The sequence below is a fragment of the Moschus berezovskii genome, chromosome 23 (genome assembly GCF_049115385.1).
Source record: "Moschus berezovskii isolate FMDL1 chromosome 23, NW_MosBer_1.0, whole genome shotgun sequence".
Lineage (NCBI taxonomy): Eukaryota > Metazoa > Chordata > Mammalia > Artiodactyla > Moschidae > Moschus > Moschus berezovskii.
Window position 1 is genome coordinate 44,042,805 of NC_142482.1, and position 269,983 is coordinate 44,312,787.

The 269,983-nt window shown below is 42.3% G+C and overlaps 3 protein-coding genes, 1 long non-coding RNA gene, 1 other non-coding gene and 1 pseudogene across 8 annotated transcripts; 3 read left to right on the forward strand and 3 right to left on the reverse strand.

Moving 5' to 3' along the window:
* Nucleotides 1–1,988: 1,988 nt before the first annotated feature.
* On the forward strand, nt 1,989–216,519 carry RIPOR2 (RHO family interacting cell polarization regulator 2). 4 transcript variants are annotated; one of them, XM_088831096.1, is made up of 22 exons: nt 1,989–2,308; nt 166,120–166,246; nt 169,852–170,007; nt 170,691–170,769; nt 172,518–172,541; nt 173,941–173,994; nt 177,803–177,952; nt 182,292–182,355; nt 187,626–187,669; nt 188,448–188,573; nt 188,881–189,029; nt 190,847–190,976; nt 194,966–195,649; nt 198,909–199,093; nt 201,294–201,462; nt 205,483–205,618; nt 206,867–207,028; nt 207,972–208,130; nt 209,119–209,324; nt 211,067–211,150; nt 214,190–214,280; nt 214,536–216,519. In XM_088831096.1, exons 1-22 carry the CDS (start codon nt 2,233–2,235, stop codon nt 214,634–214,636), a joined length of 3,156 nt encoding a protein of 1,051 aa, XP_088687222.1. In that variant the 5' UTR covers nt 1,989–2,232; the 3' UTR covers nt 214,637–216,519. The 4 variants fall into 4 exon arrangements, with proteins under 4 accessions (XP_088687222.1, XP_088687223.1, XP_055261840.2 ...); XM_055405865.2 differs by lacking the exon at nt 1,989–2,308 and adding an exon at nt 107,100–107,258; XM_055405868.2 differs by lacking the exon at nt 1,989–2,308 and adding an exon at nt 134,045–134,261.
* LOC129543308 (large ribosomal subunit protein uL10m pseudogene) lies at nt 24,722–26,789 on the reverse strand (annotated as a pseudogene).
* On the reverse strand, nt 95,716–99,438 carry LOC129543069 (uncharacterized). Its single transcript, XR_008683228.2, has 2 exons — nt 98,985–99,438; nt 95,716–98,687 (listed from the first exon to the last, which is right to left on the reverse strand). It is a non-coding gene; the product is annotated as an uncharacterized LOC129543069 (long non-coding RNA).
* LOC129543924 (U6 spliceosomal RNA) lies at nt 153,148–153,254 on the forward strand. The gene has a single exon (XR_008683380.2). It is a non-coding gene; the product is annotated as a U6 spliceosomal RNA (small nuclear RNA).
* A 4,085-nt stretch (nt 216,520–220,604) lies between the features above and the next one.
* ARMH2 (armadillo like helical domain containing 2) lies at nt 220,605–223,728 on the forward strand. The gene is made up of 2 exons (XM_055406399.2): nt 220,605–220,950; nt 222,890–223,728. The coding sequence occupies exons 1-2, from the start codon at nt 220,689–220,691 to the stop codon at nt 223,333–223,335; spliced, it is 708 nt and encodes a 235-aa protein (XP_055262374.1). The 5' UTR covers nt 220,605–220,688; the 3' UTR covers nt 223,336–223,728.
* Nucleotides 223,729–226,451: 2,723 nt separating this feature from the next.
* GMNN (geminin DNA replication inhibitor) lies at nt 226,452–236,308 on the reverse strand. The gene is given in 8 exon segments (XM_055406813.2): nt 226,452–226,817; nt 226,819–226,902; nt 228,064–228,174; nt 228,455–228,537; nt 230,748–230,895; nt 231,513–231,590; nt 234,151–234,226; nt 236,177–236,308. Coding segments are annotated over 7 exon segments (639 nt in total). The 5' UTR covers nt 234,202–234,226; nt 236,177–236,308; the 3' UTR covers nt 226,452–226,733.
* Between the last annotated feature and the right edge of the window lie 33,675 nt (nt 236,309–269,983).

Sequence of the window (269,983 nt, forward strand, 5' to 3'; positions counted from 1 at the left end):
TACTCCTGTTAGACTCCTTTCAGACTTCAACCTTGAGAACTATAAGAAAACAAATTTGTGTTGTTTTATGCCAAGAAACATGTGGTAGTTTTAGTGAGGCTTCCCAGGTGGCTTGGTGGTAAAGAATCCGCTTGCCAGTGCAGGATATGCGGGTTCAATTCCTGCATTGAGAAGACCCCCTGGAGAAGGAAATGGCAACTCACTCCAATATTCTTGCCTGGAGAATTCCTTGGACAGAGGAGCCTGGTCTTTGGGGTCACAGAAAAGTCGAACATGACTTAGGAAATAAACAACAACAATTAGTTATAGCAGCAATAGGAAATTAAACCCAGGGCTCCTGATAGAATGTATCCAAGACCACCTCCTTTTGCAGGTAAGGCAAGGGAGACCCAGGGAATTTGCTAACTTTCACAAACTTGTATGGCTAGTGACCAATAGCCTGTCATGACATGGAGCAATTCCTCAAAGCTAAACCTAAAGGTCTTTTCTTGTATTAATTCACTAAATTGTCAGCATGACCCTAAGGCAGCAGTTCTTTTTAGCCCCATTTTACAGATGAAGAAACTGAGGTACAGTGAGGTTAAAGCCATGATGCTACTAAGAAAGCTACTAAGAGTCTGCACCCAGGCAGTGTGGCTCTGGAACGTATTCCCTTCACCACCAGACGTAATGCTGGTTAGACAAGGAGTAGTCCCGTAGTCTACCCACCCCTAGAGTTAGCTTACCTTCATCTCATTTCATCTTGACAGCCCCATGGGGTATGCAGGTTATTTCTATTTTAAGATGAAGGAAACAAGGCAGAGGGACTAAAGCACACCTCTGGTATGTAGCCATCATGACCCATCCCCCCCCACCCCCCCAGCAGTTTTGCCTCAGTGGCACCAGGAGGGACACAAAGGACAGAGGGCAGAGTTTCTGACTTCAGCAGGCTTATGGATTATCTTGGGCTAAATTTGGTAACTTGAATATCACTTTTTCCAGCCCTGACCTTCTAGCAAGACTTTTCCTGAGGCTTTGATCAATAACTGCTGTCTGGAGCAATCTGACATCACACACTGAAGAGCTTGAACAGAGTAAGTGATCAATCATAGACAGCACTTCCCCTGCCAGGCGCGGCACCCAGGGGTCACAAATTGAAGCTGTTATTGTAGCCGATACAATGCATTTCGTTAGACTGTGTTTATTTGGTGTGGCTTGAGGATGGGCTGGTGGAGGTTTGGGGAGGCAGGCTCAAGCTGCCCCAGCCATGCCTCAGTGCTGCCAATTTCCCAGGCAGACCACTGCAGACTCAGGAGAGGAACACACAGTCTCTGACACCAAGAAGCTGATGTGCAGTTTGGACATGCACCTTAAGACAAACCAGCAAACAAACAAAAGTCCTAACACATAAGGGCTTTCTAGGCATGATGAGCGGAGAGGCACAGCTGTGTGGGGGCTAGCCCCATCAGTGTGGGTGCAGGAAAGCTTCCTGGGAAAATGAGATTTTGAAGCATGAATGGGTGGGTGAGGAGGGAGTGTGGTCTCAGGTGGAGACAAAAGTGTGGGCAATGGGGTGGATGAGAAAGTTCAAATGAGCATTTTAAGGATAGTGAATGTAGCAGGTCAGGGAGCATAAAGGATTCATGTGGGCACAGTGAAGTCCTGATGTTGGTTACCACTGAACCTTCATTTAGTCAATATTTATTGTTTGCAAACTGTGCCAGGCACTAGCCTAGGCACTAGAGACCCAGGAGCAAATAAATCACGTGCCCTAAAAGGAGAGCACCACTGCCTGATTGGGGCTCCAGTCGCCCTGCCCCGTGTCCTGGCAGCCAAGCTCAGATCTTCAATCCCGCCTGCAGAGAGGGATCCCCATTTCAGGCCATTCTTCCTGCAGACAGATACACCTGCCCTCCCCCAGCCTCTGACGTGGGGCAGACACAGGAGCCCTGCGATCTCAGCGCGAATAAATTACCGGCCCATCATCTTCATGCATAAAACATGGCACAGGAGGCCGGAGCTGGGCAGCCCAGCGCAGCAACTGCCTTCAGGCCAGTCGGGAGTTAAGGGAAGGGGAAAAAAGGCAAGTTACAAGATAAAAGAAGTCAACGGAAGGCTCGGATATAAAAAAAGAAGAAGAGGGCTCAAAAAGAAAAAAAAAATTTTTCGTACGTCTGGCCTTGACTTCCTGTATTGCTGCGAGCACTTTTGTTCTCCAGCCATGAGGAGGTGTTAGACCCTGACTTTGGGACCATGGTGTTACCATCACGACTGCACTGGATCAGAAACAGGCCATGGAGGGACCGGATCCGGAGGCGGCAGCTCAACCGTGAGTGTCTGGATGCTACCCGCTTCCCTCTCCTCCCTACCATCCCCCTCCACACCTTCCTCAACACACGAGTTTGGGCCCTTCCTGCTAATCAGCTCCAAGCGTCCCCCTCCACCTACTCCTTCATGTCCCGTGCCTCTTCTCCCAATAGTCTTTCCTTAATTTTCACCCACTCCTCTCTGTTCCTGTGTCCTTCCCACAGCTCTGTCCTAATGAGAGGTAAATAAACACGCTTTGTTTCAAGTAACAAGCAAGGGCCTCTTTTCTGTATTTCTTCACCTTGATAGAAGATGCAAATATTAATACCAATCAAGGGGTTGTGTGGGTCGGAACTTTTGTTTTTTTACAGTAGGGGAAAAATGCAATATCTGAATCAAACAGGTATCAGTGGTGTAATTAGAATGCGTGGAACTCAGGGATCAGCGACTCACATTTCCAATCATATGTTTCTTAAATGATCAAATTCACACTAAGATTTCCTTTGAGTTAGAGGAACTCTAACCAAAAGCAAGATTTAATTTAATTCATTGATTTATTATTTAGTAAGCTATAGTTGACTTACAGTATTGTGTTAGTTTCAGTGAAACAGCTTCAGATTCTTTTCCATAGAAAAGAATGGTTCCAATAACCATCGCAGGTTATTACAAGATATTGAATGTGCTATACAGCAGGTCCTTGTTTATTTTATATATAGTGGTATGTTTCTATTAATCCCATATTCTTAATTCATCCCTCTCCTTTCCTTCTCCCCTTTAGTAATCATAAATTTGTTTTCCATATCTCTGAGTTGGTTTCTCTTTTGTAAGTAAGTTGATTTGTATTATTTTCTTAGATTGCACGTATAAGTGATATCATATCATATTTGTCTTTGTCTGATTTACTTCACTTAGTGTGACAATCTCTTGTGTCCGTCCATGGACAACGTTTCATTCTTTTTTTGTGACTGAATTATATTGTGTGTGTACCACATCTTCTTTTCCATTCATATGTTGATGGGCATTTAGGTTGCTTCCATGTCTTGGCTGTTGTAAATAGTGCTGCTGTGAACACTGGGATACATGTGTCTTCTCAAATTAAAGTTTTCGTCTTTCTGGATACATGCTCAAGAGTGGAATGGCTGGATCATGTGGTAGCTCTATTTTAGTTTTTCCAAGAAGCCTCTGTACTGTTTTCCGTAGTGACTGTACCAGTTTACATTCCCACCAATAGTGTGGGAGGGTTCCCTTTTCTCCTCTCCAGCATTTACTGTTTGTAAACTTTTTGATGGTGGCCATTCTGACTGGTGTGAGGTAATCAAAAGGGAGAGATTGAAGTAATCTGAGAAAAAGAAAGCATTCTGAGGATGTATGTGTCAAAACCACTGTCCATCAGTAAGTAACAAATTGGTATATGTCTGTTGCTGGAAAGGTGTACGTAACTCAGATGTCAGCAAATTCAAATGGTTAGAGGGGCCTGGTTGCTAAGGTAAATGAATGAAAGGGCTATTGTCATGGTGATGAGGAATAGCTCATTCTCTTCTTATCTCTGCTGTGGGGAAAACAAGAGTGAAACCACGATGATAAATTATAACTGCCACTTGGCCTGGGTCTGAGGAGGCAATAGGGCATGGTGGAGACGGGGGTACATGGGAAAGCACTTGTCTAGGAGGGCACCCACCATTCCACCATTCAGTGCCATCAGATTACTTGCATGAGGAATGGGGGGGTCTGATGTTGTCAGATATTCCCCCCCTTTTTTTTTTCAAGAAAAGTACTATTTTCTAAGTGAAAACTCTCAAGTATAAACATTGGAAGTTAATTCTATAAATTGCAAACATAGCTAACAGTATGCTCTAATGCAAAATGTGGTAGCTGTGGGCCACCAAGCCCTGGTTTAAGTGCTGGGTGTTGTTCTCATTAAAGGCCCATCGCATAGTGTATTTAAGCCTAGTTATATGTTGGCGATCCTTTCTTATGTGTTAAAAGTCCCTGGAAAAGACAGTTAAATTATGATGAATGAGTGGTTTAGGAACATAAATAAAGGCCGTCTACTAGCTTAGGAGGGCAAGCTGGGCTGGTTGGATTCCAAATGGCGCCTGGATACAAGGAATTGCACCCACAAAATCTTTCTTTAATGTAATTGAAGAAGCTAATTTTTTCAGTCTTCACCTTATTCATGTATTTCTTTCAGTTGCACCTACCTTGATTTTATTTACCTATTTAAATTTATTCCTTAATTGGGGGGAGCACTTTACAGTGTTGTGTTGGTTTCTGCCATACAACAGCGCAGCTCAGCCATAATTATACATATATCGCCTCCCTCCCTCTCGCCGCCTCAGCCCTCCAGATCATCACAGAGCACGAACCTGGGTGCCATACAGCAACTTCTCACCAGCTCTCTGCTTTACACACAGGAGTGTATATATGTCAATGCTACTTTCTCTCTTCGTCCCACTCTCTCCTTCCCCCACTGTATCTGCATCTCCTTGATTTTAAATTCCAGTTTTTGTGGTCCCTTAGATAACATCTTTGCTGTGGGATGCGCCACCGAAAAAGGATGGAGTGTGATCTGCGTTGTTACATACTGACCCAGGGGTCAGCCTTCCCTCTCAAAACAAGAACTTGGGAGAACGGCCTGCTTCATTGTACCGATTTCACTTAAATTATGAAACTAACATCTGGGTACTGTGATATGATGTCTGCATGTATTTAATATGAAACAATGATGTGTTAATAAATGTTTAATCCAAGCTTGACATTCAGCAGGCTAGTTCTGACTTCTTTGGCCTATGTGTCTGAGGAAGGAGGGATTCTGACCTGCTGTATTAGGGTCAGAGTGAGTTAGAAATAGCAGCAGGGTCCAACTCATGGAACCCTTGAGCACGTCTGAAGGCAGAGAATTAGAGGCCATGGAAAGGGAGAAAGAGTGGAGACAGTCAAGAAGGAAGGAACAATGGAGGAGCCTTCGCTGCAAACACCAGCCTGCAAGGCTCATCCTAGACATTGTTTATCAGTTGCTAGGATCTGTGTTGGATAATTTTTCGGTCCTCTTTCTCTGAGGCCTTTCTCACAGGTTAGAATCCCCTCTAACTTGGTGACCCTAGGAGACCCTAGTATTGTTGCCCCTTGGGGTTATTCTGTCATTGAGAAAAAAAAAAAAAAAACAGAAAATAACTCTTTTTTCCTTAAATACAACAAGCAACCTTGAATGGCAGTATGAGGTACACATGGTACAACTCACCCCTTTCATGCCTATGCAGACATTGCTAATCAACCACAACTTTCTCTGTGTCTTTTTTTTTTTCCCCAAGGAGGCTACGCCCAGTCTTAGAATCCTTTCCAATATAATGCTGCTATTTGTAATCAGTTAGACTTGCCACAACAGTTGAAATGTGAATTTGTTTTTTCTATTGCTTCACAACAAATTATCACAAGTTTATTGTCTGAAAACAACATACATTTATTATCTCACAGTTTCCATGAGTCAGGAGATTGGTTATGAATTAGCTGGGTCTTTTCCTCAGGGTCTCCCAATGCCGCAGTCAGGGTGTTAGCCAAGATCACAGTCTCTTCTGAGACTCAAGGTCTTCCTCTGAGTTCAGTGGTTGTTTGCAGAATTCAGTTCCCTGTGGTTTTAGGACTGAGGGATGAGCAAAGCTTTATCCATTGTTCCCTAAAGGCTACTCACTATTCCCTGCCACAGGGCCCTCTCCACAACTTGGCAATTCTGTTTCCTCAAGGCCAACTAGAGAGTGTCTGTTGCTGTCTGTAATCTCGCCGTCAAAGGGATCGTCTGATTAGGCCAGGCCCACCCAGGGCAACTTCCCTTTTGTTTAGTTCAAAATCAACTGATCTGGGACCTTAATTACATGTGTAAAGTTTTAAATCTTTGCCATATACTTGAACAAAATCATGGAAGTAAAACCTCATCATATTCACAAGCCTTGCCCACTCTACAGAAGGAAATTATACAGAACATGTACACCAGGGGCAGGAATCATAGGGCCATAATAGAATTCTGCTTACTACAAAACCATTTGTCATCCTCGCAACAGAACTTTGATTTTGAGCTTCTGGAAAGCTTTGTTTTTCTCTTTTACTTTTTACTGTGAAAATTTTTCAGATGTTCAGGAAAGTAGAGAAAATAATATAATAAATCTCATATACTCATCTAATTTAAATTATTAACATTTTGCCACATTTACTTCATCTGTTTTCTTGCTGAAATAGTTTAAAATAAATTGCAGGCATTATGACATCTCAACTCTAAATATTTTAGTAAGAGCATCCCTAAAAATAAGGGCCTTTTTCTATTTAACTGCCTAATAAAATGAATGATGATTCCCTAATATGATTTAATACATAGATTGTATTCACATCTCCCAGGTAGAATACAATTCTTAATGTGCTCCCCTAAAGCCTGTAACCCTTAGCAAAACTTCTGGCACCTAGTGTACTTGAAAATGTTTGAATTCAGTCAGACATATATTCGCATTAAAGCAGTGATCCCCAAAGACCAATTTTCCCCTAGTCCCTCTCACTTCTTCTTTTCACTACCAGAGTCTGTAATGAGATATTTACATGATTTACAGTCTGTAATTGTTCAGGGTAGAAAATAATGAAACCAATGTATGAGCTGTAATGTCCTTCTTAGGGACAGTTGAATTTTAAAAGAAGCCATCAATTAAATCAATTGTCTAAAGAAAATAATAAAAATAAAAGATACCAGCAGAGAAAGCCCCAAATATGTGATGGTGGGGAGTTATCTTGAGGAGGTGCTTATCTGACATCCTGAAAACCTTATCAAGCTGCTTACCTGAGCCCTCCCCAGGTACAAAGGGGCCTAGATAGAGCAAAGCAGGCACCCGGCTTTCTGAATGATGACAGTGTCAGCTCAGGGTCTGGCCCTGAGGGGTGGGCACAGATAAGAATGACCCTGACTTTCCTTGAGTCTGCTAAAGTTGAGAGATGCTGAAAGGAGAGAAAACCTGGAAAGTGTATAAACATTGATAACAGGGAGGTCACATCCCTCTTCTACATCTTAGCTACTGTGGGCAAGTCCCTCTACTTCTTTGAATGTCTGCTTCCTTAAGCCCAAAATGGTTGTTATAGTGTCACCAACCTTGCAATGTTATTGGGGAAATTAAAAGACATAAAATATGTCAAGCGCCTAGCACAGTGCTTGACACATGGCAGCAGTAGCTCTTCGGGATCTGAGAGACAGGTAGTGGTGACATTTGGGACAGGGCGAAGGGGCTGCCATGGCCACCACCACACTCTGGTCTGGAGGGAATGCCATGTGGAGAAGGCAGCCCCTGTCTTCCTCAGCTCCTAACATCACACCACTTTGCCCCCTTATCTGGCCAGCTTGCACCATGTGAGGCAGGAGGCAAGTCAGTCCTGCCGGGGGAAAACCACTCTGACTCCTGGGGGTGCAACTAACTCCTGATCTGGGAAGCCAGGGTGTTTTCCACCCACGGTGCATCCCCAGGCAGTTTGCAGTACAAGTAAATGCATCCAGGTGGCACAGGCCAAGGGGAACTTACTGCTTTGCCCCGCATCTGGGGAGAGCATCGACGCGGAAGAGACTACAGGTGACACCCTCTGCGGGCCCAGGGGAAAGAATGGAGACGAGCTCTCTGAAAGAACAACAGTGACACAGCTCATAGACGTTTGGGAGTCAGGAAAGATGCTGTCCTCAAGATACCACTGGTCACTTCCTTCCCAGTGTTAATGTGATGTGGCTGTCTGGTTGTCTGGTTTGGCCCTTTCCCTGACTCGGTGTGACGGGGCATGAAGGGGACCGGTAGGCAGCAGTCTGTTCCACAGACCTGTCTCTGGACAGTGGTTGGGAGTGCAGGTGTGAGTTTGAAGGAGGGCTCTCCTGGATTGGCGGCTCTCCTACACCCGGAGGTAAGAAGAACCCAGCTGGTTATTCCTTATGCAGTGTGGCTTTGGAAGGCAGTCTGGTTCATAGGAAGGTCTTGGAGCCTTCTAAATACCTCTGTGTCACCAGATGAAATGGAGGCCACGGTTGGTGCTGGGCAGGCCCCAGGGAGGCCAGTGGATGGAGCAGTATGCAGGGCACCTTTCCCAGCCGCCTGCCTCCACACAGGGCCGCCCACTTGGCAGATGACTAGTGCTTGCCAAAGACCCAGCATCGGCTTACAGAGCAGTCTGGCTGACTATCGGCTTTCCTGGCTCACCTGTTATCTGGGGAGGGTCGGCAGACGTGCTGTCGGGCTAGAACGACTCTCATATTTCTCCCCAGAGCTCCTCACCCTCAGGATTTTTCACCAGCTTGGGGAAGCCATGTGGCTTCAGATTGAGCTTTTTAGCCGGGGTACAGACCCCCAAACATCCTAGACCAGAGAAGAAGCCATATTGTTGCCTTTCCTGTTTGCTTGCCCTTGTTCTGACGCCATTAGACTTGCTCCCAAATGTCAAATTCGTTGTGGTGCTGTTGCTGATTCAAGGTGGTCTGCTCAGTTCTTTTTTTTAAAATTGAAGTATAGTTGATTTACAAAATTGGGTTAGTTTCTGGTGTCCAGCAGAGTGATTCAGTTACACATGTATGTGTGTGTGTGTATATATATATGTGTGTGTGTATGGGTGTGAGAGTTGGACCCTAAAGAAAGTTGAGTGCTAAAGAATTGATGCTTTTGAACTGTGGTGTTGGAGAAGACTCTCAAGAGTCCCCTGGACTGCAAGGAGATCCAACCAGTCCATCCTAAAGATCAGTCCTGAATACTCATTGGAAGGACTGATGCTGAAGCTGAAACCCCAATACTTTGGCCACCTGATGGAAAGAACTGACTCCTTGGAAAAGACCTGGATGCTGGGAAAGATTGAAGGCAGGAGGAGAAGGGGTCGACAGAGGATGAGATGGTTGGATGGCATCACCAACTCAATGGATATGAGTTTGAGCAAGCTCCGGGAGTTGGTGATGGACAGGGAGGCCTGGTGTCCTCGACCCCCTGCAGTCCATGGGGTTTCGAAGAGTTGGACACAACTGAGCAACTGAACTGAACATATATATATATTTCATATTCTTTTCCATTATAGCTTATTATGAGATATTGAATATATTTCTCTGTGTTATACAGTAAGAGCTTGTTTATTTATACATAGTTTATATCTGCTGATCTCAAACTCCTACTTTATCTCCCTGTGGACCCCTGCTTTCCCCTTTAGTGACCACACGTTTGTTTTCTGTCTGAGTCTGTTTCTGTTTTGTATGTTCATTTGCATCATTTTTTTAGATTCCACATATAGTGATTTCATATAATATTTGTCTTTCTCTGTTTGACTTACTTCACTTAGCATGTTAATCTCAAGGTCCATCCATGTTGCTGCAAATGGCATTATTTAATTCTTTTTTTGTGGCTAATATTCCATTGTATATATGTACCACATGTATCCATTCATCTGTCAATATACATTTAGGTTTCTCCCATATCTTGGCTATTGTAGAAGTGCTGCTATGAACACTGGGGTGCATGTATCTTTTGGAATTAGAGTTTCCTCTGGATACATGTCCAGGAGTGGGATCACTGAATCATATGGTAGCTCTGTTTTAAGTTTTTAAAGGAACCGTCATACTGTTTTCCATGGTGACTCTGTCCTGTCTTAACACCCCATGAGTTCCTTTCTTGCTTTCTGTTTCCTTGAAAGCCTTAAGCTTAAAGACTTGGGAGGAAGTGAGCAAGGGGTCACCCCAAGTATAAAAAAAGCAAATAAAGAAGCCTTCAAGAACATTTCTGTAATCCACAGATCACGCATTGTCCTCGGTTTCAGTCTGCATGCGTGCTCTGTATTCAGTAGCTCAGTTGTGTCTGACTCTGCGACCCCACTGACTGTAGTTTCCAGCCAGGCTCCTCTGTCCATGGGACTTCCCAGGCAAGTATACTAGAGTGAGTTGCCATTTCCCCCTCCAGGGGATCTTCCCAACCCAGGGACTGAACCAAAGTCTCCTGCATTGGCAGGTAGATTCTTTACCACTGAGCCACCAGGGAAGCCCAGGTTTCAGTCCAGCCACCTCATAAAGTTGCCCATGAACAGCCTCAGCCCAGACAACAGGTAGGCCAGCCCGCCAGGGCCTGAGTTTCTCCCCAGTTCCACATCCTGTTTACCAGCTGTTCTGCCAGTTACTGAGAATTTGTCTGTATTCTGTGGTAGGGAGCCTAGTATTCATACTGGTGTAAGAATTAGTTACATCGCTTCAAACATGACATTACCTATTTTCTCATCATCCAGACGATTAGTTTCTTCTATGGGAGCCTTACCCTCATCCTTCCTGCTTGAACAATTGAGTCTGGAGTGCCTCTGCCAAATGCCCCATTCCAGCTTATACTGTCAAAGAAAAAAAGGACTGGAAACCTGAGAACAGGAGATACTTTGAATAATTCAAGGGGGTTCTGTTGATTGAGAAAGTGCTCTCTTTGTATGTACATTGACCTGGACAGATATTTTAGCTGTCTCCAGCCAAGGATGGACAAAAGAGAGAGTGTAGAGGAAAAGAGGAAGGAGAGGAAGAAGAAACAAATTTGAATACAACTAGCCAAAATTTAAAAAATGAAAACAGCAGTGGGATTACAGGACTCAGAGCTTGATGGCAGGTCTTAAAGCTTTTAATCCTCAGGTTGGTTATTGGTGGACAGATCTAAAGAGCCCAAAAGTTAATCACTGGAATAACACCTTGGACTTGGGTTGGAAGCAGAAAATTACCAAAATTGCAAACTTTCTCCAGAGCATTAAGCCAGTGTATTAGGATAGGGTAGGGGAGGTGGGGGAAGAGTCTTAGGGGATAGAAACCATCTTAGCCTAAAAACAAGCCACTGTGTGAGTGCCAGTTTTTCCATACCAAGATCCAAGACATTGTTTAACTGTGTAGGAATATGTTTGTTTGTTTGGGTACACACAGACCCCAGTTGTAAAGACATGATGACTGTGCACTAGCTCTAAAAAATAAACGTCTTTAGTTTGTTTTGATCTGATACAAAACTATGACGTCTTTGTTGTATAATAATCACACAATACAAAAAAACATAAGAGGGCTTCCCTGGTGGCTCAGTGGTAAAGAATCTGCCTGCCAATGCAGGGGGCATGGATTTGATCCCTGGTCAAGGAAGATTCCACATGCCGCGGGACCCAGCTATTGAAGCCCAAGTGCCTAGAGCTTGTGCTCTGCAACAAGAGAAACCACTGCAATGAGAAGCCCACGCACGGCAATGAAGAGTAGCCCCCGCTCACCACAGCGAGAGACAGCCTGGGTGCAGCACCGAAGACACAGCACAGTCATAAATAAGTAAATCTTTTAAAAAAAGGAAAAAAAACACACACAGAAGAGAGCGGGGGAAAGTCATCTAGAATTCCCAGCCCCTCATTATACAGCACAGTGCTCCCATTTCTTTTTCTAAAATATGATCAATACGTTATTTTCAGAGGCTCCGTTCTGCAACTTGCTTGTTTCATTTAACAACATAACTTGAGTACTTTTCTGACAGTCAGTATCCATAAATAATCTTTAGACTGGATCGATACAGCCAAATTCAGATGGAGGCCTGCAGAGTTTGGGCATTTTGAATATACCTAATCTGATTCACTGAAATATACCTTAAAAATTATTATAATTATAAAAGTGGATTGAATTGGATTGGGACTGAACAGTCCACTTAATTTTCACATAACCTGGTTGTCTCTGACTTTCCAGCCATGCTGTGCTGCCCTGTCTGTACTCAGATGATAATGTGGAGTGTTTAAAAGATCAGGGTAATCAGGAGTGGGTTTGTGTATCTACTTTCAGAAAACGATCCCTACACACTCTATGAAGGGTAAATCTTTTCATCCCCCACCACAATGAAGGGTGATTTGATCACAAGTCCAACCATTCCTTATCCCGTCGCAGATTGGTACCTGACTTGAAAGATACTAGGATGCCCTTGTGCTTACAGCTGGGTAGATTAGCATGGACCTTCATCACAGAATGTAACCGAAAGACGCATCTTAAACCAGTGCCTCCCCCCAAAAAAAGTTAGGCAAGATCAAGAAAAACAGAGTCTGGGATATTTGCTAACCATCTGAATTGCTGCCACCCAGAGCTTTGTTCCCTGAGGTTTTTGTACGAATGGAGTCAAATTAATCCAATTCTTCAGTGTTCAAGCAAGTGACAAAAAACCATAAAGGACTTACTTGCTAATATTGTGTTAACGGGAGGATAGCAAATACATGCAAATGAGCCTGCAAATAATCTCAAGAGATTTCCCCCTGGAGACCAAGAGGAAGCTTTACTTCTGTCAGGATGGTTTCAAAGGGAGAGAAAAGATGCTTCTTTGAGCTGTCAGAAACTATGAAAGCAATTTTGTGGGCCTGAAAGCACCCTCTAAGTGGTGCAGATGATGAAGGAATATGTTAGATGTATTTTTAAATGATTTCCAAGATTTCATAAGCACAGTTTTTACATACAGAAAGGTTGAAAGAATTATAGTGGGACTATCCAAATAACTACCACTTAGATTCTACCACTAATATTTTACTATACTTGCTTTATCTTATACATATCCATATATCCATCCCTCTATCAATCCATCAGTAAATCTTATTTCCAGTGCTTTCAGGGAATTTCCTGGCTGTCCAGTGGTTAGGTTTCCATGCTTCCGCTGGTTCGGACCTGTGTTCAACCTGTGGTTGGGAAACTAAGATCCCGCAAGCCCTGTAACACAGCCAAAAGTTAAAAAACAACAACAACAAAAAAAACGCTTTCAAAGTTAGTTATAGACATCCATACACTTCACTCTAAACACTTCTATATATATATATATATATGCCTTTTAATCTTTGTTAATGATTCTTTTAAAAAAATCAAGTTTTTTGAGGTTTAATTTACATCCATTTTTTAGTGTATAGTCTTGGGCTTCCTGGGTGACACTAGTAGTTAAGAACCCACCTGCTAACGCAGGTTAGATATAAGAGATGCCAGTTTGATCCCTGGGTCAGGAGGATCCCCTGCAGGAGGGCACAGCAACCCACTCCAGTATTCTTGCCTGGAGAATCCCATGGACAGAGGAGCCTGGTGGGCTTCAGTCCATGAGATAGCACAGAGTTGGACACGGCTGAAGCAACTTAGCACGCACGCATGTGTGAGTCTTGATAAACATCTATAGTTGTGTAATTACCACAACAATCAAGATATGAAAAGTTCCACCGCCTCAAACATTCCCTCATGCTCCTTTGTAGTCAACCCAAGTCTTCATCAACCAGTGGTCTGCTTTCTGTTCTTATACGTTTATCTTTTTCAGAATGTTTTCTACATGGAATCTATAACTGTAGCCTTCTGAGTTTGGCTTCTTTCATTTAGCATAATACATTCAAGATTCATCCATGTTGTTGCATGCACATTTGTGCAGAGTAGGATCTATTATTGGGTGTATTTTTATAGGGTATAATCATGTGCAGGTGGTAAAATCTCTGCTCCCCAAAAAGCCTGGGCAAACGGTGATTACCGTAGTGGACAACCCCTCAGGTCTCCATGGTCCTCCTGGCTCTGTTCCCATCTCCAGAAGTTCTAGACAAATTAGGAGCAAGGAACCTCTCTGGAGTCCTGATGTGCTTTGTCTGTGCCCTGGGACTATTAGTGGGAACTACTCAGGGATACTGTATTTACCTTTTAATTATAATCAGTAGATGATTCTGGTTCAGAAGGTATCAACCCTACCTTTTTTCCTGTGACACTGTATGTGATTGCAGAAGCTGTACACAAGTCAGGGATTGTTTTTCCCAATATGAGACCTAAATCCAGGCTGACATAGAGGAGCAGAGGCAAGGGGGGCGAGAGAACCAGAACGGGAGAGAGGGAAGCCCGTTCTCTATGGAGGCCCTACTGGCCTTGACAAGCTCAGACACAGTTGCAGAGGAGCCAGGAGTCCTGCTGGGGCTGAAGAGCTCTGACTGGCCCATTCTTTCTCCCTGCATTTTCTTTCCCTAATGTGAGTTAAAATTCTGTGTTTCACATCTAAAATAATAACATCCCACACACAGAAGGAAAAGAGTGAAAGAACCCGTTGATTTCTTCAGGAAATCATGCAGTTTAGCTTTAGGCTTTTAGTCTAACTTTTAACTGAGCAGCCCACACACATCGTTATCATTCTCTCAAAGGACTAGACATCAACTTCCTTCTATCTCCTCCACAGCTAAAATGAAGTTGCCTGGTTTTAAGATGAGCAGCATAATCTTCAGGGAGAGACCACATTTTTTTTTTCACCCTTACTCCTAATGTGGTCTCCATTTCTGTATCATCTCGAGAAGGTAATGTGGAGGGCGGATGTGAGTGTCCCCACCAAGGGCATGGGATTTGTTTCCCGGTCTCACCTCTCATCATCTGGGAGACATCAGTCAGACTCCTCACCCTCTCCACGCAGTCAATTTTCTTTCTTTTTTCACCTAGCCAGAAGTTTGCACTTGGTTTTTGTGCACCCCTTCTTACAACACCTCTTCTGGGGTAACTGCTTCCAGGATTCTCCTGCCTCAGGTTGTGTTAGGAAATGATGGCCCCTTGGTCCCTAGACACAGCCCAAGTCTCACCTTTCCTTTTCCCACATCAAACCAAACTCTTCTCCCCATCACTCCTCACTTATCAGCACTTCCTGGCACTGTGCCAGGCACTCAATGAGTCATTCTTTCATTTGATCCTCATCCCAGTCCTCTGAGGTGGGTCCTTGTATCCACTTAGCAGGTGAGGACTTTGAGGCTCAGAGAAGTTAAAGGACTACTGAGTGGCAGAACAGAATCAAGATTCAGAGTCATTTCTGTACAAGTCCAAAGCAGTTTTCATGGCAAGAATTTTTACCTCCAAGACTCAATCCCATATCAGCTCTCAATCTAGCTTCCTGCTGTCTATTCAGAAAAATCCATCTTACCGTGCTTCCCCACATCTCAAAACGTGGGCTCAGTTTTAATGCACACAGCTCTGGGAGTCTCCTGAAGGTGGATTGCAGGGCTGCTGATGTCTGACTGCTGTCAGAGAGCTATCTGTTGTCTGCTGGGAACACTGTCTTCCCGTGCTGTTCTAAATGTAGAGGTGATTGAGAAATATAGAGGGGAAACGCCAACCAAATGTTAAAATCTATTAAATATCTACCCTGAGTCCCTGGATTCTTTTCTAGGCCAGACAGGGGTGGTGAGGACCACCCAGAAAGAAACCTGAACACCCAGCCCCCTTGGGCTCAGAGCTAGTGCTTGTCTTGGCCAGACACTGCCCCCTGTCTTCTCCAAAAGCAAGTGAAAGCCAACCCCCCAGCCTCCCCTCCGTAACCAGAAGCTCCACTGCCTCCGGGGCCCCAGTCCTGCTTAGAGACCCCTTGACCCAGGGAACTTGCCTCTTCCCACCTGTTTAGTGAGTTTCCCGTCCTGGTGGTGGCTTCTGACCACTGTGCCTTCTCAGGTGGCACTTTGAAGCGTAGAACAGAGCAGAAAGAGCCCTAAAATCGCACCAAGTTATGGTGACCAGCACTCAAGGGCCCCTTTCCTCCCTAACAGAAACTCGGTTCAAGACCGTTCCCTTGCTCACAGGAAAATGACCTGTTCCGTACTCAGAAGGGGCTCCGCTCCTAGTGTGCCATTTGTGACGTGGCCACCGCGAGCTTAAGTCAGTTCAATTCAGTTGCTCAGTCATGTCTGACACTTTGTGACCCCATGGACTGCAGCACGCCAGGCTTTCCTGTCCAACTCCTGAAGCTTGTTCAGAGTCATGTCCATCAAGTCAGTGATGCCATCCAACCATCTCATCCTCTGTCGTCCTCTTCTCCTCCTGCCTTCAATCTTTTCCAGCATTAGGGTCTTTTCCAAGGAGTCAGTTCTTTGCATCAGGTGGCCAAAGTATTGGAGTTTCAGCTTCAGCATCAGTCCTTCCAATGAATATTCAGGACTGATTTCCTTTAGGATGGACTGGTTGGATCTCCTTGCAGTCCAAGGGACTCTCAAGAGTCTTCTCCAACACCACAGTTCAAAAGCATCAATTCTTCAGTGCTCAGCTTTATTTATAGTCTTTCTTTACATTCTTTATATTTATTTATATTCCTCTATTTACTCTCTCTCAAATTATCAAGGTCTTCCACTTAAGACAGCTGTAATCTACACTATACCAAGGGTCATCAAGTCAAAGAAATTGCTGGGGAGGGGACTTCCTGGTTGTCCAATGGCTAGGACTTCGAGATCCCATTCCTGGGAGCCCAGGTTCAAAGTTCAATCCCTGGTCAGGGGACTTCATCCCATAAGTCTCAATTAAGAGTTCACATGCCACAACCGAAATATCCCACATGCCACAGTGAAGAAATTGCTGGGAAATTCATCTTCTAAATTCATACAAGTGGTTTCTTTAAAAGTATGCATTGATTTTTTTTTCCATTTAAAAATGAACAGTAAAAAGAGAAATTTACAGCGATTCAGAATAGAGTAACAAAATTCATGTCTCCAGAAATTCTGAGGCTTTTTGGTTTTTCAGGAGAAACAAGAAGGATTTATAATTAGTGTTGCCATTGTTTGTATATTGATCTTCCAAAGTGCTCTAAAAGATCAATCTCTTCAATCTGCCTTTCAGTCCTTTATTTTTATCTGCTAAGCAAAAGTCGACTTTAGCTTATCTTTAGGTGAATTTCATAAATATGAACCTGTGAGACTTGAAATAATGGAACTCAGCTCTCCATTCAACTTGTGGTGAAATGCACACCCATATAAATATCTAATAAAAGTGTACTAACAGCTAAATACAATCAATGGAAGCAACTTCCCTCTCTTCCGCACACAATAGCCCTTGATTAACCATACAGCACTAGGAAATTAAAAAAAAAAACCTTTATGTAGCATTTTATACTTTTGTTTACCTTTAATTTTACCTATACATAGCATTCATTTATAAAACTGTCTTTCTGAACACAGTCTTTTCAAAAATGGCTCACCCGTGACTCAGAGAAACCAAGTCTTTGTAACTCTTAATCCCAGGCAATTTCTTCAGTTTCTTTTGTTCATGAATATGCTTAGAATTTGGCTTCAAAATACCTTGAGATAGAGGACAAAGAAAACATCACTTAGAGTCAGAAAGAAGCTCATCAGTACATCCCAGTCTTCCCATTCAAGCCCAAGTTTCAGTCTCCCATGGCTCTGATTCTCGACTTCTAATAAAATCTACTTCTTACTCTTCCTGAACAAAAGTGACTCACTGGAAGGCCTGTGTGGGGGAAGTGGTGGCTCCTTAAAGCCCAAAATCTATGTTTCCAAAGCCATGTTGAAATATTCGTATTCATCACATCATAGGGAATATATCTTTTTAAACCCTATGTGCATTTTCTTTAGACAAACGTGTGGTCTTCTTAATTCCAGCAACTAAGTTTTATTTTAATCAATTATATTCTGAAAAGAGTAAAAGGATCATTTGTCTTCAGAAATTCAGTTTTAATTCCAAAGACCTTTTACATTTCCCTCCTTTTAAGGCACAAGTATTTCTAGGGTGGAAATGAGGGGAATAGAATGAGCTTTCTTTTTGTTTTCTGTAATTTTTTAGAAAGTGAAGTTGCTCAAGTCGTGTCCGACCCTTTACGACCTCGTGGACTATAGCCTACCAACTCCTTGGTCCATGGCATTTTACAAGCATGAATACTGGAGTGGGTTGCCATTTCTTTCTCCACCGGATCTTCCCAACCCAGGGATCAAACCCGGGTCTCCCACATTGTAGGCAGACGTTTTACTATCTGAGCTATTAGGGAAGCCAGTGTCCTCCCCCAGCCTCCCAGACCACTGTTTCTATATAAACCCAAGGTGTTATCTCCAAATAGCAGAAAATTTAAACACGATTGCACTAGTGGTAAAGAACCTGCCTGCCAATGCAGGAGATGTAAAAGAGGTGAGTTTGATCCCCAGGTCAGGAAGATGCCCTGGAGGAGGGCACAGCAATCCACTCTAGTAATCTTGCCTGGAGAATCCCATGGACAGAGGAGCCTGATGGGCTACGGTCCATGGGGTCGCAAAGAGTCAGACACAACTGAAGCAACTTACCACGCATGCCATTTTTTTTGAATTCTTTGTCTAGAAGTACCAAACCACTAAATAAGTAGAAGCTTTTAAATGATCCATTTCCCCTCTGACTATATCTTCGATCAGATTCTTAGAACTCCCACCACCCATGCGAGCCCCAGAACCCGGGGGTGGGGGCATGAGCTAGAGAGGGCCTCCCTTGCCGGTTCAGTGGAGAGCCGGACACACACCTCACCCTCCCTGTCCACTCCCTCCCTCCCCCACCTGTCTTCTCTTTTTCTTGGTTCCTCTTCCCTCCATTATGATCACATGTCTCATCACTCACCTAATGATATTTAACCCAGAGTCACAGACTTGGTCTCCAAGGATGTTGTAAACCTAAAAAGGATAGAAACTTCATTTTTCAAATATGCAGCTAGAAGCTCAGAAAATAGCTTTCCATGTCCCAGTAGGACATTGTGGTGGGTCAGGCCACTGCAGGGCACAGTACTGGAGACCTTTAATCATTCTTCCTCTCTCTGACTGCTCTGAAAAATGAGTCTACTGGACAGTGACACTCACATTTCCAAAATTATACTGTACTTGGATTTTCTCTTTTTCCTGTCTTCAGGTGTCTTTGACAATTAGTGAATAGATCTCTAAAACTTAGAAATCTTATTTAGACTGATCGAAGGTACAGTATTTGTGTTATATTAAAAAGAAATCTATTGCCCTTAAATTATGGATGATTAAGCAAACTATGGTACCTCTATACATGGAGATACTTCTCAGCAATAGAGAAAAGGACAGATACATGCAGCCACATGGATTATTCTCAAATGGATTACATGAAAGAAGTCAGACTCCAAAGGCTACACAAGGGATGATTCAGCTCACATGACGTTCTGGGAAAAGCAAAATGATAAGGACAGAAAACAAATCTTTGGTTGCCAAGAGTTGGATAGAGAGGTTGACTGCAAAGAGGTCTGAGGGAAGACTTTTTTTATGATGGAAATCTTCTAAATTTGATTGTGATGTGGGTTATACTATCTAGGCATTTGTCAAAACTCATAGAACTGTACACTAAAAAGTATGAATTTTATTCCATGTAACTTGTACCTTTAAAAGTATCTGTGCTGTGCTGTGCTTAGTTGCTCAGTCATGTCCAGCTCTTTGTGACCCCATGGACTATAGCCCGCCAGGCTCCTCTATCCAGGGGGATTCTCTAGGCAAGGGTACTGGAGTGGGTTGCCATGCCCTCCTCTAGGTAAAAAATATCTAATCTCATTAAATGTATGGATTTATTTCTGTATAAATTTATTTCTGTATAAAGCATTTTAAAAAGTCTAATATGTAGATCCACTTGCCAAAACTTTTCATTGTAAATTAATTATTTGATTCAAAGAATTAAGGAATGCAGGGCTGTTTCATATAGTAAGATAGATTTCGGTCTGGTCCCTTACCAGCTCATGCTATAGACAAACTCTCCAGCCAGCTGCTGGGACCCTTCACAGTCTTGCCATATTTGCTACAAACCTTCTCCCATAACTTTCCACCTGATCCCTCTGATCAGGCAGGGCTGTGTCCCCTCAGCCTCTCTAACACCAGAGCTTATCCCTCCAACCCGGCCTTTTTCCATGCAGTTGCCTGACCAGGAATGCTTTCCTTTCCCCTCTCTTCTTCCTCCTCTTCATCTCCCTTCACCATCAGGAAACACCCAGGAAATGAGTACTATTCTAGGGACGAGGGAAACAAAGGATAAACTTGATAAGAATCTTATCCCCAAAGAGCTCGCAGGTCCAGGAAATAGGATTTATGCAATGTGGTTAAAGTGTTTTGACAGAATGATTTGTGAATTTTATTTCCTTTTAGCTCTTCAGGGTTATCTAACTTTTTGACATTGAATACTTTCCTAAGTAATTTTTGGTAATAAGAAGGAAAAGCAGAAATTAAGGGCTTAATAAGTGGTTTGGACCAGAGGTTGTAAGACAACTTGACATTAGGATGTCAAAAATCAGAAACTGTCAGTATCAAGAAGGGAACTGGTGGGAGGGGATGTCCTGTGGAAACCTGTTATGAATGGCAGACACATCCATCGTAATCTATGCCGATGCTCTCATTCACATTAAGAATTAAGCCAGAATATCAGATTGATTCATTGGATAGCACAGGAGAAACTGACTTTTGGAGAAGCATAATTAATTGCAATGAACAGATCTTCAGTCAGTTCAGTTCAGTCACTCGGTTGTGTCCAACTCTTTGTGACCCCATGGACTGCAGTACACCAGGCTTATAACACATTGCCTCTGTGTTTCGTTTCAAATTCAGCTCAATTCTATTTTCATTCTTTAAGTCAGAATGAACTTTTTGGTTCAGAAAAAAAATGTTCTTTCTTTTTTACATAATACTAACACAGAAAAAACATTTACTTTGGTGGTTTATTACTCAAAAAATAACAAGTCAGCATTCAGTTCAGTTCAGTTCAGTTCAGTCGCTCACTCGTGTCTGACTCTTTGCGACCCCATGAATCACAGCACGCCAGGCCTCCCTGTCCATCACCAACTCCCGGAGTTCACTCAAACTCATGTCCATCGAGTCGGTGATGCCACCCAGCCACCTCATTCTCTGTCGTCCCCTTCTCCTCCTGCCCCCAATCCCTCCCAGCATCAGAGTCTTTTCCAGTGAGTCAACTCGTTGCATGAGGTGGCCAAATTATTGGAGTTTCAGCTTTAGCATCAGTCCTTCCAATGAACACCCAGGATTGATCTCCTTTAGAATGGACTGGATGGATCTCCTTGCAGTCCAAGGGACTCTCAAGAATCTTCTCCAACACCACAGTTCAAAAGTATCAGTTATTCGGCGATCAGCTTTCTTCATAGTCCAACTCTCACATCCATACATGACCACGGGAAAAATCAAGTCAACATTACTCACAAGCAAAATTCAATACTAGCTTTTTAATAAGATCTACTGTGATACATGGGCTTCCCAGGTGCACCAGTGGTAAAGAAGCCCCTGCCAATACAGAAGACTCAAGTTTTATCCCTGAGTTGGGAAGATCCCCTGGAGAAGGGCACGGCAACCCACTCCAGTTTTCTTGCCTGGAAGATCCCATGGACAAAGGAGCCTGGTGGGCTACAAATCCAGGGTCAAAAAGAATTGGACATGACTGAAGCGACTTAGCGTGCACATACACACTGTGATACATGTTATTGAAGATCATTTGTAAAATAAATAAGTGCAAAGGAGACATTAAAAATCCTGTAATCCACCATCTAGATATAACTATCATTAACAGTTTGAAGTATATCTTCCTAGACTTTTGTTTATGTACATAGTTGTATAAAATAATTGGGATAATATTATGTATATAAGATTTCGGTAGTCTGCTTCTTTGAATTAATATAGGATCATAAAAATGTTCCCATGATAATAAAAATTCCTCAAAAACTAGATTTTTCACATAGTAGCTATAATATTTCATCAAATATATAAAAACCTATTGACATCGCTTTCTAATTGTTCGCTAGAATTACTGTCTTTGTACAAATATTATCAGCACCTGACTATTTGCATAGAAAAGATTTCTTTAAGTGGGATACTAGGGCATATATCAAAGACTATAAATATCTTTAAGGTTCTTGATGTTGTTGTCATTTAGTTGCTAAGTTGTGTCCAGCTCTTTTTTGACCCCATGGACTGTAGCCAGCCAGGTTCCTCTGTCCATGGGATTTCCCAGGCAAGAATACTAGAGTGGGTTGCCATTCCTACTCCAGAAGATCTTCCTAACCCAGGGATGGAACCCAAGCCTCTTGTGTTTCTTGCATTGGCAAGTGGATTCTTTACCACCAAGCCACCTGGGAAGCCCAACACTCCTGATACATATTGTCAAATTGACCCCCTTGAAAGTGGTAAGAATTTATCCTGAGAGTATAACAACTTAACAACTTTGCTACCTATTAGAGTATTTGTGTTAAAAATAAACACATTGGTCAAAGGTGGTACAGTTTGGGCATCAAAAAGAATAATGTCTCCTATTAGTTAAAATACATTAAATGTACAACAATCTTAAATTCTTAATGAAACACACACAAACATTTACAACATCTGAAGGTTTCTAAAACACTAATTTATTATCCTAAAAATAAGTTTGAAAGAAGTAAACATTTGTACTTTCTCCTCTGTATGAACTATATACTTCAGTAAGTAAATAGATGATGAGGGAATCATAGCTAATGAATATAGAAGAAATAACAGAATTGACAAAATTTTGAAATTCTCATGAAATAATGGATAGAGACAATGATCATCAGTGACTGTGTAAACTGTTAATGGGAAATTTTGGGGAGTAAATTTTATAATGGAGTGATCCAAATGACATCACAGGAACCCACCAATTGATCTTAACATCACAGCTAGCGATTATTAGTTCCTGGCGTTTTGATGAAAATAGGAAGCACACAGCATCACCTATGAGTGGTCTTACGGAAAAAAAAAAAAAAAGCTGAATTGGTATATAATCAAGATCTCATCTAATCTAGATCTTATAAACTACTAGTTTATTAGGCTACAAGGAATAGATAAACAAATTAAACCACATCATGAGGAAGCAATCAGCCCAAACTAGAATGTGAAAATTATAGGACAAATTTTCAACCAATAGTGTTTGTTGGCTAAAATTCCGGGAGTATAAGCAATGCTGGGGGTGATGAAGGAAAGTTCTGTGTAGAAGAATACCTGCTTTAAAAAAAAACTGGAGAAAAAGTAACAGAATAAGAAATGCTTACTATACAGTGGAAATCCAATATTGTCCAATAAGTACTATGTACAAGCTTTCTTTTTTGGTGGTAGATTATTCTGTATATTACTGAGTTTGCTTCAGCTAGAATTATTAACTTTTTTTTTCTGATTTTCTGGGAACATATATCAGTTTGCTATTTCAATGTAAAGCACTAATGAGCTAGTTACATTTGAAATAACAAGGCTAATTCAAACACTTTGGGTAGTGACCACCAGGTGGTGCCACTTTACAGTTTTTCTAAATCCAATAGAGAACATTCAAAAATTAACAGAAAGAAGCATGGAGAAGGAAATGGCAACCCACTCTAGTATTCTTGCCTGGGAAGTTCCATGTACAGAAAAGTGTGGCAGGCTACAGTCCATGGGGTCGCAAAGAGTTGAACACGACTTAGCGACTCAACAATAACAAAATGGCTCTAATACATTATCCACTCATATAATTTTTCTAGAAAAGCATAGCTTCTTATTAAGCAATTTTGTATAATGATCAACTTTTAATTTATTGGCAAATCTAAATTTCTGTTATGGGTTCTTGTCACTAAACACGATTGTTATTCAAGGATTGTTCAACTCAATTTTTTTTAAAAGAACATTTATATTTCTGTCACCTTTGGAATTTTCTCAGGATTTATGTATATTTTACAGCTTTGTTTCCTATTTTACAGCAATAGAAATACATTTCTTTCTTTCCTATTAGATTTTGAGCTCATTGAGGACAAATACGATTTTATTTTCTTTGTAATTTTGTGCTTGGCAACTTTTGGTTCCTGGTAGGTGCTCAGCATATGTCCACAGAGAGAAATGATAGAGTCGAAAAGAGAATGAAGTGCATGTTGTAAATCTGAGTTCTACCCACCGTTACTGTCTTTGTTACCAATATGGGTTATTCTTTCCACTTCTCCAAGTAATAGCTTTTCTGGGTAAATCAATTATAAGCGCCCTCTACCACTCAGTGGTCTGCAGAGAAAAAGCAATAACTAAACACCACCACACACTTGTGTCTGCACCTTGATTTTTTTTTTTTTAAGTAAAATGGATTTCACTTTATCATAAAGCAGTGCTCCCAACTTTCCCACGACATGACACACCCCGAGGGTACAGAATTACACTCAGAGCACTCTGGGGATCCTAATGAGAAAGCTCTAGTGCAGGAAACCAGGGGAGCATCTCGCAGCTGAAAAGAGCCTGGTTCAGTCCCTGTGCTGCCTCTTACTAACAGCATGACCTTCCACAGGCCATTTAACTTCTTTTCGCCACAGTCTTCCTGTCTGTGAAATGGGCATAATTATGTGAGAAGTCAAGGAACTAGCACATGTAAAGTGGTTAGCAGTGAGCCTGGCACAGCAGGCTCTCAGCAGATGCCATTCTCAGCACAATTAACTACTCAGCTGAGCTATTCTGGCACATAGGAGCCACAGGGGGCTAGGCTGGGAGGCGTGTGCAGCAAGGCACAAGTGAAAACAGAAGACAGGGCTTCTCCGCCTTGGACCTGGAAAATGGAAAGAGATGGCTCCTATCAGGTCCCAAGTTAGGAAAACTAGGAACAAAGATAGTGATTACAAGCCTCCGTTCTGAAGGAATTCCCCTACATCTCTGGGTGACCATGTACTGGAAGAGATCATTGTCAGTAAAAGCCAGGTAACAACGCCACTCCCCACCCTAAGTTCCCCATGTCTCCAACAGCCAACAGGGCAGAGTGTATTTATGGACAGGCTGAGTACAGGAGGCTGGCTACGAGTCCTGAACAGGTTTGGGAGGATCCGGCTGTGCGCTGGCTGGCACGATGGGGTCCCCCTCGTGCTGTTGTCTGGAGTACCGATCCAGCAGGGCAGTCAGCTGGAGGGGGTGGTGCTGAAGCAGGGAGTGGGTCTGGGCTGTGAGGAGAGTGAGCCCTCCTACCAGCTCTCCCTGTGCCAGGGCCAGGCTAGGGAGCTTGGAGTAGTTGATGAAGCCCTGCCTACTGAGGATGGTGTCATCATTGCAGCCACCCAGCAGCGGCAGGAAAGGCACACTCTTCAAGATTCGCACCATCTCCTTGACCTTGGGTTCTTTACTGACCAGCAGCAAGTTGTGCCCCACGAAAAGGGGCAGCAAGTTTTGGTATTTGGAATTCTCCAGGAAGGGCTTTAGGATCTGGTTGGGGAAGACCTTCATCACGATCCTGTGCTTCTGCAGCCGTGCACCTTGATTTTTTTTCAGTACAAGTAATTCTGTGTGCATTCATTGTATTTTTTTCAGAGCAAAAAGAAAGGAGAGGGAGAGAGTTGGCATGTACTACAAAATGACAGAAGGGAGAGAAAGTACCCAGTAGGGGGAAACCAGCTATTAAATAAATACCCTCCAGTAATGGAGTCACCAAAGCTCAAGCTTAGTAATAATGGGAAGGGGAAGGGAATGGCCAGACATGCTTTTCCATTGTCTCTCCATCCCTCTCTCACCATAAATTCAAAAATTTTGGTTTCTAGTAGTAAACATGGTTTTATGTTCATTTGACTCCTATTTTGTGGCTACTATGATGTAAGTTTCTGGCACCCATATAAAAGTTCATGAATGACATATATATCTATTCATCTTTTTCTCAGTTTCCCACCCCCACTTTCTATGCCAAAAGCCCTGAAAATCCTTGTTGTTCAGTTGCTAAGTCATATTCAACTCTTTGCAACCCAAAGAACTGCAGCACACCAGGTTTCCCTGTCCTTCACTATCTCCTGGAGTTTGCTCAGATTCATGTCCATTGAGTCCATGATGCCATCCAACCATCTCATCTTCTGTCACCCCCTTATCCTCCTGCCCTCAATATTTCCCAGCATTAGGGTCTTTTCCGATGTTGACATTTCTCATCAGGTGGCCAAAGTATTGGAGCTTTGGCATCAGGCCTTCCAATGAATATCCAGGATTGATTTCTTTTAGAATTGACTGGTTTAATCTCCTTGCAGTCCAAGGGACCCTCAAGAGTCTTCTCCAGCACCACAGTTCAAAAGCATCAATTCTTTGGCACTCAGCCTTCTTTATGGGCCAACTCACACATCCACACATGACTGCTAGAAAACCATAGCTTTGACTATACCTCTACCCTAGACTGGAGATTAAATACATTTGATCTATTCAAATATAGTAGCAGAATGTCTGTTTCATGTGAATTTTAAAGAATCAGAGTTTAAAAATTGGAGTCAGTAAATACTTTTATATTACAAGATAGAAAAGCACAACTGAAAGGAGATAGGTTGACATTTTAAGGCCAGAGCTCATTTGATGAGTGTTCACAATTACAGAAAGGAAAAGAGTGATGAATCAGTTGAAGGGACATTATTACCACTAGAAATGGAACTTTTAGTCATGTATTACATGCAAAGCTCACTCCATCTCTAGTCACTGAATGTTCCTGGATTCATGACTATTTAGTCATTCAATGATCAAATGCTTTATTTTCCTTCCTTCACTTTCCTCTTAGGTGTTTCAGCAGCAATTAAGTCATGCTGTGGAATGCTTATTGCAATAGCAAATGTCATGAAAATTGAACATACAGCTAATTTTACTTTTCATGAATAGAGCTCCTGTGGTTTCCCCTCAAGGCTAATGGAGGGGATACATTCCCTCCTTATTCTCAGCTTTAAATCACTAAGATTTACCTTCAGGGATCCAGCTTCCACTCAGTCTAAATTTTTCATCATTGTGAGTTTATTTCATATGGTTCCATTCCATTGTTGACGCCCTATGTCTCAGGAAGTACTGGAGTGAATAGCTATTTATTATTTATTTTTAAACTGCATTTTCAAGAGAAAGCTTTCAAACTACGATTAACTTCATTTTCTGCAGGTCTATGACAGACCACTTCCTCATCTAGTTCCATCTCCTATGTCTGAGTGCCCTACAAAACCTCCAGAGCACTTCCTTTTCCCCCCACAATTACTGTAATAATGTTTGACATCAATTAGTAAGCAGGGCTTGAAAAGGAAATGGGAATTTGGTGAAAGCAACTGATTGAATTGTCCTGAAGTTAACACGGAGTAAAGAAGACGCTATGAATTTTCCACTGGCTTGAAAATATGACACAATCTAAGAGGGCAGCATGCCCGCTAGAGCTCTTTAGAAGACAGAACATGTCTAGCTAGGCTGCACCGATGATGTCGCCCTTCACTTCCCATCCCATCTTATCAGGAAGGTTTTGTTATTTTGTGCTCATTTCAGAAGCTGATGTGTAAATGGTGTGTATGTCTGTTGCCATGACAACCCAGCAGCAGTTGGCTCAAGCTTCTTAACAGAGTACAAATGTGCTCTGGAAGAGATGCTTGTCAGAATTTGCCAGACTGTTTTCCCTCCTGGCTTCACACAAAAGGTTTAGAAGGTTCCTAACTGCATTTAGAAGAGAGACAGGCTGAAATTTAGCATTTGACTAACATGAATAATGACTTTGAAAAGCTCTGATCCCCTGCTGAAGTAATCGTGCTCCAGTCTATCATTTCAGTACATTGAGGGCAACTCTATATAATTAAAGAGAAGGACCAAGTATAAATGCAGCAAAAAATCTTGATGAATACCGGAACTGGGGCTTTTGTTGACTTTTAAATGTGACTCATAACTATCTCTACATTTAATCAGAGGTCAGTGTGACTGCCTATGTTCTTATTCCTATTTTGGTTTGTCAAATTTGTGTGTAGGTGCTGTACCAAGTGAGAAAAAACAAACAAAAAAAACCCCAACCAACAACTCAAGCCAAGTGCATAATCCCACAGGCCCCTCTCCACACACTTGCTTTGCCCCATTTTTCTTTGTCCCTTTAAGTGACCAAAAGAATTCAACACAGCATTTTGTGCCAAGGTACACACAATTTTCAATTATTTAGGGATGGATTGACTGAACTTTGGGGTTCTTTTAGTCCTTCATTTTTACTCCTTGCCCTCCCCACTAGCTGCCAAATCTCTTTCAGAGGACACATAAAGGAAGTGAAACACAAATTAATTCAACATTTCTCAGCAGCTTTCAAGAGGGTTTTGTTAGGAAGATGAGATCTAGTCAAAAGGGGTATGGAGATTATCTGTGCTTCATGCTCACCCAGTCTTTGGAATCATGAGTTATCTCTAGTTGGCTCTACTTAACAGATAACTTTTGTTAGTTGCCTCATTATTCCATTAAAGGTAGCTCAGAAAGTCAAATAAATACTGGCTTTAAAAAAATCTTCATATATCTTAAAAAGTGAGTGCTATTGAGAAAGTCAGGTACCAAAGTTTACAGGAAATTTCAGTGATCGTAGTTTTGTTTGGATCCTAGTTACAACTTGATTCATTGAAAGAAATAATAGTTACACTAGGATTCAGTGACGTCTGACATGTCTTTAAGGAAACAGTTTAAACTTAATGGATCTTAGTTCCGTTGACTATAAAATGAGGGAGTAGGCAAATGATAGTTCTCAGGTCCACTTCATGTCCAATGTTCTGTTTCCTTCTGGGAATTCTGGGAAACCTAAGTCTCAAAATGTACTGATTCATTTTAATAAATTAGAGTTTAAAAATATACATATGTAGGCATGAAAGTTAAAGTGTTAATCACTCAGTCGTGTCTGACTCTTTGAGACCCTATGGACAGTAGCCTGCCAGGCTCCTCTGTCTTTGAGAATCTTCAGGCAAGAATACTGGAGTAGTTTGCCATTCCCTTCTCCAGGGGCTCTTCCCGACCCAGGGATCAAACCCAGGTCTCTTGCATTGCAGGCAGACTCTTTACCATCTGAGCCACCAGAGAAGAAACTATCTATCTACATACAGATATAGATATATGTATATAAACATCTGTCTCTCTATCTGTGTGTATATATACACCTCAGAGATATTGTGGGTTCAGTTCCAGACCACTACAATAAAGCAAATATCTCAGTAAAGAGTCATACCAATGTTTTCATTTCCCGGTGCATATAAAAGTAATGTTTACACTATACCGTAGTCTAGTAAGTGTGCAATAATGTTTTGTCTAAAAAGATATGCATACTTTACAAATGCTTTATTGCTGAAAAAAATGTTAATCATCATTTGAGACTTACTGAGTCATAATCCTTTTGCAACAGTCATATCAAAGATCACTGATCACACATCACCACAACAAATGTAAAAATAACAATGAAAAAGTTTGAAATGTTGCAAGAATTACCATAATGTGACAGAGACACGAACTGAGCAAATCCCATTGGAAAAATGCCAGTGATAGACTTGCTTGATGCAGAGTTGCTATAAATTTGTTTAAAAATATAAAAATAAAAAGCTAGTATCTACAAAGTCCAATAAAATTAAGTGTGTCTATCTTACAATTAGCAAAAAGAGAAGCATTTAAAAAATCAACATCGAGGCCCCTTCCAGCCCTCTATCTTAAGCCTGCTCCCCTCAACCCACCGCTACCTCCATCCTTACTTAATCCTACCCCACAGTGTTTTCAATAAGAAGCTAACGAAGAAACTGCACATTTCTGGTTTGAATTATTAACTTACTTAAATTCAGGGTGACCATCTGTTTCAGAGAAGGGATTTTAACATGAAGTGAGAGGTTAAACTAGATGAACTCCAAGTACCCTATCAACACTCACTTTCTGATTTGAAATATTGGTGCTAATTGTACAAAAGAACCAGGGCAGAGACCGCCTATAGCCTAGGTCACACACTTGTAGTCTGTGGCTGGAACTCAGCCCACAAATGCTTTGTTTGGCCTGCACAAGTGATTTAATTTTTCTAAAGTCTGGTTACCAGCATTTTAAAAAATGAAGATTTTACATTTTAAAACAATCCAGTTTTCAGCTTCTATTTCCAGTGGAAAGCGGCTGCCCTTTCTGGTCAAGGCAGATGCTTCCCACCCTGTTCACCACCATTCCCACCCCACTGTGTCCTCATTCATCCTTCCTGCCCCACCCTGTCAACAAGGGAGCTATAGATGCTTGATTTATTGGTTGGTCAAGGACCACCTGCTGTCTTCAGACCACCATTGAAGAAATACTCTTCCAGGAGAAAAATCATTGAGTTTTCAGAGAATATGACCTGAGTCATATCCAATCCAAAGTTAGAGCTTCCTAGTGGGGAACTGTACTTATTTAATGATTTTTTTCCAAAAAATGAGAGAAAATGAAAAAGCAGTCTGAACATAGATGACAGATATTTGGTAGGTGGGATGCTATTTTTGCATATCCTGATGAACATCTCACTCTGTGCAGAGAGCTGTCTGCCCATGCTCACCTCTGTGAACAGAAGGAGAGAAATCAATCAGAGGTTTCCAGTGACAAGGCAGTGCTTCTTCATCAGACCATCCTCCCTTGATAAGAGAGTAACTGGTGGTTCTGGATCTCCCCCTCTATGGATATAGGGATAGTGCATTCTGGGTTTCTTTTAATAGCAATATTGAGATGTTACTCACATATCACAAAATTCGTTCTTTTAAAATGTACAGTCCAGAGATTCTTTAATATATTCACAAAGTTGTAGAGCCATCACCACTAATCGCAGACTGTTTTCATCATCCCAAGAAGAAAGCGACTCCCCATTTCTCCCTCTGTCTTCCCCTCCCTTAGCCCTAGGAAGCCACTGACCTGCTATCTGTCTGTATGGATTTGCATATTCTGGTCGTTTCATATAAATGGAATCATACAATATGTGTCTGACTTGTTTCACTTAGCATGATGTTATCAAGTTCACCTGTGTTTTAGCATGTGTCAAGACTTCCTTTTTATGACCAAATAATATTCTATTGCATAAATAGGCTACCTCGTGTTTATCCATTTTGAAATCAATGGACATTTCAGTTGTTTTCACTTTGGCTATTTTGAAAAATTCTGCTAATGTGTATTTTTGTATAAGTCTTTGTGTGTACATATGTTTTCATTTCTCTAGAAGCAGAACTACTGAATCATATGGTAATTCTATTTTTAACTTTTTAATGAACTACCAAATTGTTTTCCCCAGTGGTTCAGCATTTTACACTCCCATCAGCAAGGTATGTACGAGAGTTCCAACTTCTCCACATCTTCACATACACTTGTTATTGTCTGTCTTTTTTAGTTTAACTATTCTAGTGGGCGTGAACTAGTATCTCATTGTGGGTTTGATTTGCATTTCTCTAGTGACATGTAGTTCAGACAGTAAAACGTCTGCCTACAATGTGGGAGACCTGGGTTCGATCCCTGGGTCAGAAAGATCCTCTGGAGAAGGAAATGGCACCCTACTCCAGTACTCTTGCCTGGAAAATCCCATGGACCGAGGAGCCTGGTGGGCTACAGTCCATGGGGTTGCAAAGAGTCGGACACGACTGAGCGACTCCACTTCACTTTCAGTGACATGGGGCTTTAAGCGTATTTTCATGTCATCTTTTCATTGGCCATTTGTATATCTTCTTTGGAGAACTATGTAATCAAATTTTTATCCCACTTTAAAAATTAGGTTGTTTATCTTACTGTTAGCTGCAAGAGTTCTCTATTTATTCTAGAAACAACTTGCTTGTCAAATATGTGATTTGCAAATATTTTCTCCCATTCTGTAGGATCATCTTCTCATTTTCATAAAAATGTCCTTTGAAGCACAAAAGTTTCTTACTTTGATGAAATCCAATTTAACCTCTTTTTCTCTTGTCACTTTTGCTTTCAGTGTCATATCTAAGAAACCATTACCTAATCCCAGGTCACAAAGAATTACTCCGAAGTTTTCTTCTAAGAGTTTTATGTTTTTCGGTTAATGTTTAGGTCTACGGCCTATCTTCAGTTAGTTTTTCCTATGTGATATGAGATAGGGGTATGCAATTTGGTTTTATAGTTAAGAACTTTTCTCATGCGACTTATGCTTTGACCTGTGCTTTGTTAAGGAAGGCAAAATATGAAAACGCAAAAAAGGCTCTGCTCAGATTGTCAGTGTGATACAGAATAATACTCTGCAATTAACCTCATGCTTTATAGTGTAACAGAGATCAACCAAAGTTTCCTGATAACATTTTACTTTGCAGAAGAGCTGGGTAAAATTGTGGCTTGATGATTGTGTGGTATTTTCTTCAAGAGTTCAGATAAAAGATCCTAAGTCTTGGGGCAGTGATCCACAGGGCCCTGTCCACCCTGCCTCATTCTCAGAATCACCCAAAGACTCAAAGGCTGGATACTGGGAAACTGTTCCGCTGTGTGAGATGCTTTTGACTCCCAAATCCATGTTAGTGCATCTGTGTGTAAACATGTATGTGTGTAGACATGTGTGTGTACATGTGCACACATACAAGTATGGTAAGGTTGTATGTATACACATATCCATGTTTGTATATGTATATGTGTGTGCCCTCAGTTCCCAACATAAAATAGTAAATTGTGTAATCATTTCTACTGGCATTTGCATCCAGCCTTGAAAAGTGAAAGACTGTGTCCTCTGAATTTCTCACTTGCTTGGAAACACTGAGCGCCTCCCCCGCCTCAGGGATTATTGCTCTTCTTTATTCTGCTTTGCTCCCAGAAAATAATCACGGAGAATTTCTGGAATTCTCCTCTCTGTTAATAATCTTTGTTATCTTCTGCCTAAGATAAACTTTATGGGAGAGCTTGGGAATTTTACCACTGTTTTTAAAGATGATTTCTGCAAGAAAGTCTATTAAGCATTCCAAACAATTGATTTACAAACTTTGGAATTTGACTTATGTACAACTGAGGGGCTAGTTTTATGGTTTCTTAGTCTTCTTCTGGTTTCATGGTTTTGAACAAAGGTCAATGGAAGTTAAAACTGAGGAACGACTTCCTATTAATTCCTGGTCATTTTCACGAACCCTGGAATCGCAGAAGTGAATGTTTCTGGGGAAATTTGGCCTGCAGAGTCATAAAATGACTTCTAAGAGTTCCCTTTTCTTTAATCAACCAAATTAACACCTCATGCTGTAGTATGTGGGACTGAGTCACTGGAAGAGGGCAAGTGAATTCAGGGAAACCATTAATCAAGATAAAGATTGATAGACAAAGAGGCACATGGTAAAGAATGTGGCATTTTGTCTGACCTGCTACAAGAAAGCAGGTCTTCTCTTGCCTTTGACATTGACTCTAGTAAGTTGCACTTGCCCTTGGGGTCCCTGCTGCTGATGACCTGTCTTTTCCCAGGAAGCCAACACATGCTCAGCTTTCTACACTAAGCCCCAACACATTAATCAGAGATCTGTTTTCACTATTTGTGCTGCTTTCCCTGTGGGGAGGCCATCCTGAATCAGTGTCCTGATTCCATCCTTAACAAGCTACATGAGCTCAAGCAAATTATTTAACCTCTCTCTGCTTCCACTTTCCCATAAACCAAGAGGAGGTAGTAACGGCTCCACTTGGAAAGCGGAGCTTCTCCATCCTAGCTGTCTGGTAGAATCACCAGAAGATTTTCAAATGTCAATGCCTGGGCCCACACCAAGTAATTGCATCAATGTCTCTGGGGGTAGGGCCTGGGGAAGAATATTTTTTGGAAGCAGCCACACTAGGGACCACTGTCCTGGAGGAGTCAATTAGACAGGTTTGTGAAAAGTGCCTTGATGCCTATAAATCACTACACAAATCAGAATTTTTATCTTTTACTTCCATTAAACTGACCCTCATGGAACGTGGGCTGTGTATCCTAGAGGACCCTGTACTGGAGAAGACAAAGGAACCTAAAACCTGATCCTTGCCATTGGGAATTTACCAGACTAGCAACCCACCAGATAGATAATAGAGATGTGTGTTACCTTGTAATTGTGCATTATTGTGTAACACAATCAGGTCATGGTTGAGGGCTTATGCCTGGCCATTATCATTATACCTCTCTGCTTATAAGTACTTATGTATCTGCATATACTTATACTCTACTTATATATCTGCATATAAGTAGACAGAGCATCCAGAAGGTCCTCAGGACAAAGGCCATCTCTTACCTATCTGGTACCCCAACAGCAGGCACGGTGCCCTGCACTGGGAATGAATAAAGTCCTGGTGGGACCTGAAAGGGGAAGAGAGGGAAGATCACTTCTGCTCAGGAAGATGGGCCAAGGCTTCATAGAAAGACTGACATTTCCAGTGGGCCTTCAATGGATGGTTAGGACTTTTACAGAGAAGCAGGCATAATGGACTAGGGAAGGCATGACTGGGGTAAAGGAAGAGCAAAGGTACTGGGGTGCATGATATGTCCAGAGAGTGGCAAGCAGGCCCAGTAACAAGAAGACAAGGAATGTGGTGTGAGTGATAGGAAGTAGGATCAGGAAAGCTCCTGAAGGCCACACAAAGCAGCTGGAATCATGTTCTCTAGTCTGGAGAGCAAGAGTTGCCTGGAAGTTCTGAGCAACTGTGACAGTGTCATCAAGAATCATGGAGAATGGCAGAGGCCACAGTGGTGAAGGGGGACTGCAAGGCAGGGAGATGAAGGCAGGGAGACTCAGTAGCACATAACAGAGTGGTGGATCTGAAAGCAGGTGGCGGTAGGGCCAGGGTGTGGCGGGGAAGGGGGGCAGTAGGTAGGAGTGGCAGGACTCAGCCAAGAGTAGAGAAGGACATCCAAGGGTGGGACAGGTAGTGAATAAGCACGAGTCACGGTTTGTATCAAAAAGCAAACCACATGTCAGTGCTGAGGATGCAAAAATGGATCAGAAGGTTCTCTGGGCTTAGTCCTTCTACAGAAAGGGAAAGTCAAACCTTATGAAAAAAATGAAGTCCTCTGGGGTACAGACCATGACTAGCTGGACCATATAAGGTCCAGCTGACCATGCAAACACAGAACACCCTCATCATGCATTTAATAGTTTTTTCTTCATCTTATTGAGGTCAGGATACTGGCCATTTTCCCAAGCAGCATTAGGAAGACATTTTTTAAAAGAGTCCACAGGCAAATCAGAGTAGCAACTTGTGTGAAGCTAATCTAATAATTGCCCCCAGACCTTGGCTCAGAGAACCCCACCCAGGGTCTGGTTGAGCAAAAGGCTCACTCAGAACCTGGCATGGAGACTCACGCGACATCCCATTCCAGGGCCACGGGGCCTGGGCAGCAGCACCACACAGCATATGGCTTCTGGTTCCTCTAGGCTTTCAGCCACCGCAAAATTTGTTTGTTTTTCCCCAAAGGAGAGTGCTGCCTGGAAGCCAAAAAAGGAGAATGCTTCCTCTTTCTTAGCCCAGCTTCTTAGATAGCTGTGCTGTGACCACCAGTTCTATCTGACTTCCTCTTCCAAACCCCTCTCCTTCCTGTCAGTAGAATTCTCAGAACTCTCACAGCTTTGTAAGTATTATCAGAAGCTTTTGCAAGACCGCTTGGTGGTACAGTCTGTGCTCTATAGAACTGTCTCTGCACCCTGACTCATATGCCCCTGGAGGACGAGGGGTTGAAATGTACAAGCAGGAGTGGAGAGTTCCAGGGCACTCTCGCTTGAATTGTGGTGCAGACTTATGAATGCACAGCAGTAGAAGGAGATTGGCATTTGTGGGGGTGAGACAGTGGGAGGGGTTTGAAAGGGAGAAGAAGCTTTAAGGCCAATAGACAATGATTTTGCCCTCAAAGAGAAACTAGTAATTTTTTTCAGCTCTATCTTCTTCAGGTTATAAACCTCATGAGAACCACAAGGAGCTATGGCACCATCATAGTTCATTATTACCCCATAAAGTACTGACAGATACATAGTAGGTGCTTAATAAATGTTTATTGAATGAATGAACAAATGAACAAAGGTAGAACGGAGTCATAAGAGCATTGAAAAATAAGCCATTTAAAAATATACATTAATGTATGAAGAGAGAACTACATTTATACATATTAACAGTGTTCCTCTCTGGGCAGAAGGATTAGAGATTATGCTAATTGTTTTCCTTTTATAATTTTTTGTGATGGTTTCTATAATTGGTTCTCGTGTTTGTTTAATAGAAATGTTTTAAAGTAAGGATTCAACATTTTAAAGGTCTGGAAGGGGAGATACAAAATGTAAAGCAGTTTTGTGTTGGGCATGGAATTATAAAGATTCCTTTTGTTCACTTTCTGAAGTTCTGTTGCTTTTATCATCTGAAATAGTTTAATAAGTGTCTTAGTTCAGGCTGCTATGACAAATGCTGTAGACTGGGTGGTTTATGTGTGTGCTAAGTCACTTTAGTCGTGTCCGACCCTGTGCGGCCCTATAGACTGTAGCCCACCAGGCTCCTCTGTCCATGGGATTCTCCAGGCAAGAATACTGGAGTGGCTTTCCATTTCCTTCTCCAGGAGATCTTCCAGGACAAAAATTCATTTCTCACAGTTAAGAAGCTGGCAGATTCAGCACTGGTTTAGGCCACTTCCTGGTTCATAGGTAGTGTGTCCTCTCGTGTTCTCAAATGGAAAAAGGAGTGAGGGTCTCCCTGGGGTCTCTTTTATAAAGATACTGATCCTGTTCATGACCTAAGCACCTCCCAAAGGCCCTACCTTCTAACACCACCTCATTGGTGAGTTAGGATTTCAACATAGGATTTTCAGGGGATACAGACATGCAGTTCATGCACCAGCTTAGGGAGTCATCCTGGTAGGAGCACCACAGTGTGTAAGGGCTGGGATCCCAGAGTTCACTAACCATGAAGAAAATATCAACTTTAAGAGGAGAAGTAGGTGAAGAACTGAGCTCTATTATGGCATATCTTTCAATTGGTTAAAAAAAAAAAGACACATTAATAGAGATTTTGTTTTATAAATCCTTCTTGGGGGACTTCCCTGGTGGTCTAGTGGTCAAGACTTCATCTTCCAATGCAGGAGGTGTGGGTTTGATCCCTGGTCAGAGAGCTAAGATCCCACATACCTCCTGGCCAAAAAAACAAAACACAGAACAGAAGCAATATTGTAACAAATTCAATAAAAACTTTAAGATGGGGGAAAATCCCCCTTTTTTAAGTCCCACATCACATTCACCAGAAGCTAAGTTGGTCCAGCATGCTTTCTTGATCCTCTCTTATCAGAGGCTGTGTTTTCTGATTTTCTGTCCATGGTTAAGGATTTTTTTCATTGGTTAAGGTGAGATATAGATTTCTTATGCTTCTTTCCAGGATTGATCTCCTTTAGAATGGACGGGGGCGGGAGGAGAAGGGGACGACGGAGAATGAGATGGCTGGATGGCATCACCGACTCTGTGGACATGGGTTTGAGTGTACTCCGGGAGTTGGTGATGGACAGGGAGGCCTGGCGTGCTGTGATTCATGGGGTCGCGGAGAGTCGGACACAACTGAGCGACTGAACTGAACTGAACTGAACTGAATGCTTCTTTCAAATGGAAAATTAGAAGCTGGTTATTTGTGCCTATTTTTCAAATGCACAGGTAGGAAAATGAGAGCACAAAACATGATTGTTGTATAAATTCTATGACGAACTATGCAGGTTGGTGACCCTATGACACTTTACAGATGAATGAGGAGTTTTGTCTAATGGGTTGATTTATAATCTGGTCCACAAACACTGTGAGCTAATACCTGCTTTGACTGAGGTGGAACTGGTGAACAGAACCAAGTGAAGGAGCAGCTGCAGGAGTAGGGACTCCAGGTTCTATTAGCACCACCAGGGTGGGAAATAAACAGGGAAGTTGTCTTGGTGCAAAGCTGTCAACAAGGACTAAGGATGGAAGAGTTCCCAAATGAACACCATGATGCAGGATGCATTGGAGTGGATGACAGCAGAGTGTGTGTGTGTGTGTGTGTGTAGGCTGTTTGAATATATTTGGGGAATTAGCTTATTTTTGGAGTATAACAGATTTGAATGGTAATTATACCAATCCAAAGGAGGAAATTAAAATGTGAGAATACTAAAGCACCTTATGAAAGGAACTGGAAAACATTTGTCTTCTTTCAAGACAGAAGATTCTCTCACACACACACAATGTCAAACAGAAAGTGGGTGTGGCTTCTCTCCAGAAACAGCCCATGCAAACTTTAAAAAGGCTTTGCTTAATTTTTGGCCTCCACTGGGTAGGGCACAGAGCAGAGGAGGCCATGGGTAGTCCCTTGCATAATGGGAGCATTCTGATTGGCCGGCTGAGCAGAGCTGCAGGCAATTTTCCTGATGGAGATGACTGTCAAACTAGTGCTATTTGCAGACACTCATCTCCCTTCTTGGCAGGAGAAAACCTGGGGTGGGGTGGTGAGGGGACGGTAGAGAAAAGCCCAGCATGAGTGGTGAGTAGTTAGAATAAAGGAGAAGCTATCATTTCATCCAAACAGAACTGCCATGGAAATACTAGGCTGGGACAAGAGGCAGGTATTGTGAGATAGAAAGAGACTTTTTGATTGCCACTGATTATGTGGTGTTCAGTTACATGACTTTGGTTGTCTAAAGCCTGTCTGTGCTCACCAGCTACTTCATTCTTTCTCATCTCCATCATTCAACAGCCACATCCTATCAGCCATGCCATTTTAATTCCCAACTTTCTTTTCGTGGGGTCTGGATATCACTGTGGTTTCAGCTATTTGACAGATATATTGCTTTTTTGAGATATTCAGAAGCTGTCTAAAGTCATGGGAGGTTGAACACATCACGACCCTGATTTCCCGTGTCTGGGTTCTACTCAGTTACTCCTTTTCTCTGTGTGTTGCTCAGAATCCCAAGAAATGCATTACTATCTACTTAGAATTTATAAAATACAACTGCTGCTGCTTTTATTTGTTCTCTATTCTCACAGTGACCTAACAGATGAAAGAATAGGGGACAGTCTTCCCTGGTGGTCCAGTGGCTAAGACTCTGTGCTCCCAATGCATGGGGCTCAGGTTCAATCCCTGGTTAGGGAACTAGACCCTACATGCTGCAACTAAAGACCCTGTGTTGCCGCAACTAACAATGGTAAAGCAACATATATATTCTTATATATGTTATATTATATTATATATTATATAAATATATATATTCTTATATATATATAAAAGAATAATGGAAAGTGGCCATAATTTCCCTTCAGTTCAGTTCAGTTCAGTCGCTCAGTCGTGTCCGACTCTTTGCGACCTCATGAATCACAGCACGCCAGGCCTCCCTGTCCATCACCGACTCCCGGAGTTCACTCAAACTCACGTCCATTGAGTTGATGCCATCCAGCCATCTCATTCTCTGTCCTTAGATCAGATGTATTAGAACATTTTTAACATTAACCGTGAATTCAAAAATACTATTTGAACAAATGAGCATCAAAACTATTTTAAAAATTCTGAGAATGGAGAAAGAATGCCTTCTACAGAAGGTATAAAAAAGTTCAGTTCAGTTCAGTTCAGTCACTCAGTCATGTCCGACTCTTTGTAATCCCATGAATCACAGCACACCAGGCCTCTCTGTCCATCACTGACTCCCGGAGTTCACTCAAACTCATGCCCATCAAGTGGGTGATGCCATCCAGCCATCTCATTTTCTGTCGTCCCCTTCTCCTCCTGCCCCCAATCCTAGACTTGGAATAAAAGGTAGTAGTGCCTTTAAAGGCAGTGATAGTAACTATGGTATGTTGATTCTGAAAGACTCAGTTTATGTAGACTAAGATTGAAGGGAAGAGTTCTGTAAAAATAAATCTGGAAATACCTCTTACACAGTGTTACTCTCAAAGTCTGAAGTCAAAATATCAATATATTCCGTGAATTTTCTTTCTCAATTGTGAAATGATCGGTATTGTGTTTTAGAAATGCATACTCTGGGAAAAATTATTTAGAACATTTTAAAGGTTCAGGTCTACATCAAAGGTCAAGAAGTGACTCACCAGTCCTTCCTCTCTAAGGTCTAGTCTGCTCAGTGAAAACAATAAATGGCAGATTTCTGAATGTTCATGTCTCAACCCTAGAAAAATTCACAGGAGCAGCAATCCATGGGAACTTGTCTTCAATCCCTTTTGTACTTGAATCTTTGGTAAATTGCAAAAGGCGATGCTAGCTATAAATGCAATTACCCATACACCTCACTTCAGGACACCTGTTTCATCTTTCTTGTATTGGACAGTGCCCAGTCATTTCTTGCCGGGACGTTTATTTACCCCAGGCATACGAAGATGGTTCCTGCGACCACCATCACTACTCCATGTGGTATGACTGATTGACACTATGCTGGGTGAAGCTGAGGGCCTAGCTTTTATGCTGATTAAGAGTTTGGGTGGCAAAAACTGAATGTGGTCCAGAAAGGAGTAAAAGGTCATGTGTCAGAAACACTAGGTTGTCTTTAAAGGACACTGTTGCTATTGCAGGTTCTTTCAGGAATTTCAAAACATGCTTTTTGTTTTCTATGGAAAATGTATGAAATTTAGAAACATCCATTTCCTGAGAGCTTTCTGAATGGATGAGGAAATATGGATGATTCACAGAGCATTTTAAAGTAGTGATGCTGGGCAACATGATTATAATGATTAAAGATGAAAATGGAGAATGTATGTGCTTTGGATAAATCCTTTTATAAAAGGGAGTTGTTTTTTTTTCATAATTTTTATCGACTTAAATTCTACTAACCAGAGGACACACTTTATGGTCTTATCCATAGAATTTGTGCTTTGTCGTAGTATTCAATATGAATCTATCTCATAAAACTATATGACTATCAAAACCTTAGGTAATTTTGTATTATATGCCATTTACTAAGTTTTTCAATCACATCTCTAATCTAAGAGGGTTGGCAAACTATGGCTAGTGGGCCTAATCCAGCCCACTCATGTTTTTAAATAAAATTTTTTTTGGAATAAGGCAAGCTCATATGTTTACATACTGTCCATGACCGTTTTCACAGTACAATGGCAGAGTTGAATAGTTGTATCAGAGGATGGTGTGGCCCACAAACCAATCTGACCCTTACATTAAAAGTTAGCTGACTTCTGACCTAAATTATCAGACTTTCACAAGACTATAAATATTACATGGTCTTTGTGTATATATATATATATATATATATATAATATATGCACATATAGATATCTTTGTGTTGTTAATATGTACATATATACACGTATGCATATAGAGACAGAGATGCATAACTATGTATATAAGCATGTATAGATATACATATGTATATTGGGTTTACATGTATATATGTGTATACATGTACATATGCTCAAAATTTGTTCCTTCTGGTTTTATTGAGATATAATTGACATCTAACACCGTATAAGTTTATGATGTACAGAGTAATGATTTGACTTACATACATCATGAAATGATTACAAGTTTAGTGAACATTCATCATCTCATATAGATACAAAATTAAAGAAATTTAAAAAAAACAAACATTTTTTCCTCATGATGAGAACTTGAGATTTCCTGCCTTAACTTTCATATATAATGTACAGCAGTGTTAACTGTATTTATCATGGTGTATCTTATATCTAGAAGTTTGTACCCCCTTTCTTAATTTATTTTTTACTGAAGGATAATTGCTTTACAAAATTTTGCTGTTTTCTGTCAAACCTCCAACATGAACCAGCCATAGGTATACATATATCCCCGCCCTTTTGAAACTCCTTCCCATCTCCCTCCCCATCCCACCCTTCTAGGTTAATACAGAGCCCCTGTTTGAGTTTCCCCGAGCCACACAGCAAATTCCCGTTGGCTGCCTATTTTAGATATGGTACTGTGAGTTTCCATGGTACTCTGTCCACACATCTCGCCCTTCCCTCCCCTCTCCCCTCGTCCATAGGTCTGTTATCTGTGTCTGTTTTTCTATTAAGTTTGTGCCTCTTTACCCTCCCCAACCGCGCATGCTCAAAATGAATTGGATTCTAGGTGAGCCATCACTCGGGAATATCCTTAATTATATTTGAAACAATCGAGGTCATTTCCTGAATGTGTTGTACTGGTTCTCCTCTACAAACGTGGTAAGCAGTGCCCCGTGCCGGTATGGAAAGCATGTCCTTTGTGTCTTTGACTCACGGGTCTGTCTCTGGCGTAAGCACGGCCTCGAGGGTGCTTGAGGGCCAGCGTTTCTTTGCTGCTGGCGCAGGAGGCATGCGGTGCCAGGACTTCAGTGCAGCAGGCTCAGCGCCAGGTGCCTGGGTGATGCCTGCTGTTCCCCCGCAGAGGGACTCAGCACTACAAAGAACAGAGAAGAAAAGAGCAGGGGAAGAACCCAAAGGTTGGCTGTATTTAAAACAAATAATGTAGCCCAACATTTTTGCTAGGTAATTTTAATTTGAGGGGGAAAAGTGTGGTATTTATTGTCGAGTCAAAGCCCCTCAACCCAGGTATTCATTCATTTAATTATTCATTTAATAAACGGCTCATGGAGCATTTACTTTGTGTCAGGCACACTGAGTATGAGGAGGCAGCCCTTCCCTTGAGGACATGACTGTCCAACGCTGGAGAGAGATGCGTGAACATTTATTGTGGGGAGCCCTGAGTGAGGTGCATGTGGGCGGTGCAGGGTGCTATGGAGCCCACAGGAAGGACACCTAACTAGCCTTGCAGCCTCTGGGAGTCAGGAAAGGGTTTCTAGAGGAAGCACCCTCTAATCAAAAGTAAAGTGAAAGTGGAAGTTAGCTCAGCAAAAAGACACTGGTAAGAACCTTCTCTGCGTGACTAGAGTGGGGAGAAACCATACTGTTTGGGTTATACAAATGACTGGGAGGCTGGGCCTGACAGAGGGGTGTGGAGGTGAGGGGTAGGGTGGGGGGTTTCGAAGTTCACTTAGAGCTAGAAGTCTGAGCCAGGCAGTCAACCTTCTCTCCCTACCATGCAGGTCACTGTCCCCAAGGATCCCTGATCAGCCTTCATCGGGTCTCCTAGATCAAATAGGAGGGTGGGATAGTCTGATTTAGGGCCATGTGCAGCCATACGGGAACCTGAAGCAAGCATGTGTGTGTGTGTGTGTGTGTACATATATGGTTGTGTGTGTGTAGATATATATGTATGTATATATAGGTATGTGTGTGTACTCAGTCGTTTCAGTCCTGTCCTACTCTTTGCGGCACTGTGGACTGTAGCCCTCCAGGCTCCTCTGTCCATCAGAGTCTCCAGGCAAGAATACCGGAGTTCGTTGCTAAGCCCTCCTCCAGGGGATCTTCCCGACCCAGTGATTGAACTCAGGTCTCCTGAATCCGCCTACAGTGCAGGAGACCCCGGTTCGATTCCTGGGTCAGAAAGATCCTCTGGAGAAGGGATGGCTACCCACTCCAGTATTCTTCAGCTTCCCTGGTGGCTCAGCCCACAGTGCGGGAGACCTGGGTTTGATCCCTAGGTTGGGAAGATTCCCTGGAGAAGGGAACAGCTACCCATTCCTGTATTCTGGCCTGGAGAATTCCATGGACAGAGGAGCCTGGAATACTACAGTCCACGGGGTCACAAAGAGTTAGACATGCATGAAGGGCTTTCATTCCTGCATTGCAGGCAGATTCTTTACCACTGAGCCACTGGGCGAGCCCATATGTGTGTGTGTGTGTATTATATGTGTGTGTGTAATATATGTGTGTGTGTATTATATATGTGTGTATATATTATATATGTGTATGTATATTATACATGTGTGTATATTATATGTGTGCATTATATATGTGTGTGTATTATGTATGTATCTTATATGTGTATGTGTGTATCTTATATATATGTGTGTGTATCTTATATATATGTGTGTGTGGGTATCTTATATATATGTGTGTGTGTGTGTATCATATATATATGTGTGTGTGTAGATTATATATATGTGTGTGTGTGTGTATCATATATATATGTGTGTGTGTAGATTATATATATGTGTGTGTGTATTTTATATATGTGTGTGTGTATCTTATATATATGTGTGTATTATATATGTGTTTATATATTATATATATGTGTGTGCGTATATTATATGTGTGTGTGTATTACATAGATGTGTGTGTGTATTATATAGATGTGTGTGTGTCTGTATTATATATGTGTGTGTATATTATATATATGTGTGTGTGTGTATTGTATATATGTGTGTGTGTATTATATATGTGTGTGTGTGTATGCACCTTTATAAACTCTTACCCCAAAATGCTCTATTGGTTGAATCAAGTGTAATAAAGAAGTAATAAAAGTTCTACAGTCAAAAAAAACATGACTATGTATAAAGTTCCACAATGCTCAGTCTGGTCACAGGCCACTGTCAATCATCATAAACTGCCTTGCCTGGCCAAACTTGGGCTGATTAGCATTCCCATTGCACAATACTACAGATCACTAAACAAGCATCAGCAGATAGCCTGTCTCTATCTACTTTTTGATATTTATTCATTTGTATTTTTTTTTTGCCCATAATTTAATCTATACATGAAACTAGAACAATAGGTAAGCTTAGGTAGTGAAAGGTCCCATAAAAAATAGTAAGGAGTTTGGACTTTGTCCTGAGGCCATAAAGAATCCCTGAAAGATTTTAAGTAAAGGAATAAAGGGGTTAGATTTTTTGATTTAGAAATCTCAGCCTAGCTGCAGGTTTGAAGGTAGATTTGGAATATTAGATCTGCCATAGAAATCCACTAAAAGTATCAATTAAGGAGATTGGTATTAACTTTATAAAAATAGTCCACAATACAAAATCTCTGTGACTGAGGACACCTATGTAAATATATAATGATTTGTATAGATGTCTGAAGGTAAATATTTGATTATGCATAACTTTTCAAAAACACACTCCTGTTTTTTTTTTTTACAAGTGATCGTTTGTTTTGTTGAGAGTCTCAAAGAATTACTCGAGCAAGTTGATGAACATATCATAGTGTATAAATTGCCCAAGAAATAGTTTTAAATCCAAAATTCAAGAAAGCAAACAGATTGAGGAAGTTAAGAAAAAAATCAAAGGAGATAATGAGGAATTTGGCAGTTTCAGAGTAAAGGCTAATTTGCATCTGAAAATCTTTCTCTAATGCTGTTTCCTTCACCTGTAGTACCCTCCTGCCACCCACAAATCAAGCTCTGCTCCTGAGAATTTTCTGATTGCTCCAAAGCATTCAATTTTCCATCCCTCTTTGGATCATTTAGTAGTGTACCTAAAAATGGAATGTGCTTGAAGATCACCTAGCAGATTTATTAAAACAGAGTTTGAGAGTCGGTACATCTAGGGTGAAGTGAAAGTCACTCAGTCGTGTCCAACTCTTTGCGACCCCATTCTCCAGGCCAGAATACTGGAGTGGGTAGCTTTCCCCTTCTCCAGGGGATCTTCCTAATCCAGGTTTCCCTCTTTGCAGGCGGATTCTTTACCAACTGAACCTCAAGGAAAACCCAAACATCTAGGGTGGGGCCCAAGAATATAGATTTCCAACAAATGCCCTGGTGATGCTGCTGACTGGAAGCCACACTTTGGGAACCAAAGCTCTAGGATAGTGCTTATTTCTCTTTAATGTGCATACAAGTCATTGGGGTCTTGTTCAAACACAACGCCTAAATCAGCATCAGTGGTTCTCAACAAGGCACGAGTTTAGTCCCAGAGAACATTTGGCCATGTTTGAAGACATTATTTTTTAAGAATGGTGATGGAGACGGGGGTGTAGATCTAGTGAATACAGCCCCAAAGATGTTTCTAAATATCCAATGATGCAGAGGACAGCCCCCCACAACAAAGAATTATCTAACCCAAAACATCACTGTTGTGAAACCCTAATCTAAACCATACAATTTAGATACCATCTTAGACCATTTTCTATTGTCTCTTGCAACTGTAAGGAATGCAGTTTCTTCAGGGCAAATACCGTGACTAATATAAAAATTCTGAGGCTACCCTTAGGGGCAAACACCAGCTCCCACCACATCCCACTGCCAGATGCTGAACACAGTGCTTACACAACATGGTGGCACACAGGAAAAGCTTTTTTTAACTAACTATTCAGGATTATTTAAACTAGTGGTTCTCTGCTTGAGGCTGTCTATTAGAATCCCCTAGGGGAGAGGGTGGTCCTTAAAGCACAAATGCCCACCTCCCTCCACAAAAATTAATTGTTCTATGCTTTGGGGAAGTTTTATAAGCTCCACAGGGGAGTCCTAAGAGTAGCCAACTTTGAAAACCATGGGAATTCAGCCTTGCTAGTGACCCCGCAATTGGAACAGTAAGAGTAAGAAGGGACATTTTTGCCTCTTGAGCACACATATGATTGCGGCTGAAGAATGTCTTTTATTCCAAAACCAGTTAGACCTGTAGAATGTCACTAATTTAGTAAGCATTTGTTGTGTGCCACCTGGGGTTGTGCGTTGTGCTGTGTGCTAGAGACACAAAGTTGGCAAGTTTGAGGGCTCTGCTTTACAGGGACCTCACAGTACAATAGCGAAGTGAACCACCTACAATAGAGTAAGTGCTGGAACAGAAGATTGTGCCCCTGCCACAGGTCAGGATGACCCGGGGATGCTTCCCGAGGGAGGAAGTGGCTTGCTCTTCCCTGGAGCACTGAGAGAAAGACTTCCCAGAGAAGGCAGCCTCCCGGCTGGGTGTTGAAAGTAAGTGGCATTGTCTGGGAACGGCAGGGTATCAGCATGGTTGGACTGCCCATGTTAAAGGAAGCAGGAAAAGTGATGGGGAAGAGGGAAGATATGTGCAGTTGGGGGGTCCGTAGGGCCACGTCACGAAGGACGTAACGCTCAGGATTTGAACTGTAGGGACAAGGGGAGCCGAGGATGGTATTTTAAACGGAAGTGACGTTGAGAGGTGAGCCCACTGCAGTCATCCCATCCTCGTCATACTTGGGAGCTGTAACTGGACTGAGCAGAGGATGCCTGGTGTGTTGTCATCTGTGTGAGCAGTGCCCCCTGGGGTTGTGCCATGCTTTGGCCCTGCAACCATTCCCGGGCTTGCTTAGCTCATCCTCCTTGGGCAGAGTCTAGAGGATGACAAACTGTACAAAGGCGTGGGTTAGGCTTTAGGGATTACCAGCTGCCCAGACCAGGCCTGGCTGACCAGAGCCCTCCTCCGCATGGTTGCCTGCCTGTCCATGGGCTGCATCCCCTTTGCCCACCCCCCTTTGTCACTGCAAACATAGAGGGGTCCTGCCAAACGGTTCTTCTCTGGAACTGTTCTCCTCCGTCTTCATGGACTCATTTGGACTTTCACTTTGCCTCTTCAGCAGATTCTGCTGCTGGGGCCCCGGCCTTCTTAGTGGCCACAGTCAATGCCAGAGAAGGTCTCTGTGCACGTCCAGGCTGAACATCACTTCAGAGGGAAGACAAACAGCGGAGCTGAGAGGCTGGATAAAGGCTGGGATCCTGCTATCCAGCACAGCCCTCATAATAAAAAGAAGAGGTGATCCAGAAAGGGTGGCCAAAAGCCTGCATATTCCAGAGATCTTTGGCCTAATTCTCAGCTCTTTTATACAAATCACGAACTTTCTATTAAAACCGAGCTGTTAATTAAAGCACACTTGAAGTAGCATCCTTTACCTAAAAAATTCAGCCAAAAAATAATGGTAAGACCCATTGCTGATGAAATTATGGTGAAATTAATTTGTTTATATACTTGGAGGCATTGTACATTTATATAATCCTTCAGAAAAGCAATTTTGGAATACAATTTAAGAACCATTAAGATACTCATAATCTTTAATGCATTATTGATAAAAACAAAACTCTAAATGCCCAAAGATGCTTACTGAAGCATTGTCTGTAACATCAAATAACTAAAAACAAACTATTCAATGATAAAACATCTTCTTTTAAATTATACCATATCGACAAAATTAAATGTTATGACCTCTCGCAAAGACTAAGAATTAAGTAAAAGCAAAATGTTTTAATCAACTAGAATTATATTCAACTATAACAGACAGTCTAACCACAGTGACTCAAATAGAGTTTATTTTTCTCATAAACTGAGAAATCCAGTTTCAGTGTTGCTTCAAAACCAACATCTCTGTGAGTCCCCTGAGCTTTTCTTCTTGGTCACAAAATGGCTGTCAAAGCTCTAGTCATCGTGTCTTTGACCGATGTAGGAAGAAGGGGTAAGGGAATTCCCGTTTTGTGATGAAAGCAAGAATGTTCCCAGAACTCCCAACAGGAATTTCCTATGTCTCTTTGGCCAAATTTGGTTCACAGGTCACCCCCTAATTGTAAAGGAAAATGAGGAACAGGATGATCACAATTGGTTACCAAACTTGATTCATCACCTGGGACCAGACACATTGCCATTTAGAGGTGAGATCAGGGTTTTATTAACAAGAAAGAAGAGGGAAATGAGTATTTAGGAACAAAGTGGCAGCGTCTTCCTCAAAATCAAATAATATATACCTTTTCATGACAGTTGTGTAAAACTATATGTGTATTTGAATAAGAGTTGGCCGGGAAGAAAGATGTAAAAGGAAAAGTATATTCATGTATAGGATTTTGCATGTTTTTCCTAAATTTTCTGTAACACTGTCAATAAAGTACTTCTAAAAAGAAGCAGCTTTGGTATAGGGTCAAAACACAAAGAAAATGACTCCCAAAATGCAGTGGCCTCGTTTATACATGCTCACCCTTCACCAAAAATTGGTTTCAGCCCTCACGATGATTCTTCATCAGGTGGATATTCTTTTCAAACTGAAAATGATATATTACATGAGTAATCACATTTGCCTTCCAGATCTTCTGTTTGCAGTTGTACTCTATTAACCTCAGACCCTCCATTTGCAAATGTCCTGTTCCCTGTGAGCAAGTAGGTGGTCAAACTCTTAGCATCTATCTTGTTCTTGCATGTCAGAAGTATGTATGTGAGGCTGCAGATCGGATTTACTAAAGGTGAAGCAAGTTTGGGGGAGTGTTGCAGGCAGAAGCCTGCTGCTGATCTCTGGCCAAGGGTTTTAAAGGGAAATTCCTGCTTGGGTTGAGGGTTTGGCTAAGTGGCCTCTAGGATTTCTTCCAACTCAGAGTCCTCATCTGTCTGAGCTGAAGTTGCTGTTACTTGTCTAAATAGAAATTCCAGATGGTCAATCTCCCTCAAGTATCTAAGGATGGTTATAAAAATCAATTTGACAATTTCTAGTCTTATTAAAAAATCTGAGACGTAGTTTGCCAAGTCTACGGGCAAACAGAAGCAGTTCAGGGGCTCAGGATGTGACCTAATAAATATGAAGTAGAATTGGGGGGAAACGCACAGTGAGGCCATTGAGGAAGTTCGCCTCTGTGCCTGACTCTTCACTCCTGACAATCGCTCTGTCTTCTCTTGTGGTGGTCCCCTTGGGCTCCCCCTCCCTGCAGCCCTCCACTGGGGGGGGATCCCCAGCCATCTATCTTGTGTGCTTTCTATTTCACATACACAGCAGAACTTCCTACTTCCTATCCTTTCAGGATCTTTCTTCTTCACGACACCTCATGGACATGATAAGAATGAGTTCTCCATTTCAGGTGCCCTACACGCATCCAGGTAGTGAACTGTCTTCCAGAGATGTGACGGTTTCAGATTCACTCTGCCCACAGATAAAGAGGTGGGAGGAAGCATTAACAGTTCTTTACCATCTAACTTCGCAGCCTTCCTAGTTCTGTACCTCTGACAGCTATCTACCATCTGACCTGGCTCTATTGCAGGCTTTTAAAAGTAAACGCTGTCACCTAGATCCATTTGTTTCTTTGGTTCACAGAACATTTAACGTTTGAAACACCATCTTTATTGAAAAATTGTGAAGTTTCACATCCAGATTTCAGGCAGCTGTTGAAGAATCAGATCTGGCAATCATGGCCAGCATTTCTCCTGGCTCGGTTCTCCATAGAGTTGAGTAGAGGCTGCCTTTTTTAGACAGATATAGCTCTCTAGGGCACAGTCTCCACCATTTCCCACAAAGGCTGGGGAATTTGTGGTCACATATCATCTATTACCTTCCTGCTCCCTCATTTGCCTGACCTTCCTGGCTCTAGAAGTCATTTGAGTTTGTAACCGTGCTTTAAAGATTGCAAACGTGCTCACTTTGAATGGTTATGCAGGACCCTAAAGATGACTGCATAAGCTGAAACCATACAAAGTTATCTCAATAATCAATAGGAAAATGAACGTTGTTTCATAAGCTAAAAATGTTTGTCAAAACATTAAAAACTCTCTTACTGCCAGTTATAAGGAGGAAAATGAAAACATTGGAAAACTAATATTTATTTAGTAGAATATAATTTAAACATTAGAAATATTGAGGATTAAAGTGTTTTTATTTCTTTGTGAAAAACATCAGAAGTAGTTTAAATTGTGCTTGACTTCTGTATAATGTACAGTGTGGAGCAAGCATCTTCTGTACCTTGGCAAATTGTCATATTCCTTTCTAAATATGCATCAGATTCCAACATTTTGCCCTTTGTGCTTTCGATGTCGTAAAATATATCTGAGAGTTTTCGATGGGATGTTTTCGCCGGTGTCACTTCCGTCAGGGCGTCCTCCTCTGCTTCATTTATTCAGTGCGTTCTCCTGACTGCAGGTCTTGAGTCTCTCCAGGGTTTCAGGGCAGTATTCTCACAGGTACTATTTCTGTAATTCCCCTTGCATTCAGTTGGGATTTCAGTTACCACATTATCACTTTCATTTCTCGATCTGTTGGCCAGTTCCCTCTTTCCATGATCCATTTTAGTAAAAACGTCACATGGTTTTATCCCTGAGCGATAAGGAGGCAACAAAACCACACACTTCGCTGTCTGTGCAAACTGACATGACCAGTCACGGACCCTGATGCAGATCTGTCATTTCTGTAAGTGATTTGTGGACTGAAGACTCTAAGTGAAGTTTGTATCTGTACCATCACTCATGGTTAATATGCTGCAGGAGCTGAAATCGGAACCGTGTAGTTGAGAAACTGGTGTTACTTAACGAAATCATGGAAATGGACATTCATGCATATTGGAATCGTGCAAAGTGAGGACTGCCTGAAATGTCTTTTGCATTTGTGACACAAGTTAGGAAAGCTTTATAAGAACTAGGATTTAGAGTGGGGTTTAAAGGTCACCCAGGCCATCTGACTTCCAAAGGAAGGGTCTCCTATAGTATCCTACCTTGTGACCGTTTGCAGAGTCCTTCAGCGAACAAATCATTATCAATTGCTAACGCTTAGTGCAACTTCCCCAGTGGCTCAGAACTAAAGAATCCTTGGGTCAGGAAGATCCCCTGGGGAAGGAAATGGCAACCCACGCCAGTATCCTTGCTTGGGAAATCCCAAGAGAGCCTGGTGGGCTACAGTCCATGGGGTCGCAAAGTCGTTCAGGACTTAGCCACTAAACACACAAAAAAGTGCAACCAGTTTTTGGCAAAAACTTGTTAATACGAGATTCTGACCACCAGGTGGAGTGCTTGGCTCCCTGTCTTGCCACCCCTCCCCCTGCCCCCCTCCCCAACCCCAGGCCTTGGTGCTAAGGACCAGAATTTTCACCACAAACGTGAAAGCTTTTTTTTGTGATGGTGAACAAAAAAAGGAATTGGAACCCTGAGTCCATATGGTGAGCTTTCTCTGTGGAATCCTTCCTTATCCCAGAAATCAGGTACAGGTAGAGGAACACGGGAAGGCCTAGAGTGAGATTAGGCTAGTTCATGTAACTCTTCTCTTGACCCATTGTCTCCAGAATGCTATTTTTTTCCCCCTTGGTCTTTTGAGCTATAATTTTGTTACGAGTTTGAGTGATGAGGATGCCACTTACTCAGTTTTGGTAAACACATAATCTAAGCAGAAGAACTTTTCATCACTCCAAGTGGCCCAAAACACTTGGATTAAGATTTTGTTATGAATTTCATGGGCCTAAATCCCCAGGTGGGATGCCATGGATAGCCCTCAGATGCTGAATAGTTGTCCCATGGGAACCTAGCTGGGGGACATGATTGTGACAGCTGTTAAGGTTCCAGAATTCTGGATTTCATCTGTCTTGTGGAAAATTGCCTTGATGCAGTGTGTACCTCCTAGTACACTACCAGGCAAGCTATCCCAGAGGTCACACAACAGAATGGCTCACAGATCAAATTAAAACGCTCAAATCATATGGGTTATTAAGTAAATTTAAAATACACAGGGGGGAGCAAGTGGTAATAGCACATTATAGGGTGTAAATGGGGTGGAAGGACCTGAGTGGCACCTGAATCCTGCTGCTACTGCTGCTAAGTCACTTCAGTCGTGTCCGACTCTGTGCGACCCCATAGACAGCAGCCCACCAGGCTCCCCCGTCCCTGGGATTCTCCAGGCAAGAACACTGGAGTGGGTTGCCATTTCCTTCTCCAATGTGTGAAAGTAAAAAGTGAAAGTGAAGTAGCTCAGTCATGTCTGACCCATAGCGACCCCACGGACTGCAGCCTACCAGGCTCCTCCATCCATGGGATTTTCTAGGCAAGAGTACTGGAGTGGCTTGCCATTGCCTTCTCACCTGAATCCTAGGGTGTGCAAAATTCATCTGTTCTTTCTCTCTCTCTCACAGTCTATCTCCTACACACATCAGCCTTCACCACTGATGCTTTGGTTTGTGAAACCTGCCACTGAGCTTAGAGCAAAGGGGTCCACAGGCAAAAAATACCTAGAGCTAGTGATGTATACCATCAGAGAAACACAGGAATGGGAACAAGTGTGCCCTTCTCATTAATTAGGTCATGAATTAGCTTACTGAAGAACCATAAGTTTTATTTGTAGTTCATGGAAAGAGAATGCATAGGCCATGATGGCTGACACCAGTGGTTGGCCAAATGAAGGCCTTATGAATATTGAATTCGTGTATTTTGTATCCTGAGTATTTGGAATTTTTTTTATTAGTGCTTCATTTGTCTCATGTATATTTATTACTTCATGAATATTAGGATTTTCCTGGCTTATCCATTCTTTTCTATCTACATTTAACAAACTCATATTCTTCTTACTACCTGTGTTTACTTGGCACATCTTACAAGTTTCATCCATCCTATTTTGTTTTTTTCTTCTACAGCACAGCTTTGTCTTCTCAGCAAAGCAACAAACGCACATTACAAGTCCCTCTCAGAATATTCAATTCTTCCATTCTAACATATCATACAGATGTGTTATTATAGTTCATCGTGATTTCAGTAAACAGTATGGAAATAGCATCTTTTAAACGATTCACCCGTATCAACATGAGTCCAGTCAGTCCAGTCTTTTCAGAAGCTCCAGAGCTGTGACTCGTTATTGGCTTCTCCAGACCATGAAGCTACATGAAGCTCTGTACATCCAGACATCCCATCTTTTCATCTGCTTTATTGTCTTTGCAGTGTCAGGGTTCCCCTTTTTGGTGTTGCATTCTTATTTGTTGATTTATCTTTTGTGCTTCCTTATCAGAAGCATTGTTTGTGATGTTTTTGTAATTATCCACCTATTAAAGTTGATTTCATCATATCCTCTGACAGGTCCAGAAGACCATTATCTTTTGAGTGTACTGAGACATAGTCTAAAAAAGAGCATAATACAGTCTGACCACAAATATCGTTAGTTTTTAGATAAGTCAACCCTTTCATTATGAAAAAATATACAGAAAAAAACAAGACTGAAAATTTTATTTTTGATATAGTATGTGTTGTGAGGTACTTGTCTTATTTTATAAATATTTATATAAGTACAAAAAGATATGGAGTATTGAACCCATGCGGTTAACTATATCACAAAAATTAGTTTAAAAAACAGTAAGTATACCTTGATTAGCATTTAACTACTCTTCTAAGTAGATCAATCAATATATGACATCTTTTATGAAGAGTCATTATTGTTTGAGTTTTCTTGACAGCTTATCAGAAGAGCCTTTATAGAAAGTTTTCTGAAACCTGGGGGATCAGTTAGGACAAGTCTCCAAGTAAAAATGTGTTCAGTGTTCAGCTGAGAGATCAAGATGGCTTAAGGAGTAATTCACAATGAAACATTAAGCACAATCAAGTTCATTATTTCAGTCCTAGGTAATTAGTTCTTATTTTGTGATCTTGGGTTAAACTCTACTTCAGAACTAAAATCCTGAAAATTCCAATTCTGTCCTCGGGTAGAATCTGGTAGGTGTCAGATACCATCTGTTTTTGAGATTCTTTAATGTTTTTTCTAAAACTCAATTTCAGAGTTTGTAGCAAGGGCCTTTGGATGAGTGTAAGGGAAAAACAGGAACCATCTGTTGATGACGAGACAGTTTAGGCCCGGTTACTTTGGAAAAGACTCTGATGCTGGGAGGGATTGGGGGTGGGAGGAGAAGGGGACGACAGAGAATGAGATGGCTGGATGGCATCACCGACTCTGTGGACATGAGTTTGAGTGAACTCCAGGAGTTGGTGATGGACAGGGAGGCCTGGTATGCTGTGATTCATGGGGTCGCAGAGAGTCGGACATGACTGAGCGACTGAACTGAACTGAGCTGAACTTTAGTATATTAATCAACATTGTCAATATGAAGAAGGATAGAATGTTCTATCTAGGTGTGATGCTGTGAGTAGTGAAGACATCGGCTCACCTCCAGGGCTTTCTGATTTATCCGTGACGTGTGCTATGGGGCTTCCTTGGTGGCTCAGATGGTAAAGAATCCTCCTGTAGTGTGGAAGACCTGGGTTTGATCCCTGGGTTGGGAAGATCCCCTGGAGGAGAGCATGGCAACCCATTTCAATATTCTCGCCTGGAGAATCCCCATGGACAGAGGAGCTTGGTGGGCTACAGGCCATGGGTTCGCAAAGACTCAGACACAACTGAGCAACTAATAGCCTACTAGGCTGCTCTGTCCATGGGGATTCTCCAGGTAAGAATATGGGAGTGGGTAGTCTTTCCCTTCTCCAGGGGATCTTCCCGACCCACGGATCAAACCTAGATCTCCCACGTTGCTGGAGGATTCTTTACCATCTGAGCCACCAGGGAAGTCATGTGTATGCTCTACTTGCCACCAAAGGACAAGGGCACTTGTCCCTGGGGACAAAGTCAGTTTGTTGGCATTTTGGTGTGTCTTTGTTTTGTGAACGTTGCACATCCCAGGCTTTACACCGTATGGTCCCTCCACTCCACTTGTAACCCTATTGTTAGCATATTGATGAGACTCAACCTTACCCCCTTTGCATCTCTTTTTTTGTTTTTAAATGATTGGATCAAATATGTGATTTGAAACTTTTAATTTGTTCTGGGAACCTCTCTGTTCTGTGACCTCTAGAATAGTTTTTCTGATAATATGTACTTTATACTTCCGTTGCATTATCAGGACAATTTCCCATATGATACCACCCATCAGTCCCTCCATCTTTCAATCTCTTTCTACCTCCAATTTACAGAATGCTATGAAATATGTGTTTTTACCTCCATTTGACTGATGGGAAGCTGAGACTGGCTGGAATGTCAGTCCTGTAACTATGGTTCTCCGACCACACTCTTTCCGCCACACCCTAGCTGTCTCCGTGGCCATGTCAGTCAGCCTTGACTCCTGCTTGGCCACCCTGGAAACTTCATAAGAAGCCTGTTACAGTCTAAAAAATTCTTCACTCTGAGTGGAAAACTGCTTCTCTATTACTTTTCCATGTTAATCCTATTTCTGTCCTTAAAGGAATACCCAGAAGCCCTTCAGATACTTAAAGAAGTTAATATCTTCCTCTCAGCCACACTCCAGACTACAGCTCCCCAGCCACATCTGCTGTCTCTCATCTAACAGTGATGCTCAGATGACTCTTGGTCATCTTTGATTTATGGGAAAACTTGATGCCCAATTCTGAGCAGAATGTTCTAGGTGAGACTGGATAAGCACAGGACACACAGTCAAACAACTACATCTCTGGGGAAAAAAATTGTCCTTCCGGGCATGTATTTCAGCTTGGGGGCAACTATACCATGCTGTTGGTCTTCACTGGGGTCAACTAATCTTAGCACAAATTCCCAGAGTGTTTCAAAAATTACTAATCTACGAGATACAATTGGGGTGCCTTAAAAAAAAAGTGTTCAGTGCTCAAAGTACGTGGAATTTTAATTCAAAGTAAGGCCAATTTCTTTACTTATAAATCCTTGGAGAGGCATTATGACATAGCAACTAAGAGTGGTTTAAATCCCAGTTCTGTCAGCTGTGCGACCTTGATCAAGTTACCTAACTCTGTCCTTCAGCTTCCCCATAAAGAGACCAGGACAATAAAAATAGTACCTACCATGGAGGATTAAATGAATTAATATACCTGAAGCCTTACAACAATGCCCAGCATATAACAAGTATTAGAAAAGTATAATTAATATCATGCAATGTACACTATGAATCTTGTGATAGAAAATTCCATGGAAGAAGGTTGGAAAGTGCTTCCCTCTGTTTTTATCATGTTGAAATATAATCAAGATTTTCCCCATTCTTTGTTCACGCAGTTGAAATCTGGACTTAAATACAGGACTTTATAATCTGTTGTTTAGTTGCTAAGTCATGTCTGACTCTTTTTGTGACTGCATGGACTGTAGCCCACCAGGCTCCTCTGTCCATGGGATTTCCCAGAAAAGAATACTGCAGTGGATTGCCACTTCGTTCTTCAGAAGCTCTTCGCAACTCAGGGATCGAACCACATCTCCTCCATTGGCAGGCAGATCCTTATATTTTACATGATTTTTAGAACATTATTCCAGTCTTTCTACAGCCTTTGAACGTTGATTATATCATGAGTTCTATCAATATTAACTACTACTTGAAATCATGGGAAATAAAACAGAAGTTTCCCAGAGTGACTTACCCTCTGCCTCAGCCCAGATGCTTCTCTTTCTGGGACCCAGGAACAGTAATTTGATTTATGTTAAGCAGGGACCTTGTGGGTCCCAGAATCCCTTACTTCTCCTTCCCTAGTCATCTCTAACGGGAAATGTGTGTGTGTGGCAGTGGTGGCGCTGGGGGGACACAAAGTCTTCTTATCAATGGCCCTTTCGTCACCAGCTGGAGAATATGTCGGGGTTGGATGTCCTGAGTAACTGCCTTCCTTTCTCAGGTTTAAAATCCACTTGGGTTAGGGTTTCCTGGGACAACGTGGTCCCGCTGAGCTATTCAGGGCCAGTCAATAACTTGTTATTGTCAAGAGATTTTGCTCACTTACAGCCTTCTCTCTCATTTCAGTGTTTTATTTTTTAATTACTTGGCCTGTGGAACCCCTGGTCCCACCTCTTGTTTTTCAGAATCCAGTTTACCTACAGCTGCCATTCTTGGCCATTTTCTGGCAGAGTTAGAAGAGAAGAAGCTCTTGAATTCCAGTTGGTAACTGACCCCTTTACTCCCAGCAAAGTTGCCTTCTGTCCTTTTAAAGAAACCTAGCCAAGTTTACTGAAAATTAACTTATCCATGGAATTGATGCCCCCTTGAAAATATTGAGAGGATGATACCGGCTCAGATAGTGGTGTTTCCTCATGGTTTTAAGTCAATTCCCCACCCCCAACTGGGAAAAATTAAGATCCCTTTGGTGTGGAATTGCTTACCACAAAGAAAGCTGGTGCCAGTCACGTGTGTCATGCATGGGAAGCACTTCCAGAGGAGGAGATCCCGAGACCACTGCTTTGTCATTTCATTCAGATTACTGTCTATTTAATTATTGATCAACTTAGATGGCACAGTGGTTGGTAAGGCTTTCCCAGGTCTCCGAGACTAGTCTCAGCAGCTGCAGTGGGATGTTCAGGACGTCAAGAAGAATTTCCATCAAGCCATCTCCTTGGGGCACCAGGGTACCAGGGCCAAGTGGAGGGCCAGGATGCCTTTTCTTCCTCTGATACCACATGGAGTCTCTGAGCTAAGGTCTTGGGGCTGATTTTATTTCCTAAGTCAGAGATGAGTTCATGTAAATATAGCAATAAGTGAAACCTATGTTTTATTGAGCATTTATTATGAGGTCAGATAAGCGCCAAATGTTTACATGTTTGTCTCATTTAGTCCTCCAAATAACTCTTTAAGATTGAAACTATTATAAAATTATTCCCAAATTTGATAGATTAGAAAGTATATCAGATATCCAGTATATCACAGTTTGGATCAGTTGTACATGTAGGAAAACGGAGACTTGAACAAAAGGTAGATGTTTGTTTATGTTTTGGTGCTCCAAAATCACTAAGGATGTTGAGGATGTTTCATGTAGTGCCATGAAATTAAAAGTTGCTTGCTCCTTGGAAGAAAAGTTATGACAGAACTAGAGAGCATATTAAAAAGCAGAGACATCACTTTGCTGACAAAGTTCCATATAGTCAAAGCTATGGTTTTTCCAGTAGTCATGTACAAATGTGAGAGTTGGACCATAAAGAAGGCTGAGTGCTAAAGAACTGATGCTTTCAAACTGTGTTGCTGAGGAAGACTCTTGAGAGTCCCTTTGACAGCAAAGAGATCAAACCAGTCAATCCTAAAGGAAAGCAATCATGAATATCATTGGAAGGCCTGATGCTCCAATACTTTGGCCACCTGATGCAAAGTGTCCACTCACTGGAAAAGAACATGATGCTGGGAAAGATTGAGGGCAGGAGGAGAAGGGGGTGACAGAGGATGAGATGGTTGTATGACATCACCAACTTAATGGACATGAGTTTGAGCAAACTGGGAGACATTGAAGGACAGGGAAGCCTGGCATGCTGCAGTCAGTGGGGTCTCAGAGTTGGACATGACTTAGTGACTGAACAGCAATGTAAGTCCTTTAACACATACATGCTTTGCAAAGATTTTTCTCTCAGCCTGTGGTGTGTCTTTTTATTCTCTTAACAGTGTCTTTTAAAGGGCAGATGTTTTTAATTGTGATGAAATCCAGCTTAACAGTTTTCAGAAATGCAATCTCCTAACTAATTTTAAATGGAGGTATTTCACACATATAAAGTCCTTATTATGACCATCTGACAAACTAATGTATGGCATCCATTTTATATGTAGAGAATGACAGGGACATTGACCAACTACTGTTTTTGGATTCTCTAGAAGTCACACAGTAAACAAGTCATTGAGATCAAATGTTCTTTAATGTATGAAGAGATTTAGGCACTAAGAAAATTTTTTGAAGTATTTAATGTGTATGTTATAAGCTTGCTTGATCTCAGAAATGTGTAATTAGCAAAATGCAACACCAAGCAAGAATAAATCTTACTGAGGCAGTAGTAACAAGGCAAGTTGAGTCACTTAGAAATGGAACTAAAAAAAAACCAAAAAAAAACCTTGACTAAATGACTAAATTTGTTCACATGGGCCATGTTAGTCACACTAACTACTGAATAATTCATTCTGTGTGAATTCATTCTGCAGAACTAAAAGAATTTGGATCCTGAAGTAGCAACAACCAAACTAAACTATTATTCTTTGTATTTTGTTTACTTATTTTTGAACAAAGCCAATAATTATTAACAGTCTTTTGGAAAATTGATTTTGTGGAAGAAAACTTTTGGTTTTCATTTTGTATGTTTTAGAATTATATGAATTTTAACCACGAATATGTTTTTCCTTTGTTACTAAAAAAGGAAAGAGAGGGAGAAAAAAATCTTTTAAAAGTCAGCAATTGTAAAGACATTATTAACCTCTGAAAGGTTGAGACTGAGCCACATACTCCGATTAGGGTCATTTTTCATCAGTTCATTCCTTGTCAATCACCAGGTGAGGCCCAGCCCAGGGACCATGTGCCAAGCTCTCTGTTTCACTCATGCCCCTTCTCCATGCTTCTGTAGGCTTAAAGCAAAGTAAGTACCATGTCCAGAGCAGTTACTAGGTACCAGAAAACCTCCTAAGCACTTTACAAGTATTACCTCATCAAATCCTTGCAACAGCCCTCTGAGGTAGTTACTATTATAAACTCTGTTTTACAGATGACAAAACTGTGGCACAAAGAAGTTACGTGACTTGCTCAAGGTTGCACAGCTATGAAGTGGTCGAGACAGGAATTAGATCCCAAGCAATATGGTCCCACAGCCTGTGGTGATGGTGCTGGTTGTTTAGTTGCTCAGTCATGTGTGTCGAACTCTTTCACGACCTCATGGACGGTAGCACACCTGGTTCCTCTGTCTATGGGGTTCTCCAGGCAAGAATACTGGAGTGGGTTGCCATTTCCTTCTCCAGGGGATCTTCCCAGACCAAAGATCAAACGCATATCTCCAGCATTAGCACTTTACCACTGAGCCAACAGGGAAGCCAGAGTTTATGGTATTTTCCGCTAAAGCCAGACAGACCAGGCTGTAGGTGATGCAAGGCCAAATTGGGATTTGGGGACAGGCCAGGAGACCCTGGGCCCACTCAGTATGGATTCCTTCTACCAGTTCTGCAGCCAGAGCAGGCTCAGTACAGACCCAGCATGGGGCCAAAGACAAGGAAATGTTCCACAGAGATGAAGGGAGAGTCCTCCCCTCCATTGTGTTTCGTGCTTTGTCATTCAACTTTATCTCCTTCCTTCCTAACTTCAGAATTCCTTCTGCCTTGGAGGGGCAGAAGTATGCTGGATAAGCAAGAATTTATGCTGACAGTTTTTATTTTAGAATCCAGTGTGGTTTCATGGGGAAGGGAAACCTGGGAAATTATTTGTTTGGGTTGATAAGTGCCTTTTACTTACTCACGAGGCAACTCTGAGCTCTCAGGACACAGAAAGCAGCTATTGAAAGCTTTATCCAAAGATAAAATTCTTTATAACCCTGTTGGTCTTCATCCAAACTCTGCACCCTTTTGTTCAAATGGAGGCGAGCAAAAGCAGTGGCAGAGAGAAAAGAATTTCAGCTATTTGAGACCCACCCCTGTTTTTGTGTCTCATACAGAGGTGGAGAAACTATCCCACAAAGAAGCGAAGCAGAGGAATTTGAGATAGAAGCCTGGGACAATGAATGAATGTGCCCATTCAGAGAACCAGAGAAAGGATGTGTGCCCGTTCCCCACTCTGCTAGTGCCTGCCACTGTCGCCCTGCTTCTCTGATCTGATAGACTCACCTCCCTTACCTCCCCCGAGCCCGGCCTCAGCATGCCAAGGCACGCTTCTGAGGGGCTGGAGGCAGGGAGGCGGGCTAATGGAATAGACAGGCATCAATGGCCCTCACCCACCCCCATGACTCCATGACACCCTTGCCTGCGTCCATCATGCACCTGTGCACACCGCTCCTTATCCACCCTGGACCCTGCAGGTGGGAGAGACCCACTGCCTCCCGAATTCACAGACCATGGTTGCACTTGTGGCTGTAACAAGAGTGGGAAAGGGAGGAAAACAAGAGCTTAGCCATAATCTTACTTTCACATCAGGGAAGCACGCAATTCATAGATTTTTTAAAAAATCCTTTTTATAAATGCATACATTTTTAAAACATTATATTATTGGATGACATTTAAGATGGACAGGTGTCCTGATTTTGCTCACTCTTGGTGACATGTCAGAGGTGTATGGCTGTCCGACTCTGTGACCACCCACCCCCCATGGACTGTAGCCCACCAGACTCCTCTATCCTTGGAATTTTCCTGGCAAGAATACTGGAGTAGGTTGCCATTTCCTTCTCCAGAGGATGTTCCCAACCCAGGAATCAAACTTGAGTCTCCTGCGTCTTCTGTTTATGAAATAGAGAAAACCCAAAATATGTCAATCTCAATACAGTACACTTAAGTCTCAAGCAAATGTTTCCAGCATGTGATGTAATGGCAGCTTTGTTCCACCACCATTTCCATCCTAGGGAATTTTCACATCTTGCCCTGAGATGCTCACATGGCTCTGAAATTCTCCCACCAGAAGAAATAATGACCATTTATAGGGAATTTACATATGTCATAATTCTTATGACATAATTCTTTGATAATCCCCTGAGAAAGGTACTGATATTCATCCCATTTTATGAATGAAAACACTGAAGAATGAGTGTTTAAATAGCCTGCCCAAGGTCACACGAAGAAGTAGAATTTAGGATTTGAACCCAGAGCACATGCTCCTAGCCTTCATTCGCCATGCAAAATTACTGACAACAAATGAATCAGACTTACTCCTATATAATACATCTCTGAAGGTAGGCTTTCAGACACTGTGTTATATGGTATGAGAAGATGCTTGGAAGCTGGGGAGGGAGGGGACAATTTTTCATGGTCATTCAGTTCAGTTCAGTTCAGTCGCTCAGTCGTGTCCGACTCTTTGCGACCCCATGAATCACAGCTCACCAGGCCTCCCTGTCCTTCACCAACTGCTGAGTTTTGAGTTCACTCAGACTCATGTCCATCGAATCGGTGATGCCATCCAGCCATCTCATTCTCTGTCGTCCCTGTCTCCTCCTGCCCCCAATCCCTCCCAGCATCAGAGTCTTTTCCAGTGAGTCAACTCGTCGCATGAGGTGGCCAAAGTATTGCAGTTTCAGCTTTAGCATCAGTCCTTCCAATGAACACCCAGGATTGATCTCCTTTAGAATGGACTGGTTGGATCTCCTTTCAGTCCAAGGGACTCTCAAGAGTCTTCTCCAGCACCACAGCTCAAAAGCATCAATTCTTCGGCGATCAGCTTTCTTCACAGTCCAACTCTCACATCCATACATGACCACTGGAAAAACCATAGCCTTGACTAGACAGACCTTTGTTGGCAAAGTAGTGTCTCTGCTTTTGAATATACTATCTAGGTTGGTCATAACTTTCCTTCCAAGGAGCAAGCGTCTTTTAATTTCCTGGTTGCAATCAGCATCCGCAGTGATTTTAGAGCCCAAAAAAATAAAGTCTGACACTGTTTCCACTGTGGGACCATTGGTTGAGCCAATTGGCTTTTATCTTCAGAGAAGATCTTTGTTATAAATAAGATTGACTCTAAATTAATTACTTAAAATGTTTTATATTTATATATTCATGTGAGCCGTGTATGAATTTGTGTGTATGTGTATGAATAAAAGTGGTGGCTTCACTGAATTACATAATTTTAAAATTTAAAAGCATCCTCATATTGAAAACATGGAAATTCAGACTCAGAAAAGTTAAGAGATGTGCCTAAAACCATACATACAGGTGGTGACCTTCAGCTTAACAAAAATAGTTCTGGAACTACAATGTGTTGGCCTGGTGTTTTTATACATGTGTTATTTATATATCTATGTATTCATCTGGAGAGTCTACAAATAGAATGTCGAAGGGAAAAGACTCATTCATACTAGATTCATATTTGGGAAATCAGTTGTTTTAAAGCATTTTTCACCTTAAAGGATTTTCTTATTTATCCTAAAGAGATATCAAAACCTCTCTCTGGCTGTTGTAGAGAAGCTTTAACACTCATAGCTTCATAGGCTGAATGCTGCTTTTCCTTCATGAATTTATTTCAAAATAAACAAGCAGCCCTGACTGACCATATGTCGATGGAGTTTTGACTGACATTCAAGCTGGTACCCAGAATCCACTGTTGATTATGCAGCTTAGATTATAAACAGGGATGGGGACAGAAGATTTGCATGCAGTTGAATAAACACATCTAACTTTTTTTGAGACACTGATGACTTTAGTTCTCAATACATGTACATGCTGAATAACTGGGCTTTCAAAAGGGAAGATGTTTCTAGAAACCACCAAAAAATCAGGGCAGCCTTTCAGCAGGAACAATAGTTACCCTCCCACCACTCACTGTTTCTTTCCATCATTAAGATTTTCATCAAAACTAGAAAATCTTTATTACATATGATTTCCCTGATTCTTCTATATTTGAACAATAAAATATGAATCTATAGTGCTTTACTTTTGGAGATAAAAATTTGCTATCAATTGCCCCTAATGTTTGAGACAGACCTTGCTCTTAAGTGAGAATTAAAATGGTTTGCCTGATGTTCCAAATTTTTTAAATTAAACACTTATCTTTATTGTGATTTAAAAAAATACAAAGGGACTTCTCTTGCAGTCCAGTGATTAAGACTGAGCTTCCAGTGCAGAAAGTGTGGGTTTGCTCTCTGGTAGGGGAACTAAGATCCCACATGTGATGTTGCCAAAAAAAAAAAGGAATACATGTTCACTGTAGACCTTTTAGAATGATCAGAGAAGTTTCTAGCAAAAAATAGAAAACACTGGTAATCCATTCCATGCTTGGTATATTTTTTCTGTATGTGTAGCTATTTTTCCCCACAAAATTGGTGTCCCACTCTATTTGCAGTGGGTCTTTTTCTTATAATTGTAAGCATTTTCTAGTATAATATATTCTTCTTCAAAAACAAAATTTAAATGGTTGCATGGTATTTCAACATATGGAAGTGCCATAAGGTATGTAACTGTTTTCTTATTGTCATACATTTGGTGTTTCACAAGTTTTTCCATTGTAAATGACGCCATAATAGTATATTTGTATATATTCTTTGATTATTTCCTTATTATATTCTAAATGTAAAATTATCAACAGGGATTAGTATTTTGAGATTCTTTTAGCATGTTTCCAGTTTGCTCTCCAAAAATACTAGACCAATAAATGCTTCCATTGGCATTTCTTCAGCTGTTAATGAGTTTGGTGCTTTTCTGAGTTTACTATTCATGTATACTTCTGTTAAACACTGTCCTTACCCAGTTTTTTTTTACTGTGCTATTCATCTTTTCCTTTTCTAGTTTTTAATTAGAAGATAATTCCTCTTTTTCTTTATATGTATTTATTTTATTTAGAAGAATTTTTTATTAATGGATATTTCCCATTCTTTGTTATACTTGGTGGAAATATTTCTAAGTGCTTAACGTTTAGTTGGACTATTACAGTTAACAGTTAATAGTTCTGTAGAATTTCAAAATGGATATATATATATGCATACATATGTATACTCACATTACATATATAATATGTGTATCTATATAACAGCTTTATTGATATATAATTCACATGCCATACAATTCACCTAATTAAAGTGTACAATTTAATGTTTTTTAGTATGTTCAGAGTTGTACAGCCATCACCACAATCAAATTTAGAGTATTTTATCATCCCCAAAAGGAACCCCATACTGTTAGCAGTCACTGTCTATTTTTCCTTTTCCTCCAGTCCCTAGCAACCACCAATCTACTTTTTATCTCTGTAGACTGGCTTATTCTGGATATTTCATCGATAGAATCGTGCAGTATAGAGTCTTTTGTGATAGGCTTCTTTCACTTAGTGTAAGGTTTCGGAAGTACATCCATGCTGTAGCGTGTACCAGTTTTCATTCTTTTCCATTGTCAACTTCTTGCACTACATGAATAACCTTGTGGCTCAGACAGTAAAGAATCTGCTTGCAATGCAGGAAAACCTGGGTTTTATCCCTGGGTTGGGAAGATTCCCTAGAGAAGGGAACGACTACCCACTCCAGTATGCTTGCCTAGAGAATTCCATGGACAGAAGAGCCTGGCAGGCTACTGTCCATGGGGTCGCAAAGAGTCAGACACAACTGAGTGACTTTCACTTTCACATAAATAAACACATTATGTTTATCCATTCATCAGTTGGTGGACATTTAAGTTGTTTTCATTTTTTGGCTATTATTAATAATGCTACTAGGAACATTCATGTACAAGTTTTTGCATGGACATGTGTATTTGTTTCTTTTGAGTATATACCTAGAAATAGAATTGCTGGCCCTTACCATAACATTTGAGGAACTGCCAAACTGTTTTCTAAAGCTGCAGCACCATTTTACATTCCCACCAGCAATCTATGGATTCCAGTTTCTCCACATCCTACTCAACACTTGATATTGTTTATCTTTTTGACATAGCCATCCTAGTGGGTGTGGAGTAGCATCTTACTGTAGTTTGGCTTTTCATTTCCTGATGAATAATGATGTTGAGCATCTTTCCATGTGCTAACTGGCTATTTAAATATCTTATTTGAGGAGATGTCTATTCAGATCAAATAAATGTATGTTGACAGATATCTCCCTTTCTCCCTCCCTCTTCCTTCCCTTCCTTCCTTCTTTTCTTGCTCCTTCTCTTTCTATTCTGTTCTGTTCTGTTCAGTCGCTCAGTCATGTCCGACTTTATTACTTATTCTCAAATTTGTACTTTAAGACAATCAAAAGAGTTGAAAAATGCCCGTTTCCCTCAACAGTTGGGCAAGCCCACTTGCAACCTGAGTACTGGTCCAGGCTTCATATGAACAGGCGTTTCCAATAAAGAGATCCTATCCTTGTCTCCACCCTTAAGATAAAGTCGTTACTCAGCATTTCAAAATTCATTAGTAAAACAGTTTTCAAGGTTGAAAGGGCTTTAAAAAAGTATCCAGTCTAACCACCCATGAGTTTCTTCTGTAGTATACCCCTCCAAGTCATTCACACAGCACTTGACAGGGAATTTGGTACCTCCCAGGCAGTTCATCGGAGAAGGCAATGGCAACCCACTCCAGTACTCTTGCCTGGAAAATCCCATGGACAGAGGAGCCTCGTAGGCTGTAGTCCACAGGGTCACTAAGAGTCGGACACGACTGAGCGACTTCACTTTCACTTTTCACTTTCATGCATTGGAGAAGGAAATGGCAACCCACTCCAGTGTTCTTGCCTGGAGAATCCCAGGGATGGGGGAGCCTGCTGTCTACAGGGTCGCACAGAGTCGGACATGACTGAAGCGGCTTAGCAGCAGCAGCAGCAACAGCAGGCAGTTCATTGTTTTGCTGGACAAACATCTTTGTTCCTGGTTAAGTGTTTCATTATATGAAGCTGAAATCTACCTCTCTGAAGCTTCCACCATTTGGTTCCTTCGAGTCATTATTAAATCCCTGAGCCCTACTGAGATACCTGAGAGCCTCTCCCCTGTTAACCCTCCTCTGAGGTTTCTCTTCTTCAAGGTAAATATCCTAAATCCTCCAACTATCCTCAAACGTTGTGATTTGTGTATAGAGACTTTAGCAACCTTCTCTGAAAAGTCCAATTCTTTTATTTCCCTGAGAGAGAGTGACTCTCAGCATGGGGTTGGGGGTGAACTGACTAGGGGTAGGGAAGATGGAAATGTTCTAAATTCTGTAGTTTATGTGCTCTTTTCCTGTTGTTCCTGACATATTGAGCAAGCTGACTTTTGGTTGACTTTTATGTTGAGTTTCACTGGCAAAAAATTACCTGTGTGTTTTTTTCCTACATGAACCTCTAATGAACTCCATCTCTGTGTTTCTGCGTATCTTTGTTGGATTCAAATATAAGATTTTATTTTTATCCTGTTAAATGTCATTTTGCCGAATTTGGTTTCATCAAGTAAAGATAATGATAATAATAATATTAAAAAGAATAATATGTCAAAAGCTCTTATGGCCATTTTTCCACTTGAATCTCACAAATAACCCTATGAGGTAGACACAATTACTCTCATTTTATAATTGAAGAATTTGTGACTTGGCTTGGGTAACTTGTTCAGAGTCACATCCATATTTGCTGTATTTAAAGGCCAACCTCCTGGGCAATTCTTCATATTGTCTCCTATGCCTTGGGAACCCAGCACTCTCAGGCAGTGGAGTCACTGCTTTTCAGTGTTCTTACCTGCAAATCTGTCAAGTGTGGCTTCTATAGCTCCTTCTAGCTCAGTTTTCAAACCACAGAGCTCTAAAGCGTCCACAGCTCCTTCAGGAGATGAAGGGCATCCTCCCCATTGTCATCTGACCCTTTCATCAGAGCAGCTCTCCTTTCATCTGTATTGTTTCCAGGACTTTCTCTTAACGATGCATAAGATGAAAAATAATGCTGCCAAAAACAGAGTTGCAAAATACCCTTGCTAAACCATTGATTAAAATTTGAAAGGGATAAGAGAGAGCCACAGTAGGCTGCCAGGGCTCCTGCCAGGTAGGCATCAGCCAGTCAGTCATAACCGGCTCTATCACCCCCACGTCCAGTAGACGTCCCCATCTTGTCCATGGGGATATGCTGAAAGCGTTTGTCAGTGACTTGCTGAATCCAGATGCAACAGGTCACCCTGATCCCTCTGATCTAAGTCGCGCTGGCAAATCAAGCAATGATGTCAGGCTGGCTTGTTGTTAGTGAACCCATATCATTGCTTCTGGCCAGTGTCTGCTCTGAATGGAAAGAGTCTGTGCTGAAACTGTGATTAAATATGGTGAATGCTACCCTTGCTGGTGGCCTTTGCTTATTCTTCTAAATCTCTATGAATCATTCCTTTAGTAATTCATTGTAGTGTTTTCTTCAACAACCACAACCACAGCAATGGCAACAGTAACAACTGCAAAACAACAACAATACAGTCATAGGTAGACTTGAGCATGTTCCGGACACTGTTTTAGGGGCTTTACACGGATTATTTCATCTAGTTTTCACACTAGCGTGAGGTGGGTACTATTATTATCTCCATTTTCCGATGGGGAAACTGGTACTTCAAGAATTTATGCTATTTGCCCAAGGTCACACAGCTCATTAATAATGATGCCAGAATTCAAACACGGGTCATCTGACTGCAGCGTGAGGGCTCCTAACCACCATACAGTAACACCAGAGACTCAATTAAAATCTTCCTTTTGGTCCCTCCTGACAATCAGCCCAATATTTCCCACCTTCAGAACTTCTACCCTTCTCTCCACCCCACCATTCTTTAAAAACATAACCACACGGGCTCACCAGCCTCTCTCTGCTCTCTCTTTGTACCCAGGAATGGTGTTCACATGGGCCTGGAAGCTATACCCTGAGAGATGTGTGGTTCCCCACAGATTACTGTTGTAACTTTAAGTTAAATACATTCTTGGGCTCCTCCGCAAGAGGGCCCCATTTGCTGTCATGGGAGGAAGGGCAGGGCTTTGTATGTAACTGGCCCAGTTACTAGCTCTCCTCAGCCTTCGTTCTCGCTTCCTGAAACCTGTCCCTCCATTCTTAGCCATGTGACAATCCGTTTGCAGAATTCAGAATCATTTTCAGTTTCCCCTGAATAGCCCTTAGCAGCTAAACAAAAACAACAGCAACATAATAATCCTCTCCCCTCCAAAGTTATTATTGGGTGATGTAGACTCTACTGAAAACTTTGTAGGAGAGGAGTAAGGGATTTCCAATACATCTCTCATAAGGTAAGCATCCAGATTAGGTGTTTCTGTTTTTCATGGTTCCTCCTGCTCTCACCAACAACAGGGCCTTTTGGTTATGCCCGCTCTTTCCACTGCAGCTTCCATGCTTTGCCTGCCTCAGCTCTCTTCTTTTCCCAAATTTCCTGCCCAGGAACTTCAAAGATCTCTTCAGTTCAGTTCAGTTCAGTCGCTCAGTCGTGACCGACTCTTTGCAACCCCGTGAATCACAGCACGCCAGGCCTCCCTGTCCATCACCAACTCCCGGAGTTCACTCAAACTCATGTCCACAGAGTCGGTGATGCCATCCAGCCATCTCATTCTCTGTCGTCCCCTTCTCCTGCCCCCAATCCCTCCCAGCATCAGAGTCTTTTCCAGTGAGTCAACTCTTTGCATGAGGTGGCCAAAGTATTGAAGTTTCAGCTTTAGCATCAGTCCCTCCAATGAACACCCAGGACTGATCTCCTTTAGAACGGACTGGCTGGATCTCCTTGCAGTCCAAGGGACTCTCAAGAGTCTTCTCCAACACCACAGTTCAAAAGCATCAATTCTTCAGCGATCAGCTTTCTTCACAGTCCAACTCTCACATCCATACATGACTACTGGAAAAACCATAGCCTTGACTAGACGGACCTTTGTTGGCAAAGTAATGTCTCTGCTTTTTAATATGCTCTCTAGGTTGGTCATAACTTTCCTTCTAAGGAGTAAGCGTCTTCTAATTTCATGGCTGCAATCAGCATCCGCAGTGATTTTGGAGCCCCCAAAATTAAAGTCTGACACTGTTTCCCCATCTATTTCCCATGAAGTGATGGGACCAGATGCCATGATCTTTGTTTTCTGAATGTTGAGCTGCAAGCCAACCTTTCCATCTCCTCTTTCACTTTCATCAAGAGGCTTTTGAGTTCCTCTTCACTTTCTGCCATAAGGGTGGTGTCATTTGCATATCTGAGATTATTGATATTTCTCCCGGCAATCTTGATTCCAGCTTGTGCTTCTTGCAGCCCAGCGTTCCTCATGATGTACTCTGCATATAAGTTAAATAAGCAGGGTGACAATATGCAACCTTGACATACTTCTTTTCCTATTTGGAACCAGTCTGTTGTTCCATGTCCAGTTCTAACTGTTGCTTCCTGACCTGCATACAGGTTTCTCAAGAGGCAGGTCAGGTGGTCTGGTATTCCCATCTCTTTCAGAATGTTCCACAGATTATTGTGATCGACACAGTCAAAGGCTTTGGCATAGTCAATGAAGCAGAAATAGATATTTTTCTGGAACTCTCTTGCTTTCTCCATGATCCAGCGGATGTTGGCAATTTGATCTCTTACCTCTCTTATAAAAAGCATTTGAACTCTGAGCCTTAAAACTATGCCCAAACTAATTCATTTTGTTTACCCCACAAATACTTACTGAGCACCTACTCTGGGAAGCAGTTCTGTCTTGCTCTGGTGGAGAAGGCAGATGATAAACATGTGATCAATAGATAATTTCACATAGTAAGAATAACAAGTCCTTGAAGATCAGACAGGGCCGTGGGAGAGAAAAAGTGGAGCCAGGAGCTGTCTGGAATTGGTGGGAGGGGACTCTGGGGAAGTCTCTCCAGGAAGGGAAGCCTGAAGTAGGAATGTCTTGAGATAAGTGAGCTCAGAAGGGTGGAAGAACAGAAATAGGGGAGGGGCAGTGGCCGGATGCCTGGCTGAGCAAGTAGGAGAGAGAGTGAAAGGAGGTGAAGTCGGAGAGCAGGTCAGGGCGGGTCACAGGGAACCTTGTCAATGAAACCCATCCTTGCGCTGGTCCTGGACCTATCTGTCCACCTTAGACCTCAGCCTGGTGGCTTAGGGGGCGCCCTGACAATTCAAGTGTACACTGGATCTCACCTCCCCCCCGCCCCACCCCCAGCCACCCCCGCACCCAGTGATTCAAAACTGCCCCTCCCATGAAGAATAGTGAGTAAAGGTTCTTCACTCAGTAAGTCAAAGAGCTTCCTCTGGTTGCTCTAACGCGCAACCAGAATGGAGAACCACTGCTTCTGAGGCCAGCGCCTCAGAGTTTAATGTGCACGTGAGTCACCTAGGGGTCTGTTAACTTGCAAATTCAGATTCTTACCCATAGCAGCTCAACAGGGGAGGGCCGGAGCGGCTGCATTTCTCCCAGGTGATCGGATATTCCCAAGTCCCTGGACCACTCTGCATAGCCAGGCCCCAGAATAATGGTCCTCAAATTGTGGTCAATGGACCAGAAGTAACAGTACCACCTGGGAGCACATGCAAAAATGACATTTCCAGGTGGCCCTACCTCAGACTTATTGAATCAGAGACACTGGGGTGGGGCCCAGAGGTCTGCAGTTTAACAAGCTCTAGGTGATTCTGATGCAAGCTAAAATTTAAGAGCTATTGCCCTGGAACACCTCAGTTCTCTCACAAGCGCTGTATACAACTTGTCTAATGATGGGAAGATATTAAGAAGAGGTGGCAAGAATACACAGAAGAACTGTACAAAAAAGATCTTCACGACCAAGATAATCACAAAGGTGTGATCACTCACCTAGAGCCAGATGTCCTAGAATGGGAAGTCAAGTGGACCTTAGGAAGCATCACTACATACAAAGCTAGTGGAGGTGATGGAATTCCAGTTAAGCTATTTCAAATCCTGAAAGATGACGCTGTGAAAGTGCTGCACTCAATATGCCAGCAAATTTGGAAAACTCAGCAGTGGCCACAGGACTGGAAAAGGTCAGTCTTCATTCCAATCCCAAAGAAAGGCAATGCCAAAGAATGCTCAAACTACCGCACAATTGCACTCATCTCACACACTAGTAAAGTCATGCTCAAAATTCTCCAAGCCAGGCTTCAGCAATATGTGAACCATGAACTTCCAGATGTTCAAGCTGGTTTTAGAAAAGGCAGAGGCACCAGAGATCAAATTGCCAACATCCGCTGGATCATGGAAAAAGCAAGAGAGTTCCAGAAAAACATCTATTTCTGCTTTATTGACTATGCCAAAGCCTTTGACTGTGTGGATCACAATAATCTGTGGAACATTCTGAAATAGATGGGAACACCAGACCATCTGACCTGCCTCTTGAGAAACTGTATGCAGGTCAGGAAGCAACAGTTAGAACTGGACATGGAACAACAGACTGGTTCCAAATAGGAAAAGGAGTATGTCAAGGTTGTATATTGTCACCCTGTTTATTTAACTTATATGCATAGTCCATCATGAGGAACGCTGGGCTGGAAGAAGCACAAGCTGGAATCAAGATTGCCGGGAGAAATATCAATAACCTCAGATATGCAGATGACACCACCCTTATTGCAGAAAGTGAAGAGGAACTAAAAAGCTTCTTGATGAACGTGAAAGAGGAGAGTGAAAAAGTTGGCTTCAAGCTCAACATTCAGAAAGCTAAGATCATGCCATCTGGTCCCATCACTTCACGGGAAATAGATGGGGAAACAGTGGAAACAGTGTCAGACTTTATTTTTTGGGGCTCCAAAATCACTGTGGATGCTGATTGCAGCAGCCATGAAATTAGAAGACTCTTACTCCTTGGAAGGAAAGTTATGACCAACCTAGATAGCATATTAAAAAGCACAGACGTTACTTTGCCAACAAAGGTCCATCTAGTCAAGGCTATGGTTTTTCCAGTAGTCATGTATGGATGTGAGAGTTGGACTGTGAAGAAAGCTGAGCGCTGAAGAATTGATGCTTTTGAACTGTGGTGTTGGAGAAGACTCTTGAGAGTCCCCTGGACTGCAAGGAGATCCAACCGGTCCATTCTAAAGGAGATCAATCCTGGGTGTTCATTGGAAGGACTGATGCTAAAGCTGAAACTCCAATACTTTGGCTACCTGATGCGAAGAGTTGACTCACTGGAAAAGACTCTGATGCTGGGAGGGATTGGGGGCGGGAGGAGAAGGGGACGACAGAGAATGAGATGGCTGGATGGCATCACCAACTCGATGGACGTGAGTTTGAGTGAACTCTGGGAGTTGGTGAGGGACAGTGAGGCCTGGCGTGCTGTGATTCATGGGGTCACAAAGAGTCAGACACAACTGAGCGACTGAACTGAACTGAACTGAGGTTGGTCATAACTTTCCTTCCAAGGAGTAAGCATCTTTTAACTTCATGGCTGCAATCAGCATCTGCAGTGATTTTGGAGCCCCCCAAAAATAAAGTCTGACTCTGTTTCCACTGTTTCCCCATCTATTTCCCATGAAGTGATGGGACCAGATGCCATGATCTTTGTTTTCTGAATGTTGAGCTGCAAGCCAACTTTTTCACTCTCCTCTTTCACTTTCCTCAAGAAGCTTTTTAGTTCCTCTTCACTTTCTGCCATAAGGGTGGTATCATCTGCATATCTGAGGTTATTGATATTTCTCCCGGCAATCTTGATTCCAAGTTGTGCTTCTTCCAGCCCAGCATTCCTCATGATGTACTCTGCATATAAGTTAAATAAGCAGGGTGACCATATACAAATCCTTGATGTAGGAATGTCAGTTGAAGTCAACCTCAGATGCGCGGGGTCAAGGTGTGAAGTGAAAGTTCACTACGTGTCACAGGGCTCGGGTCTTGCAGCTGAGACATGGGGCTTGGGGAACTCTGAGGACCTGGGTTCCAATTCAAAGGGCCTGACATTTAACCTCTGAATCATGTACCTTCTCTCAATCTTCAGATTAAATTAGGTCTCATATTAGCTCACAGGAAAATAACTAGTATATTCTTTAATTCATGCATCAAAGTTTTGCCCTAATGGAAGCTTTATGCCAGTTAAAAGAGGGGCCAATTATATGTGCTTTTAATATTTATTTATTCATTTATTTGGCTGCCTCAAGTCTTTAGTGCAGCATGCAGGATCTTTTGTTGCGGTGAGGGGCCCATTAGATGTTGTAAACGAATTTGTAAGTGTAGCAAGTCACCTGGGAAATGTGTCCAAGACATGTTGGGAGACCTGTGTTCTAAGGACCTCTTGACTTCCTGTCGGCTGTGTGATCCTCATCACTCTTGCCAGGTCTCAGTTCTCGGCAGTAAGATGAAGGGGTTGGAGCAGGCGGTCTTCAGAGTCCTCCTCCCTTCCACTGTGATTCTGTGTGTGGTGGCAGTGGACAGGGTGTCTTTGCCCTTTACACCGCCCTTGGGCAATATCTTAGTCCCAGGACTCCCCCCGCACCCTTCTCTCTTCTCAGTGTCCACTTCCACCCTCCCACACACAGCCTCCTTCCAAATCACCCCAGAACACAGTAATAATGAGCCAATTTACTGAGCTGCAGCATGCTTCTTTCCCAGCCAGAGATCTGAGATTGATAGTGATGAGACTGGCTTAGGCTTTGCTGGCTTTCCTCAAAGCCTTTCTCAAAAACTGACTAGCTCCCCTGATTCTGTACCACTTCCCAGTGACTCCTTTGGTCAATAACTGGAACCATCTCTAGTGCCAGGAGGGAGGAAAGCACTCACGCCCCTCCAGCCGGCTTCTCCCGAGGGTGTTCAGGGTAACAGATGGTTACAGGGGAGGGTGATGGTCTGGAGTAGCTCCACCACTGGACTCCCCAAAAGGACTCATCATGGGAAAACAAGCAGACCTCAGGGAGTTCCTACCATGTGCCAGATACTCTGCCCTTTAATCCTCCTTGAGAGGTAATGCCATAATCACATACTGAATTAGATACAAAATCTTTGCATCCCAAATCCAGAGGGAGCCAGGTATAGTGCAGTGACTTCATCGAGCTGGTTACTTAAACTTATCTTTCCTGGGCTGTGGGATGTGGACTCACCCAACAGTGTTGTACCCTGCATCATGCCTAGTTCTCCATCCTCCTTCCCATTAGACAGAAATAAACACAGGGATGAGTCTCCCGTGTAACATGACTTCATCGTACATAATTGTCAGAATGAAAACCTCCCAGTTGCATATTTGCACAATGCCAGTGATTACGGTGATTAAATCAATCAAGCCCAATTTCATAATCATCAAATGTATAATTTCCCAACTCGACAGGGTCCCAGCACATGGCATCCCAGCTGTCTGATGCAGGAATCAAAAACACAATATTAAACAAAACATTTGGGGCTAGAGTTAGGTAATTTGGTAAACTTAATGCCATATTAATAAGGGTAATAAGACAATAAAACTCCATGCAGATTTTATATAATGATAATGAAATATCTGGTTTGTGATTTCCCCACTGGTGACTTACTTCCGTAGTTCAAGTGTGAAAAACACTCCCACTCCCCCAAGAAATGGCCCCATTGAGTGCTTTATTCCCAGAAAGAATCATTCAGTCAATCATATGTATACTTTAATTATATTATTACTGTTACCATTATATAAGGAGATTTGTAGATGCCTTAGCGTAGTATTTAACTTATATGCAGAGTACATCATGAGGAACGCTGGGCTGGAAGAAGCACAAGCTGGAATCAAGATTGCCGGGAGAAATATCAATAACCTCAGATATGCAGATGACACTACCCTTATGGCAGAAAGTGAAGAGGAACTCAAAAGCCTCTTGATGAAAGTGAAAGAGGAGAGTGAAAAGGTTGGCTTGAAGCTCAACATTCAGAAAACAAAGATCATGGCATCTGGTCCCATCACTTCATGGGAAATAGATGGAAAAACAGTGGAAACAGTGTCAGACTTTGTTTTTTTGGGCTCCAAAATCACTGCAGATGCTGACTGCAGCTATGAAATTAAAAGACGCTTGCTCCTTGGAAGGAAAGTTATGACCAACCTTGATAGTATATTAAAAAGCAGAGACATTACTTTGCCAACCAAGGTCCGTCTAGTCAAGGCAATGGTTTTTCCCGTGGTCATGTATGGATGTGAGAGTTGGACTGTGAAGAAGGCTGACCGCCGAAGAATCGATGCTTTTGAACTGTGGTGTTGGAGAAGACTCTTGAGAGTCCCTTATACTGCAAGGAGATCCAACCAGTCCATTCTAGAGGAGATCAATCCTGGATGTTCATTGGAGGGACTGATGCTAAAGCTGAAACTGCAATACTTTGGCCACCTCATGCGACGAGTTGACTCACTGGAAAAGACTCTGATGCTGGGAAAGGTTGGGGGCGGGAGGAGAAGGGGACGACGGAGAATGAGATGGCTGGATGGCATCACCGACTCTGTGGACATGAGTTTGAGTGAACTCCGGGAGTTGGTGATGGACAGGGAGGCCTGGCGTGCTGTGATTCATGGGGTCGCGGAGAGTCGGACACGACTGAGCGACTGAACTGAACTGAACTAGCGTGGGTCGTGCAGAAAGCTTGATGGCAATCTGTCCATCTGACTTTTATGTGCTGATTGATGCCTCAGGGGTCCCAGGCAATATCTCTTTAAAGTATGGAGAACTTGAGATGGGAAGCATGACTTCACGGGCTCTATTTCTTCTCCATAGCTAGAGAGAAGAAATTGTACCAGAGCCAAGGGAGGAAAAACAAAGATAATATATTGCTTATTATGCCTTTCACCTAATCCCATTCTGTTTCTCTACATGAGGCAATCATTTTGCTTCTTGCTGCAGTTGATTGTATAAGTTTCTAAGTACTCAGTTTATTCAGTTGTGATAATCAGAGATCCTACAAATTTCTAGAGTTTGAAACTCTTGCAAAACAGAGGAAAATTAATTTATCCAGAATTGTGATGAGTAATTTAAAGGTTACTGATTAGAGTAGGGAAGAGGCATATGGAGGAAGGGGTTTGGGCAGTGGCCATCAAAGTTTAACTTCTAGACCTCTTTAGAAGTTACAGTGGTACTTGCCTTATACTAATTCATTAGTTATATATTTGTTTTGCATATTGTTCTTTATGTTTTATTTTACAATAAAGCAGTCTTGAAAAATCACTGATCTGCATATAATTTGTAAAAGCATTCCCCATCTTAATTGGACTGAATGACCTAAAGATTTCTCCCTCCAAGGTAGGCAGAAAGATGTTCGTGTCCTAACCAGCCTCCTCTGCTGAGGTCTCCATAGTCAACCAAAGAAGGGGTTAAATGTTGGAGGACTAGATATTCCTGCCCCAGTGGAATTTGGAGCTCAAATTCTCTCCCACCTGGTCTCAAACAGAACAAAGGTATTATGAACCATTCTTCCATTTCCAGACCACTGAATCCTAAAACATCAAGCAAATGCAGCTATTGACTTTTCTAATATTGCTCTTGAAGATTAACGGATGTACTTCATTCTCTAAATTGTGAGGGTTTCATAGAACTAATGTGGCCAGAATTGTCACATTTTTATATCCACCCATCGACAAGCTCCTGTTTTAGCTCTAGGTTACCCCTTCTCAAATGCTATTCTTTAAGTAGCCTCAAAACTTAGCACAGTAAACAAACATGAAGTCCCTTTTCTCTTGCCTCTCTCAGGCAATGTATAATACCATGAAAACCAAGTAAAAAGATGGACTATGAAAGAAAAGTATGCTTTCTTGAGATCAACTGCCTCCTTTAACAATTAACGATGTCTCTTGGCATGTTTAATAGATTAATTAATTAGAGATTGCAGAGTCCTTTAAAAACCACAACTCTGAATCTGTTATAAATATTATGACAGACTAGTATATTAAGCATTGCTAAATGATGCTAATGTTCTTCCTTTTAGCATCTTTCAAATAGGTCCCTTAGTTTTTATTCCCACAGCCCCTGCCCTAGATATAGGCCTTATCATCCCTTATAATTAGTGCCCGCCACCTCCAAACTCTCTCCTCACCAAACCACAATTTATGTCACAGAAAGAACAATCCTAAAATAGTTTTTTTATCTGTCTCTCCTGCAAGGCCTTCAGTGGCCACATGGAACCTATAATTATAAGTCCAAAGCAATTTATTTAACCAGCAAAACAGTAGATGGAAAAGAATTCCAGTTGCAAGATATTCTTATTCTCCTTATCTGGTGCTCAGGGTCCTTACCGCACTATGCCATTGCATAGCGTCCTGCCACACCCTTTGAGAACCCTCCCCCTCAAAGGCCAGTTCACATGGGTTCTGGCACCAGACTGCTTGGGCGGGCGTCCAGCCTCTGCTCCTTGTGGGCTGTAAGACCTGGAACAAGGAGATTCACCTCTCCGGACCACACTTTCTTCATTTATAATGGTAGTGTTAGTTGCTCAATTGTGTCCAACTCTTTGCAACCTTATGGACTGTAACCTGCCAGACTCCTCTGTCCATGGAATTCTCCAGGCAAGAAAACTGGAGTGGGGAGCCTTTCCCTTCTCCAGGGATCTTCCCGACCCACGGATTGAACCTGATCTCCTGCATTGCAGGCAGATTCTTTACCATATGAGCCACCAGGGAAGCCCTCTTCATTTATAAAACAAGGCTAATAAAAGCACCCACTTTCCTGGGTTACTCTGTGGATTAAATACATTAACACACAAAGTTCTTAAAATAGCACCCCTGCCGTACAATAAGCACAAAATACTAAATAGGACTTTTGTTACTTAGTGTTGTAACCTCAGGGCCTAGCACACAGATGGGGAAACTGAAGCTTGTAGACTTTAATGATTTGCCCTAGAGCTGCCCAGGAGAAGGCAATGGCACCCCACTCCAGTACTTTTGCCTGGAAAATCCTAGTAGGCTGCAATCCATGGGGTCACTAAGAGTCAGACACGACTGAGCAACTTCACTTTCACTTTTCACTTTCATGCATTGCAGAAGGAAATGGCAACCCACTCCAGTGTTCTTGCCTGGAGAATCCCAGAGGCGGGGGAGCCTGGTGGGCTGACGTCTATGGGGTCGCACAGAGTCGGACACGACTGACGCGACTTAGCAGCAGCAGCAGCAGCAGAGCTGCCCGATGAGTCCAAGCTGGAGTTCCAGTCTACACATTTGGCTTCAGAGCCCACTCTCTTGACAACCACGTTATCCTGTATCCACCTCATCCCCTGGCTTCACAGAGCAGGGACTCCTTAAACCTTGCTCCAATTGCTTACTAAAATATCTTGAACATTCTAACTTTGCACACACAATTCGCCTGGCCTGGAATACTCTCTTCTCCTACACATCTCCCCAGTTTCTTATCAGTTCAAAGTGTTCCACAGTGTTCTTCTTCCTCTGAATTTTCGTGGCTCTTTCACTGCCTGTAAAACTCACTGGCACTGACCACATCCTGTCTTGTTTTGTAACTTGTTTTTTTTATGTGCCTTGTTTCTCCAACAAGACTATAAATCTATTGAGGATGGACTTTGTTTGCCTTACGGTCCTTTGTGTTCCCAGTGGGGACTAGGATGGCGCCTTGCCCAGAGCAGACTCTCCTTAAATGTTTGCTGATTGATAAATGGGCACAAAAGCAGCTAGAAACGGACAAAGCATCCTCTTATTCTCACCACTGCCCCTTTCAGGGCTTCAGCACATCCTGCCCCTCACTCATGACTGTGAAAGGAGGAAGGGCTTGGGAGATGGAGGTTAATAATAGGCATCCTCCATATTCTTCCCTTATGTCTGTCACATCTGATATCTTGGTGCAGAGGGAGTATCTGCAAATGAGCTAAGTGCATCCTTTTCTGGAGGTGCAAGAAACATAGAAAGGCATCTTTTTTTTTCCCCCTCTCTGAATTTGGAACCGTATGAAACTTAGATAGAGAAAATAGGCAGCAGAAAATCAAAATGACACCTGTATTACAGGAAATGCAGACACATTTCCAATGTAGATAAAGACCACGTTGGACGGTGTGGCTTAGATCTCTTGGCCAAGTGATGGGTTAATCTCCATCCGCCCTCCTCCCCAGAACTGGGCAGACTTACCCGCCCGGTCATAAGCAGCACTGGACAACTGCTAGCCTCCCGCATGGGACACTGCCCTAGGACAGTTTAGTGTGTGGAAGAACAGAGGATGCAGGGGCAGCTGGCTCTAAAGAGAAGACAACGAGGATGGTTGGAGCATGCTCAGAGCCGTCTTCCAAATTCACCAATCAGCTCAGTCACTCCTCCTCCACTGAGAAGGCTGAATGAGGGCAGGATGAGGACAGGGGCATTTCTCTACTGTGTGTCCCTCTATGTGGAAATACAGAATCAAGGGAAGAGAGGCTCCCCTGTGATAGCCTCCATCCGTCTTCACGCATCAGGCTTAACCTTTACTTCCTTGGTCAGCCAGAAGTGAGGCCACCCTCTCAGGAAGAATAGTCAGCAGTCCATTAGAGCAATCCATCCTACTCTCAAAGGACCAATCCCCCATTCAGTTCAGTTCAGTTGCTCAGTCGTGTCCGACTCTTTGCGACCCCATGGACTGCAGCATGCCAGGCTTCCCTGTCTATCACCAACTCCCAGAGCCTCCTCAAACTCATGTCCATCGCATCAGTGAGGCCATCCAACCATCTCATCCTCTGTCATCCCCTTCTCCTCCCACCTTCAATCTTTCCCAGCATCAGGGTCTTTTCTAATGAGTCAGTTCTTCGCATGAGATGGCCAGAGTATTGGAGTTTCAGCTTCAGCATCAGTCCTTCCAATGAATATTAAGCACTGATTTCCTTTAGAATGGATTGGTTAGATCTCCTTGCAGTCCAAAGGACTCTCAAGAGTCTTCTCCAACACCACAGTTCAAAAGCATCAATTCTTCGTTGCTTTGCTTTCTTTATAATCCAACTCTCACATCCATATGTGACTACTGGAAAAACCATAGCTTTGACTAGATGGACCTTTGTTGGTAAAGTAATGTCTCTGCTTTTTAATACGCTGTCTAGGTTGGTCATAGCTTTTCTTCCAAGGAGCAAGTGTCTTTTAATTTCATGGCTGCAGTCACCACCTGCAGTGATTTTGGAGGCCCCAGAAATAAAGTCTGTCACTGTTTCCATTGTTTCCACATCTATTTGCCATGAAGTGATGGGACCAGATGCCATGATCTTAGTTTTCTGAATGCTGAGTTAATCCCCCATTACCAACTGCTTTTCCTGAGTGGATACTCCTAGGACCTGTCATGGGCCTATATTTTGTTCTGAGAACATTCTGGAATGAATCAGAATAATGTATTAGTTAAATTATTACCATGGCCACCTGTTAAGGGTTGAATTTTGTCCTCCCTTCTGTCTTGGGTATTCCTTTGGAAAAGGTGTATGAATTCACTACATATTCTAATGTATTGTCTATAGATTATAAGATAAAATCAAGCATGTATCTGCTGATACTTTTTAAGTTGACCTGTCTTCATACTTAGAAATGTCTCTTAATAGTAGGCTTCCCTGATGGCTCAGATGGTAAAGACTCTCCTGCAATGCAGGATCCCTGAGTCAGGAAGATCCCCTGGAGAAGGAAATGGCAACCCACTCCAGTAATCTTGCCTGGAGAATTCCATGGACAGAGGAGCCTGGCAGGCTACAGTCCATGGGGTTGCAAAGACTCAGGCATGACTGAACAACTATCCCTCACTTTGTCTTCCCCAAAAGATTGAAGTCCTAACACAGTACCTCAGATGGTGACCATATTTGGAAATGGGGTTATTAGAAGTGTGATTAGTTAAAATGAGGTTATACGGGAGTGGGGTGGGCCTGTAATTCATACCCTTTTAGAAGATACAGAGACACAGGGAAAGAGTGCCATGTGACGACAGAGGCAGAGATTGAAATTATGTGTCTGCAAGCCAGGGAGCGCCCAGGACTGATGGGAATCCCCAGAAACGGAGGAAGCGTGGAACAGGCTCCCCTCAAAGTCCTGCTGACACCTTGCAGATTTCTAGCCTCCAGAACCAGCAGAGAATCCATTTCTGTGGTTTTAGTATTTTGCTACAGCAGCCCCAGTAAATTAGCATACCTCCCTGTATCCCCAACTGAAACTCTCTCTTATCCCAAACTCTATGCAGACACATTCTTAATGTAATTCATCAACATCAAAGAAATAAGGCTTCATTAAGGCATGGATTGAATTTCTTAGGAATAAGAATTCTCAATAGCTAAATTCTGAGAAATCTTTACTTTCTTCTTTCCAAAGTTTTATTCTTTTTTCCTAGCTATCAAAATAAGGATTCGACGAACTGGGAAATAACTAAGAAAAAGAGATTTATTTTGTTTTACTTTATCTTATGCTTATAAAAGTTGCTTATTTTGGCTTTCAGAAAGAATTTTACTTCCATTTTACATTCAAGTAGCCTTTTTTCTGTGCAAAAAAATCAAATGGATTTTATATTATATTAATTTTAAGCTTTGTCAGCATCCATCCATCCTTAGACCATTTTCAATTAAGGTATATGTGCAAATTCTGTTTTGCTCACTTTAACAACCACTCCAGTACTCTTGCCTAGAAAATATCATGGACAGAGGAGCCTGGTGGGCTGCAGTCCATGGGGTCGCTACTAGTCAGACATGACTGAGCAACTTCACTTTCACTTTTCACTTTCACACATTGGAGAAGGAAATGGCAACCCACTCCAGTGTTCTTGCCTGGAGAATCCCAGGGATGGCGGAGCCTGGTCGGCTGCCGTCTATGGGGTCGCACAGAGTCGGACACGACTGAAGCGATTTAGCAGCAGCAGCAGTATGTCCATTCATGTAACTACCAGACCACAGTTATTATTTAGGGTTCTATTTCACTGTAGAACCTGGTTTATTTATCCCTCATCTGCTTCTTGGGCATTGAGATATTTTTCCATTTTTGCCTATAGTAAATAACATATCTCTGTATGTACTTTTTCTACTCCTAGAGTATTTCCTTAAGTTTTTTTCCCAAAAGATCTCACTGGGTGAAACCATTAACAGTGTTACTTGTTACCAAGATACTTTCACCAAAGACTGATACAGTTGACAATACTGCCAGCAATGTCTTCTGAAGGAATTAAGCATTTTAAAGTTTCATTTGGCAAATGTGTAATACTAAACATAATGTGCTTCTTCATAAACCTTGACAAGATTTTTAAGTTGGCATTATAATCAAATAACTCTTGGAGCTAAACTACATTTATTTCCTACCCCAGCACAAGAGTAACTTCTCCCACGTATCTAACCCATAACATCCTTAAGGAAATTATTAGCTATTTTTAAGGAGCTTCACTTTACTTTTATGCTGAAATTCAGTGTTGCTTAGTTCTGCTCTCATAGACTCCAAAACAGTAGGATTTGAGAGGAGACTGGCTGTTTTCACAGGGAGGAAAAGATAAAGGAATGACTTGATCTTATGTCAGAAAGGATCCCCAGCTAAATCCAACTCAACTGAAATGTTTGGGTCATAGGCTGTTTCTAATGAGCTACTGCTTTTTCTGTTAAAAAGAGGAGAATTGTGGATTTGATGTTCTTTCTTTCTGTCTTTCGGTAATTTGGGGAAAGAAAGTATAAGGAATAAAACTATGCATGCCAAGACAATTCAGATGGGGAATTTTTCAACAAATGGTGCTGAATACCCACATGCAAAAGAAAGAAGTTGGACTTTTTCCTTACACAATATGCAAAAGCGAACTCAATTTGCCTGAATTACCTTAGCTTAAATGTAAGAGCTAAAACTACAGATTTCCCAGCAGAAATCGTAGAACGAATTTTAATGATATTAAAGGATTTAAATCCTTTAATGACTAAAGGATTAGGCAATGGTTTCTTATAAAGCACAGGTAAACAAACAAATGAAAAAATTTAATTACATCAAAATATAAAATTTTCTGTATCAAAGGACACCATCAAGAAAACGGACACCCACAGAATAGGAGAAAATACTTGCAAATCACACATCTCATAAGGGGCTTGTGTCTAGAATATGTAAAGAATGCTTACAAAGATAAATAACCCAGTTTTTAAAATAGGCCAAGAATTTGTCTAGACATTCACCTAAAGAATATCTACAAATAGCCAATGAAAAATTGCCCAACATTATTAGTTGTTAGGGAAATGCAAACCAAAACTACAGTGAGATACCCCTTTACACCCACTGGGATGTGAAGACAGACAATAGCAAGTATTAAAGAAGATGCAAAGACACTGAAACTGTCACACTTTGCAGGTGGGAATATAAAATGATGTGGTAGCTTTGGAAAACACAGTTCCACACAAAAAGGTGTAGAGTCAGTGTTCATGGCTGCAATCTTCTTAATAGCCAAAAGGTAGAATAAACTCAAATGCCTACTAACTAATGAATGTGTAAACTAAACATGGTATATTCATACAATGGAATGTCATTCAAGCATTAAAGGGAATGAAGTACTGTTACATGTTTTAACAAGAATGGACCATGAAGATGTTACACTAAGTGAAAGAAGCAAACCACAGAAGACTGCACATTATATGATGGCATTTATGTGAGATGTCCAGAATAGAAAAATCCCACCATTTCTACAGAAAGTAGCTAAATGGTTGTCTGGGGCTGGGTGAAGTGCAAAAGCTTGAATAGGGAGTGACTACTTACTGGTACAGGGTTTCTTTTTGAGATATTGAATGTGTTCTAAAATTAGGTTGTGGTAATTGTTGCACCACTCTGCATATACCCAAAACCATTCAACCTAATACTCTAAATGGGTACATTTTATGGTACACAAAACAAATCTCAATAAAGCTGCAAATTTTGTTTTTAATTTGCCTAATCCCACCACTAGATATAATGTACTTAACATTTGCCACATCTGTAAACTTTGCAGATCTCCCTCAGTAAGGGTTTAGTGAGTGGTGAAGGAGGATGTCAGATTGTGATTAGACTCTAGACAAGTTATCTTTTCTCCTCTGCATATTAAGCCATGTTGTTATTTGTTGTTTAGTTGCTAAGTCATGTCTGACTCTTTTGCAATCCCATGGACTGTAGCCCTCCAGGCTCCTCTGACCATGAAATTTCCCAGGCAAGAATACTGGAGTGGGTTGCCATTTCCTTCACCAGGGGATCTTCTCAATCCAGGGATCAAACCTGTGTCTCCTGTATTGGCAGGCAGATTCTTTACCACTGAGCCACCAGGGAAGTGTGGTCTGTTTATTATCTGCATTTGAACCAAAGCTGTAGATGGTAATATAGGAGAATTACTAGGTTAAGTCAAGGGCCAGATTGTAATCACTGAATCCCCTTCTTTTCACTGCTTGTTCAGTCGAACTCCTTGAGAGGAAACATCTGAATCTACCTGTTTGTTTCTCTTCATCTCATTTCTACTGCTCTACAAGCAACATCGTTTCTCACCTAGACTGTTGCAAGAACCCCTTAAACAGTTGACTCTGCCCGCACTCTTGCCCTCCTTGACATCCATCCTCTACCCAGCAGCTAACCTTTCTCCTGCTTAAAACCCTTCTCTGTCTCCTCTGATATTTAACTGCAGTTACATTTCCGTAAAGGGACTCACAAGATGATGTCCTTCTGTTGACCCTTCCAACCCCAGGACCTTTCACCTCCCTCCCACCATACCCCACCCTCTGTCCCAACCACACATCATTTCTTTCTGTTTCTAGTACATAACATTCTCTATTGCTCTCTTTTCTAGGACTTTATACTGTGGCTCTCTCCAGCTAAACTATTTCTACCCCACCTCCCTCTCCCCACTCGCAGTTCCCATCAGGAGTCTCTGTTCAGTCTGCTCTTCATTCTTTAGGAATCATTTGGATGTCTCTTTCTCTGAAAGTCTTTCCTGACTCTCATGGCCTTTACTAAGAGCTCTCACAGAACCCTGTACTTCCCCACGATAAATAACATTTATTGCATTAAATGGAAATTGACTATTGACTTACCCCAATCCCCTACTTACCAGCTAAGAGACTTTAGGCAAGCTACTCAACTTCTTCATGTTTTCATATGAAAACTGAAGACTAAAAAAAAGTACCTACCTTATTGCCTTGTTATAAGGATTAGATGAGATATTTCTAAATCAGTAAGAACATTGCCTGGCACATAATAAATCTAGACTTTAAACCTCAAAAGAGATGTTTAAAATCTTACTTACTGTTGTATTGCATATAAATATCATTGAATGAACAAGTACAGCAATCAATTCACCAAGTAAATATACAGAAAACTCAAAGCTAGTTCAGATTTTCAAGATCCAGGAGCGATAGCAGATACTAAATAAAACAAGTTTCCAGGGAAAGCAAGAGAAGACAGAAGCAAGAACAAAGGTAGCAGTTAAATCACTGGAGAAAGGTTACTCAATGAATAAAACTTGGGGGGCTGGTTAACCATTTGGAAGAAGCTGAATTGAGAATTTACCACAGCATATAAGTAATTCTGCACGTAACTATGAATGGAAAATGAAAATCTTAAAACAACCATGTGTAAACAAAATTCATTATTTGTCTGATTGTGGGGTATGATAGATCTCTATAAGCATGACATAGAAAGTAATACTTCTTTTTTTAAAAATTATTTATTTTTAATTGAAGGATAATTGCTTCCCAAAATTGTGTTGGTTTCTGCCACACATCAAAATGAATCAGGCATATGTATACATATGTCCCCTTCCTCTTGAACCTCCCTCCTATCTTCCACACCCCTCTAGGTTGTCACAGAGCACCAGGTTTGAGCTCCCTGCATCACATATCAAATTCCCATTGGCTATCTGTTTTACATATGGTAATGTATATGTTTCCATGCTAATATTAAAGTAATATTTCTCATTAAATATTTAACATGGGAAGATGTTCTCTATAAGCTTAGAGCTCTGTAGATGAGTTGTTAGGAGCCTCCGTCCAAATCCCAATTCTATTGGTTACTGTGATGTAAATTTGGATAGTATACTTAGTTCTTAGAACCTGGGTCACCTCATCTAGAAAATGGAGATTATCATCATAATAGCAACTATACAATGTGTTATGAGAATTCAATGAGATAAGATTCATATATCAAAAATGACATAGAGTGATGCCTAACAGAGCCTATTTTTTCTTCTAGTTTTACATATATATATTTAATTGGAGAATGAGATGGCTGGATGGCATCACCGACTTGATGGACATGAGTTTGAGTGAACTCCGGGAGTTGGTGACGGACAGGGAGGCCTGGCGTGCTGTGATTCATGGGGTCGCGGAGAGCCGGACACAACTGAGCGACTGAACTGAACTGAACTGATTTAATTGAAGTATAGTTGACTTACAATACTATATTAATTTCAGGTGTAGAACATAGTGATTCAATATTTTTATAGTTCATATTCCATTTAAAGTTATAAAATATTGGCTATATTCCCTGTGCTGTACAACATATCCTTGTAGTGACTGAACGTACTTTAATAAAATAGACATCTAAAATTATATCAGTTGGTTACTTCTCAGAGATGGGGTTATAGGTATTTCATTTTTCTTCCTTTCAGCTGTACTTTCCCATTTTTCTACAATGAGCATGTACTGCTTTTAAAATAAGAAAAATATTTTTTTAACTTTCAAAAATTATTATAAAATCTCATTGTAGGAGACTATTTGCAATCATTCAAGAAATACTCATCATCTATTGTAAGAGGGAAAAGATTTATAAAATAGTATTTACAGAATAATTTACATTGTGTGAAAAATACTTATTTAATGTATCCGTTCTGTTCCGTCGCTCAGTCGTGTCTGACTCTTTGCGACCCCGTGGACTGTAGGCTACCAGGGCTTCTCTGTCCATGGGATTCTCCAGGCAAGAATACTGGAGTGGGTTACCATTTCCTTCTCCAGGGGATCTTCCCGACCCAGGGATCAAACCCGGGTCTCCCGCATTGGAGGCGGACGCTTTAACCTCTGAGCCACCAGGGAAGCCCTATTTAATGTATAGATGGTCTGTATTTTCTCTGAAATAAGAAATAAGATACAAAGAATGACTTAAACTTTGAAATAGCTGTGGGGAATGAAAAGGGGGTGATTAGAGATAAATCTTTTTATTATTTTGTTAGTTTTTAAATTGGCATATAATTGCTTTACAATGTGTTAGTTTCTGCTGTACCACATGAATCAGCTATGTGTATAAGTTTATCTCCTCCCTTTTGAGTAGAGATATATCTTTTAAAAATGTGTGAGCTGAGATGAAGGGCTTACTGTATTAAAAATTTACAATAATAGTATGAACTGTTTTGGCCCTTAGTGCTCAGAAGTGCAGGTCAGGAAATAGAGACAGACTAGCCTAAGGTTGATGAGAGGTGACAAAGGAAAATATCATGCATAGGAGAAGGTCTAGAAGGTCATGCACCAAAATACCAACTGTGGTTATTTCCAGTTCTTGGGATTATGGTTGTTTCCAGCTCTTGGGATTATGGTTGTATTTTAAATTTCCATCTTTAAATTTCCATCTCACTTGTCTTTCTCTCTCTCTCTCTCTTTAGTCACTAAGTTGTGTCCGACTCTTATGACCCCATGGACTGTAGCCCACCAGGCTCCTCTGTCCATAGGATTTTCCAGGCAAGAATACTGGAGTGGGTTGCCATTTTCTTCTCCCTGGGATCTTCCTGACCCAGGGATCAAACCCAGGTCTTCTGCACTTCAAGCAGATTTTTTACCCTCTAAGCTACTGATTAATTTTTGAAAAAAAAAAACAAACCATGAAATTATTAAATTGTGCAAGTTAAAGTAAACCCTCTCTGCAGAACTTGTCGTCCAGAGGAAATCGCTTGTTAACATCTTGGCCACCATCTTTTTCTCTAAGTGCACATACACACACGTGGCAGATTGTCACCTATAACCTGCTCTCCAAATCAGAATATACACGGGCACAACTCCTAGTTGTTTGGGGTTTTTTTTAGCTATTTACTTAAGTCCACATATGCCACATTAGGAGGAAACCCCTTAATTTCTGGCCAGCCACCAAACTGTCTAAAAATCTCAGGGACTTTCTCCTTCCAAAGGGCATAAATTTTGCTATCAATGCCAGGAATTGTGGGAATTGGAAGATGTCATCAATCCGATTTATACTGTTCATTTTGTTGCCATGAGATGTCACTGCTGAAGACAGGGCCTGCACAGTTGAATAGATGACAACTCTCACCTGATCACCTGGTAAGGGGTCCTTGATCACCCCAGTACTCAACCCACCCTGCTGGGCTGTCTCAGCTTGTTTTCCATTGCCCAGTCAACACCCTGCCAAGGATAACAATTGTGCCAGGGTGTTTAGGTCTGAAGACACTGATAGAGATAGAAAATATTATTGAAAAAGAAAGAGCCACATGCTGAGTTCAAACCAACCCCACTCTCTGTATTCTGGTGCTTGTGTTGGATTCAGGTCACCACCCTCTCTTCAAGGTAATTTTATTCCGGGTGGCAGGGGGTGTCTCAATGTGCTTCCCCACTAATTCTAATACCCAGCCTATTTTCCCCTGCTGTGACACCACATCAAGTATAGGGTTACTAAGCATTTACATATGTGTACATCTTCTTTCCCAGATCAAAAAAAGCTCTCACAAAGCACACCTCCAACATTACATTTCTCTGTCCAGTGTCATGCTAGAGCCAACTCATGCCTGCCAACAAAAGTCAGTTGTTAAGTTTTCAGAAATGTTGTGAGCTGATTGATACAAACAGCTGTTACATAAAGTTAAGTTACATAAATGTACAATTGACAACAAGCTTAACAATTACCTAGAACTTTTCACTTCCCAGTTACCCTCATTTAACTAATGAATACCTATACACTTGAGGTTTTGGCATCTATTGTACCTGTAGGATGAAAACACACTATCATGGTGTGCTACTGTGTGTCACTTCCCAGCTTTGTGTTCAGTGATGCCATCCATGTTGGTCACTTGAAATCAGTCACAGTAGGAGTATTTCCACTATGAAAATCAACAAATACTGCCAATCAGCTCCCCCTCACCCCGCCCAGAAGCTAGTTCTTTAACCTTTACCAGTATGTCACTGATAGTCTGTGTTCCCAGCAGCTAGAATGGCAGGGTGCCCAATGAATCTTGGGTGGATGGATAGATGGACAGATGAATGGATGGATGATGGGAAAGAATAATGGACAAGAGGCAAGTTTCAGAGCCTTGGAGACAGAAATAACACCCGCGAGAGGATGTTAGCTAGGCGGGGCATTTACTTTTCTGCTCTTTTCCTTGCAGCCTGCCCAGCCAGCAACCTCGGTCGTACTATTTCCTTCTTTGTTGGTTTCTCATGTTATGTTCTTTCATATTGTGCAAAAGAGTGCAATATAGCACAGAAAATGTAGTCATCCTATTTCTGAATTCAATGTTGCTTCACCACATTTCAAAAGAGGCGTACATTTTTCATTCTAGCTCATTCCACTGGAGACAGTGGTGTGGCAATGCACACTGCAGAATGCAGGAAACTCCCCATTTACCACTCACTACATATTTACCACTAGATCCAGCGGAAGGTAAGCAAGGGTGGAGTCCTTTGTGGCAAGGTTATTTTTACCACAAGTTCCGTTCACATGTGCCATCTATCCCAGTGAGTACAAAGAAAAGGGAACTAAATATTACTACTGAAGCAGAGTAGTCTGTGTGTTCGGTAGGGGCCAGTGAAAATCTTATCCAGAAAATACAAGAAGGAAGGAAGGAAGGAAGGTCTGAACTTTTTCTCACCAAAATTTCATAACATTCCCAAGAAATTACCCTTATACCAGTTTTTAATATTTCTACTAAACAGTCTTTTATATAGTTTTATTTTATGGTTTAAAAAGAAGAGAGGAATGAAGAAAAAGGACTACAGGGGCAGAAGCCTGAGGCTAAGTGGTGGAGGAATATTTATTATAAACACCTTGCTCTGGAATCCCTTATTAAACACCATGAAGGGGATTCTTTTATGGAAGTCTTACCTTTGTCAATAAAATCTGAAGATGTCTCCTCCAGTGGTTGACAGATAACATTGTGTAAGACATCTATTTAACTGTAAAATGCATGGAGTAGCTAATTAATTTACACGAGAAAAATCAGTCCCAGGGCACAGGGTCTGCAGTACCTGGAAGGCAACACAGGTTCTTCCAAACGTTCAAAAACAGATCAGGTCTCGTGTGCTTCCACCCTGTATTGGGAAGCGGGGTAAAGTTCGCTCATGGGCAGAGGTTTGTTCCCGGCCATCTGAACACTACATGACCACCTGCTGCTCTCCCAGGGGTCCTCCCACATGTTGGTAGGAACCTTCTAAAATCTCTGATCTTTAGAGAACTTCAGGGAATCCTTCACTCATTCATTTAGAAAATGTCTGTGGAACATTGGTTCCTGCTAGGCTTGAAATGAAGATGCCAAGGTCTTATTGACCTTTGCCCTCTGGGGATCTCCCAGTCTAGCAGAACAGACTAAATTAAAAATGAATATGTGACCTCGATCCTGCAGCTTCTATGCTTGTTGTGTAGAGTTGTATGCTTGTCCTACATACTATGACACAGCGGAGGTTAGCAAGCAAATGAAAGATTTCTGAGAAATCAGCCCCAATGCGACAAACTTTATTCACCCAACTCTGTCCCCTTTGCCTGTGAGATATCTCAGTGGGGCTTTTCTTTTTTTTTTTTTTTACTTGAATATGTTTTCATGTTTGTGGAACAGTTCAGTCATCCCTTGAAAACTTCTCTGGCACGGCTTCCCCAGTCTTGACTCACCTGTTTTCTGAAAGTGTTTTGACTTGCTCTAGCAACTCTGCCCATCACGTGTGCCCTGCTGCCTAAGGACCTAGGTCCTTTGTCCTAAATCTTCCCATCAATAACTTGAGGGCAGTCAGACTGAACTCTCTTAATTACCTCATTGAAAACTCGGAAGAACAAGTGACAGACACTCCTCAATTCCTTAGGAGAAACATGCCTTCACTGGCATTAGCATTATCATCATAAAGAAAACCACGAGATCCTAGGGAGGTGCAAAAGCTAAAACAGGGCCCAAATTTTCACAAGGGTGAGGAAAGGATTGTGGGCGAGGAGGGAGGAACGAAGAAAAGAGAAAGAATCTTCCTTTTAAACACATGTTATCTCTCCCCTCACAGGGTTACCTGGTCCAAACAGGAGCTTAACAGAATTAGTATGATCAGATAATATCTGTAATCAATATTCATACTTTTGCAAAAAAACTTTTATTAGAGACAGTCCAGTGAAAGAAACACTAGCAGGTGCTATTCCAGGAGCAGCTGGTGCTTGGCTCAGCACCCTGTTCCACAGGAACATCAGGGACAAGTATAGGATTCTGAACATAACAACCGAGCCCCGTGTATGAACCAGGCAGCTGGTTGCATGTGCAGGTTTTGCCACCAGGTCACATCTAGGTCAAGAAGTAGAACTTCCCCCTCCACTCCCTCTACCCCACCACATGCAGTCCTTGACACCTCTTTTTTTTTTTTTTTTTACTTTGTTAAAACGATGAAATTTTATGAGAAATTATTTCACCTATTGGCTGAGATTTTAACATTTTCCCAGTGGCTACCCTTCCGTGGGGTGGATTGGTGCTGCAACCCCCTGCCCCCACCGAGGGCAAAGGCAACTGTCCTCCTCAACTCTCGCTAACCTCTGGGGGCCTTTCTTCCACCTCAGGGTGGCTCAGGAAGCAGCTGCCTGTCACCCCACCACCACTCCAGGTTTTCATGATATTAGCAGACAGGAAGTTGACATTTATACTGTTTCTGCTACGTGTACATAGGACAAAGCCTACCCGCTCACATCCATTTATTTACCCCTGACCCATTTTCTCCAAATTTGCTTGCTGATTCACTGATGGAATGACTAGAAGGTTGGCCCAACCGAACTACTTCACAAAAGCTGACTGGAAGGTTATCTGAGGAACACTGAGGCCCTTCCCCTATACTGAGGCTGAACTTTTAGGCATTTTGGTTTATAGCTTTTGGGCAGCTCAAGGTAACGGAAGAAGTCTCTCAAACCTGCAGTAGAAAATGACTTTCGGAACCTCCTCACTCATGACAGTTTCATGAGGCTTGTGTTTTGGCTTCTGATTCCTGTTTTTTGAAGGGCTGGCTGCTTTCTGCTCACCTCGCACTAGAAGCTGCAGAGCCTTTTTCTTCTTGCTTTCTTTTTCCTCCTCTGGCCTCATCACGTCCTGGTCTCCTCCTCTGGTCTACGCCCTTGTTTATAAGTCTAGGTTCACTGATTCAGCTCTGTTTGTGGTCTGAGAGAGGATGGGTGGCGTTTTCAACCTGTTATCACACCCAATATAGCACTAGAAAAAGAAAAAAAAAAAGGTCTTATTTTGAAGAGGTAGGTGAGAGGGATTGACACAATCGTGAAGAGATGAAACAAACCACAGATTGTTTTTTAACACCTCTCAGCTGAAGAGAAATCCGAGAGCAGGAACCAGAGGGAGCAGGATGGAGAGGAGAGGAAAGGGGATCTCAGTGCCTCAAAATAAAGGCCCCTTGGTCATAACAAAATTTCTCCATGGGCAACCTGAACTCACCATTAAAGAGGAAATTTTTTTTGAGATGTGCATGCTGATTAATAACTACAAATTCCCGTGTCCAATAATTTGAGAGAGACAGAATTGCCCTGACGAGGAAGCTCAGCTCATCCCCTCACTGCTCCAGCTTATGGCCGTGGTCACGTACTGCATTTAGAGTCACAGTGACTTTTTCTTCTGCTCCTCCTCCCTCTCCTCTCCACTTTCTCTTCTTTTATCTTTTCTCTATCTTTCCTTCCTTCCTCATCTTCCCCCCTCTCATCCTTCCTCTTCCTCTCTCTCTCCATCTTCTCCTTCTCTTTCAGCTAGCTTTTAGTTAGAGGCAAGAGACTAAATCGTAGCCCTGTTTTATCCCCTGAAGTTCAGAGCGGCTCAGTGAACTATAAAGCGCCAGCATTGGATCACCCTCTTTCTCTACCAGCTCAGTGGTATGTTTTGGGCACACTCTTTTCAGGGAGGGAAGCAGCTGGCGCTGCCCCACTTCTTTAGAGGGAAAAGCTTTGAAACCACTGTCAAGTTGATAGACTGGGACCTGGAAAAAGAGTTTGTTGTTGTTATTGTTCAGTCATTTGGTCATGTCCAACTCTTGGCGACCCCACGGCCTGCAGCACGCCAGGCTTCCCAGTCCTTTACCATCTCCCGGAGCTTGCTCAAACTCATGTCCATTGAGTCAGTGATGCCATCCAATCATCTGATCCTCTGTCATCTCCTTCTCCTCCTGCCTTCAGTCTTTCCCAGCATCAGGGTCTTTTCCAGTGAGTCGGCTGTTTGCATCAGATGGCCAAATTTTTGGAGCTTCAGCTTCACCATCGCTCCTTCCAATGTATATTCAGGATTGATTTCCTTTAGGGTTGACTGGTTTGATCTCCTTGCAGTCCAAGGGACTCTCAAGAGTCTTCTCCAATACCACAGTTCAAAAACATTAATTCTTCAATGCTCATACTTCTTTATGGTCCAACTCTCACATCCATACATGACTACTGGAAAAACCATGGCTTTGATTATACGGACCTTTGTCAGCAAAGTGATGTCTCTGCTTTTTAATACACTGTCTAGGTTTTTCATTACTTTTCTTCCAAGGAGCAGGTGTCTTTAAATTTTGTGGCTGCAGTCGCCATCTGCAGTGATTTTGGAGCCCAAGAAAATAAAGTCTGTCACGATTTCCATTGTTTTCCCCATCTATTTGCCATGAAGTGATGGCACCAGATGCCATGATCTTACTTTTTTGAATGTTGAGTTTTAAGCCAGCTTTTTCACTCTCCTCTTTCACTTTCATCAAGAGGCTCTTTAGTTCCTCTTCGATTTCTGCCATTTGGATGGTGTCATCTGCACATCTGAGGTTACTGATATTTCTCCTGGCAGTCCTGATTCCAGCTTGTGATTCATCCAGCCCGGCATTTCGCATGATGCACTCTACATATATGTTAAATAAGCAGGGTGACAGTATACAGCCTTGATGTACTCCTTTCCCAATTTGGAACTAGTCCGTTGTTCCATGTCCAGTTCTGTTGCTTCTTGACCTGCATACAGGTTTCTCAGGAGGCACGTAAGGTGGTCTGGGATTCCCATCTCTTTAAGAATCTTCCATAGTTTGTTGTGATCCACACAGTCAAAGGCTTTAGAATAGTCAATGAAAAAGAGTTAGAAAATGGGAACTTTGTCCCTCCTGCGCAGGACTGCACCCTTATTCAGTAGACAGACTCACTGATTGTCTTTCCTTGTACCAGGCTTTGTTTTCACTGATCCTCTCAATTGTGATTTACACTTCAAAACAAAACACTAAAGGAGGAAGGAGCCTGCTAGGAAACAAAGGAGGAGTAGTGATTTTTTCGTCCATGATCCTCTATTTTCTTCATCCAAATGCTTCAATTCATTTAGGTCTTTCTGGGTGGCTTACAAAGCAGGTCTGAAGCTCATCTAAGGAGAGTCAGGAACCTGGGAATCAGTTTCAGTTTGCCAAGGGCTTGTCCAGGGCCTGCTTCTGCCCTGTAGTGTTCATATAGCACCCAGAGCCAGGTTTCTGAAATTCAAGAGGGCTGACATTTCAAATCAAGGAGTGTTTTGGGTATCCTCCCACAGAACCTTAAAAAAAAAAAAAAAAAGGATACAATCTGGAGGTACTTTCCTCCCCAAAGAAAAATATTCTTCCCTCAGCGTCACGCTTTCCTTTTCTTTCCCTCTCCTTCCTTCAGTGTGGTTTTTGAAAGAACTCTTTCCCAGATTGTTTCCCTGTCTTCTGTATAATCAGAGGTCATGGAGACACATCTATTAAAGGGAAGCCACACTGGGAAGAGTTTTCAAACACATTTGGCCAAAATCAGAATTCAGCAAGTCCCAAATTTCAGCTCCTTATATTTGTTGCTATCCCAGAGGAGAAGAAATTCTGAGGCTAAAAAGAAACCAGTCAGGAGATGATGAATGGGTCACAGCCCACAAAAACAGTGCATGCAAATGAATGGAGCTCCCGGGCCCTCCCTCTGCAGATGCCCAGACGCCATGCGCTCCAGATTCCATAGCTTTCCTGGGTCCTCGACGCCTCCTCTACTCATGGCAGAACTTGAAAACCCAAAGTACATTTCAGAAAACTGTATACCTTCATATATCTAAAAGATGTTATTAGTTTTAAAAGTTACAAATGATGTCATTTATACACAGCCATGTAATTTAGATGATCGTTAACATACCAGACTTTTTATTTTTTTAGCACCAAAAACGTTTTGTATTGGTATATAGCCGATTAGGCTTTTTAAAAAAGAATTTCTAGTTTAAGGTCATTAGTATCTTAGCTCAGTATATAAGTTAGGCAGGTAGGATAAATCAATATTCTAGAAGGACTCTTTCAATTATTATTTATTTATGGCTGTGCTGGGTCTTCGTTGCTGCCCCAGGGCTTTTCTCTAGTTGGCAGTGCACAGGCTTCTCATGGCACTGGCTTCTCTTGTTGCGGAGCACAGGCTTTAGAGCGCGGGCTCAGTTGTTGTGTGCATGGGCTTAGCTGTTCCACCGCATATGGGATCTTCCTGGACCAGAGATCAAACCCATGTCCCCTTCATTGGCAGGTGTCTTATCAACTGCGTCACCACAGAAGTCCCAGAAGTATACTTATCTCATCCATCGAGTCGGTGATGCCATCCAGCCATCTCATTCTCTGTCGTCCCCTTCTCCTGCCCCCAATCCTTCCCAGCATCAGAGTCTTTTCCAGTGAGTCAACTCGTCGCATGAGGTGGCCAAAGTATTGGAGTTTCAGCTTTAGCATCAGTCCTTCCAATGAACACCCAGGATTGATCTCCTTTAGAATGGACTGGTTGGATCTCCTTGCAGTCCAAGGGACTCTCAAGAGTCTGAGGTACAATTGATATACGATGTTATGTTAATTTCAGGTATATAACGTAGTCGACATTTATATACATTGTGAGATGATTACCACTATAATCTAGTTATCATCTGTCACCACTTTAAGTTATTATGATATTACTGAGTGTATTTCCTTTTCTGTATATTACATCCCCATGCCTTATTTATCTTTATAACTGGAAGTGTGTGCTTCTTAATCCCCTTCACCTATTTTGCCCATTCCCCTGACTCCAACTGCCCGCTTCTGGCAATCACTAGTTTGTTCCCTGTATCTATGAGTGTTTCTGTTTTATTTTGTTTGTTCATTTGTTTTGTTCTTTAGATTCCATATAAGTGAAATTTAGATTTCATTTAAGTGAAATCATACAATATTTGCCTTTCTCTGCCTGACTTGTTTCACTTAAGATACTACACCCTCTAGGCTCATCCATGTTCTTGAAAATTACAAGATTTCATTCTTTTTATGGATGAGTAGTATTCCATTGTGTATATAAACCACATTTACTTTATCCATTTGTCCACTGATGGGCATTAAAGTTGTTCCCATATCTCAACTATTATAAATAGCACAGCAATGAACATGCAGTTACATATATGGTTTTTGAGTTAATGTTTTTGTTTTCTTCAGATAATCTCTATCTTCTTGTTGATATTTTCCATTGTGAGACTTTCTTCCCATGTTTAATTTCCTTTGGTTCTTTAAATGCATTTTGTATAGATGATTTAAAGTCCTTGTCCTAGTAAGTCTAATACCTGGGCTTCTTCAGGGACAGTTTCTGGTGATAGGTTTTATTTTGATTTGTGTGGTGGCTCATAATTTCTTATTTCTTTGCATGTCTCAATTTTTTGTTTAAAACTGGACAATTTAGTTAATATTACATGGGAACTCTGGAAATCAGATTCTCCCCCTTCCCTAGGGTATTTTTTTCAAAAAATATTTATGTATTTGGCTGCACCAGGTCTTAGCTGCATATGTGGGTTCTAGTTCCCTAACCAGGGCTTGGACCTGGACTTTCATTAAGAGAGCAGAGTCTTAGCCACCAGAGAAATCCCGTAAGGGTTTTATTGTTGTTTAATGACTTTTCTGAACTAGTTCTGTACAGTCTGTATTCTTTGTTATTTGTAGCCACTGAAATCTCTGCTTAGTTACTTAGAAGTCAGCTAATGTTGGACAGAGAATTTTTTAAATGCTTGAAACCAATTAAGTCTTAGCTTTTGCCAGGTGATTGTGTGTAAGCCGGGATATACTCTCAAACTCTCATCTAGGTACCTTATAACTGTGCCTTAACATTTCCTTCCTGCTTCTTCAGAGCCTCAAGATAAGTCAGGGGTGACTGTTTTTGGCTTTTGGAAGTCTTTTCTTAGCATGTGCATAGCCTGGTCACGTATTCAGCCCTACACATGTTTGGTCTTCTGGATTCCCAGGAATACGTCAGAGCTTTTCAAGTCCCCTATAGCCGTTTATTTCCTCAGCTTTTTTTTCCCTTAAGATTTTGGTTCACCTACTGTTTTCCCACAGTTCTTTCCACCACGTTGGGCTGCTTAATTATTTCCCAGTTGTCTCTGATTGTTTTCAACAAACAGACCCAGGAAAGAGGTTGTTCACTCTGGGCAACTCTGAGTCAAATTAAAGACAGTCTTGTCAATGGAGTCTTCCAGGAACCCAACAGACAGGTCAAATCATGACAATTTTCTGAGAAAGGGGCTTTAAAGAAGCTCGAAGCCCATTCCCTAACCACTCCAATGACTGCCCGTCTGCTGGTTTGCACTGTATTGTAGGCTCTTGGTTTTCAAGGCTACAACAGAGCTGGGGAAGGCAAATCCATCCAGAATTTCATTCAGCCTGTCCTTCAGACTTGCCCAGCATCTGTAGTAAGCAACCTTGAGTGTGGCTCCTACAATTGAGAGATACCCCTAAAACTGGGAAAGGTGAACAGGAAGACTTGGAAGCCTCTGGGAGGAATATCATCCAACGAGGTGGGTATACATACTCTCTTGCAACATGAAAATAGGAATATCGTTAAAACCATGTTTCTTTAGTCCCAGCTCCTTGTCCATGGCATCCTGCAGTTAGGCACATTTTATGTGCATTTTTATAGTCAAAGTTACCCAGTGATAAGATTATTTCTGGCTCTGTGGGTTTTTCACCTTCTTTTTCTTTCTTGATTCCAAACTCTCCTCACAGTTTCAATTCCTCTCTCATACCTTATTCTCCTTTCTGTTTCTAAGACGCCTAATTATTTCAGATTCCTCCCTGCTCTGAAGTTTTTGTACCTGAAAATTAAATATTTAGAAATACCTTCTGGAGGAGTGGGAAATTCTCCAGAAGTGGGTACAGAGAGAAGATTGTGAAGCTCATCCTGTATTGAAATGAAAGCTCACATTGGATGATGACATCTTCCCATCAGTGTGACTTCCTCCTTTAAGCACTTCACACGTGGTCATTTTTTCTAAAACAGCAAATCATGCAGAAATGTTTAGTAAATAGCCAATCATTATAACTTAAATTCTTATACTACAAAATAATATCTTATAACATGTTGATTTTCGCATGTTCAGTACAACACACATTTATGCATTTACTTAAATGTTTCCCACTGTGCCTAAAATACAGTAGATGTTCATTATCAATTTTTCAAATAGATAAATGGATGAATGATTTAATGAATGAAGGAGTAAATGAATGAACACAGAAATGGGCAAGTAGAGTGTCTCAAAGCAAGGGCAAGACCTTGATATTTGCATACCTGGTACAGCACAAGGTAGATACCAATTGCTCAGAGTATAAAAGCTTTGCCATGTTCTGCGTTCTGTTGTTAAACTTAGCCCAGGCTGTCACAAATCAGACTTGATTAGAATAGTTGGCTCACAGGATTCACACTATGAAAGTCAGCTTCATCCTCACTTTCGTTCTCTTCCTCAAATCCAATTATCAGAGCTGTTTGCCTCAGCCACTGAAATGCAAGGTCCTTTGGTTGTTGTTCCAGACTCACCTCTCACTGTTTAGTCAAAGTCACTCTCTATAACCTGCTGCTGCTGCTGCTAAGTCACTTCAATTGTGTCCGACTCCGTGCGACCCCATAGACGGCAGCCCACCAGGCTCCCCCGTCCCTGGGATTCTCCAGGCAAGAACACTGGAGTGGGTTGCCATTTCCTTCTCCAATGCATGTAAGTGAAAAGTGAAAGTGAAGTCGCTCAGTCGTGGCCTTACAGGCTCCTCTGTCCATGGGATTTTCCAGCCAAGAGTACTAGAGTCTACACCTCAGTAAATTGACCAGCCCTGAACACTGAGTTTCCTGAGCCTCAGTCTTTTTTCCCAGGATGGATTTGAAGGGGATCAGAATAGATTGCTCCAAAATATGCCACATTGGCATGAGGATTATTTCCACATACGTGTGTGTTAGGTCACTTCAGTCTTGTTCGACTCTTTGTGACTCTATAGACGGTAGCCCGCCAGGCTCCTCTGTCCATGGAATTCTCCAGGCAAGAATACTGGACTGGGTTGCCGTGCCCTCCTCCAGGGGATCTTCCCAACCCAGGGATGGAACCCAAGTCTCTTATGTCTCCTGCATTGGCAGACGGGTCCTATACCACTAATGCCACCTGTGCTGTGCTGTGCTTAGTCACTCAGTCATGTCCAACTGTTTGAGACCCCATGGACTATAGCCCGCCAGGCTCCTCTGTCCATGGGGATTCTCCTGGCAAGAATACTGGAGTGGGTTGCCATGCCATCCTCCAGGGGATCTTCCCAACTCAGAGATCAAACCCAGGTCTCTTGCATTGTAGGCCGATTCTTTACCATCCGAGCCACCAAGGAAGCACCAACACCACCTAGGAAACCCTAAAAAAGTTATTTTTAGCTGAAGGCAATTCAGAAATAGCAGACACAGAAAGCAGAGTTTTCTCCCATTCTGCCTAAAAACAGGGCATAAATTTCCCTTTGTAAAGGTGGTTCCCTCTTCTATAGCAGGAAAAGGAAAATGACTCTTCATTAACTGAAGGTCACTTTTATCATCAGAGATGAGATGAGCCCACATAGCATATCTTAGTAAGCAATCCACGGGTAAAGAATCTGTCTGCAATGCAGGAGACACAGGAGATGCCAGTTCGATCTCTGGGTAGGAAAGATCCCCTGGAGGAGGAAATAGCAACCCACTCTAGTGTTCTTGCCTGAGAAATCCTATAGACAGAGGAGCCTGGTGGACTATAGTCCAAAGGGTTGTAAAGAGTTGGACACAACTGAGCAACTAAGCTTGCACACACACATATCTATCATACATTTCCTAGTCTCTTTCTCACAGTTCACCTCCCCTAGGAGCTCCAACCTCCTTGCCTTCCTTTGTCTGGACTTCTTTCTTCTAGTTGCTTCTCCACAACTTATCACTCTTTGTTAAAATAGTATATAGACCCCAAATCTAACCACTTCTTTGGGATTTTAAGTTTTTTCTTATGAATTCCCCAGGCATTATACAAATATTAATAAAATCTGTATGCCTCTTCTCCTGTTAATCTGTTTTTGTCAGTTTAGCTGTTATATATTTTTTCATTTTGCCATTTTTGTCATTTATATAAGTAGATTCATATTTATATTTTTATGAGGCTTTCTTAGTCAACGTGACGTTTTTGAAATGGATTCGTGTGGCTGCATGCATCTGTAGGCCATTCATTTTCCTCCTTAGCCAACACCTCATGCATATATACCTCTCTCTAAGGGGAGCATGAACTTTGGGAACAAGGAACATGTTTTCTAACACAGTGCTCTCAAGGCCTTCTCAGTGGCATCTGTGGCTTGTTCTTTGAGACTGTTAGCTGTCTTTTTCAAATGTCTGAACTGGAGAAGAAAAGATTGAGGAGACTATCCAAAGGGCTATTGAGATTTTGTATCAAACATGGTGGCTACTCACTTCCTATCCCCACTGAGGCCTCAGCCAGAGGAATGGCCCTAAGGTGCCCAGTGAGAGATTTAAGTTGGATAATTACAAATGGGTATGTGTATGTGCTATGTCAGTTCCTTTACATGAATTATCCTTTGCAATCCTCAAAACAAGCCAAATGAGGAAGTGTGTTAGCTTGCTACGGCTGCCATGACAAAGCACCCCAAGCTGGGTGGCTTACATAACCGAAATTTATTGTTTCATAGTTTTGGAAGCTAGAAGTCTGAGATCAAGGTGTCATCAGGGCTAGTTCCTTCTGAGGGAGGCAGGGAGAGCCTGTTCCATAGCTTCTGGTGGTTTGCTGGCAATCTTTGGCATTCCTTGACTTCTGGATCTCTGCCTTCATCTTCACATGGTGTTTCCTCTGTGTGCCTGTCTGTGTCCAAATCCTCCCTTTTTATAAGAACAGTTGGATTTTTAGGGGGGCCATCCAATTCAAGTATTACTTCATGTTCACCAGTTACATCTACAATTATCCTATTTTCAAATAAGGTCACATTCTGAGGTACTGGGGTTAAGAACTTCAACATATGGATTTCGGTTGTGGGTAGGAGGGGAGGACACAGTTAAACGCATAACAAGGAGATATTATTTTCTCCATCTGAAGATGAGGAGATAGGCTTAGAGAGATTATGCTCAACTTGCCGAAGTAGAATGGCTGGGGACCCCAGGGTTGCTGTGGTAACCTGCTGGTTCTGAGGTGGGAGAAAATGGAGGTGATGCAGATCCCCAAGAGCCACGCGGATGCCTTGGTGACCCAGATCATTGTCAGTCACTCCATAAAGCTGTTTAGACGAGAGGCAATGGAATGAGCTTCAGAGTTAGTCCAGTCTGCCACTCACTTAGCTACGTGCTCTTTCAGATAAGTTCAGTTCAATTCAGTCCAGTTGAGTTCAGTCGCTCAGTTGTGACCGATTCTTTGCGACCCCATGAATCACAGCACGCCAGGCCTCCCTGTCCATCACCAACTCCTGGAGTTCACTCAAACTCATGTCCATCGAGTCGGTGATGCCATCCTGCCATCTCATTCTCTGTCGTCCCCTTCTCCTCCTGCCCCCAATCCTTCCCAGCATCAGAGTCTTTTCCAGTGAGTCAACTCGTCGCATGAGGTGGCCAAAGTATTGGAGTTTCAGCTTTAGCATCAGTCCTTCCAATGAACACCCAGGATTGATCTCCTTTAGAATGGACTGGTTGGATCTCCTTGCAGTCCAAGGGACTCTCAAGAGTCTTCTCCAGCACCACAGTTCAAAAGCATCAATTCTTTGGCCATCAGCTTTCTTCACAGTCCAACTCTCACATCCATACATGACCACTGGAAAAACCATAGCCTTGACTAGACAGACCTTTGTTGGCACAGTAATGTCTCTGCTTTTTAATATACTATCTAGGTTGGTCATAACTTTCCTTCCAAGGAGTAAGCGTATTTTAATTTCCTGGCTGCAATCAGCATCCGCAGTGATTTTGGAGCCCCAAAAAATAAAGTCTGACACTGTTTCCACTGTTTTCCCATCTATTTCCCATGAAGTGATGGGACCAGATGCCATGATCTTTGTTTTCTGAATGTTGAGCTTCAAGCCAACCTTTTCACTCTCCTCTTTCACTTTTATCAAGAGGCTTTTTAGGAAAGTTATTTAAGCTTTCCTAAGCTTACAGATGCTGGAAGGGATTGGGGGCAGGAGGAGAAGGGGATGACAGAGAATGAGATGGCTGGATGGCATCACCGACTCGATGGACATGAAGTTGAGTGAACTCCGGGAATTGGTGATGGACAGGGAATCCTGGCGTGCTGTGATTCATGGGGTTGAAAAGAGTCGGACACAACTGAGCAACTGAATTGAACTGAACTGAAGCTTACAGATGAAGCAGATTGCTTCATCTGTAAAACAAGAAAATAGCATCCACCTTGTGAGGTTGCACAGATTAAAGGACATAGGACAATGGGTGAGAAATGTAGTGATCATCAAAACTGAAACCTGTCCTCCTATCCCAGCCACAATAAATGGAGCTCTGGTTTACATGCAGATTTCCTACATTTGGGACCATTTTTTGGATATAGTTAAAAAAAAAACACATATGACATAACAATTTTTAAGTCCACATTTTAAGTCCACAATATGCACACCATTGTGCAACAGATCTCTAGAACTTTTTCATCTTGCATGACTAAAACTATATCCATTGAACAACTTCCCATTTTCCTCTCCCCCCAGCCCCTGGCAACTACCATTCTACTTGCTGTTCTATGAATTTGACTCCTTTAGGTGTGTTGAATAAAGAGAACCATACAATACTGGTATTTTTGTGATTGGCTTATTTTATTTAGCAAAATGTCCTCAAGGTTCATTCATTTTATAGCCTATAACAGGATTTCCTTCTTTTTTAAGGGAATAATATTCCACTGTATGTATATGCCACATTTTCGTAATCCATTCATCCATTAATGGCCATTTAGATTACTTTCATATCTTGGCTATTGTGAATAGTGCTGCAATGAACATGTCAATACAAGCATCAATTCAAGATCTTGCTTTCAAATTTGGGCGGTGGGGTGCGGTGTATGCCCAGGATTGGGCTTGCTGAATCATATGGTAATTCTATTTTTTAATTTTTTGAGGAACCCCCATACTGTATTCCATAGTGACTTCACCATCTTCCAATTCAAGCCCATTAATGTAATTTAGGTAATTAATCACAATCGTTGACCAGAAAAGTCATTTGAATGGGAATTGGGGTGGGGGATGTGGTGGAAGGGTTAGGAAGAAAGGGAGCAGAGGTGATCTAGAGAAAGACTTCAGCTCCATCTATCTGCCTCTCAGGGTAGTTCTCAAGGTGGAGGGGTATTATTGGCATTTAGAGCTGGACAGTCCTTCCTCTCAAGCCACTATCCCATGCGTTGCAGAAAGGTTACCAAGACATTAAATATCAGCCACACCCCAGTCATTGTGCATCCCAAAACACTCACGATTTCCAAACTCACCCCACAGATGGTCCCAGCCCTGGTTGAGCTCAGTTAGAGGTTCCTACAGGCCCCAGGCTACATACTCTCTTTGAAAACCCACTGCTGGTGCTCAAAGGGTGTGGAGCAACGGAAACTTCCTTTAGCAAATCTTTAGTGATGGGAATCCAAAATGGCACTGAGACTTTGGAAGACAATTTGGCAGTTTCATGCAAAACTTAACATACTTTTACCATAGTGCTATGCTATGCTGTGTCTGACTCTTTGCATCCCTACGGAGCCTGCTAGGCTCCTCAGTCCATGGGATTCTCCAGGCAAGAGTACTGGGGTGGGTTGCGTTTCCTTCTCCAAGGGATCTTCCTGACCCAGGTATCAAACTCACGTCTCTTATGTCTCCTGCATAGGCAGGCGGGTTCTTTACCACTAGCGCCACCTGGGAAGTCACTTACCATACAATAAGTAATCCCACTCCTTTTTATGCACTCAGAGGAGTTGAAAATTTATGTCCACACAAAAACCTGCACATAGATGTTTATATCAGCTTTGTTCATAATTGCCCAAACTTGGAAGCAACCAAGGTATCCTTCTGTAGGTGAATAGATAAATAAGCTATGTTACATCAACAATGGAATATTATTCAATCTTAAGAAAGGAGGGATTCCCTGGTAGCTCAGCTGCTAAAGAATCTGCCTGCAATTCAGAAGACACCAGTTCGACTCCTGGGTCAAGAAGATCCACTGGAGAAGGGGTAAGCTATCCACTCTAGTATTCTTGGGCTTCCCTGGTGGCTCAGCTGATAAAGAATCCACCTGTAATGCTGGAGACCTGGGTTCAATCTCTGGGTTAGGAAAATCCCTGAGAAGGGAAGAGCTACCTACTCCAGTATTCTGGCCTGGAGAATTCCATGGACTGTATAAGTCCATGGGGTCGCAAAGAGTTGGACAAGACTGAGCGACTTTCACTTTCACTTTCAAGAAGAAACGAGCTATCAAGCTGTGAAAAGACAAGGAGGAAACTTACATACTACTATGACAAACATAGACAGTGTATTAAGAAGCAGAGACATCACTTTGCCAACAAAGGTCCTTATAGTCAAAGCTATGGTTTTTCCAGTAGTCATGTACAGATGTGAGAGTTGGACCATAAAGAAGGCTGAGTGCCAAAGAACTGATGCTTTCATATTGTGGTGCTGGAGAAGACTCTTGAGAGTCTCTTAGACAGCAAGGAGATCAAACCAGTCAATCCTAAAGGAAATGAACCCTGAATATTCGTTGGAAGGACTGATGCTGAAGCTCCAATACTCTGGCCACTGGATGTGAAGAGCAGACTCATTGGAAAAGACCCTGATGCTGGGAAAGATTGAGGGCAAGATGAGAAGGGGGCATCAGAGAATGAGATGGCTGGATGGCATCAGCTACTCAATGGACATGAGTTTGAGCAAACTCAGGGATATAGTGTAGCACAGGGAAGCCTGCTGTGCTGCAGTTCATGGGGTCGCAAAGAATCAGACATGACTTAGTGACTGAACAACAACTTGGTGAAAGAAGCCAATTTGAAAAGTCTACATTTTGTATATGATTCCAGCTATGACATTCTGGAACAGGCAGAACTATGGAGGCAGTAAAAACATCAATGGTTGCCAGGGGTTGTGGTAGGGACGAATAAATAGGCAAAGCAAGAGGATTTTTAGGGCAGAAAAGCTAATTTGTATGAGACTATAATGGTGGATACATATCATTATATATCTGTTCAAGCCCATAGTGTATATACAACACCAAGAATGAACCCTGGGCTCTTGTAAAGCTTGGACTCTGGATGATAATGATGTGCTAGTGTAGGTTCATCAGTTGTAACACACTGTACCACTCTGGGAGGGAGAGGGATGGGGAGTGGTGGAGGTGGGGTGGGGTTTGATAATGAGGTGGGGTATGTGTGGGGGGAAGCAGGGGATTGTGGGAAATTGCTATTACTTCCTCTCCATTTTGCTATGAACCTAAAACTGCTCTAGAAAACAAAGTCTGTTAATATATATGTACATATTTTTAAAACCCTACTCAGTAAACGGAATTGCCAGAAATAAATATTTTGGGCCAATAACTCCCCACCATCGTCTCTATTTGCATTTTCCGAGCTTCTGACACCTGAGGGGAGAGGGCTGAGAAACCCCTAGTGAAGTTGCAGTTCACTCAGATTTGTGTTTGAACAGCAGTGTAGAATTTGGCACACTTTGGGTGTTTCCATATGGTGATGCCAACCACTGGTACTCACGTGACAGCTCAGCGGTTACTACTTATTCTGAGAGGAACTGCCTTCTGAGTTACATTTTCTACTTTCTGCTTTAGTGGTAAGTCTGAAGTATCAGACTGAGTCAGTATCAGTAAATTGAAGTTTTTTGATCCAAACGATTTACCTATTTATTGATCAAAGATGAACTGAGTCAATAAGAGTCTACATGTGCATTAAATTTGGTGTAAGTTTTGGAAAGTGTCTAATCCTCAAATGCAAAGGGTTTGTTACAAAAAAAGAAAATTGCGACTATTACTGAGTAAAAGAAAAGCTCTGTCCCTCCAAACGCCTGCCTGGGTCTAACAGAGAGGCTTGCTGTCCTTCCAGGTAAATTGTCACTGAAGCAAAACTGAAAGAGGAGAAATCTGAACCCCCTCTCTTTCAACACTACCCATTGTGTTCAAATTCACAAGTTGGAAAGTTAAATGCCTACCTTCCTCTTTAAGAAAATATGAAAGTTGTTGCTAGAAAATAGAATTCATTGCCCTCAGACTTGAAGTGTTATCTGTGTTCAGCTTCAACCGGATCTGCAGCCCCCTTCCAAAAAAAAAAAAAGAGAGAGAGAAAATTCTTTCTTGTCAGTGGTGAAAATCACCCCACCTGGAATGCATTCTTCAAAAGGTTCTCCAAGCCTATTCATATGAATGAAGCTGCTTTCTCAAGGGCAGAGGCGGAAGCTGCCCTCTTGGGGCGCTTAGGCAACCTGGGGAAGGGAAACCGCCTCTGGGGCCAGTGTGGCTGCCGGGGCTACGTGCCGGCTGCAACGCTGACCGCCATCTCCAAGATGCAGTACCTGGACCCCGAGGAGCTGCTGATGGATGAAGAGGATGATGTTTTTGGTGAAGGTAAACATGTCTTTCTGGCAGGAGTCTTTCTGATCGACTTTGGTTAGCTCTGACACTGTTGGAAACTTTGAACCGACTTGGGTAAGGAACTGGAGGACTTTGACAGCATCCCGGATGGGATGACACCCCAGGAGTGCAGCGCAAAACTGGGGACAAAGGAATTTAATGGGTCTTCCAAATGCATTTTTTGTTTTAACTGGCAAAATTTTCAGTTTAGAGTAGAAAATAGTGCTGATATTCCCTTGTTCCTCTTCTATGCTCTCTTGTCTAATACCTTAAGGGAAGGAAGTCTGTCTCCCTGCTCAGCACACAGCAGGAGTGGTTGGACTAATGGACCAGTGAATGTTCTCCATGGTGCCACGCTGCTTAGCTCTGCACTACCCGTGGCTCCCTCTGTTCTCTCTCTGCCTTTGGATCTTTCTCTCTCTCACTTTTCCTGGCACCCTAGCTCCCCAGCTCTCTAGGTTGCCTCTCCCTTTTCCTCTTCTTCTAGGCTGGGAGGTGACAGCCTTACTAGCTTCTGACACCCACTGCACTGCCTGGGTTGCCCCAGGTAAACCCATCTGGTGGAATTTGACATTAAAGTTTGCAAACTGAAATGGCTGACCTTGTAATGTACAGATTCCTTGGTTCAAATGCTGCTTATGAGATTGGGCTGCAGGCAAGAGCTTTTCAGGAATTTGGAACTGTCACATGAGTGGTTATCTGGATTCAGGGACCTCATAAATTCATTTTTATTCACAAGAACCATATCTGGTATTACCCTATCAAGTAATTTTTAAAAGGACCTCTGGTAAAATATTTTTCAGTTACCCAAGTAGTTCAAGTTTATTGAAGACAAATGAAAGAGTATAGCATAGTAATATAATCATCTAGGATGCAACCATTATTGATATCTGTCTTTACATTACTGTGTTGTAGCCTCAGAAATATTTAAAACCATAATTGGTTTTTTTTTTTTAATCACAATTTAAGACAGCTTAAAGAATATCTCCCCGAACTTCCTTGCTGTTTGCCACATTCTCGGACTATTGCTTTACTTGGATGACAGGTAGAGCCACTCTGACTTGAAGCTTGCTCTTAGGCTCCATTCCTTAGCTTTCACTTCTACTTACAGATGTTTTCTCTGTGTATACATACTTAGATATTTACCCCCTTCAGGAATTAGAACATGTTTACAACTAGGAAGATAAGCCTAAATGGGACAATTTGGTAGTCATCTACCCAACCTTCAAAACACCAGGCCACAATTTCTCCTTTGACTCAAAGAGATTTTTCTCTTACCAATGGCAACAGTGCTAAAGAGCGCCACCTATCGACAGATGCAGCCACCGCACTATAAATTACTATGGCCACCTGATGCGACGAACTGACGGACTCATTTGTAAAGATCCTGATGCTGGGAAAGATTGAAAGTGGGAGGAGAAGCGGACGACAGAGGATGAGATGGTTGGATGTCATCACCAACTCAATGGACATGAGCTTACTCCTGGAGTAAGCTCCGGGAGTTGGTGATGGACAGGGAAGCCTGGCATACTGCAGTCCATGGGGTCGCAGAGTCGGACACGACTGAGTGACTGAACTGAACTGATAGATTAAGTGGCCCCTCTCTGAAGGGCTTCCCAGGTGGCACAGTGATAAAAAATCTGCCTACCAATATAGGAGAGGCAAGAGACACACGTTCGATCCCTGAGTTGGGAAGAGCCCCTGGAGTAGGAAATGGCAACCAATTCCAATATTCTTGCCTGAAAAATTCCATGAACAGAGGAGCCTGGCGGGCTATAGCCCATGGAGTCACAAAGAGTCAGACACGACTGAGCATGTGAGAACTCTGAAAATTAAGACCTCAACAGAGCAGGAATTGAGGAGCCTGTAAGATCTTTCTCCTGAGCAGTCATGATTATCAAGGTGATGATTTCAACCTCAACAGGCACAGTAAAGAGCCAAGCTGGGAGTCAGACAAGATTCCGATTCAAATTCTCATTTTGCTTCTTATTACCTATGTAATTTAAACAAGGTAATTGCTAAACTAAACCTCTGTTTCCGCAGTGGGGAGATGGAACACTAATACCTATTGGGTTGTACAGATTAACTTCATAATAGATTCATAATATTTGCATGGTGCTTCCCAGGTGACATACTTTATACTTTTCCAGACTGATTTTCTCATTTAACTTAATCTCTGCAGATTAGAGAGAGAATCCTTACAATTCCTGTATCTAGCGTATTTTTATCCAGCTTTTGGAGTCATGGATCACGTTTGCCTATTTATTGAAAGCTTGTCTGGGTAGTTCCTTCATTTTAAGTAAGCTCCCTGCAGGACATTAGTCAAGAGCTTCGTCTCCAGACCTACACTGCCTGAGCTCTGCCACTTAATTTACTCTGTGATTTTAAGCTGGTTACTCCACTCTCTGTGCCTCAGTTTACTCACTGTAAAATGGACTACAAACTCCCTAGGGTGGGATGTGGATTAAATATTATTAATATTTAAGAAGGTGCTAAGCACTCAATTAACACTAATTCCTACTCTGTAGTCGCAAAAATGGGTTCCTAGAATAGGTCAGCGGAGAAGGCAATGGCAAGCCACTCCAGTACTCTTGCCTAGAAAATCCCATGGACGGAGGAGCCTGGTAGGCTGCAGTCCATGGCGTCGCTACGAGTCAGACACGACTGAGCGACTTCACTTTCACTTTTCACTTTCACACATTGGAGAAGGAAATGGCAACCCACTCCAGTGTTCTTGCCTGGAGAATCCCAGGGACGGGAGAGCCTGGTGGACTGCCGTCTGTGGGGTCACACAGAGTCGGACACGACTGAAGTGACTTAGCAGCAGCAGCAGCAGCAGAATAGGTCAGAAAGCGATGTATAAAAAGAATTCTATACAGAGATTTTTTTCTCCTGTCTGGTTAACCTAGTGTCTGATCAGCCCTTCAGACTCCTCTGTCCATGGAATTCCCCAGGCAAGAATACTAGAGTGGGTTGCCATTCACTTCTCCAAGTATATTCAAAATAGGACTTATCACAGAAAAATTGGTTTAGAAACCACTTTTCAGAGGTATGATAGGGTGGAAGCACCAATGGACAAGGGGTTAGGAGCCTGGATTGTAGTCCTGGCCCTGCTGTTCTGCAGATGTGGGAGCTTAGGCAAGTCGCTTAACCATGTTGCGCCTCATTCTTCACCTACAGTAAGAGGGTTGATTACGGATTCTCTCAGATCTCATTTGAAAAGCTCCAGCATTCTATTACATCATCTTTTCTGCACAGTGGCATCTACCTAAAGGAATTCAAGCTGCTTGGAGGTTTCCTCCATGCTTTTGGCTCACTTAAACATCCTAAGAAAGCAGAAAGCTTTTGGTCCGATGAGTTTCCTCTAACATAAAGGAAGGAAGAGGCCTAGGAGCTTGTTACCAAGGCAACTGTATTTCCTGGTAATGGATACACTTTTAAAGGACCCTTTCCCCCTAAAGAAACACAAATTTAGGATTTTGGTCCATTTGGTTGAAAGTATATATAATTCATTTAGATTTATGGACCACAGAAAGATCTGGGAAGAAAAAACCATGAGTTATGCTCACAATATGTTTTTAACTGCTTTTCTGAGATCCTGTTTGCTTCAGCTTTTGTTCTCTGTAGTTAAAGAAAATGTTAAAGTTCACGTAATTAAGAAGCATTGGTGTGTAACTTTGCTCTTGTTCTAGGAGAGAATTGCATATGGTTAGTGAGAGAGAGAAGCAGTCACCCACCTACCCACTAGAAGCCTCAGTTTTTGTTTCTCTCTCTCCTTCCCTCTTTTTCTCTCTCTTACACACACACACACGCACACACAGGCTGGCTTTCCAAACATCATCATGCTATTTAGAAAATGATTCCTATCAGGTAGACTGTATTCTTTGCTGGGAGAATGATTGATTTGATTACCACGCTATTGAAAAACCAATAATTGCAATTAGAGAGCTCCTTTCTCATTATTGTTTCAAACATATCAAATTAAAGGGCTTTCATCTGTTTTGTCACTGTGCCTTCTTGACAGGCAGTCTGGTGTATGTTAGTAGAAAGAACTGGATGGATAATAATAGTAATGATAACTGTAACTATTATGATGGTGATAATAATGATAGGAAAAAAAGTGTGCACAGTGGAGGCCCTTGGCCAGCTTTCAAGAACAGAATAGGATTCGTGTGTGGGAAGAAACAGTCCCTCAAGTGGTGGTGGTCTACCAGTAGCTCAGCAGCCAAAATTACTCCTTGGCACAAGTCAAAGTTGCAGTTCTTCTTTCCTTAGAACCACAAGCTTTCCCTGCCTTTGTTTTCACCCCTCTGTTGTCAAGTGCAGTGATGAGAATAATAAAACCACCACCAGTTCACAGTCATCTGTGCAAAGTATTTCTCAGACATATATTTCCTGGACACTTACATGCCTGTTAGGATCTTGCTTCTGGAAAGACCACTGGAACCTGCCATGTGTTTGCCAGACCTTCAGATGTTCTGGTACAATGAAGCACAGCATAGGATTACAGTATCTAGGGAGGTTGTTTCAAACTCCCCAAAGGAGAATGCTCCCAGATGGAGATAAACTGGCAGAAGGGAGTCCACTCGACTGATAGCTGCTTGTCGGTCTTAAAGAGATCAAGAGATGCTTAGGAAAAAAATGCTACACAGTTTTGAACCAAAGCTCTCTCCTTTCCCCAAGCCAATTAAGCCAGCATTGTTTTTTTTCCCTTTCAAAAGTAACTTCAGCTCATAGAGAGCAAGAAAATTGCAAAGTTTGCCAAAAAGAGAATTGTAAGTAGAATAGATGCCCACTTTGTCTTTCTTTGTAAACTACTTATGAAGCCAAAGTAGATTATTTTTAATAGGTTAACAGTTATGCAACCTGTTGTGATCAAAACCTGGCATGTTTTGATTTTGTTTACTGAATTACATTTTCCCTTTCCAAAATTGAAAGAAGAAAAGGAAGAAGGAAAGAAGAAAGGAAGGAAGAAGAGATTAAATAAGTTTATGTACAAAACCAATAGATTCTGAAAGTTCAGGCTGGTTTAGTCAAACCCTTTATGGGAAAAGTGTTGAGAAAGAGAACATAAAATGTATGGGCCTTGGCTAAACAGAGTTAGACTTTTTTGTTTGATTATGCCACATTTCATAGTTATAATAATTGTAATTTGGCTATGTTAGTCCTTTTTTAAAAATACTCATATCTGGGGTTCTCAAATGAAACCCAAGAAAGGGATTGAAGAGGGAGCAGGAATAGGCTGACCTCGTTTCCTGAGTTGAAAAAGTTGATCACTCTTTGCTTTTGCAGTTTGCTAGATCGCTGGATCAACTTCCATTCTTGGGTTCCTGGAGAAATGCTTCAGCTGGAAGTCATTTTCCCTACTTTATTTGTCACAGAGGCCAGAGCAGACACAGACCTCCCCATAATAATTCATGCCTGTGTGACCTATGCCTTGGATTACTACAAAACATTCCCTTCCCAGAGATGTCTAGGAAGCTTGCTTTGGCTGGTGCCAAAGAGATGGTGTCATTTCAGGGACACAAACTAAAATAGCACATTGCACTAAAGCTATGCAGGCTGTCTTAGCCACCAGTCCATCCCTTGAATTATGGCCCCTAGTGACCTCTGGGTGACCTACTTAGATCAGGCCAAAGCCAAAAAGGGGCCCAGTATCACAAATAAAGTATTTAAAATGCTCATTTAATAATTTTATGAGCAGCCAGTAAAGTCTTTTCAGGAATGGTATGAGATAGCCTTGAGTATATCTTCTATGGGACTTGAGTTGAAATACAAATATATGCATACCCACTGTTTGTGTGAGGGGAAAAATGTTAAAAAAAGAAACAAGAAACATATAGTTGTTATGACCAAAGCAGTGAAATAAATTGGGAGAATTGCCCTTGCTCCTTGATAAGATTTACTTCACTCCTGAAGTCAACATATTTTTTATAAAGAGATGTGATGTATCCAGTTACCTACGCCTCATGTGTTTTCCTGTGCTTAGCAAGTATCGGCTTATTCCACTTCTCATTTATTTTTCGATGGCTAAATTTTGTCTATGAATTGTTTACCAAACAGTGGTGACATTGAATGAAAATGTTTGCAATTCAGTTGGTTTTAGAAGAGATTTTAAAGAAGGAAAAGGTATTAGTTGAGTCAAGTTGAAATGACTATTTCAAGTCCTGAAGGTCAGGGAAGAAGGAAAAATAATAGTGACTGGTCCTGGCAAGCAAAAATAGAGAGAAGAAAATGAAAATACCCCACTGCAGGGGCTGGGAGGGTACTGAATATGCATGTACTTCCTTGACTGAATGTTCCAGGCTGAATTGGAGTTGGCGGCTGGTTTCTGGGGAGCCGAAATGTGGATGTGCCTGACTGACTAGAAGGGTCATGATTATGCAGCATGTGTACAATCCGTAGTAAAAGGATTTGGCAAGAATCTGAAGCGTTCGATCCCTGTTGATAGACAAACCGGATCATAAGCTGAAAAACCACTTCACTTTGTGCTGTGTAGACAAAGCCTGTCTCATCATCTAGCAAGAATTTCCCTTCAAGAAAAACAGAACAATTTACTTGATCACTTTTAGATATTTTTAAGAGAAATATTTTGACATATATGCTGGGATAATGATCACAAAGCAGGTATAATAGCCAGCTTCACTCCAGAAGGCAAATTCATGATAATTTATACTATTGTCATTCTTTCACTGTGGACTTTCCACAGCTTTTGCTTTTCAGGTCTTAACTTGCTAAAGAGAGGCTTCAGGCAGAAGACATTTAAGATCAATTATGGATACAAAGCAAAAATTTTAGGTGTTAACTGTACAAGTAAGGAAAATGTGAACTTTTGGCGGGGTGACTTGTCTGTTTTCCGAATTGTTGTTCATTTGCTAAGTTGCATCCGACTCTTTGCAACCCCATGGACTGCAGCACACCAGGCTTCCCTGTCCATCACCAACTCCCAGAGCTTGCTCAAATTCATGTCCATTGAGTCGCTGATACCATCCAACCATCTCATCCTCGGTCACCCCCTTCTCCTCATGCCTTCAACCTCTCCCAGCATCAGGGTCTTTTCCAATGAGCTGGCTCTTCTCATCAGGTGGCCAAAGTATTGGAGCTTCAGCTTCAGCATCAGTCGTTTCAATGAATATTCAGGATTGATTTCTTTTAGGATTGACTGGTTTGATCTCCTTTTTGTCCAAGGGACTCTCAAGAGCCCTCTCCAGCGTCACAATTCGAAAGCATCAATTCTTTGGCACTCATCCTTCCTTATGGTCTCACATCTGTAGAGGATTACTGGAAAAACCATTTGTTGTTGTTTAGTCACTCAGTTGTGTCCAACTCTTTGTGACCCCATAGACTGCAACACACCAAACTTCATGTCCATTGAGTCAGTGATACCATTCGGCCATCTAACTTTGACCATATGGACCTTTGTCAGCAAAATAATATGCTGTCTAGGTTTTGTCATAGCTCTTCTTCCAAGGAGCAAGAATCTTTTAATTTTGTGGCTGCAGTCACCATCTGCAGTGGTTTTGGAGCCCAAGAAAATAAAATCTGTCACAGTTTCCCCATCTATTTGCCATGAAGTGAATGGGACTGGATGCCATGATCTTCGTTTCTGAATGTTAAGTTTTAAGCCAGCTTTTTGACTCTCCTTTTTCACTCTCATCAAGAGGCTTTTTATTTCCTCTTCACTTTCTGCCATAAGGGTAGCGTCATCTGCCTATCTGAGGTTGTTGATATTTCTCCCCGCAATCTTGATTCCAGTTTGTGATTCATCCAGCCCTGAATTTCACATGATGTACTCTGCATATAAGTTAAATAGACACGGAGACAATATACAGCCTTGACATAATCCTTTCCCGATTTTGAACCAGTTCCAACTGAGGAAGAGAGAAAACACTGGGTCAAGCTTTGTAAAGATTGTCATTAATAGATAAACTGGTAAACAGAGAAAAGATCTTCTGCTGTATTAGGAGGCTTAACCCTGTGAAATAATTATTTCTAAATAAAGAGAAGAAAGTGCAAGTTGCTGCTTTCTGGAAAGTGACGAAGTTGTAGTGCCATCTTTTCACTGCAGATCTTTCCTTCTTAGTCTTTGGATCATTGGTTAAAAGTTTAAATATTTATACTCTACAACTCAAACAGCAACAGGAGAACACCAGCTGGTCTCTTCTGCCTCTTGACGTCATTCTAAACTGTCCATTCAGTGTAAGAAATAATGAGCTGAGAAACAGGAAGAAAATAATTTGACTTTCAGATCACAGATTGAGTCAGCTGGCTGAGCAGTTGAAGATAACTTTTTTTCTCTTGAAATTAGCATTCGGGAAATTCTGAGAGGGAGTAAATATGAAAGCATGTTTTATGGTGGGATTTTCTTTGCTATTTGTAACAGCACAATGAACTGATAGAATGGCATTTGAAGAAAAGTGTGTCAAAAAATCAAATATGCAGAAAGAATTTGTAGAAGGCACCTTTCACCACTTTGAGATAAATTATATGGACTGAAATATTATGAAAAACAACTTCTTTCCCTTCAACTTCTGATTTACATGCCAAAGGTTATCAAGAGGAGACATTTCTCAGCCTCCTATTAATCACCATTAGCATCTTTAAAGACTAAAAAATAAATGATAATTTAGAGTCTTAATATAAAGCAGGATAAAAAGCTTTTTCAGAAAACATTGCTATTTTGAATGACCTGCACTCTACAATCTGAGTAAAAATCCATATGCTTGTTCTGCACACAGTTTCAACAGAAGGACAGACCCCTTTTCTGGCCATAGGGCTGTACTGAGTACTTCACACACAAAAATTCTAGAGCCACCCATGTTTGTAAATCCTTGATTTGTTTTTTACTAGTCAGATTTCCAAACTGAGGGAAGGTAGCATGGCTGAAAGAACCAAATATCTGTACTCAAAAGACCTAAGTCAACTTAATAGCAGTTTGACTTTAGGCAAGTTACCTAACCCCTCAGAGGTTTCACTTCCCTTCTTCCACTTGGAGAGGATGATAATTATAGTGATGATGATGATGGGGGATGGTAGTCACCTGCCCCCAAAATAGCTTAATGTTAATGGAGATAATGTCTGAGATCATGGGAAACCAGTAAGGGCTTACTGGTTAGTTACGTTACTAACTTAATGTCAGTTAGTTTTTCATTGTGATTTTCTCAGCTGTCCCAATCTCCCAAGTCTATACAATCTCCCTCTTCTACTCTTGGCCTGTGATCAACAAAGACACAAGCTGACGAGAGCAGAGCTATGGATACTGCTCACGACAAATGCTTCCCTGGGAATCAAGAGGTGCATCTGTCTCATGAATTAACAAACCTGACTGCTTGCTATCTGACCTCCACCATGTGACCAAGGCAGGGCTCAGAATAACCCCTTCACACAGAATAAGTACATGATTTCTTACCTTTTTTTTTTTGAGGGGTGGGGGTGGTAGTGGTGACTAACCAATCTGGTCTCCCTCTAAAAATTCTGAGAGTTTTAAAATAATCTACGGCAATTTTCTTGTGGAGAGTCCCCTTTGCCTTAGTCAGGAATGCAGGAGGTGAAGAATCATATCTTCAACATTATCTTTACAATACGCAGGGCCTTTCTCCAGGGTAAATATTTACCTACAGTAAACATACCCAGTTACTGCCTCCCCATCACCACTTTACAGAGTACTTTTTAAAAAGTAACTTGATAAAGGCTGGGCTTTCTATATTTATTAAACCATTTCTAATTTAAAGATAACACTTATTGAAACTTGCATTATGTATATGTTAAGAGCATTTTAGGATGGTAATTAAGATTCTAAACAAAGCCTCTACAACATTTCCTCTAGTGGTGTTTTGCTTTGTTTTTACTTCCATTGCTGTTTAAAGATATTTTTCAATGGTAAAACCTCCTGGAGAAAAGCATAGTCATCTGCGTATAAATTAAGTGCATGCTCAGTCATGTCCGATTCTTTGCGACCCCATGGACTGTAGCCCACCAGGCTCCTTCTATCCATAGGATTTTCCAGGCAAGAATACTGGAGTGGCTTGCCATTTCTTCCTCCAGGGGAACTTCCTGACCCGGGAATTGAACTCATGTCTCCTGTGTCTCCTGTACTGGCAGGTGAATTCTTTACCACTGAGCCACCTGGGAAGCCCATGTGTTTACAGGAAGACAAACATTAGTTCAATTGTTTAATATTAATATTTATATTTCATGGAATAGAAAACACATCAATAGGATCTATCCACTGTGAATTAATCACCAAATCTTTATTGAGTACCACTCAAAAAGAGTTAGGACAAGGGGACAGGACTGGTCTGGCTAGAAATGGCCCCAGTTGTAGGAGGGCAGACTGAAAAGCGGTCAACCCAGATCCTCCCCACTCCTGGAAAGACAACCGCTGGTGGCTCAGAAGCATTGTCTTCTGTTTGAGAAAAGGCAACATATCTTGTCGTTTATGTTGTGAACTACAGTGCAGGAGACAGGAAAAGCCCTGCATGTTTTCCTAACATTAATGATACACCCAAAAGGCGGACATTTATGCCTTTATAAGCTACTGGGCAACATTGAAAACTGCACATAGCAAGTCAGTAGCTCATTACCCACCCCTTGACCTGAGTAGGAGTTAGCAAACCATGGCCTGTAGGCCAGACACAGCCCACCACCTGTTTCTGCCCGGCCTGCAAGATGGCAATGGTTTTTACAGATGAGCATTTGCAATCAGTTTGATGATAAGGAACATTGACCTTCAACTCCAGTTAAGCAAGATATTATCACAAAGAAAAAGAATTCCATTCTTCTCCTTAGGAGACTGTGTGTGTGTTAGTCACTCAGTCATGTCTAACACTTTGTGACCCCATGGACTATCGCCCCCAGGCTCCTCTGTCCATGGAATTTTCCAGACAAGAATATTGGAGTGGATTGCCATTCCCTTCTCCAGGGGATCATCCTGACTCAGGGATTGAACCTGGGTCTCCTGCATTGCAGGCAGATTCTTTACCATTTGAGCCACCAGAAAAGTCCCTTAGTGGACTGGTATTACCATTAAAAAGTGCTCAATTATTATACTTTGAATTATGCCCATATAAAATGTGAGATTCTGTTTCCTCTCTTGTTATATGTAAGTAAACAATTCCCTCATTTTTTACCTCTTGGCTCCGAAAGCCTAAAATATTTACTTTTTGACTCTTTACAGAAAAAGCCTGCTGACCTCTGGTTTAGGTCATCAGGTTCCATCATTTTGCCTCTTAAGGTCATTGAGAGTTTCTTAACCATCTCTCCCACCAGCTCTTCCCCTTTTCATGTCTGCTGAGAGAGTCCTATCATTTTTAAATCCCTTTTAAGAAGAGATTTGTTCCCTCTTAAATATTCTTTTTATGAGAACACATGTCCTTCAAATTACATTGCTCTGTAACATCAACTGGTAGGATGATGAAAAATTGATAGTTTAAGACAAAACCAAAGACAGAACATGCTGGGTGGGAGAGACAGTAGCATCCATCAAGTAAGGAGAGAGACAGAGGAGAATTAAGGCCCTATTCTCCCAGCCCATGGATAAATTAGGTGAAAGAAGGTAACAGTCAGGAGGCGTCCAGAGCCCCTCCCACTTACACTGCTGCATCAGTTCAAGGCACTCTCCTCTTCATCTGACTCTGGGTTCTTTGTCCCTGAGATCTGAAATCTTTGGACCTCCTTGTAAGAGATGATTGATGCATGAGCGTGACTCAATGCCATCTTCTTGGCTTTTCCACACATGTCACTCCAAGTCTCCCAATTCATCAAGGAGTGATAGTGCCAGACCCTGGGGCATCATTCAAAGAAACCACAGATTAGAAATATAATCCCCTTTACATTAGGAGATTACACGGGATTAGCAGAACTTTGGATCATCCTCAAAACAGTGCTGGCTCTTGCCCACTGCCCTTTTCTGTAAGGCAGACCTGCCGGTGTCCACACAGCCTGCATGTTAATTCGAAGACAAGGAAGCCTTTTCAAAACAGCCATGAAGGAGAAAGTGAAAAACACACCCTTGTACGTTTAGTAGAGCCACTTGGCTCCTAGTTGCTAAGCACTGAAAGGAGCTGGAATGTTTAGCACTATTAGACATCTCTGAGCAGTTCTAACTTGCTAGAGGGGAAAAATATATTACTATTAAGAATTCAGGAACCGTTATGCACTGTCGGTGAGGCTGTAAAATGGTGCAGCCACTATGGAAAGCAGGTACAATTCCTCAGAAAATTACAAGTAGAGTTTATATAGGATCTAGCAACTCCACCTCAGGCCTTTTACCCAAAAGAACTGAAAGCAAGGTCTTGAAGAGATGGTTGTACATCCATGTTCATAGCAGCGTTATCCACAATCAAAAGGTAAAACAACACAAGTGTCCATCAGCAGATAAATGGGTCAACAAAATATGGTACGTACACACAATGGAATACTATGCAGCCTTAAAAAGGAAGGGAATTCTGGCATGCTCTAACCTGGATGAACCTTGGGGACATTAAGCTTGGTGAAATAAACTGGTCACAAAGAGACAAATCACTGTATAATCATGAATATGAGGTGTCTCACTTTCACTCTTCACTTTCACACATTGGAGAAGGAGGCGGCAGCCCACTCCAGTGTTCTTGCCTGGAGAATCCCAGGGACGGGGAGCCTGGTGGGCTTCCATCTATGGGGTCGCACAGAGTCGGACACGACTAAAGTGACTTAGCAGCAACAGCAGCAGCAGAGTTGTCAAATTCATAGAGACAGAAAATGACATGGTGATTGGCAGGGGGTGGAAGATAATAAATAAAATTAAAATAGGGGTGGCAGAGGAGGAAGTGGGAAGCTGTTTAATGAGTATAGCTCAGCTTTATAAGATGAAAAGAGTCCTGGAGATTGGTTATCCAGCAATGTGAATGAAGTTAACACCACTAAACTACACTTAAAAATGATTAAGATGGTAAATCTTACATCACATACATTATATTTACATATGTATATATATTTTTCCACATTAAAAAAAAAGATAGGAATAGCTAAACCAAGAAACAGGAAAGAACAGGCAGTTCCTGAAAGTCTGCAAAACGGTTGCTTTTTCTTGAGCTATGTAAACTTAACAGCAGGGAACTGAATTCTCATGTGAGATAGAAATGGTTCCAGGGAGTTGATTCTGGGCGTATCTGACACAATCTTAAAAGGACTGTTTTCTCCATAACAGGATGTTTAAGAGTTAGATCTGGGAATTTTTCCTACCAATGTCTGCCTAGTTGGAAATCAGTTTTAGAATCTCTGAATAAATATTTTGAGATTAGCACTTACTGAAGCTCCTCTAAAAGAGAGTAGCATAATTAGCAGAAACACCCCCATCAGGAGCTTATGAACCATATAGGGATAGAAGATGGATTGTTTTTTCATTCATTAACAGATAGTCTACCATGGGCTAGATTCAGCTCTACTCGGCTCTTGGGATCAGCAGTGATTATGACAAAGCCCCAGCCCTGGTGAAGTTCTGCTGGTGGTAGAGGGAGCCAGACAGTAAACAAACAAGTAAAAACACGATGTGTCAGATGGAGAGAAGTGTTATGGAGTAAAAGTAAGTACAGGATGAGAATAGAGCGTGGTGGTCAGAGAAGGCTATGCTGGCAAATGCCCAGAGGTTTGAAGGGACTGCAAAGCTGATATCAGAAGGGGAAGGTTCCAGCAAGAGTCAGAAGCCAGTGTGGCTGCAGCACAACATGAGGAAGACTTAAAGCAGCAGAAGATTTGATCCCAGAGGTTCCCGGGGGCTTGGTTAGGGGGACGGATCCAGCTCTCGTACAGCCTTACAGGCCGTTGTAAGCATTTGGGTTTTAGCTCTATGGGAGATGGGGAACCACTGGTGAAGGTTGAGCAGAGTGACATAATCTGGTTTGCCTCTCAAAAGCATTGTCTGACTGCTGCTGCTGCTTCTAAGTCGCTTCAGTCGTGTCCGACTCTGTGCAACCCCATAGATGGCAGCCCACCAGGCTCCCCCGTCCCTGGGATTCTCCAGGCAAGAACACTGGAGTGGGTTGTCTGGAAAATAAAAATGGCATAAAGGGCAAAAGCAGGGGAGACAGTTAGAAGAAGATGGCAACAGTCCAGAAGAGAATTGGTGGGGCTTACCAGGCCTGATAGTGATTGAATTCTGGAGGTGGGGGGAAAAGGCACCAAGGATGACTCCAAAACTCTGATCCAGGCTTCTGGAAGGATGGGTTGCTCTTTACTGAGGTGAGGAAGGCTGCTGGAGAAGTAGGCTTGGGGTGGAGGCAGTATCGCCCTGAAGGGGAAGCAGGAATCCACTTGGGGATAGTTGAACTATATATAAACAGTGGATGACTTCATGAAGTCCCTCTCCAAGTACCCAGCATAGTGAGCACTAGGAAATAGCTGTTGAAATGTTGATGATAAAGCAGCATATACATAAGTGAGAATTATTCATAGATTTATCTCCAGCTTATGGAGATTGGGCTGTATCATGTGCATGGGCTGTTCCATAAAACTAGGAGCTGGAAAATGCAATGCAAACTGCACAAACAAGGGAAATTAAAGGAAAGACGGGGGGAAGGGTGGGTCATCTGGACAGGCTTCTTGCAGGTGAATATTTGGAGGAGAGGGCTTCATATCTTTGGGAGCACTGTTATGAGATACAGAATGACTGTGGAAATGCATCTGTGGATTCCCCTTCTTCACGCGGCCTGCCTGCATTTGGTGCTAGGTTCACCGCGTTAAGATGTGTACATTTCTTGCCCTTTTGCTCCAAGGCTGTACATCCATAGCATCTCAGTGGAAAGAGACCTCTTTAGAGGTTTTTGTACATATTCTCCTAATAGGATCAGGCCAGGGTCAATCCCATTGCTAAACTCCCTGCCTTTCTGCCCCTTCCCCAAGGAGATTATCAGCCTCTGTCAGTCACACATGCATTTAACAGTCAAGAGCCAGCAATCATCACATTCGCTTGTATTTTAACTCAAGCCCCACGAGCTGTGTCTTCAATCACTTCTCTTTATTCTAATCCCAGAGGGAAATTGTTCTTCCTCCTGTAAGATAGTCTTTTGTATCCTTGAAAACCGTTAAAAGAACATATTCACATGCCAGTAATTCCCCAGACCCTGCAATAGCCAGTCAAATGTTTGTATTCCACCAGCAGGCACTTGAGTTGACTAGTATATCTATGCCGACAAGAGGCCAAGTGTATTCTAAGTGCTGAAGAGACCCAAATGTCTGCAAATTAGGATCTGAAACGTAGGGATGCACGCCCCACAGCTGTTGAACTTGAATTACTCTTTGAACGCGGCACCCAGGGCTGAGAGGCACTTCTCAGAGAGGCCTGTGTGCATTCGTTCTTCTAAACCCTGCCAGTGCCCAGAGCTTACATCCTCATTCAGACTTTACTGCCGTCTTGGGTACAGGGAGCAGACGAGAGCAGGTGTTCAGATTTATATTCCTCAAGCAGCCCCTTTAGGCTCATTGTGGACAGGTCAGTGAAGGAAGAGGCTGAAATGAAGCCTTCCAGCCCCCCAGTTCTCATGCCTGCCAGCAGACAGATGTTCCAGCTGCTTCCTGCTGCCACTCATGAAAGCATAACTGTGATTCAATGAAAAATAATTTAATAGAGGGTTGCTTGGAGCAGTCCCTTACTTTGGAGATTGGCTGAAACTTGGATATGTCGCCATCGCTGTGAAATTTTCACCTCCAGCAGCCTGAACAAGAATGACCTATTTTGAATGTGACAGCTGATGACACTTCGGTGGCGTGAATAATTTAATAGGTGCAAGAGCTCTGTCAACGCTGTGATATTACAGCAGCCCTGCCTTCCTGGCTAATTATGGAGGGTGACGGCGCCCCGTCCCGTTGTCACAGCTCCTATCCGAAGCTGCCAGGGACATGGATTGTATGTGAGCAGAGAAGGAAAGAGGGGAAGTGGGGCCAAGCCTGGTCTCTGCTACCAAAGAAGGCTTTGTGGGTCGAGCAAGCCATGCCGCAGGAGTCAGATTTCCACTTTCCCATCTGCAAAGCGAAACTGTGCGGGGCCCACGGAGTTGGAGCTTGTATCCAGTATCCTCGATTGATCGGGGAGGCAGAGCCTGGGAAAGGGTGATTTAGGAAGGAAAAGAGGCACTGGACACCGAAGCTAGCAGGGAGAGCTAATGGTTTCCAGGCATCAGAGAGGAGACACAGGCCTTTTAAATATGCAGCTGGACTCCCAGCCCCAGGAGCAGGAATATAAGCTCAGCAGTTGCAGAGAAGAGTGAACAGTTAGGAGGAATCTCATTTGTGGCTTCAGAACCTTTCCCTCGTGTTCTAAGTCACCTTGATCCTCCTTTCAGCTCTCTCGGGCTTTGCTTAAATGATAGTGACAGCCAGTTAACCTCAGAGACCTGTTTCCAATGTAAATCAGACTCCAGAATAATGTCCATGAAGATGGTGAAGATTAACAAACAATGAAAAGTTTTAAGTAAAATGGTTTCTAGGTCCATAATTCCTCCTAAAATCACCTCCTGAAGTTAACTGTCTCAATTTCATGCATTATAGAGGGACCAGCCTTTAGAAAGATTTGTGCTAAGGAGAAAAGGAATTGAACAGGATTATGTGTGACAACAGATCTTGCCTAAAATTGAAAGAGAAATGAAAAAATGGAGTTACCTAAAGAACAAATATTTTTAAAAATATGAATGACTGGCTAGAAGCAGATTTAAAACTTGTTTTTCAGTAGTCAATAGGGTGTCATTAATGTGCATCACTCAGGGGAGTATTAGGAAATGGATGGCTGGCTCACATGAGAATAGTTCCAAGAAAGTTTATTTACAAAAAGATGACTTATGGAGGTCTGAATCAGTAGAATGTCGGGGAACCAGAGAGCAGAATGAAGCCAACACCACCTGGCTCCAAAGGATGGGAGAGGAAGAGGTTTCTAGAACCTGCAAGGAGAAAGAACTATATAGAAGGGCTGCCTGGGGTTGGGGGGGAGCAGTCATCTTTTGTGAAAGGGTACAACCAGCCCAATGTGACCTCAGAGGGAGTAGCCACAGAATTAACATCCTCACCTCACTCCTTTCCCCTCTTCGAATCTCTTTTGAGGCTCCCCATTGGCCAAACCCTACTGGACATCACTGGACGCTGATGTGGTCCCTCCATGGGGAGCGCCAGGGCAGACAACAGGAGTGATAAAGGTGGTTAAAGAACAGGAAGTGGCTGCCTGTGACAATCTGCTAGCCACAGGGGACCTGGGGGACACAATATAAATAAATCACCTTGGAGAACCGTACAGACAAATGTCTTCCTTTATGTTTCCCCTGATAATGGGAGAAAAAGGAAAAAGATTCATTATGAAGTGAAAGTCAATTTAAAACCTTAAGAAAAGCCTACATGTCAAGCACCTAGCATTGTGTGTATACATGCATAGTGATAGTCTCCAGTCACTTCTGCATTTATTCTGCATTATTTTTTCCTTCTTTTAATATCTTTGTGCAACAGTATTTGTTAAATTTATACTATTTACCTTCAGCCTTACTGGGTTCAGAGCTATAGGAATTTGTAAAGTTAACGTTCTACCAAAATGTTTGTCAGTCTAGAGCAGAGGTTCTCAAAATATGGTCTGAGGAGCCCTCAGGTTTCCCAAGACTCTTTCAGGGTGTCCCCAAGGTCCTTAACAAATTTTAAAAATATGAGAGGATTTAGGTTATGTTATGTAAATAAATATGAGTTTTTTAAGGATTGAAGTGTAGTTGATATACAATATTATATAAGTTACAGGTGTACAATATAATTCATACTTTTTAAATGTTATGTTTCATTTATAGTTATTAAAAATATTTGCTATATTCCCTGTATTGTATCCTTGTAGCATATTTTATACCTAACAGTTTATACCTTTTAACCATGTTCCCCTCTCCTCTCACCCTCCCCACTGGTAACCACTAGTTTGTTCTCTGTATCTGTGAGTCTGCTTCTTTTCCACTATGTTCACTAGTTTGTTGTATATTTTAGATTCCACGTGTAGGTGATATGCAGTATGTCTCTTTCTCTGTCTGGTGTATTTCACTTAGCATAATGCCCTCCAAGTATCTGTACATATAAACTATTAAATGGCTGGTCTAGATTACGTTATTGTGTAATGGGCCTTGAGATCAAAAAATTGGGAAGTGATTTTTATAAATTAATTATTGCAGAAAATGACCACTCCTTGTAAATTGATAGTAATATATGAGAAATCCAATCTCAAGTTGCTGATCAGAAGGGACTTGCTACGTGTAGGACTTATTTTATTTCCTGTCAGCCCTGAACATTTTGCTGACTATCTTTCACCCATGCCACTTCCAGGTCACTTGGTGCAGAAGCTAGAAGTGGGGGTGAAGGCGAGGTTTAAGATTGGATCATTTGCCTGAATGCATAGGCCTGATTTCAGACGCCCTGAGGCATCCACTCCTGGGACATACTAAAATGCTAAGGGTGTTGGCCCAACTAGTTTCCCATTGTGCCAGCAGATATGTGTGACAATGGTAAGAAAACAAAGCATGAGATGCCTGCTCCCTTGAGGACCTTATCATCGGAACCAGACACAGGCAAAGGAGAATGGGGTTCTGCTCTCAGCAGTTCAGAGAGCAGTGAGCAAGACTCAGCTGTCATTTATTAGGTGGAAACGTACTTCTATAGGTCCAACTCTGATGTCAAAAAATACAGGCTTGTTAACATACTTTTTCCAGGGGATACGGTGACAGAAGACAGCAGGGACACTATGTGCTCTCGTTCCAAACATAGTCGATAGTTATTGATGATTCTCTACGCTCTTTAATATAGAAGTTCAGTTCAGTTCAGTCTCTCAGTTGTGTCCGACTCTCTGCGACCCCATGAATCATAGCACGCCAGGCCTCCCTGTCCATCACCAACTCCCAGAGTTCACTCAAACTCATGTCCACAGAGTTGGTGATGCCATCCAGCCAAGAAGTTACAATTCTGTAAATGGTGGTAAGCATAGTTCCCGACATCATGGAGTTTATAAACTGATGAGGAGATGTGTACCAAATATTTAGGCTGCAAGGAAGGTGTGTGATAGGGTCTTACTCAGGGGACACACAAGGACTTGCAGGTGGATTCAGGCAGAGTGTGGAGGGCCCAGGAAGGCATCGGGAAAGGAGGCAGTGTTTCAACCAGGCTTTCTGTCTATGCAGGGTTTTTAGAGACAAACCTCAGAGATAAAAGAAAACATGATGGGCAATTCTCAGCAGAAAGTTTACAGGAAGAGGAAATGACCCGAGCAAAAGGTAGAAGTAGAAAGTATCAAATGTTAGAGCCCAAGGAAGCTTGGTGATCATGGGGTCCAAATCCTTCATTTGACAAGTGAGGCCCCTGAGATCACAAGGGTCGAGATTTGTCCTGAGTTTACAACCCACGTGTTTCAACTCAAAGTCTTTTTGTAACTCAAAACCTTTTGTAAGGCTGTTTCCCGGATGCCGTCATGATAGGAAGAGCAAAGGCTTAGACTGGGCACTGCGGAGAGATGGGGATGCAGCTGAAAGGCTTCTGGAAACACACTGTAGTGCCAAGGGGGCTGGGCACCGGTTGGGACCTTTCCCAGACCCGTGTGTCCCAAAGTACGTTCTGAGACAACCGTAGCAGAGTCGTCAGCATGCTTGTTCAAATGACTGAATTAAAAAATCAAAATCTGTATTTTAAACTCCAACCTAGAGTGATTCTCATACACTCCATGAACTGGAAAAATAGAAATAAAGGAGAGGAGGAGGGAGGAGTGGATGGGATATATGGAGAAAGTAACATGAAAGCATATATATTACCATATGTAAAATAGATAGCCAATGGGAATTTGCTGTGTGACTCAGGGAACTCAAACCAGGGCTCTGTAACAACTTGGAGGGGTGGAGCAGGGAGGGAAGTGGGTGGGAGTTTCAAGAGGGAGGGGGGCATAGGTATACCTGCGGTTGATTCGTGTTGATTCATTATCCTTCAATTAAAAATAAATACATTTAATTATTAAAAAAACAAATAAAAGGGAATAGAGAAAGATTGATTATAGCAACAAGTGAAACATTAGTCGAGGTGAAGGGGGAGGGTAAAGAGTTATAGTAGGAGGGAGGAGTTCTAGCATCTTCCTCTTTCATGGCAGCATTCCCAGTCATGATTTGGCCATGCAGTTGGGTGACCTAATGCCTGTGGGGGAAGGTCACAAGAGTAGAGAAGGAATTGCAGAATCAGGATGTTAGACACGCTATCCATCTGGATATTAAACATCATAGTTCTGAAGAAAGATTCGATCTCAGCTCTATCTTGCTACCTCTCTCCAGGACTAGTTAACTAGACTGAGAGTAAAAGCCCAAATGCACCAGCATCGTAGGCAGAAGGAATACATAGAGAAATACAAATGGATAGAGGTCCCTAGGTAAAAGCAGATCTCTGGCACCTTGCAATTAGAGCACTCAATTCACTTCATAACGGCAGTGGGTCTTCGGACATGTTCTGAATCCTGCATTAAATATCTGATGCTCTAAATCAGGAAACAATTGGCTGCACTTCAGATGCTCTTCTGCTTTCTTCTAATGAATTGTGCATTTACTTAGATTGATTGGTGGTGCAAAGAACAGAGCCTGGCATGGCCAATTCTGTCCCCTAAACAAAATCTGGCCTTAAAACTGCCCATGAGAGGAAAACAATGAAATTCGGTTTTCAGAAAAGACCCTTTTCAGTGCTGCCGAAGTTCAAACACCCTGTTTTATGGCACCAAAAATAATCACAGTTCCCATGGCACCCATAGTACTTCCCCTTTCATAACACCCACCTCAGTTATTTACAGCCGTCCTTACAACCAGGCTCCTCAAGATGGGTTCCATGACTTTCCTGTTTATCTCTGTGGTTCCTGCCCTTAGCAGCATGCCTGGCACCTGAGTTGAAATAACAGTTTTTTGAAATAATAGCTACCATTTTTCCCTGCTGCTGCTAAGTTGCTTCAGTCATGTCTGACTGTATGACTCTCTGGACTGTAGCCCACCAGGCTCCTCTGTCCATGGAGTTTTCCAGGCAAGAATACTGGAGTGGGTTGCCATTTCCTTCTCCAGAGGATCTTCCCGACCCAAGGATCAAATCCATGGCTCTTATGTCTCCTAAATTGGCAAGTGGATTCTTTACCACTAGCACCACCTGGGAATCTCTCATTTGTCCCTGCTGCTAAGTCATTTCAGTTGTGTCAGACTCTTTGTGACCCCGTGGACTACCGCCTACCAAGCTCCTCTGTCCGTGTGATTCTCCAGGCAAGAATACTGGAGGGAGATGCCATTTCCTTCTCCACCATTTGTCCCTTGGGCTCTTAAATTAAAATTGATACATGGATGGGGACTAGGTGTGGGGTGGGGGACTTGTGTTCAACTGTTGACTGCTTTGGAAAAAGTCATTTCTTTCCATTGGTGTGAAAGCACGACAAAGTCTCACTCACACTAGAGGAGATTTCTATAATATCCCCACCACCAATGGCTAACAAGCTCTGGGCTTCACTGTTTTCCTGGATGAGGTTCCAAGGGCTACACCAGTGTATCTCTGAATGCTTCAAGTGGTGAAGTTTTCGAGACAGAATTAGAGAGCCCTCACCAGAAACTAAATCAGCCAGAACTTTGATCTTGGGCTTCCAGCCTCCAGAACAGTGTGAAAACACATTTCTGTTGTCTAAGCCCACCCAGTATATGGTATTTGTTATGACAGTCCTAGCAGACTAATATAGTGGGGAAACAGAAATCTACTTCTCTCCAGGGTGGGTGTTAGACCCTGCTCTTCCCCCTAGATTTTTCCTAGGTAGTCTATTATAATATAATCTGGTTAGTAATAGACTATTTATACTAGTGATGGTAATCTATAGTAGCTCTTATTTCTCCTAAGACTTTTCCTGCATAACTGTACTTCTTTCCAGGCTTCTTTCTCTAGAATGAGGTAAATGGAGAAATGTTTGGAACCACTAGACTCTACATAATTAACCATAATACAAAGTGGCGGTTGCCCAGCATCTCAGGAGATGTTAAGATCTAAGAAATAATGTGAAAGTTCTGAAGTGAGAATTCAGGGAAAGAGGCAAGAGATCTGGGGGAAATAGATACAGACTAGAGTACTGAAACTGGATCTTCCTGAATAGATGTGGCTGTTAGGAAATGGGGTGAAGGCTATGGGCATGGAGATACGCTGGGGGGTGGGGCTGACGAAGGAAAGAAAAAGATCAAGGTAAGAGTCCAGGTGTGCTCCAGAAAGGCAGAGTTATTCATCTTTCACTCACTAATTAGTTGTTAAGCTCTTGCTCTGTGCTGGGGATACCACGATATATAAGAAACAGTCTCTGTCCTTTGATCTCACACGGCATGCACCACCTGGGAAGCCCTATGATCTCACAGTTCAGTGAAAAAGAGACCAAGGGCAACTAAAAAGGTAGAGAAAATCATTTCAATTTACAACTGACGCTATAAAAGACACAGCGCGTTAAAAAAGAAGAACTGAGGGGAAGAATATACTTAAAGATGTAGGTGGTCAGGGAAGACCTCTCTGAGAAGTGATTTGGCACATTTAGGGAACTGAAAGAAGACCCTTGTGGCCTTAGTGACCTGAGCTTAGTAAGAGAGAGGCTGGAGACATAAGTAAGGCTGAAAAGGATTGGCTCACCAGGATCTTGTAAGCATTGTCATGGATTTTGGATTTTATTGTATAATAAGTGAGGAATGAAGGCAGACTTTTAAGTGGGATAGCGACCACAACATAATTTTTATTTTTAAAGATTACTCTTTCTGTATTAGTTATCTATTGCTACATAAAAAATTGTCACAAATTCAGCTGTTTAAAATAGCACACGCTTATTATTTCACAGTTTCTGTGAGTCAGGAGTGCAAGAAAAGCTTCAGACTGCAATCAATGTGTTTTCTAGGGCTAGGGTCTCATCTGAAGGCTTGACTGAGGAAAGATCCACTTTTGAGCTAATATGAATGATGGCAAGATTCCATTTCTGTGAGCTACTGAATTGAGGACCTCAGTTCCTTGTCATATGAGAGTCTCCAACATGGCAGCTTGCTTTATCAAAGTCAGCAAGGGACAGATTCAACTAGCAAGATAGACATCAAAATCTTTTATCATCTAATCATGGAAGTGATATCTCAGCCCATTTGCCATATTCTATCAGTTAGAAGTAAGTCACTAGGTTCACACTGATGGGGAAGGGATTACGTGAGGGTGTGAATACTAAGGGGTGGGAATCATTAAGGACCATCTTAAAGTTGTCCTGCCACAGTGAAGAATGGATTCTAGGGAAGGGCAAAGTGGAGTCGAGGAGATAAGTGATACAGGCTAGAGATGAAGGATCTCAGAGAAGGATGGTGGTAGTAGAGCTGGAGAGAGGTAACCGAGAATGAGAACTGTCAGAGCAACAGGTTTTCTTGGTGAATTGAGTGTGGGAAGAAAGAGGCATCAGTAATGACTTCCTGATTTCTGGCCCTCTAGCAATGGGTTGGATATTGGTGCCATTTATTCTATTTTTAACTAAGATGGTTAAGAATAGGGGAGGATCAGTTTTGGTTTATGAGGAAGAGAATCAAGAATTGGCCAGCAAGAAATTAACAGGAATTTTAAATAGGTACTCAGATATCAGACCTTAGAGGAGAGTTCTGAGTTGGAAATGTAAATCTGGGAATCTTTTTTTTTTTTTATATTTATTTCTTTTGGCTGTGTCGGGTCTTTGTTGTGGCTCACTGGATCTTCGTCGAGGCATGTGGGATCTTTCATCACGCCACGTGGGCTCAGTAGTTGCAGCCCGGGAAAACTGGGAATCTTTAGCACAAGAACATGACTTAAAGCCCTGAGTGAATAGATGAGAACCTACTGCAGGGCCTTGAATACCCATCTCAGATGTTTATGTGTATTCAGACCTCCATTTAATCCTCTGTAAAGCGCCTCAACCTACCTTGAGAACCACTTTTTGCTTGCCCTAATTCTAATTATCTTTTAAGGAGGATATCCAGGTTCAATCCTCTCCCTCCTGCTGGTTTTGCTTACTCTGGTGGGAGGAGGGAAGAGTGTATCCTCTGATTTAATCCTACCTGTCCTTGTGGTTTGTTTCGCCATTGTCTTAAACAACGTCATTCAGTTCCCACACTTAATTGGGTTATCACCATTTAGGTTGTAAACTATTTGAGTGGGGCATGAGGAGAGCATTCTTTTTTTCCCCATCCTTTTCTCAGATCTCCACAAATACGATGAATGAATGTTTCAATAGCAGTTTTATTTATGGCCATTGTAGTAGCTATCAAGAGGCCAAGAAATGCTGTAGGAGTTGTGGAGCTGTTTGGACCTTTGTGACTCTCAAATTTATTGAGGCTGGAAAGGACTGGGGGGGATGGTCATTGAATAGCTGAAAGAGAAAGGAGGTAGAATAAGGAAATATCTGCAAAACCTGGGCTCAGCTGTCAAGTATCAACAAGGATACAACAGGGATGAACCCAGGTCCAGGCGGAAGGGAACAAGGATGTATGACAGACAGGATGGTAGGGCCACCATCATCCAAGTTCCCAAGTGTCAAAATCCAGTTTTTGCACAAGTATCTAAAGTTTCTCCAACTGTGTCACCTTGGACAAATCACATTAACTCCCTTGAATCTTGGTTTTCCCACCCATGAAATCGGAGCATTAAAACTTACTACAGATTTATCAATCAGTTCAGTCACTCAGTCATGTCCAACTCTTTGCAACCCCATGGACTGCAACACACCAGGTCTCCCTGTCCATCACCAACTCCCAGAGCTTGCTCAAACCCATGTTCATCGAGTCGGTGATGCCATCCAACCATCTCATCCTCTGTTGTCCCCTTCTCCTCCCACCTTCAATCTTCCCAGCATCAGGGTCTTTTCCAAGAAGTTAGTTCTTTGAATCAGGTGGCCGAAGTATTGGAGTTTCAGCTTCAGCATCAGTCCTTCCAATGAATATTCAGGACTTATTTCCTTGAGGATTGACTGGTTTGATCTCCTTGCAGTCTAAGGGACTCACAAGAGTCTTCTCCAACACCACAGTTCAAAAGCACCAATTCTTCACTGCTCAGCTGTCTTTATGGTTCAACTCGCACATCCATACATGACTACTGGAAAAACCATAGCTTTGACTCAATGGACCTTTGTCGGCAAAGTAATGTCTCTGCTTTTTAATATACAAATTTATAGTCAGGAACAAATGATATAGTGCTTGTAAAGTATCTGCTTCAGTAAAAGTCGCTCAATCATGTCTGACTCTTTGTGACCCCATGGACTATAGAGTCCATGGAATTCTCCAGGTCAGAATACTGGAGTGAGTAGCTGTCTCCTTCTCCAGGGGATCTTCCTAACCCAGGGACTGAACGCGGTCCTACATTGCAAATGGATTCTTTACCAGCTGAGCCACCAGGGGAGCCCATCTGCTCCAGAGTCTAGGGTATAAGAAGAAAACCAATGAACGGTAGCATTCAGCATCCTAAGGATTATGTCAAGTCAAGCTAACTCACTAGGGACACATATTGACCAGAATACCAATTATTGAATACATACGAGGAATAACTTGCCAGGAAGACTGGAATGTTCGTATCATGTGGTCAACACATTTTCTCTTCTGAAGGAAAGTCTCTTTGGGAAAAATGAGTGCTGTCAGGAACTATTTAGTCAGTTGGAAGAAGGACAGAGGGAGGTGGATGTGTGGAAAAATCCAGCTGTCATGAATTGTGCAGCTTGTCAAGGCACTCACTGCTCAGGCTGCCCTCCATGATCTAAGGCAGTGACTTGGTGACCAGGGCTTGCTCTTGGGTGCCCTTTCTAGGCATCAAGCACACTCTGCTCCTCCTGTTGAATCCTTAAGTCAGCTATGATGTAGCTGATTAGGCTATGGTTTGGGTGTCTCAGAACCCAGGTGTGAGGATGCAGTGTCCTCAAATGTTCTCCTTTGGTCCATATCTAAACTCATTGAGTCTCACCCAAGTTGGGAATAGGGATACACCATTCTATTTAACATACTCTAGGTACACAGTTCATCCAGGATGATGACTTTACAGATAAGGAAACTGAGACGTAATAAGGGATTCCCTATTTAAGAAAAGAAGCAGAGACCTTCTCTGGGTCCTTGTACACTCCCAAGGTTGGACAGTTTCCACTGCAAAGACTCTTTCCGTGCAATGTCTTTGCCTGTCAGCTCCACACTTTTCCTAAAGAAAACAGATTATGTATAGTTCTAATCTGCCAAAACAAGACAATTCTGTTTCTCCCCATTGTTATGAGATCTCGCTGCTCAAACAAGCTCTAGCCGAGAGCCCACACAAAGCAAACGTCAAGAGGGCTTTCCAACACGACTCTTGCCGGGGGCAACCAACTTCACACTCAGAGACACACACGCACACACACACACACACACGCACACACACGCACACGTCACCGATGTCGCCCCAGCGCATTGTTTCGATGCACAGCCTGTCTTCGAAATCCCAAAAGGTTAGCTGAAAGAGCCTTTGCTGGCCTCGGCTGTTCTCCCGTCTCCCTCCAATGCCCTCGGTCCCCTGCGCGAATTCCAGGGACAACTCCAAAGCGGTGACAGCAGCCCGTGCCAAGGACCTCGGCGTGGCGGCGATCAGCTGGCCGCCGACTGCAAAGCGCAGCCTTCGGCGCTGGGCGGGAGTAACTGTCAAGCAGCTGGGGCCCCCGCCCCCGCCCCGCCCCGGCGACGCCGCCGGCCCCCGCCCCGCGCTCCCCGCCCCGCGCCCCCCGCGCGGCCGGCCCCGCAACTTCAGCCCGCGCCGCCGCTGGCTGCCGCGAGCTGACGCGGGAGGTCGGCCGCCGGCGCCGGCGCTTGGACGCGGGGCCCGAGCGCCTCCCGCGACCCTTTGTCCCTTTCCCCGAGTGCGCGCGCTCAGGCTGTCTGCAGAGCCGAGGTGCGGGCGGCCCCGGGCATTGCATCGGCACGGAGGCTGTTATTCTAAGCCGGAGACCTCAAGTGTCCCCCTGTCATGACAAGGAGCCTCCGTCGTTAGGTATGTGCACCTTTTTATTTGTTCTTCTTTTGCTTCTGATCTTGCTGACAGTCCGGGTGAGGTCTGTGTGGCGAGGGTGTCGTCGGCTTGAATGAGTGTCGCCTGTTAAGAAGCCCTTGGGACCTGGGCGTCCTTGGTTTCCTCCTTCTGGGAGCGATCGGGTCTCTGATGCCCGCAGGATAGAGACGCTAAGTTGCTGGGCAGTAAGGGGGCACAAGCACTTTTGCAGGCAGAACGGAGGGATACCCAGGAACGTGGAAGGACCGGCCCAGAAGGTGGTGAGGGGCCCGCGGCAGTGCCAGGGGACTGGAGCGTTGTTTCTGGGGCGAGGACGCGCGTGGCTGGACATTAGGTGTCCCGGGAGGGGGCTTGGTGTGAGCGCTTCGGGATGCAGGTCCTAAGATACTGGTTGCCGCCGAGCGACTTCCGACACTGTCAAGCGCCCAGGGGGAGGCCAGCTCGCACCTAGGATTACAGCCTCTGGGATGCTAACTTGCCCCCAGGCTGCCCGGATTCAGCTTGGCTACGAACCAGCGTCATCCCTCCAAGTCTGGATTCCAAACCGGCAGTGTTGGGTGGGGGAATGAGAACTGGGCGGGGAGCAAGAAGGAGCAATGTGTGGCACTGATGCCGACCAGCGTCTAGAAAAACGAAGGGGTAAGTGGTGTCGCTGCACCTGATGAGGAGCACCGGTGCAAGTTTCTGTGGCTTGGGAGATGGTCTCGGAAAAAGAAGCATCTGCACCTCTGCTACCGTAACCTCCTGTCCCCCTCCCCGGATGGTGGGGAGCGCATAGAGAGCCTCAGCCTAGGAGAAGGTAGCTGCTGTTGGAAATGAGACGAGCGGAAGCCATCCAGATGTTAAGGTGGGAGAAGCGCTGGGCCGGTCGCTCGTGCGAAGTGACAGCTCCCGTTCGGAGAGAGCAAGTGGAAAAGCGAGATAACCGGAGGGATTTTTGTTGGGGGGAGGGGTGGGGTGGTGCAGAGGGGATGTTGGCAGAGTCGAGGGTCCTTATCCTGAAGATACCAACGTGTTGCTTGAGTGGGTGACAGAGAGGAAACGTCTAAGCTTGGGGGCTGGGGAAACAACCATGATTGTCTTGGAAACCAGTCTGGATCTGTCTTTTCTCCTCCCTCCTCACTTGCTCTCCACTCACTGCCAAGTTCTAGGACTGTGACCGATCGTCCCCCACTCCTAAAGAGACTGTACTTGTGCTCTGTATGGGACTGGGCATCTCCTCTGAGCCTTTGCCCCTTTGTTATTTGACACGTGATGGCTTCTTCCTTTTTGCTTCCTATCACGTTTACCTGGCTCTGAGTATGTTCCTCCAGTCCTAGCCACCCCCAGTTTAGTATATTCATGCTCACTTACTTCCCCTCTTCCTCTTGCTTCTCCAACCTTTTCGGAACAGCCTCTGATTTTTCCCTCTCACCCCAACTGTCTGCCTCCTTTGTGTCTCCATCAGACTGTTATAGCTGCTGTGCCAAGCAGGGGATGTCAGCTGTGAACTCTTCAAGAATGAACACCATCAGGCTCCTCTCCAGTGGTTAATTAGGAAGCAGCCAGTGGCTAACCTGCTGTAGGAACAAATTGCAGGGGTGTGTCTACTCAGGAAGAGCCACTAGAGGAAAAGGTCTCCCTGTTCTTCCCCACCTCTCCTAGCCCAGCCCTTGGGGTCAGCCTCTTGTGCCCAGCTCCCCCTGCCATAGAGATGCTGCCAAATCCTGGCTCTTCCCCAGGAAGCTGATGCATTTGTCTGTCCAAAAATCTGCAGCATCCAAACATCTGAAAACCTGAAAAGTGGAGATCTGTTTAAGTAAAAACGTACTGCATATGTTGCTTTTCTGGAAGGCCCCCAGTGGATGCTGCTTCTCTCTTCTTCTGCCAGTCCAGTGTGAGATTTTGGTTTTGAACATTTTATCTTCAGTATAAATATAAAGAAATACCAAGCTAGAGTGAGAAAAAACTAAAAGCCTGCACTGGGGACTTGACTTGCCTAGAATTCTGTGTACTCGCACACAAATGCTGGCGGTGGCTCTCTTCTTTCTGCAAAGAAAGTCAGATTAATAATCTGCAAAGTCAGATTATTTCCAGCAGAAAAGGGACACATACATCCCTCTTCAAGGGTGACCTGGAGAAACCAGGGGGCCTGGGAAGGAGATATTTATGTCTGTGGGTGTCACTTCAAAATTCTACTCTTTAGTATTGAAGTCCATTGACTTGGGGCCCTTCTGATGACAGTCAGGTGTCCTAACCTAAGCCTGAGGTTGCTGGGTGGATACATCCCTAGTGTGGTAAAACCCCACAGCCCAGCTGTGATACCAACCATGTGCCCAGTTGTGACTGTAGCCAAGTCCCTCCTCTGCTGTATTTTGGGTTAATTCATGTATTATTGACTCACCCCTCAGCGTCAGGAGACTAAAACACAGTCAGAGGCCGTTCTGGAGGGTGAACAGCGCAGCCTGCACTTTTCATGTTAAATAGTAGAGTTGGGTGAACAACCGTCCCTTGGGTTGAAGTGTTTGCAAACCAGTGTTTTATTTTACTGCTCATTGCATTCAGTGAGTTGGAGAAAAAAGATAAAAGGCTGTCTTGTTTCTGTTCTGAAAAGAAGTCAGAGGTCTAAACTCAGTTTCTTCCTTTTCTTGGGAGGAAGTGGTGGTAGAAGTGAAAGTCTTGTCTTGTTTATACAGTGGGTTCTCCTCGGGGCAGCGGCAGATTTGACTTTCCACGTGGGCCTCCTCCGCCCCGGTGGCCATGGGCCGGGCCTTGTGCTTCTGAACGGCTCCTTTACCAAGGTTATTTTCATCTGCCAAGCCCAACTCCACCGAGTTGGAGGAGATAGACAGCTTGTGTTTGTGGCCATTCAACCAGAAAAGAATACCAGCTGAAAACAGACAATGAAGCAAGGGAATTGGAGGTGGGGGTGGGGAGAGGAGGTTCAGATAGGCCGGCAGCACATAATTGGTTCCCCAAAGGCAAACCTAGACACGGGATGGCTCCGTGAAGCCGTTGTCATGTAAACACCCCATAGTGTGATTATTAGAAAGATCTGTTCAGAAAAGGAGAGCGATTATGACTATGCGCCTTTTCCTCTGGAGGAAACCCTTCTTGGCTTCAGTCCCCTCCACTTTCGAAATCATAGCCTTATAGACGGTTTCTCCGCACATTTTCCCCCGGAAAATGAAAACCTCCCTCATTGTGCGCATGGAGGCCTTCCAGCCGATTCCATGAAACAAAAGCACTCAGTGCACAGATCTTGAATGAATTAATACCGAAACACCCACGTCCTCCACCCTCTTCCTATCTCCTCTCTGAGGCCACCAAGTTCCTCCCTGGGGGAATGGCCAGGGTTTGTTGTTATTGTTGAGGGGTGGTGGGTGGTGGGGTTTTTTTGGTTACAGTGTACTCATCCCACTTGAGTTGGAAGTATTCCCTAAAAATAAGAGATGTTTCTCTCGAATGTGACCAGTTACCTAGAAAAGATCGTTTTACACATGGCCCGATGCCAGGTGCCCTCCCTGGACACCACCGAGAAAAGCAACCACTGCGATTTATTTTCTTGTGCCCATCGTTTACATGACACCGATGAGCACTGCGTGGAGGAGATGAATGTTTTCACACGTCCATCACACTAATTAAAAAAGAAAATTAGATTTCTTTTCAACAGTGAGAGCAAATGAGGTGCAATGTTTCTGTGTTGTGTTTCATAAGCTCAAAATGAGCTCTCTGCCAGATGGAGGATGGCAGTGTCTTAGACAAAGGGAATGTTTTTCACACCATTTAGCATTCAAATATAATAAAGTGATAAATATAATAAGTATAATAAAGTGATGAATAATCATTTTTATTTCTGAGATGGATTGGAAGTCCAAGTCCTAAATTACAGTGTTCTGTAACTTAAGGGAGCACTGGGATCTGGCCAGAATTAAATTTTTCATTCAATATAAAAGTGTCAGATACTGATTATGCCTTCTAGGAAGTGCACAGTCTGGTCAAGGAGGAGGAGGAACCCAGCTGTGTTGGACAGAGTGCTGTCCGCATGTCTTGGTTTGCTCTGCTTACATCTGTTGTCTCAGCATAAGCATCAATGTTAATAGCACCCCTTTCGCTCAGAAGGATTCTGGTTTGGTCACCCTAGAAAAGGGGCTGTGGGAGGTCAGAGGAAGGCGAGGAAGGCTGTGACTGGAGTAGTCAGTGAGGATTTCATCCATGTGCCTTTGGTAAGATGGGAGATAAATGGAAGGGAAAAGAGAAGACTCACCAGATAAGAAGACTAAGAAGATTGTGAGCTCTCTGAGGGCACAGAGAGCCCATTTTGTTCATTACTGGATCCTCAGGGCTTACGTGCTGCCTAGCAAGTCATAGGCATCCAGTGTGAACTCACTGCCCGTGACCTAGATTTAAGATCAAGATGACGGTAGAACAGTTCAGGACAGCAAAGCAGTGTGCCTAGCAAAGGTCAGATGGGCACAGTGATGAAATAAGGCTATTAATAATGGCAATGGTATTAAAACCAGGCTGGTGATGACCATCCCAAAAAACAGCCTGTGTACAGAACAACGCCTTACAACTCTTTCTTGTATAGGTCACTTGTCTTTGGGGTTTAATGCTGTGGCTTTCACCTCTAGAACTGGAAATGATCTCTTTCTCCTCAAGCAAATTGTTCAGGAAGGAATTGAAGGAACAATGTCTCCATTCACTTCAAACTTGTCCCCTTCTGTCCTTGTCTTCTAGAAGGACTTTTGGAAGAGAGGCAAGGGCGGGGTTGGGGGGAAGGTACCTTACAAATAACAAAAGCAACCAGGTGAACACAAAGAGTGCATGGTTTTTCCTTCCCCTAGTAGGGGGAATAAATCCATAATGACAGTTTCCTGGAGCAAGTGTAAATTCCCGAGAGATTATTCCTGGGACAGCATTTACTTTCCCAACTCTTTGCTGTATATGAAGGCCTGGACAGACTTGGTCTTGGCCTTAACTGTGACAGTCCACCTTCTAATTAATGTCCCCCCTGCTGAGATACAGAGGTTCAAGGTCAATTACCCCAAATAAATATTCCAGGATAACTACCAGCAACCCTTGAATGGCAATGCCATACTTTTCTATTATAAAGTTACTTAGCAGCATTTTAGCCACTTTGAAATGAACCATATCTCCCAAAATTATAATACAGTTTAATTGTCTTGGTGATGGTTCACCATCAGAAATATGTGGAGCTTAGAAAAGAGAAAGACAGATATACACAGGGATATAGCACTGAGAGTGTGCATTGGGATTCTGTTGCAGACAACAGAATCCACTCAGCAGAAAGAATGTAAAATAAAATGTCTTACAAAATTGTTGGGTCAGGAAGGCCAGAGAAACACACTGTACATCGAGCTTTCTGGAACAACTTTGAAAGTCATGTTGTAATGAAGTCACTGCCTGGTCAATAATGAAGACACTGCCTGATGATTTAAGAAGCTGCTCTCTGCAGAAGGAAGCTGTCACTGCCACGGTCAGGAAACAGCCAGCCAGGAAGCCACCACAGAAAAACCAGGTAGTCCATGAAGGTGATTGCCAGTGATGACAACAGAAGAGGTGGAAGTACAGCATAGTAGGCAAAATAATGTGCCGCCCCCTCAAAGATATGCATGGCCTAATCCCCCCAAACCTGTAAATGAAGATGTTACCTTACATGACAAAAGGACCTTTGGAAAGATGCTAAAGTCAAGCTCCTTGGGATTATCCTGGATGCTCCACTTGGGCCCAGGCTAATCTCATCAGCCCTTAAAAGCTGTGGTCATGTGACTATTGAAGAAGGCCCAGAGAGTTGCAGCATTGCTGGCATGCTTGAAAGTGGAGCAAGAAGCTCCAAGAGAAGAAATGTGGGTGGCTTCTGGAAGCTAGAAAAGCCAGGGAACTGGGTTCTTCCCTAGGGTCTTAAGAAGGGAACATACCTGCGCTGACACCTTGATTTTAGCCCCATGAGACCCATTTCAGACTTCTGACCTCCTGAACTGTAAGATAATAATTGTGTGTCACCTTATGCCACTGAATTTGTAGTAATTCATTACATTAGCCATAGGAAGCTTAATACCACAGCCTCCCCTTCAAATCTTGTGGCAAGCACACACTGGTGGAGGCACCGTGTATCATGTGCAGAATCTGAGCTACAGGGGATTCTGGGAAATGTAGTTTTATGCTTCCAGGCTTCATTACTGGAAGTCACCAAGATGGGGCTTAGAATGACACCCAGTGCCAATCACAGATAGTCATTGCAGCTGCCATGAGAAGGCATGGAGAGCCTGGAGAGCTACAGTGTATCTGCACTGTGCCCTGAGGGACAAAGGCATGTGGACATGGCAGAACAGAATTGGATGCCTGAGATATTTAGGAAGTTTAACAAGTTTTATTAAGTCATTAAGGCATAATGAGAAGAGAAGGCCTCAGAATAGTTGCCTGTTTTACTGAACTAGAAGTTACTAACTGCTGCTGCTGCTACTGCTGCTAAGTCACTTCAGTCGTGTCCGACTCTCTGCGACCCCACAGACGGCAGCCCACTAGGCTCCCCTGTCCCTGGGATTCTCAAGGCAAGAACACTGGAGTGGGTTGCCATTTCCTTCTCCAATGCGTGAAAGTGAAAAGTGAAAGTGAAGTCACTCAGTTGTGTCCGACTCATAGCGACCCCATGGACTGCAGCCTACCAGGCTCCTCCATCCATGGGATTTTCTAGGCAAGAGTACTGGAGTGGCTTGCCATTGCCTTCTCCAAGTTACTAACTGATCTGTTAGCTATTGCTGGCAGGGTGGTACTAAGGAGAGATTATACATAAGTATCAGTATCAGGGATAATTATTGACATATAGACAGTGTATATGGCAAACTGTATTTTCCAAAGATGGCCTCAACAGTATCTCCCACCCTATAAGGCCCTTCCTACATAGTGACTTTGATACTCTTGCCATTGAGAAATGACGTTTTTGTTCCCTCCCCTCAAAATCATGGCTCTCTTGACTCAGAGAATTGACTTCCAAGGCTAGTTCACAAAAGATAATTCAGCTTCTTACTATTTCTTGGAGCTATCAGCCACCATGAAAGCTATCTGACAATCCTGAGGCTGCCATGCTGTGAGGAAGCCCAAACTAACTGACCGCAGGGAAAGGCCTGGGGCCGCAGGAAGAAAGAGAGATGCCGGGCCAGCCCCCAGCTTTTCCGGTCCCTGCTGCTCCGTGTCCAGCCACCATCTGACTGCAACAGAGCCCTTTCCAGCTCCTGACTCACTGTTGTTGTTTTAGACTATACTATCAGATGCAGAAATAAGGTCAAGTAAAACCACAATTTTTTGTTATTCCTATCACATTTCTTCACTGTGAGGTAAATAGCATGACCGTTGTCAGTAGTAGAATAACCAGATCTAAAGCCCATCTTTCCTCTTGTTGAATATTAGCCAGAGAAACTCATTCTTAAAATAGGTATTAGAAGCGAACAGTTTGAGGTTGGTTTGTTGGGGGAGGATTTAGGAAAAGGGGAATTGGTAGCCTTGAGACAGAATTTCAAACTGGCTAATTCAACAGGTGAATAAGCAAGACTCCCAGTAACTTCTTTTGAAAGTAGAGTTGTCTCAGTGTGGCCAGGAGAAGTACCACAAGTCTTTACTTTAGGGAGTGTTGTCAAATGAGGGACCCACTTAGGAGATGGAGAAAAAGAGGTGAAACATAGCTGGACAAACCCATGATCAAGTACAGCTAGCCACCCTGGCAAGCCCTTCCTCACCAGCAGGCTGACTGCTCTTACCACCCTTCTTTCCTTGATACCTAAAGTTTACTTCTGAGGTTCAAGGTGTCCCCTGGAAACAGTACATAATATTCACAATGCATTAGTCTAGATAGCACCTTCTATTACTGTGGGTTTTTGCAGTTTTCAACAACTTCCAGCACATCCATTGTCCTATTAAACCAGAGAACCTCATGATGTAGGCAGGACTAACATTAATGTCCCTGGTTTCACCAATTAGGAAACAAAACAAAAGGATTAACTGACTTGTGCAAAATCACGGCGCTAGTATGTCTAAGAGGCTGTGTTAGTGCCTAGCCTTTGTCACTCTCATTCGGGGTCTGCCACCGCAGAATATCACTCAGTTCGCCTCTGTAGCAAAATCAATGTTAAGCTGGAGAGAGGGAGGGATGATTTGTTCTGTCTGCCCACGCCTTCAGGGACCAAAATATGGCCTGCTTGAAGCCTAATTCATTGAGAGCCTGAAGGGCAACTATTTTCTCTTCTTACCTGACCAGTGCTCTCAGTTTGATACCGTATTTTGCAAGTGGAAACCTGCCCCAATAATGACACAAGAAAGGTCAGGAACTGCTCCCTTTGTAGGCTCCCATGACATCCCTAAAAAAGCTTGCCCTTTGAATTTTGTCAAATGGTCTTTGGGCTAAAATAGGACAGAAATGACATGTGCGGTTACTTTTTAAAGGGTTATTTATTATTATTATTTTTAGATCCTCAAAGTGTGTTTCTTCACATTAAGATATTTTCCAGATGTAATTTGTTTTGACTCTAAAATTTGCAAAATGGCTGTTTCACCACTAATGGAAGAAAACAGCCAGAGCCAGAAGAGGCTGAGGGGCTGTGTTAGCTCAGGGAGCTTTCATGTATGTGAATATACAGTGAGCAAGCTCGAGGTACTGAAACAGTACTGAGAGAATGTACAGTCTTAATTTAAGGAATGAGTATCTCTCCTTTACAGTCCAGCTGGGGGGAAATAGATGCAGGTAGACGTGCACGTGGGGCCTCCCAGGTGGCTCAGTCATAAAGACTCTATCTGTAATGCAAGAGATGTAGGTTCGATCCCTGGGTCAGGAAGATCCCCTGGAGTAGAAAATAGCAACTCACTTCCATATTCTTGCATGGAAAATTCCATGGACAGAGGAGTCTGGTGGGCTCTAGTTCCTGAGCGATGGAGCACACAGCACACAGATCTCGCCTGTAGATTCTCTTTTCTCTTTGAGTAAATTATGCAATCCTGAATGTAGACACAGAGGAGTCTGAAGCCTTTGTAATTTAAAAACTAACACCCCCCCCAAAAAAAACAAACCCAACTTCTGAATTATAGATGTGTTCACTTGTATCTCATATTGGATGTTGACATAAAGCCCCTCTTCCATAATGAAGCATCGAATCTAAATTAAAATGTTTTGTGTAATATTAATAATAATAACTATCATTTAATAGCATTTCCAATATGCCAGGCACATGCATTCATTCCCTGAATTCTCACAATGACCCCAATGTAAAATTATTATCTGTATTATAAATGAGAGAACTGACATTCAGCAAAATTAGTAAAGGCAGAATTCAGTTTTAAATCCGGGTAGCCTGGTATCAAGTCTGAATTGTAGCTGTGGATGTAAATATACAAAACCCCCAAATTCAGAGTTCCTATGACTGCCGGTTAGTAGCATGTTCCATAAGCCTAAGTTCTCCCATAGAACTAAGCTGGCTTGTGGTTCCCAGATCACTTGGCTTAGTCACTCAGTACTCAGATGGTCCACGTGGTTTTCAGGTTGAGATTCTTAGTTGATATCAAGACATTAATGAGACACCTCAGGATTCTATTGTAATCACTGAGTTTTCCCACATTATCCAGCCAAAAGATTCATCAGTCCAGCTAAGCAGGCATTGTGTCTGTACTGAGAAGTACCTGATCATGAGGAAACAGACATTTTTCTACTACTGGGTAGACAATCCATTCTGATAAATGACAGTGTCAGTGGTAAGCCTTCCCCCTACCCATTACCAACATTGTCCATTACACTGCCTCAGAGATCTGAAAATCCCACAAAAGGGGAGGGAAATGGAGAAAAAGGAATATTGTTGTCCTATTGCTAAGTCATGTCCAAATCTTTGTGACCCCATGGACTGTAGCCCACCAGGCTCCTCTGTCCATGGAATTTTCCAGGCAAGAATACTGGAGTGGGTTGTCATTTCCTTCTTCAGTGGATCTTCCCGACCCAGGGATTGAACCCACGTCTCCTGCTTGGCAGGTGGATTCTTTACCACTGAGCCACCTGGGAAGCCCAACTTGAGAGAAAAAAGGAGTCATTCCTTCTCTTTTAGAAGGACCATTGTCTAATCCATACCTACATGTAAGTGTCTCTTGATCAATTTTGTCTTAATTACTGAATGTAGGAAAACAAGATCATTGTTAATTCATGCAGTTTAATTTATGCATAGGAGAATTATGCAGGGTAATTACCTGCAGTTGAAGGAAATGAATGGTGTCAGATCTGGTTAATCCATGCATGTTTCACCCTTCTATCCCTCTGTTGTCAGAGAAGACTTAAAGTGGTAACCAGTGTGTGATACGAAAAATTGCATTGGTTTGTTAAACAGAAGTATTTTTTGCCTTTGATTTGCATCACAAATAGAGTTCTCAGATTTGGACTGACTACATTTGAATATAATTTTCAGAACAAAAGCTTTGACTCACTGTCTTAACTCCTGTATAATCTTTTCCAGAAGTGCCCATTTTTTAAATCAGTGCAAGAGAAATTATCTTCATGGGCCCTGTGTTAGCCTGAGTAAAATTTCCTTCGTGGGAATAATTCTATGAGAATGATGATTATTTTGTTTATCAAGATTTATAGGGGATTTATAATAATGATTGCTAGTTTCCACATTGTCCAGAACCTCTGAGATCTAGTGTCTTCCAAAAACTAAAACTGAAACAAGCAGCTGGAACAAATTACGGGACAGTGAGTGGACAGAGATGGAAATATGCTCGTGATTTTTGCCAAGCAATAGGTTAAAGCAAGCAAGAGCTGTTAAAGCTTCTTTGAATTCATCTATGGTAATTGGGAGAAAAATAAGATTTGGTTTTTGTTGATGTTCAGTCATTAAAGAGTCATGTCGGACTCTTTGCGACCCCATGGACTGCAGCACGCCAGGCTCCCCTGTCCTCCACTATCTCCCAGAGTTTGCTCAAATTCGTGTCCATTGAGTCAGTGATGCCATCTAAACATCTGACCCTCTGCCATCCCCTTCACCTTTTGCCTTCAACCTTTCCCAGCATCAGGGTCTTTTCCAGTGAATCGGTTCTTCACATCAGGTGGCCAAAGTACTGGAGCTTCAACTTCAGCATCAGTCCTTCCAGTGAATAGTTAGGACTGATCTCCTTTAGGATTGACTAGTTTGATCCCCTTGCAGTCCAAGGGACTCTCAAGAGTTTTCTTCAACAGCACAATTCGAAAGCATCAGTTCTTCCATTCTCAGCCTTTTTTATGGTCCAGCTCACACATCCATACATGATTGCTGGAAATATCATAGCTTTGACTAGATTTGGTTAAAGTTTATTTTAAAAAATTACTCTTTGTAACTTTTCAAAAATTTGAGACAGGTTATAATATCATACACTTAAAAAGAGAATAAATATCAAAAAGAGGAACTCAGAAAAATCAATATTCTAACTTTAAAGAATGAATGTTTATGCTATGATTGAGCAGCAAGTTTTGCTCTGAACTTCTCTGTAGCCAGACCAAAACAAGTATCTACTAGGTTATCACTAAAGTTACTACTATCAGAAAGATGGACTTGGAGCAATTCCTTGAAGGGCAGATTACCCCAGCAATGAATTGTAAAAGAAATGTCTTATGTGGGAGCTTAGACGAGGTGAATTTGAGTTCGTTAAACCAGAGCACTGCAGTGAAGTTCAGAGGTCAACACTGCATGTTGACCTTCACTCTTATTATCTTATCCCTCCATCACATTCTCCTAAAGATTCAAAGGAAACAATCAAAGTAAATGAAGAGAAAAAAAAATATGTATTTTTGACCTTCAGTTGCTCTGTTTTGGGGGACAAAAAAGATTCAACTTTTCTAAGGTCAAGTTACATGCTATGATCAGATTTTTGTCTTCAGACAAGGTTAACAGAAGGTTGAGGATGACTGCTCCCTTCCCCACACGCCCTCACAGGGGAGCTCAGCTGAGACAGTTGAGTTGCAACTTCACAATAATCTTACTATAGCACCAGATTTCAGCACTTGAGATCTTGGGTTTTAGCAAGACCAACTTGATTAGCAAAATGAAGCAGAGCATAAAAACATGAAAGTTTCATTGTTTAGGTGAGGCCATATGTCTTTTTATCCTTGACCTTGCTGATAATGATGACAGGGATGATGGTGGTGGTGGTGGTAGCTGACATCCGTTTTACTAAGTACATACTCTGTGCGTTATACTTTACAGGCTTGATTTCCCTTAATTATCACAATAACTTAATGATGTAAGTGTTTAGAGATGAGGGAACTGAGCAGAGGTCGTTGTTCCAAAGAGGATATTCACACCAATTGTGTGACTGCAGACTTACGGTCTAACCACACACCATAAACTTGAGGTGTCTATATGTGAACGTATGTGTTTGAGCTTCTGGATCCTGCTGCTTCTTTGTTCTTACTTGCTGCTTCTCTCTGTTGCTTACAAAGACACTGACTGCAGCAATCTCTAAGATTCTGTCTCACCGAAGACCCTCTTTTAATTAGAGCTATGATGGCACAACATCGTCCCTGAGTTGACTCTCAGGAAATATGTAACCTATATATACATGTGTTAAGTTTAAGTGTTCTGTCATTGACTAAGACTAATGTTCCCACCTAAACCATTTTCTTTGATTCTGAAAGTCCTAACAGAAACATAACTGATAAATTTGATACTGCCCTTCCCTGCTGAGAACATTAATTGTGACACACAGCATGGTCTGAAATCCAGCTCTGGAAGGCAGCAGAAGGGTAGGGGGTGCAATGACTGGCTGTGTCCAGCCACCTGTCCACGCTGTTGCCCCGCTTTTCTCTTCACCCTCAGACCCCAGGCTGAACAGTTGGAGGGCATCTGCTCTTGGGGCTGAAACACCCGCACTGTCAACTTGGAAACAATAAACCCATACTGCCGAATGATATATTTTTGGTGCAGAGAAAAATTTTGTCCCTCCTAGGGATCAAAATACATTCTTACATGAATGCATGTCATTTTTTAAAAAAGACATTGCCCAGTTCACATTCCAAATTCTGCCCATCCCATTGGATTGTATTCAACACCCACATTTAATGTTCTCTGTACTTGCAACTGCAAAGTCTTAAGTTGAGGTTTGAGAAACACAATGTGAATGACATCCTTCAGAAGAGAAAAATGTTCAGAGCAGCTGGTTGTCTGGAGGGCGTCCACTGAAAAGCTCGCAAATCATACTGTAGAAAGTCAACTTTTACAGACGCCTGTTTGGTGGTAAAGTATCCTAGGATCTTGTGCCATATTTAATACCATTTCTTTTTATTTAGGGGGAATCAACTTTTTTTCACCACCTCTGCAGATATTATATAGTCTCTAATTGAAGCCTAGCTCAGCTAATTCCACTTTCAAGAGACTTGAGAATATACAGTACTTATAAATGAGCTCCTAGGTAAAGTATAAAACTCATGAAATCAGCCTCCCAGTTTTCCCTGGGAGATGCACAGGATGTCGCATCTAGACCTCATTAAACTGGAGACAACTTGGTAATACATCCTCATCACCGTAACGATCAGAATAGCGCCTGCTCTTCACTGTTCTAAGCACTTGAATTCATTAGCATATTAATTTTCACAGCAAACTGGGAGTTTGTTTCTTTTCCCGTTTTTACAGATGAAGTAATTATGGTCTGGAGAGGTCAGGCAACTCATCAAGCCTGCACAATATAAAGTGTTTCTTCCAGGCAGGCTGAATTCTTTGGTCGCCACAGCCCTGACACGGAAGGCCTATATTTTGTCATCACAATTGGGAAACAGAAGATTAGATGACCATGAGTTCCAGTCCTGATAGGGAGTTACTTTTGAGTCTTCACACAGTGGACAGTTTTTCTTTTGAACCCTAGGATACCCAGAGTCATTCCTTTTTTGCCATTAGAGAAGTGATGCAGTTTTGTCCTGTGTTTCTGGTGAAGACTGGAAATGCCTTTTCCAAATATTTTTTTGTATTGGAGTTGGAATCAAGCAACTAAAGAACATTAATAACTCAATTTTTTGTGCATTGAAAGAATAGGAGGTAAGTGTGATCAAGATTATGGCATACAGTGTGCAGAGAGAAAAAATGAAACCCTGGAAAGATTTTATGTATCTCTGGCAAGGCTCTACGCAGATCAATTAAATTAAAACCACTGGGAATGAAGCTCAGATAATCACATTATTAAAAAGCTCTCCAGGTAATGCTAATATGCAGCCAGGTTTGAGACTCTCTAGACTGTATTACCCTCTTTCTAGAGGTTATTGATAGTTATATCCATAGGAAGGTGCAGAGGCCAAAATATAGGTTAAATATTTATTTTAATGTGTTAAATGTCTTCATATGAGTCCAGTAACTCACTTTCTAACAGGGAACATGACTTTCTGGATTTAGTCATGATTTGTTACTCCTGAATAGCAAGGATTACCCACTTGTATTTGTTGACTCTAAAACGCTGTTATTGTTGTTATACTGTGTTATAATGAGCATCTCATTGTGGAAAATGGTTGAGTGAGTGAATTCATGAGTGCTTGGCCACTCAGTTGTGTCTGACTCTTTATGACCCCATGGACCGTAGCTTCTCTCCCTATGACATTTTCCAGGCAAGAATACTGGAGTGGGTTTCCATGCACTCCTCCAGGAGATCCTCCCAATCCAGGGATTGAACCTGAGTCTCCTGCATCTCCTGCATTGGCAGGTGGGTTCTTTACCACTGAGCCACCTAAGAAGCTCATGGGCAATGGTTATGGAATAAGGAAATAAAAAATAAGAGTAACAGTGAAACAAGGGTCAGTTGTTCTTGAACCCTCTGAGTACCTGATCAGTGCTAATTAATGATGTCTGTGAGGTCACAGGGCGTTCTGAGTACTGGGGACCCTTCTCTCCAAGTTGATGGAAAGTCATATTAAGAAACAGGCGAAAAAGGGAATTCCCTGGTGGTCTGGTGATTAGGACTCTAAGCTTTCACTGCTGAGGACTGGGGAACTAAAATCCTGCAAGCCTCATGTCATGGACAAACTTAAAGAATAAGAAGGCAAAGAAAACTGGAGGAGGAATTCTGCTTTCTCAGCTAAAGGAAAGTAGAGATGGGTAGAAACTCTGATTCTAGATCCAGTTCTGCCAACAGTCTTGTTAGTACAGTTGTCTGCAGATCAGTCTCCTTACCTATGCAGTGGGAATCATGACAGTTGCCCTCCCTTATTTACATGGCTGTTGTCAGAGTATAGATGTCAAAGCATTTGGAAAGGACCATTCCATGGATTTGAAATGTTGTTATGAATCTCCTCACTAGATGATACTAGAGATTCAGACAGTTGTGTGGCCACCAAAAGATGCACCATTCTCTTTATTTGTATTCCTCAAAGGGTTACCTGTTCTAAGTTCTTTTAACTTTGGCGTCACTACTAAATTCTTTCGAAGCCTATATGGTAGAGAAAATGAAAGTGTGAGTCGCTCAGTCGTGTCCGACTCTTTGCGACCCATGGACTGTAGCCCACCAGGCTCCTCTGTCAGTGGAATTCTCTAGGCACGAATACTGGAATTGGTTGCCATTCCCTTCTCCTGGGGATCTTCCGGATCCAGGGATCAAACCTGGGTCTCCTGCATTGCAGGCAGATTCTTTACCATCTGAGCCACTATATCTACCTCTATGGTGGAGAAGGCCTCTGTCAGTTGACTGGAAAACTGAACTTCCCTATACAGAGATTATTTCATCTTTTCATTTTTGCATGACTAATGCTCCCAGGCTCAGCGCTGCCAGTTTGCTCAGAGCCTGCACTTGTTCCTCAAGTCCTGACACCTCAGACCCCTCTGTGGCCCTGTCCATGGTGAAAGCCTCGGGCTATTCCCACACACTTCTCCCGACCAGTCAGAGGACAGAGGCAAAATCTGAGGCCCCCCTGACCCCACAGCTCTGTTCCCTGTTGACCTGCTCCATAGCCAAGAGAGGTGGTCCCAGTTTGGGGTTTCTGTGTTTACACAGATGTTGGTCTGGAAGGAGTGGAAAGTTAGGTGGGTCTGGAACTTATTAAAGCCAGTTAATTTGACCTCCAATGTGGTCAAATTATAGGCTTCTTGTTTGCTTTGAAGTGGGATTGGGTCGACCCACCAAGCAAACAGGCTAAACCAAATCTCCTTCTCCTTCTAGAGAAAATAGACAAATTTCCCTTCTCTCTGACTTTCTCTTTCTCTGCCCTGAGATTCAAGGAAGACAGAGATCATCATGTATTGCATTCATGCTACATCCCCCATTCTTACATTCCCTGTGTTCTGAAGTGTTCCTTAAAGGGGCTAAAGGCTAAGAAGTAGTTTCTGACACAATACTTGACTGATTCACGCTAGATGTGGGCCCTGACACCCATTCACTATTTGGGATTGCTTTCTTGTATCAGTGCTAGAACAGTAGACACATTAAACTATTCAAATGTGTGCATAAATAAAGCAAATGGAATAACATATTCCTAAAAACCCATCACCCAGTGCAATGATTGTCAAGAATTTTCCACACTTGCTTCATCTCTCCCTCTTGTTATTGTTAAAACATCTTAAAGCAAATCTAAACCATATGTCATTTCACTCCTACAAACTTCCGTGGGCATCTCAAAAATGTAGACATATTTCTGCATGATCCTAATTCCATTTCACACCGAGCAATATGAACAGTATTTCCTTAGTATGATCTAATGTCTAATCCATGTTAAAATGTCCCAAGTATCTCAAAAATGACTTTTTTCAGTAGGTTTGTCATCACAGTCAAGACAAGGTCTACCCATTGTATCCAGATGTATAAGGAGAAAGGACAAGATACTCAAGCAAAAAGTCCATTTAATCTCCATTTAATCCTTAAAGTACCGTTTGGTTGCAAAGAAAGAACAAATGCTTATGGATCCCACACTGGACCCATCAACATATGGCGGACTCCCAACAGCATATCTCTTAAGTATCTTGTCCTTTCTCCTCCTTTTTTCCCATGAATAAATGATTTGCTCAGCAGGGAGTCTGAAGCCCTGTGAAGATCTTAACCTACTTTATTTCTCCCAGACTGGCCAGAGGGACAGGGTGTATGGAGACAGTGGGTAGGACCCAAGAAAATGAATGAAAACCATTTTCTTGTTAGTGAACTAGAGACAAAATTTAAAACCCAGAGCCAAGAGAAGACCAAGCATTTCAGAGTGAGATTTGAGTCCCAGAAAATAAAAAATAGCCCTTTGAACAATTCTAATGTGACCAGAGGATGGAGTAAATTCAGAGGGAAGGGCCTAGAATAGGGTTGAAACTGGTGAGTCAGGTGATGGAATAGTGTGGTGGGGGAGACAGGTTGTCGTGGGGAAAGTCTTCCAACCCCTCTTTTTCCTCCTTTTGAAAAGGGGATCTGACTCCCCTCTAGGTGGATTGGCAAAGGACATGAATGGGCAAAGGATTACAGACAGCTAAGAGTGGAGATTAAATTGCTAGATGAGTGGGAGCTTGCTGTGATTTTTTGGAGTTATGTGGGCCTCTGTGAGGGCAAGTATCCTGACAGTGCCTTTGGGTTCAGAATCCAAGTAATACGGCATTTCACATGTGTACAAATAGGCCTGTAATGTATTCTTTTGTCTTTGGTGTTGGGAGTCTGCCATATGTTGATGGGTCCAGTGTGGGATCCATAAGCATTTGTTCTTTCTTTGCAACTAAATTGTACTTTCAGGATTAAATGGACTTTTGCTTCATTCCTGTTTTTACAGCTTCAAATCCTCTGGTTGGAGCAAAGAACAGTAAGAAATTATTTTACCCCCTTAATGTATCATAAAAAGGAACATAATTCTGCTTTGTTGATAATCTAGGGATTTGCACATGGCTATACCTAACTGCTTTGCATTCTGGTTATAAATTATTTGGTTTTGGCAACCAAAAATAACTCAGCAGATGTTGTTCATATGACCACCTTCTTGGTATGCAGGAGCAAGGACCAGTAATGAACCCACTATCCCCTTTAGAGCAGTTTAATTTGCTAAAATTACCATGCAGAGAACATGTGCGCGGGCCTCTGGGAAACCACGCAGCTTTGAAACTGCTGGCATGCGATGGCACTTTCACACACAGCCTTATTCTAGCTGAACCACAGAGTAACTCTCTGACACTGGTTTCTTCTGAAATGTTATCATTTGCATCCTCCTTTTTTTCACCTCTACTTTGTTCAGTAATAATTCACATGACTTCAGTCAGAACACCACAGGTTTAGGGAGACCAAGGTCACATTATCAGAAAATTTACTCCAAGGCAGGGAGGATTAACAGTAGAGATAAAATTCTCCCTATTAATATTCAGTTCAGTTCAGTTCAGTCGCTCAGTCGTGACCAACTCTTTGCGACCCCATGAATCACAGCACGCCAGGCTTCCCTGTTCATCACCAACTCCCGGAGTTCACTCAAACTCATGTCCACAGAGTTGGTGATGCCATCCAGCCATCTCATTCTCTGTCGTCCCCGTCTCCTCCCACCCCCAATCCTTCCCAGCATCAGAGTCTTTTCCAGTGAATCAATTCATCGCATGAGGTGGCCAAAGTATTGGAGTTTCAGCTTTAGCATCAGTCCTTCCAATGAACACCCAGGATTGATCTCCTTTAGAATGGACTGGTTGGATCTCCTTGCAGTCCAAGGGACTCTCAAGAGTCTTCTCCAGCACCACAGTTCAAAAGCATCAATTCTTCAGCGATCAGCTTTCTTCACAGTCCAACTCTCACACTGGGTTGGCCAAAAAATTTGTTTGGGTTTTTCCATAAGATCTTAGGGAACAACTTTTTTGCCAACCCAACACATAATGATCGGAAAGTGCCGACATTCAACTGGCTCATTTCCTTGGTAAAAACATCTTTTTCTTTGTATGTTGCTTAAAAAAAAATGGTGCTTACTTCAACAGCACATATACTGAAATTGGAACAAGAGGGAGAAGATTAGCACGGCCCCTGTGCAAGGATGACGTGGAACTTTGTGAAGCATTCTGTATTTTTCTATTACATGTAAAATAGATAAGCAATAAGGACTTGCTGTACAACACAGGGGACTATTTTCATTTATCCTGTAATAACCTATAATGGATAACAATCTGAAAAAAAGAATATAACTGAATCACTTTGGTGTACATCTGAAACTCACACAGTATTGTAATCACCTATGCTTCAATTTAAAAAATTAAAACATAAGGTTTAACAAACATTTCTCTGCTTTTACCAGACTGTAGTCCAGACACAACAGGTCATTGCTTCCTGTTACAGATTCACGCTAAATACCTCTCCCTTTATAGATTATTAATTTTCATAATAAGTCTGTGTTATGAGAACTTTATCTGTAGAGTCACAGTTATATAAACGAATCACTCCAATAGCTAACAAGAAGCTCTTGAAGTTGATCGGAACACACCATCACTTACAGACTTCTAAAAAATGCATGACGCAGGCTGTAATCAAGAGTATCAGAATAGAGACTGTGAATAATAATGCATATCTTCCCACGTAAATTCTTTCATCTTCCCTCCTCTGGAGGAGCCCTCACTATTTTTTTACATAAAAAAGCCAAGTGAAGGAGCTTCAGGGGCCAAAGCTGAGAAGGTGTCCAGGTGTTCTAACTGTGCATTTCCGCTCCTTCAAAACCCCTAAGAGCTGCACTTCGTACCCTCGTGTATTATATTCAAGTCTATAATAAGATGCCTGAATGCTAAGCGTTTGAAGTACTGCTTTTAAAAGTGTTGTCATAACAACAGAAATAAAATGACGAATGTAACTTGAGTTTGAAAAGACTGCCTTGGCTTTAAGTTCATTGCTTCACCTAAGCAAGGCTTAACTGTCACCTCCTAGTGCAAACGAAAGCTGTGATCCTGTGGTATTACCATAATTGAGTTGAGGTCTTTAGCTGTAAGGTGGCTCAGTGGTAAAGAATCAACCTGCCAATGCAGGAGACACAGGTTCAATCCCTGTGTCGGGAAGATCTCCTGGAGGAGGAAATAGCAACCAACTCCAGTATTCTTGTCTGCAAGAAACCCTGGACGGAGGAGCCTGGTGTGCTGCAATCCATGGGATCACAGAGTCAGACAGTACTTAGCAACTAAGCATGCATGCCATCACATAAAATTGTCAGTCAACCCTCCAATAATTCCACTTAATTGCTCTGATGGCCAGAAATAAATTAATTGAATATAAGAAAGATCTATTTGTTTGATTGTGTAGGCCATATCTAAAAAGCTTTAAGATAATTCATCTCCTTTCTCTGAGATGAGCTATATCATGTAGCTTAATTATAAGGTTCAGTTCCATATTCTACCTGACTCTCACGCCCGTGAACGAATGCGTTTTAGACACACGTGCTAGACAAAGGAACCTTGCACGGTGCATGCTTATGCTTCCCAGCACATTGTTGGGGACATTCTTCTAGAACCAAAGGGCTTTTTCTCTTTAAGATGGCCAAAGATGTAGCTCCAATCTAGTGAAAATAATAAAAACTATTAAACTATTAAACTAAATCACCAAAAAAATGGTGATTTAGAGAGTTCTCTGGTGGTTCAGTGACTGAGACCCCCAGCTTCCCCTGCATGGGGTACAGGTTCAGTCCCTGGTCAAGGAAGTTCCGCATGCCAAAAAATAAACAATAAATAAAAAGTAAAACTGCTCTAAAAATAAAGTACAAAAAATTGTCATTTCAAACTCCTTGAGTCTTCCATTTCTTAAGATAATCAGTTTAATCCACACGCAAAAGAGACACATTCAGAGATAGCAAATTTTGCTTCCCTATGCTCTAACGGTGGACAAGTCATTACACATATTCCCCAACTCATAGGATGTATAAGACCAAGAGTGAATCCTAATGAAAATTACAGACTTTGGATGATGGTGATGTGACAATGTCGGTTCTTTGACTGGAGCAAATATACCACCCTGGTGGGGGTTGATAGTAGGGGAGACTGTGCACACATAGGGGCAGGGAGTATATAGGAAATTTCTGTACTTTCTGCTCAGTTTTGCTCTGAGCCTAAAACTGCTTTAAAAAGTAAAGTCAATTAAAAAAAAAACTGTAAAAAATGGTAATTTTAGTAAAGTCAAATAACAGCAGAAGATGTTAGTACTGTTTTGGTGTATTTTGAAGTGAAGAAGCAACAGTCACCATTAGCTCAAAATGAGTTGCCAAGCTCTAGGGGTAAACAGGCTACGTGCAAGAAAAGCCTAGAGGAGCTGATAACACCAGGCAAGTGGCCGTTTCCTTCATACTGGAGCGTTGTTTTTGAATCTGATGATCAAATAATGAGGGTTTGTGGTGGGTGGATTTTTTCCTCAGCAGGATCAGCCAAGCTGTCTATGAGGACAGTGTTTCCAAGAAATTTCCCCTTTTGATGTGCATGGTTTTTACTGTTGTTTTTTTTTTAATTAGTAAATTGACTTATTATTGCTAATAGCTTCAAGCTTCATTTAAGCACAAAATGTTTCTTCCTTTGAACCAGGAAACAGTTGGTCCTGTTTAGATGTCTGCTTTGCACCAAATGAGGGTCTCTGAGTGTTTTAGACTTTGCATTTTAAAATGAATTATGACAACATTAGTCAAAATCCATTCAACTCCCCTTGACATTTAAGCAAGTTTTAGGTCCTGAATCATTTCTCTTCTAATTATCGTGAGGCCAGCTGCTTCTCTCTGCATTTGTTTAATCCACCAGAATGGAAGAAGAGGGTTTTTCATTTTCCTCAGGCTGAAATGGTGTCAATTATATAGTTCTTACAACTGACTGTTCCAGTAAGTAGACATGCAATTAATGTTTCTTCTTTACTCTTCAAATGGTCTGCAAGATGCTGAAAATAGCTTCACAGTGCTCTGTTCTCATTGGCTTGAGGTGGGAGTAAAAGAGAAAGAAAGAGAGGTACAGTGATATAAAATTACTTTATTTCTGTGTATCTCTTTTGGCTTCCCTGGTGCTCAGTCAGTAAAGAAACCGCCTGCAGTGCAGGAGACCCAGGTTCGATCCCTGAGTCAGAAAGATCCCTTGGAGAAGGAAATGGCAACCCACTCCAGTATTCTTGCCTGGAGAATTTCATGGGCAGAGGAGCCTGGCAGGCAACAGTCCATGGGGTTGCAAAGAGTTGGACACAACCAAGCGACTAATACTATCCCTTTACCTAAAAAGTATGTATGGTATTATAATTAGTGCATTCTATTTGATGGATAAAAATCAGATATACCTTCTAAGGACTCATTCTAGATATTGATAGTAGAAAAGAAACCATTGTTCCACACTAAGATTTTTACATATGTTATCTCATTTTCTCCTTGCAACAGCTTTGGTAACTCAAGTCTTATTATCCTCATTTTATTGACAAGAAAAATTGGAGCTCAGAGAGAACTTGAGTGAAACCTGGGTTACCTGGCTCCAGAGACAATGCTTTTCTTTTCTACCCTGAGCATCAAAGAAGTTGGTACAGATAGATGGTACCTATGCTCAAGAAGTTTGTAGCTTGTTAAAAGAGATGAAACATTCAGGGAAATAATTATAAAACACTGAGTCCCTGAGTATGTTAATTCCCATCAATAATTGAAAGTTTTGTCAGAAATAGAGTCACAGATGTACAAAACAAACTTATGATTACCAAGGGGGAAAGAGGAGGAAGGATAAATTGGGAGATTATAGTTGACATATACACACTACTATATATAAAATTACGACCAGCCTATAACCTAGACATAAAAGTTACAACCAACCTAAATAAAATAAGAATCCATGAGTCCATCCCAACAGACCTGACAGTGAATAAAAACAAATAAAAGGATTCAAGAAAGCTCTTACAGTACAAAACAATGACTGAGTACAAAGCATACCATTTTGCCACCATCATAATGATAATTGATTTGGGCAAAAATCATCAACGGTTGCTAAAACTTCTAGGTTAAACAAACAAGATATTTGCATAGCCTCAAAGTACCTCCTTACCAACCACTTACCAGTCACAAAGGCAAAAATAGAAACTTTCCAGGCATCCAACAGCTTAACCAAGGGATCAAAGTCGACATCAAAGTCGTTCTAGAAGTTTTTTCATCCATTCACATCATTTGTCTCAGTTAATCAGTGTAATATCTCGTGCATGTATTTATCATTTGGTTAGTAAACAGAAGCTGACAACTGAGAAGCAAATATTAGTCTTGCCTTTGCTGGGAGAAATATCAATAACCTCAGATATGCAGATGACACCACCCTTATGGCAGAAAGTGAAGAGGAACTAAAGAGCCTCTTGATGAAAGGGAAAGAGGAGAGTGGAAAGGTTGGCTTGAAGCTCAACATTAACATTCAGAAAATTAAGATCATGGCATCTGGTCCCAACACTTCATGGCAAATAGATGGGAAACAGTGGAAACAGTGTCGGACTTTATTTTTCTGGGCTCCAAAATCACTGCAGATGGTGATTGCAGCCATGAAATTAAAAGATGCTTACTCCCTGGAAGGAAAGTTATGACCAACCTAGACAGCATATTAAAAAGCAGAGACATTACTTTGCCAACAAAGGTCCGTCTAGTCAAGGATACGGTTTTTCCAGTGGTCTTGTATGGATGTGAGAATTGAACTGTGAAGAAAGCTGAGCGCCGAAGAATTGATGCTTTTGAACTGTGGTGTTGGAGAAGATTCTTGAGAGTCCCTTGGACTGCAAGGAGATCCAACCAGTCCATCCTAAAGGAGATCAGTCTTGGGTGTTCATTGGAAGGACTGATGCTAAAGCTGAAACTCCAATACTTTGGCTATCTCATGCGAAGAGTTGACTCACTGAAAAAACTGAAAAAAGCTGGGAGGGATTGGGGGCAGGAGGAGAAGGTGATGACAGAGGATGAGATGGCTGGATGGGATCACCGACTCGATGGACATGAGTTTGAGTGAACTCCAGGAGTTGGTGATAGACAGAGAGGCCTGGAGTACTGCAGTTCCTGGGGTCGCAGAGTCGGTCACGACTGAGCGACTGAACTGAACTGAACTGATTTATTTTAAGACAGAACACTACCAAAAAAAAGCCAATGACTTAAATGTGTCCACTTTTTTTTTTAAGATTAGTCAACTGTTCTTTAATAGGTACCTTGCAACCATATAATACACAGACACCTATTTTTAGGATTCATCTTAAATAATCATTTAGCATAGCAGGCTATTCACATCTGGTCAACATGCCTCTTTCAGACAGTTGAATTATACTTTTGCTCATAAACAGGATGGCATTGTTAGGAGCGGGGAGTGGAGGAACACAACCCGGGCATGAAAAAATGAGTCAGAAAGCACAGTGGGGCCAGTGTGCTGCATCTCTTGTGATGCCTACAGGGAAAAGGATCAAAACATGAAAATATCCAACTCTCAGGTAGTTGCTTATTAATTGAGCTTTTCCTTTTCAGGTCCTGATTCCTTGGCATTTCCTCTTGCAGAAGGAATGATGACTTTTTCTGGAAACTGATAAAGATTTTTCCAACAACTTTATTGATGTAAAATTCATGCATCATAAATTTAATTCATCTTAAGTATATAGTTTGAGTTTCAGGAAATGTATACAGTTGTCCAGCAATCATCACAGCAGTTTTTTGAACACTTCCACACACACACACCCACACAAAGTTGTCTCATGATCCTTTGCCTGTTCCCATCCCTGGCACCACGCCAACACTCAAGTTAATTGTAGAATTGTCTACTTTTGCCTGCATATCACCCCAGCAACCTGCCAGCTGACCTGCTGGCTGTTGCCTGATCACAGAAGATTAGTCTCAGTCTAAGGTGGAAATGGTGTAGCTTTGTAGCTATGCAACTATTGATTTCTAAGTTGACATTCTCCCCCCATGAGAAATGCTTCAGTGAGAACTAAGAAATTCTTACTTTGTTCTGAAATTACAGATATCTCTTATATTTTCTGTCAATAGTGGGGATCTTCCAGAATTACCTGTTTGTGTTGTACATTGGAGAATTCAGCTAAATGAAAAAGAAGGGAAACAGACCATAAAAACCTTACTCTTCCAGGGTGAAGAAAGTGATGTCCAGCTGTTGTGTGGCTGTTTTTTAAATTTCATAATGCTTGATGTCCTGCAACTCCAGCATGTACAAATACGAATCTGCTCCTTTGTTTCCCATAGGGACATCATTCTTGCAAGGATACACTTTGCCTTTGACCATATCTTAAAATCAAAAATAAAAGGTATCTGTAATATAGACTGGCTCTTCCTTGGTGGCTCAGTGGTAAAGAATCTGCTTGCCAGTGCAGGAGACACAGGTTCAACCCCTCGGTGGAGAAGATCTCCTGGAGAAGGAAATGACAACCCACTCCAGTATTCCTGCCTGGGAAATCCCATGGACAGAGGAGCTTGGCTAGATATTCTATAGTCCATGTAGTCACAAAGAGTTGGACATAACGTAGCTACTAAACAGCAGCAGCATAATGCAGACTGAATGGATCCCTTTTATCATCCAGAGGAGCACCTGGATTGTGGGTCGACCTAGTGTGTGTTAGTCACTCAGTCACGTCCGATTCTTTGCAGCCCCGTGAATTATGGCCCACCAGGCTCCTCTGTCCATGGAATTCTCCAGGCAAGAGTACTGGAGTGGGTGTCATTTCCTTCTCTAGGGGATCTTCCCAACCCAGGGATTGAACCCAGGCCTCCTGTACTATAGGCAGATTTTTTACTGTCTGAACCACAGTGAAGCTCCTAAGTACCTTCTTAAAGGTAGTTGAAGAGAAAAGCCAATTATAAACCATAAAACATAGTTTTAAAAAAAGGAATATGACAGAAAAACAGCATACACAATTTAGTATGCACTATGCTCAAAATTATTGAGTTGAAAATTGTATGCACCAAAATTCTGCTGGTGGTTGTCTTTGGGTGGATAGAAACCATATGGTTCTTTACTCCCCATCCCTGCCCTAACTTCTTTTTACTTCTCTGTATTATCCTAATTCAGCAGAGTGCTTTTATGCTTGGAAAAACTGAAAATAACCTAATGATTCCTATTTCCTTTCATGAGTCTCAGTATACTTAATTTTGATCAATAGTAACATTCCTTCTAGCTAACTGGTTGCTTTGTCTAATTATGGTTAATCAGTGCTTCTAACACATCTACTGTGAACTCATTCATTTGGAGAGTCGTGCCTGAGAGGTGATGAAAGGAGCTCATCCTATCTTACCTAACCTTGAGGGTCCCCAAAAGGAATTGTTCACACCTGGGGAGAGAAGCTTGCTAACTCAGGCTAATCAAATTCACAAGAAAGTATAAACCAGAACCAGTTTATAAAAATGTTAGGGGAAATGGAACTGTCACCTGGACTGAACTTTCAAAACATTTTTCTTCCATTTTTGCTGTTTCTGCCGGAAGTACTGTCAGGAGCTGCGTGTTAGGGTCTGCGGCGGAGCCCTGCTCTGCGATGGACACCCGTCCTCCAGGCAGTTCTCCAAGGTTGGCCTCTGTCACTCATTCATTGATTTTGAAGAATCAGGTTATCTTTGAGTTCTCCAGGGCACTGGCTAGTTCCCGCTCTGAACTGTGCTCATATTGGAACTTTTATTTCTGGTCCAAACAAGGCAAGAAATCTAGTGGAGTGAAGGGGGAACCTCGTGATCCCTTGATCTTCTTTATCTGCCTCACACCCACCCTCCCCAGACCCTGCCATCTGCAGACTCAGTGCTTTTCCCAAATTGCCTGGTGATTTGATAATTTAAACAAACTAGGAACTTCAGGTCAGCGGGTGGCTCATCACACCCACCAAGGCCCAGTGTCCTTGTATCACCGTGTCATATCAGAACACGTGAAATCCTGTACTTATTTTATATCAAAAGACTCTTTGTGTGTTCACTTGGATCTTAGTACTGCATAGCCAGGGAGAAGGCAGCGGTTTTCACTGTATGAAAAGTTGAGAAGAGAAACAATTGTGGCTTTCTGGCTTCTGTGCTAGGAGGCTCAGCTCAGAATGGTAGGGTTCATTCAACTCTTAGTCAAGGTGCTTGGGATTCCTCCAGAGTCGATGCTTCCCAGGGATTATGGGAATTATGGGGCAGGGGTGGCCACATGGTGTAACAGCCTGAGCCGCCTGGGACAAGGCAAAGTAAGGAACAAACCATAGCAGCTTCACTGTTTGCCTAAGGTTCGAGACCTTTCTAGGATTTAATGCACATAAATGAATGTTAGTTCTGCTGGCATTTTCAGAAAGACCAGGTGAGAAGTCAGTAAGTTGGGAACTAGAAACATGTCTAGTTTCTAGAGCTAGAAAGCTGGAAAGTTTCAAGTAGCAGCAGCCCAAGAAGAGTGCTATTTTATGTGGAATTTCTTGCTTATTAGGCGTGGTATTTGGTGAGTCTTAGCAATATGTTCTGAGTATACTGCCCCCTACCAGGAGTCCAATTCCATCTCTAGAAGTCCCTCAAATGAAAATAAAGAAGTTGGTCTGTAACTCAAAGCTCATCATGGGAACTTCATTGAGGAATCTGAATTATTCGGGTGTAATCAGAATTTATGAAACCTAATACCTTATTTCTCAGAAATCATATTTCTCCTTTGCAGGACTTACAGATATAAACAACTATATAAATAGAGCTGTTACCCATCAAAGTTGTCTTATATGTTCTTATATGTGAGATCTCTCTCCTCTCTAGTCCCAACTCTGCTGCTGCTGCTGCAAAGTCACTTCAGTCGTGTCCGACTCTGTGTGACCCCATAGACGGCAGCCCACCAGGCTCCCCCATCCCTGGGATTCTCCAGGCAAGAACACTGGAGTGGGTTGCCATTTCCTTCTCCAAGTCCCAACTCTAGACAACTCTAAATGTCTGCAGTTTCAAAAAACGTATTCTGCATAATATCAGTCATACATAAATCCATTTCCTTTACAAAAATTCAAGCAATATAGAAAAATTAAAATGTTTCTGACTGCCATTCAATCCCACCTCTCCAAGGACTGTCTATGTATACTTTCAGAACTTTTTGATTCATGTACATAATTTTATATTTTGTTTTCAACATTCCTGGTATCATACTCTAATTTGTTCTGAAATTTGTCCTGAGGGAGGGGGGGTCTTTCTGTGTGGGCATATTGTTATAACTGCTCAGGTTATGTCATAATGTATTAATCATTCCTACAATGATTAATATTTACATCATTTCCACTTTTCTCCTATTACATAGTTGACTGTCATTAACTTCCCGGTATATAACTTTTTGTGAAGTTGAGTATTTCTACACAGGAGATAGCAAAGAGTAGATGTGACATATTGAAGGATAAATGTGTTTTACATATTAAATAGAAGATACTACCAGTTGTATTCCAAGCTTTGGGTATCACTTCATACCGCTGTTAGCAGTGATAATGCAATTCTATTGATATTAGCACATCAGTCCTTTCTTTAGGGGAAGGCTTTGCTTCAAAGAAGCATCTGCTAGTAAAATGCAAATGACAAGAAATCAGTTTCAAGTCCCTAAAGCCTGCAAATGAGTACGTAGCTTTAGGGATAGTTTTGCTGGAAGAAAGCAGGTCTGTGAGAGACTAGGAAGCCAGTGAGCAGCTTGAGGACTTAAGGCTCCAGGAGGTGGGAGTGGTATCATCAAAAAGATGATAGCAGAGTTACAGAGTATCCAGCCACTGGGGAATGGCTGAGGCTGCTGGAAGACTAGTAGCCAAGTAGTCACCCCCACTTCAGAATTAGGGGTATGGGCAGGGGGGTGCTTTGTGCACCCTTACCCATCATCCCTCCAGCTCTTCCCTTTCTCAACCTACTCCTTTTTCTCAAGAGCCTAACTTTGTGCAGAAGCCCTCAAACTTATTTTATGACTCTCCTTAGGCAGTGAGTCAGCCTCTAGGGGAGCTGATGGCAGGATAGGGATCTCAGCCTAAGCCAGCTATCAGCCAAATTCTTCTCTGATAGATAATGATCATTTCACAGACCAGATAGGCAAAACAGAACATTCACAAAACTGCCTACCCCTCTTCCTGTTCCCAGCGGGCATCCATTCAACAAGTAACTGTAATGAAAAGCGTCTGAGGACATCCCGAAGCAATTTACAAACTCAGAATCCAGGATAGACATTTTTGTTCTCAAAAAGTTTGCCTGGAGACATGTAGTTTTTTGAGGCAGAAGCCTAGTGTGTCTCCCTTTGCCTGGCAAAGCAATAAAGCTATCCTTTTCTTTAAAAGAAGAAGCAGCAGCTTTCTTATCTGGTACTGAAAAAAGGGAAGGGGGAAAATTATTTCACTATCCAACTCTAGTGTTTAATTCATTTAACATTTAAACTTTCCAAAGAGAGGCTTATTTAAGACTCTTTTTTAAAAGTTGGATATTTGAGAAATTGTAGCAAATTGTTTTGGTTGAGTTTGAAAATTTCAACCAATTCAGCATCATCCTTTTTTTCTTCGCTGAGCATCAGAGCCACCTGCGGTCCTTTTCACAACCCCAATACTAGGTCCATATCAGTTGTATCAGAATGGCCAGGAGTCCATGCAACTACTGATCCAGTGGGTAAGAGAAAAAAATCTTTTTTGTTTAAAAACATAATCTCTAGGAAGTCAAGACAATAACACAGTTAAAATATTTCACACAATTTTAAGTCTTTTCCCTGTGACCAAAACTTTCCAGGATGCAGCAGACCTATTGAACAATAATTGACAAATGAGATATGAAACTGACAAAATTTGCCAAATTGAAACTTTAAGGTATATTTTATATAACAAAATTATTGAGTACAAAAAGAACTTGTTTTCCTGATATTTATTAAATTTTCTGTAACTATTACATTTTCTTGATATTTGCTATGTTTACATGTGATGCAAAGATAGCACAGGCCTGCTTTATGAACCTAAGAACGTGTTTTTAATGAAAATTGGACAGACTTCTTAGAAAGCAACAAAGAACACTTTGGAGGACCTTATTAAGGATTTATGTGTAAATCATGGTTATTTTTGAATGGTGGGGGTGGAGGAAGCAATCAGAAAGAGTCTATTTGCACTACATTTTGTCCTGCTATTCATGCTTTAGATATTAATATTGAATGTACATACTCCTACATCACTGCTTTTAAAATTCTGGAGAATGCTCCCCAATTTCAGCCTCCCTGCCCCCATCCCTAGCTGGAATGGGTGGGATGCCTGTCCCACCCAGATCAAAGAGCAACCTGTTGCTCACTGCAAAGCCTCTTGCCAAGTGAGTCAGCGCCAGTGTGCATGCAAGAATGCATGCAGCCCAGAGATGCTTTCTCCTCGGTGGGTGGGGAGGAGGGGGTTTAGGAGCCTGCAGCCTCATGGGGAAGGGGCTGTTTGTTCTTTTCTCTCTGGGGAAGCAACGCATTCAGACCTCCGCCCATGACTGAGCTGCTTCCAAGAGCTCTGAGCTGGTCTCAGTGAAATTGACTTTTCCATCACGTTTAGATGGACCATAGGAGCATTCTGCTGCTGTTTTTCAGCTTTGTTTGCTTGTTTGCTGGGTTTTTTAAGGGCAACTATTGATGCTGTTGGTGTCTGCCCACTTTGGAAGTCTTTAGCCTGGGCAGTGGCTGTGTCTCCTTCCTCCTGCTGGCCCGTCCCCCTCTCTGGACTGAGGTTACCTGCTAAAACAATGGTATGTGCTTTGACTCTTCCTGATATAAAAGGAGTAGAATTACCTAACTGTTCTAGGGTAGTCCTTTGGGGAAACTAATCTTAGGCTTCTGTCCAGCTTAAGTTTTGGTTTTTTATTAAATATTTATTTCTCTGTTATTTATTTGCCTGCGCTGGGTTTCAATTGGGGCACTTGGGATCTTTGATCTTCATTGCGAAGTGCAGGATCTTCAGCTCCGGCATTGAGACTCTTAGTTGCATCACATGGGATCTAGTTCCCTGACCAGGAATCGAACCTGGGCCCCCTGCATTGGGAGCTCTGAATCTTAGCCACTGGACCACCAGGGAAGCACCTGAAGTTGTGTTGTGACAACACTTCTTGGTCAGCGGTGCCAAGTCTTTACAAAAGGCGAGCTGGTGACTGAAATGGGGCGTGTGCTTTCTGCTGTATTTTCCCCTTTACCTTCCTTGCCTCTTCTCACGGGTTCTTATCATAACCTAGATTATCACTACTCTTGTGAGCACTCCCTGTGCGCGTCTTTTTTTCTCACTGCCACAATAGCAGCATGATCTGATCTTTCAAAATATGCTTAAGTGTAGGAAAAGGGAGAACAAGTTTAAGTAAGTTCATCTCTCAGGAAACCTAGTGTTTTTGTCTTGTGACTTCCAAGTGTAGAATTCCACCCTAAGACTGAGCCGTGTTTTGAATGTGACACAGAGCCTGTCTGAAACTTGACTTGGCCTATTTGTGTGCTTCTGCTGTTGTTATTGCTGTTCTAAATGGAGGGAAACATTACAGTTTTCATGCATTTCGAAGGTACAGTTCAACCTTGTTTAAAAAAAAATAATCCCTGAAGGAACCCTAAAGTAACTGATGCTGCTGCTGCTGCTGCTAAGTCGCTTCAGTCATGTCCGACTCTGTGCGACCCCAGAGATGGCAGCCCACCAGGCTCCCCCATCCCTGGGATTCTCCAGGCAAGAACACTGGAGTGGGTTGCCATTTCCTTCTCCAATGCATGAAAGTGAAAAGTGAAAGTGAAGTCACTCAGTCGTGTCTGACTCATATCGACCCCACGGACTGCAGCCTAATGGTGTCTAATTTATATTTATTTATGTCTTCATGTGTTTCTTTACCTAAGAACTGAACCCTTTGGGTTAAAAAGAACATGTCATAAGAAAGAAGTCTTACAAGCACCTAACAGCCTCATGACTCATCTTATCCCATGTCACCTCCTATTATCATTGACAGGCTTAGCATGTTTTCTGTTTGAACCTGCCTGTTATTTGCCTTAATCTTAACATTGTCTTACAGGACTACCAGCCAGACTCCCAGAAATCATGTTGGTAGGATCCCAGTCCTTCTCGCCTGGAGGGCCCAATGGGATCATCAGGAGCCAGTCCTTTGCGGGGTTCAGTGGCCTTCAGGAGCGGCGATCCAGGCAAGTCATGTGTGGTTCTCTCCTGGGACACAGCTTGAGAGGGATGTGAACCCGATGCTCTGAACAAGGTCCGCATCCGTGTGGCCTGGTCAAAACACACACCTGTGCTATTTTAATCTCTTTCATGAAAAAGATGTAATGTTCCCCAAATTTCTATCATTTAAGAATTGCTCCTGCAAAGAAGATGGCTGAAAATTTAGGACAAGCTAGCAAGCAATACGTGTGCGTAGCTCTCCCTACCTCCACTCCACCCCCACCCCATGTTTTTCAGATCTTTTGATACCTGTTGCTAAAGTGCCTCCAAACGTTTGAGCCCATTTATCCTCTAACCGGTAACAACAGATTTGCCTTTATCCATGCATCTGCTGATACTGAGCATTTTCTGAAAATCTTTCTCAGTCTTTTAGATCATCCTTCAGTTCAGTTCAGTTCAGTTGCTCAGTCGTGTCCGACTCTTTGTGACCCCATGAATCACAGCACGCCAGGCCTCCCTGTCCATCACCAACTCCCGGAGTTCACTCAAACCCATGTCCATAGAGTCAGTGATGCCATCCAGCCATCTCATTCTCTGTCGTCCCCTTCTCCTCCCGCCCCCAATCCCTCCCAGCATCAGAGTCTTTTCCAGTGAGTCAACTGTTTGCATGAGGTGGCCAAAGTATTGGAGTTTCAGCTTTAGCATCAGTCCTTCCAATGAACACCCAGGACTGATCTCCTTGAGGTTAAATGTGTGTTCATAAGTTTACTTGTCTTTTGTCTTTACTTTGGAAATAACCAGCCCATTTACATCCATTGCCTATTTTGAGGGTTGACATTTACATATTTTCTTACAGAATAGTAAAGTTTCTTTATATACCGATTGCAGCACCATCTATGGGAGTCTTTTCCTGCCAATTTAAAGTGTTCTTTTTTTTCCCTGTCACTTTTTGACCCCCTTCACCCATTTATCCTACCTAGCCTTCAATCCCTTCCTCTGACAGCTACCAGTGGGTTCTCTAATCAACGAGCTTGTTGTTTTTGTTTTTTTTCCTTTTAGATTGTGCATTTATCTGACTTACTTCCTTAAGTGTGATGCCCTCAGTGTCCTTCTGTGTTGTCACAAACGGCAAGATTTCATTGTTGTTTGTGGCTGAATAGTATTCCTTTTTATTTTGTCGATGGTTTTCTTTGCTTTGTAAAAGCTTTTCATCTTTTTAGTTTGATGTAGTCTTCCTTGTATATTTTTGCTTGGGTTGCTTTTGTTTTGGTGTCTTATTCAAAAAGTCACAGCCAAGACCTGTGTCAAGGAGTTTACTGCCTATGTTTTATTTTAGGAGTTTTATAGTTTCAGGTCTTACATTCAAGTCTTTAATCCATTTTGAGTTAACGTTTTTATATGGTGTAAGAGAGGGTCCAGTTTCATTCTTTTGCATGTAGCTGTCCAGTTTTTCCAGCACCATTTACTAAAGAGATTGTCTTTCCCCCATGTATATTCTTGACTCCTCTGTCATAAATTAATTGACCATATGTGGGAGGGTTTATTTCTGGGCTCTCTATTCATTTGATCTGTTTCCAGATCAATTCATTGATCTCTATTGTATTCATTGATCTCTATTCACTGGTCACAGTCTGACCCGTGCCAGACTGTTTTGATTACTCTGGCTTTGTAATAAAGTTTGAAATCACCCCATACCCCTTTTTGAAGCACATTCCCATTGTATTTGGGGGATTTGCATTGTATTTGTAATTGGGGGATTATTTTTGGTATGAAGTTATGCAGTGGATAAAACTGCCTCTGCAGACTGACTCTGGGGAGCAGATGTCATTCAGACACAGGCTTGGGAAAGTTATTCTTCACTTTCCCCAGTATCTCCTGTCATCTAAAACAGAACCTAGGGGAACTCAAGAAAGAAAAGACAGATAGTGAAGTAACATGGAATAAAGTTGGTCCTCAGGTTTTCTGACATGATAAAGGTCTTGAATTCTTAGGGAGTTTATGTGTTTTGACATTCATTGTCCCCTTTGGTACACACAGTGATGGCAGAGGAAGGTAACTAAGAATTAACCTGGAAGGTGCTCACCTGCCATGCTCAGAGGTCATGGCTTTCTACTTGAAGGCTGGGTCAGTGAGTAGTCTGGCCTTTTAGCTTCCTAAGCAGATCAGTAGTTTGGGGTTAAGTTACCATGTGTCCATCTTACCATTGTAGGCTGCCTCCCTGCCACTAATAGAGATTTTGAGTTTCATGTTATACCGAAACAAAATTTATTCCATAAAATAAAGCTTAAGGGGATTCCCTTGTGGTCCAATGGTTAGGACTCAGTGCTTTCACTACTGAGACCTGGGTTCGATCCCTCATCAAGGAACTAAGATCCTGTAAGCCTCACAGCACAGTCAATAAATAAATAAATAATAAATAAAACTTAAAAAAAATCTATCCTCAGAGATACTGCAGGTTTGATTCCAGACCACTGCAGTAAAGCAAATATCATAATAAAGCGGGTCACATAAATTTTTTGGTTTTCCAGTGCATATAAAGGTTACATTTATACTACACTGTAGTCTGTTAACTGTATAATAGCATTATGTCTTTAAAAAAAAACAATGGACATACCATAATTAAATACTTTATCAGTAAAAAATGCTAACCATCATCTAACAACACAGGACTGCTGCACATCTTCAATTTGTGAAAAAACACAGTATCTTTGAAGTGCAATAAAATAAGTTGTGCTTGCCTGGAGAATTAGCCCTTTGTCATGCTCTGACCCTTTATTTAAGATGTATTCATTCACATCTCAATCGAATTTGCCTTCTTTTTATAATTTTATTTATTTACGTTCGGCTGTGCTGACTCTGTTGGTGTGCTTTCTCTAGTTGCAGTGAGCAGGGGCTGTTCTTTAGTTGCAGTGCTCAGGCTTTTCATTGCTGTGGCTTCTCTTGTGGAGCATGGGCTCTAGGGCATGGAGTATGGGCTTAGTTGCTCCTCAGTATGCGGAATCTTCCTGAATCAGGGATTGAACCCATGTCTCCTGCATTGGCAGGGAGACTTTTTACCAATGAGCCACCAGGGAAGCCCCCCAGTCAAATTCAGTGATGCTTACACCTGATGTCACATAGTGAACATATTTTTTTAGCTGGATTATATCCTTCTGCCTGTTGATTATTTCTACCTAGAAGTGTGTGTCCTTGGCTTCCCATGAGGATTCAGTGATGTGACATGCTTTCATTCAGAGTGTACATTACCTACAGCCAGGCTTTGACTCTCGGTAGCCACACCTTGGAGAAGGAAATGGCAACCCACTCCAGTGTTCTTGCCTGGAGAATCCCAGGGACGGGGGAGCCTGGTGGGCTTCTGTCTATGGGGTCACACAGAGTCGGACACGACTAAAGTAACTTAGCAGCAGCAGCAGCAGTCACTGCCCAGCCAAACTTCCAGATTTCAGCAGTTAAATCTAATACCACAAAACAAAATGTAGGATGGCTCAGATCTATTAATATGCAAGGGAATGTTACCTACCCCAAAAGACACTAATGCAAACACAAGATGATTAAAAGGCATTTCTTTGATCAGATCACTTTGGCTGCCAGAGACTCAAACCATTTCGGCTTTTCTTTTCTCTTTCCATAGATGTAACTCCTTCATTGAAAATTCCTCCGCTCTCAAGAAGCCTCAGGCCAAACTGAAGAAAATGCACAATTTAGGACACAAAAACAGCTGCCCTCCCAAAGAGCCTCAGCCTAAAAGGGTGGAAGAGGTCTACAGGGCTTTGAAAAATGGACTTGAGTAAGAACATCAAACCTAATGATACATTGAAACCTTTTTCCTTTCTAAAATCCTCAGGAGGGTCAGAGAAACTAGTCTTGGGAGATAATTTTAGAATGTCTATTTCTGTAGTATGATTGCACCATAATTGAGGAAACCTTCAAGGAGTCCAAAAAATAATGAACTCTGTCGGGTTTCCATCATAGCCCAATGTTGAAAGAGACCTGAAAAAGTAATATATTTATATTTAACGCTGAATTGGATTTCACTTCAACAATGGTAGAGAGGCATATCTGTTCTAGAGACTGCTAAAGAAGGTTCTAAAACCTTCCCAAGTATATTATAGCAATGGTTTTTCCATAATAAAACTTCCCTAGTGTGTGCTGAAATGCGTACAGTCAAGGTCATGTGGAACTCAGATGGGATTCCGTGAGCCCAGACCCAAGACTGACTCCATAGTACTCACCCCTCCCTCTTGATTGGTTTTGCTGTGCTGCGCTACCAGCCTCATCTGGATAATATCAGAGGCCACTGCTAGAGCTTTCAAAATGTGGAGAGTTTGGAAAAATGCAGAGCCTCTCCCTCACCAGCTCTGCACTCCACGGAGTAAGGTTCAGGTTCTTAATCCCCCTGTTCAGGTCAGCATCAGCACCGATTCCACTCAGTGGTCATGGAGTTCACGATCACATCTCTTATCTTTACAGTGAGTATCTGGAGGTTCACCAGACAGAGCTGGACAAGCTGACAACCCAGTTAAAAGATATGAGAAGAAACTCTCGCCTGGTAGGTACTAATCATTAAGATGTTAACGCAGTGGGGTTTTGGGGTGGGGAAGGAGGTGCTGCTAAGTAACTTATCTTACTATGGGCATAGGATGAGGAAGAAGCTTCAAGAAAAGCAGATCCAAGGGGCAGAGTACCATCTGCTTCCAGATGTGTATTTTAATGCTTTATTCTTAATATGTTCCAGTGTTTTCCAAGCATGTTTATGCAGACAGGCTTTGTAATCAGGAAAAAAAAATACTTAAAATTAAACTCCTTATACCCCTTCTCCCAAGAAATATTAGGAAATGAAAAGTTGGGATTTTCCTCCGGGAGAGAGTGATGCACAGGGAAGCCTGGCATGCTGCAGTTCACGGGGTCACAAGAGTCAGACACAACTTAGCCACTGAACAACAACACTACCATGTTTTCAGTGTTAGAATTTGGAGCCCAGAACTTTTGTTTATCTCCAGTTTTTAAAAAAGTAATAGGTGAGTGATATCAGAAAGGGGAAGGAAGCTCAAGAGGCCATTGTTAGGAGAAATCAGAGGCATCCTTGAGCTATTTCAACTACACATGGTATTGTTGGAGATTCTTACAAGTTTCCTCCATTCTGAATCTGTGAGGACTTCTCTGCTTGAAGAGGTGTTTCTAATGATTTTAAATGATTCTGTTAAGTCCTAAATGATATGCCTTAATATTTCAAGGCATCAGAAAGCCTGGGAAAAGTCTACATACACAAGGTACAGATATACATGAATAGCTGTTATCTTTTTTAAAAGATGTGCTAAAATGTATATTGCGGTCCTGAAAAGCCTGAAATATGCAGGCTTAGGGACTTCCCTAGTGGCTCAGTTGGTAAAGAATCTGCATGCAATGCAGGAGACCCAGGTTCAATCCCTGAGTTGGGAAGATCCCTTGGAGAAGGAAATGGCAGCCCACTCCAGTAGTCTTGCCTAGAGAATTGCCTGGAGAAATCCATGGACAGAGAGGCTGGGTAGAGGTTAAATTCTTCGCACAAAGTTGAGGTTTTATATTCTGATGATACTAAAGGATAAAGTGCTCCCATTTATGTGGAACTCACTGTGGAGTGGCCTTCAGAGCTTTTGAATGTCCTTGACAGTCCTCAGCAGCAACAAATGTTCCTCTTTGGAGAACAATGGTGTGTGGATGGAGGAGCTTCCAGCAGGACCAAATGTTCCATAAAAACCCTTCTGATGGGGGCTGTGGGCTTAGTGTACTGATGCTCCTGTGACATTGTGACCCAGGAATAAACATGCTTTAAAGACAATTTGTGGAAAGCCTGTCACCACTCTCAAGGACTCTTCTTAAATATCAATTTTTATGAGTTTAAACAGGAAGGCAAGTCTTTTTTAACACATATATCATTGCTATTTTTCATGTTAACATTAAAAAAAATTTTTTTAAGTGAAGATGAATTTCTGTGCCCCTCACTATGTAAGAGAGGAGAGCTCAAAGCAAGTAAACATTTTACAGCTCCCAGGGGGCTGCGAGGACTAGGCAGGGTTCTGGAGACACAGAATATAAATAAATACTAGCTCTTAAAAATATTCTTAATGGTATTTAAAATAACCCAGATTTTTGCTCTTTCAAAACAAATGTAAAAGGTCCAACAGAACATTTTGGGGTTGATCACTGTTTCACTGATAATGCAGAAATGCAGACAAAATCCTTCGATTCGTGTCAGTAACAGTTTCGAGGGAACTATGTTTTAACCCAGATACTTTTTTTTTTTTTTTCAAATTTTAGGGTGTGCTATATGACCTAGACAAGGTGAGTTATTGTTCTGTGTTCAGGGCATTGCTGGGGGGAAAGCCCTTCATCTTTGAGAAGTCAGCGATCTCCTCTTATGTCCAATTAAGGTCCTAGGGGAAGAGTTCATGCTTTTATCTAATGAGGATGATGTAAGTACTGTGATCTACAGACTCAATAATGTGTTTAAGGTCACTTTTGTAAAACTGCCACCTGGTTTCAGGGCTTCTCAGTGTGCTAGTAAGTTTAAGAATTTTCCAAGGGTTTAAAGGTCCATACCTGTGTTCTCTCTAAACGGAAACTATCATATTTCATCAAGTGGAAGACATCTTTCATTGGAAAACACGTCATTATCTTATGTGCCACTAAGAAAAAGAGTGATTCCAGTTAAACTGTGACACATTTCTTTCTTTTCACTTAAAATGTGTATTTTACATTTAGTGACAAACTCTCTTAGACCTATTTTAAATGTATATATTTTTTAAAGTTATATACAATGCTGTCTCTTTCCATGCCTTTCTGTATAGTTGAGACCTTTGATGCTGAATCCTAGTATAATCTGTTTGCGAATATTTTAAAGGGTAATTAAATTTAATATTTATAACTCAAATGGAAGAGGTGACACATAACCAACTATGATTATCTTGAGGCAGGCACAGACATCAGCAGTTGTAAAATGCACCCCAGTTTCAGAAACATTAAAATGGGAATAAGTTCATCTTTGATAAAATGTCATTATGAAGGAATTTAAGTATACTCCAATATGATACTGTCTTGCCAGAAATCTAGGAAATTCCATTTGTTTGGCCTCCCTTGATGTTAAACATGAGGATTCTAAAAGCTAGCTCAAGTTCATCTTTCAGCGTGTGTATTCAGTATTTTTTAAAAATACTAAGTTGACACTAGAGAATCTTTTAAAGTAGTAACAGAGATAGGAAGAAAGGGGAAATAATTAACAATTTCTGGTATTTCTGAGTATGAGATGATAAAGATAGCCACACAGGGCTTCCCTGGTGGTTCAGTGGTAGAGAATCCACCTGCCAATGCAGGGGACACAAGTTCCATCCCTGGGATCCCTGGTCCAGAAACACCCCACATGCGGTGGAGCAACTAAGCCTCTGCACCACGGATATTGAGCTTGTGCTCTAAAGCCTGGGAACTGCAACTACTGAAGTTTGAGCATTCTAGAGCCCATGCTCTGCAACGAGAAGCCACCACAATAAGAAGCCCGTGCACCACAATTAGAGAATAGCCCCCACTTACTGCAACTAGGGGAAAGTCCAGGCAGCAGCAAAGACCCAGCACAGCCAAAAGTAAATAAAGTTGTAAAATAAAAATCTTTAATAAATAGCTACACATGTCTAATCAGTGAAACTGTAAATGTCTGTAATTTTTTCAAACTTCTTCTTTTTAATTCCAGCAAATTAAAACAATCGAAAGATACATGAGGCGCCTGGAGTTTCACATCAGTAAGGTAATTGACATTCCTCTTGTCTTTGCCTGTTTTTCAGGTCTCAGTCACTAATCAGTATACCTTTGGCCTGAACGTAGCATCTAGTCCATGGAGAATTTCTTATCCAGTTGATTCCTAGCCTGGTTAGCAGTTAAATCCTCCAACAGGCAGTAAAGTTGGAGGAAAAAAATAAGAATGGAGAGCCTGATGATCTAGCACATTTTTTACTCTGCTTCAGTTCAACAGATATTTAGTGTTTCCTGTGCAGCGTGCCCAGTGACTAATGTAAAATACAGCCTCAGTGTGGTCTGGTCAGAGATAAGATTGCACCAGACTGACCCTCCAAAAATCTTCACACTTGCTTAACTTTACACTTGGGTCCCGCATATAACAAGGTTCCATATCCTTCCTTGATAAAGAAGGAACCCCCCTAATCTTCTTTATCAAGGCCTTTCAAATACTTAACCACAGCTGTAGTAAAGCTCCCTCAGTCTTTTCTCATGCTTACTTAAGTTTCTTCCAGTCTTCTTCACATGGCTTGGTTTCCAAGTTCCTTTTCATCCTCATTGCTTCCCTCCGTGTACTCCAGTTTGTCAGGGTCCCTGATATCCAGCCCTGAACCCTACAAATAGTCGACTGATGGTCCCACCACCCTAGCATGGAGCGGGACTATCCCCCGTCATTCTGGACACTGTCGGTAATATTGGCATAAGCTAGAAACAGTTTCCTTTTGAGGGCAGCTGAATCACACTATCAGCAATTCCTGTTCTCACCTGCACCCATCAGAGGCACCCACTCATCTTCCAAGTGTGGAGACTGGAGGTTTAAGCTGTTCTCTCTACTAGGAGTCAGAAGTCTCAGATTTATTCCCATCTCTGCCATATACTCACTGGGCTGTATCATCTAGGTGGACCTTGACTTCCCTCTCTGTGTAGTGAGCCTGGAGTTGCACGTAGTCAATCTAGATGATGGGAAGAATCCTTTCCAGTTTAGAATTCTCTCATGATTTACATGTCTGTAAACATGTGTGTATGATACTGCCTTTCTCCATTCCTACTTTGAAAGATACTTATTACCTTGGTAAATCTGAAATTGCTCCTATTTCTGTTCAACTCAATAAGTAAAACAATGACCTCCATTAGAAGATATTTATGTGGCAAGTGAGCTTTGAAATTACTCTGTTTAGTTGGGAAAATAGCAAGAAAACAGAATTAGGAAAAAGTGTATTTATCCATCTCATATCCATCATTGTAAGATATAACAATCTTAGTGGTTATTAAAGGTTAGTAACCCCCTATCTGTGGCATCTTATGCATGGATTCCTAACAAATCCTAACAAGTTATATTTTATTGACTCCGTTTATTTGATGAGAGCCACTGCTAACTTATAGGACTTCCCTGTAGCTCAAATGGTAAAGAATCTGCCTACAATGCAGAAGACCAGGGTTTGATCCTTGGGTTGGTAAGATCCTCTGGAGAAGGTTATAGCAATCCAATCCAGTATTCTTGCCTGAGAATCCCATGGACAGAGGAGGCTGGCAGGCTACAGTCTGCAGGATCACAAAGAGTCAGACACGACTGAGCGACTAACACACACACACACACACACACTGCTAACTTATAGGTAAGACAGATTCTTGCCTACAGCTGGGCCAGTTTCTGCTTAGGTGAGTGCAGCCACCTAAATCCACCAACCACAAAGATAACTAAAGCCCTGCTTAGTTATCCTTTATGTGAAAGGTTAGCTCCATTTGGCTAGGATAGACTAATATTTCAATGACAATAAATATGTTTAACTGAATCACTTTGCTGTACACCTGAAACTAACATTGTTAATCAATGATACTCCAATATAAAATAAAAGTTAAAAATAAATAAAAATAAAGTATTTTAAAAATAAATGAAAATAAAAATAAACTATTCTTTAAATGCAAAGTAGTATACTAATCATTAGGGCTATACCAGTGGTCCAGTGAGCAGTTTCCTTATTGAGAGGATTACATTCTCAGAGACTTTGGGAAAGAGCCTGAAGGGCCAGTCCCCCAGGAGGCCACAGAGATGAAGCAGCCAGGCCTGAATTAGAAGAGGTATCAGCTCCTGTGTTTCTAAGTTTCAAGGAGATCAGCCACATCAGACCATCTGCACCATTTATTTAAATTTTCAAACTCCTCGCCCATCCCTAACCTACTAAATCAGCATCTCAGAGTGAGGCCTGGGCATCAACATTTTATCAAGCTCACCAAGTGAGTTTTAGTTTGAATGTATGGAAACCACCCTCAATACCAGTCACCAGCCAAAGGATCTTATCAGCAGAAATGCCACCATCCCTTGGGTCCTATACCTCCCTCTTATTCAGGGACAAATCCACCAACCCCAAAGATGAAAGACTGTTGTTCCTTCCAGAGTTTTGACGATTCCTCTCAGAAAAGTGGAGTGAATTGTCGAAGAGCAGCAAAGAATCCTTTAACCAAGATAATTGTCTTCAGTCTCTTAACATTCATGTACTCAGCTAAGCATCACTGACATCTATATAGAGAGAGCAACTATGGAAAATTATACCATTAACAGGTATTAGTAGTAATGCTTTTTAGTGATCAGCCAGAAGGTTGCCTTCAGGACGAAAGGGGAATCTTAAATGCTGAAATCCATCGTATTCATCTCCACCTTCTTCTGAATCCATAGCTATAGCCTCCTTTTAGAGAGAACAAAGTTTGTACTGAAATGAAAACTTCAAGTAGTCCTAGGTAGATAACTGCCTCCCAGAACATAGACTATCTAGTGATATCATGCTTTTAATCTGCATGAAAATTCCTATTTAACTGAGGTTGGTGTGTTGATAACTGAAAATATTATAAGAGACTGTAGAGAAAAATATCTGGAATAACTTTAGGTTTTCTCAGCGTAGGCACTATTGACATTTGGGGATAATTCTTTGCTGTAGGGGGCTGTCCTCTGTGATGTGTAGCAGCATCCCTGGCCTCTACCCACTAGATGCTAGCAGCACCTCCCAGATGTGACATTGGAAAATGTCTCCAGATGTTGCCAGATGTCCCTTGAATATCACACTCACCCTGGATTGATTGAGAATTACTGCCTGAGAAGTATTAAGTGACTGTCAGGCTTATCTAATGAGTATGATCAATAGCCACTTGCAAAGAGTTTATTATTATTTAGAAGCCTAAGCATAGAGGTATTGCAGAGAAATGTTCATTTCCATTCCTCCCATTTATGTTTTTAATTGTGGTATAATTTACGACAAAAATGTCACAGTTCTTATGTTCAGTTTGATAAGTTTTGACAATCATGCTTCACTCTAATTTTAAGAATAACTTACCGTTGTTTTCTGTCTTTTGTTGAGCCACAGCTTTACAAAAATCATTTTCGATAAATAGTCTCAAGTTCTTTCTAAAAGGAATTCTAAATCTGGATGTGTGAATATCACCTGGTGACACTCTTAAAATAAAGTGATCATAGCCCAGTATATGCAAGGTGATACTGTACCCACTCTTCCGGTGTTTGTTCCTTGTGTAAGAGGCTCCTGTCCTCATTATCTAAACCTTATCTCACACAGTCCACCAGCGTTAAGTTCATTTTCATTCCACGCCATTTGAAAAGAAAGCTCAGAGTAAAATCTGGTTTGAAATAGAAAATGGATCTTAGTGGCTGAAACAAAAATGATGGGTCTGTCTAGAAAGGATGGCACTTCTACAAGAGTCTCCTTTTGAGTTCAGAAACACGAAGTATCTTGAATTCTTAGCAATGGCCTGTGTCACTTCCTTCAAGTGTGATAAATATTGATCGTGTTCTTGTTTTGTTTTGATTCTGGCAGGTAGATGAATTCTACGAAGCTTATTGTATCCAAAGACGCCTTCAAGATGGTGCCAGTAAAATGAAGCAAGCTTTTGCAACATCACCTGCCAGCAAAGCTGCCCGCGAGAGCCTGTCAGAGATCAACCGGAGCTACAAAGAGTACACAGAGGTGTGTGCCAGCCTGTTCGGCTGCTGAACTCCACCAGGCCTGACCTGAATTGAATTGTCAAGAACCATAGGGCTTCCCAGGTGGTGCTAGTGGTAAAGAACCCACCTGCCAATGCAGGAGATGTAAGAGATACACGTTCCATCCCTGGGTTGGGAAGATCCCACGGAGGAGGGCATGGAAACCCACTCCAGTATTCTTGCCTGGAGAATCCCATGGACAGAGGAGCCTGGCAGGCTACAGTCCATAGGTCTCAAAGAGTCGGACATGACTGAAGCGACTAAGCACACAAACATCCCTAGAACCAGGCACCCTGCAAGCACTCTTTAGAGAGAGAAGTTTTGCTATTTGCATGTCTTGCATTTTCTTGAGGCCATCAGTGCAGTTTTTTTAAAATGTCTCTTGGGTGGTATCGTTCGTGGTATTTTGATTCAGCGCCTTCTGTAAACTCCAGAGCACGTGACTTTCTTGGTCTGTAAGCTTCACCTGTCAGGCACGCCCCTCCTGGTGTCATTGTAATAGGCTTGTTCACGGGCGTGCAAATCCACAGGATTTTAAATGCTGTGAAGCTGTTCACAGGACAAGTGTTCTACTTTATGTGTACATTCTATGCACAAGTAGACTACAAAGACATGTTAAAAATGTCAGCAAATGAATAAGCCACAAATGTGCTGGTTCTGCTCATTGAAATTCTCTTCCAGATTCTCTAGTGTACAATCCATTCTAGCTTTATCCCTGCAAACTGAACAGACTTTGTGGTTAAGATGGCCGCCCTGGATGTTGGGTTCACTAACCTCCTGCCTATGATTATTTTATTGTAAAAAATTTCCATCCTATCTTAAAGGAGGGAAGAAAAAGAGTCATGAACAGAAGCACGCTTTCCTGCTTTCTGACGGTCTCTGGGGCCCAAACATATGACACAGAGAGGCCTTTGCTTCCCCAGGGGTCACCTGATAGCAGTGTCTGAGATGAAATGACTGAATTATTAAAACCTTCTCACTGTCCCATGTGTCTTTGTTCAGAGATCCAATGTCATGAATGAAGTCATCAGCCTGATGAGGGTCTACTGTACAGTTCCCAGGTCTGAGCATCTGTCTCAGCCCTGGGACAGGAGGGACGTCTTAGATGACTTGCCGCAGATCATTTCCTGTGTAACCCTCCAGCCCTGCCTCTTGTCTGAACCACCTTTGTCTTTTTTCATGGCCTAAAGCAGGGCTTCTTCACCTAAGTTCCCTTTTCGGGAGAATGCTTTTTGAATGCATGAAATAAAGCCCATAGGAATTCAAAGGAAACAAATGATATTGAAATACAGTTAATTCAGTATTGTCAGCACAGTGATCAAAATATTTTTAAAACCAAATGCGTGGTACAGTACAAGACTGCTGCTTTACGAACACATCAAACTATAAGCAACGGCTCCAATAACTATTGAAATTTCACAGTTTTGAAATGATTTCTCAAGATGCCTCCAACAGTTGATGTGACATAAACATAGACTTTTACTCGGTCCCAGTCGTACAGCTGTGGCTTGTTTTCTCCATTCATGATATACAGACATACTAGATTGCAGTTAGAGGTTAGTGGAAATAGCACCATGACTTTTTCTTTTTTCCCTATCCAAGTTAATGGAGCACAGGCTAAGAATCTCTGGCTTAGAAGCAGCCCTAGTTCAGGAGACCTCATTTCCGCACACCTCTGAAGTCAAAAGAGCAGTTGCCAGCGACAGCGGTCATTCATGTTACACAAACCAAAGACAGAGCAGCAGCCGTGCCTGTCCTAAAACTTTTGTAGGGTGTTTCAGAAATACCCACCCATGGAACTCTGCTCAGTGTTACATGACAGCCTGGATGGGATGGGAGTTTGGGGGAGAATGGAAACTTGTTTGTGTATGACTGAGTCCCTTTGCTGTCTACCTGAAACTATCACCATTATTGTTAACTGGTTATACCCAATATAAAATAAAAAGCTTTAAGGAAAAAAAAAAATAACCACCCCTGGTCAGGTGCCAAGACACAACATCATATTTGCTCACAAATTCAAGATTGTTGTGTAGTGTAATTTCAGCAAGAGGAGAAGGAAAGCCAGGACATCAGTAACTTCCTACCATACTTGACATCAGGTGGATTTGTGTCTTCACATAACCACAAAAAAGACGGATTTTATCACAAAGAGGGTTTAGGAACTGATGGTTCTGGGAGCCTTTTGCAATGGCAGCAGTGTTCATCCAGGGCTGCCTGGGGGAGACAGAAGACAATCCTGACTGTGGGTGTCCTTAACTGTTAAACTAGCTGTCCCCTGCCCCCACCAAGTTTCCTAAAGACTCTGGTCACAGTCCTGACATGTACAATAACATCGTTGATATATTTCTAGAAACAGTAATGCATTCCTTCCCAGAGACACCCAGTGCTCAGAGGAAGAAAATTGGTTTACAAAACTGAGACTTTGTTTTCAAAACTTACCAGCTGCACAGAGTTCAACCTCAGGAAGTTTTCCCCAGCTTCGCTGAGCTATTTGAGGTACTGACGCTTAAAAGTCAGACCCCCTAGCTTACAAGTCAATCCTGAAGCCCTCTGCAAACAAAATCCGAGTGGAAGCAACCCCTTAGCCAGGATGGGAGGGAGTTTAGGGGAGAATGAATACATGTGTATGTATGGCCGAATCCCTTCACTGGCCACCTGAAACTCACAACATTGTTAATCAGCTGTACCCCAATACAAAGTAAAAAGTTTTAAAAAAGGATAGTATATGGAAGCAGCCCTTGTCCACGCTCACTGATCTGCCCAGGCCACAGGCCAGAGCCCCCAAATTGTGATGGGGGAGGAGCCTGCAGATGCTGCCCCAGGGTGTCTGTGTGGGGCAGGGGGATCGAGGGCGCACGCAGAAGGCTGGCACAGGGCCTTCTGCTTAGAACACCAGAGGTGACAGCTGTGTGCTGTGCCTAGGCGCTCTGTCATGTCCGAGTCTTTGCGACCCCATGTACTGTAGCCCACCAGGCTTCTCTGTCCATGGGATTCTCCAGGCAAGAATACTGGAGTGAGTTGCCATGCTGTTCTCCCAGGAGTCTTCCCAACCCAGGGATCAAACCCAGGTCTCCTGCATTGCAGGCAGATTCTTTACTGTCTGAGCCACTAGGGAAGCCCAAGAATACTGGAGTGGGTAGCCTATCCCTTCTCCAGAAGATCTTCCCGACCCGGGAATTGAACCAGGGTCTCCTGCATTGCAGGTGGATTCTTTACCAGCTGAGCTACCATCCAAAGCTTAAACTGGCCACTGCAGGAGGGCCTCCGTGGGGTCAGCCCCCAGCCACAGCGCTTTTCCTCTTGATTTCTAACTGTAGCTGCTCTGTTGTTTAGGTCCTCAGACACTGAGGAAGTAGGCTGGGTGGTTAGATATCTAACCACAGGCAGAGATGGTGTCGCTCCTTTGCCTCTACTGTTCCCTCAACATTAGACGAGGAGAGGACACTTGTCAAACCCAAGAATCATTTTGGGGGCCTCCTGGCATGGCAGCAGGAACCCTGCCTCCCTCGCTTGGAGTACAGTTGAACTTCTCAGGTCTTTTGACTCCAAATTATTGTTAAGAAAATTTTCAAACCTACAGAAAACTGAAGACTAGTATGTTGACCATCATATTACTTTATTTAGACTTACCAGTTGCTAATGTTTTGCCATATTTGCTTTCCTTCTCTTGCATATGCTCCATTTTCTTCCCTTTTTACTAAGTCATTTGATAGTAAGTGGTAAATAATGTGACATTTCACCCCATAAATATTTTAGCATGGATCCTTTAATGAGAACCTACCTAACACATGTATTCTTTTCATAACCACACACCATTATCACAACTAAGAATATTAATTACCAGTCATTCTATAGAATGATCTAACATCCTGTCCATTTTCAGATTTCTCTTATTTGGTCCAATAATGTCTTTCATAACTCTTTTACTTTATTTACTTTAAAATCAGGATGGAATCAGAGTTAACACATTACATTTGGTTGTTGTGTCTCTTTAATCTCTTTTAACTCGAATTTCTATCCCATAGTACTACTGCCTTTTTATATAATCCAGGCCAGTTCTTTTAGAATCTCCCACATTCCGGATCCATCTGACTGTTTATAAGTTAACTTGGTCTCCTGTGCTCTAAATTTCCCACACACTAGAAGGCCCATTTAGGCTTAGGTAAAACATTTTGTCAAGATTGCTCCATGAGCAGGGTCATGTAATTCATCGCAAACAGGTAAATGCCTCTGGTTTGAGCAGTGGTTGTCCACCGCTGTGAGAACATGGTGTGCTTTGAGAGAAGCTTCGTTCTAATGCTGGTCCCCTGTGCTCTTTCTAGAACATGTGCGCCATTGAAGCAGAGCTGGAGAAGCAGCTGGGGGAGTTCTCCATCAAGATGAAAGGTATCCTCCCCCCGGTTTAGAGAGGCAGGCGTCAGTTCTGCAGAGCTCCTCCAAGTGTCACATCACATACTCTATTGTCCTTGCAAAGATACTAGGCCATCCTCTGTCAGCCCTCCCGACTTAATTTATTGATGCTCCAGAACCTTCTCATCCTGAGCCTTGCCTACACTCTTCAATATTTACTATGACAGGATCTCAAACATACACAAACATGGAGAGAATATTACAAGGAACACGCATAGACCCATCACCTCGATTTAATAATTGGCAAGGTTTTGCCGCCTTTGCTTCATCTGTTTCTTCGTCTTTGTTTTTCCTTTGATGAAATAAAACTCAGATGTGGGAGTCTCCCCCTGTAGACTGCCATATGCCTCTCTTAAAGAACAGGGGCAACTTGGGACCTCTCTGGGCGTCCAGTGGTTGGGACTCTGCGCTCTCAGAGCCGAGGGCCCAGGTTCAATCCCTGCTCAGGGAACTATGATCCCACAAGCTGTGTGGTGCTGTCGGGGGAAAAAATAATAGGGCCTCTTACATCACCACATGCTAAGTATTATCACTTCTAATAAAATGAACATGCCTTTGTTATGAATCCATTCCATTGGCAAATGGCCCAGCCATCTTAAAAATGAGTTGTATAGTTGGTTTGTTCAAATCAGGATCCACATTTGGTCCACACATTATCATTGGTCATCAGGTATCTGTTTTTAGTTTACTTTTTATCTAAAACAGACCCCACCGTGTTTTGTTTTGTTTTGAAGTCACTGTTGTACAGAATATCCCACAGTCTAGACTTGTCTTTTGGCTTCTTGGCATCATTGAGTTTGTTCGTTTATGCTCTACTTTCCTGTAAACAACATACCAAGTTCTTTATTTTTAAAGGCTTTTTAGTGTTAACGCTCCCAGAGGACTGTGCGTTTTCCCACTGCCTTTCCGGTACTGACTCCAGAAAGTTCTACCCTAGAAGCAGTGTCAGTTTGCACCACTAGCATCTTCAAAACAAAAAGAAGCTCTAGTGTTAGAAGACAGAGCATCCCCCAGGTGTCAGGCTAACAGTCCAGCAGCCGGCAGGGCTCTCAAACGAGCAGCCATCAGAGCAGGTCCTTTTTCCTTCTGAGTCTGGGCCATCTGCCCACTCACCGTGGGGAAGATGGCTGTGCGTGTGCCTTTCCTTTGCTGAGGTGTCTTAGCAGCTGCACCCCTGGGTTGCTAGTGGGGATTTAATCACCCTCTTGCCTACTTTTTGCCATCAAGGGAGTAGGAGAGGGGCGCTTTTTTAAAAAAGCGTTCAACAGGAGAGCTTTATTTTCCAATGAGTCACCTATCTCAGGAGAGAGATTTTTCCGTCAAGTTCCATGCCTGGAGAGCTTCTCTGTATGAGTATACTTGCCAGTCCACACGGCCTTGACCCTCAGCTGCCCACGTGGCCTTGTTCTTCTCTCCAGCAAATCCCATTGCCAATCAGTCTGTTATTCACTGTGAAGTCTCAACGCTTACTTCACTGCCGAGGTGCGGCATCTGTGCTTTTCTCAGATTTTCGGTCCATCCTCTCCATTTTGAGTCCTCACCTGAGTCAGTGGTTCTAAAACCACTCGGGCCCTGCCCTCCTCTCAGCATGTCAGGGCAGGGTCCGGAGTGTGTGTATCTTTCATCCTCAGGATGATTCTATCAGCACCCTGCTTCTGGAAAACCACTGTCCTGGGTCAGCGTTTCGCAGAGAACACGTCTCTTTCCTTCCCCCAACTCTCGAGGCACCAGCCACGCAGGCTAGCACAGTCTAGGGTCCCACAGCTGAGAGAAATTCCCGTCATACCTATCTTCTCACTGTTAACACAGGCAGTTCCATATGTCCCGTTTCTGACACTGTTATCAAATGCACCAATTTGGGGTGGGATGGTAATTTCCCCATTTCTGGCATGGAGAATGGGGTTAAGTGACTTGTCCCCAAAGTCACACAGTACTTTATTTATTTATTTTGCTGCAGTGCATGGCATGTGGGATCTTAGTTCCCCAACCAGGGATCAAACTCATGCTCCCTGGAACAGAAGTGCAAAGTCTTAACCACTGGACCATCATGGAAGCCCCAGAGGTGGGAAGTTCTAACAAAGTTGAGCAGATATGATAAAAGATTGCCCAAAAAATGTTCTCTTCTATATGGGATGGTCATCCTCCACCCAGCACCCAGGCATCCTGGGAGAGGTGTGGGAGAAAGGGGAACCCCACCCACCAGATCTGGACCTCAGGCCTGATGGTCAGTGAGGACGCTGTGGGGACCCTGCCATCCACTGGGGGACTGGCTGCCCAGCTGAAGAACAAATCTGCATTATGACAAGTTATTGTGATGGATTTACTGAACTTTCTGCTGGCTCCTGCTCTTCCATCACTACCCTTGACTTTGTTCTCTCCACCTACCCAATAGTCTTCCCTGGCTTCTGTCTGGGTACAGGGATCACTCAAACCTGCAAGCTCACTTCTGCTTTCCTAATCTAATATGAAAACCTGAACTATTTCTATGAAGCCTTTCAAGGACAATATCCCCACGAAACTCTTCCTTTCTCTTGATAAAAGGAAGCCAGTCACTCGTGCTGCCAAGAAATCTTGCATCTTTGCAGTTAGCTACTTTATCTGTTATTAATTCTGGTAAGAAAAAATTACCACTCCCACCATACATAGTGACATAAACTGAGGATCTTTCATAACATTCGCAGACCTGGTAACTCAACTTCTTCCTGCCACACCCTTCCCCACTTCCTTTTTCACCCCACCCCAACACACAACAACAAAATCATTCTGTGGGGCTTTTGGCGGGGGTGGGGTAGGTGATGGTGGTAAAAACAATTGATCAAGTGGTCGCTGAGCTCCTGCTGTTGGCCAGCTGCATCCTGGCAAACGGTCCCTGGCCTTGACTTCCACACAGTCTACTGGAGAAAATGGGTGCATGAGCCAGTCCAGTCTAATTCAGTGGCATAAACAACCTGCCTAACCAACAATGTGGCCAACTGCTTAGAAGCCTGGGGGGAGGGCGGAGGAGAAAGTCTTCCCGGACATTTTGTTTTAGAATGAGAGGATCTTGGGCTTCCCAGGTGGCACTAGTGGTAAAGAACCTGCCTTCCAATGCAGGAGGCATAAGAGACTCAGGTTTGATTCCTCAGTCAGGAAGATTCCCCTGGAGGAGGGAATGGCAACTCACTTTAGTATTCTTGCCTAGAGAATCCTATAGACAGAGGAGCCTGCTGGGCGGTTCATAGGGTCACACAGAGTTGGATACGGCTGAGCAACTGAGCAAGCAGGAGAGGACCTTGGGAGGAGAATTGTGGGGCTCCTTGGTGCCAGATTTTAAAGAGGCTCCAGTGCCAGGCTAAAGAGGGAGGGTGCAGAGCCATCCACCAATGTGCACATGAAGATCTGGTCTGTTACCGAAAACACCTTCTTCTCCCAGTTATTACCTACTTCACATTAAGTTCCAGGTAGTGTGCATGTCCAAAAGTCTGTCCTGGCCCTTGCAGCTTTCAGGGCAGGTCCAGCCCAGGAGAGGGGACATCTACAAGGGAGCCAGTAAATCTGCATTATTTATGTCTCTGCATAAATCCATCAGGCCTGTAATGGGACCTCCCAGCTATTCAGCTATTTGGCTGTTTTCCTTGGAGTAGAAAGTGTGACTTCCTTAGCTTCAGAATGGCTCCCCCCAGTGCTAAATTTTGTTAAAATTGTCATGAATTTCCAACCAGCCTTTTCTCTGTGTACGTGCTGCCAGCCAACATGTGTGATCCTTTTTATCTTTGGAAAAGAAGATCCTTGTAGAACTGGAAAAAAAAAGGGATGCGTTCTTCTGGCAGAATGGCCCTTGAGCAAAGGAAGAACAGGGTGGGCGACTGCTCACTGTAGTGTCTGGGGCTTCTGAAGGAGGTCGTAGGAGAGCTGTTTCAGTCGCATTTACAGAAAAGCATCTGCAGGAGCCAGGAAGACAGCCATGGAGATCAAAGGCCCCTCAGCCCCCCACCTCCCATGTCCTTCCCTGGTGCTGACCTCTGTGGCGGGTTTTGGGGTGGTCATCACGAAAGCTCTGTAGACAGTGCCACATTCATCCCCAAACCACTGAGGAACATGAAGTTGTCCCCTCTGAAAGTAACTTTGCCAGGTTGAAAGGACACTCACTAGGCAGTAAGTGCAGATGTTTCATTTATGCCATCAGTACCGTAATGGCTTACATAAGCCAATAGGACTTGAAGAAGCATAGCATAGCCCCAGGCCTGTTGTCACCTACCTACTGCTGAATGCCACATATCGTGATAATCACAGTACCAGTGCAATGCAACTACAAGCAATTCCAAAAACATTTTGCTTTAATAACATGAGCTGAGAAGCTCAAAAACACCTGTACCAAGTAGCTTTCTCCCATTTGGAGAAGTTCTTCCAATACACAATTTCTGGTGATTTTGAAAGGGAAAAAAGAAAAACCTTCAAAGGATTTTCACCTTTACTCTCCTTTCTCCAGCAAGGATATCAGATCAGTTTTTAGTTTTTTGTTTCGTTTTGCTTTCTTTTTTAACCAGGCCACCACTGTAATTGCCCAAGTAGGTAAACAGGCAGTAGATGAATTCTGAATAGTCTGTAGAGGTTTTTAGAGAGTGCTTAGGATTTTATTGGAATCGGCATATCCAGCCAATTTGGATTTCTAAAAACAAGTTGATTGTGCTTTGCTTCAGAAGTACTAAAAATAAAAAGACTAATCCTCCAGAAAACTATTAGTGAAAATTGGTTTCTTTAATTCTGCTCTTATTTCAGTAAATCTTTTTAAGAGGCTTGTTAATGTTCTACTTGTTAGTAGAAACTGGTCCTCAATGGAGTGATTCTGTGGATGGAGAGGTGTGAGGGACTGGTAAGTTGCTGCCATCTACTGACAGAGAGTGGTAACAGCAGGTGCTTTTTGACACCTCCTTGGACCTTCTCTATCTTAACCCTGGCATCACTCATGGAACTGGTGGAAAGCAGATTCAATTGTCTCACAGTCTCACGACTTAACGGGGCTCTTCATAGAAGAAACAGCCTTATCTGCCTGGCGAGCACATCTCCCATCATCCCAGCAAGGAATGTCCTCTCTTGCTGAGACAGATTGAATTCCCAACAATAGCTGTGCCCACAGAGGGTCCCCAGAAAATATTACAGGAGTTTTCACAAAGGCCTGACACTTTGAGTTTTACAAATGTGCCAGTGAGGGTTTGTAAAGAGGAGAAATTGACTCTGTGTGTCTGATCCCACCTGTTTGCTTACAGGTCTGGCTGGCTTTGCTCGCCTCTGTCCTGGAGATCAATATGAAGTAAGTATGGTGTCAGTCTGGGTGTTGGACTTGAGAGACGAGAGTCAGTTGTCATTATTTTGCCTCTTAGTTGTCTTTTTATTTGTATTTTTTTTATTTTGAAAAAGAAAGTTGGGCCCATAAGAAAGTTTAGAGATTAGTATCAGTTCAGTTCAGTTCAGTCGCTCAGTCGTGACCGACTCTTTGCGACCCCATGAATCACAGCACGCCAGGCCTCCCTGTCCATCACCAACTCCCGGAGTTCACTCAGACTTATGTCCATCGAGTCGGTGATGCCATCCAGCCATCTCATTCTCTGTCGTCCCCTTCTCCTCCTGTCCCCAATCCCTCCCAGCATCAGAGTCTTTTCCAGTGAGTCAACTCTTCGCATGAGGTGGCCAAAGTATATTGGAGTTTCAGCTTTAGCATCAGGCCTTCCAATGAAGGATCGATCTCCTTTAGAATGAACTGGTTGGATCTCCTATAAGACCTCTCATATATGGGTCATCTGTTCATTGAAAGGACTGATACAATAAACTTTTTTTAAAGGAAGGCCTTCGCGCCCGGTCCGAGAGAAGCAGAACTTACTCCCTTTGGAAAGTCTTTCCCCACTGGTGTTCTGCTTCACCCACCCCCACCCCGAGAATTCAGAAGAAGTGACAGTCAGGATGTGGCCTGAGGATGTTGGAGAAGGGGAGGAGCGGCAGCGGTTTTTAACCTGCCTTTTCGATCCTGATGTTCGGAGGGAAGGTGGGTGAGGGCGGTGGAACCTGAGGACCCTTTGGTGTCTTCTCCCCAGATTTTCATGAAGTACGGCCGACAGAGGTGGAAACTGAAAGGCAGGATAGAGGTCAACGGCAAACAGAGCTGGGATGGAGAAGAAATGGTGTTCCTGCCGCTGATAGTCGGGTTCATTTCCATCAAGGTACGGTGTCAGCACTGCTGCGTGTTGTCTTTGCTGCTGCCACAGCTGAATGGTCTGTCAGGGAGACCTGTCCCCGAGACCTCTGCCTGCTGCCCCTCCACCCCCCAGACCGCTGTCTGTGCTACAGGCACATCACCAGACCCACCCTCGTGTCAGCGCGGCAGTGTAAATGTGAGACGGGCTTGGAAACACCCACCTCCAGCTTCAGATATGATTCTGAAATGCCTGCCCCGGCCGAGAAAAGCAGAGGGGGTGCCTTCGACCAGCGCTGTCCTGTAAGGCCTTTCTCCCTTCCCTCTCCCACCAGGTCACAGAACTCAAAGGGCTGGCGACTCACCTCCTGGTCGGCAGCGTGACCTGTGAGACCAAAGAGCTGTTTGCAGCCCGACCTCAGGTGGTGGCTGTGGACATCAATGACCTTGGCACCATCAAACTCAACCTGGAAATCACCTGGTAGTAAGTTGCCCTTTTTTATATCATCGCAATGAAAATACGTGTCACAGGCTTGTGCTGTTCCTGGGGTGGCGCATGGACTATCAGAATCACCAGGGAGCTTGGCGTGAACACTGACTTTCAGGCCCCACCCCAGGGCCCAGGAATCTCTTTAACAGGGTTGCTAGGTGTTCACATATGTTAATATCATATCACTACTCTCCTCTTTGACTTTCTGTTTTTAAACATTTTATCCTGCCTCCATCCCTCCTTCTCAACCCTTGAATGTGTATAAAGAAATGTATCTCTCAAGTCAACTGATGTGAAGGAAAGAAACGGTCCAGTATGAGATACTTTGTCTGCAGAAAGATCCTGATGCTTGCTGTGGTGTCTTCACTGCTTAACCCTCTTTATCGCAGACATCATACGCTGCTTTGGAAAGCTTTGGGTATCCTTAGTCTCTCCACACTCTAAATGCTGAAATAGAATATTTCCAAAGGGCAAGAGAAATCTTTTGTCCAAGTACAGAACTTAAAAGTAGTTTTCTGCTAAGAAGGGTGGGGGTGGCAGGGAGGCTCAAGAGGGAGGGGACATGTGTATACTTATGGCTGATATACGTTGTTGTATGGCCGAAACCAGCACAACATTGTAATGCAATGATCCTCCAAATAAAAAGTGGTTTTCTGAAGTCATCCCATGAGAAAGGTCTTGCTAAGTCATGAAACACTGGTTGCTCACAGCAGTTGACCTTATGTCCCTGTTACCAAGTAACGAGGGCCTGTCGAATATTAACGTCTGGGCCCCTTTACAATACAGAGGGTCAGGCATGGAAGCAGCAAAGATGTGTAACCTTGTCACCGGAATAGTGTCCACATGATTTGCCTAGCCCATCTCTCCTCATAATTTGTAACGACTGACATCTCAAATGCAAGCTCCTGCTGGATGAGCCCATGGCAGGATGTCAGATGGCATCATTGTGAACAGACTGTCGTCCTCTCAATCACGCAGCAGGCTCTGGGTGAACTGAAATGAACAGGAGTGTTTTCTTCAGCACCAAACAATAATCTATCACTCTCCTGTATCATTAAAGCATCTGTCCTTGCAAAGCTCCAGGCATTTTTACAGACTTCTTCAACATCTTGTGTTATGCTAAGTCACTTCATTCGTGTCCAACGCTTTGCAACTCTATGGACTGTAACCTCCCAGGCTCCTCTATCCCTGGGATTCTCCAGGCAAGAATACTGGAGCGGGTTGACATGCCCTCCTCCAGGGGATCTTCCTGACCTAGAGATCACACCCACATTTCCTGTGGCTCCTGCATCACAGGCAGATTCTTTTTGTTTATGTCTCTAATATGAATGAAGAAGCAGATTTAACTGGTATCCAGGTGTGCACATAAATTGTGCTTAAAACTGTGGTGATAATCTGTGGTCCCTTGGGTGAGTCTAGACTTCTTTTCTGCTCCACTTTTTGAAAATCATGGTTTGTTTGGTGACAGACCAATTTGGTCAAACCACCCCAGCTCTCCAGCTTCCCTGGGGCTCAGTGGTGAAGAATCTGCCTGCCAACACAGGAGACACGGGTTCTATCTCTGGGTTGGGATAATTCCTGGAGAAGAGAATGGCAGCCTACTCCAGTATTCTTGCCTGGACAGAGGAGCCTTGCCGGCTACAGTCCAAGGGGTCACAGAGTCAGACATGCCTTAGTGACTGAACAACAAACAAGCCTAGTTCCCACTGGCTCGAGTTTACATTAGTATAATGAGGTGCTTTCTTGGCCTGCGGTCCGGTGATGATGGGTGATTTTAACAAGCATGTTCATGGGGTCCTGTTGTTTTGCAGTCCATTTGACGTGGAGGACATGACCCCATCCTCGGGTGCTGGGAACAAGGTGGCCGCCCTCCAGAGAAGAATGTCCATGTATAGCCAGGGTACCCCGGAAACGCCCACCTTCAAAGATCACTCCTTCTTCGTAAGTTCTGTGTGCTTTCTGGGGGAGAGATGATGAACCTGAGGCAGTGCTTGCATCCAGCCTCTGAAATGCTTAACTTACAGTGTTAGGGAGTCTCTATAATTCCTAATGCAGTCATCCCTCTGTATCCTCGGGGGTTCGTTCTGGGAACTCCACTTTGATAGCTAAATTCGAGGATGCTCCAATCAGTCCTTTATATGAAATGGCAGTGTTTGCACATAACCTTCACATCCTCCCATGTATGCCAGATCATCTCTAGATTACCTGTGATACTTAATGTAATGCAAATGACACATAAATGGTTGTAAATACAGTGTAAATGCTATGTAAATAGTTGCCAGCAAATTGGCAAATTGAAGTTTTCCTTTTTGGAACTTTCGGGAATTTCTTTTCCATGGATGCAAAACCCTCAGATACAGAGGGGAGGGCCGACTGTGACGTCATCTTCGAGTTCACCCTATCCCAATGGTGACTAAGGGAAGCACCTGCCTAAATGCCCATGGCCACTGGCACCCAGGTGGTCAACCCCCTCCGTCCCTGCTCTGCTCTCCCCCCACTTACCAGCGCATGTCAACTTTTCCATCCATTCTCTGAGATCAGCCTTTTGAAGAAGTAGATGTAAATAAGGGCCCCTTGTTTTAATCAGAAACGCTTGCTTAAGAGCTGACAGAAACATAGTAACCTGCTACTTTCCACTAACTCCCCATCTTGCTTTGACTTCTGAAGAGATGGTTGCATCCTTCACCAGACAAGCCAAGGCTGTCTGTTTTGAGTGCCTTGCAAGACTCTTTCTTTGCCAAGCTGCACCGCAGCCGCTCTTTCAGTGACCTGCCCTCCCTCAGGCTGAGACCCAAGGCCGTGCTAGAGTTTTATGTGAGTGTGGGTGGCCCGCCGGGGTGTGACGTGCTTGCCTTTGGGGGCTGGTGGCATGTATGCTTTGGCATGCCTCTTGTTTTATCTTCGCTCTCATGCTCACTGGCTAACGGTTCCAGGTCTCCTGTCCCCAGGGTGGGAAATTTGGGCTTGCATGCACCTTTGTGAGAGAGGCTGTTTGTCCTTCCCTTCCCATGATCTCTGCTTTTGTGCTGTGACTTTTCTCCACTGTGGCAAAGATATCCATGGTAACAAGATTGTCATTTAAAAAAACGCAGTTACACGTGAAATCAAAGAAGCTTCTCTTTCACAAGTTAAGCTACTGTATCACTAATATCAATCTTTACAGTTGCAGCCTTCAAAAACTGGCATTTGAGGAAGTCAGAAAGATTTAAACCAATTTTCCTAGAGCTCTTTTTATTGAAAGAGGTTCTTAGCCTTAGTGCGTTTTATACTGTCATAGTAAAAGAGACTCTGATTTTCAGTCAAAGATGTAATAAGTTACCTACATATATGTGTTGCCCTTTATGTCACAGGAGAATAAACATATGTACGTACATACCTGGAATGTTCTGCCCTTTACAGACATATAAAGTAATCTTTGAATGTCCAAAGAGGAAAGGGTTAAAAGTCTTCTGGTTAATAATAATAATAATAACCTCTTATTCATTGAATTAAAAGAAACACACAGGTAAAATGGAGGAGGCTAAACTCCAATAAAATTTCCAAGGGAAGTAGGAAGACGATATGGGAAAGATAAAGCAGGCAGCAGCTGATAAGAGTAACCACCAAGGCCAAATGTGTATTCATGCTCATACAGTGCGAGTCGGAGGGCTGGGGAGGGAGCTGGCAGCGATTTTAGTCACATCATTTAAACAAGAGCAAGATTAGAAGAAAAATGTGATGGCTTCCTATAGCTTTTTGAACTATATGTTCATAAAGCCTTTTGAACTTGATGCACACAGACTCCTCAGAGCAGCCAGTTCCCTTCCGGCCCAGTTCTCCGGGCCCACCTCTCATCCCTCCAGGCTTCATTCTCTGCCCAACGCCCCGCTTCCCCATGCACCCTCCCTCTCAGGATCTCCCACAGACTGCTGTTCCTTCTAGAACACACTTCCTCCCCCTCCTTCCTTTCTTCTCCGTCTTCTAGGGCTGAGTTCCAGGTTGTCTCTCTCCCAGGCTGCAGCCGCCCCCTTGCGCCAGCGCCCAATCACCCGTCAGTTAAACATGCCTGCCCCCCTGTGCCTGTTTGTAGGCTCGGCCCCTTGGCAGCCGGTACAGCCCCTTCGACAGGCAGATCAGTCTCACTTGCCACTGAAGTCCAAGCAAATAGCGGCTTGGGAATGTGAGGCTGCAGAGAAATGGCTGAAGTGGAGCTTGGAGTTTAAATAAGAATCCAGATCACCCAGGCCCCCCTCCTTACTTAGCCAGGGCCTCCGCCTCCGTCAGAGCCGCTGGGAATGTGTGTTCTGAAGGCGAGTTGAGGCTGGGCCGGACAGCTCAGAGGACCGGGGCTCTGTGGGATGCCCAGGGGGCCCCATGGAGGAAGTGCCGGGAGCAGGACTCAGCCTTCCGCCATTTCTCCCCAGAAGCTTCCTCTTTCATCTCTCCCTGGAGGCATAAAGCCTGTTTGGGGTGGATGAGAGTCGGGTACAGATAGAGGAGGAAGGAAACTGAAGTGAAGGAGCTGGCGGTAGTAGGGGGAGCAGAAGCACCCCCACAACGGTCCCTGCAACTCCCTTCACCCCTCCCCACCCCACCCCGCCCCCCGGACTCTGGGAGCACTTTTCAGTAATCACTAATCCAGGAAAATATTCTCCGTTTTAGACACAAAGAAAGTGAGCCTGCAGAGGTCACTTGAGGGTCCCAGTGACACATCCTGAGGTTCCAACCAGACGAGAGTGGAGAGTTTGGGTTGAAAGAGCAGGTGTGGGGACCAGGGACACTGCTGGAGGAGAATGGGGAGCCGCTTTCTGTCTGCTTCCCACTTCATTTGCCGCAACATTTTTGTTTCCTGGGTGTATTCCCAGCACTGTCGTGATCAATGTTGCTGTTGTTTTTAATTTTTTTTATTTTTTTGTCAATGCCACATGGCATGTGGGTCTTCGTTCCCCAACTGGGGATCAAACCTGTGCCTCATGCTGTGGGAGCACAAAGTCCTAACCACTGCACCACCAGGGAAGTCCCTCATTGTTTTATATGAAGTTAAACTAGGTACTTATATTTACTTAAACAATCAAATCTGGAATCCAAGAGAAAGTATTCATTTTGAAGGAGTCGATCTCAAATAACTAGAAAACTTTTCCCACTGAACAGTGTTTGGCACTTCAACACTACGCAGACCACAGTGTCAGGAAAGATGACTTGGAGATTGTGAATGCCTGCATAAATGAATTATCTTGGTTACCTGGGTATTTCTGACCTCTGTCTTCTGAGTTCTGCTTCACGGATCACAGAGCTGGGGCTATCCGGCAGAGCACCTGGGGCTTCCAGACACCCTGGGAGCTCTGGGGTTTGCAGCCCTGGAACACAGTTATTTAGTTCATCAGTCTTTTTCTCCTCTTTTTATAGAAGCTCTGCAAACATATTTCTGAATTTGAATTATTTGTGGCATGGTTACTGAATTAATAAAACATTTTCCAGGGCTTGGGATTTGTGGGTAGAGATTTTCAAAAAATAATTTATGAGAAATGAAGCAGAACAAAGCATCACATCTTTTGAATGAAATAGCATGAATGCTGGAAAGCCCTTTAAGATCGATGCCAAAAAAAAAGAAACGGTAGTGTTCTTAACTATGGCTGCCAGATATTGTGAGATCCTGGAATTTAGGAAACAAGCGCTGTTGCCCTGCCCCCAACTTTTTTGTTTAAAAAATGTCAAACCTGAGACCAGTACAATGAACTTTTAAGTAGGTTCAATAATGGAAATAGAGTTTTTAAAGGCTTGTTTTGTTTTGCCATGCTTGCAGGCACACACACACACAATCAACAAATACAATGTTAATATCGTGAAAGGTCTGTTTCTTATTTTAATTGTCTTACATTTTGTCTCGAAATGAACAAGGCCAAACACATCCTGTGTTTCCAAAATCATAATGATTTGCCTTTTACCTACAGTCAAATCTACCTGATGACATCTTTGAAAACGGGAAGGCAACCGAGGAGAAAATGCCACTGTCCCTCAGTTTCAGCGACCTGCCCAACGAGGACTGCACCCTCGCCCCCGGCCCAGCCGACTCTCTTCCTGGCGCGTGCGCGGCAAGTCCAGAAATCACCATCACCTCCGCAGAGCTGCCCCCAGGCAGGCAATCCTCCCAGAACGAGGGCTTGGAGGACTACAGCTCGGCCTCTTGCAGCAGCTCCTCGAGAGAAGGCTCAGAGCCCCGGCGCCACCCCGAGGGAGAGACCCAAGGGCCGGGGAAGCCCGAGGGCTGCCGAGCAGCCATGGGTGCCGGGCCGGAGCGCCTGTTCCTGCAGAAGGGAGTCGCAGAGGCCCTTCTGCAAGAGGCCCTTCTGCAAGAGGCCTCCGAACTCAAGCCCGTGGAGCTGGACACTTTTGAAGGAAACATCACGAAACAGCTGGTCAAGAGGCTCACCTCGGCAGAGGTGCCGGCGGCCACCGAGAGGCTGCTGTCTGAGGGCTCAGTCAGTGCAGAGTCGGAAGGCTGTAGGTCTTTCCTGGATGGAAGCCTAGAGGATGCCTTTAATGGGCTTTTCCTTGCGTTAGAACCACACAAAGAGCAGTATAAAGAGTTTCAGGATCTGAACCAAGAAGTCATGCACCTGGATGATATTCTAAAAGTAAGTACCTTTTCAGGGAAATTAGATTAGTTTCTGACAGTCTCTTAAGCCAACATTCTATTTAAAATCTTTTTTTTTTTTTTAATCCTTCCCTATCACAGGATCAGTAGATATCAATATGTAAATGACATTGATTTTTTAATACTAGTTGTTGTTTAGTTGCTGAGTCGTGTCTGACTCTTTGTGACCCCAAGGACTGTAGCCCACCAGGCTCCTCTGTCCATGGGATTCTCCAGGCAAGAATACTGGAGTGGGTTGCCATTTCCTTCTTCAGGGCATCTTCCCTACCCAGGGATCGAACCTGGGTCTCCTGGGCTCTTTACCGACTGAACTACCAGAGAAGCCCCTAAACCACCACCAAATGGCATTTATTTTTTAATACTAGTTGTTGTTTAGTTGCTAAGTCATATCCAACAGTTTTTGCAACTCCATGGGCTATAACTCCTCAGGCTTCTCTGTCCGTGGGATTTCCCAGGCAAGAATACTGGAGTGGGTTGCCATTTACTACTAGTAGCATATGTTAATTTTTATTTTCCTGATAACAGATCAACTTTAGGAGAATGACTGGGAGTCAAATTAACAGCTCTAGAATATCTAAACTCCCTGAGCCCCAGAGTTCATCATTCAGATCCCAAATGTGAAACAAATGGTGGCCTTTTGAGCATCATATCTCATTGAGATGTTGCTGGAGAGGGTCCCTCTTGGAGTTTCCAGGAAGCAGGAAGTCCCTGCCCTAGGTTGAAGACAGAGTTGGGCAGCCAGGATGTGAGGACCACGGGCATCTCTCCCCACCCAGGGCACGACCTCCTAGAGGATTCCCTTCTCAGCAGTTGGCCCAAATCAGTGAATTAGAAACCCAGATTAATCACTCAAAAATAATCTAGAAGTCAGAGGACCCTGACTCCACTAGAGATATCTTCCTCTCTCCTGTTCCCAGTTAGACCACTCAGGATAGACATGGGAAGAGAGGATTCAGAAAGGTGATTTCTTCTTGGTCAGGAGAGCCTCTTAATGAGGTCATTACTGCTACCCCAGAATGTATCTGCCTCCACTTGGTAGATAAAATTTAATGCAGATTAAAATTTTAAAAACATGGCACAAGACAGAACTGGAACTTCTGTCCTAAAACCCACTGCCACTTCTTATATTCTTTGCTTTGCCACTTTGATGTCTAGTGCCATAAAAAGAGAACTTGGATCCTTTCTCTTGAAAGAGCAGTGCTTTGGGGACATGTTCTATAAGATTAGCTTGAAAATACAGTGCCAGGGGCAAGCAGAGAATCAGCCCACAGAAGTCTGTTGCATCCCTCGATATGATGGTTTGAAAATGTGGCCTTCCCCGTGGCATCTGGAACTACCTTCCCAAGGCTATTCTGACAGTTGCGGTCATAATGACCTGGCTCTGGAGGGCATGTCTGCCCAGGGCGGAGGAGAATTCAGGCTCTGAGTCTCCACGTCCTCCATTGCTCATGACAGATTGATTCTGCTGTAGTATAGCCTCTTAGCAGCAGGGAAGGACTCTGAATCTGCTTCCCATCAAACATAACTCCAGAGCGTCAGCTCAGGGCTCATGGATGGAAGCTGCTTGTCTAGTATCCCAATAAAAACTTCTTTGATCCCTTCAACAAGTGCTTATCTGCACAGTTGACCAGCTTTGCTTAGTGTGCAGAAAAGTGTTAAATGTGAAGAGCCAAGACACAATCCACCTAAAATAAATGCCTCAAAGAAAGCTAGTGGTGATGGCAGCCCCCATTTCCAGGCATCTAGGGTGCTCAGTCCACCAGGAAGCACTGAGCAAGTCATCCATTGGTCTTCTAAAAACCTGGTGGCTGTCAGTTTCTTTCAAGATTTTTATTTCAATCTGCTCTTGTTCCAAAACTGTCCTAAATTTCTTAACTGCCCCCTTTCTTTCTTTTGATCGTATTTAAACACATCCATACTGTGCACAATCAGGTTCTGCAGTCTAGCTTAGGAAAGAAGACCCTAGAAGTGGGTTGAGTTGGGAATGGCTCCTCCTCTCTCTCTGAGATGGAAAATGACATTAGAGTCAAGATCTGGGGCAAGTGGCTTTGTCTCCAGCCAGGATTAAAGCATCTGCTGGCAAAGCATTCTCTTTTTTTCCTCCTTCACATTCCTAGGATGCTAAACACCTTGAGGATCAGAAACTAAATGGTGCTGCCTCTTGGATGGAGACCACTGAGGGTGAATGAAACAACTCTGATTTAAAAGACTCAGACTCCTGCCAGGCCCTTCCGACCCTGTGTAACGAAGTCAGCAGGGAGTGCCACCTAACTGGATGGAGGACATTTAGCTCCTTTTACTTGCAGGATTTGTCCCGTTCAATCCCTCCCAACATCCTTTTGACTATTTGGAAGAACTTCTCCCCATCTCTGCACTCAAAGCAACGGGCATTCCCCTGTTTGTAATGTTTCTGTTTAATGTCCAGAAATACAGAATTCTCCAGGCCATAGAATGGATTTGCTAACATAATTCCAGGGCCCAGCCAGGGAAGAGATGGAAGTTGTTCCTTCAAAGACAAAGTTGTAAAGGAAGCACAGCAACTCCTTGTCATGCTCGTGCCATTTATTTTCTTCTCAATGCTCAAAGGAAAATTACATGCTGTGAATGTAAAATTAATATTTAAACCTACTTAGAAAGTGTGCATTAGTGAATCTGAGTAGTTTTCTGTTTCTGGGATTTGTTTTGTGAATCCTTTAGGACAGCTGCCTTAGTTAGCTTGCCCTGTCTCAGGGCACGGACCACGTTGCCACTTGGAGTTAAGAGATTGGTTAGTAGTTGGCATTGACCCTTTAGATTTGTCTGCCAGTTGAATTTTATTTGGGGTTGAGCACTATTAAGAGAGAGAATAGCCATTCTGTTTCCCAAGACTTTGTGATTGTAATATTTTTAAAACTTTTGATTATAAATATTTCAAACAGGAATAGAAAGAATCAAATAATGGATCCCAATATGGCCATAAGCACACTTCCACAATGCTCAATTCATGGCCAAACTTGTCTTCCTCTACCCGCTTCCTTCCCTCCGGATTGTTTTGGAACAAATCCCAGATACTGTGTCACTTTATCCACGGTTGTACTTTTTTATAAGAAGAGTTTTAAATGAATTTTTTTAATGCCAACAAAAAAATAAAAATAAAAGCTTGAAAAAAAAGAAAGTGTCGCATCTCCCATTGGGTGTCTTTGCTGTGTTTCTCCTTCCGAATATGTTGATATTCTCCTTGGTACCTTCTGCCTTTGCAGTGCAAGCCAGCAGTAAGCCGAAGCAGGTCTTCCAGTTTAAGTCTTACTGTTGAAAGTGCTTTAGAAAGCTTTGATTTCCTGAACACCTCTGATTTTGACGAGGAGGAGGAGGATGGTGATGAGGTTTGTAATGTTGGAGGAGGTGCTGACTCAGTATTTTCAGACACTGAGACTGAGAAAAATAGGTAAGTCTTGAAGTCAGCATCTGCTGCTTCTCCTGTCATTGCTGGTACAGCAGTTCTTTATTGCTACCAGATAGGACCTGATACACATCTTCAGGAAGATAAACCCCTCTACCTGAACTGGTTTCCAGATCCTTTTCACTGTCCAGTACAATTTTTAATTATAGTTCACCTCTTTTGGTGTTGTTTAAGAAAAATGAAATTTTCTTCTTTATAAATGAAAGGGAAACTTTTGTACAAGTATGTGCACATTTATGTATAAGTATAGATGGATACATGTCCATCTTGTAGGTTTCAGAGTCTACAGCTTGGCCCCAGTGTAGTGAATTTCAAATTAACTCCGCATACTATGTTTCTGGAGAACTCTTACTGGATGATCAGTCTTGACCTGGTTCTCCTGGATTTGCATCTTATTCCTAATTTCTTCATTTTGTTAGACTTTGCTTTTCCAACCCCTTATCTCTCTATTTCTTTTGGCTATTGGGTCTTTGCAGTCGATTAAGCTCATCAGTGCCTTTTTCAAAGCCAGGCTTAAAACCCATGGCACATATTTTCCTTAGGATGTAGGAAGGGATGACTAATAACGGATATCGGCCAGTGGATCTACAGGCCTCTGGGTGGAGAACGTGGCCTTCTCTAGGATGGAGATGAATCAGGACAGTGGGAAGGGAGGATAAAGATGAAATAGTATCACTTTCTTCCTGGGCTTTGTTGTACCAAACCACATGCTTAGAGCTAGAGCCTGGGGTCCAATCTGTAAGCACAGTGAACATAACTCCATCAATTTGCTGGAAAAAAAAAAATTGCAAAAACACTTTCCCAAAGGAAAGGGTGGATTTCCATGCGTCTTTTCTTTTGACATTATACACAGGTTTTCAAACTACAGCAAGCTATGACTGTTCAGCCTTTACAAGCCTCTCTGGGTGGTATTCCTGGAGGGTTTCTTCTGCCAAAATGAAACCAGGAAAAGAAAAAGGGAGAAATAGAATTTATCCCTTGAGCAAATTGGGAGTGTAACAAAGAGAATTTATGAAATGAATGTCATGTTCAAGTTACCTTTCTGCATTCTACACTGAGATTTTCTAACTTAACTGCATTTGTGAAATGCTTCTTAAATCAAACCTCTTATTATATACTTGTTAGCTGAAGCTATCACATAATAGATCAAGGTTTTTCTTCTTAATATAATCGTTCTAAGAACAAAAATATCATAGCCTTCGTAAATTCTACAAAACATTCCTATTAAAGATGTCTAATTTGATCAGTCTTACTGTGTGTTATCAGACATTTAGGGAAAATGTGTATGTGTGTGTGTGTATTTTAAATGTGGATTGACTACACGCTGAATGTTTTCCTCTTGGAAACCCAGTGTGAATCAGAGTAAAGCTTTCAATGCCTTTAAACTCTGATGCATGATCTTTTTAAATTGTGGGGACTGGGGAGCATGAAACTAGAACCCAAAAATTACCTAGCTGTGTGAACTAGGATGCTGTGGTTAACATCTCTGCTGGTCATTCCTTCCATGGGTGAAACGAGACCCTTCTCTCCCTCTTTCCCCCCTGCACAGATTCATTTTAAGAATAAAATTAGATAATAAATGCAACACACTTATCTCTAAATATAAGTGCCCATCATGATACAACTTTAGATATTTCAGCGGTGTTTACACAAAACTTGCAAGGCAGAAGAAAGTGATGCAAATGCTCTTTTTGTGAACATCATGTTTCTTCCCAGTGGCTTTGCTTTCTCTTTTTCTTCAAGTGGCAGTTGATTCAAGGCCAGGAAAAAGCCTTGACTGATTATTTTAATGGTTTTGCTCTTGGGAAACCACAAATACAGAGGACAGTTTTATCCCAGAAATTTGGCAAATCACCCCATCAACAGAGCACAAATATGCCCCCAGTTGAAGTCACATTTCAGAAGACTTCTTGGTGAGATGAATTTACAAATAGTTTATTGTGCTTGAGAAGCAGAGAACTCTGGAAGCAATCTATTTGTAGGATCTCTTTAATATTAGGCAAATTGGTGACCAGGCTTAGTGATAAAGTAGTATTCGAAGGGTATCTCGATATTTTGAGGTAAGAAATGCAAGTCTTTTCAGTGGGTGCTGTGGGGGCCTGACACATGCCATGTTGAGTTTTGACCTGTGGTCTCCGTGCAGAAAGAAACAGCTAACGTTTCGCTCCCCTTCCTGCTTCAACAGTTACAGATCGGTTCACCCAGAAGCCAGGGGGCATCTCAGCGAAGCCCTAACTGAGGATACGGGAGTTGGGACTAGTGTGGCAGGAAGCCCTCTCCCGCTGACCACGGGGAATGAAAGCCTGGACCTTACCATCATCAGGCACCTCCAGTACTGCACCCAGCTCGTCCAGGTAGGACTGGCAACTGAACCGGGTTTTCAGAGCCCAGGTTGTTGATGCACCAAGAATGTGTGTTTCCTTTTTTTTCAGTTTTCCCAGGAAAAGGAGAATTCAGGAATGTGAGAATAATCATCTACAGCCAAACGTCTCATCTGCTTTGATTTGAACTCAAAAACTAAATTGCACGGCCATCTTCCTTCAACCCTGGGTTTTTCATCTTAAAATCCAGATCTCCAGGGACTTCCCTGGTGGTCATGTGGTTAAGACTATACATTTCCACTGCAGAGGGCGTGGATGGAACTAAGATCCCACATGCCGCACAGCATGGCCTAAAAAATAAATTTTTAGAAATTAAAAAAAAGTCTAGATCTTCAGACCTTAACAGATAGTAAGTGACATGTAGTGAGCTCTCGCTTTCAAATTATTTGATAATAGGTGAGAGTAATGTGATTTTTTTATTTTAATTATTTGGTCACAGTTCATAGCATATGGGATCTTAGTTCCCTGATCAGGGATGGAACTCATACCCCCTGCAGTGGAAGTGAGGAATATTAAACACTGAACCACCAGGGAAGTCCTGTGATTTTTTAAAAAACGGAGTTTGCATTCTGCCATCTACGGATGGACTTTGAAAGTCAGTATTACTGAACTTATGTTAACATAAACCCAACACATTAGTTAGTTTTTCATCACCTGGACAGATGCAAAATGCTACAGAATATAACCACAGTTTCCCAGATTGCAAATAAGTACTAATTAGCAATGAGAAAGGAGAAGGCAATGGCACCCCACTCCAGTACTCTTGCCTGGAAAATCCCATGGGCAGAGGAGCCTGGTAGGCTGCGCTCCATGGTGTCGCTAAGAGTCAGACACAACTGAGCGACTTCACTTTCACTTTTCACTTTCATACATTGGAGAAGGAAATGGCAACCCATTCCAGTGTTCTTGCCTGGAGAATCCCAGGGACGGGGGAGCCTGGTGGGCTGCTGTCTATGGGGTTGCACAGAGTCGGACATGACTGAAGCAACTTAGCAGCAGCAGCAGCAATGAGAAAGAATATTTTACAGGCATTATCCTCACCAGTTCATTTTCATTCTGGGACACCCTGGGGCTCATTTTTCTTCTCATATCAGGCTGGCTTACCACTTAAGATTTTGCCACAGTTGTTGCTGTTCAGTCACTCAGTCATGTCCAACTCTATACCACCCCGTGGAGCATGCCAGGCTTCCCCATACTTCACTTTCTCCCAGAGTTGGCTCAAACTCATGTCCATTGAATCAGTGATGCCATCTAACCGTCTCATCCTCTGTCACCCCCTTCTTTTTTTGCCCTCAGTCTTTCCCAGCATTAGGGTCTTTTCCAGTGAGTCAGCTGTTCTCATCAGGTGGCCAAAGTGTTAGAGCTTCAGCTCCGTTCTTCCAATGAATATTCAGGGTTCATTCCTTTAGGACTGACTGGTTCGATCTCCTTGCAGCCCAAGGGACTCTGAAGAGTCCTCTCCACCACCACAATTCAAAAGCATCAGTTCTTTGGTGCTCAGCCTTCTTCATGACCCCTCTCTCACATCCGTACACCACTACTGGAAAAACCATAGCTTTGACTAGGTGGACATTTGTCAGCAAAGTGATGTCTCTGCTTTTTAATACGCTGTCTAGGTTCATCATAGCTCTTCTTCCAAGGAGCAAGTATCTTTTAATTTCATGGCTGCAGTCACCGTCTGCAGTGGAACAACTATTTTGACGTTCTTTTGTTGCAGGGAAGGTTTCAGCTGTCTTGAGCAAAGCACTTTCCCCCAAGCATCTGCCTGAATGCTTCCTCCTCTCCCAGTGGTTGGTCTTGTCCCAATCTTGTTCTTCTCTCACCTTGCCTCAGTGTGTGGGAATCAGGAACAGAAAGTGAAAGCAAATGTAGAATGGTTTTAAGGGTCTGGGCCAGGCAGGAAGAGCGCAAAAAGAGGAGAAATCATGCTTTTAAGAGCATGTGTTCAATTGGAAGCCTGAGACAGGGTGGGTAGGAAGGACCCAGGGAGGCTGGGGATGGGATAACGTTGCTTTTTCAATAACACACTCACGACGAGACGTAGAAGAATCTGCTTCTCCACGAATAGAGACCCTCAAAGCCGCCTCAGACACTCACATTCTGTGGGAAGCTGGTAGGCAGTTATGACTCTTGCACTAGGTTGGCCAGTACCCCAGTGGACCTCTTTTGTTGAGTGTCTAATTTACAAGCCAGGTACTGACAACCAGTCTGGCCGACGGTGCAAATTTTTTTCTGACCAAAATGAACAAGGATTGTTATTGACTTACAGCTATTCTGTATTCAGCAAGCATTGGATAGAGATGGTGTTCACAGCCCTTTGTCCTTGGTGAGCCCGACACTGCTAAGCAAACTCCCTGTTCACCTTTCAGACGTAAAGTCATTACTTCGTAAGACATGGGAGAATTCTCTTCCATGAAGGGACGGATGTGTTCACTCCAACACTAGTTGGCACGCCAGCGTCAGTGCAGTGTTTCTCTCTACAATAAGGCCGTGGTTATAACAAATTCAATTCTTCTGTGGGGAACAACAACTCTAGAAAAAGCAAGAGGGAGTACTCCCACCTAGTCTATTTCTACGTGGTACATGGGACACTGCCCAATTCATGAACTGTTTAATAAAGCCAATTAGATCTTTAAATTTAAAAAGAGAAAAGAAAAACAAAAGAGACATAAAGGTGTAGAATAAAGGAGAAATCAAGGTAGAAACCTGATTTCTAATTCACAAGAAGATTGGATGGCATCACTGATTCAAAGGACAGGAGTTCGAGCAAGCTCTGGGAGATGATGAAAGCCAGGGAAGCCTGGCATGTTGCAGTCCATGGGGTTGCATAGAGTCGCACATGGCTGAGCAACTGGACAACAACAACCTGGATCAGTAAGCTTGCTTTTTCATTTGGTACATAATTGCAAAGAGATAAAAATGGGTATTCCATAAGAATTATAATAGCTATTCAGTTCAGTTCAGTTCAGTCGCTCAGTCATATCCGACTCTCCGCGACCCCATGAATCACAGCACGCCAGGCCTCCCTGTCCATCAGCAACTCCCGGAGTTCACTCATAGCTATAATTATGTTTAAAATAGAGCAGTTCTTTTCTACTCAATTTTTTTTTTCACATGAAAGGCATCTGTATATAATTGCTGCACTTGACTTTTGAATTTGAAAAATTCATTTTGCTTTAGAGCCCAAATGCTTGAGACCATACAGAATGATGGTACACAGGTCTGCATCCTGCGGGCATACCTGCCAAGTGAAGGGGACAGAGACACAGAAAGGACTAGAACCTTCAGACAGTGACTGATTTCCGTCCCTTCTCCTCTCAGGTCTTTCTTTATTTTCATGACCTGCACACAAAAGAAATCACTTGCTCTTAATGTGCTCCTGGACAGGTTACTTAACCTCTCGGTACCTCAGTTTCCTCATCAGTTAACTGGAAAATCAAAAGTACCCACTTCTGGGTAGCCACAGCTGGGTTGTTGTGCAAAATAACATGAGCTAATTCATGTATAAGGCCCAGACCAATGCCTGGTACATAGTAAGCACTCATTAGTGAGATAACTTTGGTTGTAATTATGATTATTATACAACATGCTCTTCATTTTCAGCTTAAAAACAATGATATGAATCCAGGCCATGAAAAATAACTACACTTGTAAAACAAACCTTTTTTCTGCTTCCACACCAGTGGCAGCCTAAATACGCTCTTCAAGTTTCAAAGAGGTCTTATGGATTGACATTATGTGCAGAAAGGCAGCTTTATAATAACCTTGCAGCCCTACTACTGAGAAAACTCTGGAATTTGCCCAGGCGTGAAAAAAGTTGAAAGCAACAAAAACATGTCTGATTTCATCAGATGTTGTAACCGGCCTGGAATAAGGAACACTACACTGGAACAGAAATGTGTATGAGTTTAACATCCCCTCTTCATTCAGAAGGATGAGGCTGAGCTCTATTGACAATAATAATTGACCCAGTGGTTTTGTTTGTTTTATCAGCAAATTGTTCTTTCAAGCAAAACCCCCTTTGTGGCCAGCAACCTCTTAGAGAAGCTTTCCAGGCAAACCCAGGTGATGGAGAAGCTCTCGGCCGTCAGCGATGAGAACATTGGAAACATCAGTTCTGTCATTGAAGGTGAGCCCCTGCGGTGACACCGCCAGGTTCTTACAAACAATAACACCACGAGCCTTCCGCCCACCCCACCTCGCCCCAATCCCCACCTGCATCTATTCATGGCTTTGTTAGGATGGCACAGAAGCAATCTTGGGCTGTAGAATAGAGGAAGGTTGCTACATGAGTGTGGTCATAATTAACATCCGGCTTCAGCCTTCGGAGTCAAAGCAGCAGACACCTAGCTTTTTCTAGAGGGGCCTCCACCTCCAGGAGGCAGATTCTAGTGTATACACAGAACTCCCTCCTCCTCTGCTGGTGTGGCTCCCCCTGGGGACAGGTGATCAGCATTGCCCCTGTGCAGTGGAGCTGGCCGAGACAACCCCCATAGCGGCTGACGGTCAAAGGCAAGATGCTCCCAAACCTACTGTGAAAGGCAGAAATACGAGGAGTCAGAGGCCTTCAAGAGAATCCCTGGTTCAGAGTTTTAAATAGAAAACTTGACACAGAAGAGATGCCTTTGAACTGGTGTGGTCTGACTACAGGACTAGTTCCTAGAGACAAGAATTTGTGTCTTTTTCTCCCTGTCAGATAGTGGAAAGAGGGGGAAACTAGGATCTTCTGGATTATCTCCAATTAAGCTTGGAATTCCCTGTAGATTCTTTCTATACGTTTCTACCTCCTGCTTCTGGTCCTCCCACGAGCGGGTGACCTTGTCAGGTCTCTGAGAGATGTGAAAAGCGGCAGGACATTCAGGGTCCTGTCCACTCCTCCCCCAGCCCCTCGGCTTGATCAGAGCCTCTGGAGTGAAGTCCTGACTGTGGCACATGGCTCTTCAATCATTTCAGTCGGAGAGCCACCTGGGAAGGGTGAAAAACTCCAGTCACCCTCTGCTCCGTTCCCCAGCTGCAGAAAATCTCCTGGGGTTTGAGTCTCTGCTCCTGTACAGTTTTATTTGTAAGTTACAGGAGATGAGGGGATTAGACTTTCTCCCAAGGGTAGACCTGCTGTTTTCTATCACGGAAAGCAAACAGTTTGCTTTTGCCGCATTTTCTTTAGTGCCCAGGCTGGATGAGCTCGTCATCTCCACTTCTTTGCCCTCAGGACCACCTGCCAACAACAGGGGAATCCTGTAGTTCTGATTAAAAACTGGTCTTAAAAAAAAAAAAACAAAGAAAGAAAGGCCCTGGTGATGCGTGCCCCACCCCACCCAGATCCGTCTCTGCATCTGTTTCACTGAGTCGTGGGATGGGGGTTGCTCTTCTATTCCAGCCATACCAGAATTTCACAAAAAGCTGTCTTTGCTGTCCTTCTGGACCAAATGCTGCACCCCGATTGGGGTCTACCACAGCTCCGCGGACAGAGTGATTAAGCAGCTAGACGCCAGCTTTGCCAGAACCGTCAACAGAGACTACCCCGGGCTTGCAGACCCAGGTACAGGGCAACAGGAATGAGAGAAATATTTCCGTCTTTTGGGTTGAAAGTACTAAGTGCTGGTGCAGTTCCCTCAACACTCCCCGCCGCAGCTAGCCCAGAAAAGAGGCTTCCCCTCCAGAAAACATGATCTGCTCAGAAAAATCAAAGAAAGGAAAGACAGGGAACATGTTTTCATTCCAAATATCAGCAGTGACTTTGAAAAGGACTGTGTTTCTGTACTGCTATTGAAGTAAGTATCCTTTTCTCATTTAAAAGTCACCAGTACAGGAATGTCAAATGGTATAACCACTTGGGAAAAACTGCTTGACAGTTTCTATAGAAACTGAATACGTATACTCCTACCCTATGATCCAGCAGTTCCACTCCTAAATATGTCAAGAGAAATACGAGCTTATCCTCATTTTTTTAAGAGGACATGTATAAGCAGGTTCATAGCAGTTTTATTCACAGGAACCAAAAATGGAAACAATGCAAATGCTCATCAACAGGAGAAGGGATAAATGGTAATATTACACAGCAGTTTTCAAAAAGACTAAATTTACTGCTGCAAGCAATAATTTGGATGAATCTCACATAATTTTTGAACAAAAGGAGCTAGATTCAAAAAGTCCATACTATATAGTTTTATTTATATGAAGTTCAAGAACAGATAAAGCCAATGTATTGATAGAAGTTTGACTATTATTGATAGTTGATAGAAGTTTGATTCCCTGTGGTTGGGGTAGACTGGGAGAGGGCACAGGAGAACGTAATGGCATCCCAGTGATTTCTGTATCTTGATCCAAATGAGTTACACGGCATATAGATATGCTGTACACTGAACTCACTCTACAGACTTCACTCCATTGTGTACCTCAATAGAAAGATAGACGAATGAGGGATGAGTGAATGATTGATTGTGTTTCTTAAGAACTGCTTCGTATCTTCCCCTTCCAAATAGTGTTTCACACCCTGGTGTCCCAAATCCTGGACCGAGCTGAGCCCCTGCTTCCCGCCAGCCTGTCCTCCGAAGTCATCACTGTTTTCCAGTATTACAGTTACTTTACGAGCCACGGCGTGAGTGATCTGGAGAGTTACCTGAACCAGCTGGCCAAGCAAGGTAGGACCTGTTCTTTGCTCACACTGTGGAGGGCTCAATCTGGGGTAATCTTCGGTCTCTTCATAGTTTTTAGTGATGATAGCTTTTTCTTCCCCCAAGTCAACAGCTGGGCTAAGATTTGTCTTTTAGATGGCTCCTGGACTTTTAACATGAGTGAGCCCTTTGACAATGAAACAAGGGTTTGCTGAGCATACCCTTTTCGCTCAACAGGGATGTACCATTAACAGGAAGCTGATAAATGATTTAAGGCCCTGCTGAAGTTTTTGTCTGTCATTAATGTATTTGCCATTTGCAGGATCGAGCCTACAGGCAAGGCTATTTTATAGTGCCTTTCTGGTGGCGCTTTCATAATACTAAGGAGAAGTGAGGTTCCAAAGAAGCCAGTGGGGTGACACATTGGAAACAGAAAGGAGGGAGAGATGAAAAAAACAAATCTAAGGCTTCATCTTCAGGGATTGAAGCAAACAGACACCGGCACAGGGGAGCAGCAATGAAGCTTGTCACTGCCTTCTCGTGTGGCACTTCAGTTATGAGAAATAGAACCAGTATCTGCCTTGAGCAAAAGCCTCTTCAGGAGTGGAGCCAGGCTGAGGGGCTGGTTTCTGGTTCCCAAGTTTGTGCTGTTTCTCCACCCTTCTCCACGCTTGACAATGGGCGGCAGGAGGGTGAGGCAAGAGGAACCAGGTGTGTTCCTGGGAGTAGATAGGTTGGCACAGTGCGAGTGGCGGAAATGCTTCTGACCCTGACCTGGGTTCGGGCTCGGTCCTTCTCTTTAAACCCTGAGACACCGTGTTCAGCACAGTAATTGGCATCACAGGAAGAAGAAAATCTTCCTCTACCATCACTAATCGGAAACATCGCCTTTCTCATATGCTAATTTTTCATCTATTCTTGGGTCTTTCATTAAGTACATCCTTGAACCTTACTTGTATCTGTAATGAGCGTGCTACTGTACCAACCGAAGTGACTTCTGTTTTCTTCTCTCCAGTTTCGGTGGTTCAGACTCTGCAGTCACTGGGAGACGAGAAACTGCTCCAGGCCATGAGTGACCTTGCCCCCGGGAGCCTCCCGGCCCCGCAGGAGGAAGTACTCAGGACACTGGCTCTGCTTCTAACTGGGGAGGACAGTGGAGCTAGTGAGGCGGTGACGCTTTACTTGACAGCGGCCTCCAGGAGCGAGCATTTCAGGGAAAAGGTAGGGCATGAAATGATGGATGGCAAGGCAGAAGCCTGTTTAATTTTATGCCATTTACTGCTAATATTGTGTCATCTCCTCCTTTGTAAAAGTAATTTTCTTTCTCCTGTTTTTTAAAATTAAAAAACATAATTGTGTGGTACACGGGCCTTCTCTAGTTGCAGTGCAGCGGACTTCAGCTGTGGAGCACTGGCTCTGAGAGCACTCAGGCTGAATAGTTGGAGCTCAGGGGCTTCTCTAGTTGCCCTGCTGCATGTGGGGTCTTAGTTCCCCAAGCAGAGATTGAACCAACATCCCCTGCATTGGAAGGCAGATTCTTAACCACTGGACCACCAGGGAAGTCCCTTTTCCTCTTATTACTGATATACACTCTGTAAAATTATTTAAACTATAAAAATATACTGAAAATAGTTAAGGTCTTGTAAGTCTAGCCCCCAGAGAAAACTCTTAATCACTTAGTGTCCATTCCTTCAGATCTTTTCTGTGTATATGCTAACATATATAATTTTCTTAAATGAGATCACACTATCTTATTGCACAAATGATTTTTTAAATGTAGTGTATCATGGTTATTTTCTTTCCCTGTCAGAACTTATTGATCTACTTTATTCTATTTGATACATTAGTGGCATCTCAGTATATAAATAACCTGTTATTTTTGTATTGCATATTGATGAGCATTTGTGTAGTTTCCAACTGTGAAAAAAAATATTATGATGAACACATATGCGTGTTCACACACACATATGTTTTATGAATAGTTTGCAGTTAAGTCATCAAACTATTGGGTCAAAGCACTAGAATACTTTTTACTTTAAAAGCCATCTCTCCTGTTGCTAGGGAGGAGACAGTTTACCCCTCTCGGCTTCAATTCAACAGTCATCCAAGTGTAATAAGCATATGCAATTCAAGTACTTTGGGGCCTAGTACAAGAAGGCCCTTTACTACCTGAGAGCCCTTTACAACCTGAACAGTCATTCTAAAACCCACATCCCGTCAACTTTCAAATCAGTTAGAGAAAATAAAAGTTGGCCCTTCTTGTCCTTGGTGGGTGTCCACTGTTGAACTCGGAGAAGAGTTTGCTGAACCTTTCTAAAGCATTATCTAATTATCTAAGTTAGTGTGTGGTGGGATGTACTCCTGGGAAGATATTGCATTCTAATACATTTTGGCCCGAGAGCATGAACTTCATATTGTTCTTTCCTGCAAAGCTCCAGTCTTTTCGGAGAGTTAGCTTAAAATGCTCTTCTGTGGGCCAAATACCCTCACCCACACTGAAAGAGCAAGACATAAGAGCCCATGTATTATGCGATGCCAGTCATAGAATAGAAGGCATGGATGAATTGGATAAAAAGATCAAGCTCTTTTAATCAACATGAATTTTAATGGATTTTTTTTTCCACCTTTGAGGGTAGTGCAAAATGTCTCATTACCTGTAGCTTATCTCAGGGAGTAAAAATGATAAGTCTGAAAAAAAAAAGTGAGAGTTAGTCACACAGTCATGTCTGACTCTTTGCAATCCCATGAACTGTAGCCAGCCTGGCTCCTTTGTCCATGGAATTCTCTAGGCAAGAATACTAGAGTGGGTTGCCGTTCCTTTCACCGGGAGATCTTCCCGACCCAGGGATTGAACCTGGGTCTCCCGCGTTACAAGCAGATTCTTTACCAACTGAGCCACTAGGGAAGCCTGAAAGTACAAAACAAATCAAAATGTCTTCACGGCATCCTTCCTTCTCTTTCAGGCCCTGCTCTATTACTGTGAAGCCCTAACAAAGACTGACCTCCGGCTCCAGAAGGCAGCTTGCCTGGCCCTGAAAAGCCTGAAGGTAAGGCCCAGCCTTGGAGCCCCTGGCAGATCAGCTTCAAGCTGACTTTGGCTTTGAGACTAAGCCAGGTGCATAGACAGCTTTCTTTCCATATTTGGAATTACCTTTTTTAGCAGCCTTTCTCCTCTCCTTTACCCTGTGTATTCGTTTGGGAGTCCTTTTTGTCCTCAAATAGTACCTAAATGTGACTTGGTTTTGTTAAAGTCAATACTTTTTGGAAAACAATTCCCTTTTTCAGTAGCTCACAGGAATCAATTTGCCTCAGGGCCACTATTAGAAAAGTGTCTCTCATGCCAAAAAAGAAATGACATGATGATTTCATCCGTTTTTCTTGTGTACAGAAATACAGCAGAGATAAATAAAATTGGTGAAGAAGTACTAAAATCCAATGTGCCAATAAACTTCCAAATCCTTCCCGGGAAACTCTTTTACTAAGCAGCTCGTCCATCTTCATTGTGTCAGAGGGCTGAGAATTGCCAATGTTTTAAGGAGCTTGCCTTTTAGTAGTCAAGATTTAATGTCTGACTGACCTTAATCACAAAATATAAGATTAATCATCCTTGAGAAAAGAATGAAAAGGCCACACCTTGAGATCTGCTAAAATCTTGGGTGCGTGCGAGGACCTGCAGACTTAATGGGAATGAAGAAAGGGATTAACACCTCAAAAGAAAAGTTAATGACCTGTGAAGAAAAACAGTTCTGGGAAAATTTGCCTTCCTTGTTACTTGGTCAAAAAATTACCTTGAGGTGGCCAAAAAAAGGCCCACAGTGGTTGCTGTGCATTTGGGTGCTGTCCTGATAGCGACAGGTCAGCGATGATGGCTGTGACACAGAGTTAGTGCAAAGTAAGACATAAGGATACGTGATCGGCACCAGTTTTTGTGGATTTACATGCTGTGAAGGTTTAAAAGCTACAGTTTTAAACTCCAGCATGTCCAGAGTCTGGGAGCAGCAATTCCTCCCCATTACTCTTTCCTCCTAGGGTAGGATCCTTTGTGCTGAAGCAAAGACCTCTCTCTAAGTTATCCCCAGCCCCCCAGCTCTTGAAAGGGGCTCCAAATAGCATGATGTAAAAACCACAGCACAGACTCAACTAGCCAACTCTCGTTAACGTGTCAAGAGAAAAAAAAATATTTTTTAAAATGAATGACAGCAAACAGACATCCGACATATTTCCTTCCTAGTACCATACTGGCAACAAGCTGGAGAGGTCAGGGTTCTCAAATGCAGTTGTAGTTCCCCCATCTGTCTCATTGGGCTACACGAACCCAAAGAAACACCCATGCTTGCTTCCATCTGTTGTCTTCCAGCGCCCAGCACCACCACTACCACTCCATAAGCCTCACTTTCTTCCGAGAAAGAAAACCATAATGTGTTATTCATTATCAACTCTTCAAAATCACTGGAAGAGCATTTTATTCACAGCTGCTGCTACTGCTACGTCACTTCAGTCGTGTCCGACTCTGTGTGACCCCATAGACGGAAGCCCACTAGGCTCCCCCGTCCCTGGGATTCTCCAGGCAAGAACACTGGAGTGGGTTGCCATTTCCTTCTCCAATGTGTGAAAGTGAAAAGTCAAAGTGAAGTCGCTCAGTCGTGTCCGACCCTTAGCGACCCCATGGACTGCAGCCTACCAGGCTCCTCCGTTCATGGGATTTTCCAGGCAAGAGTACTGGAGTGGCTTGCCATTGCTCTCTTATCTACCGGCCTTCAACATTGGCACTCACGGACACACTGCCAGGCTCGCTTCTCCTTCTGTGTGTCCGCCCTTCCATGGCCATGCCTGTGCTAATAACTCCCCGTATATCCATCCATGTCATCCCTTCTGTCTCTCATCCAGCTTGCTCTTAGGTATCTTCCCTAGGAAGTCACCTCAGACTCCACCCATCTCACCCCTGCTTCTTGTCTCCGGTATACGAGTGGATTGTTCAGCTTCTTCACAGGAGCTCAGGCCTGGGAGCCATCGGTGACCTGCCCTTGCCCTCAGCCTCCACCTCCAGTCAGCCTCCTCATCCTGCACATCCCACTTCTTTGGTAGCCGGAATCTCTCTCCTCTTCGTCCGCATTCTCTTCACATGGATTCCAGCCACGTTCCCACCAGTCTCTCTGCCTCCCTATAGTTCATCCTCTCCTCTGTGGTTAGAAAGCTCAGAATTAAAAAACAAGTCCTGTTTAAACCTCTTACATGACTTTCCATGATCTTAGAATGATATCCAAAACCATTAATATGGCTTATAAGCCTCCCCTTGATTTGGGCCCTGTATTTCCTTCGCCACACCCCCAAACGCATACACACACACACACATATCTTTACCACATGCCCAAACTTGACCAACTCCTCTAAGATACACTTCCTCCAGGAAGACTTCCCTGATCAAACCACTCTGCATCTCCCAGTCATGTTTGGCCCCAGCACCCTGATTCAGCCTGTCACTCATCATAATAATTAGTTTACTTGTTTCACCATCTGTCTTTCCACCGGACTGTAAACTCTTCAGGGTCAGGACCATGTCGTGTTCGTGGCTGAGTCTCCCAGGCCCTGTGAACCGCCTGGTTCACAGAGCACTCAGTAAATGTTTGTGGAAGAAACAAAGAGACGAATTCCCATCCTTGACCTTGATTCGTCTCCTCTATTTTAATATATAAACTAAAATTGGGAATTCTTAAATTAGAGCTGTTTTGGAAGGAATGAGATACATTAGAAAGATGTAGGAGAAATGGATTTTATTCTGGAAAAGCAGGCTGGTCATTTCCCTTCTCTCGGCCTGGAGTCCCCTGTGAAATGAGGAACTTCCCTGGTCATCAGAGTTCCCACAAGTGCACACCCTGAGCTCCATCCAGGAGGTTCTAATCTGCTGTGTCTGAGTAGCATCAGGAATCTGTACTTTTATAAGAGCTCCCAGAGTGATCCTGATACTCAACTGGGTTTGGAAAGACCTGGGTGGTTTTTAAAGTCCCCACCAGCTGTGAAAATGCCAAGTTTCATGTAGTCCCACACCTAAATGTCAGAACACTGTTTTAACTCTTTTCTCCTTGTAGGCTACTGAAAGCATTAAAATGCTGGTGACATTGTGTCAGTCTGATACTGAAGAAATCAGAAATGTGGCCTCAGAAACTCTCTTATCTCTTGGTGAGTTTTTTTTGTTCTTGTTTTTGTTTTTGTAACATGATTGTTTATTTCTGACACTTGCAAAGGTAATGGTAAGAAGTTTCATGTGCCTTGTTTGAGCAAGTTTTCTCCTATAGGCTATCTGCTTAACCACTTACACACACACAGTATGAGGGACTGATCAGTTATTACCAACTGGTATTAATTTATTATTCTGAGTGATGAATAAAAATGTTAAGTTCAAACTGGTATTTATTTTTGGTGTTGTGTATCCAGGAGAAGATGGGCGACTGGCATATGAACAGTTGGACAAATTTCCTCGAGACTGTGTAAAAGTTGGAGGTCGTCTTGCAAGTGAAGTTGCCACAGCCTTTTAATTACAAGCTGACTCTGCCTAACAGCTGTCTTAATAAATGGCCCTGTTAATCAAGATGGTGCTGTGACTTAGCTGGAAGCTGTTGAGGTTGTCTGGAAATTTAAAATGTTATGGAAGGAATCCAAAGTCCAGTTTCACAGTGCTTATCTACTTTTCCTTTGGCCAATAGAATAGGGCTATGTATATTTCAGTAGATTACATCATTGATTGCAGCTGACAAAACTTAGTAGAAGAGTCTGTCTTATCTAGTATGTATGGAATTTTAAAACAGCCATCTTTGTACTTTTTTGGAAGTTCTTCTATAAGCTTGAAATAGTCACATGATACTTTGATAAATATCATATGCCTTGCAGTTTTTCCTCTGTTGTGTTCTCAGGGTTGAGTGGCCCCTTTAGGTACCTAATTTTACCTTAAATGCAAAGCAAAAAAAAAAAAATAAAAGGATTTCTTCAAATACAAGTTTGCCTGCAGAACCTGGTAAAAGAACACATGGTAAGATTTTTTTATTTTCATTTTTTCAAGCCGCCACAATTACTTTTGTTTCTCTATCATGAAAAATCCAAAGGCATGTTTCCAGTATGTAAAAAAAAAGATGGATTAAAAAAAAAAAGATGGGTAGATTACTATAAATTACCTTATTAAGATTTTATCATACTCATTTTTAAGAAGATACTCAAAATTTAAGCTTTTTTTTAAAAAATAAGAACCATTTTTTAAATGATACTTTTTATAATAGAAGTATTTTGCTGCTAAGGCAGATCAAAACCAGAAGTTTTCAGAAAGCTGTGATTTTAATTCAGAAAGTTATGATGCTCCTTGAAGAAGAAGAACATAGAAGTTGGAGGAATCCTAATTGGGTGAAAGAGGCTTCCCTGAAGGCTTATGGTCAAGAATGTGCCTATCAAGGCAGGAGATGCATGTTTGATCCCTGGGTTGGGAAGATCCCCTAGGGAAGGAAATGGCAACCCATTCTACTATTCTTGCCTGGGAAACCCCATGGTCAGAGGAGGCTGGCAGGCTACAGTCCATGGGGTCGAAAAGAGTCAGACACGACTTGGTGACTAAACGACAACAGTGAGGTGAAAACAGAGGGTCAATAACAGTGGTCTTTGCTTTTATAGAAAGTACTCTCAGGTAAGGAAGAAGAATGCCCTGAATGATGGTTACTGCCCTAGAGAAATCATCACTGGATAAGAACCTTTGGCCAAATAGTTAAAACAGCTCCTGTCATTGCTTTCGTATCAGGGTAGTAAGTCCTTTAAATAAAGTACAAGTCCATTCAGTAGCTCTTATTAAGTAACTTTTCTTCCTCTTAAGAGTATATAAGGTGGGATATGCCAAGATATCAAAATAATGTGTGTGAGTGTAATTTAAACTGTGGAATATCTACTATTCTCTGAATGTGCTTGTATAATCGTTTAGATGTTATTCGAAACATTTACATTTTAGCAAGACCTTTAAAAGCAATTCTTATTTCGTTTAAAATGTAAATTGTTTATCAGGCTTCCTGGTAGTAAGTTCTTTCAACTGTGAAGTTATAATGTATATATAAATTTGTAAATTTATAAATATTATATATATGCATATCTTCCCTTTTAAAGGTACATTGTACAGCCTACAGTTAGTATGTATAGTCTGTAGTCCCTGTCAAATGGTTGAAGTGATTTTTTTTAATAGAAAGTCAAATCACAAATGTCACAGAATTGTTTTGTTGTTTGGGTTTTTTATTTTTTTGAGTATTGCATGAATAATTAATTCTATATCTTTTGTATTCACTTCTGCATTTTATTTTTGGTTGAAAGGGGTGCTTTTAGTTTTGTGGCATTTGTATTCGTCACTCTTTCGATCATGTAAGTTAAAATAAAAATTATTTTTGAATTACTAGTTTCGTGTTCAGAGTCTGCTATATTTTTTCACATGTTTTCGTTCAGTTGGTATTTACACAACACACTACACTTCATTCTCAACTTGAATTTATTCTTATCTTGAAATGCCTTCATCCATACATGAGAATGATATTTACTTCTCAGATTTGTTGTAATGCTAGTTGGAGGAAAAACAGAGCTGCATTTTATCTGATTCCTTCATCTGGAACACATTCCTGTGCGGCCCCATTTTGTCTAAGTTGCTATTGGTAGATTTTAAATTTATTTATTTTTTGGCTGTGCTGGTCTCGTTGCTGCGAGACATAAAAATTCCTGCCCTCACAGGGCTCATATCCTGGAAAGAGAAGACAATAAGACAGAGAAAAGGCGGGAAATCCCTGGCGGCCCAGTGGTTAGGACTCTGCGATTCCACTGCCAGGAACCCAGGAACTAAGATCCCACAAACCATGCAGTGTGGCCAAAAAAAAAAAAGACCCAGAAAAGGAATGTAATTGCCCAAGACCAAGGATGGGAAATGGGAAACAGGATAGGGCAAAGATCACAAGTTTCAAAGAGAGTGGTCAAGGAAGGCCTAAGAGAAAATGACTTTCGAGGATGATCTGAGGAACTGAGAGATGAGTCACGTGGATATGTGGATACCCCCGGGAAGAACATTCCAGGCAGATACAACAGTAAATGCAAAGGCCTTAAAAAGGGACCAAGTTGATGTTTTAGATTTTCTAGTAGCCACATGAAGTAACAAGAACAGGGGAAGCTAATTCTAATAACATGTTTTATTTAACCTAATATATCCAAAATCACTGCAGATGCTGATTGCAACCAGGAAATTAAAAGACGCTTACTCCTTGGAAGGAAAGTTATGACCAACCTAAATAGCATATTAAAAAGCAGAGACATTACTTTGTCAACCAAGGTCCACCTAGTCAAGGCTATGGGTTTTCCAGTGGTCATATATGGATGTGAGAGTTGGACTGTGAAGAAAGCTGATCGCCGAAGAATTGATGCTTTTGAACTGTGGTGCTGGAGAAGATTCTTGAGAGTCCCTTGGACTGCAAGGAGATCCAACCAGTCCATCCTAAAGGAGATCAGTCCTGGGTGTTCATTGGAAGGACTGATGCTAAAGCTGAAACTCCAGTACTTTGGCCACCTCATGCGACGAGTTGACTCACTGGAAAAGACTCTGATGCTGGGAGGGATTGGGGGCAGGAGGAGAAGGGGACGACAGAGAATGAGATGGCTGGATGACATCACCAACTCGATGGACATGAGTTTGAGTGAACTCCGGGAGTTGGTGATGGACAGGGAGGCCTGGCGTGCTGTGATTCATGGGGTCGCAAAGAGTCAGACACGACTGAGCGACTGAACTGAACTGATCCAAAATCTTTCAACTTGTAATCAATATAAAAATTATTAATAAAATATTTTACATTCTTTTTCTCATACTCTGAAATAGAGTATGTATTTTACAATTACAGCACATCACAATTCAGCTTGCTCACATTTCAGGTACTCCGTAGCCATGTGTGGCTAGTGGCTACCATATTGGATAATGCAGGCTCTGTTTCCTCAGTTTTCCTAGTCGTAGGCTTTATAGAATACACACATATGCTCATGCACGTGCATGCACATACATGGATACATGTTTGCAACCATGGGTTCCAACCATGGGTTCCATGTTTAATTGTCATGCCTCTTCAGGTTCTTTATTTTTAAATTGATTTACACTGTTGTGTAGCTTCTGAATCAGAGCAAAGTGACTCATAAAGATATAAAAATATTCTTTTTAAAATTCTTTCCCATTATGGTTTATTATAAGATATTGTAGTTCCCAATACTGTATAGTAGGAGTTTGTGGTTTATCTATTACATTTACTTATAATAGTTTTTATCTGCTAATCCCAAATTCCTAATTTATCCCTCCCCCAACTCTCCCTTTGATAACTGTAAGTTAGCTTGTTTTCTGTGTCTGTGAGCCTGCTTCTGTTTTGTAAATAAGTTCATTTGTATCATATTTTAGATTCCACACAGAAGTGCTATCATATGATAGTTGTCTGTCTCTGTGAAACTTACTTTACTTGGTATGATCATCTCTTTGTCCATTCATGTTGTTGCAGATGGCAGTTTCACTCTTTTTATAGCTGAGTAGTATTCCATTATATATATGTACTTCATCTTCTTTATCCATTCATTTGGAGATGAGTATTGAGGTTGATTTCATGTCTTGGTTATTGCAAATAGTGCTGCTATGAATATTGAGGTGTATATATCTTTTCAAATTAGATTTCTCCAGATATATGGCTAGAAGGGAGATTGCTGGGTCCTATGGTGACTCTCCTCTTTAGGTTCTTTTAATCCGGAACAGTTGTGCCCTCACCCTTTGGACTTCCACACCTTACTATATTTGAAGAATACAGACAAGTACATTTTGTAGAATGTCCCAGATTTGGACAGGCATCCAAATTTCTACCTTGAAAGTACAGCCAGTAGCATTTGTTGATAAGTTGGAACTGAGATATGAAACAGACAAAAGCCAAGGGTGGATCCAAAAATTTCAGTCTGAAAAACTGGAAAGATGGAATGCCATCTTCCAAGACAGGGAAACTGAGAAGCAGCAGGTTTGGCGAGAAAGACAAAGAATTCTGCTTTGAGGGTATGTTAAATCGGGGAAGCCTCTTAGGCATGGAAATGGAGATACCATCTTGGTGATTGAAAGTACTTGTGTTTAGAGTACAGGTGAGAAATCCAGTTAAAATTTGAAAATTGGGAGTCTTCAGCATGTGAATATGGTAAAGCCAGGAGACTGGTTTATTTCATCTAGGAAGTATAGATAAGACACAAGAGGAGGTGCAAAGAATGAGCCTCGGGCCACTCCAATATTCAGAGGTCATAAAGAAGAGGGGGAGACAGCAAAGGAAAAGGAAGATGGCCAGTGGGGAAAAGTTAAAGGAATACGACATCTTAGAAACCAAGTAAGAAAAGTGTTCCAAGGAGCAATGAGTGACAAATGCCCAGGACTGAGAACTGAATTCAGCAGAGTGAGGGTCCCCAGTGACCCTGATGAGCAATTTCAGTGGAGCTATAGGGTTGAATCCAATTTGGAGGACATTTAAGAGAAGTTCAAAGAACGTTCAAATGGCAAGTATGGCAGCTCTTTGAAGAGTTTTTGTATTAAGAGGAGCAGAAAAATGAATAACCAGTGGAAGGGGCTGTATGAGGTCAAGAGAGTTGTTTTAATTTTTTTTTAATGAGAAAAGGTACAGCATGCTTTTTGATGATGCAAAAGTCTTAGTTGAGATGGAAAAATTAAGAGGCAAAAGAAAGATTGTGAGCAATCTCCTTGAATGGAGTGAGGAGGATTGGTTGAAATCTGCATAAACGGAGGGAGCAAAACAGGAGGAAAGCCAGAGGATATGGACACACACAGATCAGAGGGTGGATATGATGGGGAGAACTGATGTCAGTTTCCTTTTTTTGGCTGCCCTGGGTTTCTGTTGCTGCATGGTCTTTCTCGAGTTGTGGCATGCAGGCTTCTCATTGTTGCGACTCCTGGTCCTGGGCTCAGTAGCTGTAGCACATGGGCTTAGATGCCGCAGGGCATGTGGAATCTTCCCGGACCGGGGATGGAACCTGTGTCCCCTGCATTGGCAGGCAGATATTTAAACACTGGACAACCAGTCCTAGGAGTTCTTTTTTGACTGCTTCTATTTTCTTAGCAAAATAGGATCAACATAGAAAATCTATGATGTAGAGAAAAACTCTATGTAACAAGTAAGCAAAATTGGCATAATAGTATGGAAGATGAGTGGAAAGTTTGACACGTTGGAACAGTCAAAGCAGAGTGAGCAAGTTCCTAGTAGACATCGCCTAAACAAGGCACAAAGATAGGAACTCACTGTGTGTTAGGGGAAACCAGTTTAGTTTGAGGTGAGAGTCTGTGCACCAGAGAAGCGAATGTAAGCTTGGTTTAGCTCAAAGCGCAGGAGGCCTCAATGCCAGGCTGAAGAAAGAAGTTCAGCATACATGTCTCCCCCACCCCCACCAACCCCCCATCCCGGATTTGTGTATTCCATTCCACGGTGTTGCTAAGTGATGAGTTCCAGAGTTCTTGACTGTTCACTTCTGTTACTGCCAGGGATGTGACTGAAGCACCCTTGGCCTTTTCACACAATGGCAAAGACTCAGGCTTATTATGTGCAGTTTTGGACTCAGGTTCTTCAGTATTTCGTGGGGCTATATCACCGCCTCCAGAAATGCTGGAGTGTCCTTAAGGGCTTCTGCACGAAGAAGGAGGAAGAATACATCCCTCCAGCAGAGAGTATTTTTCATAAAGAAAAAATTCTGATGCTTGGCAATATTTTGACAGATAATTCTCTAGCCCTTGAACAGAGAGCTCAAGCTGCCTATAGAATCGGACTGTTGGCCTTTACAGGTACTGATTTAACCAGCGGTACTGATGGAGGTGTTCCACAACCTTTCTGCCTGTTCTAACATTGTCAGTGAGTGACTCTCCTAGCACTCATCTTAAGAGTCCAATAACATTTCCTTTGCCTAATTTATTAGTCTTTCATCTTTGTACCACCAGATTACTAATTACTTTCTCCTGGAGGATCTCATGTTTTAAAAGAATGTGTCCATCAGATATGACTGACTGGGTACTTTCTAATTTTTGTTCATTAAAATTATATATACACACATATACACTGAAATTGCCTATAAAATTTTTTAATATCATAAAAAAATCAAAGACTATACTGAATTTGTCAACCCTTTTACAGGGAAAAACTACTTGATATTTTATATTTTTATCTTGCAAAAAATGCATTACACAGGCAATAGTTTAGAAAAATCAGTAAGAACTTTAGGCTCTTAAAACACTTATTAATACCAGGAAAGTCAGTGGGTGCATTAGTGAAAAACAATTATTAATGTATACTTGGCTAGAAAATTAAGTGGTCAGGGTTGAAATTATATTTAAGGGCCCTGGTGCCTGCAATGCAGGAGACCTGGGTTCTATCCCTGGGTTGGGAAGATCTCCTAGAGAAGGGAATGGCAACCTGCTTGTTTTCTTGCCTAAAGAATCCCATGGACAGAGGAGCCTGGTGTGCTACAGTCCATGGGGTAGCAAAGAATCAGACACAACTGAGCGACTAACACAAACCATTTAAAGACACACTGTTTTGTCAAATCCAAACTTGCTTCACTTTTTTTTTCTAATAAATGTCAGGACGTGTAAAAAAATTTTTACAGACAGTCCTCAATAACACGTCTCCTAATTAGAAGCTGTTGTTGGCAGCTGTTCGTGTCATTGGTAGACTATTTTTTAAATGGGAAAATGAATTATTTTGATGCCGTTTGATAGACTACTTCCACAGAATGGTGTCCATGAGAGAAAACATTTACTGTTTACAAGGATCAATGGGCCCTAAGGTGCCAGAATGATTAAGAACCACTAGCATAGAACCATAGAGAAGACAGAAACTCAGGAGAATGCCCATGTGCAGGAGGATAAATCGTAACCACCAGTGAGGCAGGCTCAGTTCACTACAGAGCTGTGGTCACCATTGGGGGTAAGAGTTAGCCAATTATAAAGGGATCAGAATCCTTTAATTTCATGTGGGGAACAACGAAAAGGGCTCATGCCAGCTTTTCGCTAACACTTAACATCAAAGAGAAAATTCTTAAAACCATGAAACTGTGGTAGTACAAATAAGAGAAACCCAAGCCAGGTCAAAACTCCAGTGGCTAGAATCCAGACAATTGTACCAGCCGCTCCTCCCCATCGAAATTGTCTTCATCAGAGCCTTCTTATCTATGACCTTCTCAGAGTTCAAGATGTGAGCTAGGAAGATCTGGGGTTCAGGTATAGGATGGGAGTGGAATCAAGGACCAGGTTGGCCCCAGATCTGCAAGAGTTGGGCTGAGAAACACATTAAGGAGAACAGAACAATGATGGACAACTTGGGGAAACGCTCTCTTGCCAGTTAGACCCTGACCTTGCAGCTCAGCCTGTTGGTTTTTCCTTTGTTTGCTCTAATGTTCTGGTCCTTCTTCAAGCACTGAAGACCAAGAGTCAGGAATGAAACCGTGAGGGAGATCTGCAAGGTGAACACAGCCAGGCTTTATTCATCTTGCAATACTCGCAGGTGCCTGATGAAACAACCAGGGAAGAGCTTTGAGCAGGCAGGGACCCCCCAGTGCTCTTGATGTAGCCCCACACTGATCAACACACACTTCCTCAATTTCAGAGCAGCACATGGAGTTTGGAGTGGCGGGGGAGAGGAAAACTGAGTGTGAACACAGGAGCACTCTTGTTACGGGTTCCTAAACACATCAAATATTTCTGGAAATGCAAATGCTTTGTTTTACAGGAGGACCCACTGCTGGAAATTTTGCAGCGGAGTACATGAAAGAAGTGGCTCACTTGTTGCAGAATTACGAGATGGCACCAAAAATCAAGATCCTGCTGCTCCAGAGTGTCGCATCTTGGTGTTACTTAAACCCCGTCAACCAGAGAAGAGCCAAACATTTGCAGTTTATTCCTATTCTCGTTGATCTTTTTGATGACACAAATGAGTCTACTACGAAAAGTGAAACAAACAGCAGCCTCCTGGTTAAATTTTGGGGTTGCTACGTTCTCTCTGTCATGACATGCAACAACTTGCCTTGTATGCAGGAGCTTAAACACTGCAGTTCTCTGAAATATCACTTGCAAATATTGGCCAATGAGAACTGGTCTGGATGGCCCGAGAATTTTGCAGAGGTGCTATATTTCCTCATTGGTTTTCACAGGCATTCTCTAAATCCAGCTACCTGATGCCACTGTCTGCACCCCACTGTATTATCCTGGAAAACTGAAATAAATAACAAGGGCTGGTGACATTATTCTTCAGCATTTTCTTTTAGGTGGTTGAAAAACTGTGTATTCATTTTCAACATTACTCTGATTAACCAAACTTAGGAATAGCTCCCCTGTTGAAATAACCTTATAAAAATTGTTTATAAAATGAGAATTCACTGGAAGATGCATTACCTATGTAACTGTTAGAAGCAGTGGTGTGTTTAGGGGGGCGGTTATTGATGACATTTAGCTAAGGCACCCAGAAATGCCAAATCCAAACCCAACTCAGCCACGACGGATGCTACAGTGGATGTAGATGGACGCTGTTGGTCTACAGTGGACGCTGTCGCCCTACTCATACACATCCTTGCGCTGTTTCAGTGCCAGCCTGCAAGGTGCCACATCTTTGGCTGAGGCCATGTTTGGCCTTAGACATGATCTTACTGCACATCCAGGCTGACCAGGAGTTTGGGGGAACTCACACTTCATGGGAGCAGTACTCACCTCCATTAGTCCAGCTCTGGAAAGAGGTGGATATTATGTGTACAGATACCCAAAGAACAGCCTAAAGCTCGGCTCTTGGATTTTCACTGTCTGTATTTTGTTAGAAAATATGTAAAAGAAAACTTGCACTTCCGTACTGTCCAGCCTCATCAAAAGATTTGTTACAAAAACATTTATGAAAAAGCGCTTAAAGGATTTGTAGCTTTTTGTGTCTCTAACTATCCTAATATTTGCCTTGAGCTTAAATTGGAGCCATCAAGAGATTGAACTGAATACTTTCGTCTGAATCAGACATGCCTCGACTAAGTGTCATGCTTTCACCTTTCACTGAGGGGCCTGGAGAAAGTGTAGGTCAGTGATCTTTATTTATTACAGGAATGTTGTTAGGGATGCTAATCATAGCATGTGGATTCATGAAGTTCCCTGGGGAAATTGTCTCAAAACTTAAAACAGGAAAAGCTGTGTTCTGCTGCTGAGCCACTGGACCTTTTCATCCTTTGTGGACTTTCTGAATTGTGTAACTCAGTTTCTCAAACTAGAACTCAGTTAATAGATTAAGGTTGGAAATCAGAAGCCCCATTTAGAAACTGCATCACAGAAATTACATTTTCCAAATGCTTTTGTAATTGAGTCAAATAATGCTGGGTCTCTGATGAAAAACAGGTTCAGATTTGGGCCTTGAGGTATTTTTATGCTAAGCTGTGATTTTACACTGGCTTACCAAAATTTTAACTAATGGTTATTTCCCTTTGTTGTTCCTTCTAAGGATTCTCTTAGAAGCAAATGCTAGATAACAATTTGAGCACAAGGGCTTTATTTGCTAATCTTCATAAAGGACTTATGCTTTCATTTCCCTCAGGTAAGAGTACCTAAGAGTAGAATAGCAGGATCATATAGAACGTATATTTAATTTTTAAGGAACTGTTGATAGTTCAACAGCACCTGTGGCATTTAATATTGCCACCAGCACTGCCAGAGTCCCAGTTGTTTCATATCCCTAACTCTTGGGGTTGTGAAGTTTTTTCCAAACTTGAGCCATTCTGATGCACAGGTAATAGTATCTCACTGCAGTTTAATCTGCACTTCCCTAACGACTAATAACGCCATCTTCCCACATGCATGTCTGCCATCCATACATATGCTCTCCAAGTGTCCAAACCTTTCCTCAATTGAAAAAAAGGTTGTCTATCTACTTAACGAGTTTTAAGTTCTTTACAGATAGAAATCCTCTGTTGGGTATGTTTTACAAGTATTTTCTCCCAGCATGTGGCTTGTCTTTGCATTCTCTTAAGTCTTTCAAATAGAAATTTTTGATTTTTACGCCATCTGATTTATGGTATAGCGATGTGTCCTTTTGGAGAAATCTTTACCAAATCTGAGGTCACAAAAATTTCCTATTTTCTTCTGGAAGATTAATAGTTTCAGCTCTAACATTAAATTTTAAAATCCTCAGTTCCCTCTTTTGCCCCCTGCTACCAAATCCTAGCAATCCATTTTTTACATTTTCCAGAAATATTTTCTATTTGCAAAGTCATCCTATTATACTTAGCTCTCTTTACCACTCATTCTAAACTCCTCTGATTCCCCTCTCCCTCTAATCAAGAATATCCTTAATTCTTTTTAAAAATTTTTATTGTGGTAAAAAACAATGTAAATTTTATCTATTCTTCCTCAATTCTCTCTTTGGGCTAATAGACCAAATCTAAAATATATAGAGCTGCACTAATACAGCAGCCACTGACCTCACATGGCTCTTTAAAATATAAACTAAAATCAAATAAACTAAACTTAGTTCCTCATTCATACAGCCACATTTGGTACTCAAGGCTACCTGGGTATTATACTGGACAACTCGGTTCCAGCATCCCAGAAGACTTTATTGCACAATGTTGCTATAGATTAATAAGCTTCCATTATTTAAAATTTTTAGTCTTCACAGAGGTAGACTTTACCTCAATATTAGAGATAAGAAAATCGAAGTTCTAGAAGAATAACATGCCTAAAGTAACCCTTAAAAGCCTGATATTGCTCTTTACTGTCAATTTACCCAAAGTTGCTTGTGTACTGTCCACAGTACTTACTTGATCCCAATGCTGTATACTTCCCAATTTCCCCTTTGTCCTTTTCTTCCTACAAAATGGTACATCCTTCATTTCACCCTCTTACTTCAATATACACACTCTGTCTACACCAGTATGTGAAATGTGTGAACAGAAAGTTTCAGAACCCTTAGTTATTCCTACATTTCTTTATCTGCTCCACACTCTGCTTTTCTAGGACCACCAACACCACCCCAACATTTTAACCTCCCAAGAAGAGTAGGATCCTACTAGCCAGTCGAGCCTTCTCATGGCTAATCAGATTCACCTGGGGAGCTTTTGGATCTCCAGATGTTCACACTTCTACTTGGTCCTATTGCCAGGGCTTGGGGTCTGGAAATCAAATTTCCCTCCAGTGAGCTTGAGGTTAAACCAGGTCTATGAGGGAAAACCTCAGCTCAGTCTAAAGAGGGAGAAGTCATTTTCCCTTATTTTCTTCCAAGTTAGTTAGCAGAACAAAAAGGAAACAAAACAAAAAGCACAGAAATAGACAAATTTTCTACAGACTCTTTATATTTCATTCTTCCAAGATACACACAAAACTCAACAGAATGAAGTTTATTTATCATATACACAAGTCATGTCTGACAACTGAGAAAATGCTATTTACACAAAACACCATAGATTAAAAATACATAGCATTTGTATTTTAATACAATAATAGGGTTCCAGGATACAAACAAGAAAGTCTGATAACAAGTTTTCATTATAAAGTTATTTGCTCTGCTACAAAGAACTACAGTGGAGGTAAACTTCGGCAGTTACTGAATTTCAGATACTCGGTTTTACACCTGTAGAGGAAGAGACAACTTCTTCAGCACATGTACCACCAATTTCTGAGTCTTCTACTTCACTCGGAATCCTCAGCAGTTGCCTGTTCAGGATCAAATTCCTGACTAAACGGTGATTCAAGGTTATCCAGAGGTTCATGACTCAGCCTCTTTTAAAGAATAAACCAACAATTTATTTTAAAAACTTTACAATCCAAGTCCATTATTACTGTGCTGATATAAGGAACCCTCAATGTTGTAATGAGGTTTCATTTCATAATGTCTCTACTAAATTTACTTACAAGCAGTCAAGTGTTATATCAAAGTGCTAACCCTATTAGATCCTTTTTCTGCAAAGTCTGTGTTTACAGATTTGCTTATTTTTAAGTACTGAGATGCTTTCAAAATACAATTCAAACCAGTACTTCTCAAACTACAGTAAAGGACCAGGTTTCCTATCTGCTTTGGACCAATACTCCCATGGCAGTTAAGAAAGCTACTACAGTGCTTCCAAATGAAAACTTTATTCTGTCATGGTGCTAAAATATAAGGCAAAAATTCAGTACAAGAAAAGTTTTGATTTGAAAAACTTCCTTCCTAACCACAAGATGATTTTTTGCAGACATGAATAAATTTAAGACCTAGTTTTTAAGACTGGTTAAAAGTCATCAGGTTAATACTTATAAACATGTTACTTCCATATTTTAAAAAATGTCAGATAAGATGCCCAAAGCTATTCAGTACACCAATTATAAATACTAGTTTCATCAGTGCCCATCATGTCTCATTGGCATTATAGTTAAAATAAAAACTGTATGTCTGTGTGTATATATATGTATGTATAACTGATTCACTCTGCTGTATACCTGAAACTAACACAACACTATAAATCAACCATACTCCAATAAAAATATAAAAAAAGTCTGTCTGAAAATTTGACACCTGTGAAATATAATAAATTCCCTATATTTTCCAGATATAATTCCTTTTTATATTTCTACAAGAAAACAGGTGTTTGTTTCATAATAATAAACAACAGCATCTAACAGTTATTGGGTTCTCACTATATACAGGCAGTTCTCTCAATTTTCTCCCTATTATAACTCATTATTCTCATAGGAAGCCTATAAAGTAGGCACTATTACTCCCATTTTATAGATGAGGAAAATGGAGCCCTGACAGGATAAACAACCTGCTTAACTCTTAACGTAATGGTGCTAGGCACGGGGTTAGGACTCAAAGCAGGAGATCTGATCCTAGAGCCCAGACACTTTCTGATCACACTACCTGGACTCGATAGGAAAACAGATGACTCTGAGTCAGACACCCACCTGTATCATCTCTGCCATATACTGAACGTGTTCTGCTACTTCTGCCAGCTCCTTATTCTCCTCCTTCAGGCGGGCAATTTCATTGTCCTTTAGTTCAATCTCTTTATGAAGCTATGTGACATAAATCAAAATAGTTCAATACCTCACAGATTTGCAACGCTGTAAACCAAATTATATGCCTCCAAGTATACAACTGACAGACACATTTAGGGCAAAGTTCCTTGGCTCTCAACACAATAGGCTTCTTTTTGTGTAGCAGTTCTGCCTCATTAAACTTTTATTAGGCCAACAATAAATCTGGTTTATATTGCTCTAGTAAAATGTCTTAGACAGCAGAAGAAAAATGATCCTGGAATGCTTAAAAATGCCACAAACTATATTCAGTACATACTTTCTCATTTTCCTTAAGTGTCTCATAGAGAGCCTTCCTCCGTTTTTCCGCCACTTCTTTCCAATACTGAGGGGATGGATTTTCTAAAATAAAGGAATGTTTTACAGTGTAACTTTGGAAATCATTACTGTTTATATATACTGCTGTAAAAACCCAGTAACTTTTTGTCTATTACAAAAAAATTTACAGTCTTACTCAGTACTAAGTAATACCATTTTTAAAAAAGCCAAATCAGTTGTTTCTTATTTTTCCCAACGTTTTGAAGATTTTCAATCTTTCAAAACAACTCCAACACAAGAACAATACACGTGTAACTTTAACCTAGACTGTTAAAGGTTGTTTGCTGCATTTGCTATGTGTCTTCATATTTTTTTTAAACAGTGACATTTGCGAAAAGTCCATATCAGTTATTTTTACACTGCCCTTAAATTTGGATTTGTCTGTTTCATTATTAGGTTCAAGCTATACGTGTTGGCAAGGACACTATGTAAATATGTTGTATCCTTCCCAGTGTACCACAGAAGCACATACTAATTTGTCACAATCCTAGATGATATATTCAATCGTTTAAGATGATTTCTCCCTTGTAAAGACACTTTTTCCCTTCAGTAACAAGTAAATGATCTATGGAGTAAAATTTTTGAGTCTGTGGTGTTAATATCCAGTTTTAGCTCCACTAATCTGTCTTAAACCTACTGTCTCTGTGGTGGATGAAAAAGTAGTGATTTTCCATTTATGTAGTTCCTTCTATATTCAGTAGTTGGCGTTATTCGGTCAAAGAACATCCCCTACCCCAACTCAAGAAAGTCACCAGAATGGATTCATGTACTCTTTTCTAATGCAGTGTATTATAATCCAATTTTGTCATCATTCATTTTGATGCTCAAACTTTCCTTAATTTAGCCAAGGGGAGCCCTTAAAGCAGTCTCCTTATCTGTTTAACCTCTGCATCAGTTGTTGATTTTTCTAACACAAGAGATTTCTTGTGTTTTCTAACGTAAGAGATCACAAGCTCATAGTGAGCTTGCCTCAGACCTGGAAGCAGCCATTTCTCCAGGGAGCTTTAGTGGAGAATACTGTTTACAAATCAAGAACTGGATGTGATTGTGCTTCTTGTTATTTAGGTGCCATTGTTTCTGGGCTCTTTCACTGGCAGAAGTAGTCTTTAAAAAAAAAAAAAATTCAGTTCATACCAACACTCCCAGGTCCAGTTCCACAACAGAGTTCTTCCTTTCCTTCCCCATTATATAACGTAGCTCCCTTCACCATACCATGAACCCAACCATATCAACATATTACTCATTTGCTCAATCCTAAAAATATACTCAAATTTCCCCCATAACTGCTACTATAGCAATACCACCAACAGCAAAAGTTAAATTCAAGCTTTCTTTGTAGTTCTTTTAGTCCTCACAGTATATCCCACTGAGGGTGTAGAGTCAAGAGTTCTGTGTTCAAGTTATATGGATTAATTTTTTTCTGTGTGGTTATGACAGAAATATGATATATAGTTGAGTTGTTTATTTCATATTTAACTTTAATTACTTCCTATCAATCTTCATTAATTTTAGTCAAATCAGATGAGTGTCACAAATCCTGTTGCTTATTTTACATTATTATTAGAACTTATTTGTAATGCAATCAACCTTTCTTAATTTTGCCTAAAAAACCCACTATCTACTTATTTTTTCCTCCACTGTCATTCAGGCAACTCAAAATGAGCCCAAATATCACTTTAATCTTGGGTAAGACCATTAACTTCTCCAGGTCTCAAATTTCTTCTTCAGTAATAATTCCCTTCCATAATACTTATAAAACATCACTAGCTTCCTTTTCTGAATCCCACTGCCATCCCATTAAAACCAGTGATTAGCACAGGCACATGCTTCTCGCTCATCTTCATTCCTCTTATTGTTCCCACTGTTCCCGTATATCATTCTCCTGGTATTTTTGCTTCAAGTTCCTCTCCGCAAATTCATTCTCTAGACACTTTTCTTCGGAAGAGACTATTTCTAAGTCTTACATGTCCAATAGCAAAGCTGCCATATTATTCACTATCCTTTCCTTTAATATTTCACCCATATATGGATCTTACCATACCACAGGACCTGTTCAAATTTACATTTTATACATTTCCAACCATAAGAAATTTTGAATTATCAAAAACATTAAAGCAAAATATTTTAATAGATTAAAAAGCTGTGGGCAGAATTCATAACAACAAATAATATTTACCCTTATTATAATTTAAGTTTTTAAGATAAAAGCTGCATATATACATATTTTTTTGTACCTGTAATCATAAGATCAAATGCTTCTTGGCTGACTCCTCCAAGAGTTTTATTTTTACTATGTTCTAGGTCAGTAACAACTCCAGAGCTGGAAGTCTTAGATATTAACTGGTCATTCCAATGTTTCTGTTTGGACAAGCCTTTAACCAACTATAATGAAAATATGTACATCAGTCATTTTGTTTAATGAACAAGAAAGCTGAATAGCTTTGTCTCTTTTGAATTAAAACTAAAGCATTCATATCTCTTTTTGATATCTTTGGCTCTTTTAAAAAATTATAAATTCAAAACTCTACAAAAATGTATAGTCATATTTTAGGAATTTTATTTACAGCAATTATTTTAGATTAGACTTGGGTCTAAGGCTTAGCTGAGTTCATTTTCATTACTTAAATAATTCAGTACCATGGGAAGGCATGATTTTCAACCCATAAAAGTCTAGAAACCCTCATCCATGATTTCATTATTTAAATGATTGAATCTAACATTTTATTCTTAAAAATAAAGGAGAAAGAAATCAAACATTATGCCTACAGGTTAACTCATAATTTATTATCCCAGTTCTACTATAGATATTCACACCAACTTTCAATTTCCTAAACTGAAATTAAAAACAAAAACCACTTCTCTGGGGAATATACAATTGTTATCCCTAAATTATTTCCAAATTTCAATGATTTAGGTATTTCTGACCAAGTAAGTCTGTGAAATGTTTTTAATGTAAGTGCAGTATCATCTGTACCCCATTCTAGCTCAACAATACACACCTCATTTTCTCTTCCAACTAGAAATCCAGCCGTAGAAGGCTGAATCATCTTCAGAGTTCTTCTTGGAACAGGACTATTCTGAAAGTTAACATAATAAATTATCTGGTTACTAAGTTACTATATGGACTGTTACTATCTTAATCCTACTATAATTTACAAAAAACAAAACAACCCAAAGGATACTAATGTTTGATATGGTATATAATTTTATAAAATTACACATGGTTTGATCAACTAGCAAACTTATTATTTCCCTAAAATTCTAATAAAGTTTGAAGAAATTCTAAAAATAAATCGTATTACCCAAACTTGACACAAACAAGTCACTCTTCTCCTATTTTAATATATGTTCTTGCTAGTCATACAGTCATTTTAGTTAAAACAAAAATACATTTTTAAGTTCTAATACTTCATATATGATGAAATTCCAGAATACCAGAAATATCTGTATTCCGTCTTATTAAAAAAAGATCTTCCAGACAGAAACTAGAAATGTACCAAATATCATTACATTTATGGCAAAAAACCACAAAAGGGGTAAATTGGAGGAAAGGGTTAATTATTTACACTGCAAAATATTTCTCTCCCCTAATCAAAAGGATTCTTCTCAGGCTTTCTTTAAATTGTGAATATTCCCTAACATATTTATAATGAATTCACCAGAAGAATATAATTTTAATAACATTACACATGTAAGAAGACCTGCTTCTCCCCCTCAACCTTTACCTGAGTGTAGAAGCAGTTTGCTTCAAGACCATTCATTAGCAGACAGCAAAAATGTCAGTGTTTGAGGCATACTAGAACTCCAAAATGCCCAAGCTATTGTTTCGGGAAAAAAATTGCCTTCCTTGTAATATGTAAATACCTTTCTGTATATTTCCTGATCTAAAAGATCTCTCTACTATATTTGCAAAAAATCATTAGTTATACTGCCACCATGGGATAGCAAACAATAGTGACCACTCAAACAAAGTTAGTAAGAACATGACACCAAAGCAGCGTGAGAAAGTTGCTGATTCCACACTGCACTTCATAGGACTAGAGCTCACCTTTCCCACGGTAAAGTTTCTACTGCTGATTATTATCTCACTATTGAACTGAAGAACAAACGCTGGCTACTGTGAGAACAAATATTACACCAATATTTCAGATACAATTTAGATTAGTCAACAGTCTCCATACAAACAGAAGAAAATACAACTTTGAAACCTTTTAATAATAGGAGATGTTAATTTATTTAAACACTTGTTACCAAGATAAATGACTGAAATACTAAGTGACCATTTCCAAGATTTAACTTTCACAACTGTAAGCTTCATAGCATCCAGCCACCCAAATGTAATATTGCTATTATCATGTTATTCATACAGATCTTGCATTAGAATAAGCTCTTTACAGCCAGAAAGGTTCTCATATATTAATGAGTCTTAATTTTTTTAGAAAACAATTTTATATTCTGCAAATCCCCTCAGAAAACAGTAACAACGAAACAAGCACACACACAGCATTTTGTGTATGGCTGGCAAGGAATCCATGAGCTCCTAAAATATACTCTTACACACTAGCTTCAGTCCAACTTGCTCATTTTACAGATGAGTATACTGAGGCGGAGATCCTAAATAACTCACCCAACATCACAGTTTTGGAGGCAGAAGCAAGCAGAACCCAGGTCCTTTTATATCCCAGATAGTTGTACTATAGCTACTAAATATTGGACTTCTCTTTAAATGTTAGACGCTGCTGGAATTATATAAATTATTTGTCTGGGATTTGATTCAAAATAATTCAGTGGAAGAAAGAGGGAATAAATAGAGATGGAGATGACATAAGACTTGCCATATACTGATAGTCCATGGGGTCGCAAAGAGTCGGATACGACTGAGCGACCGAACTGAACTTATATACTGATAACTGCTGAAAATGGGGGAAGTAAATTGAGATTAAATTACTATTTTTCAATATTTTCCTAATAAAAAGTTTAAAAACACACACATACAAAGCACAACTGGAATATGTTATTACCCTTTATGGAAGATGATGGAATCACATTCACATATTATCAGTGCAAACTATTATTCAAGAAAAATAACGTAAGGAAGATACTAAGGCAAGGTAATAATGCACAATGTCTCTGTGATCAAAGATCTAATCTGAATATACACACAAAGGATTTTAATAAAATCATCTCATGAAATGTAGTAAGAGTAAAAACAAAGGAATAAAAAGTCTTGTATATAGAAAACTCTAAGGAATTTACTAAAAACAACTATTACACAAGTTCAGCAAGGTTGAAAGAAACAAGATCAAGATACAAAAGTCAACTGCATTTCTATATAGCAGCAATGACCACACCAAAAATGTAATTAAGGAAGTGATTCCAGCTACAATATCATTAAAAAGAACAAAATACTTAGACCTAAATAAATGGAAAAACATCCTATGTACCTGGATCAGAAAACTGAATGTTCAACCATAATTCATTTTTAAACAGTCCTCTATTGTTACTTGCCCTTAGACTCAAAATTTAGTTAAGTCAAGGTTCATAGAAATTATAGCCAAGTTAAATTTGACAAAATTACGTCAAAAAACATCTGTCTACCTGCATTCTACAAAAGCTGAAAGTGACTGAATCACATACCTTTACATTCTCTTGGAGTCCTTCTTGTTTCTGCTTCATGCTGTGACTCATTACACGCCTGATGAAGAACAGAAGACTAGCAATTCAAAAACAGATAATCTGCATCAGAAAGTGAAATTCAGTTTTTTGTTCAAAGTACAATCCTAAAAATAAAAATTTAAAAATCGTAACGATAAAAAAGACGGAATCTTTTCTCACTGTACCCAAACTCAGCCCTGTCAATGAGAAGTGACTAAAGCTAATGCCTCTTAATATCTCTACTTCATACATACAAACACACACAAAATAATTCTGACTGGTAAAAGTTTGTTACATATGAGAAAATATGTATTCTAAAGCAAATTTACAAAACATGATGGTGTTCTGGATTAAATGCAGGGCTCCCAAAGATCTGAAAAATGGTCAGTGGGAAAAGTAAAACACAGACATTCGGGTATGATCAGGTCAAGAACAGCATCCTAACTTTGCTGTTTCAAAGGCAGATTTAAGCTGTAATAAACGTGGCTCTGGTAACCAGCAATAACTTAATACTGACTTAGTATCTAATCAAATAAGATTATGCATTTCCACGTGTAGGGAAAGTTTAACCACCATTAACTGAGACACTGATGGATGCAAAGAAAAGGGAGGAGACAAAGGGCTGGCAATCTTATTAACCAGAACACCGCGCTCCACTCACTCCACCCCAACGTGAACTCCTCAGCCGTCTCTCTTCTCTCATCTGTCTCTCATACAGATCTCACTGATTTCTGTAGCTATGCCTTTCTTTACTCAGTGCAGTGACTTCTAAACTTTGACGATGACCCATCCCATGTGAATACATCAGTGCAGTGACTTCTAAACTTTGACGATGACTCATCCCATGTGAATACATTTTATGCTGTGCACCAGCGCACACAAAGGCAATCAAAAAAGCTTAGGAAAGAAAGTCTAATGCTGTGACGCATCCTATTTTCTAGTCTGTTTAATGTTAGGCAAATGCTGCTCGGACTGAGCCAGGACAGTGGTTTTCAAACTGCGGGTCCCAGCCTGGGATTCATCAGTTAGTGGGTGTTTAAAACATCAAAGTGTATGGCATAGAAGGCATAAACACTGCTTCCTGAAGGTTCTAATTTAACTGAGGAATGAAAAATGTGATTTAGTACACGTCAAGATTTAAAGAGTTGAAAGCCACAGGCCAAACCTAACTCTTCACTTGCTCATTACACTCCCGCCGACATCCTTACTTTTTATTATCTAGTTATTTTAGATTGAAAACCCTGGCGTAGGACTGAGTCCAGGGAAATACTTATTGACGAAACCAAGTGTCACCACGTTCATTTTTTCTTTAAATGAGCAGACGCAGGACTCAGGGATCTTCTCCCACGAGCCCAGTTAGCGGACCATCATGGAGGCTCAGTGGTAAAGAAACAGCCTGTCAATGAAGAAGACGCGGGTTCGATCCCTGGGTTGGGAAGATCCCCTTGGAGAAGAAAATGGCAACCCACTCCAGTATTCTTGCCTGGGAGATCCCATGAACAGAGGAGCCTGGCAGGCTACAGTCGTAGAGCCGGACGTGACTTAGCGACTAGACAACAAGGGATTTCCACCCGTTCAAGAGGACGGATGATGTTCCTCTTGACCAGGTACACCCACGCTGATGCCCTCACACCAACCAGCTGCACAGAAACCGCCCCGCGACCCCTCCAGTTTGTCCTCGGGACAGAGACCCTGAAGCCAAAGAGGAGACAGAAGGTTCAGCGCGCCGGGGCCCTCCAACCCTCGGGCGCGCCTGGGGACGGCGCCCGCCAGCCAATAGCGAGCGCGGACGGGAAAGCGCGCCAAAACCGACCTAACTAATGGGACGCGGCCCAGTCTCGGCTCCCCCCGCCCCCACCCCGCGGCCCTTTAATTGCCTCTCCACCGCGACCCCGACAGCGGCCCGGCAGTCATCAGAGGAGTGCGCGGCTTCTGGCCGGCGGCAGCCCAGGGAGGCCGCATCGAGCAGCCCCTGCGGACCCCCTCCAGCCACCCCGCTCACGCTTACCGGATGGAAGCGTGCAGTCCTCGTAGCGAACTCAGGAAGCGGTGGCCGCCGCTCCTCGCGCGGGGGTTCACAGCCAACCCACTCTGTGCCGGCAGCCGGTGGAATGCGGGCGCGCGCTGCTGTGAAAACACTGAAACTCTTCCCGCCGGCCCTGGAAGATCACGTAACCCCCTGACGCTGGGCGTAGGGCGGAGCTATCGGAATCCGACGAATCGCCTCTCGCCTCCGCCCGTTTCGGCTCCGCCCCTTCCTGCGCCTGCGTGGTGGGTGCGGTGTGTATTTGGGCCCGGATGGGTTCTGGGTCCAGGCTTCTGTCCTGCGCTCCGAACTTCCGTTCAAAGTGAATGCTTTTTTTTTTGCCCCCGCTAGGTGTAAACACCGAGAGAACCAAGTATTGTCTGTGTTCTGTTCTGTTCAGTCGCTCAGTCGTGTCCGACTCTTTGCGACCCCGTGGACTGTGGCCTACCAGGCTTCTCCATCCATGGGATTCTCCAGGCAAGAATACTGGAGTGGGTTACCATTTCCTTCTCCAGGGGATCTTCCCGACCCAGGGATCGAACCCGGGTCTCCCGCATTGGAGGCAGACGCGTTAACCTCTGAGCCACCAGGGAAGCCCATTGTCTGCGTAGTACGGCTTATTTTTCTGAAAATCCTTGTTCCGCGGCCCCCTTATTGTATTAAGAGCTTTTATATTTTGGCTTATTTACGTTGACTAAATTGTGGTGCCCTAGTTCCCTTGTGGCTCAGCTGGTAAACAGTCCGCCCGCAATGCGAGAGGACTGAGTTCGATCCCTGGGTTAGGAAGATCCCCTGGAGAATGGGAAGGCTACCCACTCCAGTATTCTGGCCTAGATAACCTCATGAACTATATAGTCCGTGGGGTCGCAAAGAGTCGGACAAGACTGAGCCACTTTCACTTCACTTCACTAGTACTAGAAGGCCTAATCCTGACACAAGCCCATTGATTGAGCGCCTGGAGGTACCAGTACTGTTCTAGGCGCTGGAATACAGCTGCCATTGCAGTTTGAAGGAGCAGGAAAACCTTAATTGTTTTTGTTGTTTAGTTGCTCAATTGTGTCTGAACCCCATGGACGGTAGGCCCCCATGTTCCTCTGTCCTTGAGTTTTTGCAGGCAAGATACTGGAGTGGGTTGCCATTTCCTCCTCCAGGGCATCTTCCCCACCCAGGAATCGAACTCCAGTCTCCTGCGTTGTAGGCGGCTTCTTTACCTCTGAGCCACCGCGAAGCCCAAATAATAATTACTTCCAGCTTTTTTAATTATTATTATTGCGTTTAGTCATTTTACAAATTTCTCAACTTTCTTTGTGGGCATAGTACACTAAGGATAACCAGAGTCTTGTTAAATCTTTTGTTTATACCTACCATAGCTGTCCATGTTAATACAAGTCTGTTTTCCCGTTTCTTAACTTTTCATGGAATTATCATTCTCAGAAGGAATGAAATAGCTGATAACTACGCACAGCACCACCTTTCTGAAAGAAATGCTTTCTCAACTGCAGACACCCTGCAGACACTGCGTGCCCATCTCCTGCCACGTTGTATTTCTTTTTGACAGAGCTCAAAATGTACAAAGCATCATCATATGATTCTAGTTATCTTTGGGGTGAAATGGAACATAAAATCTAAATTCTAAATAAACAATCCATTCATTGGAAAACTATCAGTAGATGACTGAGTTTCCAGAGTAAGAATTCTGATGACCACTGTGTAACTTGACTTTGAAGCACCCGTCAGTCTAAACAGTAAATCTGACTTCTAATTTCTTCATTCAGCCACGATTAAAACGGCATTACTGATGAAAAGAGCCCAAATAATAAGTATATATTTTAAAATATATAAAAAATTATATTCAGGTAGTCTGTAACATGTATAAAGCAAAATACATGTTACTTCTTTCCAGAACTAAAAAGCTGGAAAAAAAAAATGTCTTCCATATGAAAGTTATGAGAGGTAGAATTTAGAGGTTATCATAGTTGAAAATCTACAGAGGCAATAAAAGAATTGATTTCCTAAGCATCTTATGAAGCCCACCTCTCCAAATGTTATCTGTAGTTGCAAAGAGGATTGGTTAGTTTGGGGATGGTGTGAAGAAACTTTTACTTTATACATTTTAGTGTTGCTTAACTTTTTTTTTTAATTCAGAGGAGATGATGCGTCCTTTAGCAAAAATTGTGAAGCCCTCAGAGTCTGGAAAAACTGCATCACCAGCTTAGGTTAGATCCCTCCTGCTTTGCCTGCTAAATGATCAACTAATTAATGTGACAGATTAATTCATATCTCTACCAGTGCTATTCAATTGGGTGGCCACTAGCCATGTGATGGCTACTGAAAACCTGAAATGTACCATAATGTCAAACACACACCAGATTTCAAAGATGTAATGTGAAAAGAATGTAAAATACTTCCATAATTTTTTGTATTGAAATAATATTGAATAATAATATTCAAATAATACTTTGGATATATGGGGTTGAATACAAATATTGTTAAAAATAATTTCACATTTTGTTCTTTTAATATGGCTACCAGAAAAAATTATAATTACATAAGTGGTTCACATTTTGTTTCCATGGGACCTGACTGCGCTACACTATCATAATGTACATGATCCTACTAAATCCTCTTAGTTGCCTGGTAAGGCAGTTGTTTCTTACTTCATTTTTACAAAACTGAGAAGCTAAATCACAAGTCCAAGATCTCACACAACTAGGCTGTGGTAGGTTGAGACCTCAGATCTTCAGACTCTAAGCCCACACCTGGAAAGAAAGAGGTTCTAAAAATACTCCTTTCTCAAGAGACAGAGGATCCTCAGAGTACTGGGGAATGTCTCCAAAACTTAATGGTTTCACATTGTTTTTGAAGAACCATTTATAAGAAAATAATTTTGAAGTTATTTGGAAAAAACTTATAGTTAATCATTTAATTAGAATTTTTCTCTCAGCATCCAAATATACTATCTTACCTGTAGTAAGAAACCATGGGATTGATTGACTCATATATAATTCTTTAATTTATTGCAGGCACCACTATACAACTTTTGAAAAATTGTGGGTATTTTTATATAATCTATTAGCCACTTGTAGCTTAGCACTGACCCCACTGCCAGGCGTTGTAAGTATGTGTCTTCTTGTCTTGCCCAATAACATTCATAATCAGGTTGTGAAAGAGAAAAGAGGAAAGAAACACTATTGTATGATAATAAATAAAGCAAAATCATTTAGTGTGATACAAAGAATGATGCTAAATTAAAATGTTAATGTAAGGCAGGAACTCCCTGGTGATTCAGTGGAAAGGACTCCACACTTTCACTGTCAAGGGCCTGGGTTTGATCCCTGGTCAGAGAACAAAGATCCCACAAGTCATACAGTATAACTAAAAAGAGTTTTTAATAAATTAAAAAATAAAAAAGAATTTTAAAATGTTAATGAAAGGTAGTAGAACCAATTGAGATGATGTGTACCTTTTTAAAATTTGTTATTATTTATTAAGGCTAAACTAAATTACCAAGGTTTTTAGCCAGAGTGCAGAAATTGCCTATTACATGATAATCTCTATCTTTCTGAAAATTGCATAGGGGAATGAATAATAATTCTTTACACCCTGACTCGAAAAGTTCATTTGAGCTTTTAGGAATATCATTTGTAGAGCATCCATTATACCCAGCTCCCCAGTCCTAAATTGTATTCAAATAGTTTAACTTAGGTTTTAGTTTACCTGTGACATACACAGGTTAAAAAAAAAAAAGAGAGTAGGAAAAATGTTCAAATTCAATGTATCAGAATTAAGATTTTTATTTTTAAGATAACATTTTAATAATGGATAATATGAGATGCATAGTAATTTTAAGGATGGTTAATCAACCTTCAGTTCAGTTCAGTTCAGTCGCTCAGTCGTGTCCAACTCTTTGCAACCCCATGAATCACAGCACGCCAGGCCTCCCTGTCCATCACCAACTCCCGGAGTTCACTCAAACTCACCTCCATCAAGTCGGTGATGCCATCCAGCCATCTCATTCTCTGTTGTCCCCTTCTCCTCCTGCCCCCAATCCTTCCCAGCATCAGAGTCTTTTCCATTGAGTCAACTCGTCGCATGAGGTGGCCAAAGTATTGGAGTTTCAGCTTTAGCATTAGTCCTTCCAATGAACACCCAGGATTGATCTCCTTTAGAATGGACTGGTTGGATCTCCTTGCAGTCCAAGGGACTCTCAAGAGTCTTCTCCAGCACCACAGTTCAAAAGCATCAATTCTTCGGTGATCAGCCTTCTTCACAGTAAATAGGTGATTATAAAGCACCAAGGAAATGAAAAAACGCACAACGAAGGCAATCCATGATGAACGTAAATCTTTTTCCTAAGTCATTATAATTTCTCTTTTCATTGTATATTTCATTCTCACTTTAAAAGGTTGTTTTCATTTTCAAGTATCAGAACAGCGAGTACTGATCCTGAGAAATTCTCTAGTTACAGAAGACATATTTTGGTCTGCTTGTTGTCATTTGTATAAAGAAATCGTTGAATCTTCTTGATGTCCCATGAGTATTCTTATTTCAAAACAAATGCATTCCAGGCAGAAACTTTTTTCTTAATCTCCCTTTCATTTTATATTGATTTATATTTTATTTCTTAAACCGAAACCATTTCTGAAGGAATATAGGCATGGAGAAATATTTCACAAAATTCATAGCAATAATTTTACTGCTATGAAGTTAGTTGTTGAGTAAATTTATATGATGAAAATGAATTGTTGGCTACATAAGAAAAGATGGATTTCCTTAGGGTTCACCAGAGGAATAGAACCAACAGGGTATATCATATATATATGGAAAAAAGGAATTGACTCACGTGATTATGGAAACTGGCTAGTCTAAAATCTGCAGAATCAATGTCTCATTTTGAGTCCAAAGACCTGAAACTTCTGTAAAACAAGGAATCAGTTCAAAGGCTCCCAGGCAGGAGAATGCTCCCCTGAAGAGGGAGGAGGTAGCTCCCCTGAAGGTAGCAAGGCCTTCATTTGATTGAGTGAGGTCCACCCACATTATGGAGGGCAATTTGCGTTGTACTCAGTTTACTAATTTAAATGTTAATCTCATACAAACACCCTCACAGAAACACTCAGAATAATATTTATTCAAATATCTGGGTACCCTGTGGCAGAGTCAAGTTGATCCATAAAATTAGCCATTACAACAGGATAGAAAGCTTTGCCTGGACCTTGACTGCGATTTATTTGTGTTCCCTTAAAGTGGGATGGAGAAGGCAATGGCACCCCACTCCAGTACTCTTGCCTGAAAAATCCCATGGACAGAGGAGCCTGGTAGGCTGCAGTCCTTGGGGTCCTAAGAGTCGGATGCCACTGAGTGACTTCACTTTCACTTTTCACTTTCACGCATTGGAAAAGGAAATGGCAACCCACTCCAGTATTCTTGCCTGGAGACTCCCAGGGACGGGGGAGCCTGGTGGCTGCCGTCTGTAGGGTCGCACAGAGTCGGACACAACTGAAGCAACTTAGCAGCAGCAGCAGAGTGGGAAGGCCTGGGAGTACACTACAGTCCATGTGCCATGTGCTCCTCCAGGGGATCTTCCCAACCCAGGGATTGAAGTTGTACCTTCTGCATCACAGGTGGATTCTTTACTGCTGAGCCAGCTGTGACTGAAGCTCTGTTTTCTAACAGCAGACTTTAGTTTCTTCTGAGGGCCATGAGGGAAGGATCTGTTCCAGGCTTCTCTCTGTTGATGGATGGCTGGTTTCTCCCTGTGCCTCTTCCTGTGATCTTACGGCTATCTGTGTCTCTGTCCAAACTTCCCCTTTTTGCGAGGACATCCGTCATATGGGATTAGAGTATGCTATAGACTGAATGTGTCTCTCCAAGATTTATATATTGAAACCTAATTCTCAACGTGATAGGGTTTGGAGGTGGAGGCTTTGGCCAGTAATTAGATCATACAGGTAGAGTCCCTGTAAATGGAATTGGTGCCCTTATAAAAAGAGAACCCAGAGAACTCCCTCACTCCTTCCACCGTGTAAGGAAACAATGAGAAGATGGCCATCTATAAACTGAAAAACAGGTCCTCACCCAACAGAATCTGCTGGCATCTTGATCTTGGACTTACCAGAAAATTCTATTCTACTTTTGAGGGGAAATTGTGCCGATTAGTACAGATTTCAGTTTAGTGAATATTCTCAGATTGCACACAGCAGACACTAATTGGTTAACTTCAGGGGGAAGGAAAGGGAAAGTCCATGGAAATGAGAAGGGACGAAACCACGGGGATAACTCTGGGGGTGTCAACAGCAAGTCCTCAGACTGTGGCTCCAGGATATTTGGAGCAGTGCAGCTCCAATGACAGTCCAGTGACATTCTGTATCTCTGTGGTCCATCCTTGTAATTCCTGACTATGAGAATCTGACTGACTCTGGGTCAGATGATCCAGTAAGCTCTAAGCTGTATATGGGGGAGGTGGTGTGACACATTGTCCCACAGACATGTCATTTCCTCCCACCCTCACCCCAGGTGGAAGGGCTATTCCTAGGGAGAGTGAGTGGATGGCTGCTACCCTAGGAGGTCTCCTTCAGGTATTAAAACATACAGGATCACTAATCACCACACTTGGAGGGTGGAGGTAAAATGCTAAGAAAAACTTGGGACGGATCTTTGCATTTGAACCAGGAAAAGATGCTTTAGTTATTGAACTCTAAACCTATTGGGTGTTACTTCTACTCGGCACAGTAAACACAAACAGGGATGTTTCTCAGAAAAATGAAATTTGGTGACCAGTGAGTCTGAGCATTGAAAGTGAAAAATGCCAGGATGTAATTCAAGTAATCAAAAGTAATTGAGGCTAAGGAAACTTTGAGGGTCAAGGATATACTCTGTATCTTAATGTGGTGGTTTCAAGACTGTATACAGCTACCAAAATTCATTAAACTGTATTCTTAACATAGGTGAATTTTATTGTGTGTAAATAATATAACGCTAGTAAATAAAACAGAGCCACCTTTTTCATCACCTCCGCACTCCTGCCTCAGTGTTTTCACAGAGTGAGTTTTTGATTGTTGCAGATAGTTCCTTATATTTATATGCTTTGTTGTATATAAGGGACTTCCTTGGTGGCTCAGATGATTAAGAATCCTCCTGCAGTGCAGAAGACTTGGGTTCGATCCCTGGGTCAGGAAGGTACGCTGGTGTATAAAGCAACTTCGGGTATATAATTTCATTTGGGTGTCACATGACTCTAGTCAGATACATATTGTTAAACCCTAATGTTCAAGTGGAAAAATTGAGCCTCAGAGAACTTAAGTTACTTGCTGTTGGTGAATGATTTAAGCTTGTATTTTCTGATTTATTAAAGGAGAAGGCATGAAAATAAATAAACAAAACAGGCCAGTCTCTGGGAGGGACTGTCTGGATGCTGAAGGAAAATACAGATAAAACGCTTCACTTGTGGGAGGCTAGAGCCACCTTATCTGCCACCAAGTGACTCCGCTTCAGCAAATAACAAATCAGAAACAGAACTTGGGCTCAGGAAAAACTTCAAGTGGCCTGAGAAAAGTCAACAAACTTATCATAGGAGAGCCTGAAACCAAGGACAGACATCCTTAAAGCCAAATAATTTTTAATCCTACCCTAACATTTGTATCTTTAAAACATTCCTTTTCTAAAAAATACTTATTTGGCTGCATGAGGTCTTAGCTGCTGCACGTGGGAACTTCCATCTTCCTTGCAGCATGCGGGATCTTTAGTTGTGGCATGTGAGCTCTTGGTTGAAGCATGTAGGATCTACTTCCCCAACCAGAGACTGAACCCAGGTCCCCTGCATTGGGAGCATGGAATCTTAGCCGCTAGACCACTAGCTAAGTCCCAAAATATTTTACATGTGCCATTTCACTTTCATCAGCATAAAAACCTGCAAAGTGAACATAATTATTTTTTTCTATATGCCACAGAAGAGGAGGGCTGGTGTCTGAACGTGTGCCAGGTATCAGTTTATTTCCTCTCGGCCCCAAATTCACTGTCAAGCTCCGGAGGGAAGATTTTCCCACAAGTTTCGACAGTACAGCATCACAGTGATCACTGTCGCTTCCCTCCTCCCCAGTGAGGTCTGGATGTCAGAAAGGAGGAAATTCCTTAGACACTCTATTTCAGCACCCAAGGAAGCGAAGACAGCTCTCAAGAGTACACCATAAGAAGCAGCCACTGTTCCTCCAGCTAAAACAAACAGCATCCAAGGCAGACCCCACTGCCCAGCTGAGATCTAGACCTTGTTGGAGCAGGCATGCCAGTGACAGGGATGTCCCTGTGGTGCTGTACCCAGGGAACTTGCTGGAAATCTTCCCTCTGGTACTTCCCTGAAATCCGTTCTCTAGGGTGCCAGAGAAAGCTATTCCCTGGGAGGCATCTTCTCAGAGACCAGAGGGGAATTCTACAATGATATTGCCCGAGCCAAGGGGGCAGTGAGGAGTGATGTCAGGGAAGCTGCTGGCAACCCACTGCCTCTGCAGACTCGCATCACCAGCATTATTGTGTAGTAAACAGGAAACTTGAAAACAGCTCACCCAGCACAAGTCCCCTTCTACACATGAACCTGAGAGGCAGCGGTTGTTCTAACTGTTGCCACTCCAGTGACTCTGGGGTGTCTTGATGCCTGCATACCTGTATATCCACACAGAAGACCCTTAATCTCCTTCAGAACTTGCTTCTGACTAAATCCTTACCTCTAACGAGTAGGATGAACACCTCGTTTTGAGTCAGATGGTCTTTTCTATCTCCCTTGGGTAGAGTTTATTATTTTATCCCCAAGAGTCTAGATACAACTTGTTCAGAGGCTGTCGGGAGATTGGAAGCCTTTCGTCTTAATCTCAGGCTATCTCACTGAGGCACTGGGCTGTGAGCAGGGAAATTACATGGGGCTCTCGAGGCTTCGAGAAGTGCCCAGAAGGGCCATCATCCCGGGTGAATCTGCCATCTGAGAAAACTGCCGATGAACTCTAAAGACTCTCCTCTTAGATCTGCTAATATGAGAATGTCAAGGGTTCATTCAGAACTTATTTTCTAGATCAACAAGGTTATATTTAGAAACAAAGACTCACTGGCTTTTTCCAGGAAATTTCTTTAAAGATAATGCACCACCTATTGTTACCCCCAAATTGAATGTGATTTGGAAATCTATTGCCAGTTTAAGGAAATCCTGGGGATAGAAATATGAGAAACACCATAAGGATGCCATCAGCAAAATCCAAAATGTAGGAAATGCTACAGGACAGATAACCTGGTTTCTTCAACAACTAAGTGGGAAGATGAGAAGAAAAAAAAAAAGAATGGATTTGTAGAGTACAAAGAAACATCATAATAAAGACAGTATATGGACCTTGTGTGAACTAATGAAATATAAAAAAATGTAAGGGAAATCTGAATGCCAACCGAACATTTTATGTTGTTTAGGTATTAGGTATAATAACAATATTGTGGGGTTTTTTTCTTTTAAACTTTTTATTTTGTATTGGGGTATAGTCGATTAACAATGTTGTGATAGTTTCAGGTGAATGGCTAAGGGACTCAGCCATACATATATATATTTATCCATTCTCCTGCAAACTCCTCTCCCATCCAGGCTGCCACATAACACTGAGCAGAGTACTGTGTGCTACACAATAGGTCCTTGTTGGTTATCCATTTTAAATACTTGTGGTTTTTATTTTAGCTGCACTGCATGCCATCTTAGTTCCCCAACCAGGGATCGAACCTGTGACCCTTGCAGTGAAAGCTTGGATTCTTAACCACTGGACCTCCATCCAAGTCCCAGTATTGTGATTTTTACTGTAATGGCTTTATCTATATGCTATTTATAGATATTTACGGATATTTTCTTTGGAATAATCATTGTGGGAAGGAAAAGTAAAGTTACAAATCAAGCTTTTTCAACATGGGCACTACTGACATTTTGACTCAGATGTTGTGGGAGGCTCCCCTCTGCATTGGTTGCTGTTTAACAGCATCCCTGGCCTCTACCCTCTAGCTGCTGGGAGCACTCCCCAGTTATGATGATCAAAAATGTCAACAGACATTTCCAAATATCCCCTGTGGGACAAAATACCCCCAGTTGAAAGTCTTTGGTGTAAGACAAAATTGGCCTACAAATGTGTAACTGTTAACATCAGTGTATATGAATACATGAGGGCTTGTTATTCTGTTTCCTCTACTCTTACATACATTTGAAACTTTTAATAATGATTTAAAATATTAACTTAAAATGGATTAAAGAATAGATATACTGCAAGGTGTTTGACTGTAAAAACCTTGGCAACCACAAATATTTGCACCAATTAATTTTTGGAGACAAAAGACAAATTACAAGCTGAGAGAAAATATATGTAATGTATTTCACAGATAAAGGGCTAATTTCTCTAACTTATAGAGTTCTACAGAGAAGGCAATGGCACGCCACTCCAGTACTCTTGCCTAGAAAATCCCATGGACGGCGGACCTTGGTAGGCTGTAGTCCATGGGGTCACTACGAGTCAGACATGACTGAGTAACTTCACTTTCACTTTTCATTTTCACACATTGGAGGAGGAAATGGCAACCCACTCCAGTGTTCTTGCCTGGAGAATCCCAGGGACAAGGGAGCCTGGTGGGCTGCCGTTTATGGGGTCGCACAGAGTCGGACACGACTGAAGTGACTTAGCAGCAGCAGCAGCAGCATAGAGTTCTAAAACATTGTGAGAGAAAAAAGCCACCAACTCAATAGAAAAAATGGACAAAAGACAGAAGGAATCAGTACCCCAAAAAAGATTATACAAACAGTGCTTGAATATGTGAAACAAAACTCTACTCAAAGTAAGAGATATGCAAATTAAAACACTGAGAAACTATTTCTCACCTATCAGATTAGCAAATATTCCAAAGCTTGACAAAAGTCCTTGTGGTAGGCAGAATGGTAAAATGCCTCCATGTATGATGTTTGACCTCTATAGAGTTATCCCTTGAATAAGTTATATTATATAGTAAAGGCAACTGGATTTTATAAATGTATTTAAGTTTCCAAATCAGTTGTCTTTAAATTAATCAAAAAGGGAGTGATCCTGGTAACCCTGACTTAACCAGGAGAATGCCCTTCAGCCGAGGCTCAGACTTTTCTTGAGGGTGGAGACATTCTTTTGTTGTCCTTTAAGAAGCAAGCCACCATGAATTTTACAATCCCAAAGAAAATTCTGCCAACAACCTGAATGAGCTTGGAGGCAGATTCTTCCTCATCTCGGTTTCAGACTGTTAGCACCTTCTTCACAGTAATTTACCTAACAGTATTCCCTGGTGACTCAGATGGTTAAGAATCCACCTGCAGTGAGGGAGACCTGGGTTCCATCCCTGGGTTGGGAAGATCCCATGGCAACCCACTGCAGTATTCTTGCCTGGAGAATCCCCATGGACAGAGGAGTCTGGTGGTCTACAGTCCTTGAGGTCGCAAACAGTCGGACACGACTGAATGACTGTGCACGGCACAGCATATTCATGGCATATACCATCTTCCCAGGAGGCTCTGTGGTAAAGAATCTGCCTGCAAGGCAGGAGATGTGGGTTTGATGCCTAGGTCAGGAATATACCCTGGAAGAGGAAATACAACCCACTCCAGTATCCAGGTATCCAGTATTCTTGCCTGGAAAATTCCATGGACAGAGGAGCCTGGCGGGCTACAGTTCAAGGGGCTGCAAAAGAGTCAGAACCAACTTAGCGACTGCTGCTGCTGCTGCTGCTAAGTCACTTCAGTCGTGTCTGACTCTGTGCGACCCCATAGACGGCAGCCCACCAGGCTCCCCCATCCCTCGGATTCACCAGGCAAGAACACTGGACTGGCTGTCATTTCCTTCTCCAATGCATGAAAGTGAGAAGTGAAAGTGAAGTCGTTCAGTAGTGTCTGACTCTTCGCGACCCCATGGACTGCAGCCTACCAGGCTCCTCCATCCATGGGAGTTTCCAAGCAAGAGTACTGGAGTGGGTTGCCATTGCCTTCTCTGAACTTAGTGACTGCTGCTGCTGCTGCTGCTGCTAGGTCGCTTCAGTCGTGTCCGACTCTGTGCGACCCCATAGACGGCAGCCCACCAGGTTCCCCGTCCCTGGGATTCTCCAGGCAAGAACACTGGAGTGGGTTGCCATTTCCTTCTCCAATGCATGAAAGTGAACAGTGAAAATGAAGTCACTCAGTCGTGTCTGACTCTTCGCGACCCCACGGATTGCAGCCTACCAGGCTCCTCCGCCCATGGATTTTCCAGGCAAGAGTACTGGAGTGGGTTGCCATTGCCTTCTCTGAACTTAGCGACTGCTGCTGCTGCTAAGTCACTTCAGTCGTGTCCGACTCTGTGCGACCCCATAGATGGAAGCCCACCAGGCTCCGCCATCCCTGGGATTCTCCAGGCAAGAACACCGGAGCAGGCTGCCATTTCCTTCTCCAATGTGTGAAAGTGAAAAGTGAAAGTGAAGTGGCTCAGTCGTGTCCGACCCTTAGCGACCCCACGGACTGCAGCCTACCAGGCTCCTCCATCCATGGGATTTTCTAGGCAAGAGTACTGGAGTGGCTGGCCATTGCCTTCTCCAGAACTTAGTGATTGCTGCTGCTGCTGCTGCTGCTGCTGCTGCTAAGTCACTTCAGTCGTGTCCGACTCTGTGTGACCCCATAGACGGAAGCCCACCAGGCTCCCCCTTCCCTGGGATTCTCCAGGCAAGAACACTGGAGTGGGTTGCCATTTCCTTCTCCAATGTGTGAAAGTGAAGTCGCTCAGTCGTGTCCGACCCTCAGCGACCCCACGGACTGCAGCCTACCAGGCTCCTCCATCCATGCGATTTTCTAGGCAAGAGTACTGGAGTGGCGTGCCATTGCCTTCTCCGAACTTAGCGATTAAGCAACCACAATTCACAGCATATAGTTTCAGGAAGAATTTTTTACTACCCACTAGATGGCAATGTTCCCTAACCTAATTGAAAGCAGAACTCGAATTGGAAAGGCTCCATCTAACAATCTATATATGCTACACTGATTTTCTCACCTATTGAGCAAACTAGATTTTCATTCATGTCTATGCAAAATAATGTCCTTCAGAACTTTAATAACAAAAAAGAGATCCTGTTTTCCCACACACGGGCTATATTAAATTCAGAATCACTGGGTTGGTAGGAACTTCAAAAGTCTTCTAGTCCCTTTCCCTATCATCAAACAGAACAACCCTCCTCCTCTGTTATCTTTTCTTTGCCTGGGAAATAGGACATTTCTCAAAGTTCTGTTTCAACATTTAGCATAAAGTCAAGAGATTCATTTCTTCATTCATTCTACATAAGGCAAACAATTTCCAAGCGATTACCACATGCCTGGTAATTTGCTAGGTATTAGGGATAGAATCGGAGAAGGCAATGGCACCCCACTCCAGTACTCTTGCCTGGAAACTCCCATGGATGGAGGAGACTGGTAGGCTGCAGTCCATGGGGTCGCTAAGAGTCGGATGCGACTGAGCGACTTCACTTTCACTTTTCACTTTCACACATTGGAGAAGGAAATGGCAACCTACTCCAGTGTTCTTGCCTGGAGAATCCCAGGGACGGGGGATCCTGGTGGGCTTCCGTCTATGGGGTCGCACAGAGTTGGACACGACTGAATCGACTTAGGAGCAGTGATAGGATGGTGCCCAAAGATACAGGCTGCTGCCCTCCATAAGATTTTATTATCAATTGCCCTGGCGGTTGGCCCTCCTGAAAAAATGGAAAAGTTGATGTGACTCCTAGTAGTGTGCTTGCTCTGCTCTTCTCAGCTCAAGCAGAGGAAAGATCTTACAACTATAAGAAATGGAGGAAAAACAGACAAGCAAATCATTACAAGGTAATGTGAGAAATGCAAGGGAGTAAGTAGAGGGCGCTGTGAAGTCCACAGGAGGAGGAAAGAGCCCAGCCAGTCTTAAGAGTAGTCAGTAACAGCTTCCCAGATGAAGGGGCATCCTAAACTGACGCGTGAGGGATAAGTAGACAGGAGAGAGGCCAGAGGGTGGGGGGAGTCAGATGGAATGGGAGAAGGGGAAGGCCATGCAGGTTGCAGAAGTTGGAGGAGGAAGAAGAGCATCTTGCCAACTGTGTGCTCTGTGACATCCAAGAGAAGTGGAATGAGGTGGGTGGGTGGGAGGCTCAAGAGGGAGGAAATATATATATGAAAGTGAAAGTGAAGTCGCTCAGTCATGTCCAATTCTTTGTGACCCCATGGACTGTAGGCTACCAGGCTCCTTCATCCATGGGATTTTCCAGGCGAGGATACTGGAGTGGGCTGCCATTTCCTTCTCCAAAATGTATGTATACTTAGAGCTGATTCATGTTGTTGCACAGAAGAAACCAACACAACATTGGAAAGCAATTATCCTCCAATTAAAAAAAATAAAAGCAATAAGTACCAACAAAACAAAAAGAAGAGCATCTTATTTGAATCTGTATCCCCAGCATCAACACGTGTCTTGCACACAGGAGACTTTTGTTAAACACGACCCTCCGCTGCTGTCGCACAGGATGACTTTGGACAGATCACGCCATTTCTTTGAGCCCAGCTGTCCTCACTCTGAAGGTGAATAAGATCACGTTGGGAGATTGGGGAGAGGGAGGTAAGAGGGCTCAGGATCTAAGTCTGCAGATAAACAAGAGACAGGGGGAGGAAAGAGAGTCACAAGGAAGGCTGGCAGTCAGCAGCACCAGAGCAGGAGCAGCCGTGCGAGCGCGGTATCTCGGAGGCAAGCATTTTAAGAACTTAGCATCGATCAACTGTCAGAAGTCAAGTAATTTAAGGAATAGTCCAAAGTGACCATTAACTTACTGACAAGAAGCTGCCACTGGACTTGGTAGGAGAAGACTCTGTGGCCTGCTGGGTGCAGGAGCCACACTGCAGTGGGGTTGAGGTGAATCCGTGGAGCCGGCAAGTATAGAAAACTCTAAAGAAATCTGAAGATGAAAGTAGGAAAAGGATTGCGCTTCTTTCTATGATCCTGGAAAGGAGACAGGGAGGTCACAGATAGGGAGAAAAGTGAGGCTGGGGGGCAACTGTGGCATTCAGGAAGGCAGGAGAGCTCGGGAGGAAAACCTCATGGACAGATATTATTTGCAGACGTTTTGATGATGGTGGTCATTCTGATCCGTGTAAGGTGACATTTTGTAGTTTTGATTCACATTTTAGAGTGGCTCATTTTTAACAGGTTATTTCCAGGAATCATGAAACGAAGCAAATAATTAAATGACCAGAAAGTAAATGCAGATGGTGAAAATTTTCTCATACTGAACTTTGTACATGCGTGCGTGCTAAGTTGCTTCAGTCATGTCCGACTCTCTGTGACCTCATGGACTGTAACCAGCCAGGCTCCCCTGTCTATGGGATTTCCCAAGCAAGAATACTGGAGTGGCTTGCCATTTCCGACTCCAGGGGATCTTCCTGACCCAGAGATCAAATCCACGTCTCTTGTGTCTCCTGCATCAGCAGGCAGATTCTTTACCATTGAGCCACCTGGGATGGCTCAGACCAACTAAGCAACTTTGTTTTCTAAACAAATGGGACTTTGTTTTCTAAAAAAAAGCAGACCAACTAAGCGACTTTGTTTTCTAAATAGCTACAGACTGCACAGCCCTTATTGCTTGCACCTGGGTGACTGCTCCTTCCCCCCCATCCCCAAGTAGGCCACCAAGACATTCTACCCTTGTAGCAGAAGGAAAGCCTAAGGAAGCTTAGCAAGGTGGCAGGAGCAAGCCATCTTTGAGGTAAGGGGAAACTGAAGCGGGTGGTGATCGTAGCAGAAGTGCATTTGTTAAGGCTCTCACAGGTTGCAAGGAAAAGGCACAGAAGGGGGTGAAATTACATTGCACGGAGGCATAGGATCCAGAAAGAGCATAGGAGACCACCTCAGCAGCTGACCAGTCACTCTAGGTCCCTTAGAAAGCTGAGAGGAACAACAGGCCTCAGAACTGGATGGATAATCTGAGTTCATGTAAGCATCTGTCCTCACTAGGAGAGTGTCTGATTGGCTGGGTCTGCTGATATTCACTGGTCCGAGCATCCCTACTGGGAGGAGTTCCACTGCGCCCTCTCTGAGGAGGAGGAATCTCTGCCTTTACCCTGGCTACCTTTGACGCTTGCCTGGGGAGCAGCATTGTTTCTGCCAAATGGCACAAACCACAAATGTTTTACGTGGAAAATGCTTTGCTAGGGACTGCTTTCCTCAGAAAGGTCGAAGGGCTTGCCAAGAGTACAAAGCGCAATAGAATGCTTTTCAGCTCAGGAGAAATAGTTTGAATCAGCTGCTGTGGAGAACGAGAAAGAACCGAGAGGAAACACAGGATGAAGGACCCAGAGGTGGCTGAAGACCGCAGGTTCCTCTTGCTAAAGTTAGAGTCATTTTTTTCTATTATGACTTCAGGAGGGGAGGGAAGGCAGATGGTTGCTCTTCTCTAAATCAAGGGCTGGGAAACTTCTTCCATAAAGAGCCACATAGTAAATACTTTCTGCTTTCTATCTTGCATACTGCTTATTTTTACAACCCTTTAAAAAATATGAAAACCATTCATAGCTCTCAAAAAGGTCAAAAATAGACCATGGGCCCAAATTGGCCTGAGGACCATATTTTGGTAACCTTTGCTCGAGACAGTTGACATGATCTTAAACGGAAGAGAAATCACATGCAATTTATTAGAGATAATGCAGTTACTCCCTATCGTGCCAAGGCTATTTTCTTGCAAGAGGCTTGCCAAATCATTTTGAAATGGGTATGTGAAAGAATCATTTTCTTCCTACCTGTGTGAAATAAAAGTCATACTCTTATTGCAAGACAAGAGAAATTTAAACCAAAGAATCTCTGCCCTTTGGCATCCTCTCACCACTCACTGTACACTGGTTATGTGCATTATCCAGACCTTCCCAGGTCACCAGACCTCCCCATTGGCAGGACTACCTGCTCGTCTGTAGAGAGCAACATTCTCCCAGCATCAGCGAGATACTCCTTGGCAGACAGCATTCCTTCTTGAGCTTGTAAGAAGTTGCATGACCCACCATGAGCCCACCATGATGTGGCTTAGATCTGGTTTATGTAAACTGTCAATAAAAATGTCATTTGATGTAATGCCCTCTATCTCAAAAAACTTATATAACTGTGCCTTGACTTCTAACAGGCAGAGCACTTCTCAGAACTTTCTGAGATGCTCTTCCCGGGTTAAAATCCTCAAATTTGGCTCAAGTAAAGATAGTATATTAAAAAGCAGAGACATTACTTTGCCAACAGAGGTCCGTCTAGTCAAGGCAATGGTTTTCCCGTGGTCATGTATGGATGTGAGAGTTGGACTGTGAAGAAGGCTGATCGCCGAAGAATCGATGCTTTTGAACTGTGGTGTTGGAGAAGACTCTTGAGAGTCCCTTATACTGCAAGGAGATCCAACCAGTCCATTCTAAAGGAGATCAATCCTGGATGTTCATTGGAGGGGCTGATGCTAAAGCTGAAACTGCAATACTTTGGCCACCTCATGCGACGGGTTGACTCACTGGAAAAGACTCTGATGCTGGGAAAGGTTGGGGGCGGGAGGAGAAGGGGACGACGGAGAATGAGATGGCTGGATGGCATCACCGACTCTGTGGACATGGGTTTGTGTGTACTCCGGGAGTTGGTGATGGACAGAGAGGCCTGGCGTGCTGTGATTCATGGGGTCGCGGAGAGTCGGACACGACTGAGCGACTGAACTGAACTGAACTGAACTGAAAATTTCCCATTTCTTTCTTAGACTGACTGATTAATTTTTCTTCTATATGAGTGAGAAAGAAAAGGAACAAATGGGCAAGCCTACAACTAAGTAGGCTTATTTTCGAAAAGAGCTAAGGCAGGTGCCCCTCAGATGGGAGGAGAATTACAAGAAGTTATATGATGTCTTTTTTGTGTCCTAGATTTTGCTCAATGCATCTTTTCCTCTTTGGGGAATTTATGGATTAGATAAGAAACAGATTTTTTGAAAATGGACTGAAAAACAATTCAATGAAAAGAAGCAAATGTATCGCATGATTTAAGACTCCTAAAGTGTTTAAGAAAATTAGAGACACAAGCTCCAATCTAGATAGTGAACAATCTCAGTGAGAATGGAGAGAAGAGAGCATCTGAAGGACCAATGTGGATACAGAGTTTCCCTAGGAATTCAGAATTTTTAAAGATTTATATGAAAAGTGAAAGACAATACATTCTTCAAAATGAATGCAACATCAGCAAAAGCCTACATGAACAGTGTTTGCAAAACTAAAACCGAGAAAAAATCAAAAGTTATATTCGCCCCCTTAAGATCCTGGGTGTTCATTGGAAGGACTAATGCTAAAGCTGAAACTCCAATACTTTGGCCACCTCATGCGACGAGTTGACTCACTGGAAAAAGAGTCTGATGCTGGGAAGGATTGGGGGAGGGAGGAGAAGGGGACGACAGAGAATGAGGTGGCTGGATGGCATCACCGACTCGATGGACATGAGTTTGAGTGAACTCGGGGAGTTGGTGATGGACAGGGAGGCCTGGCGTGCTGTGATTCATGAGGTCGCAAAGAGTCGGACAGGACTGAGTGACAGAACTGAACTGAACTGAACTGAAGAAGCTGAAGGTTTTGGTTAGAAGTCGTGGTGGGTTGAGTAGAGGTAGTGATTAGGCTGGGTCAGGGCCAGCCGCGTATTTGGGGGAATCAGCACAAAATGAAAATGGAAGTCCCCTTGTTAAAAAATTATGAGCAGTTTTAAGATGGCAACAGCAGAGCAGTAAACCAAGCACAGGACTCTTCCAAGTGACCACTCAGGTGCACGTTGAGGAAGCCAGCCCTGGGCTGACGACACAAGACTGATCAAACCCTGCCTCAGCCCAGCCATCTCTGCTTTAAGGTTCTCAAGGGAGAACCTTATTGTATGCAAGATGCAATGTAGAAAACACCACACCAGGTGGCATGCTCAGTTGTGTCCCTCTTTGCCACCTCATGGACAATAGCCTGCCAGGCTCCTCTGTCCATGGGATTTCCCAGGCGAGAATACTGGAGTGGGTTGCCATTGCCTCTTGCAGGGGATCTTCCTGTCCCAGGGACTGAACCCTTATCTCCTGTGTCTCCTGCATTGCAGGTGGATTCTTGACCACTGCGCTACCGGGAAAGCACACTACACCAGATACTCCTTCATTTTTCAGTAGCTCCTGTAACTGCCTTCACAGGGCTCTCTGGTAAACTCAGCAGCAGGACACATTTGAGGCTCAAGACAGAAATCTTCCTGCCAAACGGGAACTGAGAATGCCTGAGAGTTTATGTAAATAGAAGAGAGGAGGAGAGCAAATGACTGAAGGCACCAGCTAAGTTAGAGAGAAAAGCCAGCTCTAAAGACCTCTCCCTGTGGCCAAAGCATCCTGTTCACTATTTACAACTCCAGTCAGATCAGTAGCATCTCTTCTAGGAAGGGATCAAAATTGGAGGTGAGAAAAGGACTTTCTTCAGACCCTTGCCTGGAAAATTCCGTGGACAGAGGAGCCTTGTAGGCTACAGTCCATGGGGTCGCAAAGTCGGACACAACCGAGCCGACTTCACTTCACTTCACTTCAGTCCCTTTACCCCATCCTGAGGGAAAGGGCTTTTAAAAAGTATATTTGAATTGAAAGAGGAACAGGAAATGCATTGTTCTTTGTTGCTTTTGTTAGGGGAGTATGTAATTTCCTCAGTTCTGTCACCACAGTAAAGATTTTAAATGCAGTGTTACAGCTCCGTTATAGCTCAGTTTTACTAGGAAAAACAAAGGATAGTACACCCTCGAGGCATGAGGGCAGGCCAGTCCCAAAGGAGAGGCCTCAATCCTTCTAGGCTTCCTCCTTTTATACATTTGTCTCCTCCCTCCTGAGCCTGCCCTATGCAAATTGGGCTAGCCAAGTGTGTTTGTTTCACCTAAAGTTCTCATTCTGGTCCGCGGATTTCCTTTTTTTTTTTTTTCCATTTTCACGGGCTTTTTCCTTTCTTTGTCTTTTAGCCACCGCCATTTTGGACTCCTTTTTCCTATTCTAACTACCCAGCACTTTGATAAAGTAAGCATAAATGCTAAGAGATAACAATAAGCAAAGAAAATAGCCAATTGTTTTTCTTCATCTTTTCTGTAAAGCAAGGTTTAGTAATCTGCAAAGTTTTAAAAAAGAAAAAGCAATGGAAATTTAATAAAAATGTGTAAGAGCATCAGATAATAATGCAGATGTTTTAAATGAACTTAAGTGTCTGGAGCTTGACAAAGTGCATTCCAAAAGGATTGGGGGTGGGAGGAGACGGGGACGACAGAGAATGAGATGGCTAGATGGCATCACCGACTCGATGGAGGTGAGTTTGAGTGAACTCCGGGAGTTGGTGATGGATAGGGAGGCCTGGCGTGTTGTGATTCATGGGGTCGTAAAGACTCGGACACGACTGAGCGACTGAACTGAATTGAATGAACATTGAATCGTAACTTTTCAGTTGTAATTTTATGTTCTAATATATTTGAATACCTCCCAACATTTTTGAAAGAAATCTTTCAAACATACATATACTTATCCACAGATTTCTTATGCTTTTTTTATTTTTAAAAATTTCAGCTGTACATGAAGATGGAAAGACTAGCACTGTGAAAGCCTGTATACCCTCTATCTAGATTCAACACCCATGTTTTTGATCTCTCTGCCTATAGTATTTTTTTTTAACTGAACAATTTGCAATGCTTCGTGACACTTTTGCTCCTTTTTCTTCCCTTTCCTCCTGAGCTTTTTTTTTTCTTTAATATTTATTTATTTTGCTGCACCAAGTCTTAGCTTCTGTACACGATCCCTTTGATCTTCCTTGCAGCATGCAGGATCTTTAATTGCGACATGTGGGATCTAGTTCCTTGATGAGGGATCGAACCCGGCCCCCTATGTTGGGAGCCTGGAGTCTTAGTCACTGGACCACCAGGGAAATTCCTCCTCCTGGGCTTTTAATTGTCACTGCTCAAGACCCTTCACCAACTCTGCCTTCTGTTTGCCTCTTGAAGCAGGCATTCTAAATGGCTCCAGCTCCATCTCTAATTAAGCATGAAAACATTTTGTCCCTTATCAAGGGACTGCTGCTGCTAAGTCGCTTCAGTCGTGTCCGACTCTGTGCAACCCCACAGATGGAAGCCCACCAGGCTCCCCCGTCCCTGGGATTCTCCAGGCAAGAACACTGGAGTGGGTTGCCATTTCCTTCTCCATATCAAAGGACTGCTGCTACTGCTGCTAAGTCACTTCAGTCGTGTCCGACTCTGTGTGACCCCATAGATGGCAGCCCACCAGGCTCCGCATCCCTGGGATTCTCCAGGCAAGAACACTGGAGTGTGTTGCCATTTCCTTCTCCAATGTGTGAAAGTGAAAAGTCAAAGTGAAGTTGCTCAGTTGTGTCCGACCCTTAGTGACCCCACGGACTGCAGCCCACCAGGCTCCTCCATCCATGAGGTTTTCTAGGCAAGAGTACTGGAGTGGCTTGCCATTTCCTTCTCCATATCAAAGGACTACCAGGTATTAAAAAAGGACATGGAAAGAAACTGCTTTGTGTGGGAGAACTCAAGAGAATGTCCTGGCCTTTGGGTGTTGGCTAAAACACCATACGCTATTCAGAGGAAGGCATGTAGGTAAAAAGAAAAAATGATTATGCACGTTGGAAACTCAAGGAAAAGATCTGATGGTGAATGAGGCAGAATATCATCTTTCTCAATTATAACATCGTAGATGTCTTCTCTCCCTGATAAAGTCCTGTCTCCCCCACCTCCACACATGAAGTGGACAACTGCAAAGCCCATTAACACAGTACACAGTGTAATCCCCAAATACACAGCGTACCTTGATCTCAGCTCCTAGCGCTTCACAAAGCTAATCAGTCTGTTTTGCTTGAAAGGACTGCATCTAATCCTTTAAGCATTAGAGAATGGGATGCTAATCCAGAAGCAAAAGAGAAAAGCAAGTCCAACTCTCTGTGCGACCTGAATGGTAGGTAGGTAAATCCTCCACGCAGGAGCCCGTTGCTATTAAGGAGGTAACACCTGTTTTGGGAATTAAGCCTAAACTGAGGTGAAGTGGACCTTGAGATTAGGAGAGAAGAAAGAACCAGTACACAGTGTTGATACATGAGATAAAGAACAAGGAAAGAGACAAGCTGAGTCTTTCAGTAAGTTCATGTGTGTGTGTTTTAATGGAATAAGAAAATTGGATGTTTAAATCAACAAAGTGCAGAAGATAAATTAATGTGTAAGATGGGCATTAATTAGCAATATATTTGTTTATTATTGGAAGAAAGTTTTTAAAAAAGGAATTACTTTAAAGCAAGATAGCTTTTTTTTTTTATTTACCAAATATGGTAAAACTGTAGCAGTTCCAGATTTAAGAGAAGTAAAACAGATGATGTTATCAGGAAGTCACAAATGCATTGGTTTTAGATTTTGTTGGCTTTTAAAAATAAAACAGTTTCCCTTTTTATTTTCCATTCCACATTACATATTAAATCCCCTCAAAAATCTAGTTAAAGGATACCAATCACAATTTTTTAATAATCAAATAATCTTGACGGGGTTTCTTTCTTATGAATTTACTAAAATAATTAAGGAAAGAGGAAAGAGTCCTTAAAAAGATATACCCTGTGACTATAATCTACTTTTGACTTAACTAGAGACTAAATTAATTACTAATCTTTTATGCCTGATTTATTATGAAACAGTAGCCCAGTTGTAACAACTTTTTCTGACTTTATATCAAAAGACTGACATAGGTGAAATCTGGGGCAGAAGTTTGTCCCCCCTTCATGAATAGGCCATATATCTAGTTCCATTATCAAAGTGAAAAGCCATCTTCTTACCAATCTCCCAAGCAAGAAAAATCTCCCTTGTATGTCAGTAGAAGTCCCAAGTGCCTACATTCATCCCAATCCCCATCTGACAATACAGGAAATATATACTGTAATGAAAAATAGTTGGGAGATAAAAAGTGACAGAAAGAGAGAGGTCATTAAGGTGTGTTGATTCAATCGTTTAATAGCCAGGAATAAAATAATTTTTTTGATTTGATCAATCAAAAGTAGTGGATAAACTACATTTAAAAATGTAAAGATAAATACTAAAAAGGGCAGAAAGAGGGAAGAAGTGTTAATATACTAATTTCATCAGTGCTGATAGTATGGGGTTAATTGGTCATGTCTAAAGAAAGAATAGAAGATTAAGTGTATTATATAAATGTATACTTACACAGGCATCACTAAACTGGAGTTGGGACTAACATTTATACACTACTATATATAAAGTAGATAATCAACAAGGACCTACTAATAGTATAGGGAACTATACTCCATATTTTATAATAACCTATAAGGGAAAAGAATCTGAAAAAGAGCATATGTATGTGTGTATGTATATATATATATACATACACACATACATATGAATCACTTTGCTGTACATCTGAAACTAACATACCATTGTAAATCAACTAAATTGTATTCTAAGATAACCACTAGAACAAAAATGCAAATATGTATTTCCTTATAAGAAAATACACCCATCTGCACCCACATCTATAGCCACAGAAGAAAATTCAGTCCAAGTAGTGAAAGATTTAAACAGTAATGAAACAAAACACCCCAAATGAGCCAAAAAAAAAAAAAAAAAACAGTTTAGAAAACATTACACAAAATGTGATGCAGAATTAAGACCAAACATACTTGTGTATGGGCTTGCCTACCCAACAGGTGTCTTCCCTTTTTTTTTTTTGGTGCCTGCCCTGCTTTTGTTGTGGGGCATGTACCCAGTCTTATGGGATTAGTAACTACTGGCTAAGCCAAACATGGGTACTCTGTGTCCTTTTGTCAGCACCCGTTACACCTAAGAGTAGCCAGGAGTTTACTGAAGAAAAACATACAACCTAAAAGTTTCAAGTTCTGTTTTAATCAGGGACCTTCCTGAAGACTAGCACTCAGGAGACAGCTTCTCAGATAGCTCTGATCAATATTTCAGAAAAGTAAAGTAGGAGCCAGGATATACAGGACTTTTTGCTGGAAAACAAAAACACACCTCCCCCCCCCAAAAAAAACCCATGTAGTCAGACAGCAAAAGATGACTGCTAATCACAAAAAAAAAAACCAGGCATTTCAAGTTCGTGATTTTAGTGCTTTTCTATGTGTAAGAAGATGCAAAAGTCTGGGCTCAAAAAAAAAAAACAAAAACAAACAAACAAACAAACAAAAAGTCTGGGCTCACTGACATTATTCCTTAATGTGTATCTTAGCTATCTAGGTCTAGTGTCCTGTTCTTCTCCATCTTGAACTCTCCTCAGGGTAGGTAGATAGTTTTTTTTGTTTGTTTGTATGCAAATGAGTTTGTATGACCCATTTGTATGGGCAATGAGATTTAAGGGGATATCTACTGCGGGGCTACTGGGAAATATCATTTTTTTCCCCTGATAAGAGCAGCCCCAGGAGGATAAAGGCTTTTACCCTATCCTTTGTTTTCTGCCTTCGAAGGTGCTTGTGATGTTAGGAGCTGTGGGAGCCATCTTGTGTTCATGAATCAACAAGAATAAGGGCTGGCTGACAGACGGAAGGAGCCTGAGATCTGATGACATTGCTGAATGAAGGCCAGCTACCGAGTTGCAGAGTGACTCATATCTTTCTTTGCAACTCTCATTTCTTTCTTCAGGCCTATAATACAAAGAGGCCATGATTAATCTTACTTAGCAAAATATTCCTCTCCAAAGCTTTTAACCATGTAATGCCTTTGCAGACCATTTAGATATTTCACTTGGGGCACTGAAGAGTTGACTTTGTACTAAAAATCTCCCTAGCAGAGAGTCTTCCCAGCTTCAGATTACATAAATGACCTTTAGCTTGTGGCATAGAATTCCAGAACACTGGAAATGGCAATTCAATAACAGAAAATGATTCAGGAAGCAGCTTCTTGAGGTCACACACATGGGTTACATAAGCTGCTCCAAGCAGCTCTTCGTTATTCTTCTAAATGCTCAAGCTCCTTTTAGTCACTGGGTATTACTATTGCTTGGTATCTCTTACTGATTTCTTATTGTCGTCCACTAAATTCATAATCTCTCTAACAGATCTTTCCTCAAGCTCCCTCTCCACTCAGTTCAGTTCAGTTCAGTCGCTCAGTCGTGTCTGACTCTTTGGGACCCCGTGAATCACAGCACGGCTATTCATTGACTTCCTAGTAACCCTCAAGCTCCTACAACTATTCTAATTCTTATTTCCCGTAATTCTTCACAGTCGTCTTCCCTCCTAGCTCCCTGGATGTCTAATCCACATTCCTTTCTGAAATAAATTCATCCACAGTGCTCACACCATGTCGATGCAACTCTAGAGGACTTCACTTCTGCACAGGCTTCTTTTTGGTTTTCCGACTTCTTTGGTTCCTTTGCCCTTTTATCTTGAACTGTGTGACAGGTCTCTGTGGGTGATCAATCCCCACTCGCCCCTCGCGGCTCCTCCCTGGGGCAATCTAACCCTTAAACTTGGGATATGTGCCCTGGGGTTCTTTTCTCTCTTGTCTGTGCTCTCACCCACCGCATACTTGGCAGTCTGGTTTCTTTCCCCACAGCTACACTGAAACTGTTCCCTTAAAGATCAACAACGACCTCTTTTCAGCTAAATCCATGATTCTTTTCTGGTTCCTCATTCTCTTGACCTCTGTATTGCATTTTTAGAAAACAATTACTCCTACCCTCAAATGCTCTTCCTTGGCTTCCGTTCTATTTGCTAGCAGTTCCTTCTCTTTTTCTGTCAGGAGATAGTGAAGGCCAGGGAAGCCTGGTGTGCTGCAGTTCGTGGGGGTGGCAGAGTCGGACACGACTGAGCGACTGAACAACACCAACCTTCTCTTTTTATTGACTTTGGTTCCTTCTGCTGTCCCTTCACTGGATATTCCCCTTCCCCAGTCCCTGACTCCCTAAGTTCTTTATTCTTTCAAGGTCACATCGGCTTCCCTACAGCCATTACTGTTGAGGCAGTCTGAGTTTCCAGACACAGAGCATTTCAGAAGGGAGTGAGTTGATTAAGAACCAAGAGCAGAGATTAAGTGGGCACTGCGAACACAGCCAGCTGACAACTCCTGACAGACCAGGGAGAGTTGACAGTTTTCGTGGGTTAATAGCCAATTTTTACAGTCTCAAGACAAAGAAAATTCCGGCTGGAAGGTTGGCGTTAGGTGATTGGTTGGGACGTTATAGCATTGGGAGCCAAGAAGCTTGTTAAGTTATTCTCAGGTGCTTTTGGCAAGGTTACAAAGGGGCTCAGTCAGCTTCGGAGGTGACCTTGGTTTGGGGCTCCACTTCTGAGGCCTTGATGCAAGGCCTTGCATCTGTGACCTCGGGGCAGGACTCAACAATTACCTCTGTGCTAACAAAGGTCTGTGCTACTTTCTCACAGGAATTGTAGTCCTCCACTGTGTTGTGTTCAGTCACTTCAGTTGTGTCCAACTCTTTGCAACCCTATGGACTGTAGCCCTCTAGGCTTCTCTGTCTGTGGGTTTCTCCAGGCAAGAATACCGGGAATGGGTTGTCATGCCCTCCTTCAGGGAACCTTCCTGACTCAGGGACTGAATCCAAATCTCCGTCTCCTGTATCACAGGCAGATTCTTTATCACTGAGCCACCAGGGAAGCCCAAAGGCCCCCACTGCTTATTTACTCTTGGATATTTCATTGGTACTTCAATTTGAACATATCTCTTGTCTCAAACTGGCACCCCTTCCCATTTTCCTGCCTCTGGTCATGGCACCATCATTTTCTTAGTCTCTGGTGTTGGCCAGAAACAACAGAAATTTAAGGTGACTTAAACAGCGGTAATTAATGTTCTTAACTGCTCTGGAGGCTGCTGCTGCTGCTAAGTCACTTCAGTCGTGTCCGACTCTGTGTGACCCCATAGACGGAAGCCCACCAGGCTCCCCCGTCCCTGGGATTCTCCAGGCAAGAACACTGGAGTGGGTTGCCATTTCCTTCTCCAATGTGTGAAAGTGAAAGTGAAGTAGCTCAGTCGTGTCCGACCCCTAGCGACCCCATGGACTGAAGCCCACCAGGCTCCTCCATCCATAGGATTTTCCAGGCAAGAGTACTGGAGTGGCTTGCCATTGCCTTCTCCGGCTCTGGAGGCTAGGAGTCTGAAATTAAGGTTTTGTTTTTATCCTTATAATGACTCACCTTATCTTTTCTTTTGGTATTTTTTTTCAAAGCCATTCATGTGTGTAAAAAACATAAATACTACTAATAAAAAGGAACAGTCCTCTGCCCTAACCCCAGGCCCATCACCCAGCTGTAGTCTCCATGTTGAGCCAAAGACTGTGGTGAGAGTGCATTTTTCCTTAAGATCCACTGTTCTTAGAGACTAGAAGCAAGATAGTTTGTGACACATACGTGTTCCAAAAACTAGGATAGACTTTTTTTTTACTGAATAGTGATATATTCTTGGCATATGTTCGGTATATTTTCATCGTATACGTTTCTTAAAGGTCCATATGTAATTTTTAAAGCAGGGGAAAGGAGCCACTGTTAACAGTCACTGGGCCATCTGAAATAAAGTGCTCTTAACAGCCATACAAATACATCCTCTTCTCTGTCACTGCAAAAATCTGCCATATTTTAGTTCACTTCATATTTGGACATTTTCTAATTATTCTTATAGCTTCTAATGATTATTTTTTCTTTTTTAGGAGGTATACTAGTTTCCTAGGGCTTCCATAACTAATTACCACAAACTAGATGGTGTAAAACAGCATATGTTTATTCCCTCACAGTTCTGGAAGTCTGAAATCAAGGTGTTGGGAAGGGCATGCTTTCTCTGATCTCTAGGGAAGAAGCCTTTCTTTATTTCTTCCTTTGAAGTTGACCTATTTTCCCTCATTTCTGAGTGCTTTCTGCATCTTCTCTTTTCCTTAGTACATCTAATGTTATCTTGCTTATCTTTCAGTATATCTTTTCAGTCTGAAGATTCATGGCTATCATAGCTTTGGCACATTTTCTTCAATGATTTCTATGGCAACTTCTATGGTTGCACTATCTCTGAGCTTTCTTTCTGGAACTCCCATTGGTTAGATCTTGGATCAGTATTGGACTTCTAGTTCTTTATTTTTCACTTTCGTTTTTATTTGTTTGTCTTTTCTTTTTTTCTAATGATATTTCTTGCTAGAAAACTCTTCAGTTCGGCAAGCATATTTTTAATTTCCAAGTCATTGTTCTACACTTTCTTGTTTTCCATTAGTTTCTTATTTACAGCACCCTGTTTTTTACATTAGGTATCCATTGTCGTCTAGAATACCTCTGAGAATATTAATTGCAGGTTTGAAAAAAAATCTTTTCCTGTTACCTAAATTGGGTCTTGTGAGGTCAGCTTTTATTTTTGCTTAGTCTGTTTTTTTTTTTTATCCTAGTTTATGCAGCTAATTTCCCTTCCGTGTCCAGTGATGTGGGGGTGATTTTTTTTTTTTTGAAAAAGAGGAAATAGACTGAGTTTTTTTCTCTACTGTTATATATCAGGCTGTTAGTTAATTGCCCAGAAAGCAGAAGAGAGTAACAGGAAGTTGTGTTCATAAGCACAGCTTGCTTACCAGTTACAAGGAAAGGGTAGGGAAAGAGCCAGAGAGAGGAGGGTTTACTTCGTGTCTGCTACTCACCTTAGCGTTAGTTCATCAGTATTTACAGATATTTCTGTTTATTGTCTTGTTCTCATTTCTCTTAGCTTTTATGGCTTTATTCACTTAAAAAAATTCTTTACTGGTCTTTCAAATTGTGTTTTGTAAGGGAAGGGAGACAAAATGTGCTCAGGCTGCTATTTTGAACCAAAGCATCTATCTATTGGGGCTTCCTTTATAGCTCAGTTGGTAAAGAATCTGCCTGCAATGCAGGAGACCCCAGTTTGATCCCTGGGTTGGGAAGATTCCCTGGAGAAGGGACAGGCTACCCACTCCAGTATTCTTGGGCTTCCCTGGTGGCTCAGCTGGTACAGAATCTGCCTGCAATGCAGGAGACCTGGGTTTGATCCCTGGGTTGGGAAGATCCCCTGGAGAAGGAATAGGCTACCCACTCCAGTATTCTGGCCTGGAGAATTCCATGGTCTGTATAGTCCATGTGGTCGCAGAGTCAGACACGATTGAGTGACTTTCACATCTATCTTTTAAAAATTATTTCCTGCTGTTTCTAAGTGGGCATCTTCCACTATATTTAGGTTAATATTCTTACTGTCTCATGGATACACCAAGCTCGTATCAACCTTCATGCCCTCAGTTGTGTTTCTTTTCCAGAAACTTCCTTCTTCTCCTCCCTCTCTTCTTCCATCTAAGCCTAATGAAATTCTTCCCCATTTTGAAGCTAATTTGAGTACACTCCCTCCATGAATCCCCTCTGTTTAATCCAGTTTTCATGGACCCCCACCCCTTCACCTTTCTACTACCAAACTCTGTACCTGTCACTCACAATTCAGCTTTCACTCTAAGTGAAACAGAAGGGGGCTCAGTAATACTTTTGGTTAAAACCTGCAGGCATAAAGCATGAGAAGTAGAAAAGAAAAAAGCAAAGTTAGGATAGAGGAAGAAAGGAACTGGGGGAAGAAGAGGTTAAACAATAAAGAAAAACTGTGGTGCAGTATAGGTACTTTCTAACTTACTCCCCTGGTTCTTAACTGTGTTCCCAAAATAAGGATAATGATGGCTATCTGGTCAAATCTTATTTTCCAAACTTGTAACTCACTTTACGCCTTCAGTAAATATTCAACTTTTAGGCTGCAAATAAGTACTGACCTCCACAGATTCGAGCCTATGTGAAATTAGAGTAAGAGGTAGCTCAGACAATAAAGAATCTACCTGCAATGCGGGAGGCCTGGTTTGATCCCTGGGTGGGGAAGATCGCCTGGAGAAGAGAATGACTGCTCACTCCAACATTATTGCCTGGAGAATTCCATAGACAGAGGAGGAGGACTGGTAGTCCATTGGGCAGCTGAGTCGGATATGACTGAGCAACTAATTCTTTCTTTTCAGGGGAGAAATTAACTATTTTCTTATGCTCCCCTGTACTGCAAGGAGATCCAACCAGTCTTCTAAAGGAGATCAATCCTGGGTGTTCATTGGAAGGACTGATGCTAAAGCTGAAACTGCAGTACTTTGGCCACCTCATGCGACGAGTTGACTCACTGGAAAAGACTCTGATGCTAGGAAAGGTTGGGGGCGGGAGGGGAAGGGGACGACAGAGAATGAGATGGCTGGATGGCATCACTGACTCTGTGGACATGAGTTTGAGTGAACTCCGGGAGTTGGTGATGGACAGGAAGGCCTGGTGTGCTGTGATTCATGGGGTCGCGGAGAGTCAGACACGACTGAGCAACTGAACTGAACTGGACTGAACTGAACCCCCCGAAAAGGCCTCAAAACTAATAGAATTTCTCATTTCTATATCATTTCTGTTTAAAAAGTATGTAAACGTGACTTTCTTGTGGTTGGGAGAGTTGTATGTACCATAGTGTGTGCTGTGAATAAACCCTACTGAACTGTGGAATTTTATTGCCCCGTATTATCAGTTATCTTAGATGGTACACCTGCAATGTTGAAATCTGGAGACCAGACCCCTGGTGTGCTGCTTTTAGGATCACACTGGAGAGGTTCAGAACCAGATCTCTAGGCGTGGATTGACTTAAGTCTAAACTTGTTCTGTATAGATGCTTATCGTGCGTATTAAACTATCAGTCATACATATGACCCATACACAATGAAGGCCCATGTTTGACAGACTTAACAGCATTGATGAAGGGAGACAAAATATTTGAGAATTCCTGAAACAGGTAATATGCTTACCAGCCATGATTGTAGTTATAGAGAACCAAGCCAGAAGTGTTTCCTTCCTCCAGGACACATTATTGCTATTTCTTGGTCCATCTCACTGAGACCTGACACAGACCCACAGCACACAGTGTCTCAGGATTTGTTCAACTTGTGACCAGGTGTCTCCAATTCTATTTCATGGTAGCAGAAACTGAAAACTTCATTTTTTTTACCTCAACAACTGCTCCATCTTATTTTTTTCATGATTATTATCAGTTCAGTTCAGTCGCTCAATTCTGTCTGACTCTTTGTGACCCCACAGACCACAGCACGCCAGGCCTCCCTATCCATCACCAACTCCTGGAGTTTACCCAAATTCATGTCCGTTGAGTCGGTGATGCCATCCAACCATCTCATCCTCTGTCGTCCCCTTCTCCTCCTGCTTTCAATCTTTCTCAGCATCAGGGTCTTTTCAAATGAGTCAGCTCTTTGCATCAGGTGGCCAAAGCATTGGAGTTTCAGCTTCAACATCAGTCCTTCCAATGAACACCCAGGATTGATCTTTAGGATGGACTGGTTGGATCTCCTTGTAGTCCAAAGGACTCTCAAGAGTCTTCTCCAATACCATAGTTCAGAAGCATCAACTCTTTGGTGCTCAGCTCTCTTTATAGTCCAACTCTCACATCCATACATGACTACTGGAAAAACCATAGCCTTGACTAGACAGTCCTTTGTTGGCAAAGTAATGTCTCTGCTTTTTAATATGCTGTCTACGTTCGTCATAACTTTCCTTTCAAGGAGTAATCTTTTGATTTCATGGTGAAATGAAATTAAAGTAAGTAGTGGTTGGGTTTACTCCTTGATAGGAAATGATTATCATAGTAGTATAAAAAAATTTCAGTGGTTTCATAGTCAGGACACCAAAACCACAAGTAGCAAAATTAAAAACAGATGAAATGAATTTCAACAAAATTTAAAACTTCTGGTGCTTCAAAGACCACCATCAAGAAAGGGAAAACCCAAAACCTGTAGAATGGGAGCAAATATTGGCAAATTATATATCTGATAAGGGACTTGTAGCTAGAATAAAGAACTCCTATATCTCAATAATAAAAAGACAAGAAACCCAACTCCAAAAATGGACAAAATCTCTGATTACAAATTTCTCCAAAGGAGAAAGAATGGTCAAAAAGATGTTCAAAACTATTAATTGTTACTGCTGCTGCTAAGTCGCTTCAGTCGTGTCCGACTCTGTGCAACCCCACAGACGGCAGCCCACTAGACTCCCCCATCCTTAGGATTCTCCAGGCAGGAACACTGGAGTGGGTTGCCATTTCCTTCTCCAATGCATGAAAGTCAACAGTGAAAGTGAAGTCACTCAGTCGTGTCCAACTTTTAGAGACCCCAGAGACTGCAGCCTACCCGGTTCCTCGGTCCTTGTGATTTTCCAGGCCAGAGTACTGGAGTGGGGTGCCATTGCCTTCTCCAATGAATAGTTAAGGAAAGGCAAATGGAAATCAACACTGAGATACCCACTTCACACCCAGTAGGTTAACTATAATAAAAAAGACAGATAATAACAGGGATGTGGTGAAATTAGAGCCCTTATACACTGCTAGCCAAAATGTAAAATGGTGTCACCACTTTGTAAAAATAGTTTGGCAGTTTCTCAACCGATTAAAGACAGAGTTAACATCTGCCCCTATAATTTTACCCAAGGGAACTGAAAATAAATGTCTACACAAAAACATTTACATAAATGCTCATACATAGCAAAATTATTCTTAATAGTTAAAAAGCAGAATAACCTAAAAGTCCCTAAACTGATGAATAGATAAACAGAATATGGAAGAGCCATACAATGGAATGTTATTAAGCAATAAAAAAAGTACTGAGACATGCTACAACATGGATGAACCTTGAAAACATTAGGCCAAGTAAAGAAGCCAGTCACAAGGACCATGTATGATTCTATTTACATGAAATTTCCAAAGCAGAAAAATCTATGGAGACAGAACATAGAGTAGTGGCTGGGCTGGAAGAGAAAGAAGCCGAGTGACTGCTACTAGGTACGGGGTTTCTTGTTTGAGTGATGAAAATGTTCGAAATTTCTGGTGATGGCTGTACAACTCTGTGAATATACTAACATCAATTGAAATGTATACTTTGAGTCAGTACATTTGGTGGTGTGTGAATTATATTTCAAATAAAGCTGTTATTAAAAAAAAAAACTCTTCTAAGGGGCTGATCATGGATACAAATCAAGCCCAGATCAAGAGGACATGAACCTTTGCTATATTTAAAATATCTTTCTTTAAAACCAGTGTCCTAAACTACCTGAAATCCTCAGTTTTATCCTTGTGAGTTTTCTGCAGTTATTACTATGTGATTGTGAAAATCAATTAGGGAAGCACTAGCAAAATGCTGTATTTATTGTTAACGCTTCTCTGGTAGCTCAGACGGTAAAGAGTCTGCCTGCCATGCAGGAGACCCGGGTTTGGTCCCTGGGTCAGGAAGATCCCCTAGAGAAGGAAATGGCAACCCACTCCAGTATTCTTGCCTCAAAAAGCACATGGATGGATCAGCCTGGTGGGCAACACCCCTCGCGAAGAGTTCAACATGACTGATCGACCAACACACACAGTAATAATTTGAAAATCCAGAAATATCATCATTTAGTTGCAAACAATTTATTTTGAAGGGTGGGTATAATTAATCTCCTGGTTCATGGGTTAAAAAGGGGGGGGGGAAAGTCATTACAGGTCATCTATTTTGATTTTACCAAGTGAGGAGCAATAATTTTGGGAACCAATAGAGTTCTAAAATTTCACCACAGAGTAGCTCGTAAAAGATTATTTAGCCTTTGCTTTTGTTAAATGTTGACCTTTGTGGATTTCTTATTTATATAGCTTCGTTTTGTAGGTACATTGGAGCTCTGAAAATGGGACTAATTGCTCTTTGGAGCCAAAGACGTGC

Bases quoted from the DNA above. Each gene is read 5' to 3' on its own strand.
- ARMH2 (XM_055406399.2), top strand. From the start codon at position 220,689: ATGGCAAAGACTCAGGCTTATTATGTGCAGTTTTGGACTCAGGTTCTT. The intron at 220,951-222,889 runs GTACTGATTTAA...TTTGTTTTACAG, and splicing joins CGGACTGTTGGCCTTTACAG to GAGGACCCACTGCTGGAAAT.
- RIPOR2 (XM_088831096.1), top strand. From the start codon at position 2,233: ATGGTGTTACCATCACGACTGCACTGGATCAGAAACAGGCCATGGAGG. The intron at 190,977-194,965 runs GTAAGTTCTGTG...TTTTACCTACAG, and splicing joins TCAAAGATCACTCCTTCTTC to TCAAATCTACCTGATGACAT. The intron at 214,281-214,535 runs GTGAGTTTTTTT...TTGTGTATCCAG, and splicing joins AGAAACTCTCTTATCTCTTG to GAGAAGATGGGCGACTGGCA.